This window comes from Saimiri boliviensis, chromosome X (genome assembly GCF_048565385.1).
Source record: "Saimiri boliviensis isolate mSaiBol1 chromosome X, mSaiBol1.pri, whole genome shotgun sequence".
Classification (NCBI taxonomy): Eukaryota; Metazoa; Chordata; class Mammalia; order Primates; family Cebidae; genus Saimiri; species Saimiri boliviensis.
Genome location: NC_133470.1, coordinates 68,856,418 through 69,144,775, shown reverse-complemented (window position 1 = coordinate 69,144,775; position 288,358 = coordinate 68,856,418). Strand labels below are relative to the sequence as shown.

Here is a 288,358-nt window from a genome sequence, read left to right as displayed (position 1 = left end):
TGTGTGTATATTTTGTAGGTGTTTTGATCTGAGGTTATCATTAGGCTTTAAAATAACATCTTATAATCCATTATTTTAAACTGATTACAACTGAACTCTAATAAAAACATTAACAACAAACAAACAATTGAAAAGAAAATTTAAAAAAAACCTCTATCATTAAACTCACATCCCCATATTTTAACTTTTTGCTATATATTATTTCTATTTTACTTTCTAACATTTAAAATGTTTTTGTAGCTATTATTTTTGATACTTTTTGTCTTTTAGTCTTTCTACTCAAAATATTAGTGCTTTACACACAGTTAGCATGTTATCCTGTATTTGTCTTTTTACTTAGTTTTACTAAGTAAAATGATACCTTTAAATGATTTCTTATTGCTTGCTGATGATCTTTTCTCTCAGACTAAAGATCTCCCTTTAGCATTTCTTCTAGCACAGGCCTGGTGTAGACAAAATTCCTAGGATTTCATTTGTCTTGCAAAGACTTTATTTCTCATTTATGTTTGCAAGATATTTTCACTGTATGTAATATACTAGGATAAAACTAAAACAATTGAAATCATGGACATAGAAATTAGAATTATGGTTTTCAGAGGCTTGGGATGTTATGGGGGTAATTGTATGTTATTAATGTGTGGAAAAATATAATTATATAAAATGATCAAGACTAGTAATTGCAAGCATAGCAGCATAACTATAGTCAACAATAATTCATTGCAAATATAAAAATAACTAAGAAGTAAAACTAGAATATTTCAACACAAAGAAATAAAAAATGCTTGACGTGATGGATATCCTCATTATCCTGATTTGATTATTACACACTGTATGTCTGTCCCAAAACATCAGCTTTGCCCCATAAATATATATATCTATTACGTACTAGTTAAAATTAAAAATTAAAACCTATTTTCCCAGAACAAATTTAATTTATAAAATCAAAGCATATAAAATGTCAATTTTTATAAGTGTCATCAAGTATAAATGAAATAGGATGAAGGAAAAAGGCTGATGAGAATGGCAGAGTTTTTTTATGGAATAATCAAGAAAGGATTTTCTGAGTAAAATTTTATGAACCAGCCAAATGAAGCAGAAAAGGAGAACATTTCCTATATAGGAAATAAAAAATACAAAAAAAAAAAATCGAGGTGAGAATATACTTCTCCATTTCAAATAACATCAAGGGATGCAGAAACTGTGTCTCGTGGAGAATAAAATGAGAATCATCATAGAGGAAATCAAATCAGAGAAATATAAGAAATCTAGGTTGGGCTGGGCACAGTGGCTGACACCTGCATTCCCAGTATTTTGGGAGGCTGAGGCCAGTGGATCACTTGAGGTCAGGAATTTGAGACTAGTTTGGCTAACATGGTGAAACCCCATATTTACCAAAAATACAAAAACTAACCAGTTGTGGCATCACATGCCTGTAATCTCAGCTGATTGAGAATCTGAGGCACGAGAATAACTTAAACAAGGGAAGCCGAGGTTGCAGTGAGCTAAGATTGTGCCACTGCACTCTAGCCTGGGTGATAAGAGTGAGACTTTTTTTGAGAAAGAAAGAAAAAAAGAAAGAAAGAAAGAAAGAATGAAAGAACAAAAGAACGAACGAAAGCAAGAAAGCAAGAAAGCAAGAAAGCTAGGTTGTGCAGAGCCTGCAATCAATATAAAAAAGTAGTTCATGTACTTCTTGCTTGCTTGTTAGTCTATTTAAGTTGGTAGTCCATATGCCTGTCTCTTTAACATAAAGAGCAAAGGTTATGTCTAATTCATTTTTATATCCCTAACGCTTAGCACTGGCATTTTGTGGGTATATAATAAATGTATACTGAATTGCACATATTATGAAAATACCTTGAAAAAGTAACTTGTCTGTAAGAGTTATATTTCAGTAGTAAAGTCAGTTTAAAGATAATTTTATTTCACTTAACCATCATAATATGCCTAGGAAGGAAAGGAATGGTTATTACAAAATGTGTTTTCTTGAAGATTAGCTATGTTAGGTATATATATTATGCAACTTCACCTCACATTTTCTTCCTATTTCTTTATTGTATTAGCATTCTCAGGGTGGCATAAAATACTAAATCACAATGCTATATGAGGAATGCACTTGATTTCTAATTCATACTTTAAATGTTATGTGAACTACTTCTCAATGAAATTGTAAGGGGGCAAGTTAGTCCTTATAGCACTACTCTCACCTTTCCCCTTCAGTACCCATTTGCCTTTCATGACATTTTCATTTCTGAAGGTGCTTTTAAATGGAATTGCTCTTTGGAAGATGTTAACTAATCCTGACTAATACATTACTAAATTGCAGCTAAACCACTTATCTGCTGAGTGGTCATAATGGAGCAAAAAATAAGAAACTCTAATGGTAGAATTTCAGGCACTTTATCATGCATAGGGAATCTATTTTGTCAGAAAGAGGATTATTCTAAGCACTCCTTAAAATTCCATTACCTAAAGAATCTACCTATTCTTCAGGAAAGACATATGCAGCAGGGGAAAGCACCAACTGCTTTTTCAACTATAATACATTCTGTATCACTCAAGTTTCAGGTACAGGAAAAAGAAAAATATTGAGATATTTTCAGCTGAAAGAAATTTAATACCAGAAACTATATGCTTTATATATTTTGGAGGGCTTGATGCTTAGGCATTCACTGGAACTTCAGGAATTAAACTCAGCAATGTCACAAAACCTAATCACCAAACCATGTGTTATTTCTGTCATAATCAGACAGGTGAGGATCAAGGTAAACTGCACTGAAATTGTTCATAAATACCTCAATTTTTCTATTTTGCTAGGCTCCAGAGAACACAGAGAAATAAGATTAGGTGACTACTACCACCAGCATTACCATTATAATCTGACAAAATAATACCTCCTCAACTGTTCTTCAGCAGTAATGAAAAGATGGCTTCTATGTCTCATCAGCCTTCCAAATCACTCATAAATATGTCTAATTAGTAGAAATAAACATTCATCCCAAACGGTAGCTGTAAAGAATATGAACAATGTTGTCTATTACATTTTTAAATAACACTTGGGAATATTTTTGGATTTACAGGTAAGTCACAAAAATAGTATCCCTCAAACACAATTTTCCCTATTGCTCACATCTTAAATTTGTATGTTACATTTGTAATAACTAATAAATAAATATTGATACACTATTACTATCTAGAGTCAATATTTTGTTTGACTATCCTTGGTTTTTATCTAATGTCCTTTTCTGTCCTGGAATACCATCCAGATACCATAAGGCATTTAGTTATCATGTCTTCTTAGACTCCTCTTGTATGTGTCAGATTCTCAGACTCTCTTTTATTATTTTTACCTTGAGAGTTTAACAAATTCTGGTGAAGTATTTTGCAGATAGTCCTTCAATATGAGATTTTGCTGTATTTTTCTCATGGTTAGACAGGGTTTGTAGGTTTTGAGAGGAAGATCACAGAAGTGCCATTTTCATCACATCCTATCAATAGCACATGCTATTGACATAATTTATTTTTGTTGATGTGGGCCTTGATCACTTAGATAAGGTTTGTCTATGTATGTTCTTATCTATTGTGTTCTATTGTCTGATGTGTCTATATTGTGGAATTTTCATGCTGTTTTAATTACTATCGCTATATAGTGTAGCTTGAAATCCGCAAGTGTGATGTCTGAAGTTTTGTTCTTTTCTGTTGATATTTGTCTTAGCTATTTAAAAATTTTGGTAGCTTCATATGAATTGCATAATTTGTTTATATTTCTATTTAAAATTCCATGAGCATTAGATAGATACTGCATTGAATCTGTGAATTATTTTGGATAGTATGGACATTTCAACAATTTGTTTTAAATTCACAAATGCAGGACATCTTTCAATTTATTTGTATTGTCTTCAGTTTCTTTCATAAAGGTTTTATAGTTTTCAGTTTAAAGGTCGTTAACCTCCTTGCATAAATTTTTTCCTAAGGATCTTTTTCGTAGCTACTATAAATGTAATTTTTCCACTCACTTATTTCTCAGATAGTTGTTAATGTGTAAAAACATAAATGTGTGCATGTTTATTTTGTATTTGACAATTTTAATGAACTCATTTATTAATTCTAAGAGATTTTTTGGTCAAGCCTTTAGGGTTTTCTATCTGTGAGATTATGTTTTCAGCAAATAGTGACAACTTCACTTCTTTCTTCCCAATTTGCAGTCTTTATATTTCTTTACTTTACCTAAGATCTCTGGCAAAGTCTTCCAATTCTATGATGAATAGAAGTGAAAGGATTGAAATCCTCATTTTGCTCCAGATCTCAAAGGACAGCCTTTCAGTTTTTCAACATTGAATATAATGTTAGCTGTGGGCTTGTCATACATTGTATTTATTGTGTCGAGGTAAATTTATTCTATACATAATTTGGTAAGATGTTATTATGTAAAGATGTTTAATGTTGTCAAAGGATTTTATATATACTAATATGTGTTTATTATGCTAATATGATATATTACATATATTTATTTATGCATGTTGAAGAATCTCTGGGTTCCAGAGACAAATACCACTTGATCATGATGGAGGATTCTTTAAAAATGTCATTGAATATGGTTATATGTAATTTTCTTTTCTTATAATGTATGTATTTGGCTTTGGTATCAGAGTAATGCTGGCTTGATAAAAACAACAAGAAAATATTCTATCCTTTTTGATTTTTTAGAACAGTTTGAGAAAGACTGGTATCAATTCTTTATTAAATGTTTGCTAAAATTTGGCAATGAAGCCATCAGGTCCTAGGTTGCTCTTTGATGGAAGACTTTTATCTACTGCTTTAATCTCCTTACTCACTAATGGTCTATTTAGATTTTCTGTTTCTTCATGACATAGTCTTCATAAGTTTCAAGTGTATGGGAATTTATCTATTTCATCTAGGTTATCCAATTTGTTGATATACAATTGCCCATAGTAGTGCCTTAAAATCCTTTGTATTATTTCCATGATATCAGTTGTAATGTCTCCTCTTGCATTTGTTATTTCATTTACCTAAAATTTGTCTCCTTTCTTTCTTAGATTAGCTAAAGTTTTGTCAATTATTTATCTTTAAAAAACTATTTTATTTCTTCTATTGCTTTTCTAACCTCTATTTTATTTCTGCTATGATCATTATTATTTTCTTCCTCCTGCTGACTTGAAATGTGTTTGTTCTGTTTCTAGTTTCTTGAGGTGTAACATTAGGTTTTTATATATTTCGTTCTTTGATGTAGTGCTAATTGCTATAAACAGCTTTTGTGGTATCTTATAAAGTTTGGCATGTTGCATTTCCATTTTTATCCATCTAAAGATACTTCTTAAATCCCCCTTCCCCCTCCCTTTTTTTAAATTGTACTTTAGATTCTGGGGTACTTGTGCAGATCTTGCAGGATCTTTGCATAGGTACACACATGCCATGGTGGTTTGCTGACTTCATCTCCCCACCTCCCCACCCCCTGCTGTCCCTCCCCTAGCTCCCCATCCCCAACAGACCTCAGTGTGTGATGTTCCCCTCTCTGTGCCCATGTGTTCTGATTTTTCAACACCCACCTATGAGTGAGAACATGTAGTGTTTGGTTCTCTGTTCTTGTGCCAGGTTGCTGAGAACTATGGTTTCCAGATTCATCCATATACCTACAAATGACATGAACTCATCCTTTATTATGGCCACATAGTATTCTACGGTGTATATGTGCCACAATTTCCCTGTCCAGCCTATCATCAATGGGTATTTGGGGTGATTCCAGGTCTTTGCTGTTGTAAACAGTGCCATAATGTACATACATGTGTATGTGTCTTTTTAATAGAATGATTTATAATCCTCTGGATATATACCCAGTAATGGGATTGCTGGATCAAATGAAATTTCAATTTCTAGATCCTTGAGGAATCACCACACTGTCTTCCATAATGGTTGAACTAATTTACACTCACACCAACAGTGTAAAAGTGTTCTTATTTCTCCACATCCTCTCCAGCATCTGTTGTCTCCAGATTTTTAATGATTGCCATTATAACTGGCATGAGATGGTATCTCAATGTGATTTTAATTTGCATTTCTCTAATAACTAGTGATGCTGAGCATTTTTTCATATGTTTTTGGCCTCCTAAATGTCTTCTTTTGAAAAGTTTCTGTTCATATCCTTCACCCACTTATGAATGGGTTTGTTTTTTTCTTGTAAACCTGTTTGGTTCTTTGCAGATTCTGTATATTAGCCCTGTAGCTTGTCAGATGGGTATATTGCAAAAGTGTTTTCCCATTCTGTTGGTTACCAATTCACTCTAATGACTGTTTCTTTTCCTATGCAGAAACACTTATGTTGAATTATATCCCATTTGTCTATTTTGGCTTTTGTTACCATTGCTTTTGGTGTTATAGTCATGAAGTCCTTGCCTATGCCTATGGCCTGAATGGTATTGCCTAGGTTTTCTTCTAGAATTTTTATGGTGTTATGGCTCATGTTTAAATCTTTAATCCATCGGGAGTTGATTTTAGTGTAAGGTATAAGGAGGGGGTCCCGTTTCGACTTTCTGCACATGGCTAGCCAGGTTTCCCAACCCCTTTTATTAAACAGGGAATCCATTCCCCGTTGCTTGTTTTTGTCAGGATTGTCAATCTCAGATGGTTGTATATATGTGACATTACTTCCAAAGCCTCTGTTGTGTTCCATTGGTCTGTAACTCTGTTTTGGTATCAGTTCCATGCAGTTTTGCTTTTTCCTATACACCAATAAGAGACAGAGAGCCAAATAGCCTTGTAGTATAGTTTGAAATTAGGTAGTGTGATGCCTCCAGCTTTGTTCTTTTTGCTTAAGATTGTCTTGGCTATGCAGGCTCTCTTTTGGTTCCATATAAATTTAAAGTGCTTTTTTCCAGTTCTGTGAAGAGGGTCAATGGTAGCTTGATGGGGATAGCATTGAATCTATAAATTACTTTGGGCAGCATGACCATTTTCACAATATTGATTCTTCCTAACCATGAACATGGAATGTTTTTCCATCTGTTTGTGTCCTCTCTTATTCCTTGAGCAGTGGTTTGTAGTTCTCCCTGAAGAAGTCCTTTAGATTCTTTGTTAGTTGTATTCCTAGGTATTTTGTTCTCTTTGTAGCAATTGTGAATCAGAGTTACCTCTTGATTTGGCTACTTTTGTCTGTTACTGTTGTATAGGAATGCTTGTGATTTTTTTTTTTTTTTTTTTTTTTTTTTTTTTTTTTACCACGAACTTTATGCAATTCACTTGTAGGGTATTATTGCATTACAGAGTAGTCTTTTAAATAGTAATAAAATTTCCCAGAATTTTTTCTTAATCTAAATGATTTTTTTTTTTTTTTTTTTTTTTTTTTTTTTTTTTTTTTTGCACTTTAGGTTCTGGTGTACATGTGTAGAACATGCAGGACTGAAGCATAGGTACATACATGGCAATGTGCTTTGCTGTCTCCATCCCCCCATGACCTATATCTGGTATTTCTCCCCATGTTATCTCTCCCCAACTACCTAACACCCACTGTCTCTCCCCAGGTCCCCTGGCAGACCCCAATGTGTGATGCACCCCTCCCTGTGTCCATGTGTTCTCATTGTTCAACACTCACTTATGAATGAGAACATGCAGTGTTTGATTTTCTGTTCTTGTGTCAGTTTGCTGAGAATGAAGGTTTCCAGATTCATCCGTGTTCCTACAAAGAACAGGAACTCATCATTTTTCATGGCTGCATAATATTCCATATTGTATACGTGCCACAGTTTCCTTGTCCTGTCTATCATTGATGGGCATTTGGGTTGATTCCAGGTCTTTGCTATTGTAAACAGTGCCTCAATGAACATACTTGTGCATGTGTCTTTATAATAGAATTATTTATAATTCTTTGGATATATACCCAGTAATAGGATTGCTGGGTCAAATGGAATTTCTAATTCTAGGTCCTTAAGGAATCGCCATATTGTCTTTCACAATGGTTGAACTAGTTTACACTCCCATCAACAGTGTAAATGTGTTACTATTTGTCCACATCCTCTCCAGCATCTGTTGTCTCCTGATTTTTTAATAATCGCCACTCTAACTGGTGTCAGATGGTATATCAATGTGGTTTTCATTTGCATTTCTCTAATGACCAGTGATGGGGAGCATTTTTTCATATGTTTGTTAGTCTCATATACGTGTTCTTTTGAAAAGTGTCTGTTCATGTCCTTTGCCCAATTTTGAATGGGTTTGTTTGTTTTTTTCTAGTAAATCTGTTTTAGTTCTTTGTAGATTCTGGATATTAGACCTTTGTCAGATGGGTAGCTTGCAAAATTTTTTTCCCATTCTGTTGGTTGCCAGTTCACTCTAATGATTGTTTTTTTTTTTGCTGTGCAGAAGCTCTGGAGTTTAATTAGATTCCATTTGTCTATTTTGGCTTTTGTTGCCAAAACTTTCAGTGTTTTAGTCATGAAGTCCTTGACTATTCCTATGTCCTGAACAGTTTTGCCTCTGTTTTCTTCTAGGGTTGTTATAGTGTTAGGTCTTGTGTTTAAGTCTTTAACCCATTTGGAGTTTATTTTAGTGTAAGGTGTCAGGAAGGTGTCCAGTTTCTGCTTTCTGCACATGGCTAGCCAGTTTTCCCAACACCATTTCTTAAACAAGGAATCCTTTCCCCGTTGCTTGTTTTTGTCAGGTTTGTCTAAGATCAGATGGTTGTAGACTTGGGGCATTTCCTCCAAGTCCTCTGCTCTGTTCCATTGCTACTATCATATTCCTATCTATTTCTCCCTTTATTTTCTTTAACATTTGTTGTACATATTTAGCTCCTCCAATATTGGGTGCATATATATTAATAATTATTATATTTTGATATGTTTTGGATCTGTGTCCCCACCATGTCTCATGTCAAATAGCAGCCCCTAATGTTGGAGGAGAGGCCTGGTGGGAGGTGATTGATCATGGGGTAGCTTACTCATGAATGGTTGAGCACCATGCCCGTGGTACTCTCCTCACAATTATTAGTGAGTACATGTAAGATCTGGTCATTTAAAAGTGTAACACATTTCCTTTCTCTCTCTTTTGCTCCTGCTCCCACCATGTGAGATATCTTACTTCTCCTTTGTCTTCTGTCATTATTAGATACCCCCTGGGACCTCCTCAGAAGCAGAAGCTGCTGTGCTTCCTGTACAGCCTGCAGAACAGTTTGCCAATTAATTCTTTTTTTATCTATAAATTACCCAGGCTCAGATATTTCTTTATAGCAATGTGAGAATGGACTAATTCAGAAAATTGGTACCAAGTAGTTGGGCATTGCTATAAAGATACCTGAAAATGTGGAAAAGACTTTGGAGCTGGATAATAGGCAGAAGGAGGTGGAAGAGTTAGGAAGGCTCAGAAGAAGACAGGAAGATGTTAGAACTTCCTGGAGACTGGGTGAATGATTGTGACTAAAATGCTGATAGTGATAGGGACATTGAAGTTCAGGCTGATGAGGTCTTAGATAAAAATGAGAAATATATTGGGAACTGAACCAAAGTCACTATTTTTATGCCTTAGCAAAGAACTTGGCTGTATTGTACCCATGCCATAGGGATCTGTAGAACTTTGAACTTGAGAATGTTGACTTAGGATATCTGGCAGAAGATATTTCTAAGCAGCAAAGCATTTAATATGTGGCTGGGCTGCTTGTCACAATCTATTATCATATGTGTGAATAAAAAAAAACATAAATTTGGAACTTACACTTGAAAGGGAAGCAGAGCATGAAAATTTGGAAAATTGGCAGCCTGATTTTGTGGTAGAAAAGAAAAACCCATTTGCAGAGGATAAATTCAATCAAGCTTCAGAAATTTTCATCAGTAAAATGAGCCAATAGATAATAGCCAAGGCAATGGAGGAAAGGCCTCAAAGACATTTTAGAGACCTTTGTAGCAGCCTCTCACCTCACAAGCCTAGCGTCTGGAATGGTTTGAAAAAAAAAAACTCTATCTTCATGGGCTGACATGTTGGAATAAATCTGGAGAAGAAGTTAGGAGTTCCATAGTAGTTATTACCCTAACCTTTACCAGAGGCAGTGCTTCAGTAGCATACATTATGTTATTTATTTAATCAGTTCCTCTCATTTAGAACTTACTACTTTTTTTTCCATATTTGGCCACCAAGTTCCACCCAATGAAACCATCACTTCACCTACTTTTGCTTGTAGTATTAACATTGAAATGGCAGTCTCCAAATTATAAATTGTCTTGGGACACATTGGATAGTTAGTCATAGTTTTACACAAAGTGTTCTGATAGTTATTTTGGACAAAAGATTAAAAATTATCCTTTAAATTGTAAAAAATTTAAATTATATTTCAATAAAAAATATATTCAAAAATGATTCTCAGGAGAACATGAGACATGTAATCTATCATGAACTGACATTAAGTACAAAATATTTGGAAGATTAATATATGCCTTTCACTTGATTCTAAGGAATTGGTTACATAAGAGTAACAGCTGCAACTGGTCAGGTGATCCTTCTGATAATATATTCAAGAACTGTGCTTTGAATTTAGCTTGAGAAATTAGTTACATATGTTAAAATATAGATAGATTATAGATAGACGAAAAATTTAATGTAGAAAATAGTGAAAAGTAAAGTGCTTCTTTTTCATTCTCTTTCTATGTTTCTAATTTTATTTACTTTTTTTCTTTTTCAATTGAAACATCTAGAATGAAATTTATTTAAGTTAATGAATAATTGCACAAAATTGTTTGGGCCAGAGAGAAAAGTTTTGAGGGCCTGGAATTACCTTAGGTATATGCTTGTATGCCATACTTCTGCTTCCTAATAGTGTATTGCTCCAATGTACTTCTAGTATTTTCTTACTGAAAAAATTAAGAAGAGAGAGTAATAAAAATAAATTGAGGGATTTTTTTTAGGACCCTACCAGAATATCTCCTCTCAAGGGAAAGATGTGGAAAAAAATAACATGTCTTCTCAATGTCAGATGTCTACTGTAATACATTTGCTTGAATTACAGAGGCCACATAGTGTTTCATAATTAGAATATTTGAGCAGTGACTTATCATGGCACAGTTATTTGGCTATGACTGTGGTGACATTGAACCTAACCACTGAGTAAACCAAAAAGCTACTGGTTTTCAGTAGAGGCCAAAATAAGATATGGCTCCTCAAAATATTCAGGCTGTTGTCCAAACTGTACTGACACTTGGTTCATATGATCAAGAAGAGTCAGGATGGGCACGGTGGCTCATGCTTATAATCCCAGCACTTTGGGAGGCCGATGTGGGTTGATGACCTGAGGTCAGGAGTTCAAGACCAGCCTAGCCAACTTGGTGAAACCCCATCTCTACTAAAAATACAAAAAAACTAACTGGGTGTGGTGGTGGGCACTGTAATCTCACAAAGCTGAGGCAGGAGAATTACTTGAGCACAGAGGTGAACATTGTAATGAGCTGAGATTGTGCCACTGAACTCCATCCTTGACAACAAGAGCAAAACTTCATCTCAAAGAAAAAAGAAGAAGAAAAAAGAAAAGTCAATTGTTCTTGACCATGTCAAATGCCAATAGAGATGCTATTGGGATCCTCTATCAGGCACTTATAGGTAAATCTCAGTTCTGACTCCTAGAATGTTGAGACAAAGCCTTGTCATCCTCTATAGATAACAACTCTTTTTATGTACAATAGTTTCTGGTATGTTATTGGGCCTGCATAGAGAATGGGTGCTTAACAATGGGCCAGCAAGTTACTACGCAACCTGAGCTTCCCAATAAACTAAGTGTCATTTGACCCACCGTACCATAAAATTGAGCTTGCACAGCAGCAGTCCATTATCAAATGGAAGTAGTCTATATGTCATTGGGCTTCAGGAGGCCCTAAAGGTGCAAGTGAAAAGTGAGTTACATAAAAAAGTGACCTAAATGCCCATAGGCCTCACTATCCGTACAAAAACCAGTATTAGGGTACTCCATATAAACATAACCAATGGGCGTTTTATACACATAAAAGAACTTCATATATATATATATATATATATATATATATATATATACACACAAAAAAAAACGTGTTAGATACTATATAATACAGCAAAAACGAAATAAACAAAAGAAATAATAACACATAATTTCATTAGTAAGATAACAGGTTTAATACAATTGTACTAAATGGGACTCTAAATTTTTGTGGAGAGCAACTTCGACATGCATTATTGCACAGTGAGGCACTAAAAGGGAAGGGAAGTAAAATTCATGAAGGTTTTGTGTATTAGATACACATTTGTCCTCAGGGATCTTTCACTGGCTCATGTAACAAAAAACTAGCTTCTGACTGAATTTGGTTAAATTATATGATGTGGAATAAAGGAGAAGAAAATCTTTGTTGAGTAGCTGCTAGGATCTATTGAGAAACTTTGAAGAGTTTAGTCTTCTCATTTAGTCCTCTCAACAATTCAAAGTAAGGATGATCATCACAATTTTATGGATAAAGTAACTGAGACCTTGAGGGCCAAAGAGAAGGCAAAAACTTGCCTAAAATCACAAAGCTGGTAAGTTAGAGATTGATCCTGTGTTGGTTTGACTTCAATGTATCTATATGTGTATGTGTATGCATGTGTTTATATTTTTTCCCCCAGTATCACTCTCCTTAGTTGATAGAGGAAAAAGCCACTATTGTGATTTCTTCTTAGCTACCTGCATTTAAAACGGTTATTTATGTTTTGAAATTTTCTTACTTGGGCTGTGCTTCTGTTGTTTTCCTATGAGTACCAGTTTTCTTTCTGTAGTTGGAATATAAATAAATAAATAAGTAAATAATGAAGTATTGAATAAGAAAGTTGTAAATTATCATAACCGGTGACATTGAATACTCAACTTCATAAATCCCCATATTTGCTATTAATCTGCTCATCAATTACCCTTGAAAAATATTACAGTAGTGAATCTGAAATTTGTTAGTAACTGTTAGCTTAAATAATGATAGAAAGTATGCAGGCACAACACACTGAAGAAATTAATTGCATTTCTGTTTTGAAGCATTTGTTGAATATCTCCTAAAACTCTTTTCCAAATATTGGGAAGTCAATACTCAACATCATTTTTCTCATTTGAGTTCAGAACAAAATGAGAGATAGACATAGGGGACAGAGGATCCGACTTTCAAGATGGCCACCTAAGAACAGCTCAGGACTTCAGCTCCCAGTGAAAGTGCAGAGGGTGAGTGGACACCGCATTTCCAGACGAACTCTTATTGCCCACAGACCAGGAGATACCCAGGCAGAGGGGTCGCCAGCGTCGCAGTCCCAGCCGGTGCGGCTGTTTTGGCCCCCGCGGGGCTGATTCCGCCCGCGCGGCTGCTGTGACCACTCCCTGTTGCTGTGGTTCTCCGTACAAAAGCCACTGGTCTGGGAGCCCTCTTAGCTGGCGAGCAGAGCCTTGAGACGGCAGAATAGCCCATTCATCTGAAACAGCGAGCCAGGCCAGGAGATTCCTAGGCAAAAAATCCACCAGGAGCCGGCGCCGCGGTTCGAGCCGACTCCGTGAGTCGCAGCACGGGAGATCCCGGCGCCTTTTCAACAAGCGACCGGAACGCGGGGTCGTTCAACTTAAAAGAAAAGACTCTAAGTCAGGGAGCCAGGTGATCAGGCTCGGTTGGTCCCACCCCTCCACCCCCAACAACAACGAAAACAAAAACAGTAATTGGAAACCCTCTGGGTTGAGCCCTTCAAACCAAGCACAGCTGAACCGGGACGGTCCGGCTCCGTGGGGGAGGGGCTTCCGCCATTACTGAGACTCTCCACCGCTACGGAGGCAGGCTGCCGTTGCCGAGGCAACCCGCCATTGCCGAGGCAACCTGCCACAACAGAGAGAGTCCGCCATAACAGAGGCGAGGCCACCATTGCCGAGACAGTTCTAACTACGCCCATATAAAAAGGACTACAGGGAAGAGTTCAGGGCAGCTGGGCGGAGCCCACAGCAGCTCAGCAAAGCCCCTGCGGGCAGGCAGAGGCTAGGCGTGCTGCTAGCTGGGCGGGTCCGACATGAAAAAAAAAAAAATCAAAAAAGGCAGTAGTGCAACGGAAACTCATAAAGCTCCAACTCCCTGGGACAGAGACAGACAACAGGTGGATAAACCCACAAAAATGGGTAGAAACCAGCGTAAAAAGGATGAAAACTCCCGAAACCAGAACACCTCTCCTCCTAAAAGTGATCACAACTCCTCACCAGCAAGGGAACCAGACCGGATGGAGAAGGAGGGTGATGAAATGACAGAATCAGACTTCAGAAGATGGGTAGTAAGAAACTACAATGAGCTAAAAGAACATGTTCTAACCCATCGCAAAGAAAATAGGAACCTTGAAAAAAGATTGGACGAACTGCTGACGAGAATGGACAGCATAGAGAGGAGAATAAGTGAATTGATGGAGCTGAAAAACGCAACACGAGAACTTCGTGAAGCATGCACAAGCTTCAACAGCCGAATTGACCAAGCAGAAGAAAGGATATCAGAGGTCGAAGACCAACTCAATGAAATAAAAAGAGAAGGCAAGAACAGAGAAAAAAGCGCAAAAAGGAATGAACAAAATCTCCAAGAAATGTGGGACTATGTGAAAAGACCTAATCTACGTCTGATAGGTGTACCTGAATGTGATGAAGAGAATGAATCCAAGCTGGAAAATACTCTTCAGGATATTATCCAGGAAAACTTCCCCAACCTAGCAAGGCAGACCAATATTCAAATCCAGGAAATACAGAGAACACCACAAAGATATTCCTCAAGAAGAGCAACCCCAAGGCACATAATCGTCAGATTCACCAGGGTTGAAATGAAAGAGAAAATGCTAAGGGCAGCCAGAGAGAAAGGTCGGGTTACCCACAAAGGGAAGCCCATTAGACTCACAGCAGATCTCTCAGCAGAAACCCTACAAGCCAGAAGAGACTGGGGGCCAATATTCAACATCCTTAAAGAAAAGAACTTTCAACCCAGAATCTCCTATCCAGCCAAACTCAGCTTCATAAGTGAAGGAAAAATAAAATCCTTTGTGAACAAGCAAGCACTCAGAGATTTCATCACCACCAAACCTGCTCTACAAGAACTCCTGAAAGAGGCTCTACACACATAAAGGAAAAACCAGTACCAGCCACTCCAAAAACACACCAAATGGTAAAAAAGCAGCAACACAATCAAGAATCTGCATCAACTAACCAACAAAACAGCCAGGTAGCATCAAAATGACAGCATCAAATTCACACATAACAATATTATCCCTAAATGTCAATGGACTAAATGCCCCAATCAAAAGACACAGACTGGCAAATTGGATAAAAAGCCAAAACCCATCAGTGTGCTGTATCCAGGAAACCCATCTTACATGCAAGGATACACAAAGGCTCAAAATAAAGGGATGGAGGAAGATCTACCAAGCAAATGGAGAGCAAAAAAAGGCAGGAGTTGCAATTCTCATCTCTGATAAAATAGACTTTAAAGCAACAAAGATCAAAAGAGACAAAGAAGGACATTACATAATGGTAAAAGGATCACTGCAACAAGAAGAGCTAACGATCCTAAATATATATGCACCCAATACAGGAGCACCCAGATACATAAGGCAAGTTCTTAATGACTTACAAAGAGACTTAGACTCCCACACAATAATAGTGGGAGACTTTAACACCCCATTGTCAATATTAGACAGATCAACCAGACAGAAAATCAACAAGGATATCCAGGACCTGAACACAGACCTGGAACGAGCAAACTTAATAGACATTTACAGAACTCTCCACCCCAAATCCACAGAATATACATTCTTCTCAGCACCACATCACACCTACTCTAAAATTGACCACATAATTGGCAATAAATCACTCCTCAGCAAATGCAAAAGAACAGAAATCATAACAAACAGTCTCTCAGACCACAGTGCAATCGAGTTAGAACTCAGAATGCAGAAACTAACTCAGAACCGCACAGCTTCATGGAAACTGAACAACTTGCTCTTGAATGTTGACTGGATAAACAATGAAATGAAGGCAGAAATAAAGATGTTCTTCGAAACCAATGAGAACGAAGACACAACATACCAGAATCTCTGGGACACATTTAAAGCAGTCTCTAGAGGAAAATATATAGCAATGAGTGCCCACATGAGAAGAAAGGAGAGATCTAAAATTGACACCCTATCATCAAAATTGAAAGAGCTAGAGGAGCAAGATCAAAAAAACTCAAAACCTAGCAGAAGACAGGAAATAACTAAGATCAGAGCAGAACTGAAGGAAATAGAGACACAAAAAACTCTTCAAAAAATCAATAAATCCAGGAGCTGGTTTTTTGAAAAGATCAACAAAATAGACAGACCACTAGCCAGATTAATAAAAAAGAAAAGAGAGAATAACCAAATTGATGCAATAAAAAACGATAAAGGGGATATCACCACAGATTCCACAGAAATCCAAACCATCATCAGAGATTATTACAAACAACTCTATGCACATAAACTAGTAAACCTGGAAGAAATGGATAAATTCCTGGACACCTGCAACCTCCCAAGCCTAAACCTGGAAGAAGCCGAAACCCTGAATAGACCAATAACATGGTCTGAAGTCGAGGCAGCAATAAAGAGCCTACCACCCAAAAAAAGCCCAGGTCCAGATGGGTTCACAGCTGAATTCTACCAGACATACAAGGAGGAGCTGATACCATTCCTTCTGAAACTATTCCAGACAATCCAAAAAGAGGGAATCCTTCCCAAATCATTTTACGAGACAAACATCATCCTGATACCAAAACCCGGCAGAGACTCAACAAGAAAAGAAAATTTCAGGCCAATATCCATGATGAACATAGATGCAAAAATCTTCAATAAAATACTGGCAAACCGATTGCAACAGCATATCAACAAGCTCATCCACCATGATCAAGTAGGATTCATCCCGGGGATGCAAGGCTGGTTCAACATACGCAAGTCCATAAACGTAATTCACCACATAAACAGAACCAAAGACAAAAACCACATGATTATCTCGATTGATGCAGAGAAGGCTTTTGACAAAATTCAACAACCCTTTATGCTAAAAACCCTCAATAAACTAGGTATTGACGGAACGTATCTCAAAACAATAAAAGCTATTTACGACAAACCAACAGCCAATATCATACTGAATGGGCAAAAACTGGAAGCATTCCCTTTGAAATCTGGCACTAGACAAGGATGCCCTCTCTCACCACTCCTATTCAATATAGTACTGGAAGTTCTAGCCAGAGCAATCAGGCAAGAAAAAGAAATAAAGGGTATCCAAATTGGAAAGGAGGAAATCAAATTGTCTCTATTTGCAGATGACATGATTGTATATCTGGAAGACCCCATCATCTCAGCCCAAAATCTCCTGAAACTGATAAACAACTTCAGCAAAGTCTCAGGATACAAAATCAACGTGCAAAAATCACAAGCATTCCTATACACCAGTAATAGACTTCAAGAGAGCCAAATCAAGAACGAACTGCCATTCACAATTGCTACAAAGAGAATAAAGTACCTAGGAATACAACTAACAAGGAACGTAAAGGACCTCTTCAAGGAGAACTACAAGCCATTGCTCAACGAAATAAGAGAGGATACAAACAGATGGAGAAACATTCCATGTTCATGGTTAGGAAGAATCAACATCGTGAAAATGGCCATACTGCCCAAAGTAATTTACAGATTCAATGCTATTCCCATCAAGCTACCAATGACCTTCTTCACAGAACTGGAAAAAAACACCTTAAACTTCATATGGAACCAAAAGAGAGCCCGCATAGCCAAGTCAATTCTAAGCAAAAAGAACAAAGCGGGAGGCATCACACTACCGGACTTCAAACTATACTACAAGGCTACAGTAATCAAAACAGCATGGTACTGGTACCAAAACAGAGATATAGACCAATGGAACAGAACAGAGGCCTCACAGGAAATACAACATACCCACAACCATCTGATCTTCGACAAACCTGCAAAAACAAGCAATGGGGAAAGGACTCCCTGTTTAATAAATGGTGTTGGGAAAACTGGCTAGCCATGTGCAGAAAGCAGAAACAGGACCCCTTCCTGACACCTTACACCAAAATTAACTCCAGATGGATTAAAGACTTAAACATCAGACCTAATACCATAAAAACCTTAGAAGAAAATCTAGGCAAAACCATTCAGGACATAGGTGTAGGCAAGGACTTCATGACCAAAACGCCAAAAGCAATGGCAACAAAAGCCAAAATAGACAAATGGGACCTAATCAAACTCCACAGCTTCTGCACGGCAAAAGAAACAGTCAGTAGAGTGAATCGGCAACCAACAGAATGGGAAAAAATTTTTGCAGTCTACCCATCTGACAAGGGGCTGATATCCAGAATTTACAAAGAACTAAAGCAGATCTACAAGAAAAAAACAAACAAGCCCATTCAAAAACGGGCAAAGGATATGAACAGATACTTTACAAAAGAAGACATACAGGAGGCCAACAAACATATGAAAAAATGCTCATCATCACTGGTCATCAGAGAAATGCAAATCAAAACCACATTGAGATACCATCTCACACCAGTTAGAATGGCGATCATTAAAAAATCGGGAAACAACAGATGCTGGAGAGGATGTGGAGAAATAGGAACACTTTTACACTGTTGGTGGGAATGTAAATTAATTCAACCATTGTGGCAGACAGTGTGGGGATTCCTCAAGGACCTAAAAATAGAAATCCCATTTGACCCAGCAATCCCATTACTGGGTATATATCCAAAGGATTATAAATCATTCTACTACAAGGACACGTGCACACGAATGTTCATTGCAGCACTGTTTACAATAGCAAAGACCTGGAACCAACCCAAATGCCCAACGATGATAGACTGGATAGGGAAAATGTGGTACATATACACCATGGAATATTATGCAGCCATCAAAAACGATGAGTTCACGTCCTTTATAGGGACATGGATGAACCTGGAAACCATCATTCTCAGCAAACTGACACAAGAGCAGAAAATCAAACACCGTATATTCTCGCTCATAGGCGGGTGTTGAACAATGAGAACACATGGACACAGGGAGGGGAGCACTACACACTGGGGTCTGTTGGGGGGAAATGGGGGAGGGGCGGGGGGTGGGGAGGTGGGAAGAGATAGCATGGGGAGAAATGACAGATACAGGTGAGGGGACGGAAGGCAGCAAAGCACACTGCCATGTGTGTACCTATGCAACAATCTTGCATGTTCATCACATGTACCCCAAAACCTAAAATGCAATAAAAAAAAAAAAGAAAAAGAAAAAAAAAAAAAAAGACATAGGGGACAGAGAGATGAACACACCACCTACACAAATCTGTTGTAGTAGATGGTTCAGATCTAGCCAAATTGATTTTTAACCCTTTTATGAATTGAACTCCTTCACTTGAATTAAATTGAATGCTTCCTTGAAATGAGCTATAGGCTTCCTGCTTCGGGGAAAGAACCAACTTCAATAAATTTGCATAATGGCACAGAAAAGAAAAGTATGTGTGCTTCGTATTGGCTACTAGTACTTCAAAGAGATAACAGAAGAAAAACTTGAATCCTGTATGCTTAAATTTTGTTACTCAAACTAAGAAACTGTATAAACAACTTAGTGAAAGTCAAGGGTGGAGGAAGCTGAGACAATACTGAAGTACTTAAAAAGAAGTATTTTACATGGAAACATGAAGAATTGGGAAATTTCCACCTAATAACTGTATTTTCCCAGAGACATTATCCTAAGTCCCACATTGATTCTTTTTTCACTGGTGCGAGTAATACTCTAAGAAAATATAGCCCTTGTCATTTGTGATGGTTAATACTGAGTGTAAACTTGATTGTATATAAAGTATTGATCCGGGATGTGTCTGTGGGGCTGTTGCCAAAGGAAATTAACATTTGAGTCCGTGGGGTGGGAGAGGCAGACCCATCCTTAATGTGAGTAGGCACAATCTAACCAGCTGCCAGCATAGCTAGAATATAAGCAGGCAGAAAAATGAAAAGAGAGGCTAGCCTAGCCTCTCAGCCTACATCTTTCTCCCATGCTGAGTGCTTCCTGCCCTGAAATATTGGACTCCAAGTTCTTCAGTCTTAGAACTCGGACTGGCTCTCCTTGCTCCTCAGCCTGCAGATGGCCTATTGTGGGACCTTATGATCATGTGAGTTAATACTTAATAAACTCCCCTTTATATATATTACTATATATTATAATATTAGGGTATATAATATATGTATTAGGGTTCTCTAGAAGGACAGAACTAGTGAAAAATATGATATATTATAATATATTTATAATATATTTTTATAATATTTATTTTATATATATATATTTTATATGTATATGAGAGAGAGTGTTCACCTCTCTGACTCCTATGTCTATCTCTCATTTTGTTCTGAACTCAAATGAGGAAAAATGGTGTAGAGTATTGACTCCCGAATATTTTGAAGAGTTTTAGGAGATATTCAACAGATGCTTCGAAACAGAAATGCATTTAATTTCTTCAGTGAGTTGTGCATGCATACATTCTATCATTATTTAAGCTAACAGTTGCTAAAAATATTATATATGATATATATTATATATTTTTTCCATGAATTCTATACCTCTAGAGAACCATAATACACCATTTTTCACAAGTATGCCTGTGTGTGTGTTTGAAAAATGAAAATAAAGAAAGGGTACATGAAGTGACCTTTGGTACTATTTTCTCTCTATTAATGCTATTATGTCCTTTGAGAAACATCAAGTTACTGGGATATTGTTATGACTCAAAATGTTGGCCTCCATAAGCACCAACACCGAAGCCAGTCTCCTGAGCTCCATATGCTCTTGATATGCCAAATATGGTTGGTTAAGAGATAGTACCAAAGTGTCAAAAGTATCAAATTACTTGTGCCAAAGTTGGAACATTTTGAGATCAGTGCGTTTTATTTAGGTCTTTCCTCAGTGTAATTTCATGAAAGGTACGTTCAAATTTCCTATAGCCTTTCAAATTCATGTCTACTCTCAGTTTTTAGTTTACTTCTGTTTTTCCTAGTAATTATAGCACCCCCCCCCCACACGCACATAACAACCATACTTCCATTACAAGACACACAAGTGCGTACATGCACAGACACATTCAGGTTATCATGAAAACGTCTATATCTCATGTTCTATTCAGAGTACTTCAATGTCAATGTCTTAACTGAAAATTTGATTTTTTTTCTCCTTGTACAGTGTATTTTTCTGAATGTACTCTTGAATGAGTCTATTTATTATGTTCCATGAAGCCAAGAATGGTATTGACATTTTCTTATTCTCTCAGGGCTACTTATAAGTTATGAATCTGTTAAATTTCTGCTATTTTACAGGCTTATCGCCATTTGAGAAAAACTAACTGGCTAGACAATTTTCTATTTTTTTCTCATATTTTCCTTTATTCCTGGAAATTCCCATCCATGTGCTGAATTTTGCAAAATCTAGTTAACAGCTTTTATCTCCAGTCAATTACTGTCATATTCCTAGACAACAACATTCATGAAGAAGACATTTAATATGAAATCTCACAATTCATTGCATTACCTGATTTCAGTGAACCTCACTTTCTATTAAGTTTAGAATATCTACCTCAAGTTACACTCTGGACCTTCTTATTTTTGCTGTATTTCTTACATTCTAAACTCCTATATCATAGTATAGTAAACACTATGGTGCTGTGCCTCCTCAGGAATATCACATTAATTTCATCAGCTTCCAGGCTTGTTTTCTACTGACAGCTCTCAGCTGCATTTCTCTCCAGAAATTTCCCGCAACAAAAAGAATTATCCAAGTACATTAGATATCCATGGCTGCATAAAAAATTACTATGAAATTGAGTGATTTACTACTAATAACCCAAGATACTCAGGATTTGAGGAATTTTATGAATTCCTCATAGAATGTTGTGAATGTGACCTTAATGAATGTATCATCCAGGATCTTCAGCCATATTAGTAATCCAGAGTTAAGTAATCTCAACGATGCTCACCCTTCTATCTAAATGCATATGGACTGAATTTGAGTAATTTACAGTTATAAATATTTACTTTAAAAATCAACATGTATGAGTAAATTTTATGGTTTGTAAATGATATCTCAATAAAATTGTTTTTTAAGAAAAAAATGAAGTTTGTTGGCTTAAAACAATACACATTTATTATCTTTTTGAGATAGAAATCTAGACAATGCTTAGTTTATACCTTTGCTTCAAGATTTCCCCAAAGCATCAATCAAAATGTTGGCCAAGAAACCGAAGTCTTGACCATCACCTACGTAAGTTTTTCTCAATTGATATTGTAAACCTTTCTGAGGTCTTCCTGGCATGTGTCCTTCATGCTTTCAGTATATGCCCTTAACTTCTATTTCAATGAAAACAAATGCCATCAGATGTGATCTGCCTCAATCTTCTCATGCGCAGTTGCTAAAGCTTCATGCATCCCTCTTCAGTGTTACCCCACCTTTTCTTCTAGTCTTAGAAGATAAACCTTCCTTATTTTTATCTAAAGCTAACTGTTCTGTCCGTATCCTTTTTTACATATCCTCCCAAATTCCTAGGTATAGCTCCATCAGGTAACTCTCCTTTCCCTCCCATAGTCAACATCTCTTCCTCTGCTATTCAGCATTAAAGTTATATAACTGTCTCCAATCCCCCAATCACCTCTATTAACTCAATTTCTTTCTATCAAGCACATTTAAATACCGTATTTAGCTATCTCTTCTCATTTTAACAAATTTTATTCTTATCATGTATAATTTCTTATTATCATAATCAATTACAAGTTGTTTTTATCTCCATCACTCTATTTACTAAAGTCACAGATAAGTCCTGGGTACATCAAGTAGTTACTTTCAACCTATTATTGTACTGGATTTTTTTCTGTATTTGGATCTGTCAATCAGTCACTATTGAAACTCTCTCTTCTCTTTGTTCACATGAAATTGCACTTTCCTGGATACTTTCTTTCTTACAAGTTCTCCTCAGCCACTTTTATAGGCATAACTTCCTTAAATAGCATTACTGAAAAGTTTCCAGAAGTCTAATGGACACATCTCCTAATGTCTAAAGATGAAATAATTTCAGCTAAAAAATAAATAGCACTAGTGTTGGTTGTAATCAAAGATTACGATAAACATCTTTAAATTATAGTGTAAGCAGGAGGAGGGGGCATTGGGGAGGGAGACCATTAGGAGAAATACCTAATGTAGGTGATGGAGGGATGGATTCAGCAAACCATCATGGCATGTATATACCTATGTTACAATCCTGCATAATCTGCACATATACTCCAGAACTTAAAGTATAATTTAAAAAATAAAATTAAAAGAATCATAGTGTAAATAAGTAATAAATAAAGCAAATCTTCATTATAGAAAATTACAGATAATTCATGTAAAATTAATGAGATAATTAGAAAATGTTGTTAAAGTACCATAATAATATTTGCTGCTGCCAAGATGCATTGATGAATGATAAAAATTAGTGAGTAAAACTTTAAAGAGAAATAAGATATGTGAAGAACCTCAAAGCATCCACCTCAAAATATTTACTAATTACTGTGGTGATTTTAACATATGTCCACACATTCTTTGATTCTCTTCCCTCCAGGAGGTAACCTCAATTTCCCTTCCCTTGAGTTTGGATTAACTTAGTTACTTATTTCCAAAGAACAGCATATGGGAAGAAAAATGTAATAATTTTACAGTGAAGAAACTTAACAGATGTCAGATTAAATGATCAAGGTTAGCCTCACTGGTGACAAATTATGTTAATATCACATAATTTCTGATAATACATAATGAGAAGGCACTTCACCTCTGTGTTACTTTTCTCCAACACCCATAATCCCAATGTAATCATGAGGAAACATCAAATTCAAACGGTGAAACACTTTGAAATTCACTTGTGAAATATATTAGGAGCATAATAAGGAAAGATACACAAACTGTCACAGAACAAAGGAGACTAAGTAAACATGATACAAGCAGTGTGGTAGGTTTCCTAGATTGAATCTTGCGGCAGCAAAAAAACAACTGTAAAAACAATGAAGTAAAATCCATATCAAGCCAATAGTTTTATCATCAGGTTTATACCAACGTTAATTTATCTATTTTGATAAATGTATCATAATTATATATTTTTTCAGAAAGAGTAATTATTCTCCAATGATTCATTTCTACTTAACAACTTTTATCATTCTACATGTTCTTCTTGGGCAACGTAATTCAGTACGATGCTTTCAAATATCATTTATATGCTAATTAAACCCAAATCACTATAATCAGTCCAGAACTTTTTTCTGGGCTTCAAATGTAATAAAATTTCTTTCATAAAGAAGCAAGCAAAGAAATGAATAAATATAATTTTTAAAGACTCAACCGAGATGTTTTTAAGAAAAATGAAGAGCAGTAGCATTTTGCAGTAAAAAGAAGTCAGGATTTGGAGCAAGAAACATCCACTCTTATCTATGTTAGTTGAATAAACTGTATCAAATCTATAATATTATGTTTTCTCATTTCAAAAATAATAATGATAATATAACCTATCTCATAAAATTTTATAAAAAATAAATAAGTCAACTTATTTAAAAGCACTCTGTAAACTGATAAGTTCTATGTAAATGTTGCCTATTATCCTCGTCAATCTACAGTTGGCTCCAATTTAGTCATAAAGAAGTCTATTTCATGTTAAAATTCTGTCACAGGCGAATTTTATTAAAGCCAGTCATGTTTATTCTGTAATTATTGCTGTATAGGCCTAATTACAGACACAAGTGGTTAAAAGCATCTGCTAGGAAGTTTGACGGCAAAATTACCCAGGTGTATCTCGTTTTGAAGGTACAATTAGCTGCCTATGAAACTAATTGAAGACATAAAAATGGGGGAAAATTGGGCTTGGTTAGGCCTCAAAGCCTTCATTTTAATCTCTTGTGCATTGCGGATTAGTTTTCAAATGGGTACTCTTCAGATTCTACACATTATTTAGTAAGAATGTGATAGTTGCTGTTCTTCAAAGATAATAAATGGCTAAGGAAACTTCAAGTTGCTTCAGTGTGCAGAAGCTCCAGTCACTAGGTGTTAGAAGTATCTTGTGTCAAAAGTGCCTGGCCTTAGAAAGCTTTCCTTAGTTTCTTCAAAAATCTCAACATAATTACTAAGCATAAAATATAAATAAAAGTTTAATCAAAGTAAAAAATAAAGCTTCCCTCTTGGTTCCACTACCTCTTAGTTGGGTAATCTTTGGACAATTAATTTCCTCCTGTGTAAAATGTAACCATGAAACTAAGTTTGCTGAATTGTTATAAAAATGAGACAATATATTTTTTAAAAAATCTTTAAAAAATATCATTTTTTTGAGTGGGTGATTGTTATAAACTGTCTCTATGTAGGACCTTTTCTATCTTGAGGTATTTTATTTTAGGCACGTCCCCTAAAGAGACAGTTTTCTTATTGACATCCAGAAACTGACACTAGGAGCGACCCATTTAATTTCCAGAATTCCAGTTATGAAATAACATTAGCCCTGTGCCTAAAATAATTTAAAAAGATAATGTCAAATCCACAGCCTCCAGCACCTCACAGCATTAAAAACCCTGTTCATACCCCAGAACATCATGCCGATACTACTGTATATTACGGATTCCATAGAAAACAAATCTCTGAATTTTCATCCCCTAATAGGCAGATAGACCGATCATGTGCGTCAAGTGTTTTCAGTGCTAGAAGAGTCCTTATCTATTATGTTATTTTGTACTCATTTTCCAGATAAAAAAACCTCAAGCCAAGAAACGGCAAATGACTTTTTCAAGGTCAAATTTTATCTCAGAGTTGCAACCAAGATGCATATCCTTGACTTTCTGACAGAAGCACTTTCAACACAATGAAGATGTGCTCAGTATGTTAAAATGCTTTAATCTAGGACTTTTGCCCCTAGAAAAGAAAACATGTCTATTATTGTAGTTTAGTTCAAGGATATATTATTGCTCTGCTGATGGTTGTAACTATCTCTCCTAGCAAATAATCTTCTTGGATAATTTGGAAGTGATGTAACTTTTAGACAAGAAGATGCATATAGAAATCTTTTATAAATTATGGATCCTACTACTGCCACTACTGCTAAAATTATAACTAGCCAATTTTTAAACCACTTTATGCCTCAATCACTGAGAAAATTCATTTTAAATGAATGAACTCATTTAATCTTTAGAAAATAACAATGAGGTGGATACTATTTTTATTCTTAAGAAAGAGAAGAGCTGAGGCTCACAGATTATAAACAACTTATCCAAAATCCTACAGAAAAGCAGAGGATTCAAACTTTCTCTTATTTTAGACTTAGTAGTTGTAATCAGATGGATAGATGGGTGGATAGAGAGTTAAAGATGGATGGATGGACAAACAGAAAGTTTATGTGTAGTTCTTGTACTTAATAAATGTTCATAATTTTTATCCTGTTGATTGCAAGAAAGACTTCAGTTACTAATAGATGGAGAGAAAGACAAAGCAGACTTCCTTCTTTTTCTTTCATAAATTAGAATCAGCAGGAATAGGTCTCTGTTTTGCACAAGGCCTAACACAGGGTGAAGTAATAGTGGCATCAAGTGTAATTTGGGGATTGGAATATTAATAGCTAAGAAATCCTTTCCTCCTTCTATTGCACCTATGATGTCTATCCTCAGAATTAATATTCAATCACAATGGCAACAAAAGGAATAAAATAACTAAGAATACAGCTAACAAGAGAAGTAAAGGATCTCCACAAGGAGAACTACAAGTGCATGCTCAAACAAATCAGAGATGACACAAACATAGGGGAAAACATTCCAAAACATTCCATACTTATGAATAGGAAGAATTAATATTGTGACAACAGCCATACTGCCTAAAGCAATTTATACATTCAATGACATTCCTATTAAACTACCATCAACATTCTTCACAGAACTTAAAAAAAAAAAAAAAAAAAAAAAGCTCTTTTAAAATTTATGTGGAAACAAGAAAGGAACCCAAATATCCAAGACAATTCAAATCTGGAAGCATCACACTACCTGACTTCAAACTATACTACGGGCTACAGTGACCAAAACAGCATGGTACTGGTACAAGAATAAATGCATGGGCCAATGGAACACAATAGAGAACCCAGAAATATGACTGTACACCTAAAACTACCTGATCTTTGACAACCCTGACAAAAACAAGCAATAGGAAAAGAATTCTCTACCCATATTAAAACTGGACCCCTTTCTTACACCATATACAAAATCAACTTAAGATGAATTAAATACTTAAATGTAAAACCAAAAACTACAAAACCCTAGAAGAAAACCTAGGCAGTACCATTCAGGACATAGGTATGGACAAAGATTTCATGATAAAGACACGAAAAGCAGTTGCAACAAAAGCAAAAATTGACAAATGGGATCTAACTAAACTACAGAGCTTCTGCACAGCAAATGGAACTATCAACAGACTAAACAGACAACTTACAGAATCAAAGAAAATTTTCCCAAGCTATATACCTGACCAAGGTCTAATATCCAGCATATTATTAAGTCAAAAAAATAACAGACACTTGTGAGGTTGCAGAGAAAAAGGAATGCTTTTACGCTTTTGGTGGGAGTGTAAATAAGTTCAACCATTGTGGAAAACAGTGTGGGGATTCCTCAAAAACCTAGAGACAGAAATACCATTTGACCCAGCAATCCTATTACTGAGTACATACCCAAAGGAATACAAGTTGTTCTATTATAAAGATACATGCATACATATGTTTATTGCAGCACTATTCACAACAGCAAAGACATAGAATTGACTTATATACCCATCAATGATGGACTGGATCAAGAAAATATGGTGCATATATACCATGGAATACTCTGGAGCCATAAAAAAGGAACAGGATTATATTCTTTGCAGGGACATGGATGGAGCTGGAGGCCATTATCTTCAGCAAACTAACATGGGAACGGAAAACCAAATAAAACACATTCTTACTTACAAGTAGGAGCTAAATGATGAGAACATATGAACACACAGAGGGGAACAATGCACACTGGGACCTACTGGAAAGTGGAGGGTGACAGGAGTGAGAGGATCTGAAAAAATAACTCATGAATACTAGGCTTAATACCTGGGTAATGAAATAATCTACACAACAAACTCCCATGACTCATGTTTTCCTATGTAACAAACCTGCACATCCTGTGCACGTGCCCCTGAACTTAAAAGTTAAAAAGTAATTAAACACAGGCAAGGTAAAGACACTTACTCAAAAAAAGGGTTTGGCATAGAAAAAAAATCTGGAACTGGATTCTGAAACTTACCTGCCTGACGAGCATTTACCCTATTGTTAAAATAACCTTGGGAGTTCCAGTTTTCCAGAAGAAACTTAGTGGCCTTACAGTAGGGGGCTCAGACAAGTGGGTATTTATCAACTAGTGCAGAAGTATTTCAAATTATATCAACTATTGATAAAACTGTACTTACGAATACTAGCTTAATATTATCCTGTAAATATGCCATAAGTCAGGGCTTTTCTTTCCATGATGAGAATCTAGGCTGAGAATATAAAGAAGAGTGACGTAAAATTAGAACAGAAAAAAACAGTTACAGATTTTCTTGGCAAGAGTGCTGGGAAAAGAAGAGGCACTAGAATAGAAAAGTTTAGATATGCCATAGAGACCCAGAAAGGATAAACATACGAAGTAGAGACAAATATTTTATTTCAAAATTTTGCCAGAGGCAGGTCTTCCTTACCTCTTCTCTTCTGCTCAGAAGTTTGATAGCGCTACAACTTAAAAAGTGAAAGAGAGAAATTCACATGATGGCAATAGCATAAGACTCCCTAAACAATCACTCTGTAACAGTCTTTCTCAGGTCCATCACAACGTGTCAAGAAAGGAAAGGAAGAATATTCCACTTCTCCAATTTTCTCTCTGATATTTAAGGTAGTCATGCTGAGTAATATAGGGCATTGCTCTTTCTAATCCTTTGTAGAAAGTGACATAATATTTTTTTAAAACATATTTTGTATACTTGGGAAAGAATTCAGAATCATTAGTTCAACAGCTTCCTTTGACAGATGAGTAGACTGTGCCAGCAAGAAAGGGAAGTATCAAAGTCACACAAATGGTAATTGGCAGAATCCAGACTGGAAACCAGGTGTCTTGAAACCTAGTCTATTTTGCTTCCTTTCTACCCCATGTAGCTTCTCCCTGGATCAACTTTTCATAACCGTCAGTTGCAATTTACTAGCAGTTATTCCTATTACCAAGATTCTTTATGGAAGTGAATTACCTTCTTTTTGGCCAGTAGCCCAACTCCATGAATTTTAAGGCATTTTTATGGATTTATTTCTGAATTTAAGGCAATTTGTGAGTTGACCTCCAATATGCTAAACGAATTCCATAGTCCTGTGAGAAAATTTTGAATGACCAGTGTCCATTTTAAGTTATTAAGGCAGGATGAAATTGTAGCCTCTAATGTGAGTGTTTCAAATTTAAATGTAGTTGATCTTTTTCATCATTATGAAAACACATCTTTACTTCAGATATTGAACAATAAAGTAAAAGACCATAAATTAATGGAGGCCTGGCAAATGAGAAATAAACAGATGCCACAATTTATAGTGTTACTAATGGATACCCTTTACTAACTACACAATAGCCACCAAATCTGTACCATAGGGAATAAATTTCACTTTTGTGTTTTATCTGTCAGAATTTTACCAATTTCAGGATTTATAATGTCTATGAGTATTTACTTCACTGCTTTGAGTATCATAGTAATCATGTTTTATGTCTTTTATCCCCACCTCATTATTTAATAGTTTATTTGAAGTTAGAATCATTGTCACAATAAATTTTCACATTAAACACACATCCCAAAACTAAGTCAATAATGATACCCAGACTAAATTGCTTATCTCAAGTTAACCACTTACTCTAGAGTACTTTATTTAGCTACAATAATAGTAAGAATTTGCATATTTATAATGTATTAAAATTATAAAAATTGTATTTTACGTGCACATCCCCCAAAATATGTTTTTAAATAAAACATATTGAGCTATAATTTAAATCTTATAAAATTCACTTTTATAAAGTATACAATTGAGTGAAATTTAGTATATTCAAACAATTGTGCAACCATCACCACTATCTAATTCCAAAACATCTTCACCACCCCAAAAAGAAATTCCTTAGCCATTAGCTGTCATTCCTTTTCTGACCCTCCCTGAAGCTCCTAGTAACCAATAATCTACTTTCTGACTCTATAGCTTTACCTGTTCTAGATATTTCACACAGTCATCCCTCGGCATCTGTGGGGGATTGGTTTCAGGATCCACTGAAGATACTAAAATCTGTGGACAATTTAGTCCTTTATATAAATGTCGTAGTGTTTGCATATAATCTATGCACATCCTCCCATATACTTTTAATAATCTCTAGATTACTTATAATACCTAATACAGTGTAAGAGTTGTGTAATTAGTTGTTATATTTTACTGCTTATGGAATAATAATGAGAATAAAAGGTCTATGCATGTTCAGTACAAATATGACCTTTGTAGCCCTAACTATGGTTTCAATCCATGCTTAGTTGAACTAACACATGCAGAAACCACAGATATGCAGAATCAGCTATAAATGGAAACACAGAATATGTGATATTTTGCTTTTAGCTTCTTTCACTCAGTGTGGTTTCAAGGTTTATCCATGTTGTAGTATGTATCACTTTATTACATTTTAGTATCAAAGAATATTCCATTGTGTGAATATATTACATTTTATTTTTGTCATCTGTTCATGGACATTCGGGTTGGTCTCACTTTTTAGCTATTCTGAGTAATAGCTTTGCTATAAACACTTATGTATAAGTTTTTTTATGATTGTATGTTTTTATTTCTTTTAGGTATATACCTAGAGGAGAATTATTTTGTTACATAGCAACTTTGAAGTTAAACATTCTAAAAAACTGCTATATTGTTTTCAAAAAAGTTCTACAACATTTTATATTCCCACCATAGATTCCTATTTCTCCACATCCTTGTCAACACTTATTTTTATAACAATTGTATATTTAGATAACATATATTTCAGACATTATTCTTTCATGTACATATAACACAAAATATAGCTATTCTAGTCAGGTGTGAAGTAGTAATTCATTGTGGTTTTGATTTGCCTTTCTCTAAGGTGAGGTTGAACATCTTTATATGTCATTTTGTTTTTGAGTTGTGAAGATTCTTTTTATATTTTGGATATCAGAGATGTATCAGGTAAGTGATTTGCACATCATAATGATTTTGAAGAGTAATATATTGAAAATTTTGATTAAGCACAATTTATCACGTTTTAAAATTTTATACTTTTGGACTCATAGTTAAGAATATTATATAGTTTGGGTTAATTTTTGTATAGATGTACACAGTGTGACAACAGTCAACAATAATTTATCATATATTCTAAAATAACAAAAAGTGTATATATTCTTCATAACACAAAGAATGGATAAATGCTTGAGGTGATGAATATCGGTTACCCTGATGTGATGATTGTATGCCTGTACTAAAATATCTGATGCATCCCATAAATATATGCACATACTAGATACCCACAAAAATTAAACATAAAAAAATTAAAAGTAAATCAATTTTGTAAGTGTAATGAAATTCATATATTTGAAGCATATTTGTTCATGATCAAATTAAAATTATATGTATCTGGAAGCTTGTGAACATATGGTATCATTTACAGTGACATTATTTCAGACAAAACATAGTCCTAGGAATATACAAGTAGGACAAGCTACTTTATCAAGTGTAATACTGGTTAATTATGTTAGGAATCCTTATGCTGTCAGCTACTTTTGTTAACTGCTGACGAAATTTAAGGCCAGTCATGAAGGGTCACACCCTTAATTCCAATAATTTAGGAGGCTGAGGAAGGTGAATCACTTAAGATCAGGAGATCAAGACCAGACTGGCCAACATTGTGAAACCCTGTGTCTACTAAAAATGTAAAAATTAGCCAGATGTTGTGGAACAAACTTGTAGACCGAGTTACTTGGGGGGCTGAGGCAGGGGAATTGCTTGAATGCAGTGAGCAGAGATCATGACACACACCCCAGCCTGGGAGACAGACTGAGACAGAGTCTCAAAAAAAAAAAAAAAAAAAAAAAATTAAGAAACAATGGCATGATGATAACATTAGCTTTTTAGGCATATGAATCTTAAAGTATTTATTCAAGATGACATTTGTGAGGGTAGTGAGCCTGGAGTTGAGAAAACAGTTTAAAAACTATTAATAATAACCAAGATGTGAGGTAAAAGCAGATCATATGCATGTTTTCATTTTCTCTGAATTTCATTTGAATGTGTATTGGTACAATATAAGAGGTCAATTTGCCCATGCCTTTCTCTCATTACATTGTGAACTCTTTAGAGAGACACATCATGTCTTTTGATCTCACAATGTCAATATTCCTTGAATTAATTAATAGTAAGTCACTGTTTTTCTGTCTTTTATCTTTAATTTGAGTGAAAAAATTGCCAGAGGCCTTAGATAAGCCTCTTCAAAAAATGGAAGAAACATCGGTAGGAAATTCTCAAAAGCTATTACTCTAAATTGAATAAATCTAAATTCATTTGATTAGTATCTCAACATCCCAATTCTCAAGTACTTTATAGGAGCAAAGGAGCAATGATTTATGATAAATGCTAGAAGAAAATTTGCATGAAGTCAGTCAGTTCTTAATTTATTTCCTCAAACAAAAATCCTAAATAAATGCTATGCAATTCTCTTATCTGCTCAGTAAAAAAAAAAAAAAAAAAACCCTCCAATGTTCAATAAATATATAACATATCATTGAGAATTATAAGTGCTTCAAATCTTTGTATATTATCTGGAGTTTAGTAATGTTTTACACTTAATAGAAATTATGAAAGTAAGTCTAGTATTATCACAAATTTTTATTGAATTCAAATAAAATTGACAAAGTTCACAGACTTGAGTCACTTGATATTTTAAATAATAAGAAGAAGCAAACTTTGGCACTATTTAAGGAGTATTTTTTTTACATAACTACTTATATCTAATACTTGAACATGGTTTAAAGTGAGTCATAAAGTAAAAATGTTTTTACAAAAAACAGAGGAGACTGAGCGTGGTGGTTCATGCCTGTAATCCCAGCACTTTCGGAGGTTGAGGTGGGTGGATTGACTGAGCTCAGGAGTTCGAGACCAGCCTCGGCAACATGGTGAAACCCTATCTCTACTAAAATACAAAAAAATTAGCCAGCCATGGTTGCATGCTTCTGTAATCCCACCAACTCAGGAGGCTGAGGCAGTAAAATTGCTTGAACCTGGGAGGCAGAGGTTGCTGTGAGCCAAGACTGTGCTACTGAACTCCAGCCTGGGCAACAGAGCAAGACTCTGTCTCCAAAAAACAAACAAAAATCACCAAAGGAAATATTTTGTTAATACCCGTCACATAAATTTAAGAATCAATTATTGTAAAAGAAATCTTTATTAACAATTAATATGACAGAAGAATAATTTGAAATAGTAGCTATTTTCTCCCTGCCATATAACCTAGTATACTTTGGTTAACCTCTGGATTCATTTTTTCAGTTAGAATATTCTTCTTTAATTGGCAAATGAAGGAAGAGCAAAAGCACCAAATATAAGAACAATTTTTTGTATTTTAATTTTCAAAATTTTCAGTGGAAAAGCTTGAAAGAATTCAGATCATGAAGAAATGAACAGTGAATTTGTGAAATTGCCTATGGATGAATAAGACCACAGCTATCTAATCTCAAGGTATGTAAAAATTTCACACTGAAGAAGAAAGTCAAGGTAAAGGCAAGAAAGAATAGACATTGAAAGTTCTCAGAAAAGGAGGTTTATATGCCATGTAATATTTTTTAGATAAACCCTGGATGGTGGTGGTGGATAAACCCTGGATGGTGGTGGTGACATAGATTTAATTAGGTTTTAAGAGATTTGATTAGGTTTAAGAGTCTAGAGATCATAGAAAACCAATTTCTGCCTTTCTAGGTAGAACCCCAAGGAGATTTCGGACATCAGAGAAGAGTTATATGTATATTATGTCTAAGCAGAAAGGATCTTAGTTAAGCTTTTGAGAGTTTGCCATTGCTCAACATCCAAATAGTAGAATGGTACTAATGCACTTGTAGGCTATGGGAGAGGCTAAAAGAGAATAGATCTAATGATACATTGTTTTGTATAATTTCTGCTCACCTCCAATCCTATAATTTTGATACAAAACTAAGAAATAAAAGAAACTCTAAGTTCTCTAAGCTGATGTTTCTACTTAAAAAAAAAAAAAAAAGCTATTTAAAAAGTTGAAAAAAAGCAAAAGAAAAAAGAAAGAAATTACAATGTGCTTTTTCAATACCATATTGTGGTAGTACTACTCAATATGTATATCTGTAATAAAACCAGGAACTTTCATCTGAATGCACATTTGCATTCTATTTCTTCATTGGGAAAGTCTTGCTATTAAATAGAGGATAAAATGCTAGGCAGATTACATAATGTACTTAGTGTCATAGTTGACTTACAAGCTGGCAAAAACTTTTTATTATGTGACTGACAGTAACAAATATTCCCCGGACTAGAAGCTGAATCTCATGTCACATTTCATGTAGTACTTCACTAGCATATTATCTAATATGTTGATTAAAAGTCATTTGATTCTCTAAGACCTGTAACTCTTTTAACTTCCTATCGCTCCGGATTGTAAAGTTAGATGCTAATTGGCAGAAGATTGTTAATTTGGCTATTATGTTTATCTGTACAGATGAAAACTGTTTCTGTTGAATATTGTAAAAGAACATCCTAAAGCTTGTAGCTTTATTTCTTTGTAAGACATTAATCATTTCTGTATGTAACTTAATAACTTTATTCTGAATTTCTGTTTCCACTGACACACATGCACAAACATATATGTGTACATAAATATATATATACACACACACACATAATGATTGTGTATAGTCATAGATATTATTTTTAATGAAATTATTTTAATAGAGAGAGCATAAAAACAGTCAGGTAGCTTATGGCTGGAATTAAGCTAAGGACACCAAGTTTATAGTTAGGAGTGTTTCACAAAGCAAAATCCTAAAATTAGCGGCACTGGTTTTTGGGCCCCAGAGTACTGCAAGCCATCTTTAATCATCTAGAGCTTCTATCTTTTCTTGAAATTTTGGATGTTGAAGTTACTTTATAATTACATTGTGGGGGTGGTAGTTGCTATTATTGATCCATCCAGTATCATGTCATCTGCAAACAAAGATAGTTTGACTTCCTCTCTTTCTATTTGAATATACTTTATTTCTTTTGCTTACCTGATTGCCCCAGCCAGAACTTCCAAAACTCTGTTCATGATTTTGTCCACTCTCATCATTCCTATTCAACATTGAACTGGAAGTTCTAGATTAAAATTCAGGCAAGAGAAAGAAAGCTCATCCAAATAGAAAAAGAAGAAATCAAACTATCTATCTTCACTGATGATGATTCTATAAATAGAAACTCTCAAAGGCTCTGAAAGAAGATTACTAGAATTGATAAACAACATTAGTGAAATTTCAGGGTAATAAATCAATGTACAAAGATCAGTAGCATTTCTATACACCAATAATATTCAGGCTGAGACTGAAATCAAGAAAACAATCAAACTTACAATAGCCATGAAGAGAATTAAAGACATAGTAATACAGCTAATCAAAGAGGTGAATATCTCTACAAGGAGAACTACAAAACAATGTAAAAAGAAATCAAATATGACACAAATAAATGGAAAAACATTTCATGCTCCTGGACTGGAAGAATCAATATTGTAAAAGTGGTTATACTGTTGGTCAAAAGCAATTTACTAATTTAGTGCTATTCCAATAAAATTTTCAGTGTCATTTTTTACAGAATTAGAAAGATATATTCTAAAATACATAAAGAAGCAAAAAAGAGCCTGAATAATCAAAGCAATTCTAAGCAAAAATAAATAAATAAAATAAAGCAAGAGGAATAAAACTACCTGACTTCGAACTATACTATAAATACATAGTACCAGAACAACTTGGTTGGCACAAAAACGAAGACATGGCACAATGGAACACAATAGAAAACTCAGAAATAAAGTTATACACCTACAACCATCTGATTTTTGACAAGGCTGACCAAAACAAGCAATGGGGAAAGTACTCTCTATTCACTAACAAGTGCTGGGATAACTGGCTAGCCATATGCCGAAGATTAATGCTGGATCCCTGAACTTCACTATATACAAAAATTAACTCAAGATACATTAAATATTTAAATGGGAGACCTCAAACTATAACAATCCTTTAAGACAAACTAGAAAATACTCTTCTTGACATCAGCCTTTGTAAAGAATTTTTGGCTAAGTCCACAAAGGCAATTGCAAAAAGCTGAAATAGACAAGTGAGACGTAATCAAACTAAAGAGCTTCTTCACAGAAAAAGAAACCATCAGCAGTGGAAACAGGCAACCTACAGTATGGGAGAAGATATTCACAAACTATGCATTGGACAAAAGCCTAATATGCAGAATCTATAGAAAACTTAAATCAACAAGTAAAAATAACTTCACTGAGAAATTGGAAAGTCACTTGAACAGACATTTCTCAAAGGAAGACATACAAGTGGCCAACTAACTTATGAAAAAAAGCTCAGTATCACTAGTCATCAGAGAAATACAAATCAAAACCACAAGGTGATATTATCTCACACCAGTCAGAATGGCTATTACTAAAAAGCCAAAAAGCAACAGACATTGGTGAGGCTGTAGAGAAAGGTAATGCTTACACAGTTTGTTGGAAGGTAAGCTAGTTTAGTCACTGTGAAAAGCAGTCTGGATATTTCTCAAATAACCCAAAACAAAATTATCATTTAACTTAGCAATCTCATTACTGGGTTTATATCTAAAGAAAAATAAACAATTCTACCAAAGAAAAACATATACTCATATGTTCATTGCAGCACCATTCACAATAACAAAGACATTAAATGAACCTTGGTGCCCATCAATAGTGGATTAGATAAAGGGAATGTGATACTGTATTAGTCAGGGTTATCTAAAGGGACAAAACTAATAGAATATATGTATATATGAAGGAGAATTTATTAGGAGAATTGACACACAGGATCACATGCTGAAGTTCCATAATAGGCCATCTGTAAGCTGAAGAGCAAGGAAGCCAGTCCAAGGCCCAAAACCTCAAAAGTAGGGAAGCTGCCAGTGCAGCCTTCAGTCCATGGGTAGTGGCCCAAGAGCCCCTGGGAAACCACTGGTGTAAGTCCAAGGGTCCGAAAGCTGAAGAACTTAAGGTCTTATATTCAAGGCCAGGAAGCATCCAGCATGGGAGAAAGATGAAGGCCGGAAGACTCAGCAAATCTGCTCTTTTCAACTTTTTATGCCTGCTGTATTCTACCTGCACTGGCAGCCAATTAGATAGTGCCCACCCAGACTGAGGGTGGGTCTGCCTCTCCCAGTCCACTGACTCAAATGTTAATCTCTTTGCAACACCTTCACAGACACATCCAGGATCAATACTTTGCATTCTTCAATCCAATCAAGTTGATATTCAATATTAACCATCACACATATACATTATGGAATATACAAAGCTGTTAAAAAGAAAAATATATTTTTTTTTCTAGCAACATAGATGCAGCTTGAGGACATTAACCTAAGCAAATTAACAAAGGAACAGAAAACTTAATACCAGGTTCTCACTTACAAATGGAAGCTACACATTAGGTACTCATGGACATAAAGATGGCAACAATAGACAAAGAGAAACTGAGGATGGAGCAAGAGTTGAAAAATGATTGGGTAGTGTGCTTGCTGCCTTGGTAACAGAATCAATTGTACCCGTACCTAAGCATTATATGATATACCCATGTAGCAAACCTGTACATATAACCCTTGAATCTAAAATAAAATTTAAAATTATAAAAAAAAATAAAGTAGTCCTTACTTACCAAATACACAATCATTTTTCACACCTTTTGGGGTTTTCAAATGCTTTCCCCACTTCCTGGAATTTTTTTTCCCCATGCTCCTTTTGAGTAGCAAAGATACAGCAGTGTTTTGTTACATGATAAGGTAGTTTAGGAAATTTGAAGAGAGGGCAGAAAGATGTAATGCTGAAACCGTATCTTGACTTGAATCTCCCTGCCGCATATTGCTATTGTGACTAATAGTGTGTTATTTCAGTACTGAAATGGCCACTCATCTGTTACAGCAAACCATTTTTAGAAACAACAAAATCAATTTTGTGGAGACTAAACTAAACTGTGTGGTCAATTTGCATGTTTTTACATGACATTGCCCTGAGGTTTTGTATTTGGCAAAGACCCAAGTAGCAATTTGGAAGGCATGCTATAGGCATTGTTGTTAATCCTTAAGTATAAAAGTATTTCAATACCTCAGTACAGAACCTTATGAAAGAAAAAACTTAAACAAGTATCTTTTTCTTAAACTTTGCAGGTTGCCAAGACACCATGAGAAAACAAACATGGGAAATTGATTTTTAAATGTTCTATAGTACTGATTAAACCATAAAAAAGAAAGGCAGCCAACATATGACAGTCTGGAATGCAGTTGGGGAATCTTTCCACCTGGGACCACCGCCCAAGCTATTTGGTTGACCTTTGCAAGGTCCCCTGTGAAAAGCAATAAGCAATATATTCCCCCAGTCCATGCTGGATGCTGGAAGTACATGCATGTTACCCAACCTAACTGCCTCTTAGCTCCCCAGAGACAAGACCACTGATACAAAACTGCTTTAAGATGATAAATGTAATTTTTTGTTTCCAGAATGACAGATAAGAGGCATTGCTAGCATACCACTTCTATTTGGAAGGGAAAAACAGTTTGTAGAGATTCACTCTGTGAACTAATTTCAAGAAGTGACATAGGAACTGAACAGCAAAACCAAGGGAATTAACAGACTCTTTAAAGAAAAGCAGCAGGCTGCAGTTACACACTCAGTCAGGCAAAGAGCTGAGTCCCCAGAGTGTGGAGAGGGGAAGAGACTGCCTCTGGGATAGACACCAATGGAGAGCTTAAAAGTCCAGGCCATGAGGAAACATTTACTTCTGCTCAATGCTGGAACCAACGTGGAGGAGGATTGTGAGATATAAATGTAGAAACAGTATCAGAAAGGCACTTGTATGCACTCCCAGTGTCCAGCATGGACTGAGGGAAGACATTCCTTATTGTCTTTCATAGGGGATCTTGTAGAGGTCAGCCAAATAGCTCAAGCCGAGGTCATAGGTTGAAAGACTATACAACCTGGATTTCACAATGTAGTGACAAGAGGGGATAAACTACTTTGGCCAGGAACTGGGGTGGAGGTGAGTAAAAAGTGGGCTACAGCCAGGAATGCAGAAGTCAGGCACCTGGCTTTTTAGGCAGATATGGAGGTGGGGAGGCCTGGCCTAAAAGCCATGGTTACTTTCTCCACAGGGAAAGCTTATGACCTGGGGCAGTTGTGAGTTCTGAATACATGCAGCCTGGAGCTTAGCTTGCTGCTGCTAGTGGAGCACTAAGGGAGTGGGGTCTGCCTCAGCAAGTTTATGGGTCTATGTGGGACTTACTGCTGCCTGGCACTCTCCAATTCATGCACAAAGTCTTTTGTGCAGCGGAGACAGCCACATTCCTTTCTGGAGCATTAACTTAGTGTTTTGAGAACTTCCACTGTCCCCTGACACCTATGGGGCTGCTGCTTGCCCTGGACATGTAGAGTCAGAGCACAAACCCTTCTGACTCAACCCTCACCTGGCTTTGCCCTGCTACCCACCCTGGTAGCTTAGTACAAAGGACAAAATATTGGGGAGCTATATGACCCTGTTCATTGCCAGAGAAACCAGAGCAACGCCTCAAGCAACATAAGACAAGCAAAAATCTCACTGCTACTACCACAGCTGTTCTTTTGCAAGCACAACCTTCTGGCTGGAGGCCAACCAATACAGTCCATTACAGAATCTCCTGGTAGAATAACACCATTCAGAAAGAAGAAAATGGCTGTGTGACCTCAGCTATCATGACTACTTTTACCACTCTGGATAACCAGAGGGTCCAGAGTCTGTTCGTGTGACCAGTTTATTACTATCGTAACTTGTATTCAAGAAAATCAATATATTATGGCTATCTATAACCAAGGAATCACAGAGTACATCACTCCCCTGACACCCCAATTAGAGCTGATGCTGCCACTTACTGCTAGAAGACTTGAGGACAGGTCACATAGTCACATCACTTGCAGGCATTCCCTAGAACTATTCTGGAGTGTGGCAACTTAACTGAGTAGCTAGACCCAGAGGAGCAACAGCACTCACAGTATTCTGGCTCCTAGCAACTCCCCCTTCTGAGTACACCACATAAAGGGAATACTTCATGGGAAAAAAGAATCCAGAAGGCAGGCCTTGAGTACCACATCTTTCCACTGGTGGCAAGTTTCTTTCAGCAGAGGTGCAGTTGCAGTGCTAGGCTCAGCAGGGAACGTCTTCAGCTCTAACCCAATAGTTAGCCCCTGTGCATATAAAGAGTCTTGGATAATGGAATGTCTATTGTTCCTTATCTACCAACAAAGGCACAGTTTAGGCTTCTCTCACAGGAGCTTGGCATGGGTGCAAGTATAGGCAGATTTTCTGGAACACAGCAGGGTGACTGCATTGCCACAGGAGGAACACCCTCTAGGTTCACGTTTGCACAAGAGACAGAGTTACAATTCTTCTTCACTTGAAACATCAAAACATTTCTAAAGATGAAAATAGGTGCCTGTTTGATATAAATAGCCAGAGCACTGGGGCAGGAGTGTGTCTGAGAGATGAATAGCTTTCCTGTTTACCCGGCAGAGAAGCTAAGGTGACTTCAATCCAGCCTCCTGATAAGGCCTTAACGTGACTCAGCGAAAGCTCCTCCAGTCACATCTCTCAAGGCTGGGATCTTTGCCCACCATTGAGTATTGTATTCACCCATTTGCTTTAGTCCCTACCTAGGGAAACCTCCCTACCGGTCTGAAGCCTGAACCATCAAACCAGTAAATAATGCACTGAGGAAAATAAATAAATAAATAAATAAATAAATAAATAAATAAATGCACATCATGAGGAAATATAATAGACTTCAAGAGACCTCTACTATTCCAACCCCATAGGAGACAATGAACTTGCTCACAAATCAAGCATATTGCTACTACAACAAACATAACAGAAATTCACCATGCAAAGATTATCTGTAACCAAGAATTTACAGGGATCTTTGTAACCAAAGATCTTTGTAGCCAAAAGATTCAGAAATTATCTTTATTCCTGAAAGCACCAAGAACCGAATTAGGCTATACTTAACCATAAGCATTAAAGATATATCTTTAAAGAGAAAAAAAATTGTTTAAGTAAGAGAAAACATTTACTAAATAATAATTAGAGAAAATATTCTAACCAAATTAGAAGGAATCAAAAATGTAACTCTGGCAATATAATAAAACGTGATTCCATAACATCCTCAAAAGATGCACTAACTCTCCAGCAAAGGAAGAAAATAAAAATGAAATCTTTAAAATACAAAATAAAGAATTCAGAAGATCTATTATTAAGATACTCAAGAAAATCTGAGAAAAGGTAAAAAAAATCATAAAAAATTAAAAGCAGAGCAGAAATTAAATAAAAACATTTCTAGAGAGATAGATATCATAATACAGAATAATTCAGAACATCTGGAAATGGAAGACATACTTAGGGAATTAGAAAGTACAGTGAAAAGTTTAACAATAGACTAGAACAAGTAGAAAAAGATTTTCAGAGATTGAAGACAAGGCTGCTGAATCAACCTAATCAGACAAAAATAAAGAACAGAGAATCAAAAGAAATAAAGTCTTGTAGAAGTATAGGGTTATGTAAAATGTCCAAACCTAAGAATAATTAATGTTCCTGAGAGAGAAGAGAAAACAAAAAGTCTGGAAAACTTATTTGAGAAAAACTTTCCTGGCCTGGCTGGAGATTTAGATATTTAAATTCAATAAACTCAAAAAACTCCTGGAAAATTCATTGCATAAAGACCTTCACCAAGGCATGTGGTCATCAGGCTATCTAAAGTCACCATGAAGGAAATAATTCTAAGAGCAAAAAGACAAAAGCATCAGATAATCTATAAATGAAAACCTATCAGACTAATAGCATACTTCTCAGCAGAATCTTACATGCCAGAAAGGTCTGAGGTCCTATCTCAGCCTCCATAAGCATAACTGTCAGCCAAAAATTTTGTATCCAGCTTAACTAAGTTGAATAAATGAAGTAGAATAAAGCCATTTTATTACAAGCAAATGCTGAGAAAATTTGTCACTACCAAACCTGCACTACAAAAAGAAATGCTAAAAGAAGTTCTGAACTTTGAAACAAAAGTTCAATATGCACCAACTTAGAACTTCTTAAAAACTTAAAACTCTCTTTGCCTGCTGCCATTTATGCAAAATAACTTGCTCTTCCTTGCCTTCTGCCATGATTGTGAGGCTTGCCCATCCCTGTGTAACTGTAAGTCCATTAAATCTCTTTTTTTGTAAATTGCCCAGTCTCAGATATGTCTTTATCAGCATCACAAAAACAGATTAATTTAGTAAACTGGTACCAGTAGAATGGGACATTGCGGAAAATATACCTCAAAATGTGGAAGTGACTTTGGAACTGGGTAACAGGCAGAAGTTGTAACAGATTGCAGGGCTCAGAAAAAGACAGGAAAATGTGAGAAAGTTTGGAACTTCACACATGTCAAAATAATTTTGACAAAAATGCTGATAGTGATATGAACAATAAGGTCCAGGCTGAGGTGGTTTCAGATGGAGATCAGGAAATTGTTGGGAACTGGAGCAATGGGGACTCTTGTTATTTTTTAGCGGAGACTGGTGGCATTTTGCCCTTGCCCTAGAGATCTGTGAAATTTTGAATATGAGAGAGATGATTTAGGGTACCTGGCAGAAGAAACTTCTAAGCAGCAAAACATTCAAGATATGACGTGGATGCTGATAAAAGCATTCAGATCTATGAGGAAAGCAGAGCATAAAAATTCAGAAAATTTGCAGCCTGACAATGCAATAGAAAAGAAAATCCCATTTTCTGAGGAGAAATTCAAGCCTACTGCATTCATATGTATATGTAATGAGAAGCCATATGTTAATCTCCAAGACAATGAGAAAAATGCCTCCAGAGAATATCAAAGGTCTTCAAGGCTGCCCCTCCCATTACAGGCCCTAAAGCCTAGGAGGAAATTATCATTTCATAGGTCAGGTCCAGGGTTCCAGTGCTGTGTACAGCCTACAGACTTGGTGCCCTGTGTTCCAGTCACTCCAGCTGTGGCTGAAAGAGGCCAACATAGAGGTGGGCTGTAGCTTCAGAGGGTGTAAGATTAAAGCTTTGACAGCCTCCATGTATGTCAAGCCTGTAGGTACACAGAAGTCAAGAATTGAAGTTCGGGAACCTCTGCCTAGTTTCAGAGGATGTATGGAAATGCCTGGAAGTCCTAGCAGAACTTTGCTGCAGGGGTGGAGCTTCATAGAAAACCTCTGCTAGAGTAGTGTAGAAGGGAGATGAGGAATTGGAGCTCTCACACAGAGTTCCTACTGGGGCACTGCCAAGTCCAGCTGTGAAAAGAGGACCACTGTCCTTCAGACCCTGGAATGGTAGATCCATTGACAGCTTACATTGTATGACTGGAAAAGCGACAGATGCTCAACACCAACCCATGAAGTCAGCTGGGAGGGAGGCTGTACCCTCCAAAGCCACAAAAGCAGAACTGACCAAGACCATGAGAATCCACCTCTTGCATAAGCATGACCCAGATCTGAGACATGGAGTGAAAGGAGATAATTTTGGAGCTTTTAAGATCTGATTTCCTTGCTGGATTTTGAACTTGCATGGGCCCTGTAGTCATTTTGTTTTGGCCAAATTTCTTTCTTTTGGAGTGGTTGGATTTACCAAATGCCTGTACCCTGACTGTGTCTAGGAAGTAAGTAACCTGCTGTTGATTTTACAGGCTCATAGGTGGAAGGTACTCACCTTGTCTCAGATGAGACTTTGGATTGTGGACTTTTGAGTTAATGCTGAAATGAGCTAAGAATTTGGGGAAATGCTTGGAAGGCAAAATTGGTTTTGAAATGTGAGGATGTGAAATTTTAGAGGGGCCAGGGCAGAGTGATGTGGTTTGGCTATGTCCCTACCCAAATCTCATTTTGAATTTCCACATGTTGTGGAAGGGATCCAGTGAAAGGTGACTGAACCATGGGGACAAGTCTTTCCTGTGCTGTTCTTTTTATAATGAATACATCTCACGAGATCTGATGGTTTTAAAAAGGAGAGTTCCCTTGTGAAGCCTCCCTAGCCACATGTAAGTCAATTCAACCTGTTTTTATTTTTTTTGTAAATTTCCCAGTCTCAGTTGCATCTTTATCAGCAGCATGACAATGGACTACTACAGAACAATTTCCTAAATTGTCCTAAAAAGCCAGTATTGCCCTTATAGCAAAACCAGGTAAGGACATAAAAAAAAAAAGAAAAGAAAACTAGAGACCAATATTCCTGATGAACATAGATGTAAAAATTTTCAACAAAATATGAGCTAACCAAATTCAACAGCACATCCAAAAGATAATGCGCCATGATCAAGTGGGTTTCATACCAGGTATGCAGAGATAGCTTAACATATATAAGTCAATAAATGTGACACATCATAAACAAAGAATTAAAAGCAAAATCCATAGCATCACCTCAGCAGATGCAGCAAAAGCATTTGGTTAGTTGCAGCATCTTTATATGATAAAAAGTCTTAATAGACTCAGCATTGAAAGGACTTACCTCAAAAGAATAGAAAACTGTATATGACAAACCCACAGCCAAGATCATACTGAATGGGAAAAAGTTTAAAACATTATTCCTGAGAAACGGAATCAGAAAAGGATGCCCACTTTCTCCACAACTACTTAGCATAGTTCTGGAAGTTCTAGCCAGAGCAATTAGTCAAGAGAAAGAAATAAAGGGCATCCAAATTGGAAAACAGGAAGACAAACTATCAGTTATTGCAGGTAATATGATTGTATACTTGGAAATTTCTAAAAACTCTTCCCAAACTCTTATATTTGATAAACATATTCAATGAAGTCTCAAGTTGCACAATCAATATATGCAATTCAGTAGCACCTTTATACACCAACAGTGACCAAGCTCAGAATCAAATCAAGAATTCAATTCCTTTGACAACAGCTACAAAGAAAATATAAAATGCCTAGAACATCCTTAACCATGGAATTGAAAGACCTCTATAAGTGTAACTACAACACACTGCTCAAATAAGTCATAGATTACACACACACAATATATGGAAACATTGTATGCTCATGAATTGGTAGAGTCAATATTGTGAATATGACCATACTTCCAAAAGCAATTTAAAATTCAGTGTAATTCTCATCAAAATACCAACATTTTTCACAGAATTAGAAAAACAATCCTAAAAATTTTATGAAATAAAATAAATGTTCAAATAGCCAAAGAAATCCTAAGCAAAAACAATAAATCTAGAGGCATCATATTACCAACTTCATACTACACTATAAGGCTATAGTTATCAAAACAGCATGGCACTGGTATAAATGTTGGCACATGGTCCAATGGAACAAAATAGAAAATACAGAAAGAAAGCCAAATACCTACAGCCAACTGATCTTTGACAAAACAACAGCAACAAAAAACCTCATAAATTTAGGAATAGACACCCTATTCAATAAATGACCCTGGGAAAACTGGCAACTACATGTAAAATAATAAAACTAAATCTCTATATCTTACTGTATACAAAAATTAACTGAGGATGAATCAAATACTTAAATCGAATACATAAAACCATAAAAATTCTGGATGATGATGTTGCAAAAACTCTTTTAGACATCAGCCTTGGAAAACAATTCATGAGTAAGACTCCAAAAGCAAATGTAACAAAAAAAAAATAATTAAATAGTAATAAATAATTAAACTAAAAAGCTTCTGCACATAAAAAAAATAATCAGAGTAGCAATCAACTCAAAGAATTCGAGGAAGTATTTGCTAACTATACATCCCCAAATAGGCTTACTATCAAGAATCTACAGAGAACTGAAACAAATCGGCAAGAAAAAGAAAATAGTTCCACTAAAAAATGGGCAAAGGACATGAATAGATATTTCTCAAAAGAAGATATAGAAACGGCCAACAAACATATGAAGTAATGCTCACCATCACAAATAATCAGGGAAATACAAATTATAATAAAATCACAATGAGATACCACTTTATTCCTGTAAGACTGTCCATTATTAAAAAATCAAAAACTAATAGATGCTGGTGTGAATGTGGGGAAAATGGAACCCTTATATCCTGCTAGTGCAAATGTAAATTAGTACAACCTCTAAGGAAAACAGTACAGTGATTCATTAAAGAACTAAAAGCAGTTGTACCATTCAATCCAGCAATTCCACTTCTGGGTATCTACTTCAAAGGAAAAGAAGTCATTATATAAAAAAGCCACCTACACACATATGTTTATAGTTGCACAATTCACAATTGCAAAGTGTGGAACCAACCTAAGTGCCCATTGATTAATGAGTAGATAAAGAAAATATGGTGTATATACACCATGGAATACTACTCAGTCATAAAAAGAAATGAAATAATGTCTTTTGCAACAACTTGTATGGAGCTGGAGGGCATTATGCTATCTAAAGTAACTCAGGAGTGAATAATCAAAAACTGTATGTTCTCACTTAAAAGTGGGAGCTAAGCTATAAGTATGCAAAGACATACAGTGATATAATGGAATTTAAAGACTCAGAAGGGGTAGGGTGGGGTGAGGATGAGAATACAAAACTATATATTAGATACAATGTACACTACCTGAGTGATTAGTGAATTAAAATCTCAGAATTCACCATTATATAATTCATCCATGTAACAAAATCACTTTTATTCAAAAGCTATTGAATAAAAATTTAAAAAATTGAATTGAACTAAATGAGTAATGCTAGCAAATAAATGTTATAAAAAGAAAATGTTTCCCTTTTTTCAAAAGTGTTATATTTTATATGACTAAAATTTTTGCTAAGTTTTTTTTCATTTTGTTTTGATTTTGTTTTTTTTTTTCAAGTCTTGCTCTTTCACCAGGCTGGAGTACAGTGGCATGATCTCTTCTCACTGCAACCTCGGTCTACCAGATTCAAGTGATTCCACATGCCACCATGCCCCACTAGTTTTTTGTATTTTAGTAGATACAGGGTTTCAGCATGGCCAGGATGGTCTTGATCTCCTGAACTTATGATTCACCCACCTCTATCTCCAAAAGTGCTGGGATTACAGGTATGAGCCATCGTGCCCAGCCTGCTAAGGTGTTTTCTAAAAACCTTTACAATGATAGGCTGAACAAAAAACTCCTGAAGAAAGTAATGACGCTTGGCATTGTGAAAAACAAAACAAAACAAAACAAAAACACTTTGACTTACTAGATGTCAGTTTGTTCATTAAAAATTAAAGAGTTAGATTCAGGACAGCAGTCAAAATGGCCAAATAGACAAAACTCCAGTGCACAGCACCCAGCAAGAGAGATGCAGAAATCCAGAGATCTCCTAGCTCCAACCAAGGTACCAGGTGCATTTCAATATGTCTGGTCTGATGGTGAGCAAAGTCCAGACAGCGCAGACCGAGGTGGGGAGGGGTGCCATTTCACCCAGAAAGTGCATCTGACTGGTGAGTCAGAGGCTCACCATTGAGCACTCCAGTCCAGATACAGTGCTTGCCCCAAATCCTCAGCAATACACAGAACAAAGGATCTTTGCCAGTCAAGTGCTGGGAATTGCAAGTGCAGAGTTGAATGATAATCCAGGATGGTGTCTCTGATTGGCGCACAGATCAAAGCAAACACATAAGCCCATAAGCCGGCTGGAGAGCCAGCGGACCAAGCTATCACCCCCTCCCCCTGCCCGGAGAAAGAGGGAGCTGAAGGTGGGAGGACAAACTGAGCAGCTGGGCAGGCCCCTCCCCCATGACTGGAGAGAGGGAGCTGAAAACTGGGAGATAGGCAGTGTGGCTGGGCAGGTCCCTACCCTCCACCACAAACAACAGAGGGCTGAAGCACTAACTCTAGTGGGTTGTGCAGCCAGTACCACAGTCTAAGCTGAAACCTGAATGATCCAGCCCTGTGGAGGAAGGACGTAGCCCACTATTAAAGGGGTGGGAGTAGGCCTCGGGTTTTAGCAAAAAACACAGGAAGCCTACATAGCAATGGGATAGCATTCTTGACCACCCAGCAGCACCTCCAGGTCAGCATAAGAGGTGGGCCTAAACTCCCAGTGTAAACAAAAAAGACACAGGAAGCTTACCTATTAGAAGCAGTCCATAGAAACCAATTAGCGCCTTGACAGGTAGACAAGTGACCTCATCAAGCAGCTCCCTGAGACCACAGCCAGGAACATCCATGAAGATGGGAAAAAAACAGTACAAAAAAAGACAAAACCATCAAATACCAGAACATCTCTTCTCTTTCAAGGGATCACAACTCCTCAACAACACAGAACGCAACATGACCAAGAAAGAGTGTGATGAGTTGACAGAAACAGGCTTCAGAAAGTGGGTAATAATAAAGTTTTCTGAGCTAAAATAACACTTTCTAATTCAATATAAAGAAACCAAAAACCTTGCGAAAACGTTAGATGAAGTGCTTACTAGAACAACCAGCTTAGAGAAGAACATAAATGACTTGATGGAGTTGAAAAACACAGCACGAGAACTATGTGAAACAAACACAACTTTTAATAGCTGAATCAATCAAGCAGAAGAAAGGATATCAGAGATTGAAGATCAACTCAATGAAATAAAAAGAGAAGGCAAGACAAGAGAAAAAAGAGTAAAAAGAAACCAGACCTCCAAGAAATATGGGGTTATGTGAAAAGACCTAATCTACGCTTGATAGGTGTACCTGAATATGATGGGGAGAATGAATCCAAGCTGGAAAACATGCTCTAGGATATTATCCAGGAGAACTTTCCAAGCCTAGCAAGCAGTCCAACGTTCAAATCCAAGAAATGCAGAGAACTCCACAAAGATATTCCTCAAGAAGAGCAACCCCAAGGAGGATAATTGTCAGATTCACCAGGGTTGAAATAAAGGAAAAAATACGAAGGGCAGACAGAAAGCTCAGGTCACCTATAGAGGGAAGCCAATCAGACTCACGGTGGATCTCTCAGCAGAAACCCTACAAACCAGAAGAGAGTGGGGACCAATACTCAACATCCTTAAAGAAAAGAACTTTCAACCCAGAATCTCATATCCAGCCAAACTAAGCTTCATATGTGAAGGAGAAATAAAATCCTTTACAGACAAGCAATTACTAAGAGATTTCATCACCACCAGACCTGCCCTACAACGGCTCCTGAAAGAAACACTAAGCATGGAAAGGAACAAGTATTAGCCACTGCAAAAGCACACCAAATGGCCAAATGCAATGAATAAAATGAGTCAGCTAACAGACAAGAAAACCAGCCAGTAACAAAATGGCAGGACCAAATTCAAACATAACAATATTAACATTGAATGTAAATGGCCTAAATGACCCAATCAAAAGACATACAAAGACACACATAGACTCAAAATAAAGAGTCGGAAGATTTACCAAGCAAATGGAGAACAAAAAAAAAAGCAGGGGTTGCAATCCTAGTCTCTGATAAAATGGACTTCAAGCCAATAAAAATCAAAAGAGACAAAGAAGAGCATTACATAATGATAAAAGGATCAATCCAACAAGAAGAGCTAACTATCCTAAATATATATGCACCCAACACAGGAGCATCCAAATGCAGAAAGCAAGTTATTAACAACCTAAAATCAGATTTAGACTCCCACACAATAATAGTGGGAGACTTCAACACTCCACTGCCAAAATTAGGCAGATCAATGAGACAGAAAATTAAAAAGGACATCCAGGACTTGAACGCAGAGCTGGACCAAGTAGGCTTAATAGACATATACAGAATGCTCCACCCCAAATCCACAGAATACACATTTTTCTCAGCACCACATCTCACATACTCCAATATTGACCACATCATAAGAAGCAAATCACTCTTCAGCAAATGCAAAAGAATGGAAATCATAACAAACAGTCTATCAGACCACAGCACAATCAGATTCGAAGTCAGAATTAAGAAACACACTCAAACCCACACAAAAATTTGGAAACTGAACAACTCGCTTCTTAGTGTCAACTGGATAAACAATGAAATGACGGCAGAAATAAAGATGTTCTTCGAAACCAATCAGAATGAAGACACGACTTACCAGAATCTCTGGGACACCTTTAAAGCATGTCAAAAGGGAAATTTATAGCAATAAATGCCCACATGAGAAACAAGGAAACATAAAATTGACACCCTATCATCAAAATTTAAAGAGCTACAGGAGAAAGATCAAAAAAACTCAAAAGCTAACAGAAGACAAGAAATAAGAGCAGAGCCAAACGGAAAGAGATGATGACACAGAAAACCCTTCAAAAAATCAACAAATCCAGGAGCTGATTTTTTGAAAAGATCAACAAAATGGACCACTAGCCAGACTAATAAAAAAGAAGAGAGAAGAACCAAATAGATGTAATAAAAAACTATAAAGGAGATCTCACCACTGATCCCACAGAAATACAAACTACCATCAGAGATTACTACAAAAAGTTCTATGCACATAAACCAGTAAACCAGAAAGAAATGCATAAATTCCTGGACACTTGTACTCTACCAAGACTAAACCAGGAGGAAGTTGAAACCTGAATAGACCAATAAAAAAAGGCTGAAGTTGAGGCAGCAATCAATAGCCTACCAACCAAAAAAAGTCCAGGTCCAGACAGATTCACAGACAAATTCTGCCAGACATACAAAGAGGAACCGGTTCCATTCCTTCTGAAACTATTCCAAACAATACAAAAAGAGGGAATCCTCACTAACTCTTTTTATGAGACCAACATCATCTTGATACCAAAACCAGGCAGAGATGCAACTAAAAACGAAAACTTCAGGCCAATATCCATGATGAACATCAATGCAAAAATCTTCAATAAAATACTAGCAAATTGAATGCAACAGCACATCAAAAAGTGTATTCATCACGATCGAGTAGGCTTCATCCTGGGGATGCAAGTCTGGTTCAACATACACAAGTCCATAAATGGAATCCATCACAAACAGAACCAAAGACAAAAACCACATGATTATCTTAATAGATGCAAAGAAGGCCTTTGACAAAATTCAGCAGCCCTTTATGCTAAAAACTCTCAATAAAAGCTATATGTGACAAACCTACAGCCAATATCATACTGAACAGGCAAAAGCTCAAAGAATTCCCTTTGAAATCTGGCACTAGACAAGGATGCACTCTCTCAACACTTCTATTCAATACAGTATTGGAAGTTCTAGCCAGAGAAATCAGGCAAGAACAAAAAAATAAAGGGTATTCAATTAGGAAAGGAGGAAGTCAAACTGTCTCTATTTGCAGATGACATGATGGTATATTTAGAAGACCCCATCGTCTCAGCCCAAAATCTTCTCAAACTGATAAACAACTTCAGCAAAGTCTCAGGATACAAAATCAATGTGCAGAAATCACAAGCATTCCTAAATACCAATAACAGACAAACAGAGAACCAAATCAAGAGTGAACTTCCATTCACAATTGCTACAAAAAGAATAAAATACTTAGGAATATGGCTAAGACTGTAAAGGACCTCTTCAAGGAGAACTACAAACCACTGCTCAAGAACATAAGAGAGGACACAAAGAGATGGAAAAACATTCCATGCTCAGGGTTAGGAAGAATCACTATCATGAAAATGGCCATACTGCTCAAAGTAATTTATAAATTCAATACTATCCACACCAAGCTACCAATGATCTTCTTCACAGAACTGAAAAAAAAAAAAAAAACACTTTAAACTTCATATGGAATCAAAAGAGAGCCTGTATATGTATAACCAAGATAATCCTAAGAAAAAAGAACAAAGCCAGAGGCATCACAATGCCCAACTTCAAACTATACTACAATGCTACAGTAATCAAAACAGAGATATAGATCAATGGAACAGAACAGAGGCTACAGAAGCAATACCACACATCTGCAACCATCTGAACTCTGAAAAAATTGGCAAAAATAAGCAATGGGGAAAGGACTCCATGTTTAATAAATGCCATTGGGAAAACTGGCTAGCAATGTGCAGAAAGCAGAAACTGGACCCCTTCCTGTCACCTTACACTAAAATTAACTCCAGATGGATTAAAGATTTAAACATGAAGCCTAACACCATAAAAGCACTAGAAGAAAACATAGGCAAAACCATCCAGGACGTAGGCATAGGCAAGGACTTCATGACTAAAACACCAAAAGCATTGCCGACAAAAGTCAAGATAGACAAACGGGATCTAATTAAAATTCAGAGCTTCTGTATGGCAAAATAAATTATCATTAGAGCAAAGTGGCAACCAACAGAATGGGAAAAAAATTTTTGCAGTCTACCCATCTGACACAGGGCTAATATCCAAAATCTACAAAGAACTAAAACAGATATACAAGAAAAAACAAACAACCTCATTCAAAAGTGGGCAAAGGATATGAACAGATACTTTTCAAAAGAAGACATACATGAGGCCAACAAACATATGAAAAAATGTTCATCATCACTGGTCATTCGAGAAATGCAAAACCACATTGAGATACCATCACATGCCAGTTAGAATGGCCATTATTAAAAAGTCTGGAGACAACAGATGCTGGAGAGGATGTGGAGAAATTGGAGCACTCTTACACAGTTGGTGGGAATGTAAATTAATTCAACCATTTTGGAAGACAGTGTGGTGATTTCTCAAGGATCTAGAAATAGAAATTCCATTTGACCCAGCAATCCGATTACTGGGTACATACCCAAAGATTTATAAATTGTTCTATTATAAAGACACATTCACACATATGTTCATTGCTGCCCTGTTTACAGTAGCAAAGACCTGGAATGAACCCAAATGCCCATCAATGATAGACTGGACAAAGAAAATGTGGCACATATACACCATGGAATACTACGCAGCCATAAAAAAACTATGAGTTTGTGTCTTTGTAGGGACTTGGATGAATCTGGGAACCATCATTCTCAGCAAACTGACACAAGAACAGAAAACCAAACACCACATGTTCTCACTCATAGGAAGGTGTTGAACAATGAGAACACCTGGACTCTGGGAGAGGAGCATCACACACTGGGAGCAATTGGGGGGGCTAGGGGAGGGACAGCAGGGAGTGGGAAGGGTGGGGAGAGATAACATGTGGAGAAATGCCAGATATAGTATGCACCTATGCAACAACCCTGCATGACCTGCACCTGTACCCCAGAACCTAAAGTAAAATAAAATTTTTAAAAAAGAAAAAAAAAAAAAGAAAATTAAAGGGTTAGATATAATGTTGTGTACTAGAAAGTAGTACAACTTTGATATCAGAGAGTTGAAGCTCCAAACCCTGGCTCTAAAAGCCTCGAAAATACTCAGAAAATTAATTAAAATAATTAATTATAATGTGTATGTTTTACTTTTGTAGAAAGAAATACTTGCGAGCCTTTTAAAAGAATATTGCATGCATGTAGATAGTTATAGGGATTTTGCTTTACAATTTTCCTCAAATATAATGTCAACTGAATAAAGTGAGTTGTTAAAAAGTAAAATGCGACTTTTATTTTATTATCCTTAGCACTCTAACACAGGAACGGAAAACCAAATACTTCATGTTCTCTTGTAAGTGGGAGCTAAATGATGATAATACATGGACATATAGATGGGGAACAACAGACACTGGAGCCTTTCAGAAGGTGTAGGGTGGAAGGAGGGAGAGGATCATGACAAATAACTAGGTTTAATACCTGGGTGATGAAATAATCTGTACACAAACTCCCGTGACACAGTTTACCTATATAACAAACCTACATTTGTACCCCTGAACTTAAAATAAATGTTAATAAAAGAAAAAAAGTATATTTAGGTACAGAGTGTTTCTGAAATTATATATAAAAATATTAATGTAGATTTCTTTGGGGTAAAGGAAATTAGGTTCTGAGGTGCTACAGTCAGTCTCTTTGTATGATACTACATTTTATACATTTCAAATAGTTTGTTGTTTACATGCATCATGGTTTAAGCTTTTTTTTTTTTAATTCTAGACATTCTATTTACTATGCAATTTTATGCAAGTATATGCATCTCTATGGGTTTTAGTTCCCTACTCTATAAATTGAAAAAAATATATGTATTATATTGAATGGTGCAATAATTCATTACCATGTAAAAATAAATACCCTGTTCATAGCATTCTGCAGTAGAGTATGATCCCACACTGTTACTCGAATGAAAGCAAATCTATCTCATTAATGACACTGAATTATCATGAAACATCTAACCATAGTCAAATTGATCAAGAGTAGGTAAATGTCACATGGGTAACAAATCCCTTTCTTGAGCAGCAATTTATGGTTACAAACCAACAAAAGGTGAAAAATGTTGTGAAGTTTTTCTCCTCCCTTTAGTTAAAATGCTTCCCTTAGTTACTCTTAACATATCGATCAGATTAAGCCATTGTACCTATAAAATAATCTTGTTAAAATGCAAAAATATTATTTCATAATATTTTTCATAATATGAAATACTTACTGGTTTATCCTGTAGACGTATTTTCAAATCTTAACATCCAGCAAACTTGTATCAGCATCTGTCACCTCCAACTTTAAGCATAAATGTATGTTATTTATGAGCATAAGTCTATGCTAACTCAATGTTCAGAAATTCCAAATATGTAGAACTTATAAATTATACTTCTAAGTTACAACTCTTTTTCACAGGTGAAGAAGAGCACAAGATAAACTGGATTAATCAAAAGAATTTACTGCCTCATGTTACTGTAAAATATCTGGGAGTAAGCCTTGGTTTCAAGCATGGCTTGATATAGAGGATAAAATAAATGTGAAACAATGCTGTTTCTTTCTGTATAATGCTTTGGTACACTTTCCTGGGGTGGTTTCAGTCCTTACAGGTTCTTTTCTTATAGTAATTAGAGGACTATGCTGACTCTAAACCAATTCCAATGTAAAAAGAATGTCTGATGATATGCTTTGGGTCTGTGTCCTTACCCAAAACTCGCTTTGAATTGTAATAATCCCCATGTGTCATGGGAGGGACCTGGTGGGAAGTAATTGAATCATGGGGGTGTTTTTCCCATGCTGTTCTCGAGATAGTGAATAAGGTTCATGAGATCTTATGGTTTTATAAAGGGGAGTTCCCCTGCACATGCTCTCTTGCCTGCCATCATGTAAGACTGGACTTTGCTCTCCCTTCACCTTCTGCCATGATTGTGAGGTCTCCCCAGCCATGTGGAACTGTGAGGACATTATACCTCTTTTCTTTAAAATTACCCAGACTTGGATATATGTTTATTAGCATCATGAGAACAGAATAATACATCTGATTTCCTGATAGTACCAACAAAAGTCCAGGAATTGAGTCTCATTGTTTTTAATTAGCTTGACATTTGCCATAAACTCAATACTGAATCAAAAAATTAGACAGAGATATAGAATGTGATTATTGTAGGCTTATGCCATAAATTTGTATCCATAGAGCTTGTATTATAATTAGTTTCACCTAAAGAACATAGTCTAGAGTTAAAATAAGAATATCTAAAGAAAGAAAAGGGGTTTCTGGGTGGCAAAAATAAAACAAATGTTAACTACAAGACAACAGGTTATGCAGTAGCATAAACCTCAACTAAAGTATATTTCATATGGAAAGATATACTGTTAGTAGTACCAACAGCTGCCATGTGACATTGCATTTAACAATACCTTGTTAAAGTATTCTCACTACATAGATATAAGAAGACAGAAGAGAATGAAGTTCCAAGAAGTATAAGAAAAATCCCAAACATGATGTAGAGATGTCTAATGTAAAAAGAGCAATGACAGAACCAACAGTGGAAGACAGCTATTAACCTATAGTCAGGAAAGGTCTGCCCAATATCCAATGTCCTTCCTTACATAGAGTCCTAACTTCATGTATAACGATAAATTTTCAAAGAAACACAATTCTAATGTTACGGAAAATATCAACAGAAAAGCAGATTTTTATTTGCATATTTTCTTACATTTATACCTAATTATTTCATTTTGGGAGTTGCTAAAGTACATAATATTCTGTATTTAATTTTGAATTCCAATTTTTTTCATAATTTTTGAGTCTAATTTTTGGGGCTATATAAGAGGTATATATTTCTTACTGCTCATATTTAGGAAAACAATTGAATGACTTTTGTATATTAACCTTATATCATGCCATCCTATTATAATTGCTTATTAGTTCCAGGATATATTTTATTTTGTCAATTTTTTTAAAAAAGCTTCTACATAGGCAATCATGTCATTTGTGAACAATAACAAATTTATTGCTTCCTTCTCAATCTGTGTATCTTTTACTTATTTATTCTTGTCCTGTTGCATTAGCTGTGATTTGCGGCACAATATAGAAAAGGAATGGTGAGAGGGGACACCCCTGCAATGTTCCTGATTGTCTGGTTTATCACCAAGGATTATAATCTTCTCTGTAGGTTTTTTTAGACGTTCTTTATAAATTTTAATTAGTTTCCCTAGACTACAGTACTTTTTTTCTGGCTAGAAAAGTTTGAGCCACTCACGCATGAATAATTTGGTTTTCTTAAGTGTTCTTGGTTTCACAACACAGTGCAAAAATTCACACTTTCACGGGATCCTATATGAGTTTTCTGCCTTTTGAGTTGGTTAATCTGTATTGCAAGCTTGCCTAACCAGATACTACCACAGTCACTGAAAAGTGAATGCTTTCATAGGTCCCTGCTCTCTTATTCATGTAATCACCATGCAAGGAAAAGAGAGAGTGGGGCTGACAATTAGAAGACACACAAGGAGTGTCCTGACAGTGACACTCCACTGTCAGGAATCCTCTAATGAACTGTTAGCAGCAGTAGAAAATTAAATGATGGAGTAATTTTAAATGCTTTAATTCAAGTCTAGGTCATATGTATATTCTTTAACAACAGATAGTTTCTATTCTGGCTTGCTTATGTAAAGCATAAGTTAAAGGTGAAATGGAGTAAGTTTTTACCGTTCATTTGGAAACTACAGAGAACAGTTTCTATTTTTTTAAACATCTATTGAGAAAAGTCTTCCACTATATAAGCAACGAATATATGATGATACTAGCTAGCCTACTAAAATATCATATGTGTGTATGAAACAAAGTGGAAGTCATTCTAATTGTGTCAAACTCATACAGCAGTTTCAATAACCCAAAGAACCTTATTGCTACTTTGAGAATTATTACTTAAATATGGATGGGGTAATAATGTAGTTGGCTTATGGGCACAAACTGAGCATTCACTTTGGATTTTAATTAACTCTCACATCTGATTATAGTTTTAGTATTAGTGACCAAATATTCTTTTCCCTCGCAAGCTATTTACAAACATATGGTGTGTGAATTACCAGACTATCTTTTCATGGGAAACTTCTGGTAAGACTTTCAATGATTATTTCTCTTTGTTCCATTCATGCTTCAGAATCCCAACATCATATCGTTAAATCTATCCCATTCTGTAGTCATAGACCTATGTTTCTAATTACTGGTGGAGAAAATCACATAAAAATTATTTAATGTTTGTTTGGGTGGGTTGGCTTATACCTGTAGTCCCAGAATTTTGGGAGTGCAAGGTGGGTGGATCACTTGAGGTCAGGAATTCAAGACCAGCCTGGTCAAAGTGGTGAAACCCCATCTGTACTAAAAATACAAAAAATAGCCTAGTGTCGTGACTCATGCCTGTAATCCTAGCTGCTTGGGAGGCTGAGGTAGGAGGATCGCTTGAACCTAGGAGGCAGAGGTTCCAGTGAGCCAAGACTGAGCCACCACACTCCAGTCTGGGTGACCGAGAAAGATGCAAGACTTCACCAAAAAAAAAAAAAAAAAGCAAACAAAAAAAAAGCCTACGCACATGCGCACGCACACACACACGCACGCACACACATGCATATATATTTATGCTTTAATGTTATCGATCCCACTAAAATTATGTTAATATTGAGGACATATACAGCACTTTGGGGTACCCCTATGACAGACTATTATACGAAAAGGAGAAGCAAGGCTTTTTTCAAAATTTACAACAGAAAATCATTTAACTTGCCATATCAAGGGGCTTGTGCTGCAGAATTATGTAATCCTAATAGACATACCAAAGCAACCAAGTTTAGGACAAAAAAGTCAGAAATACATTGAAGTCACATAAAATTAAGCTTAATTTTCAGGTATACAAGACATCCTTTGAAAAATCCAGAGATACTAAGAAGGTGATTTGCATTGACTGAGGTCCTATGTAAGTTGGTAGAAACAAAAAACAGTAGAATTTGAGTTGTTAATAACATAATTCACAAGCTGATGTTGAACCTCTGGTACATATTTAAATATAAGCCTTGATTTGCAACACACTCTCATTATTCGTTCACACGTGGTCCTCTTTTGCTTTTCTAGTTATGTAAAAGATATCTGAGAATTAACAACCCAACATAGAAACTAGAAAAATGACAGTAATTTACATTGTAATTAAGTTAGTTTTCCACTTTATGTATCAACATATATGTAATCAATGTTTTCAGCATTTTTTATCAAAATCAACTTCAAATATATGACAATATTTAGTGAACAAAATTGACATTGTGTCATGTCTAATGAGAAAGTATAGGAAGAAAATAGAAGGGGCAGCAAAATAGTATTTAGGTAATGTCTTGCTTAAGCTAATATTTAAAATCTAAATAGGAACTTGCTAAATGAAGGGACATATGAGGATAAATGCATATTTTAGATTTGAAAGGGTCTACAAGGACTACCTCATCCATATCTTCTCCTAATTTAATAACCACTCCCCCTAAATGTGGCATATATACACCATGGAATATTATGCAGCCATCAAAAATGATGAGTTTGTGTCCTTTGTAGGGACATGGATGAACCTGGAAACCATCATTCTCAGCAAACTGACATAAGAGCAGAAAATCAAACACCGCATGTTCTCACTCATAGGTGGGTGTTGAACAATGAGAGCACATGGACACAGGGAAGGGAGCATCACACACTGGGGTCTGTTGGGGGGAAATAGGGGAGGGACAGTGGAGGGTGGGGAGTTGGGGAGAGATAGCATGGGGAGAAATGCCAGATATAGGTGAAGGGGAGGAAGGCAGCAAATCACACTGCCACATGTGTACCTATGCAACAATCTTGCATGTTCTTCACATGAACCCCAAAACCTAAAATGCAATACAAAAATAAAAATAAAAAATAAAATAAATAAATAAATAAATAACCACTCCCCCTGATAGAATTCCAGCTTCTAATTAAAACCCTTCAGTAAAGGGAGGTTCACTACTTCACCCTCTTGTTGCACATTTCTGATTGTTGGGAGATTTACTCTTACGTTTAACATTAGTCCTTACACTATAAAGCTGAAAACGTCGTAAGACATAATTAAAAGCACTCTGAGTGGAGTCCCTGCTTTGACACTCACTGACTGTGAGACTTCAGGAATTAAATCTCCTTAATTCACATAGTTGTAAATGAAATTACATTGTCATGGTTACCACCAACATTAAATGAATTCAAATTCCTTGTTAAGCATAATCATTTATCATATTGCCTGTATGTACTATAGAGTAAAATAAATAGATATAACTTATTAGACTGCAAGCTGCAAAATTGTGTCAATCTTATTAACCACTCTATCCCTGAAATTTAAGACACATAAAATGTATTCTAAAAATTATTAAATGAACAACTGACTTTAAGAAATATACATTATCAGTTAACAACATAGGTCTAAGTGGGTCTTAAGTATGAACTACAATGAATGAAATACATGTGAAATATCACCCTAGTATTCACTGGTGACCCCCAAACACCACAGTATTTGAATTGAGCACAAAACGAGTTAACTGGTAAACAGGTCTGAGGTCTATAACTGTAGCTTTCCTTGTGTTTATTGTCATCATAATTATCAGTTGTCGTTATCATCATAGCAACAATTATTGAGCATTTTTATATTTCAAGCACTGTACTTAGTGCTTTACATAAATTAACTCATTTAATTCTCACGATGCCTTAATGTACTATCATTATTGACCTCATTAAATAAAAGGTCTTGGTAAATTAACTAAGTTGTCCAAGACTACATTGATAGAAAATTGTGAAACAGTGCCTCGAATGCATTCTATTTTGTATTCCAAAACTGACACTCTGAACCACTGTTATATACTACTGAAAGAGTCACTTATGCCACCAAGTGTTCTGGCTTCTCTGAGACATACCAGACCGTATGCAAGGGGTCTGTAATTGGGCTCCACCTGTGTCAGCGGCTTTGGCAGAGGTGAGAGTGGAGCTTGAAGAGCCAAGACCACGGGCCACAGTGCTGGGGAGGCACAGCTGTGAAAATGGTTCCTTTAGCATTATTATATTTTTTTCTTCCATTCATGATATTGGCACAAGTCCTTTCCAGGCTTTTTCAAAATGGCTCAACCTAAACAAAACGTATCCACTTCATTCTTTGTTACAAGCCCTATCCAGCTAGATAATTTTTAACTAACAGATACTCTTCTGAATCAAAGGTTTAATTTCCAATCGTGTATCACATAATGATGTTTAGATAAGTGATCAACCACATATATGACAGTGCTCCTGTACATTTATAATAATGTATTTTTACTGCATATTTTCTATGCTTAGATATGTTTAGATACACAAGTACTTACCATCTTGTTACAATTGCCTACAGTATTCAGTATAACCACATACTGTATGGATCTGTAGCCTAGAAGCAATAGATTATGCTATATAGCTTAGGTGCAGGCTGTACCATATAAGTTTATGTAAACATACTCTACTATGTTTGTTCAATGACGAAATTGTTTAAGGATACATTTCTTGAGAATGCATCCCCAGTTTTAAGCAACACATGACTATATTTGCATTTTAATGGAGTATTTTTATTGTGTTATTCTATCCCTTAAAGAGGTGTACTAATATGGGGCATGCTAGCTTAGCAGCAGGTTGGTAGAAGCAAACTGCTTATTGTTATCCCATTAGATATCCTGATCTAGACAACCATACTCCACATACTTTAAGGTTTTTTTTTTTGTCTTCAAGAAATCTGGCTGTAATCCGTTTGAGTATTTATATTTATGTCTATGTTATGTGATATGGTTTGGCTGTATCCCATGCAAATCTTATATTGAATTTAATTCCCACAATTTCTACATGTTGTGTGAGGGACCCAGTGGGATGTGATTGAATTATAGGGGCAAGTCTTTCCTCTGCTCTTCTCATGATAGTGAATAAGTATCATGAGATCTGATAGTTTTAAAAATAGGAATTTACCTGCACAGGATCTTTCTTTGCCTGCCACCATCCACGTAAGACGTGACTTGCTCCTTTTTGCCTTCTGGCATGTGAAACAGTAAGTCCAATTAAACCTCTTTCCTCTGTAGATTGTCCGGTGTCATATATGTCTTTGTCAGCAGCATAAAAATGGACTAATAAAGTAAATTGGTACCAGTAGAGTGGGGCATTGCTGAAAATATACCCAAAAATGTGGAAGCGTCTTTGGAACTGTGTGACAGGCAGAGGTTGAAACAGTTTAGAGGGCTCAGAAAAACACAGAAAAATGTGGGGAAGTTTGGAACTTCCTAGAGACTCATTGAATGGTTTTGACAAAAATACTGATAGGGATATAAACAATAATGTCCAGGCTGAGGTGGATTCAGATGGGGATGAGGAACTTGTCAGGAATTGGAGCATAAGTGACTCTTGCTATGTTTACACAGAGAGACTGGTTGTATTTTGCCCCCACCCTAGATATTTGTGAAACTGTGAACTTGAGAGAGAGTATTTAGGTTTTCAGGTGGGAGAAATTTCTATCAGCAAAGCATTCAAGAGGTGACTTGGGTACATTCAGTCTTAAAAGGGAAATGGAGCATACAAGTTCAGAAAATTTGCAGTCTGACAATGTGATAGAAAAGAAAATTCTATTTTCTGAGGAGAAACTCAATTCTGCTGCATTGCTTTGCATAACTAAAGAGGAGCTGAATGTTAATCTGCAAGACAATTAGAAAAATGTCTACAGAGCCTGTCAGAGGTATTGGAGGCCTAGGAGGAGGAAGTGGTTTTGTGAGCTGGTCTCAAGGTCCCCATGCTGTGTGCAGTCTAGGGAATTGGTGTCCTACATTCCAACCACTCGAGCCATGATTAAAATGGACCAAGGTACAGCTCAGGCAGTGGCTTTGGAGAGTGCAAGCCCCAGTCCTTGAAAGCTTCCATGTGGTTTTGGGCCTGTGGGTACACAGAAGTCAAGAATTGAGGTTTGGGAACCTCTGCCTGGATTCCAGAAAATATATGAAAACACCTGGATCTCCAGACAAAGTTTGTGGCAGAAGTGGGGCTCTCAGGGAGAACTTCTGCTAGGGCAGTGTAGAAGGGAAATGTGGGGTCAGAGTCCCCATTTAGAATCCCTATTGGGGTACCACCTAGTGGAGCTGTGAGAAGAGGGCCACTGTCCTCCAGATTTCAGAATGGTGGATCCGCTGACAGCTTGCACTGTGTGCCTGGCAAAGCCGCAGACACTAAACACCAGCCAGTGCAATCAGCTGGGTGGGAGGCTGTACCCTGAAAAACCACAGGGGCAGAGCTGCTCAAGACCATGGGAACCTACCTCCTGCATCAGCATGACCCGGAAGTGAAACATGGAGTCAAAGGAGATCATTTTGGAGCTTTAAGATTGGACTGCCCTGCTGGATGTTGGACTTGCCTGGGCCTTGTAGCCACTTTGTTGTGGACAATTTCTCTCATTCAAAATGGCTATACTTACCCAATGCCTGTACCCCCATTGTATCTAGGAAGTGACTAACATGCTTTTGATTTTACAGGCTCACAGGTGGAAGGGACTTACCTTGTCTCAGATGAGATATTGGTCTGTGGACTTTTGAGTAAATGCTGAAATGAGTTAAGACTTTGGGGGACTGTTGGAAAGGCATGATTAGTTTTAAAATATGAGGACATAATATTTCTGAGGGGCCAGAGGCAGAATGATATGGATTGGCTGTGTTCCTATCCAAATCTCACCTTGAATTGTAACTCCCACAATTCCCATGTGATGTGAGGAACAGGTTGGAGGTGACTGAATTGTGGGGGAGGGTCTTTTCTTCACTGTTTTGTGATAGTGAATGAGTCACATGTGATCTGAGGGTTTTAAAAATGGGAATTTCCCTGCACAAGCTGTCTGTTTGTCTGCCGCCATTCACTAAGATGTGACTTGCTTCTCCTTGCCTTCCACCACAATTGAGGCTTTCCCAGCCATGTGGAACTGTGAGTTCTCCATTAAACTTCTTTTCTTTGTTAATTGCAGTCTCAGATATGTCTTTATCAGCAGTGTGAAAACAGACTATTAGATTATGTAACAGCAATTAAACAGACACTCCACCATTGAGCACTTAATTATTCATTAAAGAAACCCCACCCCTTTGAGCCACTGATATCCACAACAGAAAAACTGCTCACAGAAGAAGATCCAAGTCATTGAAATTTGCCAATAAAATAATCATTCAGGGTTTCTGACTACTCCATTAATATCAAGTCCACTTAATGTACACAGCAACCTACTGGATAAAATTCAAAATCTGAATGAGACAGAATATTAGCTCAATAAAAAGGAGAATGGTGACCAGATTATTCTACTCTTTCTATTTTATTTTCTAACCTTAAGAAGAAATGCAGGGGGTGACATCAAAGGCAAGGGATATAATCCCATTATCAAAAACTGAAAGAGTCCTAGAAAGCCCAAGATCTATGTAAGAAAAGGAATGTATTCTAACACCTAAAGTCTACAGTTATTTGAAGGAGAATCCTTGTGGCTTTGAAGTTTCATCTTCTTGAGCCTTTTTGGGATCTGCATTGCTGCAGCACTTGTATTGTATTATCTAGCTCACCAATAACATCTCTTGGCGAACAGCCTGGTATTGTTTCTTCTCTGTTCACACGGGGGAACAGGAATGAGCTGGTTTTGCCAAACTGTCTGAATTTGAGTTTCCGATTCTTGCTTATTGCATGTCTAACCTCAAGTAGGTTATTTAACCTCTCTAAATTTTCTCATCTGTAAGATGAGGATAGTATTACCAACATACACAAATATTGTAATAGTTTATTCAGACAACTTATGTAAAGTACTTAAAATGATTTCTTGTACATAATATAGACTCAGTAAGCATTAGTGCTAATTATATTTACAGGTATCTTCTTACCTTAATGAGATCGATATTTCCTAAGGACTAAGTGCCTGCAGTAGAGTAACCACTCAGTAAAGATCAGTGTTTGATTTACCAAGTAAGAAGGAACAACCTCCTTGATTTTGCTTTGCCCTGTTTAACACCATAAAGACGCTGGCTGCCAGACTCACACAAAATGAATATTTATGCAAATGAAAAGGAGACGATGCCACATATATCTATAATAAAAATAAGTGCATTAACTAGCTTGTTTCACATTTGTATCCTTTACAAAGCATTTCCATATCCATTACTTTATTTTACACCTGTGGAAGCTGCAGCTTAGAAAGTTTCGGTGATTCACCAGAAGTCATGCACCTAAAAGTGATGGCGCAAGAATGTAAACTTACCTTTCCTGATTAGGAAATCCTTTCCATTTATCTCCCTACTTTCTTTTGAAGCATCAGGCATGCAGCCATCTCAATGCCAATGCTTACACCTCCTAACTTATAGATGATTGTATTTCAACCTTTTATTTGTAGGTTGGTTGCACTAGGAGTCACAATGTATCTTATCATACACACAGTATTATGGCAGTTAAATCCCTAAGCCAGCCCACAAAACCCCTCTGTAATCCACATGTACCTTAATTAAGAAATTTAAAAACTTAATTGTCAAAAATTGTCTTTTGATTCAAATTTCAAAATATTTTATTTATACCAGTTGTATAGTGTTCACAAGTACCTACCTTGAATTATAATCATGATTACATAGATCAGAAGCTATGTTTTAATCACATCTCTCTCTGATTGCACCTAGTACACTACCTTGTATACACTAGTTATTCAGTGTTTACTAAACTGGCCAGTTAAGTCTGGAAGATGACTGCTTTAATTTCTTAACTCAAAGGTGCTATTATTTACTGAGGCTTGGAATCAGAAAGAGTTGGCCTTACCTTAGAACTTTTGGAGTGACATCCAGCAAATTAACCCTACAGAACATTTGTTTACTTATATTTAAAAGTCAAAATAATGTATGGATTATTTAAAATTATTTAGTGAACACATTTGGCACAGTGCTTAGTGCATTTTTTTAATTAAATTTATTGATTTTTAAAATTCTATGATTGTACCTTAGGTTCTGGGGTACATGTGCAGATCATGCAGGATTGTTGCATAGGTAGACACATGGCAATGTGGTTTGCTGCCTCCATCTTCCCATGTTATCCCTCCCTGACCTCCCCACCCCTCACTGTCCTTCCCTTGGCCCCCCCGACAGACCCCAGTATGTGATGCTCCCCTCCCTGTGTCCATGTGTTCTCATTGTTCAATGCCTGCCTATCAGTGAGAACATGCAGTGTTTGGTTTTCTGTTCTTGTGTCAGTTTGCTGAGAATGATGGTTTTCATATTCATCCATGTCCCTACAAAGGACACAAACTCATCATTATTTATGGCCACATAGTATTCCATGGTGGATATGTGCCACATTTTCCTCATCCAGTCTATCATTGATGGGCATTTGGGTTGGTTCCAGGTCTTTGCTATTGTAAACAGTGCCTCTATGAACATACATGTGCATGTATCCTTATAGTAGAATGATTTATAATCCTTTGGGTATATACCCAGTAATGGGATTGCTTGGTTAAGTGGAATTTCTATTTCTAGGTCCTTGAGGAAGTACCACACTGTCTTCCACAATGGTTGAACTAGTTTACACTCCCACCAACAGTGTAAAAGTATTCCTATCTCTCTACATCCTCTCCAGCATCTGTTTTCTCCAGTTTTTTAAATGACTGCCATTCTAGCTGGTGTGAGGTGATATCTCAATGTGGTTTTGATTTGCATTTCTCTAATAATCAGTGATGATGAGTATTTTTTCATATGTTTGTTGGCCTCATATATGTCTTTTGAAAAGTGTCTGTTCATATCTTTTGCCCACTTTTGGATGGGTTTGTTTGTCTTTTTCTTGTAAATCTGTTTATTTGTAGATTCTGGATATTAGCCCTTTATCAGATGGGTAGATTACAAAAATTTTTTCCCATTCTGTTGATTGCCAGTTCACTCTAATGACTGTTTCTTTTGCTGTACAGAAGTTCTGGAGCTTAATTAGGTCCCATTTGTCTATTTTGGCTTTTGTTGCCAATGCTTCTGGTGTTTTAGTCATAAAGTCCTTTCCTATGCCTATGCCCTGAATGGTTTTGCCTAGGTTTTCTTCTATGGTTTTTATGATGTTAGCTCTTATGTTTAAGTCCTTAATCCATCTGGAGTTAATTTTAGTGTAAGGTGTCAGGTAGGGGTCCAGTTTCTGTTTTCTGCACACTGCTAGCCAGTTTTCCCAGCACCATTTATTGAACAGGGAATCCTTTCCCCATTGCTTGTTTTTGTCAGGTTTGTCAAAGATCAGATCTTTGTAGATATGTGGTGTTGTCTCCAAGGCCTTTTCTTTTCCATTGGTCTATATCTCTGTTTTGGTGCCAGTAACATGCTGTTTGATTACTGTAGCCTTGTAGTATAGTTTGAAATCAGGTAGCATGATGCCTCCAGCTTTGTTCTTTTTGCTTAGGATTGTCTTGGTTATGTGGGTTCTCTTTTGGTTCTATATGAAGTTTAAGGTTGCTTTTCCAGTTCTATGAAGGTCATTGGTAGCTTGATGGGGATAGTGTTTAATCTATAAATTACTTTGCTCAGTATGGCCATTTTCAAGATATTTATTCTTCCTAACCATGAGCATGGAATGTTTCTTCATCTGCTGTGTCCTCTCTTATTTCCTTGAGCAGTGGTTTGTAGTTCTCCTTGAAGAGGTCTTTTATATCCTTTGTTAGTTGTATTCCTATGTATTTTATTATCTTTGTAGCAATTGTGAATGGGAGTTCACTCGTGATTTGGCTGTTAGTCTGTTATTCCTTTATAGAAATGCTTGTGATTTCTGCACATTGCTTTTGTATCCTGAGACTTTGCTGAAGTTGCTTATCAGTTTAAGGTGATTTTGGGCTGAGATAATGGGGTCTTCTAAATATACAATCATGTCATCTGCAAATAGAGACTATCTGACTCCCTCCTTTCCTAACTGAATATACCCTTTATTTTTCTTTTTCTTTTGGAAGGTGATTAGCTCATGAGGGCTTTCCTCTCACAAATGGGATACATGTCTCTGTAAAAAAAAAAAAAAAAAAAAAAAAAAAAAAAAAAAAAAAAAAAAAAGTGAGACATTATTTATTAAAATGATCCAGTCTGAACTATCGAGCCAGAGTAGCTTGAAGAAACTAAATACAGTGAAGAAACGATTGTTTCCCCACACCTTACAAAGACAGATAGTGAATACCAATAAATTAAACAAAACTAGGCACAGAAAGTATCGTAAATTAATGTTAACCATTATGATGATGATAATGATGATTTGATGATAATAATAATGATGATGTGCAGGATGATAGTTACTATCATTGCTGTGACTATCACTCTTACAATCACAATCTAGGGTTTGTGAAAGCCATTTATATATAATGACACAAGTCTAGCATATACAATAGCTGAATGAAATATTTGTATGAGAGATTTTATGTTTACATCCTCTGAGTACCCAGAAGGCTTAAAAAATTACAAAGGCAGCCATGAGGAGAGATGATATGAGACACTAAATATGTCTATGGATGTTCCATAAAGTCAATACTTCACTGACAGAGATTTCATGAACTCACTTCAGCATTAACAGCAAATTTTAAAAAAATGGTAAGAAAAGAGGACTTTAAATATTTCCAAGTACTAAATATCTCACATCCCCAAAGATATAGAGATAGGAGAAATGAATCTATTTGAATAAAAGATAAACTCACAGAAGGTGATGCTGAGACATGAATTTCATTATTACTAGGGTATGGTAACGTATTTGCTTTTTACTCAGGTATAAACATTCAGACATTCTGCTCTTGCAGATATAAATTTGAATACAATCTTGTAATACCTTCCATGAATTATGCTGCAATCGTATCTTCATTAACAGGAGTGGAATTTGAGTTTGCTTAATGTCTAACACAAATACTAGACAAAGAGTGGAGAAGTCACTTAGAGGGCTTACAGATTAAAGCTGCCCACCACCCCTTACTTTTTCTGAAATGGTCAGCCAGTGTCTCTCTACAGAGATCCTTTTTGGAAAGGGGAGGAGAATAGGAAAAATGAGACTGTGATACATCCTACTCATTGTTGCAAAATTACAATTGTTGTTTCCCCACACCTTACAAACCTTTCTCCCGGTTTTACACAGTCCATGCCACAAACCATACCAAGCAAACAACTGACTCATTAGTTGGGAGGCCTTCCGTTTTACTTTGACAGTTCACGATAATGGAATTTAATTGTGAATAAAGTAGAATAATTTTAGCTTAATGTCATTAGGTTCATTCAAACTGGAAATCAGGGACACATTTAACAAAGGTTTTGAAACTTCTTTTGAAATCAGGAAGCTGCTACGCACAGATAAGAGGAGAGGTTTAAGAATTCTCTATCAGAAATTTCAAGGTTTTTTTCCATCTGCTTTTTCAAATTAACTGGTAATTATCCAGAAAGGCACATAATAGCACAGAAATGACAGAAGCCAACAAAGGTTTTCCTAAGATATGTAAATTGTCAGTGATCAGCAAGGTGCAACAGAAAGGCTTTCTACAGCACAATTATTTATGCTAGTTCAGTTTGCATTTAGGTAGCAGTGAAGGTCTGTTACACAGAAGCCCCTTATCATGGACTCTGCACATTCGCTTCCAACAGCACTAAGAAAACATGGCAAAAATATTGCTTAAAAGTGGTGATTGTTTCTTACATAGAAATTGTTTTCCAACAAAACAGTATTTTGTTCACCAGACTGTATATTAAACAACACAAATTTCCTTTATTTTTCTAGTATGCTATAGTTATTAGATACTTTCCAGTTAATATATACATATGAATTTGTTCAAACTATTATTGTGAATTTTCTCAAGACTCTATATACAATCAAACTATGTATCCTATTGGTAACTCATGAAAGTTTCTGGGACACTTTTAGAGCATGTCCCTTCCTTATAGATCCTCTTCTTGCCTATAAAGGTTTCCCATGACCCATAAAAATGAATATCCTGCCAAATCTGGCTTGTCCAGAGCCCTTGTGTTAATCACATTCTCTGGTTCCTTAACAATTTCAAAAACTTGGTAATTTTCCTGATGTATAAAAGAAATCTAATAAGCAATAACAATAATAGAAAACTTAAAATACTGATAATATTATTTACAACTATTATTTATGGAATGTTTACTAAAAGAAACAAATTAACTCATATGTCTTTACAACAACCATATGAGATGCTTATTATTCTCTGAAGTTTACAGATGAAAAAGAATACTCAGAAAAAGCTCATTAACATGTCCAAGAACACACTCTGTAGATACTAAATTAAAACTTAGATCCCAGGTCTATTTTATCTCTAAAGTCTATTACCTAATCACAAGATGACATTATTTCTATAATGAGTATGTGTTGAAGAAAAAAACTAAATGTTAGCATTCCTCATTACATACCTCTCTCTGGAAGTCCCCTGTTGCTGTCTCACTTCTCCTTTTAGGTACTCCATTCATTTGCTTTCCATTTCCAGTTTTAACTGTGCCTTATGGATCTGTATCACTCCTCAGCTCATGATTCTATGAGCGGCCATCCAGATAAAATTCTAGACTTCACAAGACACTTGAAGCCTCTCCCCTTGAATCCTGTTTCTGTAAGTTGTCATAGTCTTCCCTGGTCTTGTACGTAGGGTCTAAATATTGATGAAAATAAAATCTGATCAAGAGATTATTAAGCATTTCTTTGAATTTATATTTTCCACAAATAGAGTGTTCACCAAAGTGAACTTATTTGTTCTGGCCCTCTTGGGAGGCAATCAATACTATACAACAGTCTATCTTTGGTTTAAAAATTATGTTTCTGTTTTTTTAAGATGCTTTTCCAAAGACAGGGTATTTTCATGAAAATAAATTTTATTTTATTTTTTTATTCATTCTTTCCTCAAATATCACTAGCTCTGGGGATACAGCAAATGTTTCTAAAGAGAGCACTCAAAGTATTAAGCCTGAAGATAAGGTTTAATATTAATATTAGCTACATTTAAAAGTACTTGCATAATGAGATAGTATTTCATGGTCTTCTTCTCTCCCAAACTCTCCCCACCATCAATAATATTGCCTAAAATTGTACGTTTGAACTTCCAAGCATGTTTTAATATAAGGAGACCACAATCATCAATTTTAGTTCCTTTAGAGTTTTACAAGTGACTTAATTGAAGTCAATAGAGGCAAAGCAGCACAGCTCATCAGAGGCAGAAGAGGCACAATGTACCGGGCATGTCAGTTATGTTTGACTTACCTAAAATTTCCATCTACATGGAATTTTTCTAATCAAATTTATTGTAAAGGGTGCAATTTCAGGCCAGTGTTTTTGTGTGATCTTTGTTTATACCAGAATGACCCCAGACGGAAACAGGAGTGTTCAAATTACCCAAAGAATCATAAATTGTACAGTGACTCATGATGTAGTCTGACAAAAGGAGGTTTGCCAAATTAAAGTAATAGTAATTAATAAAGACAACTATGTTAAATGTGCCAGATTCCAGAATTTCAGCTGAAAAATATAAAAAGGATTGTTGAGTAGAAAATACTAAGAGAGCAGACACATAGAGAAAAGCAAGAACTTCGTGGTGGAAGTAGATTCATGAAAGAGGAATATCAGAAGGGAGAGGAAATGGGAGGGAGGGGGAAAAGGTGGAATAGGAGGAGTAGGAGTGAGACTTTGAGGCCAGGAGGAGGAGATGTAGAGATGGGGGGGAGGGGGGGGGGAGAGAGAGAGAGAGAGAGAGAGCGCAAATAGTTATCTATAGACATCATATACATGCTGCTTTGAACCCTAAAGGTTTCCTGCTTCTAACACAATTCATATGGATTCTGATAACAAATTTTCTTTTTCGTATATGAGTCCCAGTGACCTTCTTGGAACCCAAAGAGTTTAAGAAGTATATATTTAAACCAAAGCCACTTTATTTCTTTAGATATAAAAAAGATGAAACATAGTCTATTCTATAACTTTTATATACATTGACTTCTACTCTGTCATGTTGTCTCCTTTTTTTGCAGCTTTTGGATGTAATCAAAGTCTTCCTTAACACAAAACTTATTCTCTGAAAGTTTAAAAGGCAATCTATTAAAGCAAATTTTGTCTGGTCTCTCTTTGAAATAATTGCTGTAACATAGAGAAAGCATATCAGAGATAATTATTTATTTGTCTATCTTCTTATTTATTTTAAATTGAAAATAATTTCATATATTCATCCTATATGACATGATATTTTGACTTGTGTATACATATAGAAAGATTCAATCAATGTAATTAACATGTATGTCACCTCACCAATTTTATCATTTTCCATGGCCACAGTTAATCTTATATTTTATGTATCAAAATTTCTGAAATAAATTTTAACATTCTCCCCACAAGAAAAATAGTTTTGAAACTTACCTTAACCAATGGACAGAATGAATCTAAGCTGGCAGTGTTTCTTTTATTTTGTAGTGAATGTCAATATTGCCAAATCAAGTTGAAAAGTATCATCTTTGCTAAGGCCTAAGATACAGAATTTCAAGAGCACATAAATTTGAAGAATAGTAAATATTTGAAGTGACTGAAGTAAAGGATGTTGTTATAGAAGAAATACTAGTCTCCACTTTATCAACTACTGTGCCAACAATGCCAACGGTGCCATCTATATTCTTTTAAGTATTTTCTAGGAAAATGACACTTAACATTTCTATGGAACTATTAATTCAAGAACTTTCACCTGCATGTTTTAAATACAAAACAAAATTGAACAAAATTAGCATTTATTGTCAATACCTTAGGATCTCAGTAATAATCTAGATTAGCATGGCTGATAATTAAACCCTGTAAAACTTGTTTAACTAGAGCTTTAAATGAACATTAATTGTGCAGATTAATTGATTTTTAGAAGAAATTGCTTTTTAGAAGATGGCAGGTGAAAGTTGAAATCAGATATTTAGAAAAAACCACTTTGCTACTATTCAGAGTGCCTTTAAGTCTGTTAACTCAGACTAACCTCCCAGAAACTTTAACATAAACTTATGTATGCAAAATAACAGCATAACCCTTTTTACTAATATAAAATACAGATTTTCAAATTATACAATGTACCCATCACAGATTACAAATTATCTCAAACAAATGTCTTCATCAATTTACACTTTAAAATCTGTTAATGTCACTCAACTCAGGCCTTTGAATCTAATGATACGTAGTCTGAATTAGATCATAAATATAGTTTTCATGTGTGACCATTAGCTTCTATGATATAAATTTTTGTGTTCCCTTCAAAATTTATATGTTGAATTCCTAACCCCTGATGTGTGTGTGTGTTTTTTTTTTAGGAAGTGTACCCTTTGAGAGGTCATTAGGTCATAAGAGCAGAGCCCTCATGAATAGGATTAGTGTCCTTATAAAGAAGGCCTAAAAGAGAATCTTGTCATCCCTTCATCAGCTATGAATCAGAAAGTGGGCCCCCATCAGACACTAAATTTTAAAACAACTTGATGTTGGATTTTCCAGCCTCCAGAACTGTGGAAAATACATTTGTATTATTATAAGGTACCCAGTTTATAATATTTTGTTATGAATAGATAAAAATACTTAACATGCAAAAATACTTAACATGCTCATGAATTTGGCAAAGTTTACACTAGTTCTGTGTCTTACTCAGAATAGGTACTTAACAGATGTTTGGATGAATACATGAATACATTCTGCACCTTATTTTTTCCTTAAATGCTGTGTCTCTTCTTCTTTCCCATAGGTTCAGAGACTATAGTTCCCAGATTAAATCTCACGGAAAGGAAGCCTCATTAAAGAGATTACAAACAGTGACAGAGGAAATTTACCCCAAACTTTCAAACTCTGGTAGGAGCATTTACTCAACTTAAATGCTGTGGTGAAAATAATGGGAATAGGGATGGGATTTAGGATGAGCAACCATCCCAATTATCCCAGTTTGCCTGGGATTGTCTCAGTTTCAGTACTGAAAATACTATTTCCTGTGAAATGTCTTAATCCAGAGCAAACTAGGATGGTTGATCACCCTGGAGTTAGAAAAGCAGTGCGAAGCCCAGCAGCAGACAAATTTGAGGTAGACAGAGGGAGTGGCTGTTTAATGAGTATAACATTTCAATTATATAAGAAGAGTAGTTCCAGAAATCTGCTGTTAACAATACTGTATTGTGCAGTTAAGAATCATGTTGAAAGGGTAGATATTATTAATATATTAACTGCTTTTAATACAAAACAAATAAAAGGGCAGAAAGAAACATTTGGAGACAAGATATGTTTATTACTTTTATTGTGGTTATGGGTATAAGAATACATCCAAACTTATCTAATTGTATACATATTCATTTTTCTTCAAGAAAGTTATTTAAAAAACAAAGTCTATTGCCCATCTTCACATAAAAAGAAAGAAACAAAACTGATGGACTCAGTTTTACTCTGGTTAAGCAGAAGAAATTCTCATCTTCACTATTTTAAAAATATTTTGTTTAAGACATTTCGAGGCTATGATCAAGAACCACAATATATTCTGTGACTAAGTATTTTAGGTCTCTGAATGAATGAAAGTTACAGCCCCATACATTTATTTTTTTCTTGAACATTTATTTTTAAGTTCCTTGGTACATGTGCAGGATGTGCACATTTGTTATATAGGTAAATGTGTGCCATCAGGGTTTACTGTGCAGAATAACCCATCACCTAGGTATTAAACCCAGCATTCATTAACTCTTCTTCTTTATGCTCTTCCTCTGCTCACCTCCCCGCAATAGGCCCCCCAGTGTGCGTTGTTCTCCTCCATGTGTCAAGGCATTCTCATTGTTCAGCTCCCACTTATAAGTCAGAACATTTGGTGATTGATTTTCTGTTCCTGAGTTAGTCTGCTGAGGATAATGGCTTCCAGATCCATCCATGTCCCTATAAAGGACATAATCTCATTTCTTTTTATGGCTGCATAGTATTCTATGGTGTATATGTACCACATTTTCTTTATCAAGTCTATCATTGATGGGCATTTGTGTTTATTCCATCTTATTGCTATTAAGAATAGTGCTACAATGAACATATGCGTGCATGTATCTTTATAATAAAATGAATTGTATTTCTTTGGGTATATACACAGTAATGAGATTGCTGGGTTAAATGGTATTTCTGCTTCTAGACTTTTGAGAAATCACCACACTGTCTTCCACATGGTTGAACTAATTTAAATTTACACCTCCACTAAGAGTGTAAAAGTGTTCCTTTTTCTACACAACCTTGCCACCATCTGTTGTTTCTTGACTTTTTATTAATCACCATTATGACTGGCATGAGATGGTATCTCATTGTGGTTCTGATTTGCATTTCTGTAATGGTCACTAATGTTGAGCTATTTTTCATATGTTTTTTGGCCACATGAAAGCCCTCTTTTGAGAAGTGACTGTTCATGTTGTCTGCATGCTTTTTAATGTTTGTTTTTTTTTTAATTTTGTTTACGGTTTTAGAGATTCTGGATATTAGACCTTTGTGAGATGGAGAGATTGCAAACTTTTTCTCCTATTCTGTAGGTTGTCTATTAACTCTGATGATAGTTTCTTTGGCTATACAATAGCTCCATAATTTAATTAGATCCCATTTGTCAATTTTTCCTTCTGTTTCTATTGCTTTTGGTGTTTTTGTCATGAAATCTTTGCCTGTGCCTATGTTCTGAATGTTATTGCTTAATTTTTTAAGAGTTTTTTAATATAGTTTTGGGTTTTACATTTAAGTTTTTAATGCATCTTGAGTTAATTTTTGTATATGGTATAAGAAAGGGTTTCAATTTTCTGCATGTGGCTAGGCAGTACTCCCAGCACCATTTGTTAAATAATTTGTTCCCCGTTGCTTGTTTTTGTCAGGTTTGTCAAAGATCAGATGGTTATTGGTGTGTGGTCTTATTTCTGAGTTCTGTATTTGTTCCATTGGTCTATGTGTCTGTTTCTGTACCAGTACCATGCTATTTTGGATACTGTAGTCTTGTAGTATACTTTGAAGTCAGGTAGCATGATGCCTCCATGTTTGTTCTTTTTGCTTAGGATTGTCTTGGCTACACGAGCTCTTCTTTTACTTCCATATGAATTTTAAAATAGATTTTTAAAATTCTGTGAAGAATGCAAATGGTAAGTTAATTGAAATAGCATTGAATCTATAAATTGCTTTGGGAAGTATGGCCATTTCCAGGATATTAATTCTGCCTATCCATGAGCATAGGATATCTGATATCCTTAAGCAGTGGTTTGTAGTTCTCCATTAAGAGATCCTTCACTTAGCTTGGTAATTGTATTCCTAGGTATTTTATTCTTTTTGTAGCAATCGTGAGTGAGATTTCTTTTTTTTTTTTTTTTTTGAGACAGAGTTTCACTCTTGTTACCCAGGCTGGAGTGCAATGGCGCGATCTCGATCTCGGCTCACCGCAACCTTCGCCTCCTGGGTTCAAGCAATTCTCCTGCCTCAGCCTCCTGAGTAGCTGGGATTGCAGGCACGTGCCACCATGCCCAGCTAATTTTTTGTATTTTTAGTAGAGACGGGGTTTCACCATGTTGACCAGGATGGTCTCGATCTCTCGACCTCGTGATCCACCCGCCTCGGCCTCCCAAAGTGCTGGGATTACAGGCTTGAGCCACCGTGCCCGGCCCTGTGAGTGAGATTTCATTCATAATTTGGCTCTCTACTTGCCTGTTGGTGTATAGGAATAATAACAGTTTTTGCACACTGATTTTTTTTTTATCCTGAGACTTAGTTGAATTTGCTTATTAGCTTAGAAAACTTTAGACAATAAGCCGAGACAATAAGGAATGTCACCTGGAAATAAGGATAATTTGACTTCTACTCTTCCTATTTGAATATCCTTTATTTTCTTCTCTTGTCCAATTGCCCTGGCCAAAACTTCCAATTGAATTGGAGTGATGAGAGAGGACATCCTTGTCTTCTGCCAGTTTTCAAAAGGAATGTGTACAGCTTTTGCCCATTCAGTTTAATACTTGCTGTGGGTTTGTCATATATGCTTCTAATTATCTTGAGGGATATCCTTTCAATATCTAGTTTACTGAGAATTTTTAACATGAAGTGATATTGCATTTTATTGAAGGGCTTTTCTGCATCTATTGAGATAATCATTTTTTTTTGTCTTTAGTTCTCTTTACGTGATGAATTGAATTTATTCATTTGCATATGTTGAACCCACCTTGCATCCCAGGAATGAAGCCAAGTTGATCATAGTGGATAGGCTTTTGGATGTGCTGCTAGATTTAGTTAGCCTGTATTTTACTGAGGATTTTTGCATTGATGTTTATCAGGTGTGCTGGCCTGAAGTTTTCTTTTTTTGTTGCATCTCTTCCAGGTTTTGGTAATAGGATGATGCTGGCCTCATAAAATGAATTAGGAAGGAGTCTTCCCTTTTTGTTTGGAATTGTTTCAGTAGAAATGATAACAGCTCTTTTTGTACTCAGGCAGAATTCAGCTGTAAATCCATCTGGTCACGGGCTTTTTTTGTTTGATAGGCACTTTATTGCTGACTCAACTTCAGAACTAATTACTGCTCTATTCAGAGATTCAGTTTCTTCCTGGTTCAGTCTTGGGAAGGTGTATATGTCCAGGAATTATTCAGTTTATTCTAGGTTTCTTAGTTTATGTGTATTGAGGTGTTTATAGTATTCTCCAATGCTTGTTTGTATTTCTGTGGAGTCAGTGGTGATATCTTCCTTATCATTTTTGATTGTGACAACTTGATTCTTCTCTCTTTCCTTCTTTATTTGTCTAGCTATTTGTCTATTTATTTTATTAATTTTTGAAAAAAAAAAACAGCTCTGTGTTGATTTTTTGAAGGTTTTTCTTACATCTCTTTCTCCTTCAATTCAGCTCCAATTTTGTTATTTCCTCTCTTTTGCTAGATTTGGGGCTTGTTTGTTCTTGGTTCTCTAGGTATTTTAGCTGTGATGTTAGATTGCTGATTTGAGATTTTTCTAGCTTTTTGATGTGGGCGTTCAGTGCTATAAATTTTTCTCTTAACATTGCTTTAGTGGCATCCCAGAGATTCTGGAATATTATCTCTTTTTTCTCATTAATTTCAAAGAACTTCTTTATTTCTGCCTTAATTACATTATACACCAAGGAGTCATTCAGAAGCAGGTTGCTCAATTTTCATGTAGTCGTGTGGTTTTGAGTGAGTTTCTTAATCTTGAATTCTAATTTGTTTGTGCTGTGGTCTGATAGATTATTATGATTTCAATTATTTTGCATTTGCTGGTGAGTGTTTTACTTCTGATTATGCAATCTATTTTAGAGTAAGTGCCATGTGGTGATGAGGAGAATGTATATCCTGTTGTTTTTTTGGTTGGAGATTTCTGCAGATATCAGATTCACTTGATCAAGAGCTGAGTTCAGGTCTTGAATATATTTGTTAATTTTCTGTTTCGACAATCTGTCTGGGGTGTTATCGTCTCCTACTATTATTATGTGGGAGCCTAAGACTCTTTGTAGGTCTCTAAGAACTTGCTTTATGAATCTGAGTGTTCCTCTATTGGGGACATATATATTTAGGACAGTTAGCTCTTCTTGTTGAATTGAACCCTTTGCCATATGTAATGTCCTTCTTTGTCTCTTTTGATCTTTGTTGGTTAAAGTCTGTTTTGTCAAAAACTAGGGCTGCAACCCTGTTTTTTTTTTTTTTTCTTTTCTGTTTTCCATTTGCTTGGTCAATTTTTCCCCATCTTTTGATTTTAGCCTAACTGTATCTTTGCGTGTGAGATGGGTCTCCTGAAGACAGAATACTAATGGATCTTAACTATATTTCCTGCTTGCCATTTTGTGTTTTACAATTGGGGTATTTAGCTCATTTACATTTAAAGTTAGTATTGTTATGTGTGAATTTGATCCTGTCATTCTGAGGCTAGCTGGTTATTTTGTAGACTTGTTTATGTAGTTGCCTCATAGTGACTCATCCAAGTCTTACTAAATCAGAATATTTGAGTATGTGTACCAAGCTGGCCCTCATTCCAGAGTACCTCCCACAAATCTTATTCATCACTGCCATCACCACAATGGACCTCCCAGATGCTTAATGGTTCGACCATTAATGACCACTTATTTTACTTAAAAGTTACGTTATTGCATTCAACAAAGAGGAGAAATAATAAAATGCCAAGGAGAAGTAGTATATAATATATTAATAAGCAGGCAACCAACTTCAAAATTGTTCCTGCCCCCTAGCAGAGATCAAAGATCTTTGGAAAGGGGACACATAATGGACACATTTTGTGAGAAATGAAGAAGGGAAGGGAAATAGAAGAAAATGAGATGGCCTCAGAATTGAGCATTGCTTCAGATTCAGTAGCCAAAATGAGAGAATAAAGTATCTGAGAAAATGAGTAACTGAAATGAGACATAAAACAAATACTAAAGGCAATTTGTTTTGTATCACAATTTTGCCAAAAACTGGTATCTTTTTTAAGACAGAGTATTTACTAGAATCATTAGGCAAAGCATTATGCAAAGACATAGTTTAGTCAGTCTGCTCATGGCCCATCTTGAATTCCTTGCTAACATCTTAGCTCTTTGAGAAATGGCCCTTGAAATGAGGATGCCTAATGTACCAATAGACACTCATTTTAGTTAAAACTGTGTATCAAGTGGAGCTCACAGTATATCTCTTTCAATGAAGCCCTGGAATAGGAAAGCTGTGTACTGGTCTGAAAAGAAAATTCATTATTGATAAGGCTGATTAGATATTTCTTCATTTCTTCACTAAATGGTGATCTTTGCTGTGAGAGGTGTGCATTTAATGTGATAGGCAGTATCTCTAACATAATAAAACATTATCATTTTTATCTGAGTCATTGCATGATAGAACCACTCCACTGAGCAATGCTGCTAATTCAGTGGCTTTTTTATTCAACTTGATAGGTTTTCTACCATTTCCATATACTGAAGTACTTAATTCCCAGTGATGCTTTTACTTACATGTTGGTCAAAACATACTTGTCATGGAAGTTTTTGTTTTGTGGAGACAGAGAAAGAACAAGCAAGTAAATGGATTTGTCTAAGTATGTAATATTTTCCCAGGATTAATATTAACTTATCTGAATATTAATCCAAATAGTATCTAGCTTGAATATGAACATAAAAGGTTGCATGAAGAAGTAGTGAGTACAAGAAATAGGTCTTGGTGGGTTTTCAAAGCATATAATGGAATGTCAGTGACTTGTTCAACTAAGGAGAACATTTAAAAGTTAATGTACTCCAAATGAAAATATGAGAAATTAGCTGTAACAAATGTATTGTTCCTGTATTATTATAATCAAACAGAATCAATTAAACTCATGACAATTTGAAATGAACACTGAGTATTATCTATTTTAACTTGCCTTACCAATATGACACTTAAAACCTTGCTATAGCATTTTCACTAATTAATTGGCCAAAGTATACATAAATTCACTCCCTCCTGAGACAACTCAATCTTATGTCAGCTGTGCCTTTTTTCTCCACAATATACAGCCACAAATATTCCTCTTTTTATCTTCTATCCACTGGTCCTGGTTCTACCTCTTGAAGAAACCTGGTCCTTTCTCCCTATTAAGTTTTTTATTACAATTATACTCATGATTATTATATTACGATTATTCTTTGGTTTATCTTTTCCAGTCCCAGTATTCCTAATTTTTTCAACTAATTTTTATACCATAAAGTTTTAAATCCTTACTCCATCTCCATCATTCTCAACTGAATATGCTATTTTTGTTCCTAATCTCAAAATCTGAAGATAGTTCATCAATTTGTACTTCTCCTGTCATGACAAGCTTTTTTTCTCTCCAAAAGTATTTCCACTTTAATTTTGTCTATTATAACTATTTTGAAACAGTTTGTGTTCTAATCAAATATAGTCACTATTGTACAAGTCAGAAATAAAGTATCAATACTTTTAAATATTTTATGATAAAGGACAGGACTTTGGTTCAATCAATAAGTATCCTTTTTAGTAGCAGCAGCTCTGGGTTTTGTAAGATTTAACAGATATTTTAATGATATTTAATATGAAATGACTCTGAATGTTTATTTTACAGGTGTTTTTGTCCTTACTTCAGCAATTAAATAGATGTGTGTGGCTACTCCAAAAACATGATAATCTTAAAAAAGAAAATATAGCTTTATGAAATACATGGATTAAGATTATGATTCTTTATTGCCCAGTGGTGGACATGATAGTGATAAAGTTTATTTCTTTTAAGTAGCCACCAACTATGCTCATTGCATTATAGCAAACAGATTCTAGCTACTGTTTAATGACTAAATGACAATTGCTCTTGAAACTAACTGGCATTTTTTTTTTTTTAGGTGACCATGGAAGTTACAAAGGAAAAAATGACAGAAACTCATCCTTAACAGACATATAATTTTATTTTTTTAATTTAATTTTATTTTTAATTTTTTTAAATTGACTTTAGGTTCTGGGGTACATGTACAGATCATGCGGGATTGTTGTATAGGTACACACGTGGCAATGTGGTCTGCTGCCTCCATTCCCCTTTATCTACATCTGGCATTTATCCCCATGTTATCCCTCCCCAAACTCCCCCCCCCCACTGTCTCTCCCCTATTCCCCCACAACGTACCCCAGTGTATGATGCTCCCCTCCCTCTGTCCTTGTGTTCTCATTGCTCAACACCCACCTATGAGTGAGAACATGCAGTGTTCTATACATAGCCTAACCTGCCCTAATTAAAGTCCTATTTCTTTGTTTCATATTCATCCCATGTCTCTTCTCTACCCCACTGCACCAGACCTTTTTAAAAACTGATAACTGAAAGTCAAAAATTCAAAATGTTTTGAAGTTCCAGCATGTAGTGTAGCAAAGGTGTATATTAATTTTGCAAGAAATATTAGCCAGGAATAGGGTATTCAAACCTTATTCTGTCAACTATTATAGCCACAAATGCCCTGCTAAATCATTGAACATTAAATGTACATCATTGAAATGTCAATAAATAAAAAATGCTTATTACTAATTCTCTTTTGGTCCCAAACATTAATATAGATTTCCTTGCCCCAGAAAACCACACTAACCTAAAAATAATAGCAAAGATGCCATTTGTCTAGAGTAGGCAGAACTAAGTGGAATAGACCCAAAACAAAGTGAATAATCTCACTGACCTCTTTATTTTCATAACCAAAATCTGACACTGGAGGTCTTCAATCCAACGGTCAACAGCAAAATTTGCCTAGTCACCCATTCATAAACCTTCCAAGAATTAATGAGTGAGGGACTATCTAGTTGCCTTGTCCTAAGGAAGCTAAGAACATCTTACTACTACAAACACTTTTTCTTTCTTTTTTTTTCTTTTCTCTTTTCTTTCCTTCTTTTTTCTTTTTCCTGAGACAGAGTCTTGTTCTGTCTCCCAGGCTGCAGTGCAGTGGTGTGATCTAGGCTCACTGCAGCCTTCACTTCACCTTCTGAGTTCAAGGAATTCTCCTGCCTCAGCCTGCCAAGTAGCTGGGATTACAGGTGTACGTCACCATGCCCAGCTAATTTTTGTATTTTTAGTAGAGATTTGTTTCACCATGTTAGCCAGACTGGTCTCAAACTCCTGACCTCAGGTGATCCTCCTGTCTTGGCCTCCCAAAGTACTGGGATTACAAGCATGAGCCACCACACACAGCCAAACACTCCTTTTTAAAATAATCAGTTAGCAAATTTGTGGTTGGAAGAAATTTCTCCCATTTCTGGAGTCTGATAACCCAAATATTGAGGTATTAAGGGACATCTGGGGGGCAAAGAAAAATATAGACATTCTTTCTAGCATAATATGGGACATACAGTATGCTGCCAGAGCTTTAGTTTTTATAGAAAAAAAGCCAATGTTTTCAGGCATAAAAATGAACAAATTAATGTCTTTTGCAGCTACTTGGATGGAGCTGGTGGCCATTATTTTAAGCAAAGTAACTCAAGAATAAAAAAAAAAAATACTGTGTATTCTCATTTACATGTGGGAGCTAAGCTATGGGTGTGCAGAGGCATACAGATGCGTACAGAGTAGTATAATGGACATTGCTGACTCAGAAATGGGAGAGTGGAAGGAGGATGAGGAATAAAAACTACATATTGGTTACAATGTACAGTGTTCTTGTGATGCGTGCACTAAAATCTCAAACTTCACCACTATATAATTTATCCATGTAACCAAAAACCGCTTGTAACCCTAAAGCTATTGAAATTTTTTAAATGCCAGAGTTATATATTCTACCTAAATTGTAGCTGATTATGATGAAATTTTTTCTTACTACCAAATGAGAGCATCTAAAATTTCTCTTTTCTTTAACCAGCAACAATTTGGGTAGCATAAAGTAAGTATACTTTAATACTAGGACTTTGACCAACACGGAGAAACCCCGTCTCCACTAAAAATACAAAAAATTAGCTGAATATGGTGGCACATGCTTGTAAACCCAGATAATCCGGAAGCTGAGGCAGGAGAATTGCTTGAACCTGAGAAGTGGAGGTTGCACCAGTGTCTCAAAAAAGAAAAAAAAAAAAAAAAAAAAAGACCACAAGGCATAGTTTCTGAGGCTGAGGAAATGGTAACAGCAGACATTATAAAATTTCAGAAATGAAGCTGTGTACTCACGGATAGTGTCACCCTCTTTTTAACTACCCTATAGACATTGTTCAGGTTGGACTACATTATTCATATTCGAATTGAAAAAATAGTTGAATATTTTTCTGGATTATGTGTGAATATAGGATTGTGCCCTTTTTTTCTCATACTATCATCAGCATACATTGAATTGACTGCAGGGTGAAAGATGGGGAGGGAAAGAAAGACACTTGTGTGAGAAGAAAAAAATGCGATCTAATTTAAAACTTCTCTTTCTCATTTTCCTACCCCGTAACTTCATGATAAAAAGCATGGTAACAGGGATAAAATGCACAAGATAACTAGGGATCAACAAATTTAAAAAGGAGCATGCCATCCATGTTTATTATCCAACTTCACTCCTTCCCACTATCTGTCTGCATCAGTACAAATACAAAGTACTATCTACTTTTCCCCAGACTTAAAATATTCCCAAAGCTATGGGCAGATTATGTGGGAGAAATAATTTGCTAGGCTCTTTTACTATGTCCTAAAGGTATTTTGTAAGTTATAGGCAGGCGTGGGTAAAGAGGAATATGAAAACTCCAGGGGGACTACAGTCCTTCATGTGTCTAAGGGTTAGAAATTATAAGCAGAGGGATAAAATAGAACACCTATGGCCCTGAGAATAAGCAGGGGCTAGACTCTGAAAAATGGGCATTTACAAGCAACCATGTATACAGGAGAATTGGGAGAAAAACACATGAACAAGTTGAAGGAAAACGCCTGCCTAGAAAAGACCTGAAAAGACTTTAAACAATTAAGTCAGGCTGATTACTGAAGGTCTTTTGCACAAAGCCAGTCTACAAAGCATGGGACAAGTGGATATTTTTAATGTCTAATTTTCAACAAAACAGAGCCATGTTTAAACTAGAAAACATAGCCCACAAACTAGGAAAAAGTATAGTCACAAATACCATTCCTGAAAAAATACAGGCATCACACTTTAAAATAACTACTTTAAGTTTGCTCAAAGGGGCCAAGCTCAATAGCTCACACCACCTGGCACTTTGGGAGGCTGAGGCAGGCAGATTGCTTGAGCTCTAGAGATTGGTTGCACAACAATGTGAATGTACTTAGCACTACTGAACTGTACACTTCAAAAAAGTTATGATGACAATTTTATTGTTACGAGTATTCTACCAGAATTTTAAAATAAGAAGCAAATTCTGACACATTCAGCAAAATACATAAACCTCAAAGACAAGCTAAGTGAAATAAGCCAGTCACAAAAAAAAACCCAAATATTGTATGATTAAAATCGTATTAGGTATTTAGAGAAGTCATATTCATAGAGACAAAAAGTAAAATAGTGGTTGACAAGAAATATGGTAGAAGACAATGGAGTTTTAGTTTTGCAATATAAAAAGAGTTTCCGGATAGATTGTGATCATTGCAGTGCAACAATGTAAATATGCTTATTGCCACTCAATTTTACACTTTAAATTGGCTCATATTATCAATCTTATCACATGTGTGTTATACAACAATGTAAATAAATAAAAAGCAATTGCCCTCCTAACAAAGTAAAAAGCACAGAAAGATGTAAGAAAATATCTAAAACGAGGAGAAAAGTCAATGTATTAAAGAGGACTCAGAACTTCCATGGATACCAGAAGTAACTCACAAGGGTATTTAAAAAGTTGTAAATGTATTGTATGTGTTCAAAAGCTTAGAGACATGAAAAATATAAACAATAACCAATCAATCTTCTAGAGATGGAAACCACAATGTCTAGATGAAAATACACTAAATTAAATTAATAGCAGACTAGACATTGCAGAAGACTAGATTAGTGACCTTAAAGATATAGGAATATAAACCAGCTAAAATCAATAGAAAATTTTAAAATTCTTACAAATTTTTTAAGTTAATTACAAGTTGACACTAAAATAGGATATCATACCATCTGTAACATAGTTTGGCATTTTCTTACAAAAACTAAGCATGCACTTACCAAACAATACAGTACTCTAACTCTTCATCATTTAAACCACATAATTGAAAACATATGTTTACACGAAATCTATAGACACGTGTTTGTAGCAGCTTTATTCATAATAGCCAAAATTTGGAAGAAATTTTTATGTCCATCAATATGTATATGGTTAAACCCACTATGACATATCTGTCCTATGTAATACTACCAAGAAATAAAGAGGAAATAATTATTTATAAATAAAACAACTTGAGTGGATTGCACATGACAAAAAAGAAAGCCTATCTCAAAATGTTATGTAATGCATGCTTTCATTTTATAATATACTAGAAATGACAAACATCAAAAAAAATTTTTAAAATGTGGTTGTAAGAAGTTACGATGGACAGGAGAGGAGATATGTGTGACTACAAAAGATTAGCATCAGAGAGATTTTTGTGGTAATGGAACGGATCTGCATCTTGATTTCAGCAGTGGTGACATAAGCCTACATGTGTAATGGCATGGCAGAATCTATATGCTCATTGTACATTGTCAATTTTATTTTGTACTATAGATATGTAAGATGATTCAGAATCTATGGGCCACTGGGTAAATTAACCCTATATCTCAGTATGGGAAAATAATAGTTCTAAAATAAATGGTTCTCTGGTCCTTCCTAAAAACCTGTTATGAACAAAACAGGTTGGAATAAACTTTTTCAATCAATTTACTGTGTCCCAGAATGAAGTATATAAATATGTGAATAGTTATAAAAATACAAAGTATATAGCATTTAACCAGGTGAAATAATATCTGGAATATAATAAAAAATATTCAGGCAGACAAGAAAGCAAAAAATATTACCCATAATAAGAAGAAAAATAAGTCAACCGAAACAGTCTCAGAACTGACTCAGATTTCAAAATTAACAGAAAAAAGGGTACTTAAACCGTTATTATAAATATATTCCATATATTTAAAAATGTTGGCAGAGACCTGGAAGACATAGAGAAAAGAAGTCTCAAATTTAACTTCTAGAGATTACAACTGCAATATCTATGATGAAAAATACACTAGATGAGAGAAATGGCAGATTAGTAAACACAGAAAAGATTACTTAATATAAAATCGTAGCAATAAAACCTCTCCAAAACTAAGCGCAAGAAGAAATACTAATGTTTAAAAATGAAAAGTGCATCAATAAGCTGTGAGACAATTCAAGGGGCCTGAAGAACATGAGAAAGGAGATAAGAAAAATATTTGAAGATATATGAAATAATTGTTTTAAATGAAATAAAATTTTCCAAATTTGATGAAGTCTGTAAGCTGAATTAATTCTAACACAAGAAATATGTAGAAAATTACATAAAAATCACATCATAAACAATTTTCTCAAAAAAATGAATAAAACTATATCAGAAAACAATTAGAGGGATAAGACACAGTATGTACAGAGAATCAGAGGAAAAAATGGCAAGATATATCTTATTAGAAGAACTACCAGTGCAAAGATATTGGAGCAAATAATGTAAAGTATTGAAAGTATGGTATCAACATAAAATTCTATAGGCAGTGCAAATGGCTTTTAAAATATCACAATGAAATAAATTTTTTTTTCCAGATAATAGCAACTGAAAGAATTTATTACAGGAATACCTGCCCTACAAGAAATGATAAAAGAAGTCTTTAAGCTATAAGAAAATGATACTAAATGAAAGCTTATCTACACAAAAAAAAAAAAAAAATAGAGAGCAATAGAACTGGTAACTCTACGGGTCAATATAAAAGTTTTTTTTGTTTTGTTTTGTTTTTTGAGACGAAGTTTCGCCTGTTGTTACTCAGGCTGGAGTGCAATGGCGCGATCTCGATCTCAGCTCACCGCAACCTCCACCTCCTGGGTTCAGGCAATTCTCCTGCCTCAGCCTCCTGAGTAGCAGGGATTACAGGCACGCACCACCATGCCCAGCTAATTTTTTGTATTTTTAGTAGAGACGGGGTTTCACCATGTTGACCAGAATGGTCTCGATCTCTTGACCTTGTAATCCACCTGCCTCGGCCTCCCAAAGTGCTGGAATTATAGGGGTGAGCCACTGCGCCCGGCCCCATAAAGTATTTTTATGTTATTTTAACTTATTTTAAAAATAAACTGTTTAAACCAAAAATACTAACAAAGAATCGTGTGATTAAGAATGTATGCAGAAATTAATTGTATGACAGCAATAACACAAAAGCTAGGAGGAGTAATATGAAAGTTAACTACTGTAAGTTATTTATAACTTAGTTTCAGTTTTTAATGTCACTTGCAAGTAGACTGTGATAAATTAAAGGAGTGTTTTATAAACATAAAAGCAATCACCACAAGAACAGAACACAACAAAAATTATAGTTAAAAATTACACTACTCAGATAAGATATGGTTGACAAATATAACAAATTCCAAATGAAGCAGTAAAAAATGAGCAAAAGAACAAAGAACAAAAGATACAAATAGAAATAAATGTTGAGATGATAAACAAATATATCAACAATAAAACTAGAAGTAAATGGTCTATACATCTCAATTTAAAGAATCTCAGATTGTATTTTTAAAATGACCCAAATGTATTGCGCCTATAAGAGAACTACTTTAGAGATAAAGACACAAATAGGTTAAAAGGATGAAAAAGATACACCATACTGACACTATCTAGACAAAGTAAAAGTAAATGTACACTTTAATACCAGATAAAGTTGATTTAAAAAAAAAATAACCAGTATTATTAGGGATAAGTCATTTCATAATGATGAAGAGATAAATTAATCAAGATGACTTAATAGTCTGCACATTAATGCACCTCATAACAGAGCTTCAAGGTAAATTAAAAATAAAAAAATAGAATTGCAAAGAGAAATAGACAGATCATTAATTATAGTCAAAGATTTCAACAGCTCTCATTCAATAATTGATAAGATACTTGCAGAGAAAATTGGCAAATATATAACAAACCTGAAAAACACTACAATCAAACAGCTTATTTATATTTATACATCACTCTATACAGGAATAGCACGGTATAAATTTTTTCAAGTGAATATAAAACCTTTACCAAGATATTTTATATTCTAAGGTACAAAACAAATCAAAGAGATTTAAAAGTTTAAGGCAAAGTTATTTTTCTGACAAAAAGTTAGTTAAATTAGACGCCAAAAACAGGATAATTATTGGGAAACTCTCCAAATATTAAAAAATACAATAAGCAACTAGCCCACAGATCAAAGAAGAAATTTTGAAAGAAATTTTAAAATGTTTTAAAGTAACTAAAAACACAACACATTAAATACTCTGTGCTGTTGCTAATGCATAATCTGGAGGTAAATTTATAGCATAAATTGACAATGTTTATTTCTGTTATTTAGCAAGTCCAAAAAAGATTTAGAAGTGATGGATAAGTAGTACTAGTAAATGATGTTTGTCATTTATTGTCTGTTTCTCCCATTGGAACATGTGCTCCACTAGGGCAGCAGTTAAGTGTCTGGATTAAAGGTGTACCACAAGCATGTAAAATATTCTTTGGCATGTGAGTTAGCATTTAATCAGCAAGATAACATGGTTCGTTGGTCAGAAAACTCAATACAATTAAGATGTCAATTCTGACTAATTTGGTCTATTCATTCAATGCAATGTCAAACCCAATGCCTGTAGGCTTGTGTGCATGTGTGTGTGAGAGCAGATGAGATAGAGTATACATATATCTGATAAAGGGCTGACATGGGGAATACATAAATAACTGTAAAAAAAATTAAATTTTTAGCTAATAAACTAAGCTAAATATTGATATGGTTATTTTAGCAAACAAAAATTGTTAAAATATACAAAGCTGACCATAATAAGTGATGACAAGAGTGTAGAAGACCTAGACCTCTCATTCACTGCTGGTGCTGTTGTAAAAGAGTACAACCATGTTGGAAATTAGTTTAATTAACTAACAACTATTAGTTGAAAATTAGTTTAACTAAGTTGACTATTAGTTAACTAATTAACTGATAAGTTAATAAGTTTAACTTATTTCTAAAAAGTTAAAAACATGCACTTACCATAGGACACAGCCATTCTACTCATAAACATTTACTCAAGAGAAATGAAACTGTCTATCCATGCAAAGGCTTATAGGCAAATGTTGACTGCAACTTTATACGTAACAACCAAAATTCTAAATGGATCCAAGTGTCTATTAAAATTTGAATTGATAAACAAATTGCAATATAGCCATACAGCACAGTGTTACTTATTCATCAACGAAAATGAATAAACTACTGATGTACTCAACACATGTGAATTTCCAAATAATTATATTGAGTAACATAAGCCAGAAAACAAAAAGTACATATATTATTATTAATTTATTTGAAATAAGGTGTTGAGAAGAGTAAGAGGGAATTGTTACAAAGAGGAATGAAGAACCTCTGTGGATGCTGGATATACTCCCTGCATTTTGGTGATAATGTCATGGGGGCATAAAAATGCCAAAACTTATCAAATTAAAATTTTTAATAAATACAATTTACTGTATAACAGATACACCTCAGTAAAGCTGTATTTAAAGCATAAAAAAGTGATAAACTCTATTTATTAAAATGCTCACTTTTAATTGCTTTGTTCAATGTAAAGAAGCAGAAATGTGTCCATATGGTAGGCTTTCAGATGTTCTAGATTAATTTTTTGGTCACAGACTTGCTAAATCACAGAAATAAATTTTTACTAATTCATAAAGAAAAATAGCAAAATTGTAATTGTGAATATATTATGATGACTAGATAAGAAGAATCATTTTCCCTTATCTCTACATTCATAATTTTCTTCAATGGAATTATATGTGATTTATTAACATGACAATACAATAGTTTTCAAATTAATCTCTACTTCTTTAGAATTCAATAATAAAAGCCAGAATCTAGGAAAAAGGAAATTAAGAAGCATTCGTTTTGTGCCAGGCGCAGTGGCTCATGCCTATAATCCCAGCTCTTTGGGAGGCTGAGGCAGGCAGATCACCTAAAGTCAGAAGTTAAAGACAAGCCTGGCCAACATGGTGAAACCCGATCTCGGCTAAAAATACAAAAGTTAGCCGGGCATGGTGATGCGTGCCTGTAATCCCTGCTACTCAGGAAACTGAGCCAGGGGAATCACTTGAACCCGGGAGGTGGAGGTTGCAGTGAACTGAGATCACGTCACTGCACTCCATTCTGGGTGACAGAGCAAGATTCCATCTCAAAAAAAATGAAAAAAAAAACAGTTTTGGGTTACAAATTAACTCCAAAGTAGATCATCCACATGTCTAATCAATGCTTGACTATAATTCTTCTATTTTCATATTAAAACCCAGAAAGATTTCCTTTACAAATTATGAATAGAACAACTTTAATGTCTTATATTTTCAGATCTGAAATACTTTTAGTGTTTAACAATTAGCAGATATTTGGAAATTAGTTAATGCACACACTTAAGTTTCTACTATCGTTCAGTTGGTTAACATGTTGTCTGTTCCAGTTGAAAATGTTTTCTATAAATTTGATAGTCTGCTGTCTATAGAACTAGGACTAGACTGGAGATAAAGGTGCCTGGTTTATAGTTTCTGCTTTTAAATTCTAGATTCATTCACTGAACAAATGTTGATTACATGCCATCTAAATGTCAGACAGTATCTTAGGTGCTTGAGGTATGCCTTTAAACCAGACATTTATTGCTTCCCCACTGGAGCACATATCCTAATGGGAAGAACAGACAATAAATGATAAACATTATTTACTGGACACTTCTTATCCACTGCTTCTAAATCCCATCAGCCCCTCTCTTATTCCAGCCATTAATTCAGCTAGCATTTTTTATGAGGGCTTTGACTTGCTTTACATAGGTGCCATGAAGCAGCATTCTGTTTCAAGCCTCAAATGTATCTTTCATGCTTGCTGCTCTGAGATTTTACTTAAAAACCTTCCTATATGCACACAGGTATAGGCACACAGTAGGGAAGGGGACTTAATTCCTGTGGTCCATATTTTATAATATGGGACAGAAGTTGATTAGTTGATGAATAAATGTTTCCTGTGTTTAATTCATATGACTCATCAGAAAGTTCTAGCAGGATCAAGCACCAGTTTTTCACAGTGATAGCATATGTACAGAGTTTGACTCAATTTTTGGATGTTTGTCTGCTGACAGTTTTTAAGCCTCATCCCTCCTATTTCCCGTTCTGATCCACATCCCTTTCTGATTAAGCCAATAAGAAAGCTTAGGTCCTTCCCCCTTTTTCTCTCACAGGAAGTTCAAATTGCGGAGACTCTGGTCCACAAAGGGGAATACTCCTCTGAGTCACATCCCTTAATCCCCATAAGGACTTCCAGCCAGCCACCTTTCTCAGACACTTTTGGATCTACTTGAGATTTTCTCCAGATGTCCCCAGAAAGCCTAATTATGTGAGTAATAAAACTTTTTAGATTGCTTTGGTGGTGTCATCAGTCTCAACATCCAAAGCAAATATTGGGTGAGGGTCCAGCCTATCTCTATAGAGTGACTAAAACACAGCAAATCTGAAGAAATATTCTTCCATTGTCTTTCTCTCCTTTCATATTTCACTGCCTTTTTTCTTATACTCCTGATCCCTGGGATCATATTTCCATATAAACCACGATAAAACATTTAGTGGAAAGACCATAGGGTAGGAGCATTTCTGGCTTGTTCAATCACTAGCAAAGTGAAACAATGTGGCTATTGTAAAATAAGCAAGAAAGTAAGTAATAGGAAATAAGGACAGAGAGGTGATAGGGGTTTCGGGTAGACCATATAAAATTTAAGCTTTGCCGGGCGCAGTGGCTCAAGCCTGTAATCCCAGCACTTTGGGAGGCCGAGGCGGGTGGATCACGAGGTCGAGAGATCGAGACCATCCTGGTCAACATGGTGAAACCCCGTCTCTACTAAAAGTGCAAAAAATTAGCTGGGCATGGTGGCTCGTGCCTGTAGTCCCAGCTACTCAGGAGGCTGAGGCAGGAGAATTGCCTGAGCCCAGGAGGCGGAGGTTGCGGTGAGCCGAGATCGCGCCATTGCACTCCAGCCTGGGTAACAAGAGCGAAACTCCATCTCAAAAAAAAAAAAAAAAAAATTAATCTTTTACTCTAAGTGAGACAATGAACCTTCTTAGGTTTTTGAGCAGTGGGATGACATGATCTGTTTATGTAACAGAGAGACAAATACAGAAGCAGAAAAAAATGTTTTGACCATATATACAAGTAGCTACTGCTATGATATCCCCTTTAAGATAAGGAAACTGGGACTAATTTTTCTAATATTCATGGCTAATGAGAAATACAGTTGAAATTTGAACTTGATTATTTGAACAAAAGCCTGTATTCTTAAGCACCACCCTATAAAGCTTAGAATGGATATAAAAATTAAGTCTCTTAGTCACAGAAAGTGGGTCATGTGGTCATAGAATTTTGTGCACTTTGTAGGTTTATTTCCCTTCTTTGTCATCTCTTGCTCTTTCAGAGCCTAGCAACTGAACTGTATTTGGCTTATAATAAGTGTGTTTTGAGATTAGCCTACTTTAAGTACATAGATTTTTATAATAATATATTATCTAAATATATTTTTCTTACAATGGCAAGTGTTCCTGTTTCTGAAATGTTCAAGGCCATCATAAATCCAGATCTATCATATATTGACAATCTTATAGATGTAAAGTATTAAAGTTTACAATGCATATATATACTTTTTATCTTCATGAAATATGAAACTGGGAGTAGATAGGGCAGAGATAACGATGCTAGTTGTTGTTTTTTTAATGAATTGAACCGCTATAGGAAAAGTTGGTTACATTAAATATCAAAAAATTACAGGCCATTCCATGTGTAGTCTCTTTCAAAAACCTTCTTATGCATCGTCATTATAAAAGTTTTGCTTTTACCCCAAAAAGGCCAACAAGAAATGCTGCTGTTTTACTGTTTGGTTTCATTGCCAGAAAAAAACATATTCATGTGAAGACCAGCAACAAAGTGTTAAATATTATCTTCCCTGAAACATATATGTTCATTATAGTATGAGCTCTTACTTTAAGAGTTACAAATAAGTAATCTACATTTAATATAAAATTTTATGCTTAAAATACCAATTAATTTGTTATAAATAAATTGCTATATTCATAAATAGCCACACAGTCTTCAGAAAATACAATATATTGATAAGAATGCAATTAAGCCTTTATTGCTCATGTAATTTAAAATTAAATTAATTGAATGGCAAGCGAACCTCATTAAGCATTCTTCTTACAATCAATGTATATGTCATTAACATACAATACCTACCTAAATACACTTAAATGAAATAGAATTTTTTTGGCACATAGGACAAATATATGATTTTAATATATTTTGGAGACTTAAAATAGCACTACATTTATCCAAGATTTAGACCCTGTTTAAAGGAGAAACTTCAGTCTCTTCATTATTCATCAGTTGAAATATGCTGAAAATAGATCATTTCTGCCTGAATTCCAATGGACTGAGAAAAAATCAAATGAAGTTGAACCTTATCCATGAGATAATTAATTATTTAACAAAATGAAAATAATTGGCACTGATTCATTACCAGACAATAGAGCCACCTTTTCCAAAATTCTTTTTTGTTGAGAACGGTTTGGATTCTTCAATGTGTCTAGATTGATAATGGGAGGGGTTTTCTGATTCTGAGGAACCTATTTCTGGCAAAGGGCATATGAAAAGGAAGGGAAGTGCTTACTGAAAAGGACAAATGGTGTTCACTAGACCTTTGAAACCTCTGGGAAAAGGCCACCAAGCAGGCTTACCAATGTGTAATAAGCATAATTAAAAATTGGTCTCCAAGTTTCCCACCCCCTCTTGCCATTAATTCCTTATATGACCTCCTTCCACTGGGCTCCATAAAGGTACACAGATAGGTTGTCACCTTGACTAAAGCTTTGTGAGACTCTGAGGAGAAGACCCAGTCAAGCTGTGCTCAAATTCCTGACCCAAGAAAACCCAATGAATGAGCATTGTTTTTTGTAGTTAAGCTTATGGTAGTACACAATGCAACAGACAAACCGCACATACTGGCTTAGTGTATTTGGGGATTACCTGATACATAAAAGGTAAATAATTTTGCAGATGAAAAAGTATGGTGTCCAATCAGTTGTCTCTGAGTTAATCAAAAGGGAAATTATCCTGGGTAGGCTTGCCTAGTCACATAAGCTCTTAAAACTGACATGTAGCAGCAGCAGAAGACTCTCTGCTGTCCTTGAATACTCAATCAGTCATGTTTTGAACTGCCTTTAAAGGGGGTCCACCTGCCAAAGGCCCAAGAATAGTGGTAGGAGCTGAGAACGTTCACTTGACAACAGCCAGAAACAAAAATAAAAAGCTACTACAATCATACAACTGTAAGGAAATTAATTCTGTCAACATCCAGTGAACTCAGAAGAGGACTCTGAGCCTCAGATAATATTCCAGTACTGGAGGACACCCCCATTAGAGACTTGTAAGACCCTGAGCAGATGGGAAGACAAAGCTTGTGTGGGGCTTCTGATCTACAAAAAACTATGATGTAACAAACACATGTGGTTTTAAAACACTTAGCTTGTGGTAACATATTATACAACAAATAGCTAATACTCATCAATTTAAGATTTTATCAGAGCTGTGAAGAGAGGTATGTGGCTGCTGTAACCATGCAATATACCAAACATTAATAAAATAGAGATACTTGTCAAACTTATCTATGGCTCAGCTGAAAAAAATAAATAAAACTGTCAAGCAAGTGCTCAAAAATGGTTACAGTGAAGGAGGGGCTTCCAAATGACTGACTAGAAGCATTTCACACTTGCCTCTTCTACTTAAAAGAAACAAAATTGTGTATAGACAATCAGACTTTGAATACATTATTAAAGAGAAGCACTTGAATTCAACAGAAAAGTGACAGAAAACACCAAAGTCAAGAAAGAAAAAGAAAGAAAGTCACCTTGTTTGGCTGGGATTTGCTGAGACCTGGGAGTGACTTCCCAATGTGGGGTAAGGGTAAGTAAGAGACTTCCAGTGGCCACACTCTTTCCATAAAATTATGTTATGCTGGCCACGGGAGCGTTCCACAACCCTCCCATGCTCTTACAGTAACATAGGGAGCTAGCTGCCAGGAGACTGTGGGGCAGAACTGGTCCAAGCGAGCTTGCACTAGGTCTCACGTACTTTCTGAGACCTAAGCAGCTACAGCAAGATGACATTTTCAGTCTTAACCTTTGGTAGATCATATGCTTCCCAGGGTCCCAGGAATTAGGTGTTATGGAAACTTGGGCTGTCACAGCTGGTGCTAAGGTACAAGCTGGAAGCACCCCCACAGCCAGGGTTGAGGCACAAACAAAAGGTGGCATGTAGCTGCTGATGCTGAGAAGCAAGTACTGACAGACCCAACATTGGTTCATAAATTAGGTACAAGTTGCCCCTGGGACCTAGTCATGAGATGGACAGATACTCCTGTAGCTGGAACTGAGGCCCAAGTTAGGCATGGGCTACCACCAGCAGAGCTAGAGGACAAGTCTTTCTAAGACTGGGTGATGAGATGGATATGTGTTCTCCACCTGCCAAATCAGTCTGTGGCCACTGAGTCCAGTCCCACCTTCTCTGATTGACAGGGCCTCAACACAGATACTATCAGCTCACACCTAACAACTCCACAGGGAATGAAGATCATCCTGCCCCTGCCCACCACAGCTGGCACTTCCTCTCCCCACTGGGGTCCTGAGCTCAAGCCCACTCAGCTCTGCTACACACCCTTAAAACAAAACACGTAGTCTGGGAGTCCTGGGGTTGCTCAACTCAATCCACCTCCTTGGGTACATAAGCATTCTGGGGCCTAAAGTTGGGCCTTAATTCCCAATTGACACCACCTCAACTGGCACCTACCTGTAAGTGCCAACTGCAAGCCTGGAGACTGGACTGCCAGGCACATAATAGCCACTGCCAAAATCAGTGTACAAGGCTTAGGGCCCAAAGACTAGTCCCAACATTGCTACTGTCATAGCCCAAATTATGTCAGTTGTCCAGAAGCCCAACAATCTATTCATCTACCTAGTCCACTGCTTCCATTACTCACAATTAAGCAGTCCACTTGGAGTTCCAAGAATCAGTCCACTCATAACTACTAAAACTGGAGCCAGTGTACACTGCCCTGGGCCAATAAGATTGGCATGCTCAGTCTACTGTGACAATTATTGGGACCTGAAGCCTGGCAAACTTAGTGTCCCACATCCAAGCACAACTTCACCACAGTCTCTACTAATAAACACAACCTAACACACTGAGAAAATCACAGACACTACTAATATTTTCTACAGTCAAATAAATCATATAGAAATTGTACTTCTATATGCATCCAAAATCAAAGCCAGGGTCATACTCAACCAACACCATAGATACATATTCAGGAAAAAGTTCTCACTTATGAAGTAAATTCAAGAATAAGAAAAAGCAATGGTTATAGCCGATGCACAGATATTGATATAAGGACACAGGAAATATGAAAAAGTGAGAAAATATTACACATTTAGAGAAACAAAATGTTTCTTCAATAGATCATAATCAAAAAGAAATTTCCAAACTCCAAGAAAAAAATTAAATACTTATTTTAAAGAAGCCAGTGAGATACAAAAGACTTCTGAAAAACAATACATTGGAATCAGAAAATATTTCAGAACATAAAGGGGAAATTTATGAAAGAGGTAGATATTTTTAAAGAAACAAAATAAAAATTATTGAACAGAAGTTTATTGAAAGAAATAAAAGTACATTAGAAAGCTTCAACAACAGATTAACAAATCAAGAAGGAAAAATAACCTGAAAACTTGAAAACAAGTATTTTGAAATAATGAAGTCCAAAAAATAAAGAAAGAATGAAAGAAGAAAAGATTTTAAAAAAAGAAGAAGAAAAGATAAAAAAAAAAAAAAGCAGCAAAGCCTTTGTAATAATTGGGACAATGTAAAGTAATTAATATGCAATCCTCTGTATCCCAAAGAGCAAAGAGAAAGGGAAAAGGTTTAGAAAACCTTTTTAACAAAATAGTAGATGCAACTTTTCCAAGTCTAGCAGGAGATTTAGACATTCAGATACAGGAGGCTAAGTCATTCCCAGGCAGTTACAATGCAAAAGTGACTTCTTCACAGCACATTGTGGTCTTACCGTTTCAAATCAAACAGCAAATCAAAAAAAAAAAAAAAAAAAAAAACAGGAAGAGAAAAGAATAAGTAACTTATAAAGAAAGTTCCAACATGTTAACAGTGAATTACTCAATGGAAACCTTACAGACCAGACAATGGGATGATTTATTCAAATTGCTGACGTAAGAAAAACCAACAAAAATCTCTATCAATCAAGAATACTATATCCGAAAAATCACACTTCACAAATGAAGGAGAAACAGTTTTCTCCAGACAGGAAAATGCTGAGGGAATTTACTACCACTATACTGGCCATACAGGAAATGCTCAAGTTTGGGTAGGGTGGCTCACACCTATAATCGCAGTACTTCGGGAAGCCAAGGTAGGCAGATCAGATTGAGACCATCCTCGCCAACATGGAACCCTGTCTCTACTAAATATACAAATACATCAGCTGGGCATGGTGGGACAAGCCTGTAATCCCAGCTGCTCAGGAGGCTGAGGCAGGAGAATAGCTTGAACCAGGGAGTCAGAGGTTGCAGTGAGCTGAGATCACATCACTGCACTCCACTCTGGCAATACAGTGAGACTCCACCTCAAAAAAAAAAAAAAAAAAAAAAAAAGAAAGAAAGAAAGAAAAGAAATGCTCAATGGTGTACTAAACCCGAAAGTGAAAGGGTGACATTTACCACTATGAAAGCAAGCAAGAGTATAAAACTCACTGGAAAAGCAATCATGCAAACGAATAAGAAAGAGGACTAAAATGTACCAAACTACAATGTCAATGACAAAAGAAAAAGCAAAGACAAAATAACATAGACAGCAACCAGGAAAATATTATTAATATCACAGGAACAAAATCTCACATAACAATAATAACCTTGAATGCAAATTAATTACATTTGCAACTTAAAATATATAGATATTTTCATTAAGATGACAGATTAGAGCATGTGACTCAGACACTTGGAAATAGCAATATAGTGCATGAAGATTAACTCTCTGCACTTTAATTCAAGAAGGAAAATGAAATCCACCAGAATTGTGAAAGACCCCCCAAATCTCAGGGGGAAACATGGGAAAGTAGCCTTTGTGTGATGGTTAATATTAAGTGTCAGCTTGATTGTATTGAAGGATGCAAAGTATTGTTTCTTGGTGTATCTAGGTGTTTCTGGGTGTTACCACAGAGATTAACGTTTGAGTCAGTGGACTGGGAGAGAAAGGCCCGCTATCAGGAAGACCCTCCCACAGTGTGGGTGGGCACCATCCAATCAGCTGCCAGTGTGGCCAGAAAGAGCAGGCAGAAAAAGGTGGAAGAAGCTGACTTGCTGAGTCTTCCAGCCTTCATCTTTCTCCCATGCTGGATGCTTCCTGCTCTGAACATCAGACTCCCAGATTTTTTGGCTTTGGACTCTTGGACTTATACCAGTGGTTTGCCAGATGATCCTGGGCCTTCAGCCACAGACCAAAGGCTATACTGTTGGCTTCCTTACGTTTGAGGTTTTGGGACTCGGACTGAGCAATTACTGGCTTCCTTGCTCCTCAACTTGCAGACGACCTATGGTGGGACCTTACCTTGTGATTGTGTGAGTGACTTGTCCTTAATAAACTCCTTTCATATATACATATATCCTATTAGTTCTCTCCCTCCAGAGAATTCTAATTAATACACCTTGCAAGAGCATTCATCTTAAAAATGTGAGTGATCTCCCAGGATGTAAGAGTGGCAGAAAGTCTCCCACTGTAACTCACCTTTCCACTGGGGATACAAGCAACCCAGGCTGAGGAAGAGCACTTTGTTTTTCCTATGCCGTGGAGTTAACATGGGCCAAGTCTTGGAGGCACTGAGACAAAGACGCTGGGAAAAACTGCAGGCATTTTCCCAGACCTGAGACTTAGAGCAACACATTATTTTTAATCTGGGCACATGCAAAGTCAGACATTCTTTGGTGATACAACACTGGCAGTGCAGGCATTTTTGTTTAAGGTCAGAGATTAGAGCACTAGCTCTAGAGTGGGATAGGGGACTCCACAGCCAGAATTGTAGGTTGCCACTCAGCAGTAGAAACTGGAATTCTGCTTTCCACCATTGCAAGCCTGGGGCATGAGGAGAAATGCTATAGTGGCAGTTTCTCCTGGGCAATGAGATTTGTAGCCAGAGGCAGCTTGGTAACGTGGAACTGGTCTGCATGTACACCAAAATAATAAATAGAGTGAGCCAACAGACAACCTGTTGAATGGAAGAAAATATTTGCAAACTACTTGTCTGTCAGGGGACTAATAACTGTAATACACAAGAATGTCAAACAACTCAATGATAAATGAACAAATTATTCCATTAATGACATTTCTCAAATGAAGACAAAGGACCAATAAGTATATGAAAAAATGCTCAACATCAGTAATCCTCATAGAAATGCAAATCATATTACCCCAGTCAGAACAGCTATCATCTTAAAAACAAAAAAAACTGGCTATCATCTTAAAGCCAAACTAAAAAAAAAAAAGATGTTGGAAAGAACACAGAGAAAAGGGAACCCTTAAGTACTGGGAATGTAAACTAGTACAGCCACCAAAAAAAACAGTATGGGGATTCCATAAAACAAAAAACTAAAAATAGAATTACCATTTGATTCAGGAAATCCACTACTGGGAGTCTACCCAAAGAAAAATACATCAATATTTCAAAAGGGACATTTTTGCAACATGTTAGAAAGCATCACTTGGGTGAGAAAGAGAGGAAAGGACTCTCAATTTCTTTTACCAGGAATTCACTCCCAGTGTAACTAACACACTCCTCCAATAGCAGCATTAATCTATTCATGATGGGAGAGCCCTTCTGACCAAATCACCTTTTAAAGCTCTCTCCTCTACACATTGTGGCATTGAAAATTGTTTCCAACACATGAAATTTCAGGGACACATTAAACACTAGCATTTAACACCTATCCCCCAAAATGTATGTCCTTATCATATGCAAAATACGTTAATGTCACCTCAATAGCCACAAAAGCCTTAATTTGTTCCAGCATCAGTTCAGAAGTTCTAAGTCCAAAGTCTCCTCTAAATCTATTATGGCTAAAACTCAAGACTTAATTCATGAGACACATTTCCCCCCAGCTATAAGTCTATGAAATTAAACAAGCTATGTACTATCAAAATACAATGGTGGGACAGACATAGAATTAACATTCACATTCCAAAAGGGAAAAATAGGCAAGAAGAAAGAGGTAACTGCTCCCTCAGCAAGCCGAAAACCCAAGAGGAAAAGCAATATTAAATTCCAAGGCAATATAATAATTTCTTTGACTCCATGTTTCACATCCTGGTCACACTGGGGTGGGAGTAGGCCTCTCAAGGCCTCAGGAAGCCCCATTCCTATGTTTCTGCTAAGCTCAGTTCACCCAGCAGCTCTCATGGGTTAGGGTATTTTTTGCAGTTTCCCAGGCTGAAGTTGCCCACCGGTTGCCCAGGTGGTCCTCTGGGGTCGCAGAGATTGCCCAACACACATGACTCCACTGAGCAAGGGCTGTGCTCCTGAGGACAAATTTCTACCTGGACTCCCAGGTTGTCTGCAACTTCCTTTAAAATCTAAGTGGAGACTGCCATGCACCCACAACTCTTGCATTCTACACATCTGCAGAATTATAATACGTGGACACTGCCAAGGTTTATTACTTATGTTTTCTAGAGTGATGGGAAAAAGCTACACCTTGGACTGCATGCAACGTAACTGTGGTGGCCCAGTGGTGCTGTGCCAGAATTCAGAGAGCTGAGTTCTGATGCACCAGGCAGCAAATGCTGAGGTTCTGCCAGGACCTGCGGGGAACCTTGTTGTCAAGGTTCCAGCTTCCCTGGAAAATTTCTGAAATGGCTTCATGGTTTCTCCCATTGTCATGTATATAATCTGGCCTCCTCTTATTCATATTAGTCTCTTGGGCAGTCACTTGGCCACACACTTAGTCTTCTCTCTTGAACACAAATTTTTATTTTTTACATGGCCAGGCTGAGAGCTTTTCTCATCTTTCAGTTCTGCTTCCCTTTTAATTATGAATTTCACCTTTAAATCATTTCTCTTTTCCATATTTTACTGTAAGCAGCTAAAAGAAGCCATGCAGTACCATAACTACTTGGATAGTTAACTTTAAGTGCATAGAAATAAAGTGATATTTTGTACTGATTGTGTATCTTGCTACTTTATTGAACGTTTTATGAGTTCCAACAGTTTTTGGTGGAGTCTTTAGGGTTTTCTGTACAAAATTATGCCACATGCAGACAGGGACGGTTTTTCTTTCTCCTTTCGGATTTGAATAAACTTGGCTTCTTTTATATTGCCAAATTGTTCTGGCTAAGTCTTCCATTGCAATGTTAAATATAAGTGAGGAGAGTGGGCATATTTTCCTTGTTTCAGATCTAAGAAAACAAGTTTTAAGTTTTTCACCATTTAATTTGATATTATAACTAATATTTATAAAATATATGTGTTGAGTTACATATCTTTGATACCTAATTTGTTTAGAGTTTTTATCATCAAGAATGTTGAATTTTGTCAAGTGATTTTCTATATCTACCATGATGGTTACATAATTTTTGTTCTTTATTCTGTTAATGTTGTACATTACATTTATTGATTTATGTAGTATGTTAAGCCATCCTTACATTTCAGGAATAAATATCACCTAAGAATAATGCACAATAATGATTATATTATATTATATTATGGTTATGTTTATGAAAACAATAGAAAAAACCATGATAATGTGCTGTTCAACTCCATTTGCTAGTATTCATTTGAGAATTTGTATCTACATTCATTAAGGTATTTGCCTATAATTTTCATTTATTCCAGCATCCTTGTCTAGCTTTCTTGTCTAAATTGGGTCATAAAATATTATATTTTTAAACTTCTTGAAGAATCTGAGATAAACTTGTAAATTATTCTTTAAATAGTTGGTAGAATTTACCAGTAAAAAGCTCTAAACTTTACTTTGATGGACAATTTTTGATTACTGACTCAATCTTCTATACATTATTCATCTGTTCAGAATTTTCATTTCTTCATGATTCACTGTTTGCAGATTGCACGTTCCTAGAAATTAATCTATTTTAATATATTATCCAATTTGATAGAACTGCTTTTACGGTATTGCATGAGCTTTGATATGTTGTACTTCCATTTTCATTTGCCTTAAGTTTTTTTTTTTTTAATTTTACTTTTCATTTCTTATTTTATCAATTGTGTCTTCAGAACTTTAATTTCCACATATTTATGGGGGATTTTCTGTTTTTTAAATTTTATTTATTTTTAGTGTTGTACCATTTAGGTCAGAAAATATACTCGATATGATTTCAATCTTTTTAAATTTGTTAAGGCTTATTTGTGGCCTTAACACATAATCAATGCTGAAGAATGTTCCATGTACACTTGATAAAAACATGTGTATTCTGCTGCTGTTGTAAGGAATGGTATGTATATGTCTATCAGTTTCATTTGGCCTGAAGTGTAGTTGAAGTCTAATGTTCACATTCAAAGTTTTCTTATTAATTTTTTCCATATAATCTCTCCATTGTTGAAATTAGAGCACTGAAATTTCTTTACTATAGTATTTCTATTCTTCTCTCTCTTCAGATCTATTAGTATTTACTTTATATATTTAGATACTTTGATGTTGGATTCATACATATTTAACATCATTCTGTTCTCCCATTGAAGTAATATATTTTCTCATTATATATTTACCTTGTTTTTCTTCTTTTAGGGTTTTGAATTAAATGTGTCTTATCTGACGTAAGTATAGGTGCCCCTTCTCTCTTTTGGTTTACATTTACACGAAATTATCTTTATCCATTCCTTCACTTTCAGTCTGTGTGTCCTTAAATTTACTTGAATCTCTTCTAGACAACATATAGTTGGTTCTTAAGTTATTAAGCCTCTCAGTGTATGTTGGTTGGATAATTTCATTTATTTGCATTTAAGGTAATTATTAGTAGATAAGGACATACTAATATTATTTTGTTTATTGTTTTCTGCCCCTCCCCCATGTTTCCTTTCTTCTTTTCTTGTTGTTTTCCTTTGTGACATGATAATTTTCTGTAATGGTATACTTTGATTCATTTTTCTTTATCTTTTCTGGATGTATCCATGTTTACATTCTGGTTATCACGAGGGTTACAAAAGTATCTCATAACAGTCTATTTTAAGATGATAATAACTTTAATCACATACACAAATTCTATATGTTTATTGGCCCAACACACACATACACATGTCTTATGTTTTTGATGTCACAGTTTACATGTTTTATATCTTGTATTACTTAACACATTGTTATAGCTCTAGCTAGTTTTAATAGTTTGTTGTTTTAACCTTTATGCTAGAGTTATAATTTAATGCTAGTTATAAGTGATTTATACAGCACCATTACACTATTAGAGTATACTGAATTTGACTACATATTTTTACTAATGAGTTTTATACTTCCATAAGTATTCATCTTACTAATTAGTATCCTCTCATTCAGCTTGATAAACTCACTTTGACATATTTTTACAAAGCAGGTCTAGTGGTGATGAAATTTTTCAGCTATTTTTTTTTCTGTGATAGTCTATATCTCTCTTTTATTTCTGAAGAATGGATTTGCCAAGTATAGTATCCTTAGAGTGATGGCTTCTTTCTTTCAGGTCTTTGAATATATAATTCACAATCTCCTGGCCAGCAAACATTTTTCAGATAATTTTTCTTATACTCTTATATAGATCCGCTTGTATATGAAGAATATTTGATTTCATTCTCTTGATATTCTAGAACATGGATTTAGCTCTATTAATGATATCCCATAAATTCCATTGGATTTCTTAAATTATTTTCATTGTTTCTCTTTACTCCTCTAACTGGGTATTTTTGAAAACTTGTCTTTGAGTTCACAGATTACTTTCTATGCTTCAATTCTGATTTCAACACTCTCTACTGAATTTTAATTTTGTTCATTGTACTTTTCTGCTCAGGAAATTATTTGATTATTTTGAGTGATTTATGTTTCTCTGTGGAACTTCTGATTTTGTTTGTGTATTGTTTTCCTGTTTTTTGTTTAGTTGTTTCTGTGTGTTCTGTAGTAGCTAAGTTAAACAATTATTTCAATTTTTTTTTTTGGCCATTTGTAAATCTTCATTTTGTGGGGTTGAGTTACTAAAGAATGTGCTTCTTCGATGGTGTCATGTTACCCTGACTTCTTGTTGCCTTATGTTCATGTCTGGATATTTGATTAGGCAGACATATCTTTTAGACTTACATGCACAATTTTTTTTACTATTTATTTTTAATTTTTGTGGGTACATAGTAGGTGTATATATGTATAAGATACACAATATATTTTTATATAAGCATACAATGTGTAAGAATCACATCAGAGTAAACAGACTGATCCATAACCCAAAGCATCTATTTTTCCTTGTGTTCTGAGTAATCCAAATATACATGTCTTTAAAATGTACAATAGATCATTGTTGACTAGTTGCTCTGCTGTGCTAGCAAAAACTAGATCTTATTTATTCAATCAAACTACATTTTTGTACCTATTAACTGTCACCCTTTACCCTTCAGCCTCTGGTAACAACCCTTCTACTCTCCATGAGTTCAATTGTTTTTAATTTTAGCCTCCTTAAATAAGTGAGAACGTGTAAAGATTGCCTTCCTGAGACTGGCTTATTGCACTTACCATAATGACCTCCAGTTCCATCCATGTTATTGCAATGGACAGAATATATTTTTTCATCACAGAATAGTATTCTATTGCATATATGTAACAAACTTTCTTTAACCATTCTTCTGTTGATGGACAATTAAATTGCTTCCAAGTCTTGGCTATTGTAAAGAGTGCTGCAATAAACATAGAGGTGCAGATACCTCTTTGATATATTGATGTTCTTTCTTTTGACTATGTCCCTAGCAGTGAAATTGTTGGATCATGAGGTAGTTCTGCTTGCTTGCTATTTGTAGAGCTTTTTTGTAAATTTTGCCCATTTTAACTTAAATTATTATTATTATTTTCTATAGAGTTGTTTGAACTCCTTATATATTGTTTATTAATCCCTTTTCAGATAGAGCTTGCAGATATTTTCTCCTATTTTGTAGGTTCTCTCATCACTTTCGCAATTGTTTCCTTTGCTGTGCAAAAACTTTTTAGCACAATGTGATTCCATTTGTCCCTTTTTGCTTTGGTTGCCTGTGCTTGTGGAATATTAATCAAGAAATCTTTGCCCAGTTGATATCTTGGAGAGATTCCCCAGTGTTTTCTGTTAGTAGCTTCACAGTTTGAGGTTCTAAATTGAAGTCTTTAATTCATTCTGATTTGATTTTTATATATGGTAAGAGATAGGGGTCTAGTTTCCCTCTATACTCTTTCTTATTCTGCATATAGATAACCAGTTTTCCCAGCACATATATATATGTTCTTGGAAGCTTAGTCAAACATGAGTTCACTGTAGGTGCATAGATTTTTGGGTGGGTTCCTTCTTCTGCTCCATTTGTTGATATATCTGTTTTTTATGCTAGTTTCATGTACTTTTTTTTTTTAATTTTAGTTTTTGTGGGCGTGTAATAAGTGTATATATTTATGGAATACATGAGATGTCTTGATGCAGGAATGCAATAGATAATAATCACATCAGAGAGAATGAGGTATGCATCACCTCAACCATTTATCCTTTGTGGTACAATCTCATTATACCCTTTTAACTATTTTTAAATGGACAATTAAGTTACCAACACTCTGTAGTATTGTTTCAAGTCAGGTAACATGATTCATCCAGTTTTGTTCTTTTTGTTAAGAACAGCTTTATCTATTCTTGTCTTTTGTGGCTTCATATAAATTATATATATATATATATATATATATATATATATATATATACACACATACATATGTATATATATTTAATTTTACAGAGAATGATATTGGTATTTTAAGAGAGATTTTATTGATAAAATAGATTGCTTTAGGTAGTTTAAACAGTTTAGCCATGTTGTTTCTAACAAGCCATGAATATAAAATATCTTCATTTTTAGGTGTTTTCTTCAAATTATGGTATCAAAGATTTATAGTTGTCAGTGCAGAGATCTTTCACTCCTTTGGTTAACTCCTTAGTATTTTATTTTATTTGTAGCTATTGTAGATAGAAATATTTTATTGTTTTATTTTTCAGATTGTTCACTGTTGTTATATAGAAGTGCTACTGAATTTTGTATGTTGATTTTGTATCTTGTTACTGAATTTTAAAATAAGTTCTAATAGGTTTTTTGTGAAGTCTTTAGGGTGTTTTTTATCAAATATATGATTGTAAGATCTGCAAAAAGCAGTAATTTGTCTTCTTTCTAACCAGTTTAGATGACCCTTAGTTTTTACTCCTGGCTGATTGTTTTTTCCAAGACTTAGATTGCCATGTTGAATGACAGCGGTGAAAGTGTTCATCCGGTGATGTTCCAGATCTTAGAGGAAAAGCTTTCAGTTTTTTTCCTATTTTGTATGATAGTAGCTCTGAATCTGTCATATATGGCTTTTATTGTGTTGAGGTGTGGTCCTTTTTTAACCAGTATTTGAGGGTTTTTATCATGAAGTGACATTGAACTTTATTAAATGCTTTCGCAGCATCAATTGAAATAATCTTAAGGTTTTTGTTATTCAGTCTGTTGATATGATACATCACATTGATTGATTTCTGTATGTTGAATAATTTTTGCATCCCTGTGATGAATTCCACTTAGTTTACGATTAACAGTCTTTTAATGTATTTTTGAACTTGGTTTGCTAGTATTTTGTTGAAGACTTTTGCATGAATGTCCATCAGTGATGTTGTTCTGTAGTTTTCATTTTTTGATGTGTTTTTGTCTAATTTTGTATCAGGGTAATAACGTTTCCATAGAAAAAGTTTGGAAATACTCTCTTCTCTTTATTTTTAATAAATAGTTTGAGTGACATTGGTATTATTTCTTCAATAGTTTAAAAAATGTCAGCAGGAAAGCCATCAGGTCTCAGGTTTCCTTGGCTGGGAGAGTTTTGTTATCGGTCTGTTCAAGTTTTGGATACCTTCATTGTTCAATATTGTTAGGTTATCTGCCTAGAAATTTACCCATTTCTTGCAAGTTTTCCAACTTATTCGCATATAGTTACTCATTGCTGTCTCTAATAACCCTTTAAATTTCTGCAGTATTTGTTGTAATGACTCCTTTTTCATCTATGATTTTATTTACTTCAGTCTTCTATCTTTTTTGGAGTTAGTCTGACTAAAGATTTGTTGGTTCTTTTTATTTTTTTTATAAAAACAACTTTTTGTATCATTAATCTTTTGTGTTTTCTTAATTTTGGAATTTTTTTTGCACTCCAATATTTATTATTTTTTCTCCTAATTTTGGATTTGATTTGTTCTTGCTTTACTATTTATTTAAAATATATTATTACTGCCACTAGTCATGCAAATTAGGTACAAAACTTGGCATGAAGAACAGTGAAACCATCCTCAACCAGAGCAGCCGTGACCACCCACATGACTGTGTATAGAGGGCACACACAGTCTTCTGGTCACCAGTGCCCCATCTTTATGCTAACACTACCACCTGTGCAAATGTTTGCCATTGCTAGTGGCTCCCTTGCACCTCAGGCCACATTGCCACTGACACTGCTGTAAACACCCCCATGGAGAATGGCACCCTGGCACCTGCTAGCACCCGGCAGCAGCTGATGAGCATGCACCTTGCCACAATGATACCACTGCCATTGCAGATGGCACAGGTGAACAAGGATGGATCCTACTGTTACAAAGTGCTTTGGCTGGCAGCATCCATCAGCATGTAGGGACCAGAGGTCAGGAAGCACCTTGGACCCTCCAGCACAGTAGGTTCCTAACCTTAAAGAACCAGAGAACAAAGCCAGAACCCAATATCAGTCCCTCAGTGTTAGAAAATGCAGTGCAAGCATCCTCAGCTGAACTTGGTCCCTTAAAATCTTCCAGAAATTAAGACAGTCTACTGAACCCACTTTATACCCAATCAAATCCTCAAGGTAATCAAATAGGATAAAATTATTAAAAATCCATCCAAAGGACAGCAACTCTGAAGATGAAAGTAAAATTAGCCCACAAGGATGAGATAGAACCAGCATAAGTACAGTGAAAATTGAAAATTCCAGAGTACCTTCCTTCCTCCAAATAATTGCAGTAGTTCTCCAGCAGTGACACATTTGACAGTATAGTACAGCATTACCATTCTTATTTTATTTTTCAAATAAGGAACAAGCCAAATTAACAAGAATGTACAATAGCACTGTAAAAATTATAATGCACAATATGACATAAACCAAACCACGTGGAAATAACTTTACTGCTTGGATGTCAGCTTCATGTAGTCATTTTAGTTGATATATTGTATGACAGAATCAAGATGTAAAATATATTAACAAAGAGTTGAACCTAGTACATTGAAATTTAGCATGGATAAATGTAATATCTTACCCTTAAGTTCAAAAGCCATTTGCACCATATAGACTAAGAAACAAATGTATAAATAAAAAACAAAAAAAATGACTATAAACTATTGATAAATATAAGCTAGTTGTCCATTAGGCTTACTAAAAAGGTAATGTCATTTTAGGCTGAATGGATAGAGATAGAGTACACAAAAAAGATAAGTAATAAGGCACATCTGTGGTAATTATGAATGCCACATTTTTAAGAGAGCCAGGTGCAAATTAGAGTACACTCTAAGAAGAATGACTAAATCAGGGACAGAATAAGAATCATTCTGTTAAAAACAAAAGAATGAAATTAGAGTATTTAGATTTAGAAATACATAGCAGGCATGGGGATGAGAAGGAATGTATGACAATGCTCATTAGTCACTTGAGAAGCTATCATAGATAGAATTGACCAGCTTGTGTGTGGCTCCAGAGGACAGAATGAGAGCCTGCGGTCAGACATCTCAGAAAGACTAATTTTCATTCAACAGAAAGAATAAAAACGTGCTACAATTATAACTGTCCGATATTACAATAGGCTGCCTAATGAAAAAAGTAAGCTCCCTTCAATAGAGTTATTTAAGAGTAGACTTGATAACTACTTGTCAACATGCTTTAGAGATTCATACATCAGTCATGTAAGGAGTTTAACTAGATAACCTCTAAGGCCTCCACTTATGGTAATGGTCTCTGATCTATCAGTCTATGAGAAAGCATGTCATTAATTCTATGAGTCTATGAAAAAGCATGTGTTAATTCTAGTGTCATGTCATGATTAATAATGATATACTGAGAATGAGAATGTTAAATGCATTAATGGAGTGACCACTTACATTAAAGTGTTTTCTAGTCAGCAGTAACACTTCATAATAAGTGATCATTTGTCTCCGTTTAAATTACTAAGAATTCCCATTGAATCTTTACTACAGTATGAATACGAGATGATACTACTATAATAAATGTTTTATAATTAACATTGAAGAAAAGATTATTTTCCTTTGCTATAAAAATGTGGATTATTAATGAAAAGGAATTTCAGTGTTGATCTCTTCATATTTCTACTCCAACTCCATTTGACATTCTTTATCCTCACTAGTTTTCACTCATAGATCTGACATTTGGGGAATGTCAATCTGGCTTATTCACCGAAAATGATAATGTTTAAAAACATTGATGATTTATAGTCAACTGTGGGGCACAAATGTCCAAAGGAAAAGTATCAGTGGGAAACAATATTTTATTTGGAAATATTTTTGTAAGCATTAAGATGTATATAATTAGGGAATAGAACAATCAAAAGGGCTGAAAATAAATGAATGTCAAACCAATAATGACATGTTAATATAAAGTAATTTGGGGTTATTAGCTAAAGAATTACATGTTTAGGAGCTATACCAATGTGAGAACTGGATATAAAATAATAATAAGAAAAATTGTCCTCAAAATAAGAGAAGCTACCTACAATGATATTAAAACAATGCATGTGAAGGCTGATGTGAATAGAAATGATTTTTATTACACAAATATTCAGTAATTATTATAACATATTAGAAAAACATATTTTGTTTGTAAATTTTATGACCTGGAAATGTATTACTAGCATTTTTATTACTGTATTTTAATATAGTTTACATGTCATATAATTAACTCATTTAAAGAATTATAGTCAATCATTTTTAGGACATGTACAGTTGTGTGACCATCACTATTACCTACTTTTTGAACATTTTCATCACTCTAAAATGAAACCTCATACCAATTAACAGTCATTCTTCACTAACCTCCCTCAAAGTTAAACAATTAGTGATCTATTTTCTCTCTCTATGGATACTCCTTTTTAGGATATGTCATAAGTGGAGTCACATATTATGAAGTATTTTGTGAATAGCTTCTTTCATTTACCATAATGCCTCCAAGATTCATACATATTTTATATGGTCAATGCTTCATTATTTTTTATTGTTAAATAATATTCCATTATACAACCATATTTTTACCCATCCATCAGTGTATAGCCATTTGGATTGCTTCTCTTTTTTCTATTATGAATAATGCTGGTATGTCTATTAAGGTGTAAGTTTTTATGTGACTTATGTTTTTATTCTGCTTAGGTATATTGCTGAAGTAGAATTAGTGCTAAAATGATTACTTTGCGTTTAACCCATTGAGAAATTGCCAGGCTCTTTTTCAAAGCCACATTCTCTCCAACGTTTAATATCATCTGTCTTTTCGTTTGCAATCTTATTCATGATTAGTGGGTATAGGGTGGTATCACATCGTGGTTATGATTATTATTTCCCTGATGGCTAATGATGTTAGCAACTTTTCATGCCTTTATTTACCATTCTTATATCTTCTTTAGACAATCATCTGCTTAAATAATTTTTTACATTTTATTCGGTTGTCTTTTTATTTGTGAATTTCAAGAGTTCTTCATACATTCTGAATAAAATTCCCTTATAAGAAGCAGTAATACATCACTTAATGATGCTTTGGTCAATGGTGGACTGCATATATGATGGTGTTACCATAAGATTATAAAAGAGCTGAAAAAATTATTTGCACATAAAAGAGTAAAAAAGTTTAAAATTTTTTTTAAGTATAGGAAATATTACATTAAGCAAAGATTAATTTGTTTTTGAAGAAATAATTGTATAAATTTAGTATCGCTTACATGTACCAGATGTATAAAGTCTACAGTAGTATACACTAACATTTTAGGACTTCAGATGCACTTGCAATTCACTGACTGACTCACCCAGAGCGATTTGTAATTGTGCAAGCTCCGTTCATAGTAAGTACCCTATAAAGGTGTACTATTTATTAAGTCTTTAATATTGCATTTTTACTGCACTTTTTCTATGTTTAGAAATATTTAGATATAAAAATACCATTGACTTTTTACAGATGCCTACAGTATTCAACAAAATAACAGGTTGTACTGGTTTGTAGCCTAGGAGCAATAGGCTATATCATACAGACTAGTTACGTAGTAGGTTATACTACCTAGGTTTCTGTAACTATAATACATTCTGATATTCACACAACAAAATTACCTAATGTATTTCTCAGAGCATTGTTAAGCAACATGTGAATGTATATAATTTGCAAGTATATTCTCCTACTCTGTTAGTTGTCCTTAAAATTAATACTGTTTTTAATTTAAGCATAATTTATAAGTTTATGAGGTACAATAGAATGCTTCTATATATTCATATAATGTAGAATGATTAAATCAAGCTAAGTGACATATCCACTGACTCACTTACTTTTTGTTATGAGACATTTGCAATTTACTCCCTTAGTTACTTTAAAATTTAAATGTGTTACTATTGATTATAGTCACCCTGAAATAGATTTCAAAATCTAAAATCTATTACTCTTGTATATCTGAAAACTTTGATCAAAAACCCTCCATTCCCTCCCTCTCACACCCCTTACTCAGCTAAGCTTCTGATAACGATCATTCTATTCTTTGCTTCTATGAGTTTGACATTTTTAGATTTCACACATAAGTGGGACCGTGTGGTATTTGTCTTTCTGTGCCTTATTTCACTTAGTATAATGTCATCCAGATTCATCCATGTTGTTGCAAATGATAGGGTTTATTATTGTTAAGGCAAAATAGAATCCCCTTGTACATATATACTACAGCTTTTATTCACTCGTCAACTAGATTGATTTCATATCTTGACTACTGTGAATAATGCGGCAGTCAACATGGGAGTGCAGATATGCCTTCGACATATTGATTTTAGTCTCTTTGGATATGTATCCAAAAAGTACACGGCTTTAGGTAGAAATTCAAAAACTCCCATGTTTCTAAATTCTATCATAAAGAGAATAGTTGAGATCGCACCATTGCGCTCCAGCCTGGGTGACAAGAGTGAAACTCTGTCTCAAAAAAAAAAAAAAAAAATGGTGGTTTAAAAATATGTTTAATTAACTATGTCAAAAATGAACGAAATAGGTACAATTTCATTATTTAGGATATTTAACATGCACAAACAGAATTTAGTTTTAATTTATTCTACTCAAAGAGTTAATTGTAAAAAAAAAATGCATGAAGTATTTAGAATAATGTAGTTTTAGATATCATCATTTTCTTTTCTTTTCTTTTTTTTTTTTTTTTTTTTGAGACAGAGTTTCACTCTTGTTACCCAGGCTGGAGTGCAATGGCGCAATCTCAGCTCACCGCAACCTCCACATCCTGGGTTCAGGCAATTCTCCTGCCTCAGCCTCCTGAGTAGCTGGGATTACAGGCACGCGCCACCATGCCCAGCTAATTTTTTGTATTTTTAGTAGAGACGGGGTTTCACCATGTTGACCAGGATGGTCTCGATCTCTTGACCTCGTGATCCACCCGCCTCAGCCTCACAAAGTGCTGGGATTACAGGCTTGAGCCACCGCGCCCGGCCATCATTTTCAAATGTAATCAAATTTGAATTGCCCAGGTATCCCAAGTGTATCTAAGCTGGGATCAGCCTCAAGGTGTAATATTTCCAGGCAGTTTTATTAAACACTTGGAGTCTTTCTATTGATTCTCTTGACAGTGCTTTAATGTAGATAGCTGTGTCTATTTTATAACTCACCAGAGAATATAGCATTAGATCTCCTTGGTAGTATTGTGTTGTGTATAAAGACATGAGATAGGCAATCTGTAACCAAAACTAGCCAGAAGCACTGCTCGGAAAATCTCAGCACCAGGATGTATTGCAGTTGAACACATGCAGATGAAGAGTCTGTCCATTTTCCTCAAAGGAAGACTACCTCCTCAGTCACTCATTTTATAGTCAAATCCTTATTACCCAGTGCGACAGGAACTTGAATCAGGGGATAAACGCTTCATTGACATGATTACACATAGTTGTTCTCACTGCATTCTTGAAAAATTCAAACACCAGGTGGTAGAAATATGATGGTCTATAACTCACTTACACTGGTTTTCCTCATGGCTTTACATTTACTTCTTCAAGTTTGAATTTGGAAGAATTCATATAATACAGATCACACAGATGCGTGGCATTTTCATGGCCATATTTAATAACTCCATCTAACTTGCAGTTTGTATTTATGTTTGCAATATGTTTTTCAAGAGATAGACTTCCTTTGTCTTTTTCATGAAATAATAAAGAGTGCAGATTGAGTAACATTCTAATTGAAAGGCAACTCATGTAAAAATGATTCAAAAAGTACTGAGTACTCTGTCTGCTGACAAAATCTACTCTGAAGCTTTTCTATTTAATTATGTCCTGGCCATTGTAGAAAGGATGTCATTATGTTAGTTCCTGATTCATAAAGTAATGAATCGTTTTAGCATCTTTTAGTGCTTTTGTCCTTAAAAATCAAGACACTCCTGAAGACTCTGTATATACAAGCTTTGTACCAGTTGAACTGATGATGACCTGAGAAGATTATCTGAAAGAAGACATTACTTTTATTATATTTGCTAATTTAACAGGCAAGTATTACCACAGAAGCACAAATGAGGCCTTTTCACTAGCACTCACATATATGCAGTCCACAAATTGCTTCATGGAGAGTAAGGACTGTGAGTAATGCATGTATAAGTCCGCTTAGTCTGGAATGCCAGATGCCAGGTGGAAGCCAGAGTCTGATGTAAAACTGTAGCTGGTATTGGGGTGGATGGTGCACAGCCCTGCATCCAAGACAGTCATGGCAACTCCACACAAGAGCCCAATCCTCAATTTTCTTGATTGTTTCTTCTGACTTCTCAAATCTAACTATTGAGCCCTATCATGATTTTTTTTTTTAATTTTGGCTATTGAAATTTAAATCTAGAATTTCTATTTTCAAAGATAATTCGTATCTTTCTGTTGGCATTCTCTATTTGATAAGACCTTATCATCACATATTCCTTTACTTCTTTAAGCATGGTTTACTTCAGTTCTTTAAATATATTTATAATAACTAATACAAATTTATTGTCTGCTAAGTTCACTACCTGAACACCTTCAAAGTCAGTTTCTGTTGTCTGTGCTTTGTGTGTGTGTGTGTGTGACTGGGTTACACTTTCCTGTTACTTTGTATATTCTGTTATTTTTATTGAAAACAAGCCATTTTAGATAATACATCATACAAACAAAAGTGAAACTCTGGATTCTGATTCCTGTCCCAAGTTTTTGTCATTTTTGTTGTTTCCTTGGTTGGTTGTTTGTTTTTAATTTTGTGACTTGAGTAAACTAACTTCATTAGTCTACTTTTCCTGCAGTGTACAGCTTGGCTCTTTTTTTTTTTTTTCTCACTTTTGCATTTTATTTTTTGTAGCTGGTTACTTAGGGATCACTCTTGTTTCAGCATAAGCCACTTTCTGGTCAAAAGTCATGATAAAGTCTCTTAGCCTATTAGATTTTTGCCATTTACCATTACATGTGTGTCTGGTTTGGAGGTTACTAGTTTAATAAGTTAATGTGTTTTCCCACACATTCATACAGGCACTAGCAGCTTAGAGATTCCTTCTCTGAGCACTCCTAAGATAGTGCAGTCATCAGCGTGTACATAGTCTTCTAAGCTTTTGGAAATTACTGTGATATTATTTTTATACTTGGATTCCTAGAATTCAGCCTTGGATCAGAGTAGCTTACTGTCTAGTCAGTGTTTGGTCATAGATTACATTCAAGTTCCTTATGCCACTGAAGTTTCGGCTCTCTGTTGATGGGTCTGCGTGTATCAAGAAATGCTTTTGACCTGGCGAGCCTTTAATACCAGCACTTTGGGAGGCTGAGGAGGGTGGATCATGAGCTCAGCGAGTTCAAGAGCAGCCTGATCAACGTGTTGAAACCCCATCTCTACTAAAAATACTAAAAATTAGCCTGGCATGGTGGTGCGTACCTGTTATCTCAGGTACTCAGGAGGCTGAGGCAGGAGAATCACTTGAACCCGGGAGGTGAAGATCTTAGTGAGCTGAGATTGCACCATTGCACTCCAGCCTGGGCAACAAAGCACGACTCCATGTCAAAAAAAGAAAAGAAAAGAAACGAAGTGCTTTCAAGTCTGTTCCTCATCTTGCTCCAATTGCTTCCAAGTAAGTACAACCTAACACATATGTACAGATTTCCCAACTCCCAGAACTTACTGTACTCTCAAGAGAACTCTTTCCAAACGATTTCTTATTAAACTTCTGGCTACTTTGTTGTTTTGCTTCTACTATGAAGCCTCCTCTTAATTGTTCTCCAAAAAGACCTCAAATTTTTTGACAATATTAGACATGGAGTTCTCCAATCTCTGTTTCAAATTAAGTTACTTTTTTAGGCAGAGTTGTGGAGCTCTTTGATCTTATTGTGTGTATCTCTTGCCTAAGTTTCTCCCTGGACAGAAACCCTACCCCTTTGCACCAGAGCTGGGTGCAGGGGACCTGAATGACAGCCGCATTCTATGAGGGGGTTCTGGGGGGCAGGCAGCATCTCCTAGTCTTCTCATCTTGCTTGCCTGAACATGGAGTGTCTACACTACAAGCGTAGTGTGATAGGGTTCATAGGGCCAAGTATTTTCAACTTGCTGTACTTGGTAGAACTTCTATTCTATTAATGAGGCCTGGCAGGGTAAGAAAAGCAAGTTTCTGCTGCATACCTAGAATGAAACTTCTACAACTCATGGCTGAAAGAAATAAGACAAACAAACAGCCTGCTCTACTTCTGGAATGGAAGCATAACACCAGACTGGAGCTGAGAAAAAGGAGCCCCCATATTACAGGCTGCGCACAAACAGGGTAGAGTTTCCATAACACAGAATTGAGGAAGGAAGTATAATGGAGTAGGTGGTGGCTTAAATGCCGCAGACTCTTGCTGTTGTTACCAAGATTTGATACTCTTTCATGAATGATTCTCTATTGTTTGCCTTCAAGACGATTTTCAGAAATTTTGAGGGTTTTTTTAAAAGAATTTGATCAGTTAAATTGTTCTTTTGCTAGGAAACGGGTCTGTATCTTTGTGGTTCCATAACAAAATACCACAGACTGTGTAGCATATAAACAATGAAAATATGTGTCTTACAGTCCTGGAGGCTGGGAAGTCCGACATCAAGATGCTGGCAGATTTAGTGCCTGGTGAGGGAAAATTTCTTGGTTTATAAATGGAGAATTCTCACTGTATTCTTCCATAGTTGAAAGGGTGAGGTATCTCTTTCTGGGCTTCTTTTATAAAAGCACTAATCTCATTTATGAGGGCTCCACCCTCATGACCTAATCACATCCTAAAGTCTTCACCTGTTATTATTATTACCTTGGGGATTAGGATCTCAATCCATGAATTTTGGGAGACATAAACATCCAGACAGTAACAGGGTCCTCTAATATTCTTACTCCATCATCTCTGAGAGTTTTACTCCATCATCCCAGCAGTCTGACCTCACCACTAGCATTTTTGTATATATGTTTTCTGTGTTTTCGTTGTAGAAGGATGTAAATAATGGTGTGCTTATTTTGTGTTGTAAAATTATTCAAATGCAATGGATATTTTTTAGTGCTTTGATGAGGTTTGTACAACTCTTCGAAATATACTTTCCATTAAGTCATTGTACCCCCAGGATTGTGGTTTCCTACTATTGATTATTTATGGCTTTTCATAGTCTGGCCCCAATTCACCTTCCAACCTGCTCTTCCCCTACGCTTCTCATTAGCTTTTCATGCAAGTCAGGACGATCTACCTATTATCCCTTGAAAACGCCAAGTTATTTATTACTTCATATTTTTATTTATGCCCCTCATGTACTCTAGTTTTTAACTTGCTGCCCAAATCCTTCTAATCTTTCAGGACTTAATTGAACTTCCGTTTCCAACAAGAAAGCATCCATGACCGTCCCAGTTATTATTTATCACTCCCTTTCCTCTGACCTTTTAAATATTTAACAATACTCACGGTATATATCTTCTACTGCTTTATGACGTTACCTGCATACTTGCCTTTTTTGTTATGTCTTGGAAGTGGGTTTACGCTTTGACTTCAATTAAATAATAACCCTTGGAAAACATGGAGCTGTTGGAGCTATTGGATTGTGACCGATAGCTTCTTTGTAGCCTTCCTAGTTAAGTATAGCACTGCAGATATATAACAACGTTCTTAGTAAATCTTTCAATGAGTAAATCTGCTCCCTGATGAGTCCTGAAATAGGACTCTATTTTTATTGACACAAAAATTACTTTGTTCATTGATGGAAATTAAAGCCTCTTAAGTGTGCTTGCTCATAAGATCCCTAGATTACTGGATCATTAAGAGCAAATAGCAGTTGCCCTTTCATATGCATGTTCTAGTATTATAGCAATGACCAAGCATGCCTGAAGAAGTAATCATATTCTCTATTCATATTGAAATTTTTCTTATTTTCATATAATAATTTAAGAACTCTCATGTGCTAAAAACAGCTAGCTAAATAGATCTGGTGCCTAATCATGTGTCAACTCTAATATATCTTAAAAGTAAATTCATTGATTGTCATTAATTTTAATTTGCAGCTTGATGAAGAATGAGAAAACTTTTAAAAATTGAAAAAGACAGAGTTAAATTTTCTTAACCTCTTTGGTGTTATAAATTAATATTGACTAATATAGTAGCTATAATCATGATGAAGTAATAAGTGAAGTTAAGAAATTTCCTTATGGCAATGCAGAAAGTGACAAAGACAGGGTGAGAAGCTCTGTCTTCTGTGTGTACAATTATTTAACCAGTTAGTTAAAATCATGGTCAGTTATTAAAAATAGTATTTTTTTAATATTTAAGCAATTTATGCTTAATTTAATTTAAGCATAAATTAAGCAATTTAATTTATAAATGAAGACCTGAAAATTCAAAACTTAACGTTGCCATGTTGTTAACTTTAATTCCACCTTAGCAACTTCCTACAGTTGTATAAAAAGGCATGAGCAGCCTCCTAAGGCAAATACTGTATCTTGGGGGAAAAAAATGGATGATTTTCAGTTTGATTCAATGCAAATATGATCTTGTTCAGATGGTTCCGAAATAACCAGTTGCTGGCTAGGCCAAACAAAAAATAGTAAGAGAAAGTATGGTCCTCCAATCTTGGGATTTTCATATCTCATATACATTGCTCATATGTTTCCCCTTCAATTCTTACATAAGATATTATTTTTGAAGCTGAGTCCACACCTTTAAAACGTTATGTATTAACATTTCATACTCTCTAAACTAGCATGTCCAGACTGAAGTTTGTAGATCCTCTCCAAAGAACCAACATCGCCAAAAGAATCCTTCATGATAGTATATAACAGATATTTCCTAATAGTCTCATATCTTCATTATACTGTAAAATAAAAATTTAATTTTTTAATTCTACAAATGAAATCTAATTTTGCATGGAATTCTATACATAATGAAATGCAATTTACCTTCATGATAGAAAGTACACTTATAAGATATGCTTTCTGGCATTTACCTTGTACCTGTGATTTTCAAATTTTCATGTGCGCAAGTAGAGATCTTTTTGAAATGCACATTCTGATTTATTACTTCTGGCAGGGGCCTAAAATTCTGCATTTCTCACAAGCTTCCAAGTGATGCCATAGCTGCTGGATTATTGACTGTAATGTGAATAGCAAGACTTTACATTGCTTAAAAAAAAAAAAAGTGAAATAATGTTGATACTTTTGAAGTTTGGTGGTGTGTAGACGTGTCATCATGACACTGTTCTTTTTTATTGTTGTGTATGTTTGAATTTTTCATAATAAAGTGTTTTTAATATAAAAAAATTAAAAATAAAGGATAAATCCACAGCATTTGGCTTACAGTAAGCTCAATCTATGTCTTTGATTGACTGGTCTGAATTGCAGAAGGACACAAGATAGAGCCATTTGACTTTGTGCAATGTGACTGACGATTAAGTGTTCTAAAAAGGATATCAGTTAACCAATTGGCCAATGAAGTTATATGTAAATATAGCCTAAAAGTTTTATTTTCCTTAAGGTTATATATTTCTTTTATACGTTTTCCTAGAAAAAAACTCAGAGAAGCATTATAACATAACTTTGGGTTAAAAATCATAGCATGGCCTTTTTCCATGCTCACAGTCAGTGAGTTGAGACCCAAAAGTGGCACCATTTATGTTTTCCACTTAGACTAGTTTGATTGGACAAAATGTCTCTATGGACAGAGATGCATTAAAAATAATGCAGCCAGGTCATCTCCACTGTTTAAAATTTTCAGTGTAGTGTGACTAGGAAGATAAGTTTTGAAAAGGCTAGCCTTACTTATTCCAAGGAATATAAGATAAGGCCAGATTGAATGGCAGAAAATCTAAGACTAAAATTCATATTTTTAAAAATTTAGTTGTATTACTTTCAAGTACATAGTTATTTAAATTATACTTTGAAGATGCATTGCCCACTAGAAGTCCTTAGGGAGACAATTGAATTAACAGGATAATATTTATCATGTAAGTAGGTGTTTCTAAATGCTTTGGGAGAACTCAACAAATTTTTCTCTTAAGTCATCTAAATATGATTTCTGAATACTTGTATAGTTTTTGAATATAATGACTATTAAGGAAATTATATTTTGAAAAACACTGGAAAGTGCACTACAGCTCCAAGTGATATATTAGCAGAGACCAAAGGAATGTGACTATATAATTAAATGTATTTGGTAAATGTAGAGATAGCTTTCAGTATATCTCCCAGTCGCCTGACTATGCGACAGATGTATTCTCCAAACTTCAGTTTTCATATATATATTCACCATGTAGTATAAAGCACATTTAAGATAATAATGTTAGATGTGTGAATTACTGGATCCAGACATATTAACTCAAATTATCTGAGCAGTGAAGATCGGGAAACTACACTTTGAAAAATGTCCCCAGATAATTCTATAGTATAGACTAGTTTGAGAACATTGCGGCTTAACAGTGGCCAAACAGAAAATGAGCTACAGATAAAATTTTTCAATTTTTTCAGTTGCTAGCTGCTGTGAGCTGTTGTATACTATGAGAGGAGGATATCGATGGGAATGGCTAACCAACATGAGATTGGGAATAAGCTGTCGATCAACATTTTCCTTTTTTCCTTTCTGTGCCTCAATTATTCTTGCTCAACAAGACTTTGTCATATGCTGGTAATAACCAAAAGTTAATATGTAAAATGTTGTCTCATCTTATTTTCTGCTTTTTTCACATAAGTGTAACACTAGTTTTCTCATCTTATGTAATTACACATTGAAAAATAGAAATAACTGCATTTAACTCTAATTATTTGAGATTTTCTGATTTGATATTTTTATCAAGTATTTATTCCCAGAAAGTACTATTCTAAATAGTATTCTTAATATACAGTACAAAAGGTCCTAGAACAATATTTATCACCATCATCAATGAGATTTATTTTTATATTCTCATTATTAAAACATTTGCTAACTTGAAGAATATTTCAGTGCCTTGTTGACAACTAGATATCAATTTTTTTTAAAAGCTCCATTAATCTAAGTGATTTCTAGAAAGTGCATGTTTATAAAATCCACAAATACAAACTCATTTTTTCGCACATAGACTTTTGATACTTGACGATGTCCTTAAACAAGTGATTTATTATAGGGACAACAGAAATGTTAAACAATTAAGTGATTTGCTAAGAATCATTTGAAATTTATGGGACCTTAGCTCCATATCTGATTTTTGCTTTTTACACACATGTATTAATAACAAATATTAGACATATCCTGAAGTAACTAAATCATCAGGAAATAGTGGATCGAACATTGGATAAAGAGACAGGAAATTTTAAGTTTTAGTTGTTGCTAGTCATTAGTTCTGAGAGCTTAAGTAAGTCAATTCCCCTTTTTGAGCATCAATTTCCTCAGTTGTTAAATTCATTCCGTAAATGTTTACTGAAAGCCAGTTGTGTTTTAGTTAATGTCTGGTCACTGTAGATGGAAAAATAGATTTTGTAAGGAAGAAAATTAGCCTGGTGTAACGAAAAGAGCATTGAATGGAAAATGAAGTAACTCATGTTCATTATAGCTTGGACTAGATGATTTCTAAGACCACTTCCAATTCTAAAATTCTAGGAGTCTATCTGTGGTTTGCAAGTACTACTCATAGATGTTTAGTACTGTTCCTTAGGGAGGACTGAATTCCTATCTAGGGCTTGCAGCTAATCATAGACGCAAAGAAAGTAGGTGACAACTTAAGCGATGTTATACCTAAGGGGATGTCAGAAAGTCATCCTCTTAGAAAATCTCTCTCCAGGCAAGTTTGTTGCAGCCTGAAATCATTTACAATTATCTTACAATGAGGTCAATTTGAATCTCAGTTATTCTATTTACAAGCTTATGACTGAAAAATTCTAAATGTCCATTTCCATACCATTAAAATGGTGATAATAATAATGCCTATCCTATACGTTTGTTAAGTTATAAAACACATGAAGCATATAATATCTGGCACATCATAAAAAAATAGTATTTCATTTTTGAGCACCTTATCTGTAAACAGTTTTATGTGAGAGCTCTGGATATAAAAGGAAGCATAGGATAGGGTGTCTGCCCTTATGGAAGCTATTAATAATTAAGAAAATAAGATGTACACGTATAAGACAAATAAAAATAGTATACTAGCAAGTTCTAAAAATTATTAGTTGAGAGAAGAGGTAGTTCATTGCATACTTTATATTTGTTATGTACTGTGTAATGTTTTGTGAATAATATAACATTATATAAGATGTAGTCCTTCTTCATAATACCAGGGATTATTTCATGCACAGACCCACACCCACCTTTGCCACTCCCACCCCCCCACACACATACACACACATAAAAAGAGAGAGAGAGAGAGAGAGAGAGAGAGAGAGTAAAATGTAGTTTAAAGACTGTTGTAATGGCTCAGAGAAACAAGGACCATTAAGGATTTAGACAGGTGGCAAGGATAAGGGTGACAGGTGGAGGGACTTAGAGCAGCTGTCTCAGAAAGATAGTTTTTTCAACTGCCCTAGAGGACTTTCTAACCATCCTGGAATCCTCATATCATGCAAAGTTAGAAATGCAAACATTCCACAAAACTTTCAGGCTGGCTGGCTGAATGCATTATACTTTAACTGAATGAAGGGTAGCTGGGAAAACCACACAACAAAAGAGAATCCAAATATCTCCCACTTGGCAAATTTTCTGCTGGTGACAAGCCAAGAGAGTAAGTTAGGATGAGACTTTGCTGCTTATTTTTTAAGGAGGTCATCATTGTCTGCTTTAAGGTAAAATATTCCTATCAATATTTTCTTCAAATGAGAATTATACTCATCTTTTTCCCTGAGGATATCTTCAAGCTTTAAGTTTAGAAACCCCTTGATAAAACTAATGTACATAGCAGTAGAGAGGTTCATAAATTAACTGTGGACTAGACTCTTGTGTAGGCAAGCATGTGCTTCCATGTGAAAGTTACCCACTGGCTTGTAAAAAAATAAGCTGTATTAGTGATAAAAAGCTGGTAATTAAATTAAGAAAATGAAGAGTACATAACTGGCAGTATGTGAAGAATTTTATAGTGAGATCAGATTTCTTTCAAGTTTTCAAAACCTAGGACTATGTTCACTGTTAAAGTTAAAACAGTTATTTTGACCACTAGAAAGATAGAGATCCACATAAACTATGAATAATTCTGGTTTCAGAATTCCAACTTGATTGGATTGAAGGATGCAAAGTATTGTTTCTGGGTGTGTCTGTGAGGATGTTGCCAAAGGAGATTAACATTTGAGTCAGTGGAACAGGAGAGGCAGACCCATGTTCAATCTGGGTGGGCACCATCTAATTGTCTGCCAGCATGGCTTATGATAAAAGCAGGTAGAAGAATGTGGAAGGACTAGACTGGTTTAATCTTGCCTACATCTTTCTCCCATGCTGGATGTTTCCTGCCCTAAAACATCAGACTCCAAGTTCTTCAGCTTTGGGACTCAGACTAGTGTCCTTGCTCCTCAGCTTGCAGATGGCCTATTATGAAAACTCACCTTTTAATCATGTGAGTCAATCCTCCTTAATAAGCTCCCCTTTATATACACATCTATCCTACTAGTTCTGTCCCTCTAGAGAACCGCGACTAAAACAGATTTTAAGTATATCATGGTCTATATGTATCATACTTTCTTCAGCTAATACACCATTGATGGGAACCCACGTTGATTCTACATCTTTGCTATTGAAAATAGTGCTATAATGAACATCATCAGTGCTTGTGTCTTTTTGGTAGAATTATATGCTTTCCTATAAGTATTTGCCCAGTAATGGAATTGTTGGGTCAAGTGAAAGTTCTGTTTTAAGTTATTTGAGCAACTCCAGACTGCTTTCCACATAGCTAAACTAATTTACATTTCCTCCAACAATGTTTTATGTTTCCTTTTCTGTGCAGCCTTTCCAACATCTATTTTTATTTTTTAATTTTTTAGTAATAGCCATTCTGGATGGTGTGAGATAGTATCTCATTGTCCTTTTGAACTGCATTTCTCTGATTACTTGTAAGTTTGAGCATTGTTTTAACATTTTCATTAGCTGCCTGTATGTCTTCTTTTGAGAAGTATCTATTCGTGTCCTTTGCCCACTTTTTAATGGGGTTATTTGTTTCTTGTTTGTTGAATTGTTTAAGCTCCTTAAAGATTCTGGATATTAAATCTTTATCAGATGTATAGTTTGTGAGTATTGTTTCCCATTCTGTAGGTTGTCTCTTTATTATACTGATAGTTTATTTTGCTGTGCAGAAGCTCTTTTGCTTGATTATGTCCCATTGGCCAATTTTTGTGGGGTTTTTTTGCAATTGCTTTTGAGGACTTAGCAATAAATTATTCGTCAAGGGTGATGCCAGAATAGTATTTCCTAGGTTTCCTTCTAAGATTTTCATAAGTTTACATGTTACATTTAATTATTTCATTTATCTTGACTTAATTTTTGTATATGGTGAGAGACAGGAGTCTAGTTTTGTTATTTCACATGTGGCTAGCCAGTTATCCCAGCACAGTTTATCAAATGGGGAGTCCTTTACCAATTAACTGTTTTTATCAGACTTGTGGAAAATCAGATGGTTGTAGGTGTGCAGCTTTATTTCTAACTTTCCTGTTAAGTTCCACTGGTTCATATGTGTGTTTCTGTAGTAGTATTATGCTGTTTTGGTTACTGTAGCATTATAATACTGCTTGAAGTCATATATAATATAGCTTGAATTTATATATATATGATATAATATATATGATATAATATAGTTTGAAGTGGGATCCCTCTGGCTTTGTTGTTTTCCTTAGGATTGTTTTGTCTACTCTGGCTCCTTTTAGTTTCCAAATTACTTGTAAGACAGTTTTTTTCTTGTTCTGTGAAGAATTATATTGGTAGTTTGATAGGACTAGCATTGAATCTATCTAATCTACATTGCTTTGGGTGGTATGATCATTTTAATTATATTGATTCCTCCAATCTGTGAGCATGGAATTTTTTTTGCATATATTTGTATCTGTTCTGATTTTTTCTTTTTCAGCAGTGTTTTGTAATTCTCCTTGTAGAGGTCTTTCACCTTCTTTGTTAGCTATACTGTTAGGTTTTTTCATTTTCTTTGTGGCTATTGTAAATGAGATTGTGTTATTGATTTGTCTCTCAGCCTGGAGTCTTTAGAGTCTTATAATTATAGAATCGTCATCAAAAAACAGACAGTTTGACTTCTTCTTTTTCTATTTTTACGCCTTTTATTTCTTTCTCTTGAGTGATTTCTATGGCTGGTACTTCTAGTACAATGCTGAAATCTTACTGTGGTTTTGATTTGCATTTTTCTGATGATTAATAATATTAAATATTTGTTCATATATTCCTTGGCCATTTATATATGTTATTTTAAGAAATATCTATTAAGATCCTTTGCTCACTTTCTAATACGACCATTGTTAGTAGTATTATTTTCCTGTTGAGTTGTTTAACTTGTATATTCTTAGGTATTAGACCAGAATGTCATATGAGTTATCTGCAAATATTTTCTCCTATTCTACAGGCTGTTTCTTCATTCTCTTGGTTGTTTTCTTTGCTGCGCAAACTCTTTTTTACTGTAATACAGCCCTATTTGCCTATTTTTCTTTCTGTTGCCTGTACTTTTTAGGTCTTAGCCATGAAATCTGACGATACCAATGTCCTTAAGAACTTCCTTAATGTTTTCTTCTATAATTTTATAGATTCAGATATTAATTTTGTGTTTATCTTCAGTTCATTTTTGTATATGATGAGAGTAGAATATTTGTTTCATTTTTCTGCATATGAATTTCAGTTTCTCCAGTGTGATTTATTGAAGAGGGAGTACTTTCGTTGGTGTATGTTCTTGGCATCAATGTCAAGAATTACTGGGCTGTAAGTACATGAATTTATTTCATTTGTACCTCCACAGAAGGGAAATTAGCTTTCCAATAATAAAAATATCACTGAACCTAAATCTAAAATTCCACCTAATGACAAATATCATTAATGTACTTCTCTCTAATTACCACTTCCTTTTGTTAGTGGTAATAGATAGGTCTGGTCTCTATTCTATTAGTCTATGTTTCTGGTTTCATATCAATACCATTCTGTTTTTGTTAAGATGCTTTGTAGCATATTTTGAAGGTAGGTAGTGTGATGCCTACAGCTTTGTTCCTTCTTTAAAATTATTTGTAACTACATTGGTTATTCAGCCTTTTTTTTTTGTTCCATATGAATTGTAAGACTATTTTTACTATTTCTGTGAAAAATAAAATTAGTATTTTGATAGAGGTTGCATTTACAGTGGAAAACTTTTATTTTTTCACTGCTCTCTCTTTATCCAGTAAATTTGGATATGTTGTGTTTTCATTTTCATTTTTTTCAATGTAACTTCTAATTTCTCTTTTGATTTTTCAACTGATACATGGTTTGTTTAAGCATGTTTTGTCTAATCTCCATATATTTATAGATTATCTCATTTCCTTTCTGATATTGATTTTAAGTTTTATTCCATTTTGATTGGGCAAAATACTTTTTATAATTTTAGTCTTTTAAATGTGTTAATAGTTTTTATGGCCTAGTGTATGATCTATCCTAGAGAATGCTCCATTTGTACTTGAGAAGTATTTGTGTTTTGTTGCTGTTGAGTACAATGTTCTGTGTATGTCTATTAGGTCCAATTGCTCTATAGCATTGTTCAAATGCTCTATTTTTTCAGTGACATTGAGTCTGATCATTCAATCCACTACTAAAAGTGGGGTTTAAAAACCTCAGACTACTCAGAATGGCTATTATGAAAGAGTCAAAAATTACAGCTGTGGTGAGATTGCAGAATAAAAGGAAAGCTTATGCAATATTGGTGGACATATAAATTTGTCAACTATAGTGAAAAACAGTGCGGTTATTCCTCAAAGAGCTAAAAACATAACTACCATTTGATCCAGCAATATCATTACTGAGTATATACCCAAACCAATATAAATCATTTCATAACAAAGGCACATGCATGTCTATGTTTATTGCAGCCCTATTCACAATAGCAAAGGCATCAATCAACCTAAATGCTCATCAATGGTAGACTGAATACAGACAATCTGGGGCATATGCAGAATGTAATACTATGCAGCCATTAAAAAGAACAACATCTTGTCTTTTGCTGAAACATGAATTGATCTGGAAGCCATTATCCTTAGCAAACTAATGCAGAAACATAAAACCAAATACCACATACTCACACTTCTAAGTGGGAGATAAATTATGAGAACAGACGGACACAAAAATTGAAGCAGACACTGGGACTTTCTGGACCATGGAGGGTGAGAGGAGAAAGGACAGAAAAAAAAGTAATTTAAAAAAAAAAGTAACTAATGGGTATTAAGCTTGATCTTAATACCTGTGTGATGAAATAGTCTTTACTACAAACCTCTATGACACAAGTTTTCCCATATAACAAAGCTGCAAATGTACCCTTGAACTTAAAATTTTAAAAAAGGTGACTACTATTTGTTGCTATTTCTCCCTTTAATTCTGTCAAGGTTTACATATTTAGGAGGTCTGATATTTGCTATATGTGTATATATAAAATTATTATGTCCTTACAATAAATTGAGCTTTTTATCATTACGTAATGCCTTCCTTGTCTTTTGTAAGAGTTTTCAATTTAAGTTTATTTTGTCTGATATAAATATAGGCATCTCTGCTCTCTTTACCTTACAATTTATAAGAAATATCTTCCATTATTTCACTTTCTCCCTGTAGACTTTCTTAGATATAAAATGAGTCTCTTGTATTTTACATGTAATTTGATGTTTTTATTTTATTTTATATTGACAAATAAAAATTAGATATACTTATGGTGTACGGCATGCTTTTATATATGTCTACATGTGACATGCCTATATCAATGTATTTATTCAAGTCTAATCAATTTAACAGTCTATATATTTTGAGTAGTTTAATTCTTATACATAAAAATAATTACTCATAAAGACTTACTATTGCTATTTTGTTAATCTTTTTCTTTATGTGTTGTACCATTTTTTGTCTCTAATTTATTTCTTTACTGCCTTTTCTTTTATTTTTTTGGTGTTCTTTAGTGACTTGCTGTGTTAGTTAGGGCTTTCCAGAAAGACAGATTCTATAAGATATATGTATATATAAAAGGGAGCTTATTAAGTATAAGCTCACAAGGTTACAAGGTGAAGTCTCATGATCAGCTGTCTGCAAGCTAAAGCTGACAGCAGCTGATAATGGCTCAGTCCAAATCTAAAAGCCTAAAAATCAAGGAAGCCAGCAGTGGAGCCTTTCATCTATGGCCAAAGACCAGAGAATCCCCGGGAAGCTGCTGATCCTAGTCCCAGAGTCCAAAGGTGAGAGAACTTGTAAAGTCCAAGAGCAGGAGAAGCAGAAGCAAGCATCTAAGAAAGAGAGCCTGCCTGAAGACTCAACAAACGAAGTTATCCTACCTTCTTCCATCTGCTTTGTTGTACCTATGTGGGCAGTCAACTGGATAGTGCCCCACCCACATTGAGGGTGGATCTTCCTCTCCTAGTCCATCGACTAAAATGTCAATTTTCTCTGACAACACCTTCACAGACACACCAAGAAACAATACCAGCTATATAAGCATTTCTAAGTCTAATCAATTTAACACCTAATATGAACCATCATACATACTTTACTTTCCTTCACATTTATTTTTGTGTATGTTCCATAGATATTCTCTTTATATTTACTATGTGGACTGCAGAAAATATTTTGAAATTAGAAAATTATATTTTAAACTAAAAACAAATCATCTTCAACCACATACAAGAATTCTAATACCTTGTAGCTTTACCCCATACACATTATGCTAATGATGTCAAAATTGCAACCTTATAGATTGTAGTTTCACAGATTGTTATGTTATCTTAAGTTATATATAATTATTTAAAGTAGATTTATAAACAAAAATGTTAATACAGAGCTATGCATTTGTTTATGTATCTATTCCTACTAGAAAATTTTACTTTTTTGTGTTGCTTTATGTTGGAACACAAAGCATTTTTAAGTTGGGACTTCAAGGACAGTCTATGGCATTTCTTGTTGAGCAGGTATAATGTTGCAAACTTCCTTAGCTTTTGTTTATCTGGGAATGTGTTAATATTTCTTTTGTTTATCAAAGTTAGTTTTACCAGATATAGTATTCTTTGGTTGAGTTTTCTTTTGTAAGCACTTTGTATCTATCTTTCCAGTGTCTTCTGGCCTGTAGGAATTCTGTTGAGTAATCTGATTATAACATTCTAAAAGTTCTCTTTATGCAAAAATTCTTTGGTCTTGCTATTATTAAGTTGCCCTTTGTTTTTAATTTTTACCAATTTGATTACAATATGTCTTGACGTAGGTCTTTTGGGGTTTCTCCTAGATTTAATTTATTATTAAATTCTTTAGTTTTTATGCTCACATATTTTCTCAAATTTTGGAAGTTTTCAGCCATTATTTCTTCAAGCAAACTCTATTCTTTCTTTCTTCTCCTTCTAAAATTTCATAAAAGGGCAGGTGCAAGATGGCTGAACAGAAGCAGCTAGTGCACACCATTCTAACAGAGAGGAAACAAAATGGTGAGTAAATACTAGCTTTTCATGTGGATTGCTTAAAGATCATGGGAAGATTCACCAAGGAAGTAATGGAACTCAGAGAGAAAAGAGAGGACTATAGCTCAGAAGCTGCCCATCTAGAACCAGAGTGAAGCGAGTGGAAGCTGCTTAACAGGAGGAAAGTGTGAGTGAATGAGAATCTCCAGGGGAGATTCCACTTCTGCTGTAAATCTTTTCAATCTTTCACATCGGAGAATATGCCAGACACTCTCAGGCTTCCAAACTGACATAGAGAGCCACCTGGAGTCTCAGCAGGGGCACCGCTGAAGCCCACATGGAGCTCCACAGGCGTTGAATTATTGTTATTATTTATTATTTATTTATTTATTTATTTTCTTATGGAGTTGAGCTCTGTCTCCCAGGCTGGAGTGCAGTGGTGCCATCTCGGCTCACTGCAACCTCTGCCTCCCAGATTCAAGCGATTCTCTACCTCACCCTCCTGAATAGCTGGGATTACAGGCACCCACCACCACACTAGGCTAATTTTTGTATTTTTAATAGAGACGAGATTTCACCATCTTGGCCAGGCTGGTCTTGAACTACTGATCTCAAATCCAGGAAATACAGAGAACACCACAAAGATATTCCTCAAGAAGAGCAACCCCAAGGCACATAATCGTCAGATTCACCAGGGTTGAAATGAAAGAGAAAATGCTAAGGGCAGCCAGAGAGAAAGGTCGGGTTACCCACAAAGGGAAGCCCATTAGACTCACAGCAGATCTCTCAGCAGAAACCCTACAAGCCAGAAGAGACTGGGGGCCAATATTCAACATCCTTAAAGAAAAGAACTTTCAACCCAGAATCTCCTATCCAGCCAAACTCAGCTTCATAAGTGAAGGAAAAATAAAATCCTTTGTGAACAAGCAAGCACTCAGAGATTTCATCACCACCAAACCTGCTCTACAAGAACTCCTGAAAGAGGCTCTACACATATAAAGGAACAACCAGTACCACCCACTCAAAAAACACACCAAATGGTAAAAGAGCATCAACACAATCAAGAATCTGCATCAACTAACCAACAAAACAGCCAGGTAGCATCAAAATGACAGCATCAAATTAACACATAACAATACTATCCCTAAATGTCAATGGACTAAATGCCCCAATCAAAAGACACACTGGCAAATTGGATAAAAAGCCAAAACCCATCAGTGTGCTGTATCCAGGAAACCCATCTTACATGCAAGGATACACAAAGGCTCAAAATAAAGGGATGGAGAAAGATCTACCAAGCAAATGGAGAGCAAAAAAAGGCAGGAGTTGCAATTCTCATATCTGATAAAATAGACTTTAAAGCAACAAAGCTCAAAAGAGACAAAGAAGGACATTACATAATGGTAAAAGGATCACTGCAACAAGAAGAGCTAACGATCCTAAATATATACGCACCCAATACAGGAGCACCCAGATACATAAGGCAAGTTCTTAATGACTTACAAAGAGACTTAGACTCCCACACAATAATAGAGGGAGACTTTAACACCCCATTGTCAATATTAGACAGATCAACCAGACAGAAAATCAACAAGGATATCCAGGACCTGAATACAGACCTGGAACAAGCAAACCTAATAGACATTTACAGAACTCTCCACCCCAAATCCACAGAATATACATTCTTCTCAGCACCACATCACACCTACTCTAAAATTGACCACATAATTGGCAATAAATCACTCCTCAGCAAATGCAAAAGAACAGAAATCATAACAAACAGTCTCTCAGACCACAGTGCAATCGAGTTAGAACTCAGAATGCAGAAACTAACTCAGAACTGCACAGCTTCATGGAAACTGAACAACTTGCTCTTGAATGTCGACTGGATAAACAATGAAATGAAGGCAGAAATAAAGATGTTCTTCGAAACCAATGAGAACAAAGACACAACGTACCAGAATCTCTGGGACACATTTAAAGCAGTCTCTAGAGGAAAATATATAGCAATGAGTGCCCACATGAGAAGAAAGGAGAGATCTAAAATTGACACCCTATCATCAAAATTGAAAGAGCTAGAGGAGCAAGATCAAAAAAACTCAAAACCTAGCAGAAGACAGGAAATAACTAAGATCAGAGCAGAACTGAAGGAAATAGAGACATAAAAAACTCTTCAAAAAATCAATAAATCCAGGAGCTGGTTTTTTTGAAAAGATCAACAAAATAGACAGACCACTAGCCAGATTAATAAAAAAGAAAAGAGAGAATAACCAAATTGATGCAATAAAAAACGATAAAGGGGATATCACCACAGATTCCACAGAAATCCAAACCATCATCAGAGATTATTACAAACAACTCTATGCACATAAACTAGTAAACCTGGAAGAAATGGATAAATTCCTGGACACCTGCATCCTCCCAAGCCTAAACCTGGAAGAAGCCGAAACCCTGAATAGACCAATAGCATGGTCTGAAGTCGAGGCAGCAATTAAGAGCCTACCACCCAAAAAAAGCCCAGGTCCAGATGGGTTCACAGCTGAATTCTACCAGACATACAAAGAGGAGCTGATACCATTCCTTCTGAAACTATTCCAGGCAATCCAAAAAGAGGGAATCCTTCCCAAATCATTTTACGAGACAAACACCATCCTGATACCAAAACCCGGCAGAGACTCAACAAGAAAAGAAAATTTCAGGCCAACATCCATGACGAACATAGATGCAAAAATCTTCAATAAAATACTGGCAAACCGATTGCAACAGCATATCAAAAAGCTCATCCACCATGATCAAGTAGGATTCATCCCGGGGATGCAAGGCTGGTTCAACATACGCAAGTCCATAAATGTAATTCACCACATAAACAGAACCAAAGACAAAAACCACATGATTATCTCAACTGATGCAGAGAAGGCTTTCGACAAAATTCAACAACCCTTTATGCTAAAAACCCTCAATAATCTAGGTATTGACGGAACGTATCTCAAAACAATAAAAGCTATTTACGACAAACCAACAGCCAATATCATACTGAATGGGCAAAAACTGGAAGCATTCCCTTTGAAATCTGGCACTAGACAAGGATGCCCTCTGTCACCACTCCTATTCAATATAGTACTGGAAGTTCTAGCCAGAGCAATCAGGCAAGAAAAAGAAATAAAGGGTATCCAAATTGGAAAGGAGGAAATCAAATTGTCTCTATTTGCAGATGACATGATTGTATATCTGGAAGACCCCATCATCTCAGCCCAAAGTCTCCTGAAACTGATAAACAACTTCAGCAAAGTCTCAGGATACAAAATCAACGTGCAAAAATCACAAGCATTCCTATACACCAGTTATAGACTTCAAGAGAGCCAAATCAAGAACGAACTGCCATTCACAATTGCTACAAAGAGAAAAAAGTACCTAGGAATACAACTAACAAGGAACGTAAAGGACCTCTTCAAGGAGAACTACAAGCCATTGCTCAATGAAATAAGAGAGGATACAAACAGATGGAGAAACATTCCATGTTCATGGTTAGGAAGAATCAACATCGTGAAAATGGCCATACTGCCCAAAGTAATTTACAGATTCAACGCTATTCCCATCAAGCTACCAATGACCTTCTTCACAGAACTGGAAAAAAACACCTTAAACTTCATATGGAACCAAAAGAGAGCCCGCATAGCTAAGTCAATTCTAAGCAAAAAGAACAAAGCAGGAGGCATCACACTACCAGACTTCAAACTATACTACAAGGCTACAGTAATCAAAACAGCATGGTACTGGTACCAAAACAGAGATATAGACCAATGGAACAGAACAGAGGCCTCAGAGGAAATACAACATACCCACAACCATCTGATCTTTGACAAACCTGACAAAAACAAGCAATGGGGAAAAGACTCCCTGTTTAATAAATGGTGTTGGGAAAACTGGCTAGCCATGTGCAGAAAGCAGAAACAGGACCCCTTCCTGACACCTTACACCAAAATTAACTCCAGATGGATTAAAGACTTAAACATCAGACCTAATACCATAAAAACCTTAGAAGAAAATCTAGGCAAAACCATTCAGGACATAGGTGTAGGCAAGGACTTCATGACCAAAACGCCAAAAGCAATGGCAACAAAAGACAAAATAGACAAATGGGACCTAATCAAACTCCACAGCTTCTGCACGGCAAAAGAAACAGTCAGTAGAGTGAATCGGCAACCAACAGAATGGGAAAAAATTTTTGCAGCCTACCCATCTGACAAGGGGCTGATATCCAGAATTTACAAAGAACTAAAGCAGATCTACAAGAAAAAAACAAACAAGCCCATTCAAAAATGGGCAAAGGATATGAACAGATACTTTACAAAAGAAGACATACAGGAGGCCAACAAACATATGAAAAAATGCTCATCATCACTGGTCATCAGAGAAATGCAAATCAAAACCACATTGAGATACCATCTCACACCAGTTAGAATGGCGATCATTAAAAAATCGGGAAACAACAGATGCTGGAGAGGATGTGGAGAAATAGGAACACTTTTACACTGTTGGTGGGAATGTAAATTAATTCAACCATTGTGGCAGACAGTGTGGCGATTCCTCAAGGACCTAAAAATAGAAATCCCATTTGACCCAGCAATCCCATTACTGGGTATATATCCAAAGGATTATAAATCATTCTACTACAAGGACACGTGCACACGAATGTTCATTGCAGCACTGTTTACAATAGCAAAGACCTGGAATCAACCCAAATGCCCAACGATGATAGACAGGATATGGAAAATGTGGTACATATACACCATGGAATATTACGCGGCCATCAAAAACGATGAGTTCACGTCCTTTGTAGGGACATGGATGAACCTGGAAACCATCATTCTCAGCAAACTGACTCAAGAGCAGAAAATCAAACACCGTATATTCTCACTCATAGGTGGGTGTTGAACAATGAGAACCCATGGACACAGGGAGGGGAGCACTACACACTGGGGTCCATTGGGGGGAAATGGGGGAGGGGCGGGGGGGTGGGAAGAGATAGCATGGGGAGAAATGACAGATACAGGTGAGGGGACGGAAGGCAGCAAACCACACTGCCATGTGTGTACCTATGCAACAATCTTGCATGTTCATCACATGTACCCCAAAACCTAAAATGCAATTAAAAAAAAAAGAAAATGTGACAGATGCACACACAGACACACACACACACAAATCAGATACAGAAAGACAAATACTAAATTATCTCACTTATTGTGAAACCGAAAGTAAAGTTTAACTCATAGTAACATAGATTATAGTTACGGCTACCAGGGTCTAGGAGCTGGGAGAAAAGGGGTAATATTTATCAAAGGACACAAACTTTCAGTTATAAGAGGAATAAGTTCTGGAGACCTAATATATAGTTTGGTGACTATACTAATAACAATGTAGTTTGTACTTAAAATCTGATAAGAGACTAAATTTCAAGTGTTCTCACCACCAAAACATAGTAACTATGAGCAGTAATGAATATATTAACTTTATGATGAAAATGATATACAATGTGTTCATCATGTTGTTAACTTTAAATATATATAATTTTTGTCAACCAAACTTCAGTAAGGCTGAGAGAAAACAAATATTCCTTGTTTTTGTGTCAATTTCTTATCAATAAAGTATAGTTCATTATGCTAACTGCAAAATAAATGCTATATGAACATTGGAGTTGAAGGAAAAGTGTTAATTTCACACACATTTATGATTCACACTAAGCAAACTAGGCACACAATGGGATTTACTCAATCTGATAAAGAGCATCCATATAAAACACAAAGCTATCTTGGTACCTAATGATGAAAGACTAGGTTATTTTACTAGTCTTTGGATAAGACAAAGTTGTCTGCTCTCATCATTCCTATTTAACATGACACTGGAAGTTTTGGAAACTATCATAAAATAATTCAAAAACAAGAGTATAAAAGACATATGCGGTCAAGCTTATTCACAAACATAATCATGTCTTTAGAAATATACTAAGCAATCCACAAAATATTACTAAATTTAATAATTGAGTTTAGTGAAGTCGTAGGGTTCAAATAGTAGTATAAACATTTATTATATTTCTATAGAAAAACAATGAATATTTGAAAATTTAAATAACAAGAATCATTTATAAGAACATCAAAAAGCTAAAATATTTAAAGTGACAAAACAAATTGAAGATCTATACACTGACATTTTAAAACCGCTGTTCAGAGAACTTAAATAATATACAAATGAAGAGATACTCAGTTTACATGTATGAAGTCTCAATGTTCTTATAATATAAATTTTCTTAAAAATAAATGTAAGTAGTTAATACAATCTCAATCATAATTCCAGGAGGCATTTGTGCTGACAATGATTTTTTTAATGTAATTTCAAGTCTTGTTTAGATACATGGGGTACATGTGCAGGTTTGTTACATAGGTATATTGATTAATGCTGAAGTTTAGGGTATAGATTTCATCACTCAGTTTGTGAGCACAGTACCTAACAGGTAGTTTTTCAAGCCATGCCTCAGCTACCTGTTTCTAAAATGTGTATTTAAATATAAAGGATAGAAAATAGTCAAAACAATTTTGGAAAACAAGCAAGAGAACTTTACCTAATTCCAACATTTATTATAAAGCTATAGTAATCAAGAAAATATAGTATTTGTATAATGCTAAACATATAGATCTATGGAACAACATCAAAATCCAGAAATAGCCCACATGTATAAGATCAACTTATTTTTGAGAAAGTTGCCAAACTTACTTAATACAGAGGCAGTAATCTTTCAACAAGTCATTTTCTAACAACTTGGTATTCATACAGAAAAATGAAACCTCGACCCATTCCTCCAAATCTGCAAAATAATAATAATAATAGTAATAATACATGAAAAATTGATCATAGATCTAAATATAAAGCTATAGAATTTATAGAAGAAAAAAATAGAGTTTATAGAAGAAAAAATTGTTATAATTTTGGGGTATGTATTAGTCTGTTTTCACACTGCTCATAAAGACATACCGGTGACTGGGCAATTTACAAAAGAAAGAGGTTTAATTGGACTTACAGTGCCATGTGGCTGGGGAAGCCTCACAATCATGGCGGAAGGCAAGGAAAAACAAGTCACCTCTTACATGAATGGCAGCAGGCAAAAAGAGAGCTTGTGCATAGAAACTCTGCCTTATAAAGCCATCAGATCTTTTGAGACACATTCAGTATCACAAGAACAGCATGGGAAGGGCCTGCCTCCATGATTCAGTTACCTCCCACTGGGTACCTCCCACAGCATGTGGGAATTCTAGATGATATTTGGGTAAGGATGCAGCCAAACCATATCGGGGTATGAAATAATTTCTTAGAGATATTACAAAGCACACTAATGAAAAAAAATTAAATGGTAAGTTGAAATTTGTCAAACTGTATAACTCAGTCATTATGAAGAAAATGAAAAGCCAAGGAAACATTGAAAAAGTATTTTCAATTTATATATCTGACAAAGGAATTATATTAATAACATACAGAAGAATCTTATAACCTAATGTAAAAATAATCAAAAAAGTAAAAAAGTAAACAAAATATTTTTTTAAAACTTCACAAAAGAAGATATCAAAATTCCAATAAGCCCCCCCAAAATTCTCAACATAATTAATCATCTAGGAAATGTAAAAAAAAAAAAAAAAAAAAAAAAGAACGTCACACCAAAATACAGCTATATATATATTAGAATGATTAAAGAAAAATCCGACAACCCTAAATGTTGATGAGGCTATTGAAATTTGGGAACTCTCTTAAACTACTAGTGAGAATGCACAGTGGTAGAAACACTTGAAAACACCTGGCAGATTCTTATAAAATTAAAGATGAACTTGCCATAAATCTAAATTTTACCCTATTACCAAAAATATAAGAAAATATATGTCTATACAAACAATTGTACATGACTCTTCATAGTAACTTTATTCACAATAGATATGAAAACAACTCAAATATCAATCAATGGGTGATATGGCTTGACTCTGTGTCCCCACCCAAAACTCACATTGAATTGTAATTCCCAGTGTTACTGGAAGGACTTGGTAGGAGATGATTGGATCATGGGTATGGAATTTCCTTCATGCTTTTCTCATGATAGTGAGTGAGTTCTCAACATCTGATGGTTTAAAAAGATATGGCACCTTCCCCCTTACCCTGTCTCTCCTACCACCATACCAAGAAGGTGCTTGTTTCCCCTTTACCTTCTGCCATGATTGTGAGTTGCCTGAGGTCTTCCATTCATGCTTCCTGTTAAGTCTTTGGAACTGTAAGTTAGTTAAAACTCTTCTTCATAAATTACCCAGTCTCAGGTAGTTCCTTATAGTGTTGTGCAAATTGACCAATGCAATGGGTAAACGAACTAACAAATTATAATCTAATCAAGAATGGAATACAATTTATTAATAAAAAGGAAGTTACTGCCGATCCAAACCAAACTATGAATGAATTTCACAAATATTCGGCTGAGTTAAAAAAAAAAAAAGTTAAGTGCAAAAAAGGTGTATACTATATGATTTCACTTATATAAAATTCTTTTTAAAAATCTGTTTTCATGATTTTTATTGATACATAAGAATTGTACACGTTTATGGGATACATGTCATATTTTGATACCTACATACAATTTGTAATAATCAAATCATATCAAATAATTAGGATATCCATCACCTCAAGTATTTATCATTTCTTTGTGTTGGATATCTCTTCCTGCTATTTTGAATATACAATAAATTATTCTTAATTACAGTTAATGTATAGTGCTATCAAACACTGTAATGTACTTTGTCTAACTGTAGTTTTGTACTCATTAACCAATATCTCTTCAACTTCCTCATCCCGCACTTCCCCACCTCTGGTAACCATCATTCTACTCTCTATACTCATGAGATAAAGTTTTTTAGCTTCCACATGCTTGAGAACATGTGATATTTGTCTTTCTGTGTTTGGCCTATTTTACTTATGTATGTGATTTCCAGTTTCATTCATGGTGGTCCAAATAATAGGATTTCATTCTTTGTTGTGGCTGAATAACATTCCATTGTGCATATATATTTACCATTTTTAAATAAGTGTATTTTTTGAAAGGCACTACGTTTGCTTTCAAATATTGGCTATTGTAAATAGAGCTGCAATGAACATGAAGGAGTAGATATCAAGAAAAATTCATTATTTTCATATGTTTGGAATTTATTTTTTATTGATACATATTAGATATACATATTTTGGAGGTACATGTGAAAATGTGATGCATTCAGATAACCAAATTAGGATAATTGGGATGTTCATCACCTTAAATATTTATCTTTCTTTTATGCTAGGAACATTCGAATTATTATTTTCTAGCTATTTTGAAATGTACAATTGATCAATGTTAACTATAATTACCCTACTGATCTCTGTCTACATGTATGCAAGGTGGCACAAAGATCAGTGATTGCCTAAGGCTGGAAATAGAGGAGACTGACTGGAAAAGGTCATTTAGGAAACTTTTGGGATGATGGGCATGTACACAGACATAGGCACATACATATATACACATACATGTAGGCCAGTAAGGTATAAGAATATATTGCATAATATAAAATAATCATAAATATATAAAATATACACAATATATTGTGTAAAATATTGGCATATAATATATATGATATAACATATGTAGATATAGATTGTGGTGTTGGTTTGTATGGGTATATACAATGGCCAGAAATCATCAAATTGTACAGTACAAAAATGGATGCACTTATTCTATGTAAATAAAAATTCAATAAAGCTGAGAAAAAAATTTAATTAATTTGTTTAACAATCTTCATATATAATTGTAAGCAGTAAAAATTTTAAATGGAAAATTAGAAAGTCTAAACTAGTTTCTGAAAATAGAAAACTGAAGAAATTCATTACTAGCAAACCCATACTAAGCATATATCATAACGGGGCTTCATAATTAAAAGGAAATGTATCTCACACACGAGCATTATAATTTAGAAAGGAATGAAGAGTACTGAAAAGTAAATATATGGGTAAATCTAAATCAATATTGATTGCGTTTCGTTTTTAAACCCAAAATATCAGAGACAGGTCTCATTCAATTTAGAATGTTTGCATTGTCAAGATTAAGAATACACCTTTGGGCCGGGCGCAGTGGCTCACGCCTGTAATCCCAGCACTTTGGGAAGCCAAGGTGGGTGGATCACGAGGTCAAGAGATCGAGGCCATCCTGGTCAACATGGTGAAACCCCATCTCTACTAAAAATACAAAACATTAGCTGGGCATGGTGGTGCGTTCCTGTAATCCCAGCTACTCAAGAGGCTGAGGCAGGAGAATTGCCTGAACCCAGGAGGCAGAGGTTGCAGTGAGCCGAGATCACGCCATTGCACTCCAGCCTGGGTAACAAGAGTGAAACTCCGTCTCAAACAACAACAACAACAACAACAACAAAAAGAATACACCTTTGACACAGCCTTAAGAGGTCCTGATAATATGTATCCAAAGTGTTCAGGATACAGCTTGCTTTTACACATTTTAGGGAGAAATAATACATCAATCAATAAATGTAAGATGTACATTGGCTCGATCTGGAAATGCAGGACAATTTGAAGCAGGGCCTTCCAGGTCATAGGTAGATTTAAAGATTTTCTATTTGGCAATTGGTTGAAAGAGTTACTATCTAAAGACCTGGAATGAGTAGAAGGGAATGTCTGGGTTACAATAAGGAATTGTGGAGACAAAAGCTTTATCAAGTAGATGAAGCCTTCAGGTAGCAGGCCTCAGACATAATAGACTGTAAACGTTTCTTATCAACATTAAAGTCTCTGTTGATAATAATGCTGGTCCAATGTTCCTGAATTCTAAAAGGGACCAGACTATGAAGCATGTCCAACTTCCCCTGCCTATCATGACCTGAACTAGTTTTTCACATTAACTTCAGAATGTCCTTTGCCAAGAGGAAGGGTCCAACCAGAGAGTTGAGAGGATTAGAATTTTATTTTTGTTTTACACATAAAATAATTATAATGTAGTCAGATATAAAATATACATAGAATAAAAATCCATGACAACAATATCATAAAAGGCAGAAAGATAATAGAGTTTTAAAGTTTTGTAAGCTCCTGGCATTTGAGGTAGAGATCAGTAAGATAACCAATGAAAAAATAATATAAAAATGCATTACCAGCATACTGATAGATAAGAAATATAAACAACAGCAAGAAGATTAATAACCTTTATCTCCCAATTAAACATTTGCTGAATAGACAAAATTTGCTGAAAGACAAGAAACAAAATGAGATGGGAACAAGACAATATAACCATTTTTTAGGTAGTAAGATTGTAGACTTCAATCTAAAATATCAATTACTAAATTAAATATAAAATAACTGGGTTAAAAATATTAGTGCTAGTTTCATAATGTATAAATATATATGAGGTATTGTGGAATGTAAGCAATAAGGACATAGAAGAAAATGAGAGCAAACGCATAGAATAAAATCTAGCATGGAGGAAGAGAAATAGGAGAAGGCAGGGGAGGCAGAGAGAAAAGAAGACTATGGTAATGAGGCAAATGATGATAAAAAGTATTTGAGAAAATATAACAAGAACACAGTATATATATATATATAACAGTATATATATAACAATATAACAGTAACACAACTCATCCAAAAACTGTTGGAATAAGCATGCAAAAATCAGGATTGTTACAGAAGAGCCAAAGACAATTATTAAGGATATCGATCTATTTTTCCTTTGCTGCACAAAATCTTTTTAGCTTGAAGTAATCCCATTTGCCTATTTTTGCTTTCATTGTCTATGCTTTGGAGAAGATTATACACGTAAAATATTTGTCAGACCAATGTCCTGGAGTGTTTCCAAAATGTATTCTTCTAATTTCTGTTCTTGGATTTGTCTTCAAACTGTTTTGTTTTGATTTTTTATATGCTGAGAGGTATGGGTCTGGCTTCATTCTTCTGCGTATGGTTATTCAATTTTCTCAACACCATTTATTTGAAGAGATTTCCCTTTCTCCATTGATAGATTAATAAGGTGACTATAGTTGGCATTAATCAATTGTACATTTCAAATAGCTAGAAGAGAATAATTTGTGTCTCTAGGGGAAAAAAGATAATTAAGATGATAGATATTTCAATTACTGTGATTTGATTATACAAAAGTATCAAATTATCACATATACCCTGAAAATATATGCATCTAATATGTATCAATTAAAAAATAAACAAAAGTACCTCCCACGAAGAATACATTGCAATAATATGCAGAAATATATTTGCCTTTATGACAATAAAAATTTGATATATTACTTTGATGCAGCTGCAGGTGAGATTTTGGGGAAGTTACAGGTTTACATGTATAACAGACATGAAAAAAAGTTGCATATCAATTATCACAGCATACATCTCAAAAAAATGAAAAAACAGCAACTTTTTGAATGTAGGAAAATATAAACAGAGTTTATTAAAATAGAAAACAGATATACAATAGACAGAATTTCAAAAAATTGATCACTTTGAAATACAAATAAAATTGATTAGCACCTAAAAAGCACCAAAGAGAAAAAAATGGAAAGAACAAATCACTTAAAAAGAAGAAAGGGGTATCATTATTACAAATATTAAAAAGAAAAATATTATTAACAAATGAATACCAATAAAAATGGGAATTCAAGCAAAATAGACAAATTCTTCTAAAAAAAAAAATTAGCAGCTAGCATGAAAGGAATAAAAAATTTTTCCTGAAAGAAATGAAAACTGAATTTAAGAACCTGCCTGCAAAGAAAACTCCAGTACTAGACACCTATAGCAATCAATTTCACAAACACGTATGATATTAAAAAATACAGAAAGTCTTATAGAAAATAGAAGAAGAAGGAATGTTTTACAATGTATTTTACAATACCAGCATAACCTTATCAAAATTTGATAAATAAGAAGCTATTAGAGGCAAATTTCTTTCATGAAACTATGTGTAAAAATTCTAAACAAAATATTAGCAAACCTAACACAGGTGTATATAAAAGGGATGATATGATCAAGTGAAGTTTATTCCAATAATACAAGTTTGGTTTACTATTTGAAAATAAATTAATGTAATGTAACATGTTAACATAAAAAAACATAAATAAATATATCAATAAATAAAAAAGCAATTGGTGCAATTCTAAAACAATCATATTTTTTAAAATTCTTGGCAATGTGGGAATAAAAAGGGATTTATTTACAGATAGAGTGTAATCTAATACTTTATAGTAAAATTTTGAAAACTATTTTCCTGACATCAAAAAATAGACAAGGATAACCATTATTATCAACTCTATGAAACATTGTATTTTTTGGAGGTCCTTTCCAGTAAAATAAGGTAAGAAAAATAATTAAAGGCATGAAGACTGAAAATCAAAACATAAAATGTCATTATTTATGGACACTATTATTTACATACTAAAACCAAAGATATGTATCAACTATTAAGATTAATATGTCAAATTATCCTGGTTGTTGAATATGAGATCAATTTTAGAAAGAAGTTATTTATGAATATTGCAAGTAGTCAACTTTTATTTAATTTTGATTCTTCAATAGATTTTGTCAGAACTTTCACATTATTGAATTTCTTAAATCTTTCTTGCAGTTTTTCTATCATTTCACCAATATTTAATCTTTAATGTTCATATTAAATAAGATTTAATTTAGTATTATATAATAATGTCTGTAAATAACATTTTATGTTTTAATTTTTAGTCTTAATGTCTTTATTTCTTTTTCTGGTCTTATTTTACTGGAAAGAACCTCCAAAAAATACAATGTTTTGTAGAGTTGATAAAAATAAATATTGAGAGATTAGTATTAAATATTAATCCTGATTTTAAAATACTGCAAGATTCAAGAAATTCAACAATGTAAAAGTTATTTTTAAAATACATTTTTATTACTCATCTACTACTGAAATAAAATCTCCTGAGACATGATGATTGTTCACAAATAGAGTACGTTATTTCTAGCTTTACTCTATCACATGGGTCATGGTTTATTCCTCTGATTAAAAGTACAGCTGGAAAGCAGTTAGGTGAACAAGTTCCTAGTCTATTTCCCAGTTTTTAGCATTGCAGATTTTCTCCATGAAGATTGCATTTTCTTGTACTCCAGCACCTGGTTTTCTTATACTGTGAAACAATGGAGCATATCAAAAGCATAATTTCCAGCAAACACTGCTACCAAGTAATCTGTCTTTACCCTGGGCTAGAACGAGTTGTAGCTTTTAGGATAAAATACACTGACAACAATGTACGACATACACACACACTAACACGCATTCTACACAGTTGTTTTTATTTCTTTCCTGGAATTTTCTATCTTCAAATAGACATAGAAAAGTAATGAATGGAGGTAGAGGTGAACAGTAGTCAGGTCTCTTTCAACATCTTAATTGACACATCCTTGTGTAGAGTCAGGGCAATGACAGTAGAAGGTCAAACTGTCTTATGTACTATTATTAGGCAGACTCTGTTTTATGATCCAATTCCTGGTTAGGCTATGATATCCACTTTTATTTTACTCACATTCTGATATTAGGCTTTGATCTTAATTTTTAATGATGTGAACTTTTATTGCACCCTAGCAGTAATTTAGTGCAAGGTTGTGAGTGAATTTACTAAGGCAGCTAAAGTGATGCCATTTTAAATCAAAAGTAACCTGTCTAGTAGGTATAACAAGATTTTCAAAGCAATGAAATAATACTTCTATTCTCATAATAGCACCTACATTCTTTACTGCATTGTCGTTTTTGGCCAAGTCAAATGAATTGACCAGTAATGGTCTTTGTAAACCACCAATTCTCAGCACTGGCGATGGAAAACAAGTCAATCTACATGCTTTGGTGCTAATTTGAGACATACTACCATCAAATAATTTCATCATGAGAAGAAAAATGTTTATGACAGTTTAGTTCTCCCGCTTTCCCATGGAAACTTCATTAAATGAGTCCAAATGATATTAAACTTTATTATTTTTCTCACTAAGTGTTGGATTAAGTATTGGCAACAAATATTATTTTCTAAAACTTGAAGGACCAGTGAAGACTTGAATACATTCCCCAGAAATTTCTAACTACGTTGTATTTTGTGACAATCACATAAATATGAATGTCAAGCATAATTCATCATCTGGAATATTGTATAAAGCTAAAGGCTAAATGAAGCTTACCTTTTTTTTAATGAGGCAACTGTGCATCAAGTGAGGGTCCTCATATAGTAAAACCTTGATAAAGCTTGTACACTGACTGAAACTGGTGATTCTGAGCTTTCCAGTGGTATGAAATAAAGAGTAGTATGCTATGTTGAGACCATGAAGCATCCTTACGACTTTTGTATTTTTTAACTATCTCCCTAAAAGTGTTGTATCTATACTACTTTTCATAAAAATGTTCCATTTCCTCTGAAATGGAATCATCTTTCATTTTCTTTCCCCCAATTCCAGCATTCTAATGCACTGTTAAATTGAACACCACCCATATTTCCCTCCCACCATGCATTTCTTCATCTTTTCTCCAATGACAGCTGAACAGACCAGGCTTGGTGGCTCACACCTGTAATTTTAGCACTTTCGTAGGCCACGGCGGGTGAGTCACTTGAGTTCAGAAGTTTGAGACCAGCCTGGCCAACATGGTGAAACCCCGTCTCTAATACAAAAATACAAAAATACAAAAACTAGCTGGGCCTGGAGGCAGGCACCTGTAATCCCAGCTATTTGGGAGGCTGAGGCAGGAGAATTGCTTGAAACAGAGAGGCGGAGATTGCAGTGAGCCGAGATCACGTCACTGTACTCCAGCCTTGGCTACACAGCAAGATTATGTCTTAAAACACACACACACACACACACACACAAAAGGTGAACGATCTGTTTTCAGTGCTCTTAAAAATTGCATCTACTATTTATCTTTTGCAATTGTGTTTACATTTTTATCTCTCTCATTGTTCAAAGTTAAATGAATCTCCAACTGAAAATTTGCTGATTAACATAGCAATGTGCAATGTAGTTTATGTTAAGAAGGAGAAAATGCAGCATATTCTTTAGTTCTGAAGTTAATGATTAGACAAATTCCTGGAGATTATTTTCTTAAATAGGCACACAGTGTGTTCAATTGAAACACCCATAAATTTTTCAACCAAGTTGTCAGTGGTTTACTTCTTACTGGAAAAATGCTAAGTTCTTTTCTTTTTAGTCATTAGGCAAACATTCCATGCAGTGTAACAATAATTCACTAAATAATTTCCCTGACCCACTGCCCCTTCCAAAGTACTAAATATTTACATGACAAATATATACACTAGGGACCTAGCACAATTTCAATGTGGAATATGGTACAGAAGCTGCTGAAAACTTTAATTTCTCAGCTTTTCATTTTTCTCTAGAATTATCTGAGTGCACGTGACTTTATAGGATTCATATGGCATTAGATCACAGACATTTTTGGTTTTTTAAAGAAAATGATCATTTCAATGACGATTGCTGAAGAAACAAAGAGAACAGAAAATGATGTTCAAAATGATTTATTATCTGAAACAAACTGAGAGAAAAAGAATTAATTCAAATTCCCAGAAGCAACATTTTTTAGTTCAAATTCTCCAAATACAAATGTGCCTACGGCCTGAGTTTTACTTTCATTCCCTTTTCATGCTTTTGTGTTCTCTCTCCTCTTTGATGTTTCTAATTGCTATATCTTCCTAATTTTGTTGATATACCAATATTGGAAGGCCATTGCTGGAATGAAAATATTAGAAGTACTGAACTTGCAAAGTTACAAGAAGAATAGTTTTGACCAGTGATCAATCTATCCCATTGCCCTTCAATTTCCTCTGTAAAATAATTTAAGCTTCCTACAGATACTTTTGTTGTTGTTGTTGCCTGCATCACTATGGCAGACTATTTAACACATCTACAGTCTCAAATACTTACCATTTCTTTGTGGTGAGAACATTTGTTAGCGGGCCTAGCTGAAGTACATTGCTCCCTCCAAAAAAATCTGTTTATTCTTCTGTCCATTATAACTTTTGGAAGGCCAAATTTAGGGTGAAATTAGCCACTGAAAAATTTTCCAGAAAAAAATCTGTTTTATATATGTAACATTAGTACCTTGAAGATATTCTGAGAAAATTCACAGTAAACATATGTGTGTGTATGTGTGGGTGTACAGGTAACTGTTTTGTGAAAAACAATGAAATATTTTGAAATAACATGGGTAGCAAAATTTGATATATTCATTAATATATTCAAAACTTAAAAAAACTTGTATACTCCATAGCATGGTGACTACAGTTAATGATAATGTATTGAAAATTTCAAAATAGGTAAAAATGGATTTCAAATGTTCTTAACACAAAGAAATGATAAGTATTTGAGATTATACTTGTGTTAATTACTCTGATTTGATCATTTTACAATGTATGCATGTATTAAACTATCACATTTTACCTCATAAATGAATAAAACTATTATTTAATTAAAAATAAAATAATACTTTGAAAAAAAATCTAAAAATTGGCCAAAGAATGCTGAAGACCAGCGTAAGAAAATATTATAAGCCTTATTTAAGGAGGGACTCACACACTCTAGGTCAAAACAAAACTCAGAAAATAAAGTAATTTGAGCAGTTCCTTAGAGTTTATTTTACTGAAATGTTACTTACAATTTCAACACTAAGAGGCTTCTTATAATTTCAATATAATAAATAAATTTTGTATTACATAAATATGTACATATTTTGTTTCAGGCTTTAGAATGTATTTTCATTATCTGATGTTCTCTTTAAATCCTTAATAAGTAAATAGGCAAAAATTGTGACTCAGGAAGATAAATTGACTTAGCCAACAGCAGAAAACAAGCAATTGGAAAAGCTTTATGACACAGTTCTCTTGACTTCTAGTCCAGTATTCTATTGCTTCTCTGTTTCTCTAACAAATATAAGAAAACAGAACACTGGTGACTCTCACTCAAGAAAAGCTGTAATGCAGTAATTATTTCAAGCCAATATTATGAAAACTATATGCCAAATGCCGTGACCTGTGGTTTAAATTGGCAGCTGCTGATTTGCATATGGCAAACAGAATTAGATAATGCACTGAAGGAAAACACACACAAACACACCATCGAATACAAGCATGTTCCCTTTTATTCCTTAAAATCGGACCTATTCTTTTTTCTCACCTTTAAGCCTTTGTTTAACTGCACTGCATACCCTAACTTTATGCTAAAATATCAAGTGTCTGTCACACTACATCTATTCCCTTAAAATAAAACGAGAAGTTATTATTTCTGGCAAAATTTTTACTTCAAATATACATCAGTAATTTCTTAGATCCTTGGTACAATGCCCATATTACTTTTATAGCATTCATAGTTTGCATTGAATTAGAATTATTTACATATATTCATATCACCCAATGGAGATAAGCAGCATGATAATTTATTAATCAAACAGATAACCCTCAGCAATCAGTACAATCTTTGCATATATTATATGATCAATAAGTTTTTTTTAATTTAAAGTTAATTTTTTAAAATTTTTGTGGGTACATAGTAGTTGTATATATTTATGAGGTACATGAGATATTTTGATACAGGCATACAGTGCATAATAATCACATAAGGGTAAATGAGGTATCCATTACTTCAAAAATTTATTCTTTCTTTAAAATGACTAATCCAGTTATGCTATTTAGTCATTTTTCAATGTACAATAAGTTATTTTTAGCTGTAGTCACCCTGTTGTCTTATCAAATACTAGATCTGATTCATTCCAGCTATATTTTTGTACCCATTAACATAAAAAGTCACATAACTCTGTCTCTCCAGGATTTTTCCCTGGTACCTTATTTAGTTCATTTGGTGAGGCTATATTTTCCTGGATAGCTTTAATGCTTGTGGACTATTGCTGGTGTCTAGGCATTGAAGGTATTTGTTTTACTCATTGCAGTCTAGGCTTGTTTGTACTTGTCTTTCCTGGGAATGATTTCCAGGTATTTGAAAGGAACTGGGTGTGATGATCCAAGTTTTTGGTTAACTTCACCATGTATCCGTTAAGGGGCATCCCAAGTCCAGTAATTCTGTGGCTCTTTCAGACACATAGAGGTACTACCTTGGTAGTTTTGGTTAAGATCTGCAAGAATTATCTGGATTACCAGGCAGAGACTCTTTTTTCTCCTCTTACTTTCTTCCAGTAAAACAGAATCTCTCTCTCCCTGTGCTGAGCCACCTGGAGCTGGAGAAAGAGGGACACAAGCGTCCTTGTGGCTACCAGTACTAGGACTGTGCTGGGTCATGCCAGAGCCAGCACAGCACTCAATCTCACCCAAGACTCATGCTAACCAGTGCCTGGTTTGTATCTTTGCTCAAGGCTTTTGGGTTCTACAGTGGGAAGGTGGCAAAGCTAGCCAGGCTTACGTCTTTCCTTTCATGGCAGTCAGTTCCCCCTAGTCCCAGGTGGGTCCAGAGATGCCATGCAGGAGCCAGGGCATGAAGCCAAAAACCTTAGGAATCTACTTTGCTGGAGCTAAGCTGGCACTCAAGCCACAAAAGAAAGTCCTTCCCACTGTTCCATCTGCTTTCCACAAGTAGAGGAGTCTCTGTCCATGGCCGCCACCACTCCAGGTCTGTGGTGAGTACTGCCTGGATACCACTGATGTTCACTCAAGAACCAAGGGCTCTTCAGTCAACTTGTGATGAATGCTGCCAAGCCCAGGACTCCTTCTCCAGAGCAGTGGGCTTCCTCCCCTCTCACTTAGGGCAGATCCAGAAATGTCATCCAAGAGCCAAGGTTTGAAATAAAAAACTCAAAGAGTTCACTTGGCGCTCTACACCACAGTAGCTGAGCTGGTACCTATGCTGCAAGAGTAAGTCCCCTTTACTCTTCCCTCTTTTTTCTCAAGCAGGGGAGATGCTCCTATAGCCATCACAGCTGGGAATATGCTAGGTCACACCTGAAGCCAGCACATCTCTGAGTCTCATCCAAGGCCCATGGTGAGTACTACCTGGATATTATTGCTAATTGTTCAGGACCCAAAGACTCTTTAGTCAGCAGCTGATTAATCATGCCAAGACTGGGTCTTTCCTTCCAGACAGTGGGTTTCTTTCTGGCCCAGTGTATCTAGAAATGTCATCCAGAAGTTAGGGCCTAAAATGAGCACCTCAAGGACCTGCCTGTTGCCCTATCCTATTGTGGCTGAGCTGGTATCCAAGTAGCAAGACAAAGACCTCTTTACTCTCCCCTCTCCTCAAGTGGAAGAAAGGATTCTCTTGTGGAGCTATAAGCTGTGGTGCCTACGGTTGGGAGAAGGGTGGCATAAGCACTCCCTTGGTCTCCCTGGTTGGTGTCTCACTAGGTTTCATGCCCCTCAGGTACACTTGCTTTGAGCTCAGCACAACACTAGAACTTGACCAGGAATTGCAGTCTTTGCTGTTATTTTGAAATTATTATTTAGACGGCCTTTCAAGTGTATTTAGAACATCAGAACACTTTAGCCTACAGTAACGAGCCTTGCCGGAACTCAGGTTCTAAAGCTAAACTATGAAATTCCTTTTTGACTTGGGCTGGTCTAAATGCTCTATCCATGGGTGTTGGCTAAATTCCGCCCTGTGTTGCTTTTCTCTGTGAAAGGGTAGCACCGAGTTGCAATGTGAAGTCCCACAATGACTTCATTTTCTTAAGCACAGAGATTCTCTCTCACCACCATATGGCTGCTGCCGGGAGATGGGACCGGGGGGGCACTGACTGTATTTCCTACTCTGTTCAGTGCCTCTTTCAGTGATATGAAGTTAAAATCAGGTACTATGATCATTCATTTAATTTTGGGTTCATATATAGATGTTTTTTCTGTGTGGATAGTTGTTGAATTTGGTGTTCCTGTGGGGAGGACAATTGTTGGAAGCTTCTATTCAGCCATCTTGCTCCATCCCCTACCAAACATTTGTTTTTTAAAATATCAGACTTAAGGAGATAAGATGTCTGACAAAATATGATCAGAAAGCACTGTTTCCACTGATAGAGCCCACATTATCAAGTAAATCACCATACTTTGAGCAGACCTTCAGAGAAAACCACTGAGAATGTACAAAAAGGCAATGGTGAAGCCCAGGCTACAGGAGGAGGAAGCTGGAAACCCTGTGCAGGGTACCCAAATGCCGAGGCTGGTTCTTGGCCCTGAGTAAATCCTGGGAAACTGGTGAGTAAGAGGACTGAGGGAAAGCTGGCTTTCATCATGGACATCTGAGAGTCTAGTCACAGCATGACCTGGCTCCCCCATGGACACATGATCTGGCAGAAACAGGCCTTCTGATAACATGGAGCCTGGGAGCTTTTGTGCACTGATAAGCTTCAGTGGAGAGCAGCCATAGACACATATACCCAGGGCTTCCTATCTACCTCCAGGAGGCATAGGGCCCAGCTGATCCTTGAGCCAGGGAGAGTAGAGCCAGCTTCCCTGTGGGACTGTGGCACATCTGCTCTGCAATCCCTGCTGCTCATCAGCCCCTCCTAAGTTCCATGCCTAGATGCCTTCCAGGAGTAGGTGCACAGCTCAGCTCCCATCGCACAGCCCGAATGCACTGCTATACCTGAGTACTTTTCTGGTGACCCAGGAGTAAATCAGATTACACCATAGCAGCCTGATCTCAAACCCAAGCTATGAGACATCCAATACCCCCAGGGCTACAGCATAAAACTCAGGAGTATGGAGATGAAATCTGTGACCAGCAGTTGGGTCATGAGAGGAACCTCACCCTTACAGTACTGAGAGGGATGAGACACATTGGCTCCTGAACTGGGTGGGAGCAGGGCATACTTCCCTCTACAGGGCTGGTTCAGTGGACAAAAAGTGTGGCATATTTCCCAGCCACAGCCTCTGCCCAGGGGGAACCTGCGGCCCTAAACACCTAATGAAATAAATGTTGGTAGACGACCAGTGATTAAAGGGGGCTTCCCTAAGACACAGGAGCAGATCTGATAAAGAGCTGTCTTTCTCTCTCAAATTTCATAGCAGAGTATACCTGTGCACATTAGCAAGTACAGAGCCACCCTACAGTTGGGTATTGACCTAGACACCAGCCATTACTCTTAAGTGCCATCTACTGGGTCACAGACCAAACTATAGCACCAAAAATGTATCCTGCTAAAATATACACCTGTGAAAACCAAGTGCAAGTGTTCACTCACATATTCTGTACAGAGCCCTTGTTCTCTGAAAGCTCCCAGAAATGAAGCCAATGGACTATACTCAACTTATGCTACCATTAAAGTACCATCTTGCCAATTGAGAAAGAATCAGTGAAAGAACACTGGCAAACCAAAAAGCCAGAGTGTCCACTTAGCTCGAAACACAGAGGTCCACTTACTACAAAATGAGCCACTAGCTTCCCAGCGATGGTTCTTAACCAGTCTGAAATGATTGAAATGACAGAGGATTCAGAATATGGAAACCAAGGAAGCTCGAGATTCAAGGAAAAGTCAAAACCCAATCTAAGAAATCCCAAAAATCAAGTAAAATGATCTAAGATCTGAAAGATAAAATAGTCATTTTGAGAAATAACTAAACTGAATTTTTAAATCTAAAAAAGTCGCTACAAGAATTTTATAAAATAATCAGAAGTATTAATGGTGGAATAAACCAGGCTGAGGAAAGAATTTCAGAGCTCAAAGGCCAGTTCTTTGAATCAACTCAGACAAAAATAAAGAAAAAAAAATGAACAAATGGGTTAAGGTCAAGATGGTTGACTAGAAGCAGCTAGTGTGCACTGTTCTCATGCAGAGAAGATAGGATGGCCAGTAAACACTAGCTTTTCAATGGGATCACCCAGGAGGTCACATCAGGATTCATCATGGAAGTATCATGATGCACAGAGAGCAGGGAGGAGGAAAACCAGATAGCTGCCTACCCAGGAATGACACAGAGCCCAGGGAGGCTCCTAACCATGGGGAAATGCTGAGTGAGCAAGAGACCCCAGAAACACACTTTTGCAACAGACCTTTGCAATCCTGTGCACAGGAGATCTCCCCTGACCCCCTTTCCTGGGGACATTCGGACTAACATGGAGAACTGTGTGGAATCTGGGAAAGGTTACCACAGAATCTGGCATAAAGTCCCAAGGGCCTTACACTCTTAAGTACTCTGGCATCCTCGACCACAGCTTCTCCAACAAGGGAGGCCAGGCGTCTTGCATGGTCCAAGGATAGGAGCTGCATCTACAGTACAAAGGAGAAGACACACTACAGGCCTTGTCTATGATACATCTTGCCAGGCAAAGCCCACTGTCCTGAAACCCCAGCATAGCCACCACACCCTCACTGGAACACTTAAGCCAGTAGCAGCTCTGCATCTCTCTGGGACAGGACTCCCAGAAGTAACAAACAAGTCTGACATTTTTGCCACTCGCACAGCCCCATCCTTACTGCCTTCAAGCTGGGAAGAGGGTATAGAACCCAAGAACTATCATGGGCCTCTAGCACACCACAGCTGCATTATGGAAAGGTGGCCAGACTATTTTTCATGCAGATTCCTGCCTCCTTCTATTCCTCAGTGGGCACAACCTTCTGACATGAGCCCACAACATAGAAGCCCTGCATTGAGCTTATCACTTCAGTTAATGGCATCTCTGCATTTCTGTGAGGAGGAAATGCCAGAGACAATCCATGGACTCGACCATCGTCATTGCAATGGTATTACCTTTGCTGTTCTCAAGCTGGGGAATGAACAATGAGCCTTCAAATTGCTTTGTTTGCACTGACAGCATGCCACAGCTCCCATACTGGAGGCCAGTCTCCCTTCACTGAGCCTCTGAAACCCTGCTCTTCATTAGACAGGGCACCTGGCTTGGGTCAGCAATACAGATGCTCAGATCCTTCAGCTGAACATTTTCATTAGCAGTGGCTTCATGTCTCCCTGGGGTGGAGTTCCCAGAGATAACTCACAGCCCCTCTGTCACTGATGCTGCAGCAGTATCCACCCTTTCTCCCTCCAGGCTGGGGAAGGAACAAAGAGTCTGAGTTCTTTATTCAAAATCCAGCATGTCACAGCCATCCTATAGAGAAGGGGCCAGACTGTCTTCCCCATGAGCCCACCACCGAACATTCTTTTCACCAGGCAGAGCTCCCTATTATAGGTCAGCAATGCAGCCACCCCACCCCAGGCTGATTATTCTAATAGGCAGCAGCTCTGCCTTTCTCTGGGGTTAAGCCAATGTGCACTCAACACTGAAATAGCCAGACTCATAAAACAGGCTCTTAGAGACTCATGAAGAGACTTAGATAACCACACAATATTAGTGGGAGACTTCAACACCCCACTGACAGTATTGGACAGATCATTGAGGAAGAATACTAAGAAAGATATTCTGGACCTGAACGTGATACTTGACAAAGTGGATTCAACATCCATCTAAGGAACACTCTACCCAACAAAACAGAATATATATTCTCATATGAAAGAGACAAGAAACAAGTGAAAGGGTCTCTGTCATTGCCACTGCCAAGGTCCCCAACCATGCAGCCCTTAAGATGGGAAGTGAATTAAAAGCCTGAGCCTGATCCAGTGCCAAAATATGCAGCCTGGGAGTACCAAGCTGAGATCTGAGGCCAGCACTTGAGAGAAAGAGGAGCATACACACTCAGAGCATCTACAGGGTACAGGGTTGCTAACATGAGCAAGTAACACAGAGCCACATGGCTGAGTAAGAACATGTCTACCAGGGATTACATTTAAGTGCCAGCTATTAGGTCAAACTTCAATCATGAAAATACTATGTTAAGACATCCTCCCTGTCCGTTCAAGGGGAAGAATTCAGCCGCAGATAAAGAGCTTACGCAAAGCTTCAGCCCTCTGAAAACATCCAGAAATGAAACCAACTGACTATAATCAAATTACACTGGCTGGGTGATATGGCTCAAGCCTGTAATCCCAGCACTCTGAAAGGCTGAGGCTGGCAGATCACGAGATCGAGAGATCAAGACCATCCTGGCCAACATGGTGAAATCCTGTCTCTACTAAAAATATAAAAATTAGCTGGGCATGGTGGTGTGCATCTGTAGTCTCAGATACCCAGGAGGCTGAGGCAGGAGAATTGCTTGAACCTGGGAGGCAGAGGTTGCAATGAGCCAAGATTGTGCCACTGCACTACAGCCTGAGGCCTGGCGACGGAGTGAGACTCTGTCTCAAAAAAAAAAAAAAAAAATTACACCACAGTTAAAGGAACAACAGCCCATACAGATGAGAAACAACCAGGACAAGAATTCTGGCAACTCTAATAAAAGCCAGTGTGCGTCCTTACCTCCAAACAACTGCAATAGATCCACCGCAATGCTTCTCAACCAGAATGAAATGGCAGATATTACAGACATCAAATTTAGAACCTAGATGACAACAAAGATAGTTGATATTCAGGAGTCAGTTGCAATCCATTCCAAGGAAATATAAGGAATCCAATAAAATGATTCAAGAGATGAAACACAAGATAGTTATCTTAGGAAAGATCCAAACCTGAGCTCATAGAACTGAAAAAACACAGTACAGTAATTTCATAACACAATTGAAAGCATTAACAACAGAATAGACCAACTGAGGAAATAATCTCAAAGTTCGAATGCCAGTTATTTGCATTAACTCAGACAAAAATAGAGAAAATATAACTTCAAAAAAAATGAAAAAATCTTTGAGAAATAGTGGATTATATAGAGACCAAACCTATTACTCACAAGTGTCTGAGAGAGAGAGCAGAGCAGACAGGGAGAGCATGAAAGCAACTTAAAACAAATATTTGATAATATTGTCCATAATAATTTTCACAACCTCTTTAGAGAGGATGTCATTCAAATTCTGAAAATTTAGAGAGACTCTGGGAGATACTAAACAAGACAACAACTCAAAATACACAAAGACACATAGTCATCAGATTCTCTAAAGTCAAAGTGAAAGAGAAAATATTAAAGGCAGCTAGAGAGAAGGAGCAGGTCACCTACAATGGGAGCCCCATCAGGATAACAGCAGACCTCAATCCCACAAGCCAGAAAAGATTGAGGGTCTATATCCAGCATCCCGAATGCAAAGAAATTCCTACCAACAATTTTGTATCCAGCCAAACTAAGTTTTACAAGCCAAAAAGAAATAAAGTTTTTTCACATAAGCAAATGCTGAGGGAATTTGATATTGACAAACCCATCATAAAAGAGTTCCTTAAGGATATGCTAAATATGAAGAAAAAAAATGACCATTACTGCCCCCCCCCAAAGCACACTCAAGTACATAGACGATGGACACTATAAAGCAAATGCACAAGCAAAACCAGATAACAATCCACCAACAACATGAGGACAAATCTCCAAATATTAATATTAACCTTGAACAAAAACAGGCTAGACACCTCACTGAAAAGGCACAGAGTGGCACGTTGGGTTAAGAAGCAAGATCCAACTGTACACTGTCTTCAAGATACCCATCTCACATGAAAGAACAACGATAGACTCAAAGTAAAGGGATGATAAAAGATTTAGCAAACAGAAAACATAAAAGTGCATGAGTTTCTATTCTAATTTCAGAGAAAACAAACATTAAACCACAAGAATCAAAAAGGACAAAGAAATGCATTATTTAATGATAAAGGGTTCAATGCAACAAGGAGACTTAAATATTCTAAATACATATACACCCAACAGAGGAACACCCAGATCGATAAAACAAGTTTTTTGAGACCTATGAAGAGACTTAGATAGTCATACAATAATAGTGAAACACTCTAACATTCCACTGACAGTATTAGACACATGATTGGTACAGAAAACTAACAAAAATATGTGGTTGACAATTAACCAAATGGACCAAATAGACATCTACAGGAATCTCCAGCCTAAAACAACTGAATATACATTATTCTCATCTGCACGTAGCACATACTCTAAAATCAAACCCACACTCAGCCATCAAGCAGTTTTTTTTTTGTTTTTTTTTTTTTAAGTTTTAATTCAGGTTTAGGGTTACAAGTGCAGGTTTGTTACAAAGGTAAACTTGTGTCATGGAGGTTTTTGTTTGTTTGTTTGTTTGTTTGTTTGTTTTGTATAGATTACTTCATCACCCAAGTATTAAGCCTAGTACTCATTAGTTTACTAATATTATTATTATTAATTATTATTATTCTCTCACTCCTCCAAAACTCCTCCCTCCAAAAGGCAGCAGTGTGTGTTGTTCCCTTCTGTGTCCATGTGTTCTTATTATTTAGCTCCCACTTGTAAGTGAAAACATGCAGTATTTGGTTTTCTGTTCCAGTGTTAGTTTCCTAAGAATAATAGCCACTAGCTCCATCCATGTCCCTACAAAGAATATGGTATTCTTTTCACAAATCAATTTTCTACAAATTAAAAAAAAAATGAAATCATACAAACCATACTTTCAGCTCAATAAAAAAAAAAGAAACACCAAGATCTCTCAAAATCATGCAATTAAATGGAAACCAAAGAAACTGTTCCTGAATGACTTTTGAATAAACAATTAACTTAAGGCAGAAATATAAAAATTCTGTAAAATAGATTGGAAAAAAACCATAAAACATTCTAGACTGTATGGGACACAGTTAAAACACTGTTAAAAATAAAGTTTAAAGCACTAAATGCCCACAAAAAAAGTCAGAAATATCTCAAATTAACTATCTAACATTGCACCTAAAGGAACTAGAAAAGCAAGAGCAAGCTAACCTCAAACAAGCAGGAGAAATGAAAAATCTGAAATCAGAGCTAAACTGAACAAAATTGAGATGTGGAAAAGCATATGAAAGATCAACAAAACCAAAAACTGTGGTTTTATTGAAAAAAAAATAAGATTGCTAGAATTCTAGATACACACACACGAAAAGAGAATATCCAAATAAACACAATCAGAAATGAAATAAGGGACATTACTACTGACCCCACAGAAATACAAAATACATTCAGAGACTATTAGGAATACCTCTTCACACTATAACTAGTAAATCTATAAGAAATGTATAAATTTCTGGGAACACATAATCTCCCAATCTTGGAGCAGGAAGATACTGAAACCATGAGCACACCACTAATAAATTCTGAAATTGAATCTGTAATAAAAAATCCTACCAACCAGAAAAGGCAATAGACCAGACAGATTCACAGCCAAAGTCTACCAGACATATAAAGACCTAGTACCAACCCTGCTGAAACTATTCTAAAAAATTGAGGAGGGAATCTACCCTGACTCATTCTAAGAGGCCAGCATCATTGTGATACCAAACAACTAGCAGAATCCTAATGAAAAAAAAAAAATCAGGCCAATATCCTTGATAAAAATATATGCAAAAGTCCTAAAGAAAATACAAGTAAACTGAATCTAGCAGCACATCAAAATCCACCATGATCGAGTAGGCCTCGTCTCTGGAATGTAAGGTTGGTTCAAGATACCCAAATCAATAAATGTAATTTGTCACAGAAACGGAACTAAAAACAAAAGTAATGTGATAATCTCAACAGATACAGAAAAGGCTTTCAATAAATTTCAGCATCCGTTCATATTAAAAATGGAAAATCCTGGAGATTGAAGATATATACCTCCAAATAATAGGAGCCATCTATGAAAATCCCACAGCCAACATCATTCTGAATTGACGAAAGCTGGAAGCATTCCCTTGGAGAAGTTAAACAAGACAAAAGTGCCCACTCTCACCATTCCTCTTAAACATACTACTGATAGTCCTAGCCAGAGCAATCAGGCAAGAGAAAGAAAGCAAAGGCATCCAAATAGAAAGCTGAACTGTCTCTCATAGCATATGATACAATTCTATATCTAGAAAACTCCATAGTCATTGCCCAAATGCTCCTAGATCTTAGAAACAACTTCAGCAAAGTTTCAGGATACGAAATACATGTAAAAAGTCAGTAGCATTTCTGCAAATCAAAACCACATTGAGATACTGTCTCACTGCAGTTAGAATGGCGATTATCAAAACATCAGGGCAGAACAGATGCTAGAGAGGATGTGGAGAAATAGGAATGATTTTACACTGTTGGTAGGAATGTAAATTTTTTCAACCATTGTGGAAGACAGTGTGAGGATTCCTCAAGGATCTAGAAATAGAGATTCCTTTTGACCCAGCAATCCCATTACTGGGTATATACTCAAAGGAATATAAAACATTCCATTATAAATATGCATATGTATGTTTACTGAAGTACTGTTTACAATAGCAAAGACTTGGAACCAACCCAAATGCCCATCAATGATAGACTGGATAAAGAAAATGTGTCCCATATACACCATGAAATACTATGCAGCCATAAAAAAGGATGAGTTCACGTCCTTTGCAGGGATCTGGATGAAGCTGGAAACCATCATTCTCAGCAAACTGACACAAGAACTGAAAACCAAACACCACATGTTCTCACTCATAAGTGGGTGTTGAACAATGAGAACACATGGACCCAGGGAGAGGAACATCACACACCAGGGCCTGTCAGTGGGAGTGGGGGTTAGGGGAGGAATAGCAGGGGGTGGGCGGATTGGGGAGAGATAACATTAGGAGAAATACCTAATATAGATGACGGGGCAATGAATGCAGCAAACCACCATGGCACATGTATACCTATGTAACAAACCTATACAATCTGCACATGTTCCCCAGAACTTAAAGTATCATAAAAAATAAAATAAATTTTTAAAAAAATATTTGTTTACTAAAGCTTTTTTCTACTTCCTATATTTTGTAGGTATAAATGTATATTAGTTTATTATTAATATATTAATTTTTAATATAATTTTATATAATTTTTATGTGTTCCAAAATATAATTACTTCACTCATCACAATAATTTTTTTAAAAAGTCAGTAGCATTTCTATACACTAATGATGTCCAAACTCAGAGCCAAATCAAAAATGCAATCCTATTTACAATATACACCAAAAGAATGAAATACCTAGAAATACAGTTAACTTGAGATGTGAAAGATCTCTTAAACAAAAATGATGAAGCAACACTGTTGAGAGAAATCAGAAATGACACACACAATTGGAAAAATATTGCAAGCTCATAAATAGGAAAAATCAATGTAAAAGTGATCATACAGCCAAAAGTAATTTACAGATTCAATGCTACTCCTATCCAACTACCAATAGTATTCTTCACAGAATTAGAAAATTCTGAAACTTATTTAAAACCCAAAAAGAGCCCAAATACAAAGCAATCCTAAGCAAATGAAACAAAGTTGGAGGTATCACACTACCCAGCTTGAAACTATACTATAAGAATACAGTAACTAAAACAGCTTGCTACTGATTTAAAAAAAAAAAAAAAAAAAAAAAAGCCAAACACATAGAACTATGGAACAGGTTAGAGAACCCAGAAATTAAGTCACACACCTACAACCATCTGATCTTTGACAAAGTTGGCAATAACAAACAATGTGGAAATGAATCCTTATTCAATAAATGGTGATGGCTAGCCATATACAGAAGATTGAAACTGGACCCTTACATTTCACTATATATAAAATCAAATCAAGGATTAAAGACTTAAATGTAAAGACCTAAAACAACAAAAACCCTTGAGGAAAGTCTAAGAAAGACCACTCTGAATATCAGACCTGGCAAAGATCTCACGACAAAGACTCCAAAAGCAATTGCAACAAAAACAAAAATTGAGAAGACGTAATTAAACTAAAGAGCTTCTACAAAGCAAAAGAAATTATAAATAGGTTAAAAAGACAACTTATAAAATTTAAGAATATATTTGCAAGCTATGTATCTGAAAAACATATAATATCCAGAATCTATAAGTAACTTAAGCAAATCAACAGGCAAAAAAAAAAAAAAAAAAAAATTAGTAAATGGGCCAAGGACACAGACACTTCTCAAAAGAAGACATTCACGTAGCCAACAAACCTATAAAATAATATGCAACATCACTAATCACAAAACCACAAAAATATATTGCCTCAAACCAGTCACTATAGCTATTATTAAAATGTCAAAACATAACAGACGATGGTAAAGTTACAGAGAAAATGGAATATTTATACACTGCTGGTGGGAATGGAAATAAGTATAGCCATAGTGAAGAATAGATTTCTCAGAGAACTTAAAACTGAACTAACATTCGACCCAGCAATTCCACTACTAGCAATATACCCAAAGAAATATACATAATTCTACCATAAAGACACATGCACATATATGTGAATCACAGCACTACTCAAAAGAGCAAAGACATGGATTCAACCTAGATGCTTACTAATAGTGGACTGAATAAAGAAAATGTGGTACATGTATTGCAACTAAGAGGGTACAGAATCACCACTGAGACCAAAGTAAGCCAATTCAGAGGGTCATTTATTGCTGGCGACCACGGAGGACTAGTGTCTTTCCAATCTGTGTCGCCAAGCTCAGGGGGAACAAGGGTTTTAAGCAGAAAACCCACATCCTGGTGGGGCATGGGGTTCTTTTTTTGCAATCAGTGTTATGCAGAGCAAGCTAGCTATTTTTCACAGAAGCCAAGGTCAGCAGTTATTGCTAGGAAAACAGGGCAGCAAGCAGTTATCACAAAGGGAATGGGGCAGCAGTTACAACTTATTTTTGGAAAAACCGTTTTTCTTGGTTCTTGCAGGGTACAGGGTTTAAGATGGCGTTGCTTAGGTTCTAACTCTGGGTTAGCTATGGCAAACATGTACATAATGGAATACTACAGATTCATAAAAAATGATTAAATCGTGTCATTTGCAGCAACAATGGAGCTGGAAGCCATTCATCTAAGTAAATTAACACAAAAACAGAAAACCAAATACTGCATATTCTCGCTTATAAGGAGAAGCTAAACATTGAATATACATGGACTCAAAGGGAACAGCAGACACTGGAGCCTACTTGATGGTTGATGGTAGAAAAAGTGTGAGTCATAGGTGTAGGCAAGGACTTCATGACCAAAACGCCAAAAGCAATGGCAACAAAAGCCAAAATAGACAAATGGGACCTAATCAAACTCCACAGCTTCTGCACGGCAAAAGAAACAGTCAGCAGAGTGAATCGGCAACCAACAGAATGGGAAAAAATTTTTGCAGCCTACCCATCTGACAAGGGGCTGATATCCAGAATTTACAAAGAACTAAAGCAGATCTACAAGAAAAAAACAAACAAGCCCATTCAAAAACGGGCGAAGGATATGAACAGATACTTTACAAAAGAAGCCATACAGGAGGCCAACAAACATATGAAAAAATGCTCATCATCACTGGTCATCAGAGAAATGCAAATCAAAACCACATTGAGATACCATCTCACACCAGTTAGAATGGCGATCATTAAAAAATCGGGAAACAACAGATGCTGGAGAGGATGTGGAGAAATAGGAACACTTTTACACTGTTGGTGGGAATGTAAATTAATTCAACCATTGTGGAAGACAGTGTGGCGATTCCTCAAGGACCTAAAAATAGAAATCCCATTTGACCCAGCAATCCCATTACTGGGTATATATCCAAAGGATTATAAATCATTCTACTACAAGGATGCGTGCACACGAATGTTCATTGCAGCACTGTTTACAATAGCAAAGACCTGGAACCAACCCAAATGCCCAACGATGATAGACTGGATAGGGAAAATGTGGTACATATACACCATGGAATATTATGCAGCCATCAAAAATGATGAGTTCACGTCCTTTGTAGGGACATGGATGAACCTGGAAACCATCATTCTCAGCAAACTGACACAAGAGCAGAAAATCAAACACCATATATTCTCGCTCATAGGCGGGTGTTGAACAATGAGAACCCATGGACACAGGGAGGGGAGCACTACACACTGGGGTCCGTTGGGGGGAAATGGGGGAGGGGCGGGGGGGTGGGGAGGTGGGAAGAGATAGCATGGGGAGAAATGACAGATACAGGTGAGGGGACGGAAGGCAGCAAAGCACACTGCCATGTGTGTACCTATGCAACAATCTTGCATGTTCATCACATGTACCCCAAAACCTAAAATACAATAAAAAAATAAAATAAAATAAAATAAAATAAAATAAAATAAAATAAAATAAAAAATCAAAAAAAAAAAAAAAAAGAAAAAGTGTGAGTATTGAAAAACCACCTATGGGATACTATGCTGATTACCTGGGTGATGATATTTTCTGTACACCAAACCCCCATGACATGCCCCATGTAACAAACCTGCTCATGGACCAGTTGAATCTAAAATAATAGTTGCAATGAAATAAAAATAATAATAAACAAAACCTCTGCGATGTATGAGATTACATAAAGAGACCAAATCTCTGACTCATCAGCATTCCTGAGGGAGAAAAGAAAATTGCCAACTTGGAAAATATGTTTGAGGACATAGTTCATGAATATTTTGCTAATCATTATAGAGTTTGTCATGGAAATCCAACTAACAGAGAGAACCCGGGCTAGATACTATGTAGGATGACCATCCACAAAGCACATAATCATCAGATTCATGAAAGAGAATGCAAGCAAACAAAAATCTTAAAGGCAGCTAGAGAAAGGGACAGGGCACATAAAAAGGAAGTGCCACTAGGCTAGGAGAAAACCTTTCAGCAGAAACCTTACAAGCCAGAAGGGATGAAAGGTCAATTTTCAGTATCCTTAAAGAAAATAAATTCCAACTAAGAGTTTCATATCCTGCCAAACTAATCTTCATAAGTAAAGGAGAAATAAAATTCTTCTCACACAAGCAAAAGCTGAGGGAATGTTTCAACTAGACCAGCTTTAGAAGAGGTTCTTAGGGGTGCTAAACAGGGAACAAAAATAATGACACCTGCTACCACAAAAACACACTTAAGCACATAGTTCACAGGCACTATAAAGTAACTATGCAACCAAGTTTACATAACAATCAGCTAACAACACGGTGACAGGATTAAAATCACACATATCAATAATAACCTTAAATGTAAATGGGCTGAATGCCCTGCTTGAAAGACAGAGTGGCAAGCTGGAGAAAAAGAAAAGACCCAACCATCTGTTATTTTCAAGAGACCCATCTTACTTGTAATGACACCCACAGGCTAAAAGTAAAAGGATAGAAAAAGATTTATCATGCAAATGGAAAAAAAAATAAGAAGAGAAGTTATTATTATATCAGATACAATAGACTTTAAACCAATAAATATTAATACAGATAAAGCAGAGCATTACATAATAATAAAGGGTACAATCTAACAAGAAGCTTTAACTACCTACGCTGAATATATAAACATCCAACATTGGAGCACTGAGATTTAAAAAACAACTTCTTGGAATTAAAGAATCACAATAACAGTGGGAGACTTCAACACCCCACTGATAGCATTAGACAGATCACTGAGGCAAAAGAAATTAGATATAAACTCAACACTCTACCAGTTGGACTTAATAGACATCTACAGAACACTCTATCAAACAACCAAAAGGTATACATTCCTCTTAAATACATATGGAACTTTTTCTAAAATTGGCCACATTCTCAGTCATAAAGCAAGACTCAATCAATTCAAAAAACTGAAATCATATCATGCATATTCTCAGACCATAATGCAATTAAAATAGAGATCAATGTCAAGAAGATATATCAGAACTATGAATATACATGGAAATTAACTCATTCCTGAGTAACTCCTTGGTCAACATCACATTAAGGTTGAAATAAAAGAAAAATATTTGACAATCATGAACATAACTTACCTAAATCTTGAGGATACAGCAAAAGCATTGTTAATTTGAAAGTTTATAGCTGTAAACCCCTTCATCAAGAAGTTAGAAAGATCTCAAATTAACAAGCTAACTTTGCACCTAAAGAAACTAGAAATAAAACAACAAAGCAACCTCAAAGCTAGCAGAAGAAAAGAAAGCACTAAAATTAGAGAACTGAATGCTCTTGAGATGCAAAAATCCCTGCAAAAGACCAATGAAACCAAGAGTGGATTCTTTAAAACACGAATAAGATCAATGATATATGTCTAACTATATTAACAAAAAAGAAAAGACAAAATACCCAAAAGTACAATCAGAGATGACAAAGATGACAAGACAACTAATCCCATAGATATACAAAAGATCCTTCTAGAAAACTATGAACAAACTTGTGCATAGTAATTAGAAAATCTATGGGAAAGGGATAAATTCCTGAAACACACAGTCTCTCCAGATTGAATCAGGAAGAGACTGAAACACTGAATAGACAAATATTGAGCTCTGAAGTTGAATCAATAATAATAAAATCCTACCAACCCAAAGAAGCCCTGGAGCAGATGAATTCACAACAAAATTCTAACATGCGTACAAAGAAAAACTGGTCCAAATCCTACCAAAACTATTCCAAGAAATGGATGATGAGGAACTCCTCCCAAATTACTATGAAGCCAGCATCAATTTAATACCAAAATCTGGCAGAGACACAATGAATAAAGAAAATTTCAGACCAACATTTCTGGTGTACATAGATGCAAAAATATACAATAAAATACTAGTAAATTGAATCCAGAACCACATTAAAAAGTTAATTCCCGATGATCACATAGGTTTTTTTTTTTTTCTTTTTTTTGAGACAGAGTCTTGCTCTGTCACCCAGTCTGCAGTGCAGTGGCACAATCGTGGCTCACTGCAACCTTCACCTCCCAGGTTCAAGCTAATCTACTGCCTCAGCCTCCTGAGTACCTGGGACTACAGGTGAATGCCACCATGCCCGAATAATTTTTTGTATTTTTAGTAGAGACAGGGTTTCACTGTGTTAGCCAAGATGGTCTCAATCTCCTGACCTCATGATCCACCTGCTTTGGTCTCCCAAAGTGATGGAATTACAGGCATGAGGCACCACACTGGGCCGATCAAGTCGGTTTTATTCCCGAGATCCAAGGTTCATTCAGTATATGCAGTCAAAAATGTGATTCACCACACAAAATTAAAATAAAAAACCATATGATCATCTCAGTAGATGTAGAAAAGGCTTTTGATAAAATCCAACATCCATTCATAATAAAAACTTTCAACTATGAAACAAAAGAACATACCTCAAAATAATAAGAGCCTGTAATCCCAACTACTTGGAAGGCTGAGGCAGGACAGTCGCTAGAACCCGGGAGACAGAGGTTGCGGTGAGTCAAGATAACACCATTGCACTCCAGCCTGGGCAAGAAGAGTGAAACTCCATCTAAAAATAAATAAAGAAATAAATAATTGAAATATGTAAAAGCACAGCTAACCAAGGGGATGAATAATTTCTACAAGGAGAACTACAAAACAGTACCAAACAAAATCAGAGATGACACAAACGAATGGAAATACCTTCAGTTGCTCATGGATTGGAAGAACCAATATTATTTAAATGGCTATACTTTCCAAAATAATCTACAGATTATATTCAATTCCTATCAAACTACCAAAGACAATTTCACATAATTAGAAAAAAACATGAACATTCATATGGAACCAAAAAAAGAGCCCAAATAATAAGCAAAAAGAAGAAAGCCAGAGGCATCACATAACCTGACTTGAACTATGCTATAAGGTGATAGTGATATGAAGGCAGACACAGAGATCAATGGAACAGAAAAAAAAAATCTGAGTAATAAAGCTTCACATCTACAACCATCTGATCTTCAACAAAGCCAACAAAAACAAGCAATGGGGAAAAACTTCCTCATCAATAAATGCTGCTGGGATAACTGGCTAGCCATATGTGGAAGAATTAAACTAGATACCTGCACTTCATCACGTACAAAATCAATCTCAAACTGAATTAAAATTTTAAATGTAAGATATCAAATTATAAAAATTATAGAAAAAAAAACTAGAAAATATCCTTCTCAATATAGGCTTTGGCAAAGAATTTATGGCCAAGTTCCCAAAAGCAATTTCAATTTCAATAAAAAATGAAGCCAGACCTAATTAAACAAAAGAGCTTCAGCACAGCAAAAGAAACAATTAACAGAGTAAACAGACAACATACAGAATAGGAGAAAATATTCACGAACTACACACCTTACAAAAGTCTATAGGATCTATAAGAAGCTTAAAGAATTCAATAAACAAAAATCAAATCACCCCATTAAACAGTGAGCAGAGGACATGAATACTTTTCAAAATAAGATACACATGTGGCCAACCAATGTATGAAAAATGCTTAAACTCACTAACCATTAGAGAAATGCAAATCAAAACCAGTGAAATACTACCTCACACCAGTCAGCATGGCTATCAATAAAAAGTCAAAAAACAACAGTTGCTGATGAAGCTGCAGAGAAAAGGGAATGCTTATACACTGCCTGCAGGAATATAAATTAGTGTAGCCACTGTTTGATATTTCTCAAAATATCAAACTAGTTTGATATTTCTCAAAGATCTTAAAACAGAGCTACCACTAAACTCAGGAATTTGATTACTGGATGATATGGTTTGAACTGTGCCGCCATCCAAATCTCATGTCAAATTGTGAACCCAAATGTTGGAGGAGGGGCCTGGTGGGGGTAAGTGAATCATGAGGGTGGATTTCCCCCTTGCTGTTATCATGATAGTTAGTGGGTTCTCACAAGACCTGGTTGTTTAAAAGTGTGTGACAACTTTCCATTCATTCTTTTCCTCCTCCTCTGGCCATGTAAGACGTGCCTGTTTCCTCTTTGTTTTCTGCCATAATTGTAAGCATCTTGAGGCCTCTCCAGCCATGCTTACTCTATAGCCTGTGGAACTGTAATTCAATTCAACCTCTTTTCTTTATAAATTATCCAGAATCATGTAGTTTTTTATAGTAATGTGAGAATAAAGTAATACCCTGGATATATACCCAAAGAAACATAGATCATTATATCAACAAGAATATGCACTCATATGTTCATTTCAGTGCTATTCACAATAGCAAAGACAGGGAATCAGCCTAGGTGCCCATCAATGGTGGACTGGATAAATAAAATATGATACACAGCCCCAAAAATGAATGAGATCATATCCTTTGAAGTGACATGGATGGAGCTTGAGGACATTATCTTAAGTGAATCAACACAAAGACAGAAAAAACAAATACTTCATATATTTTATTGTAAGTAAGGAGCCAAACACTGAGAAAATATACACATAAACATGGGGTGAGGGGATACTGCAGACTGCTAGAGGAGGGAGGAAGGGAGGAAAGCCTATGTTGAAAACGACCTATTGGGTACTATGCTCACTACCTGGGTCAAATACACCCTTGTAACAATCTAACACATTTACCTTCTGAATCTAAAATAAAAGCTGAAATTAAAAAAAAAAAAAATCTCAGACACATTCCTCTGAGATACTTTAAAATAATTTTTTAAATATTTTATTATTAGCTTAATATCCTTCTTATGGGCCTTAATAGTTTTGTTGAGGACAGAAGACACTTACCACATATCCCCATAACATATGTAAGTCATCCATAAGAATTCAGAAAATTGTCTTGACAAGCAGAATGGCTTACTAGGTTATGTGGGCCATAGAATGTGCTGCGTGAAGATCATTTTCTTGATTTTGGAATTATTTTCAATTATTTTCCTGTAAACACCATGTAAATTTACATGGCTACGGGTGCCGTTTTCACTTGGCTATTCATCAACCTCTTTCTGCTCAATCAGCCAGATTGTTTTCTTCAACATATTTCTTCAAAAGTGGGAACACTTCAAAGTGGAACTATTGGTGTGTGAGTTGGGAAAGCAATTTATTCTAATGGAGGAAAAGTTTCTTACAATCTGAGAAACACATTAAATACCTGAACAGAAACATCCTATGATACAAAATATTTTATTTGTCAATTATCAGTATTATAATGCTAAACACATAGAAAGGAAAAACTCACTATAAAACTAATACTGCCTATTGTGTCTAAATTCTTAAACTTCACATAACCTCTTTACTTTTAAATCATTTCTATTAGTTTGCACCTCTGAGAGCATTTACTAAAACTCCAAATCTCAATTATGCCATTCAATGTTTTATAGAATAAAGATGTTTCTTTTCACTTTAAAACTCAAGGTTTAGACATCAACTAAATATGAAATGAAAATTTAAAATATACAGCTTTGAACATCAGTACAAGTATTTATGTTGTAGAATTACAGTAGTAGTATATGCAATCATATAATATAAATACATATTTTATATTGCAAACTGTTCACATAAAGCAGCCAGATGTGATATCCTACATAGAAATTGACTTTAACGGATACTATTGTACAACTCAAGTTTATTTAAAGAGAAGCAACTCAGAGAGTATCTTATTAAAGAAATGTAGTAAGTCTGTGACACCTTTGATATTATGCACAGTGAAATATTACACTTAAATGAAAGCGAAAATGTTTACATTAGGAAGGCATACCCCATTAGAAGGAAAATTCTCCAACACCCTTAGTGGCAAAAAAAATGAAGTCTGTATAAAATCAAATGTGGATATTTCTAATAGAATGGAAGAATGTAAATACAAATAATTGAAAAAAAAGTGACAGGAATACAGACTAGCAAAGATAAAGATAGAATCAAGATGAGTGCATTGCTTTGGCACCTTTTTTTTTTTTTTTAAATTTAGAGGCTTCATGTCTTTCCCAATATTAAAAAAAGGTGAACCCTTTCTTTGTTATTATCAATATGGAAGGCAATTAATTTATATATTTTACTTTGCACAATTTTCCATTTTCATGATTTCCAAATTTAAAATATATTTTATCTAACTGCTCTTTAAAGATGGACATAGCTTTAGAAATGCTGAGGTATGAATACGTATCATGGTCATGATTCTGTAAAGACAGTGACAGTAATCTACCTAGTGAAGACAAAATGGAGCTGGGCAAAATATAAAATGTTTCATCAAAACAGAATACAGACATGAAGCAAAGGACATAAAGTTTCTATCATCCAATTTTGTTTTATTGATGATTATGATACTTATTTTGAAAGCCTTTGACTGATGTTTAAACAGAGATGTTTAAAATTAATATTTCAATAAACATAGAAAAAAATGGTCAAGCCTCAGAGAGAAAATTTACCTTTGAAGTATTCCAAAATTTTAGTCACCATTTTTAGACCAAATTTTATGTAGGAACAGACAACTTGACCATTTCCAGTTATGTACAGATTCTTTGGGCAAAAATTTACATTGCCTTGATTTTTTAAAGTTCCACATTTGCTCTAAGTTTATAATTTACATATTTAAATACTTCCTCTGCCTTCATAGACTAATGAGAATAATTGTCTCTATCTTATTGTACTATTTTCCCAAATTAAATATTTTTTTCAAAATATGCTCAATGTTGCCAGCATTATCTCTTGGGCTTTATTTTACACACATGTAATTATTTTGATTACCACATTTGCTTTCCATTATTGGATTATGTTTTAATTGTGAAGATTAAAGGGTTTACAAGTGTTATAAAATCTCAGCTAATGGTGAATAGAATAAAAGGTCTTATTTTGGGACTAGGCTGGATGTCTTTATATTTGGTACTTTCCTATTATGTGTGAAAATTGTGTTCAGCTCTTAGTTTTTTTGGGAGGAGGGATAACATGGGGAGAAATGCCAGATATAGGTGACAGGGGATGGAGGCAGCAAACCACATTGCCATGTATGTACCTATGCAACAATCCTGCATGATCTGCACATGTACCCTAGAACCTAAAGTACAATTAAATATATATGTAATAAATAAATAAATATTATAATTCACATGTAAAATTAAACTTACTTTCATATTTAGTTCATCTTGCAAATTAATATCACTGATTATTATAACTGTATTACCGTTATGCACCAATACTCAGCAGAGTGCTCAGTATATAATAGACTGGGTAAATATTTATTCAATGGATAACTAATTAAATTACTGGCAGTTCAATGAGATGGCAACAAATTACAGTATTCGACTCTTTGCAATTTTTTATCTTGGTGTATTTTATATTCATTTACCTATTCCACACTGCTAGCCTTCAGAGAAGTAATATAACATTCTGATGTGGAGTGATTGCATTTCACATGAAAAGGAGCTCTGGAATTACCCAGTTGGAAATGGAGAAAAGTTAAAGACAGTCAAGATTATCAGATTTATTTATACTGAGAGAATAACTGAAATAAAATAATGAAGAAAAAGTTTTGAGTTATATTTGGTTATCCAAAAAATCTACTGTTCTCTAATTTAATTCATGTGTACATAAATTGAGTCAGGAAAATTAAGAACGGGAAAATAAATTTAAGTTGAAAATCAAATTACAAATTCAAGGAAAAGCCCTCACCAACCCTGTGCTTCAATAAGAAGAATTTTTTTTCTGTCTATTCATTTGTGCTTCACAGACCTGATCCTCTTTCCTTCCTCTAGAATGGTACATAGTAGAGATAATGAGAATATGATTAGAATGTAATTTGAGATCCAGAGAGAACAATCACATTTATCACGAAACGAAATCCAAAGTATTGAAAAACGCTATTTTAATAGCCAGGTGGTAACTATCCAACTATCCAGAAAAAAAAAAAAAAAAAGGAGTGTCTGGGCTTTTTAATGTCAGTGCTTTTTGTAAGAACCAAAATACACTATTCTTAGGGAATTGCTAATTGCTTTGCTTATGTTTCTTGGCAACCAGGGAAAGCTGCATATTAGAAAACCATCATCTACCATATGGTGGACACTTATTGATTCTTTGACAGCATAATGTGATTTGGATAATAAGCTATTGTTTGCTTACATATAATAAGAGAAGGTCCTGACTGCCTAAATGAGATTATAACCCCTTCCCTTTTTAAGGATATATAAGAAACAAAGAATGCAACCTTGATTTTCCACCCATTACATCTCCATCAATTTCTCCAAAGATTGTAAATTATTTACAGCCCAGAAGTTCATGTGAAAACCTTGTCATTCTATACATAAAACTTCCAAAAATTTTACTTGGAATGTTAGAAACGGAAGAGCTTCTGCAAAGCATTGGAACATTTTATTCTTTATTTTTGTCACTGTCAGGGTCCTTTTTAATCTCAAAATAATAACCAGAGGAGAATCCCTTTCAGATAATATGTGAAGAGGGAGAAATTTAAAAATCAGCTGACAAGAAGGTGTTGCTTTCTGTGTCTCCTCGTTTAGAGTTTGAGGAGGACAAGATAATGTGTCACAATTTGCTTTTTTCCCCTCTATTATTTGTTGAATGGTTTGAAAAGAAAAAGAACACTGAATATAACAAATCATTTCTTTTCAAATTAAGCCATGCATCTGAGACTTCCAATATAAAGCAACAGGTCTACAGCTGTTTAAGTGACCACATGGCAAGCGAGAAAGATAAAAGGAATCTAAAGAAAAAAACCATCTGATCGAACAAGCTAACGTATCCATCAACCTATGCACTTTGTTATGTTTTCTCACTTTGAAAAGAAAAAATATAAGTATAAACACAATCAAGGAGAAAAAAATGATTCTCTAGAATTGTACAAAAATCATCACAATACCGGAGAACACAAATCCATCCTACGTCTCAGACTTCTCTCAAACATAAAGGAAATGGCAGACTCTCTGTATCTTTGAGTAAGTGACTAATGTTACAATTAACAGAGAAAGATTTTAAATCTGTTCCCAAATCCTTTATAATAATGAAGCCAGGGTCACATAATTCCTATGTTGCTATTTTAGGCAAATCATATTTCATTAGCTATATTACTCACACTTTGAATGGTAGACATATCCAAAGCAAAGACTATTGATAAAAATATAACTCTTAAACCAGGCAAAATAATATATATTGTCAGCACATTTATTGTTGAAATACAAATATTATAGGTATGGTAATTTGTTTCCTTTCATTCATGTTCATAAAAATGTAGATGTCACTGTCTCCTTTACACACAAAGGGACTCTAAAGAGGCATCTGCAATACTGTTAGTTTTACCCTGACTTATTTAAAACTTCCTACCCAATTTGTCTTTTAACCAATGGCTTACAGCAGTATTTTTAGTTACATGATTGAAAACTTAACCCTTAAATATAAGCACATTTTACCTTTTTACTTTTTTGGAGTCACTAAGGCATAAGACAACTGACCATATTTCAGGATATAGTTTTATTTTATTTTTCAGATATTTTAATTTTTGTAGGTACATAGTAGGTGTATGTATTTATGGGGTACGTGGGATGACTTGGTACAGGCATGCAATGCATAAAAATCACATGATGTAAAATGGGCTACTCATCCCTTCAACCATTTATCCCTGTGTGACAAACAATCCAATTATACCCTTTTAGTTATTTTTAAATGTACAATTAAATAGTTATTGACTATAGTCACCCAATTGTGCTATCAAATATTAGATCTTAATTTTTTTCTATATTTTGTACCAATTAAGTGTAATAACTGAGTGAGTTAGAAGGAATGCGCCAAGCACTGAGTTCCAAATTAAGAGTCCTTTTTATTAGCCAGATACTGAGACGGCTAATGCTTAAATTTCTTTCGGCACTGAGGAAGAGGCTTAAATTCCCTTTATACCTTGATTTAGGTAGGGGAGGGAGAGCCTAGCTGAAGCAGAATTTTACAGAAGCAGAACAGGCAAGTTAGCTAGTAACCAGGGGGAGAGGAGGTTCCCAAGATTGTTGGTTGCTACGAGTATTTGCAAACAATCACCAAGGCTTGGGCGGGGTGGGGGTGGGGAGCATGTGTTCAAAGAGAGTTATACACAATAACAGGTGTGCTTGCCAAGCAGGATGCTGTTACATTGGTTATATGGTAGGATAATCACAGAGTCAGTGTGGCATAAGCACAGCATCAGTGGTCAGTGTGGCCCAGTTATGTGCCCAAAGGGGCTGTGGTAGGGAAGGCGAAGCTAGGTTGGTGTTTACAGCTAAGATGGAGTCAGTGATTCTAGCCCAGGGGAGGTTATTACATTCCCCACTGGTGTTTTTGGGGAGTCAAAGCATTGACTCCTCAGTTACAACAAGGGGGTTATAGTGGCTCCTGAGATACATAAGTTTTAACAGAATTTATGAGCTGCCTTATAAAAGTAAGGAGCCAGTTTAAAAGGCAGGGTTCAAAGATTAAGCCTAACAGTAGAAGAGGTCCCCACCAGCCCAGTAATTAAGGTAACTAACCATGGGCTCCAAGTAAACATGCTTTGGAACCATGAGGTATTTTTTTCTCATTCTTGTTGGTGTCTATCTAAATTGTCCTGGACCTTTTGGAGGGTGTCTTTTACGACTCTGGAGGTGTTAGCATAAAAACAACAGCTTTCTCCCAGTGCTGCAAATAACCCTCCTTGGGAAAGGAATACTAGATCTAAGCCCCGGCAATTTTGGAGAATTACCTCAGCTAAGGATTCCGCTTGTGCATGTAACATTTTTATGGCAGACTGGATATTTCTTAAATCAGAATCTACCTGTTGAGTTATAAATGTTAGTCCAGTTTCTCCCCAGACCAGGGCTGCAGTGCCAATGTGCTGATCCAGCTATGCTAAGACCGGCTAGGACGGGCACAATGAGGGGGACACCCCAATGAAACCTGGAGTGTAGTCTCAGAGGAGTGAGGAGATGCTGTCCTTCCGGTTCACTGTACACGTAGACCTGGGGAAGCACGTGGACCAACACGCACAGGACAGGTCCAGGTTCAGTCCCATTAACGCAGAGCTGAGGCCTGAGATGCAGGCCAGCCAAGTATTGTTGGGTGCCTGGTAGGAAACTGAAGCGTTTAAGGTAGTAAGTAGAGACTGGTTACAGGTAGCCTGAAAAGGAGAATTAGACAGTTTCTACACATTGCTGATTAGGCAGGTGGCATTTTCAGCAACGTCCCCTTGCGTAAGGGAACAGGGAAGGGTCTGGCAGGTCAGTGGACTGGAGTTGAGAGGGGCCACAACTCCTACTCCAATATAGTATGGGGATTTTGCCTTTAGGCACAGCCAGGAATCCTGAGCCCGTTGAGGCTGGGTGTCCCTAACCTGGGTAGCATAGGGGGTGCCCTTTAATGCATAATTTCAAAAGGAGAAAAACCAGCTCGGTAAGGGGTGCACTTAACTTTAAGGATGGCTAAAGGGAGGAGGTTTGTTCAACCTTCACCGGCCTCTTAAGACTAATTTTGTAAGGGTACTTTTTAAGGTCCGATTTATGCATTCTTCCTGCCCAGAGCTCTGAGGTATTGAGCTGTAGACAAAGTGAAGGCTGGCCCATTATCAGATTCTACAGCAAACAGAAGCCCATGTTGAGGGATGATTTCACTGAGTAAAAATTTAACTACCGTGGAGGCGGTTTCGTCTCTGGTGGCAAATGCCTGAGTCCCTGTTTCCTTGGGCAACGGCTGTGTTTTCCTTTTGATGCCCCTGCAGTGGATTATGGCCACCTGTAGGCGGAGACAAATGGCCTCAAGCAGGGCCAGGATTTTTTCTTTGTTTTTGATAGTTTTTCTGGCTGAGATGAGTAGCCGTGCTCCTGGTAAATAGCTCCATGAACATGCATGGTGGGAAAGGCATACCTGCTGTCAGTGTAAATGTTCATGTGTTTATTTTTACCCCATGGGAGGGCCTGAGTGAGGGCCACCAACTCCGCTTTTTGTGCCAAGGTTCCTGCCGGCAGGGCCTGGGCCCACACAGTGTCTGTTTCCATAGTCACAGCCACACCTGCCTTTTGCACTCCCTTTTCAAGGAAGCTACTGCCCTCCTTAAACACAGTAGTGTCTGCCTCCTTCAGGGGGGCATCCTGCAGGTTCAGGCAGCCAGTCTCCATAGTTTCCAATGGTTCCTGGCAATCACGGACTGGTGTGGTCAGGTCTGGATCAGGTAGAAGAGTGGCTGCATTTAAACACCTTGTGGGGGAGAAAGTTAGGTGAGGCTGATCCAACAGCAGACTTTGGTACTGTAATGTGTGAGCATTTGATATCCATTTTTTAGAGTCACTGCACAGCAATGTCTCAATGGCATGAGGAGCCATGAGGGTTAAGCTTTGGCCCAGGGTTAGTTTATTAGCCTCCTAGACCAGACTTGTGGTTGCTGTCACGGCTTATAAACAACTTGGAATGCTCGTGTTTAACTTTTTAGAGTGTGGTCACTAAGATTTTTACCTGTCTTTTTGAAGCCTTTTTAGCTGCCTTTTTAGCTGCCAGAGCAGCCTGTTTTTGTTTTTTATGGTCTTGATTGTCAAAAATCTTCTGAGCTATTTCTAGGAGTTGGGTGATACTTATCCCGGCAAATCCCTTAAGTTTTTGTAACTTTCTCCGAATGTTAGGAGCTGCCTGGGCCACAGATGCCAAATTAATAGCATGGCTATTTTTGGGAGCCGCTGGATTAAATGGGGTGTAACTTTATTTATTTAGGCCTTCTGGAGGTATTCCAAAACTCTCCAGGTGACTCACTGAGCCCCTGGAAAACTTCAGCTGTCCTAGATTTTTGAGCGGCTCCTTTAATACTGGTAAGGAGATACCGGTGGAAATTGTCCAAAGCTCTACTCCCCCACCCCAGGTAAAAACTTTTCTAGGAAGTTTCGGGCTCTCTCTTCCGGCATCCTGACTGAACTAAGTAAAAACTTTTGGCCTTCCTTTGAATACAGTTTCTTTCCTCAGATGTAAAGAAAGGGTCAGGAGAAGCTGCTGACAGTCATCCCAGGTGGGCCGGTGAGTCTGGAGCATGAACTCAACCAGTGATGTTAGAATCTGACATTTCTCAGAGAAAGGTGGGTTTTGAGCCTTCGAGTTGTACAGACTAGAAGTAGAAAAAGGGACGTAGACCAAAAACAGGACAGTCTGCTAACTACCTGGCAGGGGTGGTGTCTCCCTTAAGGGTAGGAGCGGGGCAGCTTCCTCAGTCTGAGGCCACAGTCCGGAGGTGATAGGCAGAGAGGCCACAGGAGATGAGGACAAGGAGACCAAGGGGAATCCCAGGGGAGCAGGAGGCTGAGGGTCTGATCGAAGGAGAAGTCTGGCTCAGCCAAGGAGGGGTTAGACCAGTCCCTGGGGTGTGAGGTGTGACAATCTAGGCACCAACAACCTCTATGGTGCCAGAAATTCCAGACTGGTGGATGTTTAGCACAATTTTTCCCGTAACAACGCATGATCTGTTTTTTGATAGAAAAGACAGGACTAAGATGGCCAGCCCCAACGTCTAATGAGGGATTTGACTTCATGAGATTGGAAGTCTGCACTTAGGACCTTGAAAAAGTTTTTTTACCCAATTGTCTTGGGCAATAAGGATGACAGGACATACAAATTCGAATGCTAGAGACAAACAGGACAACAGACACGAGACATACAATTTCAGATGTTAGGAACAAAACAGGACAACTGGCACTGAGGTAGAATAATGATCACGGCAGTTTCAAGGACAAACAAAGGACTAGATCCTTAGACGCAAGCCTCTAAGGCCTCCACGCACTCACACATACATGCACACATTCATTTAGAGGTTACTGAAGTCTTTTTACATTTTGTAAACAGTTGGAACCCTGAAGAAATTTTTTCCTTCTTTGTAAATGTTTTAAATTAGACAGAACCCAGGGACTCTGTCCTCCAGCATCTTGGAGTGGTGACAGAGTACAGAGGGGTGCCCTCATCAGGGCTGAACCCCTCTAGATCAGACAGAAGGACAGACCCAGGACCCTGGCCACCTGGAGTCCAGAACCAGACAGAACCAGGAACTCTAGACCACTAGAATTTAAAGACAGAAACACCAGAACCAGAACCCTTCCAGAGTCCAAAACCCAGAACACGGACCAGGGACTCTGGGACACCTAGAGTCCAAAAACCAGAACCAGGACTCTTCCAGAGTCCAAACCAGAACCGGGACCCTTCCAGAGTCCAAAAACCATAATCAAGACTCTTCCAGAGTCCAGACCAGAGCCAGGACCCCTCCAGAGTCCAAAACCAGAACCAGGATTCTTCCATAGTCCAAAACGCTTCCAGAGTCCAGACCAGAACCAGGACTCTTCCAGAGTCCAAAGCCAAAACCAGGACTCTTCCAGAGTCCAGAACCCAGAACCAGGACCAGGGGTTCTGGGGCACCCAGAGTCCAAAAATCAGAACCAGGAATTTAAAGACAGAAAAAACAGAACCAGAAATTTAGGGACAGAAAAATCAGAACCAGGACTCTTCCAGAGTCCAGAACCCAGAACCAGGATGGTTCCCAGTAACTGAATGATCCCTGTAACTTCCAGGAGTAACCAGATCAGGCCTGACTTACCTTCTCTGTGGAGCAGGACCAGGGGCTCTGAAGAATAATTTGGTGGAGGGCACCGGGAGTCTATCCACTCCCCTCTGGCAAGGGGTGGGCCATGGGGCCCTGGAATGTCTCAGGGGGTGCCTCCCCTATAGTCCACCTCTCAGCTCTGGGGAGACCGGAATGAGCCCAGTCTGCACCTGGTGGCAAATGAAAAAATCACGCTGGGGCCTCCAATTGTAATAACTGAGCAAGTTAGAAGGAATATGCCATGCACTGAATTCCAAATTAAGAGTCCTTTTTATTAGCCAGAGACTGAGAGATGGCTAACGCTTAAATTTCTCTCGGCCCCAAGGAAGGGGCCTTGATTTAGGTAGGGGAGGGGGAGCCTAGCTGAAGTGGAATTTTACAGAAGCAGAACAGGCAAGTTAGCTAGTAACCAGGGAGGAGGAGGGTCCCAGGATTGTTGGTTGCTAAGGGTATTTCCACACAATCACCAAGGGGGATTCAAAGATAACTATACACAATAGCAGGTGTGCATGCCAAGCAGAATGCAGTTACATTTGTTATATGATAGGATAATCACAGAGTCAGGGTGACATAAGCACAGTGTCAGTGTGGCCCAGTTATGCAACCAAAGGGGCTGTGGTAGGGAGGGGGAAGCTAGGTTGGCATTTACAGCTAAGATGGAGTCAGTGATGTTAGCCCAGGGTAGGTTATTACATAAGCATCCCCATGTTTTTCCCCTGCACAGTCCCCCACCTTCCCATGACCCTTCCCAGCCTCTGGTGACCATCCTTCTACTCTCTATCTCCATGAGTTCAATTGTTCTGACTTTTTAATTCCACAAGTGAGTGAGAACATGTGATGTTTGTGTTCTCTACCTGGCTTATTTCAGTTAGCATAATGACCCCAAGTTCTATTCATGTTGTAGCAAATGACAGGATATCATTCTTTTTGATAGCTGAGCAGTGCTCTATTTTGTATAAGTACCACATTTTTTAAATCCATTCCTCTGTTGATGGACACATGGGTTGCTTCCAAATTTGGGTTACCATGACCAGTCCTGCAACAAACATGGGAGTGCAGAGATCTCCTTGATATATTAACCTCCCTACTTCTGAGTATATCCCCAGTAGTGAGATTGCTGAATCATATGGTAGCTCTATTTTTAGTATTTTTGAGGAACCACCAAACTATTCTCCATAGTGGCTGTGCTAACTTACATTCCCTCCAACAGCACATGATGGTTCCCTTTTCCCCACATCGTCCCCAGCATTTGTTGTTTCTTGACTTTTTGATACAAGCCATTTTAACTGGTGTGAGATGATTGCTCATTGATAGTTTTAATATGCATTTCTCTGATAATAAATAATGTTAAGCTCCTTTTTAATATGCCCGTTTGCCAATGGTATGTCTTCTTTTGAAAAATACGTACTCAAATATTTTGACTATTTTTGATTGGATTATTAATTGGTTTCTGTATAATTGTTTGAGCTCCTTATATATTTGGGTAATTAATCCCTTATCAGAAGGTTAGTTTGAAGATGTTCTTTCTCCATTATGTGGGCTGCATTTTCACTTTGTTGATTACTTCCTTGACTGTGCAGAAACTCTTTAACGTGATGTAACCTCATTTGTACATTTTTGCTTCGGTTGCCTGTGCTTATTTGGTATTACTTAAAAAAGGTTTGCCCAGACTTATGTCCTGGAGACTTTCTCGGATGTCTTCAGATTTAAATTTTTAATTCATTTTTATTTGATTTTTATACAGTGAGCAATTGGGGTCTAGTTTCATTTTTCTGCATATGTATATCCAGTTTTTCCAGGAATATTTATTGAAGAGACTGCCCTTTCCCAACTCTATCTTCTTGGCACCTTTGTAGTAAATAAATTTGCTGTAAGTATGTGGACTTGTTTCTGGGTTCCCTATTCTTTTCCATTAGCCATGTGTCTGTTTTTATGTCAGTACCTTGTAGCTTTGGTTACTATAGCTCTGTAGCATAATTTTAACTCAGGTAGTATGATTCTTTCAGTTTTGGCCTTTTTGTTCAGAAAGGCTTTGGCTATTCTGAGTCTTTTGTGATTCAATATAAGTTGTAGAGTTGTTTTTTCTATTTCTGTGAAGAATGTTATTTCTATTTCAGTAGGGATTTCATTTAATCTGTAGATTGCTTTGGGTAGTATGGGTATTTAAAAAATGTTGATTTTTTAAATCCATGAACATGTAATATTTTTTTCATTTTTTGATTTCCTCTTCAATTTCTTTCACCAGAGTTGTATAGCTTTTGTGATAGAGAACTTTCACTTCTCACATTTAGTTAATTGCTGGGTATTTAATTTTATGTGTGGCTATTGTAAATGGAATTGCTTTTCTGATTTCCTTTTCAGATTGTTCACTGTTGGCATATAGAAATCCTACTTTTTATGTTGATTTTGTATCCTGCAACTTTACTGAATTTATCACTTCTAGCAGTTTTTTTGTTTTTGTGTTTTCTCTGTGGAGTCTTTTGGCTATTCTAAATAAAGATGATATCATCTGCAAACAAGGTGTATTAGTCAGTTTTCACACTACTGATAAAGACATACCTGAGACTGAGAATGGGCAATTTCCAAAAAAACAATGACAAAAGAAGAGGCTTAATTGGGCTTATAGTACCACATGTCTGGGGAGGCCTCACAGTCATGGCAGAAGGCAAAAAGGAGCAAGTCCCATCTTAATGGATGGCAGCAGGCAAACAAAATAAAAAAGAGCTTCTGTAGAGAAATGCCCATTTTTAAAACCATCAGATCTTGTGAGACTCACTCACTATCCCAAGAATAGCATGGGAAAAACCGGGCCCCATGATTTAATCATCTGCCAGCGGGTTCCTCTCAAAACACATGGGAATTATGGGATCTACAAGGTGAGATTTTGGTGGAGACACAGAGCCAAACCATATAATTCCACCCCTGGCATCTCCAAAATCTCGTATCTTCACATTTCAAAACCAACATGCCTTCCCAACAGTCCCCCAAAGTCTCAACTCATGTCAACATTAACTCAAAAGTCCACAGTCCAAAGTCTCATCTGAGACAAAGCAAGTTACTTCTGCCTATGAGCCTGTAAAATCAAAAGCAATTTAGTTACTTCCTATGTACAGCCACTCTGAATGAAACAAATTGGCCAAAACAAAAGAGCTACAGGCCCTTTAAAGTTCCCCGGTGATCTCTTTTATCTCCATGTCTCACATCCAGGACACACTGACACAAGAGGTAGGTTCCCAAATCCGTCTCTGTAGCTTTGCAGGGTACAGCCTCCCTCCTAGCTGCTTTCACAGGCTAGCATTGAGTGTCTGTGGCTTTTCTAGAAATACAGTGCAAGCTGTCAGTGGATCTACCTTTCTAGGGTGTGGAAGATGCAGTACCCCGATAGGGTAGTACTCTAGGACCTCTGTGTGGGGTTCTCACCTTATATTTCCCTTCTGCATTGCCCTAGCAGAGGCTCCCCATAAGCACCCTACCCTACAGTAAACTTCTGCCTGGGCATCCATCATACATGAGGTTCTCAAACCTCAGTTCTTAACTTCTGTGCATTCCCAGGCTCGACAACATGTGAAAACTGTCAAGGCTTGAGGCCTGTACCCTCTGAAGTCATAGCCCAAGCTCTACTTTGGCCCCTTTCAGTCAAGGCTAGAGCAGCTGGGATGCAGGGCATCAAGTCCCTAGGCTGCATACAGCACGGGGATCCTGGACCCGGCCCACAAGGCCACTTTTTTCCACCTAGGCCTCTGGGCCTGTGATGGGAGGGCCTACAGTAAAGATTTTTGACATGCCCTGGAGATATTTTCCCCATTGTCTTGAGAATTAACATTCACTTCTTTGTTACTTTTGCATATTTCTGCAGCCAACTTGAATTTCTCCTCAGAAAATGGAATTTTCTTTCCTAATGCATTGTCAGGCTGCAAATTTTTCAAACTTTTATGCTGTTTCACTTTTAAAGCTGAATGCCTTTAACAGCATCCAAATCGCCTCTTGAATAGTTTGCTGTTTAGAAATTTTCTTCAGCCAGATACCCTAAATCATCTCTCTCACATTCAAATTTCCACAAATCTCTAGAGCAGGAACAAAATGCTACCACTCTCTTTGCTAAAACAACAAGAATCACCTTTGCTCCAGTTCCCAATAAGTTCCACATTTCCATCTGAGACCACCTCAGCCTCAACTTTATTGTCCACATAGCTATCAGCATTTTGGGCAAAGTCATCCAACAAGTCTCTAGGAAGTTCCAAACTTTCCCACATTTTCCTGTCTTTTTTTTTCTGAGCCCTCCAAACTGTTCTAACTTCTGCCTATTACCCAGTTCCAAAGTTGCTTCCACATTTTTGGGCATATTTTTAGCAGTGCCCCACCCTACTGGTATCAGTTTACTGTATTAGTCCATTTTTATGCTGCTGATAAAGACATATATGATACTGGGCAATTTACAAGAAAAATAAAAAAGAGATTTAATTGAATTTACAGTTCCACATGGCTGGAGAGGCCTCACAATCATGGCGGAATGCAAGGAGGAGCAAGTCTAATCTTACATGAATGGCAGCAAACAAAAAGGAGAGCTTGTGCAGAAAAAATTCCCATTTTTAAAATCATCAGATCTCATAATACCTATTCACTATCATGAGAACAGCAGGGGAAAGAGCCACTCCAATTACTCAATCATCACCCACTGGGTCCCTCCCATAACACGTGGGAAATATGGGAGCTACAAGATGATATTTGGGTGTACACACAAACCCAAACATATCACAGAGGATAATTTGACTTATTCCCTTCAATTTGGTTGCCCTTTATTTCTTTCTCTTGTCTAATCGCTCTAGCTAGGACTTCTAGTACTATGTTAAATGACAGTGGTGAAAGTTTTGTCACTTTCCAGATTGTAGATGAAAGCCTTTTAGTTTTTCCCCATTCAGTTTGATACTAGCTGTGGCTCTGTTATATATGGCATTTATTATTTTGTGGTGTGTCACCTCTACCAGTTTTTTGAGGGTTTTTATTATGAAGAAATGTCAAATTTTATAAAATTATTTTTTCAGCATAAATTTAAATAATCATATGAGTTTTGTACTTCATTCTACTCATATGGTGTATTACATTGACTGATTTGGGTATGTTAAACCATCCTTGCATCCCAGTGATAAATCCTACTTGGTTATCTTCAATGATCTTTTTTATAAATTGTTGAATTAGTTTTGCTAGTGTTTTGTGGAGGCTTTTTGCAAAAACATTTATCAGAGATATCAGCCTATAGTTTTATTTTTCTTTCTTGTGTCTTGGTCTGGTTTTGGTATCAGGATACTACTGGGCTTGTAGAATAAATTTAGCAGTATTCTCTCCTCTTCTATTTTTCAGAATAGTTTATGTAAGATTGGTAGTTCTTCAAAAGTTTGGTAAAATTAACAGTGAAGCCACCAAATCCCAAGATTTCTGCTACTGGAAGATATTTTATTATGGCATCAATCCCATCACCTGTTATTTGTCTTTTCACTTTGTAGATTTCTTCATGGATCAGTCTTGACAGGTTGTGTTTTTCCAGGAATTTGTCCATTTCTTTTAAATATTCCAATTTATTGACATATAATAACTCATAGTAGCCACTAATGATCCTTTGAATTTCTGCAGTATAAACTGTAATGTCTTGTTTTTCATCTCTAATTTATTTATTTGGATTTTTCTCTGTTTCTCTTAATATGGCTAAAAAGTTGTCAATATTGTTTAATTTTCCAAAAAAAAATTTTATTTATTTTTTGTATTTTTTATTTTAATATTATTACTACTCTGATCTTTATGTTTTCTTTTCTTCTACTCATTTAATATTTCCTTTGCACTTGCTTCTCTAATTCATAGTGATGCATGATTTGGTTGTTTATTTGAAGTTTTTCTTCTTTTTTTGATGTAGGCACTTACAGCTGTACACTTCCCTCTTAGTGTTGCTTTAGCTCTAACCCATAGGATTTCATATGTTGGGTTTCCATTATCATTTGGTTCAATAAATTTTTCAGTTTTCATCTAATTTCTTTACTGATCCACTAGTCATTCAAGAGGATATTATTTAATCCTCGTGTGTTTGGTTTCCAAAATTTATCTTGTTATTAATTTTTAAATTTATTCCATTATAGTCATAAAGATGCTTGATATGGTCTTTTCTAAATGTTTTAAGGATAGTTTTATAATATAACATATGGTCTATTTTTGAGAATGGTCCACGTATTGAGAAAAAGAACATGTATTCTGTAACTGTTGGATAAAATGTTCTGTAAGTATCTGTTAGATCCATTTGGTCTATAGTTCAGATTAAATTTGATATTTCTGTTGATGTTCTGTCTGGAAGCTCTAGCTAATGCTGAAAGTGGGGTGTTAAAAGTCTCCAGCTATTATTGTAGGGTATCTCTCTCTCTCTCTCTCTTTAGCTTAGCAATATTTTCTATATATCTGGGTGCTCCAGTATATAGAGTGTATATATATATATATGTGTGTGTGTGTGTGTGTGTGTATTTAAAATTGTTTCATCTTCTTGCTTAATTGATTGTTTTACCATTATCTAGTAGTATTGTGACTTCTCATGGTTTTCTTCTTGAAATCTATTTTGTCTGATGAGTGCAGCTACTTGTGTTTTTTTTTAGTTTCTAATGGCATGAACTTTTTTTTCAGCCACTTATTTTCACTCTGTATGTGTCATTATAGATGAAAAGTGTTTCTTTTAGGCAAGAGTTCATTGTGTCTCATTTTCTGAATCTGTTCAGCCACTCTATGACTTTTGATTGGAAAGTTTAGTCCATTTAAATCCAGTGTTATTTTCAATAAGTAAAAACATACCTGTGCCTTTTTTTTGTTGTTTTCTGTTTATTTTATTGTTTTCTCCTTTCTTTTCTTCCTGTCTTCCTTTTAAAAACAGTAATATTCTCTGGTGATATAGTCTCTTACTTTTCAGTTTTTATATATCTTTTGTATGCTTTTTGGCTTGAGGCTGCCATGAGGCTTGCAAATACTATCTTATAAACCATTAATTTAAGCTGAGGAAAACTTTATACTTTTTGCATAAGCAAACAAGCAAAAGAAAATTAATGAGGACTGTAAGCTTTAACTTCTTCTCCTCGCTTTTAAATATTTTGTCCTTTCTCTATATATCTTATTGTACTGTCTATGTATTTTAAAGTTGTATGATTTTTAGATAGTTTATTACTTAGTTTTTTCACTTAGGAGCAGTTTGCACACCACAGTTACAATGTTATAATATTCTGTTTCTCTGTGTACTTACTACCAGTGAGTTTTGTACATTCAGATAATTTCTTATTGCTCATTTACCTCTTTTGCTTTGTTATCAAAGTATACCCTTCAGCATTTCTTGTAGAACATGTCTAATGTTGATAAAAATCCCTCTGTTGTTGGTTGTATAGGAAAGTCTTCATTTCTTCTTTACATTTGAAGATTTTTGCCAGATATACTGTCCTATGGTAGAAGCTTTTGCTTTTTTATTTTTTTTCAGCACTGAAATATGTGCTTAACTTAAATATGGAGAGATAGCATTAGGAGAAATACTTAATGTTGATGACAGGGTGATGGATGCAGCAAACCACCATGGCACATGTATACCTATGTAACAAACCTGCACATTCTACACATGTATCCCAGAACTTAAAGTATAATAAAATAAATTAATTAATTAAAAGGACAAGCAAAAACAGAAAATAAAAATAAAAGAGGAAGGAAAAAAAAAGCCTCAGAGTACTTTAGCCAGTTGTGGCTAGGCTAGTGGGAACTCAAGTTCAGAACACTGGGATCTGCAATTTCTCTCTCACTGGGGTTGGATTCTATATTCCCTCTGTGTGTGAACATCAGCTAAATTTGGTCCAGTTTTGTGTCCTGTTATAATAGGGCAGCACTGGGTTCAATGCCTCACAAATAGTGTGATCTCTCTCTTCCCTGCAAATACGCAGGTGATGAGGGGTGAGGGAGGATGGGGAGAGGCCATGATTCAAGACTGTTTTCCTTCCTCTTCAGTGCCTTTCAGTTATATGAAGTTAAAATCATTTGCTGTGAATTCTCACCTGATTTTTGGTTATCATGCAGATGATTGTTTTGTGTGTATAGTTGTTAAAGTGGTGTCACTCTGGTGGGGAGCCTTCTCTTATGCTATCTTGTTTCACTGTAAAATCAGGATATAATTTTCAAGAAAGGATGAGAGTGAAACTAAAAAACCCACATGGGACTAAGCCCATGATTTTGATTCTGTTAATTTCACTGATTGAACTAACCCAAAAAGTAGATAAATCAACTGAACATAGTGTGATTCTCAACCACATTAATAGACTGACATGCATATGACAAAAACGGATTAAGTTAAAAATAAAAGAAAAAAAAGTAAAACCACTGATGGCAAGATCAATGTTCATTTACCACCACTAAAGCTGTAGAAAGTTAGTGAATTTAATTGTCTTAGTCAAATTATTTTGGGGGGAAGTAACTTGCAGGTAACATTTTTATTATATAAATACAATTAAGTCCTGATAAGTATCAGTAGATTTACTAAAACAAACAAAAAATTAAAACCACTGCTTCCATCTTACCTACAATACTGATACATGCACATGTAAATTTACAAATGTGCCAAGAGAGATTTTTGAAAATTGACTTGTAATTTTTTGATAAACCACCTTGAATCTTTCCACTGTGAAAACAAAATGGCAATGAGACTTCATCAACTCATTTGGCATAGTACTTGTGAGGATTACATTATTAACAAAATGTTTAACTATTGATGTAGCTTCCAGGAAGTGTAAACATGCCCTAAAGCATGCCACATATAGTATGTGATAAAAATATGTAGTCATTGTTGTCATGGTAAAAACACTAGAAAAACCAGTATTCGTAGTTTTAGTATTGCAAGCTTACCAGTTAAATGATAGGTATCACTTTGCATTTATTTCAGAATGACCATGTGTTGTTTATAATTTATTAAACAAATTTGTATTTCACTGACATTTGTCATTTCTTATTTATGAATTTCCAAGAAAGCACATAAAAAAATGTTACTTTTTTAAATAAACAGAATTTATGTAACAATATCTAAGGATGTTTTTTGAAAGCATTTCCGAATTCCAAAGAAGTAAAATAAATATTATCTTTGAAAAGTTTAGAATCTGGAGTGAATAGCAATCTAACTAATGGAAGAATAATTTGGCATAGCTGCATGTTTTTAGTCTTCTTAATGACAGCAAGACCGGAGATGGAAAGCACACAATACTGAACTTCTGCTTGAGAGAGATCACTCAGTTTCACACTCCACAACCTTTTTCTTAGCAGAGATTTGTTTTCAGGAGCAAACTGATGGTTAGCATTATCTACAGCTCTATGGGTCCAGATGCCAAAACCAATAAAACATTAACACAAAATGAACCACCTTAAAACACAGCTCAGTTCCTTTACTTTGTTGCTATAAATATATGCAGAAGCATTCGTTTTTCTAGAGACTTTAGATCAGGAATCTGATGGTCTTAGCCATCATATCTTTTTGTATTAACAAAAAGGAGGAGGGCCACATTAGACCAGGAATATAATGGCCTGATCCATTATATCTACAAAGTATTAAGTAAAAGGAGGAGTACAGCTCGCTCTGATGATGGGAGAAACACCAGGGTCCTTTGTCTTGCACCTAAAAGATTAATGACACAGACACACGTGGAGTGGTTTTAAGGAGCAGAAAGGTTAATAGGCAATAAAATAGAAAAAAAAGCTCCCGCCTATAGAGGGAGGGCGCCTTCGATTGAAGAAACACCCCTTGTGCTGTGGAAAGCACTGGGTTTTATTAAGAGGCTGGGGAGGCGATATCTAGTTTGCATAGGGCGTAGGTGATTGGTTTGACCAAGTATGTCATTCACATACCTTGAAAAAACTGGCTTTTTCATCCTAGCCTTTTCGTATGCAAATACAGGTAACTATGATGTCCTGTACATGTGGTGTTATCTGGAGGTGGCCATGACACTTGGCGCAAATGGTGACAAGGGGAAGAGAGTGGAAACCACCATGTTGGGTGAACCTGGTTTCTAGCCACTGGCATTTGCATCAGTGCTGGCTTATCTAGTTTTTCAAGATGCTTTGTGTTAAAAAGAAAATGGTTCATGGTTGCCTTTTATTAAAGGAAAATTCCATGGAGAACCTTTACCCTTTCTAGATGCCTAAAGATTATTTCTTAATAACGCCTGTATTAGGCGGGCCAGGAATGATGGCTCACACTTATAATCACAGTACTTTGGAGGCCACATCAGGAGGATTGTTTGAGCCCAGAAGTTCGAGACAAACCTGGTAAATGTAGTGAAACCCATCTCTACAAAAAAAAAAAAAAAAAAAAAAAAAGCTGGTCATGGTGGCACATCCATGTCGTCTCAGCTACTGAGAAGGCTGAGGCAGGAGGATTGCTTGAACCTGGAAGTCCAGGCTACAGTGAGCCATGCTTGCACCACCAAACTGTAGCCTGGGTGACATATGAGACCCTGTCTCAAGAAACAAAAAAAAAAAAAAAAAGAAAAGAAAAAGAAAAAAAAAGTGCCTATTGTATATATTATTTTAATATTAACGTGAAATACCATTCTACAGAATATTTCCATAATTAATTAAATGTCAATAGGTTATTACCTCTGAACTCTAGCTACTTTTCTCCAAATTTTTTAACTGGCCAGATAGCAAGTGCATCATTTTTTTTTTTCTCAGTAAAGGCTACATAAAATTGACGAGACTAATGTTTCTGTGGCTTGCTTTTCTTTTTCTTTCTTCCTTTATTTATTTGTTTATTTATTTATTTATTTATTTATTTATTTGAGATAGAGTCTCACTCTGTTGCCCAGGTTGGAGTGCAGTGGCCCCCAGGCTGGAGTGCAGTGGTACGATCTTGGCTCACTGCAACCTCCACCTCCCGGGTTCAAGTGATTCTACTGGCTCAGCATCCCAAGTAGCTGGGATTACAAGTGTGAGCCACCATACCCATCTATTTGTGTGTGTGTGTGTGTGTGTGTGTGTGTTTAGCAGAGATGGGTTTTGCTATGTTGGTCAGGCTGGTCTCGAACTCATGACCTTGCGATCCATTCACCTCAGCCTCCCAAAGGGCTGGGATTGCAGGCATGAGCCACTACACCCAGCTGTTCTCCTTTTTTTTGATAGCATCTATTCCCCAAATAAAATAATGGGGTATTTGAACAATAATAAAATGAGAAGAAATCATCTACTCTTGAAATGGAGAACTCCTTATGAGTCAAAATTTTCCTTTATTTTGTTGGAAATAACTCTTAGAAAGATTATAAAAACTTCTGGGTCAAATTTTTGTAATATTTTATTTTGTCTCAAAAAATTCAGAAAGACTTGAACTCAGAATTCAAAAATTCACAAGACTACAATGTAAGCCTACAACTAAACTTGCCTACTTTAGATTCAGAATTCACATAGATTTATTGATTGATTGATTGATTGATTGATTGATTTAACTTTAAGTTCTGGGATATATGTGCAGAACATGCAAAGTTGTTACATAGGTATACACATGCCATGGTGGTTTGCTGCACCCCTCAACCCATTATCTACATTAGGTATTTCTCCTATTGCCATACCTCCCCTATCCCCCTACCCTACAACAGGGCTTCGTGTGTTATATTCTCTTCCCTGTGTCCATGTGTTCTGATTGTTCAACTCCCACTTATGAAGGAGAACATGTGGTGTTTGAGCTTCAGTTTCTGTGTTAATTTGCTGAGAATAATGATTTTCAGCTTCATCCATGCCCCTGCAAGAACATGAACTCATCCTTTTTTACAGCTGCATAGTATTCCATGGTATATATGAGCCACATTTTCTTTATCCAGTCTATCATTGATGGGCACTTGGGCTGGTTCCAAGTCTGTGATACTGTGAGCAATGCTGCAAAAATGGTATTTCTGGTTCTAGATCCTTGAGGAGTCACCACACTGTCTTCTACAATGCTTGAACTAATTTACACTTCCACCAGTAGTGTAAAACCATTTCTATTTCTCCACATTCTCTCCAGCATATGTTGTTTTCCGACTTTTTAATGATCACCATTCTAACTGTTGTGAGATGGTATCTCATTGTGGTTTTGATTTGCATTTCTCTCATGACCAGTGATGATGTGTTTGTTGGCAGCATAAATGTCTTCCTTTGAGAAGTGTCTGTTCATATACTTTGCCCACTTTCTGAATGGGTTGTTTTATTCTTGTAAATTTGTTTAAGTTCTTTGTAGATTCTGGATATTAGCTTTTTATAGAATAGACTGCAAAAATTTTCTTCCATTATGTAGGTTGCCTGCTGACTCTGATGATAGTTTCATTTGTTTCATAGAAGCTTTTTAATTTAATTATATCTCATTTGTCAATTTTGGCTTTTGTTGCTAATGCTTTTGATGTTTTAGTCATGACATCTTTGCCCATGCCTATATCCTGAATGGTATTTCCTAGGTATTCTTCTAGGGTCTTTATGGTTTTAGGTCTTACATTTAAGTCTTTAATCCATTTTGAGTTAATTTCTGTATAAGGTGTAAGTAAGGGGTCTAATTTCAGTTTTTTGCATATAACTAGCCAGTTTTCCCAACACCATTTATTAAATAGGGAATCCTTTCCCTGAACGCTCTTGTCTCAGCCATAAACTTCCTTAAGCTGATAAGCAACTTCAGCAAAGTCTCAGGACTTAAAATCAATGTGCAAAAATTACAAGCATTTCTATACACCAATAATAGACAGAGAGCCAAATCATGAATGAACCCCCATTCACAATCACTACAAAAAGAATAAAATACCTAGGAATACATCTTACAAGGGATGTGAGGGACCTCTTCAAGTAGAACTACAAACCACTGCTCAAGGAAGTAAGAGAAAATACAAACAGATGGAAAAACCTTCAATACTCATGGGTAGAAAGAATCAATATCATGAAAATGGCCATATGGCCCAAAGTGATTTATAGATTCAATGCTTTCCCATCAAGCTACCATTGACTTTCTTCACAGAATTATAAAAAACTACTTTAAATTGTAAATGGAACCAAAAAGAGCCCATATAGCCAAGAAAATCCTAATCAAAAACAACAAAGCCAGAGCCATCAGGCTACCTGACTTCAAACTATACTACAAGGCTACAATAACCAAAACTGCATGGTACTGATATGAAAACAGATAGATAGACCAATGGAACAGAACAGAGGCCTCAGAAATAATGCCACACATCCACAACCATCTTGTCTTTGACAAATCTGATAGCTTTATTTTTAAAGAACATGTTTGACTGACAATATCATATTAATATGCTTGTCATTTAAAATAGTCGTGGTATAAAAATGTATATAAAATAAAATTTAACATTTGAATCATTTTTAATGGTTAAGTGTGCAGTTCATTCTTATTAACTACATTCATATCACTGTGCAGCCAATCTCTGGAAGTTTTTCATCATGCAAAACTGAAACTTTATAATAATTTAACGAAAATTCCCCATTTTCCTCTATCTCCAGCCCCTGGAAACCACCATTCTACTTTCTATTTCTATGAGCATGATACTCTACATATCTCATGTAAGTTAAATAAAACACTACTGGTCTTTTTGTTACTGATTTATTTTACTTAGCATAATATCTTCAAGGTTCAACCATGTTGTAGTGTGTAACAGAATTTTTATTCTATTTAGGCTGAATGATATTTTATTGCCTTTATATATACATTTTATTTACCCATTTGCTTTTACTTTTGTATATTTTGAATAATGCTGCTAAAGACATAAGTGTGCAGATATCTCTTTAATACCCTGCTTTGAGTTATTTGCAAATATACCCAGAAATGACACTGCTAGATAATATGGCAATATTATCTTTAACTTCTTGAAAAGACACCAAACTATGTACAAGAGTTCTAATTTCTATACATTCTCTTAAAACACTTGTTACTTATTTATTTTTTTTACATTAGACATTGTATGATATGACACTCATTGTGGTTTTTATTTGCATTTCCCAAATGATTAGAGATTTTGAGCATATTTTTGCATTCATGTGGGCCACATGTTTATCTTCTTTAAAGGAATGTTTATTCAAGTCTTTGTCCATTTTTTAATTGAGTCATTTGGGTTTTGTTTTGCTGTTGAGTCATAAGAGTTCTTTATGTATTTTGTATATTAATCCCCATCAAACACATTATTTGTAAATATTTCCTCCCATTTTTTGGTTTCCTTTTTACTTTTTGAGTGTGTCCTTTAATGCAGTCCATCTTGTTTGTTTTTTGTTGTTGTTGTTGCCTGTGCTTTTAGTATCATATCAAAAATGTCATTGCCAAATCCAAAGTATAAAGCTTTCCTTCTGTGCTTTATTCTAAGAATTTTATAGTTTTATATCTTATGTGTAAGTCTTTGATCCAATTTGAGTTAATATTTGCATATAGTATAAGTTATAGGTCCAACTTTATTCTTTCACATGTGGATATCTAGTTTACACATGACTATTTGTCTACACATGACTTCCCCCTTCAATAGTCTTGGTTGACCCTATATGCAAGGCTTTAATTTTGGACTCTTTATTCTATCTCTAATTACTTTTGTTTTTCTTCCCCCCTCGTTTTTCTCTTCTATTTGACAAAAGTGTTGTACATTTAGGTATATAATATGTTTTGATATGTGTAAACACAATGAAATGGCTAAATCAAGATATTTAATATTACATGTATTCCCCAACATAGTCACCATTTTCTGGGATGAGAATACCTATAATATCCTCTCTTATAACATTTTAGCAATGTTCAATTATACAATTTATTGTTATTAACTATAGTCACTATGATGTAAAATAGGTCTCTTGAAATTACTGTCTAACTGAAATTATATATTCTTTGACCAATAGCTCCTTAATTACCCTTCCTCCCAGGCTCTGATAAATAACATTCTACTCTGCTTCTATGAGTTCAATTGTTTTAGATTCTATTTATGTTTGAGATCATGCTGTACTTGTGTTTCTGTGTCTGGAATATTTCACTTATCATAATGTCTTCTAGGTTCATACACATCATCACAAATTACAATATTTCCTCCTTTTTAAAGACAGATTAGTATTCTATTTTGTATAAAAACCATATTTCTTTATATGTTCATTCATTGATGTGCAATTAGATTGATTCCTTATGTTTGCTATCATAAAAATAAAAAATGTTGAAATGAACGTGGGAGCACAAATACCTCATCAACATACTGAAAACCTGGAAAAATAATTGCAAAAAGACTATCACATAGGCACATTGTCATCAAGTTATCTACAGTTAAGACAAAGGAAATAATCTTAAGGGAGCTATAAGACAAAAGCACTAGTTAACCTATAAAGGAAAACCTATCAGGTTAACAGCAGGTTTCTCAGCAAAAACCCTACAAGCTAGAAGAGATTAGGGCCCTATCTTCAGCCTCCTTAAACAAAACAATTATGAGCCAAGAATTTTGTAACCAGTGAAACAAAGCATTGTATGTGAAGGAAAGAGACAGTCTTTTTCAGACAAACAAGTCCTGAAAGAAATCACCACTACCAAGACACCACTACAAGAACTGCTAACAGGATCTCTAAATCTTGAAACAAATCCTGGAAATATATCCAAACAGTACCTCTATAAAGCAAAAATCACACAGGACTTATAAAACAAACATACAATTTAAAAAGTGACAACAAAAAACAAAAGCAAAATGCATAGGAAATGAATAGCATGATGAATGGAAGGGTACCTCACATCTCAATACTAACACTGAATGTAAACGACCTAAATGCTCCATTTAAAAAATACAGAACTACAGAACAGAAAAATACTCACCAACCATCTTCTGCCTTCAAGAGACTCACTTAGCACACAAGGATTCACATAAAGTGGTGGAAGAAGACATTTTATGCAAATGGACACAAAAAGCAAGAAGGGGTAGCTATTTTTATATCAGACAAAACAAACTTTGAAGCAACAGCAGTTTATAAAGATGAAGAGGGACATTTGATAATGGTAAAAGGCCTTGTCCAACAGGAAAATATCACAATCCTAAACATATATTCAACTAACAATAGAGTTTTCAAATTTATAAAACAATTACTAATAGACTTAAAAAATGAGATATACAGCAACACAATAATACACAATAATAGTGGGGGACATCAATATTTCACTAAGGACACTAGCGATGGGTCATCAAGGCAAAAAGTCAACAAAGAAACAATGGATTTAAACTATACCTTGGAACAAATAGACTTAACAGATATATAAAGAGCATTTCATCCAACTGCAGAATACATATTTTATTCAATAGTTCATGGAACTTCTTCCAAGTAGACCTTATGATAGGCCACAAAATGAGCCTCAATAAATTTAAGAAAATTGAAATTATTTCAAGCACTCTCTCAGACTACAGTAGAGTAAAAGTCGAAATCAACTCCAAAAGTCACCTTCAAAACCATGCAAATACATAGAAATTAAATAACCTGCTCCTGAATCATTGTTGGATCAAAAAGCAAATAAAAATAAAAATTAAAAAATTCTTCTGACTGAACAACAATAACACAATGTCTCAAAACCTCTGGGATGCAGTAAAGGCCGTGCTAAGAGGAAGGTTCATAGCCCTAAACACCTACATCTAAAAGACTGAAAGAGCAAAAACTGACATTTTGCGGTCATACCTTAAGGAACCAGAGAAACAAGAACAAACCAAACCCACATCCAGCAGAAGAAAGGAAATAACCAAGACCCACAAGTAATAGAGATATTAAAATACCCTGACAAAAAATTTAAAATAATTGTTATAAGGAAGCTCAGTGACCTAGGCAATTTGAGGACACAATTTAATGAAATTAGAAAAAACAATACACAATATAAAAATATAACAGAGAAATATATTGAAGTCATTAAAAAGAAATTCTGGAGCTGAAGAATATAATGAATAAAATGAAAACAAAAGCAATAGAGAGCAAAAACATAAGAATTGATGAAGCAGAGGAATGAATATGTAAACTTGAATATAGACTGCTTGAAAATTAATTAGAGAGAAACAAAAACTTTGCCACCCCGGAAATCAGTATAATACCTGACAGGTAGTTTTTAATCTTCACACTCCTCTCAACCTCTACCCTCCAATAGGCCCCAGTGCCTATTTCCCTCTTCTTTGTGTCCATGTATAATCAATGTTTACTCCCACTTGCGAGTGAGAACATGTGGTGTTTTTTGTTCTGTTCCTGCATTCATTTGCTTAGAATAATATCATGAAAGTAGTATTAGAGAAGTAAAAGAAAAGACTATTTTAAGAAAAACAGTTAAACATTTTTACAAATAAAATATCAGTTTGACATTTTATTTCACATTTTACTTTCCTCTTACAAAGACACATACAACTTGCTCCTCATACCCAGTACCAATAAATAAAATACTTTTTACCTGTCCAAACAATACATAAAGATATTAAATACAAAGCATCTATAACCTTTTCATCTGCCTCTTCCTCATTCTAGCACTCACAGGCAATCATTGCCAAGAGTTCCTTGTGTTTCTGTTTATATATATATATATATATATATATATATATAGAGAGAGAGAGAGAGAGAGAGAGAGAGAGAGAGAGAGTAACTATTATCCCTGATTACAATTTTTTGTTTCCTTCCAGTCTTCCATGAGAGTGAGATGACCTTTTAAAGCTGGGATATGATCATGTCATCACCCTGCTTGAAGCCCACATTATTTACCATTGCCTTGGAAACAGAATTTATGTCTACAAATTTCTATATGATCTTGCCTAGGTCTACCTCTCTACTTCATTGCACACCGTGCTACATTAACGTCTGAGTTCAGATACAATCGCCTTTATTTAAATTCTCCAAGAGAAGTCCTTTCTAAACTCAGAGTTTTGAATATGTTCTTTCATCTACTGAATGGCTTCTCCCTCAACACTTGCATAGCCAGCTCCTTCTCATCCATCAGACCTCAGTGTACTGCTAGTTACTCCAAAAATGTGTCCCTGACCGCCAGATTTAAAGTAACTCCTGGCACCCCACAGTATCATCTATTCTTTACTCTTTTTTTGTTTCGCAGTAGTATACCACAATTTGTAATTTTTTTACTTACTTTTGCTTATTTGTTTATTTCCTGCCTCTTCCACTTAGTGCAGTAAATTCCAGGATTGTATGGAATTCATTTGCACTGTTCACTGATGGACACATAGAAACTAGAATTGAGTTAGTACATATTAGATACGTAACAGTCATTTTTGCAAGATAAGTACTGATATATTTTCTCTCATTAGAGATTAGTTTGCGTTTTCCAGAATTTAGTACGAATTTAATCATTTAATATTTATTCATATTGTCATGTGTATCAATGTTTGTTTTCCTTTTTGAGAAATATTTTATTGTGGGAATACCACAATTTGTAAATGCATTCACCTGTTAATGAACATTTGGGTAGTTTCCAGTTTTTTGCTATTACAGATCAAATTGCTATTAATATTTATACACAAGTATGAAAATATGCTTTCTTTTCTCTTAGGTAAATATTGGGCAATGGTATCACAGATCATATGGAAAAATGTATTTTTAACAACATGTGGACATGCCAAACTGTTTTCCAAAGTCACTGTACCATTTTACATTTCTATCAACTGTGAATCAGTGTTCCTTTACATCCTTGCCAGAATTTGGAATAATCTTTTTTAAAAATCCGACATTCTAATGGACATGCAATGGTATCTTATTGTGATTTTGATTTACATTTGCCTAATATGATGTTTAGCATCTTTTCATGTGTTTATTGGCTATTTATATTTTTTTATCTATAAAATCAGGTGTCACTAAGCTATAGGAATACATTCTGAAAAATATTTTTTTAGGCTATTTTCTCATTGTGTGACTATCACACAGTGTACTTAAACAAATCTAGATAGCTTAACCTACCACACATACAGGCTATATAATATAGCCTATTACTCCTAGACTGCAAACATATGTGGCACATTGCTGTACTAAATACTGTAGGCAATTTTAACACATGGTAAATCTTTATGTATTTAAACATAGAAAAAAATACAATGAAAATGTTGTAAAAAGGTGAAAAAATGATACCCCTGCATAAAGCACTTACCATCATGAATGGAGCTCACAGGACGGGGGGAGTAGCTCTGAGTCAACTGGTTAGTGGTAAGTGAATGTGAAGGCCTAGGACATCACTGTACACTACTGTAGACTTACAAATATTGTACACTTAGACTACACTAAATAAAAAAGTTTCCGTCCTTAATAATAACTTAACTTTAACTTACTGTAACTTTTTTTACTTTATAAACTTTTTAAATTTTTAAACTTTTGACTCTTTTGTAATAACAGATGAAAAAACAAACACAATTGTACAGTTGCACAAAAATATTTTCTTTCTTTATATCCTTGTGCTATAGTCTTTGCTATTTTTAATTTTTTCAATTTTTATTTAATTTTTATTATTAGAAACAAGACACAAGCACACCTATTAGTTTAGGCCTACACAGGTTCAAGATATTCAATATAACTGTCTTCCCTCGTCACATCTTGTCCCACTAGAAGATCTTCAGGGGTAATAAAGTTAACAGTGGGGGTGGGGGAAGTGCAGGGGCTCAGCTCCCTCCCCCTTGACTGCCAAAGATATAACTGGGGGATGGGAAGAAAGCTGCAGGGGCCTTCCAAAGATGCTGCTAGTTCCCAGATCCAATGTGCCCAGGTCCTAAGCCTCTCTTGCCCCAGGAATCAGGGAAGGCGCCCTGGAGGCACGGAGAGCTTATCGTTGGAATAAATATCACGAACCCAAAGAGTTTAGCAGAGAGCAATTTATTAGACAGAGAGAGAAAGAGAGAAGGAGAGAGAGCTGCCACACTGCAGTGGGAGGGGAATCCTGAGGGAATATCACCACAGGTAAGGGACAGTGGGTTTTTAACCTTGGAGTAGAAATCTTTCAAGTAGTTTCTCTTTATTGACGTTATTGTTACAATTGTCAAAAAATTACCTCTTCATACACAGAAAACCATACAAGACTATGTTATATTTACTTTTTAAATTTGTGTATCTTTTAATATTTTAATATACACAAATTTAAAAAGTAAATATAACATAGTCTTGTATGTTATTACATACATGCAAGAGAATACAGCCTTAAGAGAAAAGGCTATTTTCTCTTAAGTTCTTAAAAGAACTTAAGTTCCATACAATCCTGGAATTTACTGCACTGAGAACTGGAAGAGGCAGGAAATAAACAAATAAGCAAAAGTAAGCAAAAAATTACAAATTGTGGTATACTACTATGAAACAAAAAAAGAGTGAAGAATAGATGATACTGTGGGGTGCCAGGAGTTCTTAAAAGAACTTAAGAGAAAATAGCCTTTTATAGTTTGATAGATATATAACATCTCAGTTGCTCTTCCTTCCTTCCAGAAGATTCAAGCTTCTCTTTGATATTTGTAAATAACTTGAGCATTTATTATAGAGTAGGTCTATTAGTAATAAAACCTCTTAGTTTTTTGTTTTTTTTTTCTTTTATCTGAAAATGCCATTATTTACTCCTGATGTGCTAGGAAAATAGAATGTATGATTGACATTTTTTTTCTTTTTAACTTCAAAGATTTTGTTCCATTGTTTTCTGAACTTCATAGTTTCTGATGAGGCTTCCATGATGTTCGAATTCTTGTTCCACTGCATGTAGTGTATTACTTTCAGGGAAGATTTAAAGTTTTTTGTTTTGTTTTGTTTTTTTTTTTCTTTAGCTTTGGTTTTCAGCAATTTAATTGTGATGTGTATAGACATAACCTTTTCTGAATTTATTTTATTTGGAGTCTGCTGAACTTCTTGAATCTGTGAATGTATGCCTTTCCCCACATTTGAGGTTTTGGTCATTATTTCTTCAGATAACTTTTCACTTCATTCTCTTTCTCTTCTTCTAGAATTCTAATTACTTTTGGAGAGTGTGACACAAGTCCCATTGCCCATTTTTTCAATCTTCATTATTCTCCTTTTTGCAATCTGGATAACTTCTAGCGATCTTCTAGTGATTTTATTTTTATTTTCCTTGATTCTTTCCTATGTCAATCTTTAAAATTGATGATATTGAACTTTTTGTTTTAAATATTCCATTTTTTTCTTGTATTATATTTTATATTTTCTCTGATAATTTCTATCTTTCTATTAATGACAACTGTGTTTACCTCTACCTCATAGAACACAGAATAGCTTTTATGTCACAGGGCACTAAGTTTTGGTTACACAAGATAAATAAATTCCACAGATTAACCATACAGCATAGTGCCTACAGTTCACAATACTGTATTGTTTACTTAAAAATTTGCTGAGTATGGATCTTATGTGACATGTTCTTATATTGTTAATAATAATAGTAATGATAATAATAATAAGTAAAGACAGCAGGAGGAAGTTTTTGGAGGTGATAGGTTTATGACATAGATTGTAGTGATGACTGCACAAATGTGTCCTTATCTTCAAACTTATCAAGTTTTATATACATTAAATATGTATAGCATTTGTGTGTCAATCATATTTCAACAAAGTGATTTAAAAATAAAGTCTCAAATATAAATCAAAATCACAATGAGTTAGACTATCACAATAATCAGAATGGCTATTACTAAAAAGTCAAAAAACAGCATATGCTGGCGAGGTTGGAGAGAAAAGGGAAGACTTATCCTGCTGGTGAAAATGTAAACTAGGTGGGCCACTGTGGAAAGCAGTTTGGAGATTTCTCAAAGAAGTTAAAACAAAACTGTCATTCCATGCAGTTATCCCACTAGTGGATATATGCCCAAAAGAAAATAAATTATATCAAAAAGCTACATGCACTAATATGTTCATCACAGCCCTATTCACAACATCAAAGAAATAGAATCAACTAAGATGTCCATCAAGAGTAGACTGGATAAAGAAAACGTGGTACACTGGGAGGCAGAGTTTATAGTGAGCTGAAATTGTGCCACTGCATTCCAGCCTGGGTGAGAGAACAAGACTCTGTTTTGCAAAAAAAAAAGAAAGAAACAAAAAGAAAAAAGAAAATGTGGTACATATACAACATGGAATACTATACAGCCACAAAAAAAAAGATGAAATCATGTCCTTTGCATAAACAAAAATGCAACTGAAGGGCATTATCTTAAGTGAATGAATGCAAGAAGAGAAAACCATATTCCACATGCTCTCATTTATAAGTGGGAGCTAGGCATTGAATACACATAGACACAAAGATGGGAACAATAGACACTGGAAACTCCTTGAGGGAGAAGAACATGGGTTGGAAGGCAACTTATTATCTACTGTGCTTACTATCTAGGTAACAGGATCATTCATACATTAAGCCTCAGCAACACAAAATTTACCCATGCAACAAATCTGCATATGTACCCGCTAGAACCTAAAATAAAAGCAGAAGAAAATAAAAGATCCATAAAGGAAATATACACTAAATTATGATAATAATTTGCATAAAATTATGAACTCCCTTACAAAATAAAATCAACAGTGTTAGAAGAAACTGAAACTAATTTCTAATGAAGTCAATGAGCTATAAGTTCTATGGTTCACGAAAATTTGGGACTAGAATAAATTCTTGATTCATGCCTATTGCAACCTCAGCGTTGCTTATCCTCCGAGGTGTATCATCAACAATTTGACACTCCAGTTAAATTCCATGCAGTTTTTAAGAACAATAAACATGGAGAAAAATTTTTAAGTGTATAAAGTTGTTTCAGCCAACAGATGTAGAGTAATTGCTACAAGTAAATGAATATCAGGCAATCAACCTGATTCAGACTGCATGTTTTACTTGAAGTTTCTGTGAGACTATCCAAGCAGGTTATTAAGCAGGGACTTTGAAATGACAACATGAAATTCAAGAGAAAAGTTGAGTATAGATATGGAGTCATATACCTAAAGACAATAATTGAAATACATGAGTGTATTAATAAGACAATATGTGCAAAAATGAAAGGTTTAAAAATGTATAAAATACCAATCTAGGGACTCCATATTTGGGTCCCCTTCCGCGAACACTCTCGTGGAAGCCATCTTCCTCTTTCCTGGATTTCCCCACTGGGGTCCCCTTCCACACTCTCTCGTAGAAGCCTGTCTTCCCCTCCTAAACTCCATCTCTCTCTCTATTCCTTTCCACTCAGTGTGGAAGCTGCTTTCCTCTCCTGGATTCCATTTTTCTGGATTCTCTCACTCAGTGTGAGAGTCAGCTGTTTCTTTCTCTCTTCTCCTGTTTCTCTCTCTCTCTCTAAATAAATCACTTTCTACAAGAAAAAAAAAAGTACCAATCTAGGTATCAGATAAGAAAAACAAGAAAAGAGATAAAGATACCAAGCTTACTTTCTGTTACAGTGCCTAGATTATAGCTGACGATCTATGTTGAATCTGAATAAAAAGACAACACAAGGATGAAGTGAAATAATTCTAAAGTTAGAATAGAGTTAAGCATATTTTGAGTTAAAGGGAAATAATACAGTAGATAAAGAGTTAAATAGAATAAATTGAGATTAGAGACATTGATAAAAATATAAGGAGTCTGTATTAGAAGCAATGCACCATGGTAGCATTATTATAAATTTCCTGATAGAAAAAGTCATAGGATTCAATATGTACCTTTTGTGGTAAAATAAACTTTACTTAGCAATTAATTGATTTACATCAAGGTAAGAGAAAAGAAGGTATCACATCAGATCTTCATAAGTAAGTGGTTAGATAAATAATGGTAACCCATTCTTTAAGATAAAGTAAATAAAAGAGTTTATCTTTAACATCTCTTATTATCCCACCCTCTACATTCCAAACAAGGCACTATAAAAAGGGGCAGAGGATCAATATCACCAAATTGTATAAACATCAAGAGAAGAGATGTTTCTACATAAAAGGGAAAGAATAATTAGTAAAACATGTGAAGAGAATCCCGTCTCCACATCACAGTCCAATTCCATATGCATGGTGAAATTAAAGATAGCATCCACTAGAGAATGTTTTTTTTAATTTATCTGTGAAAGAACAATGTTTGTTAAAGCAAAGGAAGAGAAGTTATTCTGTGATAAGAATTTAGAATGTAAAGAGATTTGTTCACAAAGGAACAGTAGAATGGTAGGGATAAAGGCCAATGGTAATGGTGAAAAGAGCTGGGGTAAGGATGTGCACAGTGTCATAGGGAGTTAGTAATACAGAGGAAATAGTTTTAGAGAGGCGTTATCTTTCAGCTGGTCATTGAAAGTAACAGAAATGCAGTCATGGTTAGAACTTACTGATCTTAAGTAGACTGTTATTGAGGCACGGAGAACTAACAAAAGATTGCAGGTTAACCTGTTCTGATTGTGCTATGTGTTTCTATCCTTGCCTGTGCCACCTGTTATGTTGGTGAGAACTGCCTTTAGGTTATACGGGAGCAGCAAGAAGATACTTGTACGGGTGGGGTCTACCACAATCTGAGCAGCTTCTGGTTTTGGTAAGTTCTGCCACACTATCTATAAAATGGACAAAAAAGAGAAAAGGACAATTGAACACAGGGCTGCACAAGAAAGAAACAATAACCATAGAAGCTCATACCGTGTTTTCCTTTGCCGTTGTTCAGATATTATTTCTTTATTGTATTAAAATATATATATTACATACAATTGGCCAATTTAACCATATTTAATTGTACAGTTTAGTGGTATTAATTACCTTCACAACATTTTGCAATCATAACCACTATCTGTTTATAAAATATTTATACCACCCAAAACATAAACTCATAACCATTAAGCAATAACTCTTCACCACCATTATCTACCCTTAGCCCCTGGTGACCACTAATCTACTGTCTGTCTCTAGTAATTTGCCCATTTCAGATATTTCACCTTCATTTCCTAAGAAAGATATTGGTCATTGCTTAAGAGCACTGAGTTATCATCTTTAGAAGACTGGCCACTGACGGTATACTGAGACGACATATAAACTGGAGAGCAGTAAACAGCTTACAATGACCAGAATTGTCATAAAAATGAGTTAAGTGACTCAAATATCATCTAATAGATATTTCTTGGAACTGAAAATTTAGAAAGAAAATGTTCTATCTGAAAGGTCACAATGACTTTTCAACTCCTGCCAACTGTTGTCATTAAGTAATTAGAAACTCGGTGCTGCCAGATTTTTCTTTTCTAGGAAAACTAGAGCATTCAAACTGTTAGGCAAAAAGTCCAAAATTTTTAAAAGTCTGTAGGTCAAATCTGGCCCTTGTGTCATCAGCTTATGGACTTTATATTACAAAGAATTATTTCGTTGCAGAAAAATGCTATTATATTTTAAATGGCATGCATTTGTAATAAACAAAGATACAAGCTTTGTGACTTTTTTGAGCAAATCTGAGAGGCCCAGGTATACATGCACAAAAAGAGTATTTCCTAAGGATGAGGAATGGCAAAGCAGAATGAGCAGAAGGTCAGGAATCCAAGGGGCTCTAGAATGGTAAGTTATTTCTTTGTGCCTTTGTGTTATTTAATTCATTTTTTCTTTTGACAAAACCGTATATATTTATTATGTACAACATGATGTCTTGAAATTTACATACATCTTTGAATGGTGAAATTTACCTTGTGAATTTCACCTTGTGAATAATGGTGAAAACTACCTCACATTGCTCTCGTTTTTATGATAATACTTAACATGCATTCTTTCAGCATTTTTCAATCATGCAATATATCATTAAACATAGTCACCTTGATGTACAATAGATCTCTTGAATATATTCTTCCTATCTCCCAGGCAATGTCTCACTAACCTCCCCTTCCTCCTAACAACTCTAGCCTCTGTAATCACCATTCTACTGTACTTCCCTGAGATCAACTTTTTTAGATTAAGGACAGTGTCCACTAGAGAATTTTTTTTATTTATCCTGTGAAAGAACAATGTTTATTAAAGCAAAGGAAGAGAAATTGTTCTGTGATAAGAATTTAGAATGTAAAGAGATTTACATATATAAGCGAGATCATCTGGTATTTATCTTTCTGTGTTTTTGTGCCTTTGAAAAATAGTGCCTTGCCATCTTGATAGAAATTCAATAATTATTTGTTCAATTGTTTAAAAAGGAAAGAAAAAAGCATCAGTTAATATGACCTTATTGAACCATTCAAATTAGTAATGCCATCATTAAAGTTATAAAAAGCATTTCACTTTCTAAACATCTGGAAGAGGCAGCTTTTTAGCTTTCCTGGGTTTTCCTAAGCTAAGAAAATTGGTAATAATTCATGGGTCCCATTTTGTGAGCAAGATTTTCTCTTTTAGATGTCAAAATAATAATAAAAAAAAGTTTAAAAACACTAACTATGAAGATCTTTCTGGTGAGACTGACAATAAGTGTGTATTACTTTTTGAAACACTCAGTACTTACTTTAAACATTTTACGTAAAATTATATTGATCTCTGCTTAAAAATATTCCCTGAAAAACATATATGGTCTCAATTTAAAACAAGAGATACAGGCCGAGGACACCAAAAATCTGATTCCCTTCTTCTGTTCCAAGCAATACATAATAAATTTTTATACAGTATTTGTTACTTGAGTACAATTGAAAATTGCATCAATTCTCACAGCCTTGGCTTCAAGGTTTTTTCTTTTGTTGTTGTTCTTCTTCTTTATGATCCGAATTCTGATGGGTCCCTCTTGTGGTTAAAATCAGAAGAGGTTATATGAGTTTCGTTTTATTTTCTTGTTTATAAAAAGATCTAAAATAAAACCCACTGTGAAAAAATAAAAAGTTATGAAAAGTTATTTCTGAAACGTTTGAATTTATTTTCCCTACCCTCAAGAGGTTAATAGATAACAGGGAATAAAGGCACAGGAGCAGATATTTCAATGCGGTGTTATTAATACCAAAAGGAATGATTTTCACAACGAGCAGTAGTGGCACAAAGAAAGTATCTGATTCCTTTTACCTCTTGGGAATGTTAGTAAGGAAATAGTACTGCTTGTTTGATTCTTCAGGGCTTTGGTTAGAATGCTAAGCTACGATTATGTGAGAAGAAAGGCAAGTGTCAGAATTATTTTTGAGGCAGTATGTCGAGGGCTCAACACTGGGATCAGAAAAAAAAAGAAACTAAGATAAACATAAGAGTCAAACTTGAAAGCTAGACAGAGATTAATTATCCAGGGATGATATTAGAGATGAGCAATAGGTAGACTTTGGCCAAAAACAAAACAAAAAAAAGTGTAGAAAATCTGACAGGTGATTTCTTTCTTGTAGTAAAATAAACTTTGCCACTTTGATCATATTTTTTGCTTTGCACATTTTAAGTTTCTAAGTTTTTAAAATTTTATTTAAATGTTTTTAAGGGTACAAATGGTTTTTTATTACATAGGTGGATTGTGTAGTGGTGAAGTCTGGGCTTTAGGTGTACCCATCACCAGAATAGTGTACATTTTACCCAATAGGTAATTTTTTATCCCTTACCCCCTCCCAAACTCCCCACTTCTCAATCTCCAGTGTCCATTGTACCACTCTGTATTCCACTGAGTACCCATAGCTTAGCTCCAATTTATAAGTTAGAACATGTGGCATTTGATTTTCTGTTTCTGAGTTACTTCATTTAGGATAATGGACTTTGGTTCCATCTAAGTTACTGAAAAATATATTATTTCTTCATTCTGCTTTATGGCTGAGTAATATCTCATATATATATATGATTATATATGATACATAATATATAATATATATCATCATATATATTATATATTATACATATATATCATATATTATATGTAATCATCATATATGTGATCATCATATATATGATCATATATATGATATATATAATAAATATGATGAGATATTACTCAGCCATAAAGCAGAATGAAGAAATAACATATTTTTCAGTAACTTAGACAGAACTGAAGATGTATATGATGATATATACATTATATATATATATATATATATATATATCACACTTTATCCTCTCATAGGTTATTGAGTGTTTAACTTTTTTCCAACTCTTTGCATCTGTGAATTGTGCTGCAATAAACATACATATGCAGGTGTCTTTTGTATATAATGATTTATTTTCCTTTGGGTAAGACACCTAGCAATGGGTTTGCTGGGTTGAATGATAGATCTACTTTTAGTTCTTTGAGAAATCTCCATACTGCTTTCCATGGAGGTTGTACTGATTTACATTCTACTAACAGTGTATAAGTGTTTCTCTTTCACAAAATCCACATTAATATCTATTGTTGACTTTTTAATAATAGTCATTCTGGCTGGGATAAGGTCTTATCTCGTGGTTTGACTCGCATTTCCCTGATTATAAGTGATATTGATCATTTTTTCATGTTTGTTAGTCATTTATACATTTTTTGAGAAATATCTATTCATGTCATTTGCCTACTATTTAATGAAATTATTCATTTATTTCTTGATGATTTGAGTTCTTTATAGATTTAAGATATTAGTTATTTGTTGGTTATATGGTCTGCAAATACTTTCTCCCATTCTGTAGGTTGTCTATTATTTTTATAATGACCCTCTTTGTCTTCTTTGCCTGCTGTTAAAATTTGTTTTGTATGATATAAGAACAGCTACTCCTGCTCACTTTCATTTTCTGTTTGCATAGAATTTTTTTCCCACTTCTTTACCTTGAATATAAAAATACCTTTACATGTTAGATGAGTCACTTGATGGCATCAGATGTTTGGGGTGTGTGTGTGTGTGTGTGTGTGTGTGTGTGTGTGCATGTGTGTTTAATCCAGTCTACCAATCTGTATTTTCTAAGTGTGGCATTTAAATCATTTACATTCTTAGTAAATATTGATAGGTGAGGTACTGTTCCAGTCATCATGTTGATTGTTACCCGGTTACTTTGTTTTCTTCATTGTGCTACTGTTATGTGAGTTCTGAGAATTTCATACTTTCAAGCATTTTTATTTTCTTATTTTTCATTGGTTTATTCCTTTTACTCTTTACTTTCACTTGACGTGTAATAATTGTACATATTTATGGCACACAGAGTAGTATTTTGATACATGAATAAAATGTGTAATGACCAAATCAGAGTAAGTAGTACATCCATCACCTCTAACATTTATTATTTCTTTGTGACAGGAAAACTCAGAATCCTCTCTCAGCTTTTTGAAAATATACAGTAATTTATAACTAAATATTTATATTTAAGGTAATTTATAATTTACCCTACAGTGCGGCAGAATACCAGAGGGCATGTCTCCCATCTAGCTGTAATTTTGTATCCAATTACCAACATCTCCCCCATCTCCCTTCCCCCTTAATCTTCCTAGTCTTTATACCCACAATTCTACTCTCTACTTGTGTGAACTCAAAAATAATGTTTTCAGCTCCCATATGAGTGAGAAGACATGGTACTTATCTTTCTGTAACTGACTTATTTTGCTTAACATAACATCCTTCAGGCTGAGACTCAGGCCTTGACCCAGAGAAAAGATGAATCTGCAGGTATCATGGAAATGGCTAGGTGAAATGATTAATTTGTACTTAATTCATAAAATAACAGTTTTGTTTCCAAATTTGAAATTCATGTATTTATATACTGGTGTGTATCAACCTTACATGTTGATGTTTAGAACTCCTTTGAGCATTTCTTATAGGGCTGGCCTAGCAGTGAAATATTGCTTCAGCATTTGCTTTACTGAGAAATATTTTATTTCTCCCTCGTTTATAAAACTTAATATGTCTGAATACAGAATTGTTGGCTGACAGTTATTCTATTTGAGGAGACTAAAAATAGGATCTCAATCCCTTCTGGCTTGTAAGATTTCTGCCAAGAAGTCTGATGTTAGTCTGACAGATTTTATTTTATAAATTACTTGATTCTTCTGTCTCACAGCTATTAAAATTATTTCCTTCATGTTGACTTTAGATAACCTGATGACTATATGCCTTGGTGATGATCATTTTGCTATAAATCTCCCAAGAGTTATTTCAGCTTCTTGTATTTGCATACCAAGTCTCTAACAAGTACATGAACATTTTCCTTGATTATTCATTCAAATATGATTTCCAAGCTTTTTTATTTCCTTCAGAAACACCTATGATTCTTAGGTTTGGATGTTTTACATAATCCCATATTTCTTGGAGACTGTTCACTTCTTTTCATTCTTTTTTCTCTATTTTTGCCTGATTCAAAAGCCTTGTCTTCATGCTCTGAAATTCTTCCTTCTACTTGATCTAGTGTATTGTTAAAACATCCCATTACATTTTGTAATTCTGTACCTGAGTCTTTCATTTCCAGGGTTCTGTTTGTTTTTCTTAAACTGTCTATCTCAAGAACATTTTTCGTTCATATTCCAAATTATGTTTTTATTTTTATGCAGAAATCTACATTTTTATTGTTTTTCTTAAAATGTCTATCTCAAGAACATTTTTCATTCATATTCAAATTACTGTTTTTTTATGCAGAAATCTACATTTTCATATGAAATCTTTATATATTTAAATCTTTTTTATTTGATTTTTATTTTTAGTTCAAGGATACATGTGCAGTTTGTTGTATAGGTAAATTTGTGTCATGGTGTTTGTTTTATAGATTATTTTATCACCCAGGTATTAAGCCTAGTATTCAATTATTTGTATGACCCTCTCCTTTCTCTAACCCTCCAACAGGACTCAGTGGCAGCTATTTCCTTCTGTGTGTCCATGCATTCTCATCATTTAGCTCCTACTTATAAGTGAGTGCATGTGGTATTTCTTTTTCTAGTCCTGCATTCATTTCCTAAGAATAATGACCTCCAGCTCCATACATGTTTCTGCAAATGATATAATCTTTTTTATGACTGTATAGTATTCCATTGTGTATATATGCCACATTTTCTTTATCCACTCTAACTTTGATGGACATTTTGGCTGATTCCATGTCTTCGTTATTTTGAATAGTTCTGCAGTGAAAATATGCATACATGTGTCTTTATGATAGAACAATTTCTATTCCCTTGGGTATATACCCAGTAATGGGATTGCTGGGTTCAATGGTATTTGTGTTTTTAGGTCTTTGAGGAATCCCCACACTCCTTTTCACAATGATTAAACTAATTTACACTCACATCAACAGTGTATAAGCATTTCTTTTTTTCCACAAGCTTGTCAGCATGTTATTATTTGACTTTTTAATAGTAGCCACTCTAACTGGTGTGAGATGGTATCTCATTGTGCTTTTGATTTGCCTTTCTCTAATGATCAATGACATTGAGCTTTTTTTTTTTTTTGTATGCATGTTGGCCTCATCTATGTCTTGTTTAGAAGTGTCTTTTCATGTCCTTTGCCCTTTTTTAATAGAGTTGTTTCTTTCTTATTGTAAATTTGTTTATTCTGTTTACAGATGCTAGATAATAGACCTTTGTCAGATGCATAATTTGCAAATATTTTCTCCCATTATGTAGTCTATTTGTTCTGTTGTTTCTTTTGCTGTGCAGAAGCTCTTTAGCTTAATTAGATCCCATTTGTCAATTTTTGCTATTGTTGCAATTGCTTTTGTCATCTGTGTCATAGAATCATTGCCCGTTCTTATGTGCAGAATGGTATTGTCTAGATTTTTATACTTTTGGTTTTACATTTATGTATTTAATCCATCTTGAGTTAATTTTTGTATATGCTGTAAGGAAGTGGCCCCATTTCGATCTTCTGCATATGGCTAGCCAGTTATCCCAGCCGATTTATTGTATAGGGAGTCTTTTCCCCATTGCTAGTTTTTGTCAGCTTTGTCAAAGATCAGATAGTTATAGATTTACAGTCTTATTTTTCAGCCCTCTATTCTTTTCCACTGGTCTATGTGCCTATTTTTTTTTTAAGCAGTATCATGCTGCTTTAGTTACTGTAGTGCTGTAGAATAGCATGAAGTGGAGTAGCATGATGTCTTCAGCTTTGCTCTTTTTCCTTAAAATTTTCTTCACTGTTTAGACTCTCTTTTTGGTCCCATGTGAATGTTACTATAGTTTTTGTTGTTTTGTTTTGTTTTGTTTTGTTTTGTTTTGTTTTTTCCTAGTTCTGTGAGAAATGTCACTGGTAGTTTAATAGAAAAAGCATTGAATCTGTAAGTTGCTTTGAGAACTATGGCCATTTTAACAATATTGATTCTTCCTGTTCATAAGCATGGAATGTTGGTTTTTTTTTTTTCTGCTGCTTTTTTTCTTTCTTTCTTTCTTTTTTTTTTTTGGTATCTCTGATTTCTTTGAGCAGTGCTTGATTGTTTGTTTGTTTGTTTGTTGTTTGTGATGGAGTCGTGCCTTGTTGCTCAGACTGGAGTGCAGTGGCATGATCTTGGCTCACTACAACCTCCACCTCCCAGGTTCAAGCAATTCTCCTGCCTCAGTCTCTGGAGTAGCTGGGGCTACAAACGTGCACTACCATGCCCAGCTAATTTTTGTATTTTTAGTAGAGATGGGGTTTCACCGTGTTGGCCAGGCTGGTCTCAAACTCCTGACCTCAAGTGATCTGCCGACTTTGGCCTCCCAAAGTGCTGGGATTACAGCGATAAGCCACTGTGCCTGGCCCTGAGTGGTGCTTTGTAGTTTTCCTTGTAGAGATCCTTCACCTCCATGGTTAGCTGTATTGTTAGGTATTTTATTATTTTGTGGCAATTGTGAATGAAATTGCTTTCAGCTTGACTGTTGTTGCTGTATAGAAATGCTGGTGACTTTTGCACATTAATTTTGTATCCTGAGACTTTGATGAAGTTGTTTATCAGCTTAAGGAGCTTTTGGGCTGAGACTATGGGGCTTTCAGATATTGGGTTATGTCATGTGAAAACAGGAATAATTAGACTTTCTCTTGCCTTATTTGAATGTCCTTTATTTCTTTCTCTTGCCTGATTGCTCTGGGCAGGACATGCAGCACAATGTTGAATAAGAGTGGTGAGGGAGGGCATCCTTGTCTTATGCCCATTTTCAAGGGGAATGCTTCTAGCTTTGGGGCATTCCGTATGACATTGGCTGTGGGTTTATCATAGATGGCTCTTATCATTTTGAGGCATGTTCCTTTAATACCTAGTCTATTGAGAGTTTTCAACCTGAAGCGTTGTTGAATTTTATTGAAAGCCTTTTCTGCATCAATTGAGATAAGCATGAATTTCTGTCTTTAGTTCTGTTTATGTGATGAATTATATTTATTGATTTGAATATGTTGAACCAACTTCGCATCCCAGAGGTAAAGACCATCTGATCGTGTTGGACTAATTTTTTGATGTACTGCTGGTTTCAGTTTGCCACAATTTTCTTGAGGATTTTGGCATCAATGTCCATAAAAAATATTGGCCTGAAGTTTGTGTGTGTGTGTGTGTGTGTGTGTGTGTGTGTGTGTGTTCATTTTTTAATTTGTTGTGTCTCTACCAGGTTTTGGTGTCAGGATTATGCTTGCCTCATAGAAGGAGTTAGGGAAGGGTCCTTCTTTTTCAAGTTTTTGGAATAGTTTCAGTATAAAATGGTACCAGCTCTTCTTTGTACATTTGGTAGAATTTGGCTGTGGATGGGGATTCGTAATTCATCCAGTTAGGCGCTTTGTTTAGTTGGGATTTGTTTGGTAGACTATTACTGATTCAATTTTGCAGCTCATTACTGGTCATTTTTGATACAATTTCTTCCTGGCTCAATCTTGGGAGGTTGTATTTGTTCAGGAATTCATCCATTTCTTTAGAGTTTCTAGTTTATGTGCAAACAGGTATTCATAATATTCTCTAATAGTTATTGGTATTTCTGTGAAGTCAGTGGTAGCATCCCTTTGCTCATTTCTAATTGTGTTTATTTTGGTCTTCTCTCTGTCCTTCTTTATTGGTCTAAGTAGTGATCTATGTATTTTGGTAATATTTTCAAAAAATCTCTTGTATTTCGTGATATTTTGAATGGTTTTTCTTGTCTCAGTTTCTTTGAGCTCAGCTCTGATTCTGGTTACATGAATTCCTTTTTAATTTCTTTACGTTGGTTTTCAGTTTTCTCTTGGATCCCATTGAACAGCTTTATGATTCCGATTTTATCTGTCTGGTATTTCAAAAATTTCATTTTAGTTTGAATCTATTGGTTGAGAGTTAGTGTGATCTTTTCAGGGTGTTGTAATTTTTTTTTCATATTGTCAAATTATTTTTTCCTGTTCCTTCTAATCTGGGTAGATTATTTATTATTATCATTGAATTTATGTTTTATTTCACTGGCTTTTTCCCCTTTGTGAATGTGACCTTAACATGTTTAGTTCACGGTCACCTATCTTTGGTTATGTGTGCCTTCGGTGGAAAAGACTGTGTTAATCCTTGGTTATAGAGAACCTTTGTGTGATGGCATTCTAAGATGATAGTTGTAGTAGTTATGTATTTGATAAGGGCAATACAGTTCTCACTCCTCATTCTCTTCCATGAAGACAGAATTGCAGAGGTCTCATGAAGTTTACAATGTTTCCCAATGGTGTGCATTTTCTTTTCCTAGTGTTTTTTGTACTGGGTTGAACAGTTCCGTCTTCGGATCATTAGGAGGTATCCATGGATCAAAACCAGTTGCAGCTGAAGCATGTGGGTACATGCAATACCACAGTGGTGGACAAAAGTCCTGTTTTTGACAGAAGTGGCTGTGGGGGCTTCCAGTGAAATACACTGAGGTCTTTGCAGGGCGGAGTAAAGGAGCCACCTCACCTCTGCTACCAGGCAACCAGGAAAGCAATCTGCCTCCCTATCATGTTCCTGTCTCAGTGACCTGGATATTACAATCAGATAAGCACCTTTGTCCATCTGCAGAAATGCTAACATTCTTTGTAAATAGTCAGTAAGAGCCTACCCTTCATGCAAACCTGAGCCCAGAGAGCACTTCTCCCACAAAGATGTAGTCACCTCAAAGTGCCCCAGAAAGGCAGTCAGCAGGTACACCCATGCTGATCCCCATGAGAGAAGCCCCAGCTGTGTCTGCCGTGGTGGTGAGAGGGAGGATAAGTCTCCTGCTCCAAGTCCCTTCATGAGTGCTGGAGCTGCTTGACTACTGAACTGAGCTCAACACTGTTCCTGTGCCTTCACTGAAAAAAAAAAATACACACAAGCGGGAAGTTCTGGAACCCAGAAAATCCTGCACTCTTGTTTCTTTTGTTCCATGGGGTGCTCCCTTGGTGTGGTATACTCTCTCTTCCTCTAGGAGCAGCAATCTCCCAAGGGCCAGACGACTGAATCCTGCTGCTCCTCTGCCATCTAGCTGCCCTGTGGGGCTGCTGCAAACTAAGTTGTTGCTAGTGAATGTCTACAAGGGATCCAGTAATGGTAAGACACAAGAGTTGGAGGTCCCTGAGCAGAACAAAGTCCCATGATGCCTGCACACCTAGTATGGTGCCCACCAGCAAGGCTTGGGTCCAGGAGAAAAGGGAAAAAACCCTGCATGTGCAAGATAATGCCCTAAAGAAGTCTCCAAATCACAGCCCACTCCCGTACTTGGGCTTGTAGGGGCAAAGAAGCTCTTTTTGCGTTTGCATACCAGCAGTCAAGGACTAGAGAGGCTAACACCTTTCCCACTTACCTTTTCCATGGAATACTTAGTCTCTCAGGGTTTGATCTCTGCCAGCTTCTTGTTACTTTGTGTGTGTGTGTGTGTGTGTGTGTGTGTGTGTGTGTGTGTGTGTGTCATAGATTCTTCCAGTTAACTTTCTGATAGGTTCCAGGCTCCTCTGCTGCAGGACTGCTGGAGGTCCACTTCAGACCCTGTTTGCCTGAGGGTCACCCATGGGGTCTGCAGAACAGTAAGGGTTGCTGCCGGTTTCTTCTTCTGTTATCTTTGTTCCAGAAGGATACCTGTCAGATGTCAGCCTGAGCTCTCCTTTATGAGGTGTCTCTTTGGGTATACACGGTTCAGGGAGCTGCTTGAGGAGACAGTCTGTCCCTTTTAGGAGCTCAAGTGCTGAGCTGGGAGCTTCATTGTTCTATGCAGAGCTGCTGGGCAGGTACTTTTAAGCCTGCTGCAGCAGAACTCATAACCGCCTTTTTTCCCAGGCACTCTATCCTAGGAAGGTCAGCTTTATTTATAAGTTCCTGTCATGCTGCTGCCTTTTTTCATAGATGCCCTGCCCCCCATGGAGTAGTCTAGTCACTGTCTGCCAGTAGAGGAATTGCCGAGCTGCCGCAGGCTCTGCCCAGCTGCTGTGTGAACTGCCTATGTACTAGCAGACTACCTCAGTAGCGGTGGTCACTCTTCCCCCCACTGAGCTGTACCATCCTGGGTCCAGCTATGCTTGTTGTGAAACTCTCAATCCAGAGCGTGTCAGATTGTTTATTTTGTGGTGGTGATACCCGCTGAGCCAGATCGCCTGGCTCCCTGTCTCTGCCCCTTCCCTTTCAGTTGAATGGGTGTCTCTGTCTCCCAGGTATTCTAGGCACCAGTTGAAAGGGCCACCCAGATTTGTGTAAGTTTCTGTGCACCAACCCAGCACAGGCTGAAACCACTGAGCTAAAAACTCATCGTGCTTTTCAGCCCGGGAATCTCCAGGTCTGTGGGCAGTGAAAATTTGTTTGGAAATGCGGTGAACAGTCATTGTCTGTGTTGTTCTTGCTGGGAACTGCACTCCAGTACTGTTCCTATTTGGCCATCTTGGATCCTCTCCCACATTATATATTAATAACAATTAGAAATCATCAACATGAATATGCACTGAACAAACATACAGACAAAATGACTAATCCAGTTGGTATTAGCCCAATTTTATATTTTGACCATCACAGAGCTGCTATCATGGGCACAAGAATAGAATGAGAAGGTGGCAGAGATAGAGGTTGTGCATAGGCTCAACAACATTGACTTTATCTTATCAAGATCCACCTAGCTATTGATGCCTCTCTATGTCCAACCTGCAGGCAACAAAATCATTACTGAATCATAGTAATATACTATTCTTCAAGGAGACCAGTCAACCACTTGGTGTTAAGTTGAATGCACTGGGCTCTTTTTCTCCTGGAAGGGTCAGTGGTTCAACCTTTCAGGGAGAAATGTCTATGATACATATGGGTTTACCTTTCCTGTTGATGAAGACTCAACCACATCATTATATAGGAGCTTGCATAATACTTGTGAGGCATGACAGTGAGTCTATGAGTATGAAGTCTACTGGTCATAATAAACAGTGCATAATCTAGAATCAGCCAGTATGACAGAATTGTGGAATGACCAGCTTAATACACAGTTGAAATGGCAGCTTTCCAGCAACACTCTACAAGGGTAAGATTCTATTTTTAAAGATTCAACATGTGAATTATATCAGAGACTTCTATACGGAACAATGTCCCCAATAGAAATGAAACATTGTTCAGGGAACCAAGGAGTTGAAGTAGGATGGCTCCACTTACCAACACTCCAAATGATCCATTAGGGGACGTTGTGTTCCTATTCTCATAACTCTGGGCTCTTCAGGATTGTATGACTGGATCTCAAATGAATTTACTTTTCTTTGGGATTGCAAACATGGTCTTGTTGAACTAGAAGCTACAGCTTCCATTTGGATTCTTTAGACTCCTTGTGTCCAGGGACCAGAAGATGAGGAGTCAACATTATCAGTGGGTTATTGAGCCTGATCAGCAGGGGGAGAACGGATTCCCTTTACACAATGATGTCAGAGATAAAATGTGTGGCAGTTAGGTAACTATGGTTTTTTTTAGTCACTTTTTGGAACTTCCGTATCTATTGGGACATATGCAACAACTCTGAGAAAGGAATGATTATTAAGGACTCAGTCATTTTAAGAATAAATTGTTGGGTCCAATGACCAAGCAAAGCATAAAGAACTGCTGAAGTTATAATGGAAGTGGGAGATTAATAGCAGGATTCCAATGACATGTTTTGCAGAATTAAAAAAAAAACAAAAACAAAAACAAAAAAAAACCTTAAATTTGTATGGAGCTACAAAAACTCTAAATAGCCAAGACAACCTTTAGCAAAAATAACAAAGCTGGAGGGATCACATATATTAATTTCATTATTTATTTATTTATTTATTTATTTATTTTTGAGACAAAGTCTCTCTCTGTTGCCCAGACTGGAATGCAGTGGTGCAATCTTTGCTCACTGTAACTTCCACCTCCCATGTCCAAGTGCTTCTCCAGCCTCAGCCTCCCAAGTAGCTGCTATTACAGATGCATGCCACAACGCCCAGCTAATTTTTGTGTTTTTTAGTATAGATGGAGTTTTGCCATGTTTGCCAGGCTGGTCTCAAACTCCTGACCTCAGGTGATCTGCCCACCTCGGCCTCCCAGAGTGCTAGGATTACAGGCATGAACTACTATGCCCTGCCCATGCTCACTAGTTTCAAAACATATTATGAAGCGATTATAATCAAGACAGCATTATTCATTATAAATAAAAAGACACATCAACTTTGTAAACAGAATTAGAAAGGCGAAAATAAACCCACAGATTTATGATCAATTAATTTTTTACAAATGTGTCAGGAACACACAGTTAGGAAAAAAGTATTTTCAATGAATGGTGCTGAGAAAAACTGAGTATCCACATGAAGAAAAATAAAACTGGTTTCCCTATCTCTTAACATAAACAAAAACAAACTAAAAATTGATTAATACTTAAATCGATAACCTGAAACTATGGCACTACTAGAAGAAAACTTAGGAGAAATGCTTCATAAAACTATACGGGGTGACATTTTATATGACCCCCAAAACACAGGCAATGAAAGCAAAAATTGGCAGATGGGATGCCATCAAACTAAAATACTTCTTCACACCAAAAGAAACAACAAACAAAGTGAAGAGATAACCTACAGAGTGGAAAATGCTTCTTGCAAACTATACATTTGGATAAGGGAATAATATTCAAAATATAAAAGGATCTCAAACAATGCAATTGCAAGAAAACAAATGACCTAAATAGACCTGAAAAGACAAATTTTAAAAGAAGACATATAAATGACCAATAAGTACATGAATAAAAAATGCTCAGCATCACTAATCATTAGGAAAATGCAAATGAAAAACAGTATGAGATATCACCTAACACCTGCTAGTATGTCATTGATCAAAAAGATGAATGGCAACAAGTGTTGGCAAGAATGTGGAGAAAAGGGAATTCTTGTACATTGTTGCTGGGAAAGTAAATTAGTATAGCCATTATGGAAAACAGTATGGTGATTCCTCAAAAAATTAAAAATAGAATAACTATATGATTCAGTAATCCCACTGATGAGTATATGTCCAATGGAACTAAAATCAATATGACTAAGGTATATCTGCACTGTCATTCATTTGAAAAATATTTCCAATAGTCAATGCCATGGTTTAGGTATTTGTTTTATGAAGGTTTTTTTTTCGACTTTTATTTTAGGTTCAGAGGATACATGTGCAGATTTGTTACATGGGTAGTGTGTCACTGGAGTTTGGGGTACAGATTACTTTGCCAGACAGGTAGTGAGCCTAATACCAGTAAGTAGTGTTTTGATTCTTACTTTTCTCCAACAGTTCACCATCGACTAGACACTGGTGTCTATCCTTTCCTTCTTCATGGCCTCGTGTACTCAATGTTTAGCTCCCACTCATAAGTGAGAACATGTGATATTTGGTTTTCAGTTCATGCATTAATGTGCTTAGCAATGGCCTCCAGCTCCACTCATGTTCCCAAAAACACACAATTTCATTCTTTTTATAGCTGTGTAGTATTCCATGGTGTATATGTACCATATTTTCCTTATCTAGTTCACAATCGATGGGCCTCTAGGTTGATTCTATGTTTTTGCTATTGTGAATAGTGCTGTGATGAAAATATGTGTGAAAGACTCTTTATGGTAGAACAATTTATATTTCTTTGTATATATATCTAGTAATAGCTTGTTGGATAAAATGTTACTTCTGTTTTCAGTTCCAAACTGCTTTCTACAGTGGCTAAACTAATTTACATTCCCACCAACAGTATATAACCATTCCCTTTTTTTCCGAAGCCTTGCTACCATCTTTTTTTTTTTTTTTTTTTTTGACTTTTTAATAATAGCTAGTCTAACTGGTGTGACATGGTATCTCATTGAGGTTTTGATTTGCATTTCTCTAATGATTAGTCATGTTGAGTTTTTTTATATGCTCGATGGATACATGTATGTCTTGTTTTGAAAAGTGTTCATGTCCTTTGCCTGTTTTTTTAAACAGAGTAGTTTGTTTTTTGCTTGTTGATTTAAGTTTCTTATAGACTGTGTATATTTGACCTCCATAACATGCATAGTTCACAAACATATTCTCTCATTCTCTAGGTTGTGTGTTTAGCCTGTTGATAGTTTCCTTTGCTGTGTGGGAACATGTTATTTTAATTTCTGGTGGGTTTCTTGTGGTATTTTATTATGGTTTAATTTGCAACACCCTCATGACTAATAAGGTTGGCTATTTATTAATAGGCTTAATGGCTATATTATTACTGTCTTTTGCAAATTCTCTGTTCAAATAGCTTGTCTATTTTTCCACAGTGTCTATCTTTTTGATCAAAGGATGCAAAGTTTCAGATACACTGAAGAAATAAGCTTTGCGATCTATTGCACAACAAGGTGACTGGACTCAATAATAATGTATATATCAAAATAACTAAGAGTTTAAATGCCTCAGTAAAAAATAAAAGATGGGTGAGGTATTAGATAAGTTAATTAGATTAATTTAATCATTTTATATTTTATATATACACATATACATATTAGCATCACATTATACCCTTTAAATGTATACAATTTGTCAATTAGAAATAATAATTAATTAAAATTAAGACCTCTTTTAAGTCATATGACACTATTAAGGTATCAAAAGGACAGCCACAGGGAAACAATATATTTACAATATACTAAAGATACCATACTGAGAATATGTAAATAATTTGTACAAGTAAATAAAAAAGATAGACACTCGATAGAAAAATAGGCAAGATATTTCAACAGACACTTTACAAAAGACAATGATAATATAGCCATTAAGCCTGGAAATAACTAGTCAAGCTTATTAGAAAAATTACAATCATGGTGGAAGGTAAAGGGGTGTAGGCACCTTCTTCACAAGAAGTCAGGAAAGAGAGCATGTACAGGGGAAAACCTGTAATAATAATATTGTTAAAATGACTATATTGTCCAAAGCAATCCATAGATTCAATGCAATTTCTATCAAATTACCAACGTCAATTTTCACATAATTAGAAAACATAATTCTAAAATTCATATTGGGAGGGGCATGGTGGCTCACACTCATAATCGCAGCACTTTGAGAGACCAAGGCAGGCAGATAGCTTGAGCCAGGAGTTTGAGACCAGCCTTGACAACATGCCAAAACCCCATCTCTACAAAAAAATACAAAAATTAGCTGAGCATGCTGGCATTCACCTGTACTCCCAGCTACTCAGCAAACTGAGGTAGAAAGATTGCTTGAGCCCAGCAGGCAAAGGTCTCAGTGAGTCAAGATTGTACTACCGCATTACAGTCTGAGTGACAGAGCAGGACTCTATCTCAAAAATAAAAATAAAAATAAAAATAAAACTCCTGTGGAACCAGGAAAGAGCCTGAATAGCAAAAGCAATCCTAAACAAAAATAACAAATCTGGAGGTATCACATTATCTGACTTCAAGCTATACTACCAGGCTATAGTAACCCAAACAGCACACTGGTACAGAAATGGACACATAGATCACTGAAACAGAGAACCTAGTAATAAGGTCACATTAGTACAACCAAGTGATCTTTGACAATGTCCACAAAAATAGAGCATAAGGAAAGGACACCCTATTCAATAAATTGTGTGGAGAAAACTGGATAGCCATATTCAGAAGAATGAAACCAGACTCTTGTCTCCCACCACATACCCAAACTAACTCAAGATGGATTAAAGATGTAAATCAAAAAGCTGAAACCATAAAAATCCTAGAAAAAAAATAAGAAAAATCTTCTGAACATTGGCCATTATGACTAAGACCTCAAAAGCAAATGTAATTAAAACAAAAATAGAAGAATATGATTTAATCAAACTAAAGAACTTCTGCACAGCAAAAGAAAAATCTGACAGAGTAAACAACCTACAGAATGGGAAAAAAGTTTGTAAACTATGCATCAAATGACTAATATTTAGACTTTAAAAGGAAATTATATCAACAAGAATAAAACAAATATTCTCATTAAACAGTGGGCAAAGAACAGGAACAGATATTTCTCAAAAAAAGGACATATAAGCAACCAACATATATTAAAGAAAGAAGATCAACATCAGTTAGCATCAGGGAAATGCAGATTAAAACCATAATGAAATATCACCTCACACCAGTCAGAATGGCTATTACTATAAGTCAAAGAATAACAGATGTTGGTGCAGATGCAGAGCAAAGGAAATGCTTAGGCACCGTTGTTGGAAATGTAAACTAGTTCAAACCCTATGGAAAACAGTAGGTAGATTTCTCAAAGAATCAAAAACGAAACTACCTTTTCACTCAGCAATTCCACTACCGTTGAAAACATAAACTAGTTTAACACCTATGGAAAGTAGTATAGAGATTTCTCGAAGAATAAAAAAGAGAACTACATTTTGACCCAGCAATTTCTCTACTGGATATCTGTCAAAAGAAAAACTTACATCAAAAAAAAAAAAAAAAAAAAAAGACATGTGCACTCATATGTTTATTGCAGCACTGTTAACAATATTAAAGTAATGAAATCAAAGTAAGTGTCCATCAATGGATGCTTGGATAAAGGAAACCTGGTACATATACACCATGCACATACACCACAAAGCCATTAGATAAAGAAGTCATGGATTTTGCAGCAAAATAGATGCAGTAGGAGGCCATTACTGTAAATGAAATAACTTCAAAATGGAAAATGAAACACTGCATGTCCTTACTTATAAGTAGGACCTAATCAATGAGTACACATGGACATAAAGATGAAAATATTAGACACAGTGGACTCTAAAAGAAGGGTGGGAGGAAGAAAAAGTTTGAAAAACTGCTTGTTGGGCATTACTTTCACTATTTTGGTGATGCATTCATTAGAAGCCCAAATCCTGTCATTATGTAATCGACCCATGTAACAAACCTGCACATGTACACCCTGAATGTCTGACAAAACATAAAATAATAAAATTTTAAAATTTTGAAAATACACATGATGTCATGTTAGCAGTTATTTAGGTAAAGAGAACAAGGTGTGCTTCTGGGTGCTTGGTGGTGTTCTGTTTCACAAATAGTCTACTTTGTGAAAATTTATTCTGTATTAAATATTAAAATCAGTTATTATAAATATACTATATCATACAAGCTACATTCTCTGCTAAGTAATTGTGGTTTAAGATAATATCATAATGGTAATTATCAAATATATAGAACTGAAAAAAATTTTCCATTGACAATTCATAAATATAGTCATCCCTCACATGTGTTTTTTATAGTCAAAAAGATCTAGATCTAGAATTTAAAGTTGTCTCAGATTTGTAGTGTCTCCATTCAATAATCCAATGAAAGTGAAAATCTTATCAGGAATAACTCATTTTCCATTGAGGCCACACAAAATTTCCAAAAATAAAATTCCAATGAATGTGAGGAATATATTTTAAAATATTAAAGCAAACAAATAAATGACACCATTAAGTGAGAGACAGCAGAAAAAAATTCATAAAGATTTCACATATTGAACTGATTAGATAAGAAAATAAAAAAACATGTTTGGCTGGACATGGCGGCTCATGCCTGTAATCTCAGTACTTTGAGAGGCTGTGACAGGCAGATCACTTGAGACCAGGTATTCAAGATCAGCCTGGCTAAGATGGGGAGACTCCCCGACCATCTCTACTAAAATACAATAATTAGTTGGCTGTGCTCCTGCACACCTGTGGTCCCAGCTACTCGGGAGGCTGAGAATCTCCTGAATACAGGAAGTGGAGGTTGCAGTGAGCTGGGACTGTGCCACTGCACTCCAGCCTGGGCAACAGAGCAAGACCTTGTCTCAAAAAAAATTTTTTTGCTAAGTTTAAATAGATAAAAATAACTTTAAAATACGAGTAAGAAATAACCACACCAAGTTGAAAAGGAACAAACACAACATCAAAAAATAAAAACTATAGACATTGAGTGTTAAAATTCAGTGAATGGATTAAACAGAAAATAGTTGCACACATCTAAGAGCATTAATGAACTGGACAATAGATCAAAGAAATCATCTCAAATATATTTGGCAAATATAGAGAAGGAGGAAATATGAAAGAAATACAAAGACATGGAGGATAAAGTGAGACAGTCTAACATCTATATAATCCAAATGCTAAAAGGACATTAGAGAGCTAATGAGGAAATGAAATATACAAAAAGATAATGGCTGAGAATATTTGAATTTTTTTTATACAAATTCTGGCTCTATCACCCAGTGTGAAGTGCAGTATCCCCATCTCAGCTCACTACAATCTCCACCTCCTGGGTTCAAGCCATCCTCCCACTTAAGCCTCTCAAGTAGCTGGAACTACAGGCACACACCAACATGCCTAGCTAATTTTTTGTAGAGACAGTGTTTTACAATGTCTTAAACGCATGAGCTCAAGTTATTTGCCTTACTCAGTCTTACAAATTGCTCGGATTACTGGCATAAGCCATCATGCCAGGTCGAATATTTCAAACTTGTTGAAGAATAAAAATTCTCAGATCTAGGAAGCCCAAGAAATCTAACTGAAAGTAAACAAATATTATAATATTCTTTATTGTTAGTTTTAGATACCTAGATGGTAGGAAAACAAAATTCGAGAAAATGCAAATGTATACATCTATCAAAACATTACATTGTGCCTCAAAAATATATACAATCATTATTAGTCAAAAAGTTTAAATAGTTCATTAACCATGAAAACAACAAATCAGGAATTTAAAATTCACCTATTAGAAAAATGGCACATCTAGGTGGATTTACAGGTGCTACTTACATATTCATTCAATAGAATATTACTCTTCTATACAATGAAATAATTTGACTTGCATGTAACAATATAGACAAATTTTACCAACATCATATTGAATAAATAAAACAAAATGGAAAAATATTTATAATTCCATTTACATAAATTTCAAAAGCAAGAAAAAGTAAATAACATGTTGTTTAAGGAAATCTCCATAGAAAATATAAATATATGGAAAAACAAGAGAGAAATGTTATTACAAAATTCAGAGAGCTTCCTTCACCTGGGAGGGAAGGGGATTCAATTAGATAGAGGCATATGAGAGACTGTTAAATACTGTTAATATTCGATTTCTTTTATTTTTATCATACTTTAAGTTCTGTGGTACATGTGCAGAACTTGCAGGTTTGTTACATAGGTATACATGTGCCATAATGGTTTGCTGCATCCATCACGCTGTCATCTACATTAGGTATTTCTCTTAATGCTACCCCTCGCCTAACCCTCAATCCCTGCTATACCTCCCCTAGACCCCCACCCCCGACAGGCCCTGGTGTGTGACATTCCCCTCCCTGTGTCTGTGTGTTCTCATTCTTCAATACCCATTTATGAGTGAAAACATGTGATGTTTGATTTTCTGTTCTTGTCAGTTTGCTGAGAATAATGGTTTTCAGCTTCATCCATGTCCCTGCGAAAATCTTCAATAAAATACTGGCAAATTGGTTGCTGCCAGTTTCTTCTGCTGTTATCTTTGTCCCAGAAGGGTACCTGCCAGATGTTGGCCATCACGATCGAGTATGCTTCATTCCAGGGGTGCAAGACTGGTTTAAAATACGCAAGTCTATAAATGTAATCCATCACATAAACAGAATCAAAAACAAAAACCACGTGATTATTTCAATAGATACACAGAAGGCCATTAACAAAATTCAACAGCCGTTTATGCTAAAACCTCTCAATAGACTAGGTATCAAAGGAACATATCTCAAAAAAAAAAAAAGCTATTTATGACAAACCTACAAGCAACTAGGTATCCATGACTTTTGGCATAATGTTAAAAACACACAATGGCCAATTTTGACTAGCACTCACTGGGCAAAGATAGGGCTATTTGAGCATCAATATATTGAAAACTACAACACATTAAGTAGACATCAAATTTAAAAATACTTCAAATATAAAAAATCTAGTCATTCATAAAGACACTTAGAACTCACTAGTCACCTTTAGACCTTGCCAGTAAACCAACTCATTACTCCAAAATGTACAAATAAGGTGAATAAATAAAGCATGCATCCTGCCTTTTCTGTAAGGAAACAGCTTCAAGGTTATCAAACAGTTGATGAGTAGCTCTTCATAGAATTCAAGCTAATAAATTCAGTTAGACTGTACAATTATAAAGTGACCCTTTTGCAACCTCTAGCAAAATAAAAGACCTGGGCCACAATCATCACAGTTGCTACAGGAACTTTATTATGACTTTATGAGGCTGACAACTCTTGAATCCTCTGATCAATTTTATGAAATTATATGTCCTCTGATTTGACACTATATGAAGTAAACAGCACTACTCTTACTCACATAAGTAAAATTGAATCTAATTAAACTTCAAAATATATTGACGACATAAACTGGGAGATTAAAGGAACATGTTAAATTACACTACAAGGATTCCATCAGCTAAATTTAGAGACTGGGAAATTCTACAGGACAAATTATCCACATTCTTTAACAAATATGTGGCTTGTTAAAGGGGTAAAGTGAACCTGTGAACCTATTAGGGATTAGAAGAGATCTCTCAAACTGACACAAATATGTGACTTCATTGAGTTCTGCTTTAAACAGAACAACTGTAAAAATATGTTTTTTGAGACACGATGAAGAAACTGAACATGTACTGCTTACTGGATGATATTAATGAATTATAGTTAATTTGGGGATGTAATAATAAAATTATAGTTATCTTTTTTCTGTTAGCACAGTGAAGTATTTTTGGGTGAAATAACATGTTTGCAATTTGCATTATAATTACCACAGAAGAAAAATAAGTGTGGATGGGGAATAGATAAAGCTAAAATTGCAAAGTGTTGATAATTTTTTAATCTGGGTGATAGGTATCTAAAGACTTACTATAATATATTCTGTTACTTTATGTTTGAAAGTTAAAAATTATGAATTTTAATAAATAATTTGGTTAACAAGCCTACGTAGAATATAGAAAGCTATATTGCCTAGTACCTATACTATGCCTATGGAAATATTTTAACTGTAGAAAAATAACTTGGTTGAGAATTAATTTACAAGCCATAATATAATGTCTGTGGATTCAGTTTGCCTAGGTATAAATTCTGGCTTTCCTGCTTGCTTACTGTACAGCCTTGAAAAAGCTGTATAACCTTTCTAAACCTCAATTTTCTTAGCATTTTAATGAAAATAATGACTTTTAATGAAATTATTAACTTCATAGAGGCACTGTGAGGTATAACAAATAACCCATGTGAAGTGCTAGCGTAGTGTATAGCCCATAATAAATGTCTAATAAAGGTTAATTGCTTTTATTAATCTGTAGTCTCAGGCTCCAATTTAAAAGAGGAGAAAACCATTGAAATCACTACTTGTAATACATAGAATTCCAAGCTGGAAATAATATTCAGAAATTATCTTGTATCCTCAGACAATTTAAAGCTGAAGGCACCAGAAAGAGGAATAAAACAGAGACTATATTATTCACATGAAATAGAGACTATAAAGATGCCACAGTACCTATTTTTCCTCTCTTGGATAATTTATTTATCCATTTCTCTCTCTGGACACTGCCTTCCCCCAACTCACATATTATTTAAGTTTATAAACCAAAATCATACACAATTATTCTAAAAAGGTCTGACAGTGCAGACCATAGACCTATTTCTTTACACTTTGAACATTATAATTACTTCACACCCTAGTGCAAGATGTAGTATTTATAAACAAGAAACTTAGGGAACAAAGACATTACATTGTAATACCAATTTGAAAAAGTAATTTCAATTGTGTACAAATCATTAAAACAATATTCATTTATTATTGTTATAATATTATTGTAATTATGTTACAGGTTTTCTCTGATGAGTTCAAAATGCTTTTCAAATCTATTGAGCTCTACTCTCTAGACCTCTCTAAGCCTCCTCATCACACAGTAACTCTGTTATCCAGCACACTACCAGTGTTCTCTGACATTTATGTTAAATGTCACTTCCATTATATTTATTAGTATCTAGAGTTACAAAATGTGCAAAGGCAAAAATTGTCTTAACAGAAATGACCTAAAAACTACAAGTTTAATTCAGTCTATTCCTAACATAAAAGTAAACTTTTTAATTTAGAAATGTGAGTGCACCTACTCACAGACAAGATTTTTTTTCTGGGAAAAAAAGCAATAATACAGTGCCGATGTGCTTAAGAATTTATAGATTTCTGAATTATTAAAGAAATACTACCTATTGTTCAATCTCAACTTATTAGCTATATTTTATCATAGTCTAAATCTTTAAAACTTTGGAATTTGGCAGCTCTCTAGTAACATAAACATATTTTAACATCAAAAACATTCAGTTTTGTAATATACTAAATAGAAGGGAGTTTATCATAGAAAAATGTCTACTCAACAAAATGCCACCATTTTTCAAGACTTTGGGACATTGTCATTGTGTAAGACATTGCACTGGAAGTTGAAAGGAAATTGTTAAAGCACTTTCTTATGTGTAGCAAGTCTGAATGTGAATTAAACATTGATTCATTATTTTCTATACCCTACCAATACTATTTTGACATATGTAGAAGCCAAGGTTTGTTTGGAAGTCAAAAATGAAAAGTAACTAGATTTATTTCGTTATGTGATTAATAAAGTTATATATACTGCAAAAAAATCTAACCACTCTTGCAATTTTATAAAGGTTTGTGGTTAACATTACTTGAACATTATCCATAAGGTCTTGATTTGAAAATACTGAGGATGGATTTTTCATGGCTGAGGCTGCAAATAAAATATCTGCATTCTTTATAGGTGTTCAATACATAATTATACAAATTCAATAAATATGTAAGTGAAGGCTAAAGAATCAATAAAGAAATCCAATCCCAAGATGCTTTGAAAAGCTAATTGAGAGCATCAGATGAGGAGTGTGGAAAGGCACATTGAAAAGCAGAGCTTTAAGGTAATATACACATTCAGGAAATTTCTACTTAAAACTCACTTATCTCAATATTTTACTTGTATTTACAGGCCAGTGGATATCTATGTAAAAATATTGCAGAGGACAATTCTATTTGTGAATGCTAAAAATATATAATCTACATCACTGCATACTCTGTATACAATCAAAAAAGTATACATAGTGTTGATAATATATTCCAAAAAATAGCTTTAATAAAGATACAGAAGGGATGACTGTTGAAATATAACTTAAATCACTTACTCATTGTGTAAGAAAAATGAAAAACAGGTTAATTATGATCACTGAGACCAAGCATCAGAATTATGTTGTTTCATACTGATATTTCAAATGATCTTTGAGATTTTTCTTAAGTGTGCTACCATGCAATTCTAATTGAATTGACTTTTCTTCTATATACTTACAACAATATTTTTATGATAACCATGCAACTAACGCTTTATTCCTAATGCAAATTTTGAAAGATATTATTATTAATAAAGGCATGTCAAGTCTTAAATGTTTAATATATTTCTTCTTGTAATATTAATGCCAGATCTAATTATTTAAAAAGAAAAAATAATTATATTGTCATTTTAGACAACAACAAGAGCCAAAGTGTGTAATTCAGAAAAAAGGAAATTCACATTCACAGTCTTGAATTAATAAAGTTTACTATATATACTTGTCAAATACGTCAGATTAATATTGAGCTTTGCATTGCATTTTAACTGAATATATTTGGATGGATAAACAAAATATATCAATGATAATACCCTTCCTAAGTATGTCCACAGACTAATCAATTAAAGGATTTACAGTAGACAGCATATAAACATTATTCATGTATCTTTCTTCTCTATAGCTAGTCTGACCCCCACCCCAATTTAGAAGATCCAGCTGAGGCAATTCATAGCAGAACACTTCAGTAATTCAGGTGTACTTCACTTTAAAAAGGCAAGTCAAAACTCAACAATAAAAAAAAGTTCTATCACAATTAAAAATCACTTTAAAATTCTTTAATATATTTTGATATTCTATTTCAGAGTTTATTTGACAACTTATACTTGAAAGGGCATCTCTTAAATTCAATCAGCTGTAACTTTCAAAAGATTCTCAATCTTGGATTTGAAATACATTTTGTTCCTTTGTTCATTTTAAATTACAATGTTTTACTTTCAATTTTTTAATTTATTTTCTAAATACCTTCATAATTTTTCTGGCTATGAAATTAATATATACATGCTACAAAAAATATAGAAAACTATGAAGAATAATACAAGTTAAATAATCTTATCACCTAGATAAAACTACAATTAATTCTTGGTGTATGCATTGCCGGAATTTTCTACGCACAGATGCAGATACAGGTATAGTAAGTATATTTTGTACAAAAATGATCAAGCTGTATGTTCTATTATTCAAGCTACTTATTCCACTCAACAATTTACCCCAGATATAGTTTCATATCTATATATACTGCACTTATCTGCATCACGTTAAGGACTATAATATTCTAGCTAATTATGAGCTATTAAACAAGAGTTAAAGTTTTAGGCCTCAATTCCTGGATGTTGAGCAGAGAAATGGCAATCTGTCAATTAAATGTATTCCTGTCAAATCAAGGACTGAATGATTGAAAAAGATGTATTGAAAGACCAGTTACTATAATTAATTCTTTTATCCTGTGTGAAATATGCAACCACAGTTATTTCATAACAGTTAAAATAAGCAAAACTTGAAGAATTTATTTAAAATTTTGTAAAATTTAATCAAAAGGAGCCTCCCCCCCAAAAAAACTGGTGATACAGAGAAACACAAAATTCCTACTTAAACACAATACATAGCAAATAATTATTTATAACAATATTATTTTCCTCCTCTATTTCGTTTCCCTTTTTGTGTTTTCGTTTTCAAGATCTCTCTACTGTCTCTTGACCATTGCTTACAGGCTTATAGCCAGCAAACCCCCAACTTACGTTTTTTTCTCTATTGATTCTCTCCAGCAAAAACAAACTAAACACCTTTTAACACTAAATTCAGTACTTGATAAACAATAGCCAATGATGAATTGTTATACTTAACGTGAGACTTTAGATAAAATAAGCAAAACTTGAAAAATTTATTTAAAATTATGTATAATCAAAAGGAAACTCCCCACAAAAAAAAACTCATAATGCAGATAAACACAAAATTCCTACTCAAACACAATACATAGCAAGTAATTATTTACAAGAATATTCTTTTCTTCCTCTATCATTTTTCTCTTTTTATGTTTTTCCTTTTCAAGATCTCTCTACTCCCTATTACCAATTGTTTACAAACTTACAGCCAGCAAATCCCAACTTATGTTTTTCTCTATTGATTCTCTCCAGCAAAATCAAACTAAATACCTTTTAACACTAAAATCAGTACTTGATAAACAATAGCCAATGATAAATTACTGTACTTAATATGAATCTTTAAACAAAATGGCAGATATGTACTTCCTGGGGGATAACATTTTTAAAACTTTTAGAAGCTAAAATTTCATAGACAAAATTTATTTCATTAAGTTCTGTTAACTATTCCACATTAAAGAATGCAGACTGTGGCACTCACACAAACAACTTCAATTTTACTTTAGCTCTTTTATGTTTTTCTAAGAAGTAATGTAAGGGAAAGAAAACTACTCTTTAAAGGGAACGGACTTTATTCTGTCATTTTCTGTGATACCTCTTTAGACATATTGAAACAACATATACATGCACACACATACACACACACACACACACATACACACAACACACACTTAAAGGACAGATGTACTAGATTATGCGTGTATTAACTGTCCTGCTTCCGCCAACTCAATGGCAGGTTTTCTCTCAAGCTTTTCACAAAGCAGCACAGTGCTTCTTTGATGTTTGATGTGGGATGGTTATATTCTCTGAGCAAAATCTGCAGGTATCTGCTGTTGAAATACTCCAATCTGTTCAAGAAGCAAATAAATACAAATTCTACAAATTGACTGCCATCTTTAGGACTTTTCAATTCTAGTCAGATGGTCCCAGACCTGGTTCATAGGCTACCTATTCCTAATTTACTTCACTGAAATTTAATCTATGATGGAGAGGGAAAAAAGCACACAGGAAATTCCAAATGAATTTCAAATATGTGCTTAAGAAGAAATTAAATATTTATGTTTATCCCACTAGAGCCAATCAGATGAAGAGAAAGCAGATCATGGAGAAGAAACCTTTGCACCAAAGACAGAAATATTGACCAAGCAGGGTCTATATTTCAGAGAAAGCTATGAAAGAGGAGGGCACTTCATACAGTTACTTTCAAAGAATAGGGGGGGAAAATGGCATACCTTTGTTAAAGGTTTCCTTAAAGAACCTGAATTAAAACTTACACAGTAAACTCACAAAATTAAAGAGAAATCATGTTAATTCACAGGTTCATAACATTTGAGTTAAAATGTTCAACTAAATATAGATTTATGGCCCATAACTTATATTTTCCTTAAAAAAAAGAATGCTCTGTAATATAAAAGACTTTATTGAGTTTTACTTCTTTTGTAAAGCTGCAGATTTTAATATGTATTGCTATCAGGGCACTTAGAAATAAATTATAATTTAATATAAATTAAACATTTGAATTGAAATATAGGACTGAATTTAGTATCAGCACACAAAAATGCCCTTTTTATAATTCAATTATCACTCATTTATTCATTCAAAAATATTTATTAGGTACCCGGTCTGTCATTTAACAAGATAATATCTCTAACTTCATGCAGTTTATATTTTAGTGGGAGAGAAAGATAAAGTAACAATAACTATATATTTTTATAATGATTGTTTTTTAATTAAAAATTTAAAATATTATTTACTAAAGATAAGTATTAAAATATCAGTTGTGTTCTTCAGAGAATTAAAGTCCACTAATATACAGAATGATTGAGTAGTGAGGGGAAAATTCTCTGAAGAGACAAAATCAAACTCAAACTTGAATGACAAGAAAATTCTGGGCATTAAAGAATCATGTAGAACATCTCAGGAAAGAGAACATTATGCAAAGTCTTTACGGTAGAAATGGGCTGTATTCAATGTGTTGAAGAAACAGACAGAACGACAATATGGCTGAAGTACAGTAAATGACAGGGAGGAGAATATGAGATGAGGCAAGAAACCTTAGCAGCCAGTTGGTGCAGTGCTTTGTAAACCAAGGTAAAAGTTTGAATGTTTTTAAGTGGCAAAATATTAGAAGGTTTACATAAAACAGTAATACGATTTGATGTAAGCTCCCTTTCTCTGTAATTGAGAACAGTATTCTCAAGAGAAAGGGATAGCCAGAAAGTTTTATGGCATACTGTTTTACTTTTAGAGTCTGGATTTTGTATCAATCATGTCTCTCCTGGAAAGGAAAAAAAAAAAAAAAAGAACGATTTCTGCCTTTGTTTTTAGCTGCATCTTTATTTATTTATTTATTTATTTATTTATTTATTTATTTATTTTACTTTAGGTGCATACTATATCTGGCATTTCTCCCCATGTTGTCCCTCCCCACCTTCCCCTCCTTCCTCTCCCTCCCCAATCCCTGCTCTCTCCCCTCCTCCCTCCAACTGCCCCCAGTGTGTGAGGCTCCTCTCCCTGAGTCCAAGTGTTCTTGTTGTTCAACACCCACCTATGAGTGAGAACATGCGGTGTTTGGCTTTCTGTTCTTAGTTCTGGGTCACATGTGCAGAACGTGCAGGTTTGTTACAAACGTATACATGTGCCATGGCAGTTTGCTGCATCCATCACCCCGTCACCTACATTAGGTATTTCACCTAATGCTATCCTGCCCCTAGCCCTCCACCACACTGCTATCCCTCCCTTAGTACCCCAACCCCCAGCAGGCCCCAATTTGTGATGTTCCCCTCCCTGTGTCCATGTGTTCTCATTGTTGAACACCCACTTATGAGTGAGAACATGCAGTTTGGTTTTCTGTTCTTGCGTCAGTTTGCTGAAAATGATGGTTTCCAGCTTCATCCATGTCTCTACAAAGGACACAAACTCATCCGTTTTATGGCTGCATAGCATTCCATGGTGTATATGTGTCACATTTTCTTTATCCAGTCTATTAACGATGGGCATATGGGTTGGTTCCAAGTCTCTGCTACTGTGAACAGTGCTGCAATAAACATACGTGTGCATGTGTCTTTGTAATAGAATGATTTATAATCCTTTGGGTATATACCCAGTAATGGGATTGCTAGGTTAAATGGTATTTCTAGTTCTAGATCCTTGATGAATCGCCACACTGTCTTCCACAACAGTTGAACTAATTTACACTCCCACCAACAGTGTAAAAGTGTTCCTATTTCTCCACATCCTCTCCAGCATCGGTCGCCTCCTGAATTTTTAGTGATTGTCATTCTAACTGGCATGAGATGGTATCTCAATGTGGTTTTGATTTGCATTTCTCTTATGACCAGTGATAGTGAGCTTTTTTTCATGTTTATTGGCTGCATAAATGTCTCTTTTTTGAGAAGTGTCTCTTCATATCCTTCACCCACTTTTTGAAGGGTATGTTTCTTTTTTTCTTTTTTCTTTTCTTTCTTTTTTTTTTTTTTTTTTTCTGAGACAGAGTTTCACTCTCGTTACCCAGCTGGAGTGCAATGGCACAATCTTGGCTCACCGCAGCCTCCACCTCCTGGGTTCAAGTAATTCTTTTGCCTCAGCCTCCCAAGTAGCTGGGACTACAGGCATGCACCACCATACCCAGCTAATTTTTGTATTTTTTAGTAGAGACGGGATTTCACCTTGTTGACCACGATGGTCTCGATCTCTTGACCTCGTGATCCACCCTCCTCGGCCTCCCAAAGTGCTGGGATTATAGGCTTGAGCCACCGTGCCTGGCTTGTTTTTTTCTTATAAATCTGTTTTAGTTCTTTGTAGATTCTGGATATTAGTCTTTTGTCAGATGGGTAGATTGCAAAAAATTTTCCCATTCTGTTGGTTGCTGGTTCACTCTAATGATAGATTCTTTTGCTGTGCAGAAGCTCTTTGGTTTAATTACATCCCATTTGTTTATTTCGACTTTTGTTGCCATTGCTTTTGGAGTTTTAGTCATGAAGTCCTTGCCTATGCCTATGTCCCAAATGATATTACCTAGGTTTTCTTCTAGGATTTTTATGGTGGTAGGTCTTACGTTTAAATCTTTAATCCATTTGGAGTTAATTTTTGTATAAGGTCTAAGGAGGGGATCCAGGTTCAAGTGATTCTTCTGCTTCAGACTCTGGAGTAGCTGAGCATGTGCCACCACGCCCAGCTAATTTTTGTGTTTTAATAGAGAAGGGGTTTCGCCATGCTGGTCAGGCTGGTCTCAAACTCATGGCCTCACGTGATCTGTTCACCTCCACCTCCCAAAGTGCTGGGATTACAGGCATGAGCCACAGTGCCCAGCTTGTTTTTGAAATTCTATAGGCTTGATTTTTTTTAATCTCAGATTCATTTTTATTTGCCTAGGCTCAGTGCATAGGAGATACCAAATAAACAGTCGCTGGGAACATGAAGGGAGAAAGTGACTACTTAGAGAAGAGAAAGACCCTTTTCTTTGATCATCTGTTGGCAACAATTTGGTCCTTTAGCAAACACTGGGAGTGAAAGCAGTTATAATCACCTAGTTTTAATAGCTAGATTCATCCTACACTTTATCTTCCAAGGCTTGATATTTTTAAAAATAAAATGATAGAAAAAAATAAAGGTTGACTTGGTTCTAAAAATGTGTTTAAAAAAGTATTTCTTATAATTTTTATATATGTATTATATATATTATGCAGTGATTAAAGTCAGTTTTCATATGGCAGCAATAGGACAGTAAAACTGAATATCTCTCTAATTACCTAAAAATGTCATTCAATTATAATAAAAACAACAACAGATTTCTTTTTATGACTTGAGCAATAAAATATTTATATTTGAGGAAAAGGATATAAAGAGCTGCATTAGCCATGCTTATATATACACATTCTTAGACAAATTATTATTAATAAAGCTTACATGTTTTACAAGTAGAAAGCCAAGATATGTACTGAAAATATGTCCTAGAAAATTATAGACTGTGCCAAAATGATGTTAGAAGCAGAATAGTCTTTGAGTACTCATCTCTTCTTTGATTAAAATACCCAGCTTTTTTTCAATATCAATAAGTCAAAGGTATTTTGAAATCACTCTTAATGGTTTATATTTAACATTTTATTGTTACATTCTATAATAGCCCACATATGATAATCAACATTTCAAATTCTATTTATATAAAAAGATAAATTATCTGATATAAATATTACTTTCAAATTTGTATAAGCCCTCCTTGCTTCTAACATAGAAAGGAGGCTTTTTTTTTTCCTTTTAATTCTAGGTACTTCTGAAACCCTATTTCAAAGAGCATATTTTGTAATTTAACTGTTGAAATCTATATCAATAGTCAAGGATTGAGATGGGATTAAAAATACCACCAAGAACTAAAATGTCCCAAGAAAAATTACCAATTACGTATTGACCACATAGTTCAGTTTATAACAATTGCTTTATAATAGCAAACGGAAAAAACACTTAGTTGGTGAAATAATGTAGCCTAGAATTAAGAATTAGTAAAGAAACCAAAAGTATTTGTAATAAAAATTTGAAGTGAAAACATTCATAATTCATGACTGTTCAACCTAGATAGGCCCTTGGAGATCATGTACAACCATTTTAATTTACTGATCAGAAAATCATAGCCATAAAAATGTTAAAAGATTTGCCCAAGTTAATATGGGAAGCTGTATAGTAATAGAGCAAAGGGTAGAATAGGGATTCTTGGTGTTCTGGTTTCTCAATTTTTCAAATTGGAGATCAATACCAAATAACAAATAGCTATTTGGAATTTGGATCGTTACACCTCCTTTTTTAGGAGAAAAATGCAAGTATAGTAAGACCAAACATGTAAGGGTTAGTTCTAGTCAACGAGATAACCTAGATAATATACAGACAGCTTACCCTAATGAGAATTTGTTTACTAACAGTTGGAGAGGTATCTCTTCATCTCACATCTAGTAAGAACAAAAGGGTGGATGGTCATTCCATAAAAAATGACAAACCAAAACCACACATCTCTTTCTTACTAAATCCGTACTTGAATATGTCCCTGGTGTTGGGTGGGGTGTGTGTGTGTGGGTGTGTGTGTGTTTGTGTGTGTGTGTGTGTGTGTGTATTGTGTGCTTTAATCTGGCAATGATCAGAATGGAATTTAGAACATTATTGTGGAGACCTAATAATGAAAAGGAGTCATGCTGGTGGAAGTAGGGGATAGAAAAAAGAAAAAGCAAATCAGCTATAAGTCTGCCTTTCTTTGTGGTCCAGTAACATAGCCCTTCTGCACAAATAATTCACATTTTTTCTGCATCCAGTTATCACCAGACACCTTGGCTGATAGAAAAATGCAAGTTAGCTCACTGCCACCTTGGTGGTGTTATTACTGCATGTAGCCCTCTCTCACACATGTACTGTTCTATAAAATCTCTAGCAAGCCTTTGTCTCCTTGCAGTCAGCGTCTCCCTTTCTGGTCTGCTCATTTCTTTCTTGCAGCATATTTTCCTACTTTCTTTAATAAATCTCCCTTTCTTTACCTACAGCTGCATTGATAAATTCCTTTACCACCCACATCACTGGTCTCAGATAGTCACTAACCATGAGAATTATCTTAAAATGCAAAGGGATTGTTAGGCTTAAGCTAATACCAAAGGAAAGTGCTGTGATTTTTTTATCTCTCAGATGTCAATGTAAAATACATGTATAGTAAACAAAAACACTAGGTCACATAAAATCTAAAATAAAAGTTTACTGGTATGTTTCAAAAATAGAAATAATTAAATCACAGAGCCAAAGTGGAATAAGAGATTTTCATTTTAATGTCTTCCAACTTCCTCAGGCACATCATTTTGCCCTTATTATTCATTATACATCAAAATGGGATTACACTCCTATTGGTATGTTACTTTAAATATTTCTTAAGGAGGATGACAAAAGCAGCAAACATTCAATGTTAATAGCCATTCATTAAGTTTTTCCACAAGATTTCTCACACATGTATTATGTACCAGATTCTATATTAGGCACTGGGGTTATAATGGGGAACTAAAGTGGAATGAGTTCATAGGCTTATGAGTCTTACGATGTAGTGGAATGTCTAGGGGATGTAGCTATTAGTGAAATAATAACATTAATGAGCAAATAAATACAAACTGAGATAAGTGTTCTGAAGGAAATAAAGCAATTTTATGAGAAAGTAATAATTTTAAATTGAAGGTTAAGTAAAGTTTTCCCCAAGGAAGTGACACTTGAGCTAAAACCTGAAGGATAAGTGGCATTAACTACATGAAGAAGAATAAACCATTTTAGGCTAATGGAGTAGGATTGGTAAGGCTTTATGGTAGGAGAAGGCATGACACACTAGAGCAGGCGTCCCCAAACTACAGCCCTCGGGCCGCATGCAGCCCCCTGAGGCCATTTATCCGGCCCCCTGCCACACTTCAGGAATGGGCACGTCTTTCATTGGTGGTCAGTGAGAGGAGCACAGTATGTGACGGCCCTCCAACGGTCTGAGGGACAGTGAACTGGCCCCCTGTGTAAAAAGTTCGGGGACGCCTGCACTAAAGCAACTAAAATCCCTTTGTGGCTAGGTGATAGAGTACATGAGGATTGTATTATTAACAGAATTGAAGAGATAGGCTGGTTAGACTACATACACAAAACTTACCAGGTCATGTTATTTTTTTTATTTACTTTTTACTAAGACTAATAATTTTTAATGACAGGTAGATGAATAAATTCAACTATCTTTTTAATGATATGTAATAATTTTTAATGACAGGTAGATGAATAAATTCAACTATCTTTTTAATGATATGTGGATGAATAAATTCAACTATCACCACAGAAATATACAGGAAAATGAAATTGAAATGGCTTGACCAGATTTCTTTCAAAAAGATCATCCTAGCTACAGTGTTTTAAAAATGTGTTGAAAGTAAGCCATAATGAATATGAGGAAAATATTTAGGAGGCCATTTTAGTATTCTAGGTAAGAGATGGTGATAGCTTGGGTCAGAATAGTGGCAGAAGAGATATAGAAGAAATGGACTTAGTGACCAAATTGACATGGAGGGAGGCAGTGTCACAGAGACAGAGGTATGAAGATGATGCTAAGATTTCATATTTGAGCAAACGAGTAAGATGTGGTAAAACTAACCTAGCTGAGGTAGACTCAGGGTAAGAACCAAGTTGCCAGGGAAAATCAAAATTTCCATTTTCGAAAAAAACTAGAAAATGCCTATGGTATATACAAGTGAGTATGTCAAAGAAATGGTTATCTATATATGCTAGGACTCAGAGGCGATATTTGGCCTGGAGATATACATTTGTAAGGCATATGTGTACGGTCAGTAAATAAAGCTGTGTATGGATATGGATGAGGTCTTCAGGGGGAGGAAGAAATGAAAAGAGGAAAGGAGCTAGAGCTAATTCTTGAGGCACTCCAACATTTAGTGACATAATAATGAGAATAAGCTTGCAAAAGAGACAAGAAAAGAAGGAGCAAAGAGGTTAAGAGAAAAATAAGAAAGGTTGTCCAATAAAGATACTACTTCTAGAAGGTAGGAGACTGATTCATGTGAAATGCTGCTGGGAGCAATAGTAAGTGGGAGGCATTTTTGTGCTGTTACAGTGGTGGTTACTACCGGCATTTAGTGGGCAAGCGTCAGGAATGCTAAACAATAAAGAATTGTCCTGCCCAAAAAGCCAACAGTGACCCCATTAAGAGACCCCTTGCTATGGTCTCAATGTCTCCTCCAAAAGTTATGTTGAAACTTAGTTGCCATTGTGATGGTATTAAGGCACAGTGGCTCACGCCTGTAATCCCAGTACTTTGGGAAGCTGAGGTAGGTGAATCACCTGAGGTCAGGAGTTTGAAACCAGCCTGGCCAACATGGAGAAATCCCATCTCTTAAAAAAAAAAAAAAAAAAAAAAAAAAAAGAGGTAGAACCATTAAGAGGTGATTAGGTCATGAGGGCTCTGCCCTTACAAATGAACTAATGTCATTATTGTGCCAGTGGGCTTGCTATCATGAGAGTGAAGTGCTGTAAAATTGAGTTTTAACCTCTCTGTCTCCCTCACTCTTACTTTCCTTTCTACCTTGTGCCGTGAGATTATGCAGCCTAAATGCCCTCACCAGATAGATGTCAGTGCCATTCTCTTGGACTTCCCTGCCTTTAGAATTATAAGCCAAATAAAAACTTCTATTGTTTATAAATTACTTAATCTCAGTGCTATCACAATTTGACTATCCTCCTTCTGAGGAACAGAAAAATGAAAATAAGAAATTTTCTAATGCCAATGAAGTAAGTTTTATAGAATTAAGACTCATGTTCAGATTGCCGAATTCTAAATCCATTCTATTCTCCTGTATCATAACATCAACTCAAGAATGAGATAGGATATGCGAAGGTCAAAAAGTGTTCCTAAAGTAGTCAGAAGTCAAACTGATTAAAATAAAACATTTTAACATATGCGGAAATCTTATATTTTATATTTTTAGTGTTCTCTGGGAATGGGAGAGGTCAGCATTTTAAATTGTCCTCTCAAATTTTTGTGCTGAGACGCACCTTTACTATATTATTAAATGTGATTATTCAATTGCCTGATTATCTATAAAAATGAGCATATTGCCTAGTCTGTTACTGATAATGATAGGAGATAAATTCAAAAGTGCCAGCAGTCTTATATTTATAATATTTTATAATAATTATACTAATTAGATCATAAGCTTATAAAAGGGAAGGAAAGTCCAAGAGAATGGCACTGGCATCTGATGAGGGCCTTTAGGCTGCAGAGTCTGAATTCATTTAATACCAAAGCCAGTGTTTACTCTGTCTAGTGCTATATTTCAAGCACTATGCATGCTACTCAGAAAATATCTATTGCTCAATAAATATTTATTGAATACATCAAAGTTAAGTAACATGATAATAAAGTGAAATAACAGATGAAAAAGCACCTTAGCACGGTGTCATGTCTAGGTAAAACTTATCTTCTAATCTGGCTCTTAGTTCAGAGTAGCAAATGCTCATTTAAATTACACTTATCCTTATAAGATCAGAAGAGAGAGAAAAAAAGTTGTACAAACAGCTCCTGTCTAGCAAACAACTGCTATTTCTACCACACTTGATCCACAGACTCTGACTTGTCCCTTGGGAAGAGACTCTCAATTCAAAGCAAGGAGAAGGATAGGGTTAATACATTCTATATATAACATTATTAAAGAAATTTGACTACCATTTTATGTCATTTTGAGAGTCCCAAAATAAATAATTTATATTTATTCTTAAATCCTTAATTAAGGAGATTAACTGACTACATAGTCTGAATTCATTTAATACCTGATTTTAGGAATACATGAGTGTCCACAGTTAGCTATATAGTAAGTGGAATACAAGTTGTGCAGACTTTAAATGCGTACTTAACAATACCATTAAATAAACTATCAGCAAGTGTGAGTGATATTTGCTTCTTCACCTTCTGTAGAAAGAGGAAAGAGAAAGCAAGAAAGGGCTTAAGAGAGAAAAGGAAGGGAGGGAGAAAACGGAAAGTTAGAAGGTGTCCAAAATACTGTTTTGTTTGGGTATCTAAATCAAAGTATGATTGAATTAAAATTAATTGAAGGAGTTGAAATTTGCTCTAGACTTTACATGTCGGAACAAGGGCTTTAAGGAAGAAACATATCAGCCTAGGTAAAAAAACCTGAGGTGGAATATGAAAAAAAAAAGTCTGCAAATAGATAACAAAACTTACTGCTTTCAAATGAGCTTCCTCACTACTTGGGCGTTTTCCAAACATTTTGATAATGCATCCTTATAAAGTTGCTATTTTCAATTTGTTTCAGAAACGTGGAAGGAAGCAGTTAATGGCTTTCATTGTTAAGTTTGAAACTTAAAAAGAAACTAAGGGTGACCTAGCCCTTCATCAGCTCTTCAATTCTCTGAAATGACAGAAATGTGTTACTGTGCCTCCACTTTTTTTTTCTTTAAATGCGCCAAAAGAGCACCGTGCCCCAAGAGCTTTGTCTTTCAAATGCAATGCACTTGAATTGCCCAGTAAGGGGATCATCCTGTTCACTTTGTTTCCATAAGTAATTTTGTATAATTCTTGCTTTTTAGATGACATTTGAGCTGTGAGATTTTTCTAAATTCATTCTGACATTTGAAAAATTATCATACAATGCTTTCATGTGATAGAAGCAAATCCTTTTAACCATGCTTATCATGGACAAAAAGCTTCCCAGTGTAAGGAGGTCTGCTAATGACCTGGTCTTTTAAAAGGCTGACTCTATAGTTCCATTTTTTAACCAATTCACATTACTTTCCATCTTTACTTCCCTAATTCATTTCACTCAGTCTACCAGGGATAGGTCAAAATTAATGCTTCTAAACACAAAGATGTCAAACCAACAAGACTCAATGACATCTCATACAATTCACTTTATGCATTTGGTACTATTATATGCTCTCCATTTGATGAAGTAAAAATGGTGTCAAGAGACAAAATTTTATTCCATATGATCAAATCTATGTGGTAATTAGCATATCTAGTTAAATTAAGTATTCATGATATCAAGGCCACAGTTTAATATATATCTACATATCATATATAACACATTATATGTTCATTACACATTTTATGGAAGCTAGACATTGTATTAGACACTGAGTATACGGTGGTGAATAAGCCATGTATATGGCCTATATTCATGGAATTTACAGCTTAGTAGTGGGAATAGACATCACACAAGTGGAGAAGAAAATAGGTAAAATAACATATAGAAAGAGGGATAGATAGATAAATAGATGGAATGATACAAGCTATGAAGGGAATAAACAACCTGGGGTAAAATGATACAGAAAAGCAAGCAGGTGGAAATTTACTTATATATAATGGTCTGGGAAAGCTTCTCTGAGAAGGTTATATATTATTTGAGACTTAAAACTATGTAACATTGATTAAAGAAATAAAAGAATGCACAAATCAGTGAAAAAAGTTTTCTGATAAACTGGAAGTCTTAAAAATGTTATAACATCCAGACTACCCCAAAGCAATCTATGGATTCAATGCAAAACCTATCAAAGTACATATGTTATATTTTCACAGAAATAAAAAAATCAATCTTCAAATTCCTGTGGAATCCCAAAAGACTCCAAATAGCCAAAGCTATCATGAGAACTGACAAAACTGGAGGCATCATAGTCCTGATTTCAAAAGATATTACATAGAAAACTCAGAAATGAGGCAACACACCTACAACTATCTGATCTTCAACAAGGCTGACAGAAACAAGTAATAGGAAAAAGAGTTCCTAGTCAATAAATGGTACTGGATTAACTGGGTACCCATATGCAGGAGATTGAAACTAGACCTATACCCTTCACCATATACAGAAACTAAATCAAGATAGATTAAATATTTAGACATAAGAACCAAACTATAAACATCTTAGGAAAACAGTTAGGAAATACCTTTATCAACATTGGCCTTGGCAAAGAACTTTTGGCTAAGTCTCCAAAAACAATAGCAACACAAACAAAAATTGATAGATGGGACCTAATTAAACCAATATTCAGAATCTATAAGCTATTTAAACAAATCAACAAGCAAAAAAGAAATAACTCCATTAAAAATGAACAAAGGACATGAACAAATATTTATCTAAAGACATACGAGTAGCCACAAAACATATGAAAAATAAATGTTCATCATCACTAATCATAAGAGAAATGTAAATCAAAACCACTGTGCAATACCATCTCACCAGTCAGAAAGGCTATTATTAAAAATTCAAAAAACATTAGCTGCTGGTGTGATTGAGGAGAAAGCGAATGGTTAAATACTGTTGATGGGAATGTAAATTAGTTCAGCCACTGTATAAAGCAGTTTCAAGACTTCACAAATAACTTAAAAAAGAGCTGGCTGAGCGCAGTGGCTCGTGCCTGTAATCCCAGCACTTTGGGAGACCGAGGTGGGTGGATCACGAGGTCAGAAGATTGAGACCATCCTGGCCAACATAGTGAAACCTCGTCTCTACTAAAATACAAAAAATTAGCCAGGTGTGGTGGCACATGCCTGTAGTCCCAGCTACTCGGCAGGCTGAGGCAGGGGAATCACTTGAATCTGGGAGGCGGAGGTTGCAGTGAGATGAGATTGTGTCACTGCACTCCAGCCTGGTGACGGAGCAAGACTCCAAAAAAAAAAAAAAGAAAGAAAAAAGAGCCAATATTTGACCCAGCAATCCCATTACTGTGTATATGCTCCAAAGAAAAGAAATCATTTTACCAAAAATACATATGCACTCATATGTTCACCTCCATGCTATTTACAGTAGCAAAGAAATGGAATCACCATAGATGTCCATCAATGGTGGATGGATAAAGAAAGTGTAGTACATATACACCATGGAATACCATGCAGCCACAAAAAGAATAAATAAATGTCTTTGCAGCAACATGGATGGAGCTGCAGGCCATAATCTCAAGCAAATTAACACAGAAACATAGAATCAAACATCTCACTTTCTGATTTATAAGTGAGGGATAAACTGAATAAATATGGTCATAAACATTGGAGCAATAGACACTGTGGTATATGAGGAAAAGAGGGAGCTGTGAGTCAAAAAACGACGTATTGGGTATTATGTTCACTTCTCAGGTGCAATAACATGTGATACTGGCATAAATGCAGACATATAGAGCAATGGAACAGAACAAGGAACCCAGAAATAAAACCACATATATATGGTCAAATAATCTTCACAAAGGATGCCAAGAATACAAAATGAGGATAGGACAGTCTCTTCAACATATGGTGCTGCGAAAACTAGATATCCACAAGCAAATAAATAAAATTGGACCTTTATCGCACACCTACACAAAAATCAAAAATCAACTGAAAATAAATGAAAGATTTAAATGTCTAAAATCTGAATCTATAAAATCTTTAGAAGAAAATATAGGGGAAAACTTCATGGCAATTGTCTTGGTAATGCTTTCTTGGATATGATACCAAAAGCACAAGCAAAGCAACAGAAGCAAAAAAATAGACAAGTGGGATTACATAAATATAAAAAGCTTCTGTACATCAAAGGAAATAATCAACAGAGTCAAAAGGCAACTACAGAATAGAAGAAAGTATTTGCAAACTGCATAATCTAAGAAAGTGTTATTATTCAAACCGTATAAACAACTTCTACAAATCAATGACAAAAAGTAATTTTTTAAATGTCATTTCAAAAGCTCTAGGAGTACAAGTGGTTTTTGGTTTTATGGATGAATTATGTAGTGGTCAAGTCTGGGCTTTTAGTGTATCCATAATCCAAATAGTGCACATTTTATCCAATAGGTAATTTTTCATCTCTCACCCCCCTCCAAACACACCTCTTCTGTGTCTCCAATGTCCACCATATCACTCTGCCTGTCCCTACTGTAACCATTGCTTAGCTCCTACTTGTAAGTGAGAATGTGCCGTATTCAGTTTTCATTGCTGATTCATTTCACTTAGGATAATGACTTCCAGTTGCTGCAAATGATATGATTTATGGTTTTTATGGCTGAATAGTATTCCGTGGTGTATATGTACTACATTTTCTTTATTCACTGAACAATTGTTGGGCACTTAGGTTTATTCCACATCCTTGCAATTTTAAATTGTGCTGCAACAAACATAAGAGTGCAGGCATCTTTTTGACATAATGACTTCCTATCCTTTGGGTAGATATCTAGTAATGGGATTGCTGAGTTGAATGGCAGATCTACTTTTAGTTCTCTGAGAAATCTCCATACTGGTTTTCATAGACATTGTATTAATTTACATTCCCACCAACAGTGTATAAGTGTTACCTTTTCACTATATCCCTGTCAACATTTACTGTTTTTTGACATTTTAATAGTGTCCATTCTGTGCCAGGCGCAGTGGCTCACCCCTGTAATTTCAGTACTTTGGGAGGCCGAGGCGGGCAGATCACTATGACAGGAGTTCAAGACCAGACTGGCCAACAGGGTGAAATCCCATCTCTACTAAAAGTACAAAAATTAGCTGGGCATGGTGGCCTGTGCCTGTAATCTCAGCTACTTCGGAGGCTGAGGAAGGAGAATTGCTTGACCCGGGACCACAGAGGTGGAGGTTGCAGTGAGCCAAGATCGCGCCACTGTACTCCAGCCTGGGCTGCAGAGCGAGACTCCACCTCAAATAATGGTAAGACTAATAATGTCCATTCTGACTGGGATAACATGGTATCTCATTTTGGTTTTAATTTGCAATTCTCTGGTAATTAGCAGTGTTGAACATTTTTTTTTCATATGTTGGCTATTTGTATGTCTTCTTTTGAAAAATGTTCATGCCCTTTGCCCATTTTTAAGGGGTTATTTGTTTTTGACTTGTTGAATTGTTAGTTTCTTATAGATTCTGGATATTAGTCCTTTGTCAGATGTACAAGTTGCAAATATTTTCTCCCATTCTGTAGGTTGTCTGTTTATTCTGTTGATTACTTTATTTGCTGTTCAGAAACTTTATAGTTTAATTAAGTCCTATTTATTTACTTTTTTGCAGGTAATATAAATAATTTGATTTTAAAATGGGCAAAAACTTGAACATACATTTCTCTAAAAAAGACATACAAATAGCCATCGAGTATATGAGAAGATGCTGAACATCACTAATCGTCATATAAGTGCAAATCAAAACCACATAAGATATCACATCATACCTGTAATATGATTATTATCAAAAAAGCAAAAGTTAATATGTGCTGGTGAGGATGTGGAGAAATTGGAACCCTTGTACACTGGTGGTAAGAATGGTGTAGCTGCTATGGAAAGCAGTATGTAGATTTCCCCCCAACCACCAAAAAAAATAAAGCTACCATATGATCCAGCAATCTCACTTCTGGGTATATATCTAAAAGAACTGGAATCAGGATCCCAAGGAGATATCTACACTCCCATATTCATTACTGCATTAACAATTATAATAGGCCAGGAACTGTGGCTCACGCCTGTAATCCCAGTACTTTGGGAGGCTGAGGCGGGCGGATCATGAGGTTAAGAGATCGAGACCATCCTGGCCAAAATGGTGAAACCCCATCTCTACTAAAAATACAAAAATTAGCTGGGCATGGTGGCATGTACCTGTAGTCCCAACTACTTAGGAGGCTGAGACAGGAGAACTGCTTGAACTCGGGAGGCGGAGGTTGCAGTGAGCTGAGATGGTGCCACTGCACTCCAGCCTCGCACCTGGCGATAGAGCCAGACTCTGTCTCAAAAAAAAAAAAAAAAATCATAATAATTCACAATAGCCAACATATAGAAATATTCCAAATGTCCAATGATGGATGAATAGATGAAGAAAATATGGTATATACATATGCTGGAGTATTATTCAGTCTTCAAAAATAAAGAAATCCGGCCATGTGTTACAACATGAATAAAGCTGGAGGATGTTGTGCTAGCAAAATTAGCCAGTCACAGAAGAACAAATACTTCATGATTCCACTTATATGAGAAGTGTAAAATAGTCAAACTCTAGAAGGAGAGAGTAGAGTGGTGATTGTCAGGGGCTTGGTTGAGAAGAAAATGGGAGTTGTTATTTCATATATATAAAGTTTCAGTTATGCGAGATAAGTCCTTCAGCTGTACATAATTATGACTATACTTAACAATACTTTACTGTGCTCTTAAAAATGTGTTAATAGGGTAGATCTCATATTGCATTCTTACCACAATCAAAAAGTATATTGTAAATAAATAAACAAGCAAACCATGTGTAGAGCAATGATTCTAGTTTGTCATAAGTCAAAATATATTATTAATATATCTCTTTGTGCATGGAAACTTTTGAGAAATTAAACACTTGTATTAAAGATGTATTTTGATATTAGAAACTAGAGGAATTAATCTGAGTGATAAGAAAGAAAAGAAAGATGAACGCTACATTTTTGGCTCCTAAGTGGATGGATGTCGCTATCATTTACTGAGACAGGGAAAGGACAAATGAAGATCAGATTTGTCCTTTGTAGATATTTTAACTGTGATGTTCTTGTGAAACTTCCAATTAGAATTGTTTTGCAGTAGTTGAATATATGCATATGGACCTCAGAGTAGACTCATGGACAAGAGATAGACATTTGGAAGTCATCATAATTTACATTGCATTTGAAGCTGTGAGAATGAAAATATCACCTAATGAAAAAGTATAGTAAGAATCCAATGTTTGGGATCTAATTCTGGAGAACTGTCATATTTGGAGTCTCAGGAGAAAAGAACTGGCTTGAAAAGAAGATTTAAAATGTCCAGAGAAGTGAAAACTTTTGGAGGGTATGATGACAAGAAAAGCAAAAAAGAAGGTATGTCAAGAAAGTGGAAGTAATCCACTTAATGAAACTCTGCTGACATGTTGCATAATATTAGGACAAAAGAAAGTGTCCTAATTTGACAATACGAAAGACAGTAGATACTTAAGCAAAGATAATTTTGGTGGAACAGTGAGGGCAGAATTTAGACTGTAGTTAAGTAGAAAATAATTTAATATAATGTGAAGATAAATTTCCTGAACACACTCATTCACAATAATGGTAACAATAATACCATATAGACATAAACTGCTTTAAAATTTATATTATTGTTTAATCTTTATAACAAAACAACCCTAAAATACAGGTCTGTATACTTTTTCTATAACTAAGGATACTGAATAATTGGTGACATATGTAAGTTAGAAAGTTAGTTAGAAATAAAGTTGTGATTAAAATCCAAGTCTGATTTCAACTCTAGTCCTCTTTCTTCCTTAAGAAGAACCAAGGGAACCAGGAATGGCTAAATTATTACAAAGTGTTCTCTGCTATATCACAGAAAATATTTCAGAAGATTAATTTTCAGAATCTCCCTCTGTCTATCTCTCTCTCTCTCTCTCTCTCTCTCTCTCTCTCTCTCACACACACACACACACACACACACACACACACACAATTCCAAAGACGTGTTCTACTGATGGTGGGCCAGGCGTAAATCTGCCTGAAGCACATCATGACAATCAATCTCCAATAAATGGAATACAATATTATACCCTTTTGCCAGTGTGTCTTAAGTCTTAAACAAAAAGAAAATTTCTGTAAATATTTTAACCACTAGATGGTGTTGGAATGACACAAGAAATTCTTTATTGTACAATTAGTCTTAGATTGCAATCATCCAAAAACTCCCACACCACCTACCCAAAACATCTAAGCCCCACCAAAACTGCCTGATCAAAATCTAAAAATGGATAACAGCCTCATGTGAAACAACTGGAGAAATGTAAACATAAAATAATGAAGTTTTGGGGAGTAAAATGCACTTGAATACTTGGAGAATATATAAAATTAAAGAATATGAGTGTTATTGATAAATTATCAGACAATAAAAATTTAAAAGATGTGAGAATTGTAAATTAAAATATTACTTCAAAATGACTTTGTACTTAATGACATACATTAAAGTCAGTTAATGTTTATATTTTTAAAAAATTGGATGTTGGGCTGGTTTAATATAATTCATTCATTTTCTTTTTCTTTTCTTTTTTTTTCTTTTTTTTTTTTTTTTTTTTTTTTTTTTTTGAGACGAAGTTTCACTCTTGTTACCCAGGCTGCTGGAGTGCAATGGCGCGATCTCGGCTCACCGCAACCTCCGCCTCCTGGGTTCAGGCAATTCTCCTGCCTCAGCCTCCTGAGTAGCTGGGATTACAGGCACGCGCCACCATGACCAGCTAATTTTTTGTATTTTTAGTAGAGACGGGATTTCACTATGTTGACCAGGATGGTCTCGATCTCTTGACCTCATGATCCACCCACCTCGGTTTCCCAAAGGGCTGGGATTACAGGCTTGAGCCACCACACCTGGCCATAATTCATTCATTTTAAAAACGAAAGAAAATATACGTCAAATCTTAATCAGAAAAAAAAAAAACCCAAACCAATAAAAAATTAAGTAGCTAAAAATCATCCATTTTAGAGACATAATTATTTTGCTTTAATTTAATTGAGTCTGCCAGCCTCGAATCTCCTGACTTGACTTACCCTACAATGCACACACACACACACACACACACACACACACACACACAAATACCCACCATTATTCTCGTTAAAATTTACAGCCAAAATATCAAATATTATCTCACTCAGTTACCCAACATCTTTAGATATTTTTTCCAAGATTCTTTCAACTAGCTTTTCAGAACTGAAGTGCAGGGAACTGACAATTCAAGAGAAGTGTCAATGTGCACAGGCCAAAGAAATAATCTAAGAGAATAAATGCCTTACAATTAAAATCCAAAAGGATTTTATTTATACCCCTTCTGCTCCCAATGCCAACCTTATCTTTTTAAGTAGCTAAAATGTATTATTTGTTGTAAAGTTATTGGTGTCAGCCACTTGAGTAAATGGCACAACCACCTATTCTCCTATTGATTTAAAAGGAAATCCCGTATCCGCTTTTGTAAATGTCCAGTTTGAGTTATGGAAGAAGCTATTTCTGATACTATAACTGTCTCTCTTAAATCCAAGCTATCACCATCTCAAGGTCTTGAAAAAGAATGTTAGCCCATTTGTTTCCATCTAAGTGGAAGATATTAAATTTCACTACTTTAAAAGTTTGTTTATCTGTACAAAAACAGTAAAGAGGATTACAACTGTGTTTGCTGCAATGAAGAGCTTCTTTCTGGAAAAGGCTGGAAGCAGGAAGACAAGGGAGAAGCAAATTGTTCCCCACAGTATCCTATAGGCTATAGTAAATGGGTCCTTTCTGATCATTCAATTCATATCATATTTGTTCATGAAGTAAGTCAGCACAAGAATGCCTAAATTTTCCAATAAGAAGAGGAGCTGAGTAATTAACCAACAGAAAGAAAAGTATTATAAATGTGTTGTAATAAATTGCATTAACCTAGATTGCAATTCTAAGGATTTGTGATAATTTAAAAACCTGAACCAATTAAACTCCTAAACGTTTATTCATCTAATTACTTTCAGAGAGTTTTATTCAAATAGCTGTGTTTTGTTTTGGTGGTGTTTTGAGTTTTGCTTCTGATTGTTATCATTTTTTCCCTAAGTATTTTTTGTTTCCAAAATGGGGATTAGAAGCATTGTTAGCATACCTTTGCCACTTAGAAGGACAAAAGTGTGTGTAAAGGTTCATGTTGTAAACTTTTTTCCAAGAAGCAATGCAGTAACTGAACAGGAAACCTGAAGGAATTTACAGAACCTTTGGAAGCGGGAGGCTTCAGCGTACACTGTGAGTCAGGCAAAGGGAAGTGAGTCCTTAGAGTGTGAGAGAGGGAGAGTTTGCCTCTGTTACCAGATTTTTTTTTAAAGAATGAAAACAGTGCAATTCCCTTCTTTAGTCTCATGTAGATTCCCTGGAATATTCTGCAAAAGCAATCTCCACAAACAAAAGGTAACATTTCTTTTCAGCCTTATAAATACCACTAAGATGACCCAAGCTAGTGAACTAAAAGCTAAGTAATGTGACCTGTGTTGGTTTTCAACTTTAACAAGAAGGACTTTCAGATAGTACAAAGCTTGGAAGAAAAGTAATTTTTCTCTTGCCATCCAGGGTCTAGAGTTCTGAGACTCAAGTCTCTGTTAAAGCTTTTTATTGCTCACAATGGCCTATGATCTTAAAGCCTGGCCTTAACCATGCTAGAAGTACTTGGTCATGTACCAATATAATTTGAGGGGCACCAGTGAAATCATTGTCCCACAGATCTCACCCTTAGTCACGAGTTATATACAACTCAAGGTATACACTACTTCTTTTCTCTCTCCTTTCTATATGCATCACATTTTGAACATTTTATTGTGAATATTCAGATGATTTACTTAAAGACCAGAAAAATAATGCAAGGTCCCTTGACAACTAGACTGAAAATAGAGGTTTTTTGGTTGGTTGGTTTGTTTGTTTGTTTGTTTGTTTTTGTTTTTGTGTGTGTTTTTTGAGATGGAGTCTCATTCTCTTGCCCAGGCTGGAGTGCAGTGGTGCCATCTCAGCTCACTGCAACCTCCATGTCCCACATTCAAACGATTCTCCTGCCTCAGCCTCCTGTGTAGCTGGGATTACAGATGTGTGCACCCAGCCAATTTTTGTATTTTTCATAGGGACGTGGTTTTTCACCATGTTGGCCAGACTGGTCTTGAACTCCTGACCTCAGGTGATCCGCCCACCTTGGCCTCCCAAAGTGCTGGGATTACAGGCGTAAGCCACCATGACCGGCTTGAAAATAGAGATCTTTACACAATTTCAACTGAAGTAAGCTGCCCAAAAAACAATTTAGCCCAAATTTTATTTGGGTGGAATAAAATTACATATTTTCTTTCTTTGAATATGTGTCTAGTTGTGGTGCCATGGGTATAGTCCTGCAGCTTTTTGTGGATGATTAAGAACTTTTGTCTGTTTTTCTATTTTAAAAAACCATTTTAATTAAATTTAAGTATTTGACATGGTGCCGAAATATGAAAACATAGTCAAACTCTTCTAACAGACATAATTGTCTTAAAACAAACGTAAGTTAAATTCACCCTAAATTCCAGATTTTTACATTTTCTTTAAAAAATTCATTTGGTCTCCTTAGCTCTTTTAATTCTCTTTTCTTTGTTACTACAAAAGTAGAAGAAAGCAGAGGGCTCTCTCAGAGAAAAAAACAAATATGCAATGGAAGAACATAATACCCACAGTCACACCCATCTGGAGAACACTGTTGTTAACACTTTGGAAAGAAACCTTCCAGAGCCTAATATCATTGTGTTTATATTATTATTTTTAGTAGTTTAAGTACTCCTCCATTTCTGAACATTCAAGTTGTACCAACAAATGACTGGACAGAACATTTCTAATCAGCCTTATTCTATATTGAAATGACCAGAACTCAAAGCTAATGACAATTATAATTTGGGACCAAATTACAATTTAGGCTAAACAGGCAAGTCAGCCATCACACATCTCATCAAATTGCATTTAGTCAGCTTAGGTGTAGGTATTGATTCAGCTAGTCAAATATTGACAGGACGCTCACTTTTTATTTTTGCTTATTACTGATTCTATACAGGTCTTCAAACCAAAAGGATTGAGAATATTTTGATGTGCCAGTGACTATACCTTTCTAATTTAATAGAATTGGAAAAATATCATTTAATATGGCTCAAGTCCAAAGGGAAAAAACAGCATGGGCTCATATGGCCTGTACCCAGTTCACCTCTTCCCACCACCATATCTAGGCACAGCATTAAGCTAAACTGTGATGTCAGGTTTCTGAAGGTGCAGATACCCCATGGACTATATTATCAGAGGTATTTCTTCCTCTTCTCTCCTTACGCCAGAGGCAGTGAATATCTACACATTACTATTTAGAAATAAAATTGTATTGGAAACAGGATCTGTTATGTCTCATAAATTTTCACACAAACCTTTTTATAAACTTGGAGGAATCTTTTTATCCTGAAAGCTTGCTCTTGTTAAGGGTTAACATTTTTTACAAAAACCTCCTCAATTATCCCTGGCATTTTTCTTATCTGTCAGCTATAATAGCATATAGACACAAAGTAGATTTTTTTGTCCAATTTTATTTTAAAAGATATTTAGAAAAAAGAACATTTTACAACGTTGTTGAGATTTCCCAGTGGCTCAGAATGAACTAAATACAGCCTTCTAGGAACTTGTATGACATTCAGCTGGTGGTTTTACTGTAAATGGCCAACCTAAATACATGTTAATGGATAATAAAGCATACCCTGGCTTGCCTTATGATTCATTCTTAGAACCCTAAGCAATTTTTCTAATGTGCCTCTCAGTATTGCTACAGTAAGTTTCTTAGTCTCCCAGGAAAAATCTGCAATGACTCTGTTCATTTGCGAAGGAGGAGGGAAGCAGAATATAAATGTCAAGAAAAGATTATAAACTATAAACTGAATTCCTATGCAGCCTATAAAATGTGAGATTAAAAAGACAGCTCAGTTTAACTAGCAATGAAGCTGTTATGCTTTCAGGATAAAAAAGGTGCTACATATGTGTATATCATCTCGTTATGAATGGGATTTTTTTCAGTGTAAGGGTTGGAATGAGAAGAGGGTTTAGCTGCAGCCAACTGTAAAGTCACATAGCAGGTTTGGTTTTGGGGCATCAGATGTCACTTGGCCTCGGGCAGGGTTTAAACAAACGACACAGTGTGTGTTTTCCTGCTGGGGTCAGCGTTCTCCAAGATACAGTCAGTACTTCAACAGCAATCATGCAGACGTCATCAAGGTGCATACATGCATGTGTTAGGATGGGAAGTTGGAGCAACAGTGTTGAAGGCAGTAGTGATTTTTATTCCTTCTTAGCTAGGGTGAGGTGGGAAGATGTAATCCTCAGAAAGACAAGAATGACAGGAACCATTCAGTTCTCATTTTAGCAATAATAGTGGTATTGGATACTCGTGGTGGTAGTGCTAGGAGCATCTGTATTTGTTCTATTATGCTAGAATAGTATAATATTGGTAGCAGCAGTCACAGTAGCAGCAGCAACAGCTTAAGCCGTGGCAATAGTATCAGTAGCAGGAAAAAAAACCACACCTAACGTTTACTTGAGCTTACTATGTACCAGGCTCTGTGTTAAGCTGTCTGTATTTTATGCATGTAATTCTCACAATAGCTGGCAGAATCTGATAGTATTACCACTCTCATTTTGTAGTTGAGGAATCTAAGACGTAGAGTGATTCTGTAACTTACTCAGAGCCGTAAGGCTGAAAAAAGAAACTACGATTTGAATTTAGGTAGCCTGTCTCCAGAGACTTTCTTCCCCTTACTGTTGCACACTTCCTACGTAAATGGAAATATAACAGAGTCTGCTATTGCAATTTTAATTTTTTTTGCTTCTGATACTATCCTAAGTTTAGCTGGCATGTTTTTACATAAACAACAATATTCACCATACCTAATGCTCTCCAAATAAGACAAAAAATGACAGTGAAACAAATGTAAGGCCAATTCCTTTCATGGTTACTTCCAATGCTAGAAACACCAAGGAAGCTGAAGATAGGAATGTCACTAAAAAACACTGCTCCACATTTTTACAAAGTACTGTTGATTAGTATAGCACTTCTGAGAAATGTTAGCTTCCACATAGCATTTCATGCTCATAGCACAGGTAATAATTCTGAAGAGAAAAGAATGTGTGAGAGTAATACTTGCATTTAACTTAAAGAAAAATTGATCATACTAACATTCTTGAATATTAAATCAGGATTTCTGGTACTCATGGTGCCTTACTCTATTTCATGACATGTAAAACATGCCATTTTTCCAAGAATTTATACAATAACATTTTCAAGACTACTAAATGCTTATTTTTCTAAATAAATGACAATTTCTATGTCCTTTTGTGGGCTGAGAACTACTTGTCTGCTTTGTCTTATCTGTCCTCCTTAAATACAATTGCACAGACATATTATAATCATTTGTTGGCAGCAACTCACTAAGAAGTAGGTGCTAAGAAGGAGAAAACTCTTGCAGCCTGTAAAGTACTATAGTATTATTAATAAAAGTAATATTTCATGTTCAGGGAAATTTTTACTGTTTTATTCTATTTGTTACACTTTCAAAATTGTGTTTTTATCCTCTTGTCTAAAAATCCTTCCCAAGTCCCTTAAGAACATTTCAATGCACCTTTCAATCCAACAAAATGGATTCTGGTCTGCCAGATTTTCTTCCTACTATTATTCATTTAGGGTTCAGATATTTAGACATTTTTCTAATTTCCTGTGGGTGGGCAGAAAGAGTTGGGGGGAAGAATACTGTACATGGGATGAGCAACGGTTTGTCACTTCTTTACACTAAAGTGTTTTTAAATTATTCTCTACTGAAGACGTGAGGAAGGGTGAAAGCAATTCATCTCAATGCACTCCTTTCTGAAGCTACAGTAAAGACAGATATTCTTCCACCTCCAGTAGAACCCTTTAAAAATGAAAAATTCCCAGAAAATGACTCATGTTAAAAGCCAGAAGGTTAAGAATGCCAAACTAGGAATCTGAGGTGTAATCTAAAGATATAAGTCAGCATTGTCTAATCCTCAGTTTTGCCCAGTGCTAACCCAGGATAAACAAACAACTTTAAATCTTGTAATGTGGCACTCAGAGCATAAAAACCATAAGTTGTTAACTTTTAGCTTAAACTGATATACTCTGGAAATCCATCCTGAAAATGGCCAGAAAACTAACATACATAAACCCCAACGTAGAAGGTAAAGCAGTGATCAGTAAAAAAAACAGGTTCAAGTTTTAGCTCTAGATAAACCAAGATGCACAAAGGAGCTCTTGAAATAAGTGATTCCTTTTCAACTTGTTTAATACCATTAATAATTTGTTGGCATTTTTCTTTAAAGTTACTATAGGCTCTCTGGTATTGCTTCACTCCAATTAAACCTATGGAATTCAGTTAGAAGCAAACTTACTTGAGACAGCCAATGATTTGAAAGTACTATTAGATAAACTTAATCCTTGTTCTTTTTTAACCAACTGGTAAGGAAAAAATATACATATTCATATTTATATAAAATAGCTAAATTTATTAAGTGCTTATTTTGTGTGAGTATATATTCTAAATGTTTCATCTATTTTATTTCAATTACTTTTCTAATCTATCTTTATGTAACAGACACAACTGTCTCCATGCTACATATGAGTAAGTCATGGAAGTTAAGTAACTTGCTCAAGACTCAAGGTGAGGAAGTAGAAGGGCTGTTTCCACATGCTTATGAAACTGCCTTTGCCAAATTATGACTGAGCCAATGAAAGAGACCTAACCTAACCGATGCCATCGAGCTTCTAACCTTTACGCTATCCTTGTTCATTCCTGGGTGTAGGCTGAACTAACTTTGGGAGAAACGTAGTTTATAGTTTATAGTATAAAACAAAGATGATAACTGCTCTTTCCCAAAACAAACTTCCTTCTTGCCTGGGAACTAGAATGCCTTTGTAGGACTAACAAATTAGCCATAAGATTAGAAATTATGGTTTAGGAGTCATAGAGCTAGAGGGTACAAGGTTCTGACCCTCCCTAAACTGCTCCTACATCAGTGCTTGACATATTTTGCAGACCCTGCACTTGATGGATCGACTAGCATCACCCTGATCAATTAACTGACTCATCTGATCTTGTGGCCCCAACACAGGAAATGACTCAGCACAAGAAGACAGCATCAATTCCTTAAGATTTCATCTCCTACCTAACCAATCAGCACTCCTGGTTCGCTGACTTCCCCTCACCCACCAAGTTGTCCTTAAAAACTCTGATCCAATGCTCAGTGAGACTGATTTGAATAACAATAAAACTCTCATCTCCCGCACAGCTGGCTCTGCGTGAATTACTCTTTCTCTGTTGTAATTCCCTTGTCTTGATAAATTGGCTCTGTCTAGGAAGCAGGCAAGGTGAATCCATCGGGTGGTTACATTTATATAATTCAAATAAACGCAAGGTATTTCATTTGTGTGAATGATGGTTTAATATCTTTCAAGTATAACATGTCCAGTCAACATGATGTTTTGCTTTTCCATTTCTTGAAAGTCAGTCACATTTTCTCACTGACTTACACTTTTATGATTTTTTTCATTAGCTGGTAGATAAATTTTCTGACGTTCAGCATCAGTCCAGTATAACCTACCTCCCTCTATTTTAAGAAACATTCATTGCTATTTCACTTTAGAAGCAAGAGGAGACTATAAGAAGCTTTTATTTCACAGCAGTTCACAAAAAGATGTTTTCTGGTTATTGTTTCAATTTTTGAAGATATTATTTCAAAGTATTTGTTACATTCAAAATCAAGCATTGTTACCAATGTACGTCAATTTATCTGTCAAACTGCATTTTCTCTCTTGTCAGTTTAGTCCTAAAGTACTTCTTCTCCTGTCAAGCAACAATTATGTTGCTTCTTTGTTCTCTAAATTGTTTAGAATCTCTTCCAGGATCTAGAAGAGTTTCATGATGATACTCAGTGTTCCACAATAAAATTTTTTTAATGTTTTTAATTGCAATATTTTCATTTTAGCCTCAGCTACTTCAAGTAGATAGGCTTGGTCAACTAGTAAGCAACCAGTCTTTCAAAAATGTGATAGTCAACAATCTGCTCTCAATCTGTTACAGATTTTTTGCATTCAGTTGTAGTTCTGTGTGCTAATTTTGAAGAAGGAAGTTGAGTTCCTGTTATAAATGTGTCTCATAAATAATGTTTTTATTTGGTGAGTGAAATTTTATGTATTTATTTTTATTTTTTTAAGTTTCTGGAAAATATTAAAATATTTAAAAATAATGTGAGCATCAAAAGACGTAAGTGAATTGTCAAGTGCTAATTAATCTCAAGAGAATTCATTTCCTTATTTTTATTTAACGATCTTCAATAATCTCTTCTAATAAATGGCATTTGGTGACTTGATAATTATCAACACTTTCTTGTTTTTCCACCTGTTATCATACAGGCTTTATTTTTATTTTCTATTTCGTAAAACAAGAAAAAAAAATTAAGCAGTTCAGTAACCACAGATGTCCATTCTTTTGGATCAATTTGTGATTGAGAGAAATGGAATAATCAAATCCTTGGGGAGCAAGCTTCACATTGAGCTACTGCTGAAATTTCTGAAATACTACATGTTGCCTGGTGTTTTTCAGCACAGGACAGTTCTTTGTTTCCAGCTTTTAATCACAATCGCTATGGTTCATTATGTGATTTCCCTTCATGTCATGATTCCTGTTCTCAATCACTTTATGATCTAAGGTAACATAATATCATCCTGACAGTATATATACCAAGTTAGAAACTTGCATGTGTTTAAAAATATTAATTGTAATTTTTCTATTCTTTTTTTAAGTATAGACATACACATTTACATGTCTCATAACAACAATTGCCAGATAAAAGATAAATGAAATATGTGTGGTTTTAAGCTTCCCACATATTAACCATTTTCTAATTATTTTGCAGAAATGTCACCTTAAAAAGGCTTAAGAGCAGTGGAGATGAAAGATCAATTGTGCAAAATCAGAAATATGGTTTATTCATTTCTTTTAGCTAGGGAAAAAACAGCTAGTCAAAGTGGCAGGGTCAAGTAAAAAAAGTTATTCAAGTAAAATTTAGGAATAAAGCAAAATAAAAATGTATTTTGATTTATTAACAATTAAATATAGCATTTTCCTAATAAAACATTTGAAATTGCTGATATTTGAATGCTTACTATATTAAAATTACTTTTACATTATTCCATATAATCCTCACTATAACCTCACAATAATATATGAAGTGCAAATAGCTAGACCAAAATTAAACAACTAGTATGTTGTAGAGCAGAGATTTGAAGTGAACTTTGACTGCCAGAGCTCATGGTCTTTTCATTACATAATGCCACTTCATTAAAATAGACAAAAATTACTCTATATAGATATGTTTATTTTACATATTAAAAATAAATTCTTAATGTCCTTCTAACGACAAGAGTTTCTTAAGCCCCCTAAATTTTTACTTTATAAAAAAACAAACAAACATCTAAAGTACAACAAAATGATGAAATACTAAACACATTTATGTTTTATTTCATGTGGTCTGTATATCTTATGATTTCTCTTTATGCAACAAACTCTATGTGGTGCAATCGTAAATTTTTTTTGAAATTAAGTTAAAACTATACACCTTTCTGGATAATGGCTAGAACTAGAATCTATTGTTTAGAATACTTGTCAGAAAGGTCTGTGTCAATCATCAGTAATAATCAGACATGGTTTCTGTAGTTCTCCATGCAAAGCAAATAAAGCCTGCCTAGGTTAAATTTTGCTTCTTATAATTTGGCACTTTCTGTGCTGTAATTTGGCAATAATTCTCATATACTTTATGAGGTTTGCTGTTCCTACCTTTTTCATTACTTTTTCCTCCACTATCAGATGGTGCCTCACACTTGTTATATACAACAGAGTATTTTTATTCATCATCAGACTCTGACCTTTGGTTGCCCTTTTTCATTTTTATTGCTTTGTCTTTTCACTGTGAAACTCCAAAGCTTTGTTTCAACAAAACTATTTTTATAATAGATAAATGTGAATTTTTCAGGAAAGCCACTTAAAAAGCAAATAATAAAAATTGAAGTTTTAAAAAAAGATTATAACAAAGATGTTAAAGAAAGTAAGAACTGTTTTCTATTTAGATAATTATTCAACCATCAATAGACCATGTATTTGCTTTTGCCATTACTATATAATGTGTCTAAGTATAAACAAGTTCTTATAGTGAAAGAAAGAGTAGTATCTCCATAATTTTTTAAGAAAGCACCTAGTACTTTAATTTGGGCTGCCAGGCATTTGATCAAGTTATCGAATAATAATACTCTCACACGTCTCTAAAATATTTTAGCAGTCTTACTTTTCTCTAAAAAGGCACACATGAGACAATACTAATGATAAATGTATTAATAGATAAATAAAATATCTTCAATAAATATTTATTGCCAATTTTATGCTAGTTAATGAGTAAAATAAAGACATATATAAGTCATTGTCACTGTCTTACAGGAGCTCATAGTCCAGGAAGGTGGATGTGGTTAAAAAAAAAAGCTCCACATACACAGAAGACTTAAAAAAATTAGGTACCTTATGGCAACATTCTGGAAGACTTAGTGAGTACCTGCTTACAAGTTGTCCTAACCACTTAAAGTAGTTAATATGAATCAGAAGTTCTGCAGTATCTAATGACATTGAACTTTAAAACAAATATTGTGGAAGGCAAATGGAGGAACCAGGCAGAAAACGCTACAGCCTCTAGGTCTTCCAAATGGAGGGAACCATGAAGCCAGCCTCCTTTTCTTTGTCTACCTGTACCCTTTGTGCTATTCTTTCAGTTCTCAAACCTTCCTTTCTCCACAGGAACTCTGGCCAAATCAAGTAATTACTGTGGGTAAATGCTCTTAATTGTTATATACATTTAAGCACTTCCTTTGTTATCAACTTATTATTTCACATATATATATCATTTCCTCATTAAGTAGATTATAAGACCTCTGAAAGCAAAGACCTTGTTTTAAAATGTTTTTTATATGTCCTATAACAATGAGAACAATGCTAAGTGTTTAGTAGAAACTCATAAATACTTGTTTGTTATTTGAATTAAAGTTTTATTTCTGGAAAGATGAAAAAACAATTGACTAGAATCCACTCTTGCCTCAGACACTTCCAACCAGTGGAACTATCTAAAATCCAGCAAGAAATAGGTTTCTAATGGCAGAAGCCAGACATAAATATGAGGTGAGAGAATCAGAGAATGTCTTAGCAAAGAGTCTTTGAAATTTCAATTGAATTAGCTACACATAAAGACCCTTCCTCTGCATAATAACAGCCAATCAAAACCAAGTATTCTTTGTTTTTTTAACTATCTTTAATAAAATGGAGAAAATGTACTAATGGATTATGCATAATTATGAGTTATGAAAAATGTTAAAACATAAAAATATATAAATGAATTCTTCCTTTTCAAGAAAGAAATGCAAAAATATATTACAAAACAAAATATGAATTCATATTGAATTTAAAACATTATTCAATATTTGCATGTGCAAATAATGTTTCTCTTTAGCCTCATTGTAGTATAGATAAAATAAAGGAAAATCAGTAGTATTTCTATGTGTAAAAAGCAAACATGGATTGGAAGAATAAATATTGTTAAACTGCACATACTAGCCAAAGCAATCTATAGATTCAAAGTAATACCTATAAAAATATTAATAACATTCTTCACAGGAAGAGAAAATGCAATCCAAAAATTTACATAAAATCACACAAAGACCCTCAATAGCCAGAGAAATCCTGAGCAAAAAGAACAAAACTGGGGCATCACATTACCTGATTTCAGATTATACTTCAGAGCTGTAGTAACCAAACAGCATGGTACTGGCATAAAACCAGACACATAGACCAATGAAACAGAAAAAAATCCATGCATTTAGTCAACTAATTTTCCACAAAATTGACAGGATGAAGAGACGACCTAAAGAGTAGGAGAAAATATTTGGAAACTATTCAACTGACAAGAGATTGATAACAAGAATATATAAGGAGCTCAAACAACTCAATACCAAAAAATACACAAATAATCCAATTAAAAATGATCAAAAGGTCTGAATAGACATTTCTCAAAAGAAGACATAAAAATGTCTAACAGGCATATGGAAAAATGCTTAGTGTCAGTAGTCATCAGAGAAATGAAAATAAAAACCGCAAGGAGGTACTATCTCATCCCAGTTAAAATTATTTTTAACAAAACAACAAAGTAAAGCATGCTGGTGAGGATGTAGAGAAATGGGAACACTAGTACACTGTTGGTGGGAATATAAATTTAATACAGCCAACAACCACTATGGAGAACAATTTGAAGGTTTCCCAAAAAACTAAAAATAGGACTGCCCTAAGATCCATCAAGCCCACTACAGGGTATATATACAAAAGAAAGTAAATCAGTGCATCAAAGAGATATCTGCACCATTGTGTTTATGGCAACACTATTCACAATAGCTAAGATTCAGAAGCAAACTAAATGTCCATCAATAGATGAATGGATAAAGAAAATGTGGTACATATACAAAATGGAGTACTATTCAGCCATAAAAAAGAATGAAATTCAGTCATTTGCAACAACCTGGGGAAAACTGGAGATTATTATGTTAAATGAAATAAGCCAGGCAGAGGAAGACAAATATCACATGTTCTCACTTATTTGTGGGATCTTAAAATTAAAACAATTGAATTCTTAGACATAAAGATTAGAAAGGTGGTTACCAGAAGCGGGGAAGGGTAATGGGGGAATTGAGTGAAGGTGGGAAGGGTTAATGGATATACAAAATAGTTATAAAGAATGTATAAGATCTACTATTTGATAGCACAATTGTAATAACTTAATTGTACATTCTTAAATAACCAAAAGAATGTAACTGAATTGTTTGCAGCATAAGGGATAAATACGTGTGGTGATGGATACCCTATTCTCCATGTGATTATTTCACAATGTATGCCTGCATTAAAATATTGCATGTACCCCATAAATATATACATATACCATGTGTATATACACAAAAAATAAAAATTAAAAAGTAAATAGAAAGAATAGTCAAACACCAGGTTATTATCAATAGGTAACTAAACTATATGGTCATAAGTTAAGCAATAAATGCTTTACATTTAAATCATTTCACATGTTTGAGAAGATTGAAGAACAGAGAATTTGTATGCCTTTACACTAGTGAAATTTTAATCTGTGGATAAAAACTCTTTGGATCAATATTAAAATGTACATTACTTTGTACAAATGAAACCTAATTTTAGGCAGATTGATATAATATCATAACCTGAAGGGGACTCGGGGAAAGAGTTCATCACAAAATGTTGAAAAAAGTCAGTGGTTGCATTTGGTTGTAATTCTTAGATTGTTCATGAGGAATTCAATCAACCAAAGTTAAAAAGCAATGTACTAGTCTAGCATAAGACTCGCCTAAAAGAACACATTATAATGAAACCCAAAGTTTATTAGTGTTTGGAGAAAAGTTTCTAGGCTCAGAGAGGGATGACCTTTATAGATCTTTGCATAAACAAGCCACTTCACACTGGTCAAAGACCGCTGTTATGTAGTGCTGTACCTGAACACAAACTTTGCCTTATTGCCGTAAAAGGAACAGAACCAGTCTGCTCTGGAATTGAAGCTAAGCCTTTTCCTTCTCCTTTATAATAGATTCCTTATCCTGTTTTGTAAATGTTATAACAACATATAGAAAGAAAAATCCTGGAAAGATATTCACCAAAATATTTTTCATGGTTTTACTTGTGTGTTTATGTATAAATTATGTGTTTTATTTTTCTCAATTTTATGGATATTTTGCAATGAGCATGAATAACCTATTAGAAAAAATTGAATTATTTTCTCAAAATTAGTAAGACATACACAGCTGGCAACACTATAGGCTCTAGCTCCATGGAAGTCTGAAATAAAAAGAAAATCTGAAAGGCAAAAATGAATAATTTCTGCTCACTGCATTTAGTAGATTACAAGGCTTACACAGTCTTAAGGGTGAAGAAACTAACAATAGACCACTTCCTGAGCTCTCATGTGCGTCAGATACTGTGCTAAGCCCTTTATATCTCATTTAATATTCACAAGGCCACACTGCTAGTAAGTCGTAGAGCTGGGACTTAAAGGCAGATCCATTTAATATTAAATCTGATGGTTTTAACTATTTCCCTAATACTACCTTCCTTCATCTCTACTTCAGCTGAAAAACAAACTCTAGAGGGTGACTATTGTTAACAATAATTTATTGTATATTTTGAGATAACCAGAAGAGTAAAATTGAAACTTTCCTAACACAAAGAAATCATAAATGATTGAGGTGATAGATACTCCAATTACCCTGATTTGACCATTACACATTGTATGCTTGTATCAAAGTATCACATGTACTCTATACATATGTACAACATTATGTACCCATAATAACTAAAATTTAAAAGTTAGAAAAAAACCTAATCTTAATCATACTTCAAATAAATTAATTGCAATAATAAACTATTTTCTTAAACACAAAATAATTAACATATTTGTTCTGCAATTCTTATTTCATTTATTGGAATATATGTTGTAACTTTCTTACTCCAACATTTCCAGACCTTATCTACTTTATCCAGTTATTGCTTGATTATGATAGATATACAGATACATACATACATAAAAGTAGAAATCAATAAAATACAAACACAACTATTAATGAATAATTATTTGTAACACAAAACGATATCTGGTATTTAGTTGTACTTCACATTTCTAAGGAATTAGATATGAGAAGTCTACTCATTATACATTTATTACTTAGAGAAATTCCAAAAGACTGTTACTTAGAATTTAGAGATCTTAATGTTATGAATGGTGGCTGCATTCCTTGACCATCACACAAAACCTATTTAATCCAAAACGTAGCTAGTAGGTAGTACTAGACTGAGTGATATCCTGGGGGCTGGAGATCCTTCAGTGCTAGCGGTACAAGTTTTTCCTTCAGTTTATTGAATAAAAGACTAATATGGAGCAAAATTTCAAAATCATATGTTTTTAAGTCGTCAACCAACTGCATCTTCTCCAGTTGTATCATTTTGTCTTTTTAAATCACACAAATTCGAAGTCAATTTAGAAATGCAAGATGCCAATTAAAGTTTTGCCTTTTGATTAATCTTGAATAATTGGTTCTTTAACCTTAAGGATAAAGCTAGTTAGTTTAATAGGTTTACTGTTGATGACTTTTGTAATCCCCATCTAGCAATTCAAAAAGATCAATACAATAAAAAAGTATATCTAATCAAACTTCTCTGTGGCTTTTCAGCAATAAATCTCTAAAAAAGGGAAGAGCCAACCACCTACATCGAGAAAAATGAAAATGATAAAATTCAAAATACTTTTGAGTGCCAATTTTATAGGAAATATTCTTTCAGAAAATTACTCATTATCTATTCAGTTCCTCTAGAAAATTATAACCAAATAAATTATGTATAAAATATTACACATTACTACTCAAAGTAGCTTCCTCCAACCCTTCTCCATTTGCTCAAATCATATTCATTCTTCAAAGATCAACTCCAAAGTTCCCTTTTTTGTGAAGCCTGCATCACTCATGGAAATTTACCTGCAACTATAGCATGACTCTTGTCACATCTACCCTGTATCATAGTTTCTCATATAGATGTTTCTCCCCTGCAAATAATAGCTATTGTTCATTGAGCATATCCTTTATAGCAGGAACTATTCCTATCACTTTACATACATTGATTTGTTTAATCCTCACGGCAATTGCATCAGTTAAGCATTATTTATCATGCCCATTTTGCAGATCCGAAAGAGAGATTATGTAACTTGCCTAAGATTATGCACCTAGCAAAAATCAGAGCCGAGAGTCACACTCACAAAACCCAATGTCTTAAAAACTGCCATATAATCTACCACCTTTCACCCAGCATTCCACTACTGGATCACAGAAGACTCAGCCATATTCATCTTTGTATGACCAGCTCCTGATGTGATACCTTATACATTTAAAACATGTTTAATTAGCTGGGTGTGGTGGTGCGTGCCTGCAGTCCCAGCTACTCGGGAGGCTGAGGCAAGAGAATCATTTGAACCCAGGAGTTGGAGGTTGCAGTGAGCCAAGATCATGCCACTGCGCTCCAGCCTGGTGACGGAGCAAGACTCTGTCTCCAAACAAACAAACAAACAAACGTGTTTAATAAAAGTGTTGAGAAACTATTTCTAAGGTTCACTTTGGCCTAGATCAATGCTTCTCAAACTATCAGTAATGAAAGACCAGTTTCTGTTAAGTACAATAAGAACAAATTACTAGAAAAAAAAATAAAATACGTAAAATACAAGCTCCTATGTATTATATTTAACTTTATTTATTTTATTTTATTTTATTTTATTTATTTATTTATTTATTTTTTTTTTGAGATGGAGTTTCGCTCTTGTTACCCAGGCTGGAGTGCAATGGCGCGATCTCGGTTCACCGCAACCTCCGCCTCCTGGCTTCAGGCAATTCTCCTGCCTCAGCCTCCTGAGTAGCTGGGATTACAGGCACACACCACCATGCCCAGCTAATTTTTGTATTTTTAGTAGAGACGGGGTTTCACCATGTTGGCCAGGATGGTCTCAATCTCTTGACCTTGTGATCCACCCGCCTCGGCCTCCCAAAGTGCTGGGATTACAGGCTTGAGCCACCGCGTCCGGCTATATTTAACTTTATTAAACACTATGCAAGTTTTCAATATCTACACTAGCCAACAGTTCATGGACCAGCACAGGTTCATGAAACTGCTCAGGTCCATGGACCACAATCTGAATATCATTGCCTGAATCACTATGAAGCAATTCATCCTTATCAAAGCACTTTTTATTAGGCTATTATATTCCCTTTGTGCAGAAGTCATAGCAATGCATGAACTCCGTAGGTCATGCATGAAAGAAACCTAACATCCAAATAAGATTTAAAAAAGTAAAAGTTATAACTTATTTCTAAGTCCTTTCTCTCTTCATTGAATTAGCCTTTGTGTGCCATGTTAATGTTTTATGTTTGTTTCTTGATGAATTCAATAAGATTTCTCAAAGTCCTTAAGCCTAACTTTCAGTTTTAATTAAAGTTTCACGTATTGTTTGCCATATGAGTAAGAGAGTTTGTTAGCAATTAAATTATAATATAAAAGTTCATGTCTGTCAAAGACTCAGTACACATCTTTGGGAAGTTCAATTTATCTTCTTAAGTATAAGATACTTAACAAAGTTACCTACTCACTTCAGGGATTCATTTTTCTATAGGGCAGGCTATGTGTGAGTCATAAAAGCATACAAAGTACTTTCTTTTATAGAAGTGGGCTTATGATGTCTTATCTAAAATTCTCCTATTCATTCCAGCAGTTATTTATACATTCATTCAAAAGGTGACAGTTAAGCCCCCACTGTGTGCAAGTCTTCCTACAGATCTTGCTTCTTATATGATTCTCAGCAAAAAGCAGTTGTTCCTTCCTGAGGGCATCCTTGGCATTACAACTGCATAACTGAGCAAGCAGAATGGGTCAGAGAATCTTTGCAGGAGCAGCTTTTTGCAGGAGCATTCCTTATTTAATTGTTTGCACTTATATTAGTGACTAAATAATACAAGTATTTGTATTTGTTTGAACTTATACTGATATAATTTATATAATATAATAAATTTTAAAAGAAGTACCAAATTAATTCTATAATTCTATTTGATATTTTAAGGGATACTGTCAAACTAATAATGCCTACTATGAAAATAAAATATGGGCTATAGCTATAATTTATGAATTTGTTTATTTTAAGTAGGAATTCACTTGAAATTTAAGTTTAGTATTTAAAGTGTGTAACTATGCAAGAAAGTAAATAGAAGGTACTTACCTGGAAGCTACAGATAAGAGGTCACAGTTGCTAGGTAATGCCATTTGTGTGTCAATAGGATAGAAGATAAACTCCTTCCAAAAGTGAAAGAGTTCTATGCTCCACAGACATATAGTGTTATACAAACCGAAATTAATTAGCAAATATTTTTCTCTTATCTATACTGTAGGCAACAATAGCAAAACATCAGTATTTTCTTCTTTAAAAATTTCAGCTTTTGCCGGGCGCGTTGGGTCACGCCTATAATCCCAGCACTTTGGGAGGCCGAGGCGGGTGGATCACGAGGTCAAGAGATCGAGACCATCCTGGTCAACATGGTGAAACCCCGTCTCTATTAAAAATACAAAAAATTACCTGGGCATGTTGGGGCGTGCCTGTAATCCCAGCTACTCAGGAGGCTGAGGCAGGAGAATTCCTTGAACCCGGGAGGCGGAGGTTGCGGTGAGCCGAGATCGCGCCATTGCACTCCAGCCTGGGTAACAAGAGCGAAACTCCGTCTCAAAAAAAAAAAAAAAAAAAAAAAAAAAAAATTCAACTTTTGTTTTAGGCATAAGGGATACATATGCAGTTTTCTAACATGGGTTTATTGCATCCAGGGAGTAAGCATAGTACCCAATAGATAGCTTTTCAGCGCACACTCTACTTCTTTCCTCCCCACTCTAATAGTGTGCAGTGTCTGTTGTTCCCATGTTTGTGTCCATGCGTGCTCTTTCTGAATGAAATACAGATCTGTTTGAAAGGTGGGGAAGCAAATTCACATTTACCAAGCTTTAAAAAAGATAACAAAATATAATAATAATATAAAACATATTTTCAAGTTTTCAAATAAAAGTCTAGCCTTGGATATTAATCTCAAAAATCACTTAGAGCTATTAACTTATATTGAGAAGATATCATGATATATTTTTTATTATAATAAATACTTATGTAGTGTTTTATACATAAACTTCACATTTAGCATTTAATGATGCTAATAAGCAGATTTTTTAACCAAAAAATGTCTAAAGTAGAAGGCAATTTAATATAATAAAGTCTGTTTTTGAAATATCAGTAAATGTGCATGTACTGACTACAGAAACAATGCATTATTGCAAAGGAAAAATATTTTACTGTGAATGCCAGATATCACTGTTTTACTGTGAATGCAACATACCACTGTTAAAAGTAGCCATCATTAAGACTGAATGCTTTATGGTTTTAGGCTGAAAACACTGTTCAATCTCACAATTCTCCTAACAGAGTTTTAATTATTTTTCACACAGTAAGTTTGCTTCCTTACCTTCACTGCCTCCACAGACGCCACAAAATCAATCATGATACTGACCATTCTGAGAACCAATAATCCTTTAGGTAGAAAAGGATTCATATAAAAATCATCTCTAAAAAAGTGATCAATACTTGACTGAGTACAAATGTTTCCTCCCTCATTTTTCAAATTATTTGACAACAGAACAAAGTGGAAGAGAAATTTTTCCTGAAGTAACACAGCTACAATATACTTCTGTGTCATGCTTAACACAGTGATTCAATCAATACATAACTACAGAGTGACTAAAAATCACTTCTCATATTGAAATTGCATTCTTAATGCATTATTTCATTTTATTATTCACAATCATACTTTGAAATAGGTATTATCCACATTTCACAGATAAAGGAACTAAAGTTCAAAAAGTTTAGGAGGAGGTTTTCTATTTCCATCACAAACAAAAAATAAAATTTTAATTTTACAAATTTATTTAATTTCTTGAGTCTACAAATTGTTGGCTAAATTATTTTAACCATTTTAATTATGTGTTCAAATATCATTATTAGATTCTAGCTGCTTTGGTCATTTAGATGACTCAAATGTCAGTGTTCAATTTTTTACCTAGTGTTTTCAGTCTAATTCATTCTCCGATTAATAAAATGTCTTAGAAAAGTTCCTTTTAAAGATTTAAAAATGTTTGTGTTCTTTTTCTTCAACTATATTCGAACTAATTATACTTTATATAAGACAGGTTTTAACACTTAAATATAAAATTTATACAGAGGTATGGTTTAAAAAGGATGTTAACACAACTTTTAAATAACTGAAATACAACTAAAGCTTAAGGCAAATATAATCTGAATAAAAACCAAGCCATTTAATGGATCTTTTAACTTATATACATAGAACATGAGGGGAAGTCTACGGCCATACCACCCTGCACTCACCCGATCTAGTCTGAAAATGAGGAGATACCTTTTTTCATAACTTCTGCAGTCAAAAGAAACTAGGTTATCAGATTATAGACCCAAAAGATACTCGTAATCACAATCCAAAATAAAAGATGCTATACTTATAAGAAAGTTAAGCTTCTCAAGATTTTCAGAGGAAGCAAGTAGATTTGACAATATTGTTTTCCCTATGTTTTATTCTTTCAGGATTCAACACAGACATGGCAACAATCTCGATATTATCTAGTTGTTTGAAAGCCCAGTGTGCTCAAAAGAAAAAAAAAAAAACTGCTTAAAATATACCATTTAAAAAGCTGTGATGGGATTGTTTGTTTTTTTTCTTGTTGATTTGTTTGCGTTCTTGGTAGATTATGGATATTCGTCCTTTGTTGAATGTATAGATTGTGAAGATTTTCTCCCACTATGTGGGTAGTCTGTCAACTTTGCTGATCCATCTTGAGTTGATTTTTTTATGAGGTGAAAGATGAGAATCCAATTTCATTCTTCTATATGTGACTTGCCAATTATCCCAGCACCATTTGTTGACTAGGCTGTCCTTTCTCCACTTTATGTTTTTGTTTGCTTTGTCAAAGTTCGAAAAAGAGACTTAGACTCCCACACAATAAAAGTAGGACACTTTAACACTCCATTGCCAATATTAGTCACATTAAAGAGATGGAAAATTAACAAAGATATTCAGGACTTAAACTCAGCTCTAGATCAAGTGGGCTTGTTAGAAATACAGAGTTCTCCACCTAGAAACAACAGAATATACATTCTTATCATTGCTACATGGCACATAATCAAAAACTGACCACATAATTGGCAGTAAAACACTCCTCAGCGAATGCAAAAAAAAAAAAAAAAAAAAAAAAAAAAAAAAAAAAAAAACCTGAAAACATAACAAAGAGTCTCTCAGATCACAGTGAAATCAAATTAGAACTCAACATTTAAAAATTCACTCAAAACCACAGAACTGCATAGAAACTGAACAACCGGCTCCTGAATGACTCTTGGGTGAATAAAGAAATTGAGGCAGAAATCAAGAAGTTCTTTTAAACTAGTAAGAACAAAGATACAACATACAAGGATCTCTGGACACAGCTCAAGGAATGTTAAGAGGAAAACTTATAGTACCAAATGCCCACATCAGAAAGCTAGAAAGATCTCTAATTGAAAACCTAACATCACAACTAAAGAACAAGAGCAAACAAACACCAAAGCTAGCAGAAGACAATAAATGACCAAGATCAGAGCTGAACTAAAGAAGACAGATAGACACACACACACACACACACACACTAACACACACACACTTGAAAAAAAATCAACAAAATTCAGGAGTTGGTTTTTAGAAAAGCAATAATAAAATAGATAGACCACTAAGTAGACTAATAAAGAAAAAATGTAAGAAGAATCAAATAAACCAGAAATAATGAGAACATTACCAGTGATCCCACATATATATATTTATATATATACACACATATATATATGTGTGTGTGTGTATACATATATATATATGTATATATATGTATACACACACACACATATATATATGTATATCAGAGAACACTATAAACACCTACATGTATATAAAAGAGAAAATCTAGAAGCAATGAATAAATTCCTGGACATATACATTCTCCCAAGACTGAATCAGAAAGAAATTGAATCCCTGAATAGACAAATAACAAGTACTGAAATTGAGGAATAATAAATATCCTCAAGCAAAAGAAAGCCCAGAACCAGACACATTGACAGCTGATTTCTACCTGAGGTACAAAGAAGAGCTGGCACCATTTCTATTGAAACTTCCAAACAGTTGAAAAGAAGGGACTCCTCCCTAACTCATTCTATGAGGCCAGCAACATCCTAATACAAAAACCTGGCAGAGATACAAAAAATAAAGAAAACCTCAGGTCCATATGCTTGATGAACATCCATGCAAAAATCCTCAACAAAATACTGGCAAACTGAATCTATCAGCACATCAATTAGCTTATCCACCACAATCAAGTTGGCTTCATCCCCAGGATGCATATGCAAATCGACAAATGTAATTCATCACATAAACAGAACTAAATACAAAAACCACATGTTTATGTCAATAGATGCAGGAAAGACCTTCAATAAAATTCAGTAACTCTTCATGTTAAAAACTCTCAAATAACTAAGTATTTAAAGAAAATACCTCAAAGTAATAAAAGCCATATATGACAAACCCACAGCCAATATCATACTGAATGGGTAAAAGTGGGAAGCATTCCCCTTGAAATCCAGCACAAGACAAGAATGCCCTCTCTCACCACTCCTATTCAACATAGGACTGAAAGTTCTGGTCAAGGCAATAAAATAAGAGAAAAAAATAAAGGATATTCAAGTAGGAAGACAAGAAGTCAAATTATCTTTCTTTGCAGAGGACATGATCCTATATCTAGGAAACCCCATGGTCTCAGCCCCAAAGCTTCTTAAGCTGATAAGCAACTTCAGTAAAATCTCAGGGTAGAAAATCAACATGTAAAACTGACAAGCATTCCTGTACACCAATAATAGACAAGCAGAGAGCCAAATAATGAATGAATTCCCATTCACAATTACTACAAAGAGAGTAAAACAGATTTACAAGAAAAAAAAAAAAAACATACAAAAGTGGGCAAAGGATATGAAAAGACAATTTTCAAAAGAAGACATATATGAGGCCAACAAACATGAAAAAAATGCTCATCATCACTGATTATTAGAGAAATGAAAATCAAAACCACATTGATATGCCACTTCACACCAGTTAGAATGGCGATCATTAAAACATCTGGAGACAACAGATGCTGGAGAGGATGTGGAGAAATAGGAACACTTTTACACTACTGGTGGGAGTGTAAAGTAGTTCAACCATTGTGGAAGACAGTGTGGCACTTCCTCAGGGACCTAGACATAGAAATTCTATTTGACCCAGCAATCCCATTACTGGGTATATATCCAAAGGATTATAAATCATTCTATTATAAAGACACATGCACACGTATATTCATAGTGGCACTGTTTACAATAGCAAAGACCTGGAACCAACCCAAATGCCCATCGATGATAGACTGGGCAAGGAAAATGTGGCACATATACACCATGGAATACTATGCAGCCATAAAAAATGATGAGTTTATGTCCTTTGTTGGGACATGAATGAATCTGGAAACCATTATTCTCAGCAACTGACACAAGAACAGAAAATCAAACACCGCATGTTCTCAGTCATAGATGGGTGTTGAACAATGAGAACACATGGACACAAGGAGGGGAGCATCACACCTGATGCTGTAGGGGGCCAAGGGAGGGACGTGGGAGGGTAGGAAGGTCAGGGAGGGATAACATGGGGAGAAATGCCAGATGTAGGTGACAGGGGGATGGAGGCAGCAAACCACATTGCCATGTGTGTACCTATGCAACAATCCTACATGATCTGCACACGTACCCCAGAGCCTAAAGTACAATTTAAAAAATTAAAATAAAATAAAATAAAGAATTAAAAAGAGAAAAACAATCTAAACCCAAGCCAAGAGAAGAAGGAGGAAATAATAAATACTAGTGTATAAATAAATGAAATAGAGAATATAAACAATGGGAAAAAATTAACAAACCCAAATGTTTGTTTATTTAAAATATAAATAAATATGGCCAAACTTTATCAACATTGACAGAGAAAAATAGAAAGGCACAAACTGCTAACATTAGAAATAAAAGGGGGTACACTGCTACTGAACTTATAGAAATATAAAGGATGATATGGAAATGGAATATACCATATGCCAACAAACAGATATGTTTGAGCCAGGACAGTTTGATTAACGAATAAAGAATAAAGTAATGCAGCTTGTAAATAAAAGTAAAACTACGTCTATTTGTGGATGATAGTATGTTTTAAGTAGAAAATCCTGAGGAATTCACCAAATTATAATTAAAACTATCAAACAGTTTTAACAAGATTGAACTTCAACAAGATTGCAGCATACAAGATCAATATTGAAAAAATTAATTGTGTTTCTGTACATTAGCAGTGAATAATGTGGAAGTGAAATTAACAAAGAAAGTCCATGTATAATCTTATAAAAATTTTAAAAAGAATTAATTTAATGGAAGAATTTTAAAACTCATTTTCTGAAAATAACAAAACATTGTTGGAATAAATTTTAAAAGACATAATTAAAGAGAAAGACAATAGCTCATTTGTGGATTAGAAAGCTTGGTGTTGTTAACACGACAATACTCCCCAAACTGAACAGCAATCCATGTCAAAATCCTGCATAGCATTTTTTTTTTTTTTAGAAATTGACCAGATGATCCTTAAATTTATATGGAAGTGTAAGAGACTCAGAATAGTCAAAACAGCACTATTCATAATAGCCAAAATATGGAATTAACGTAAGTGCCCATCAGTGGATGAATGGATAAAGAAAACATGATATATAAACAATGGAATATTACTGTTATTAAAAAATAAATAAATAAAATCCTGCCTTTTGCAGCAACATTGATGGAACTGGAGGTCATTATGTTATGTGAAGTAAGGCAAACAGAAAAAGACAAATGCTGCATGTTCCCACTCATAAGTAGGAACTAAAAACATTTATCTCATGAAGGTAGCAAGTGTATTAGTGATTGCCAGAGGCCAGAAGAAGAGAGGGGAATGGAAGAAGAGAAGACAGAAAAAGACATAAATGTATTTATTGCCACTGAACTGTATACTTAAAATGGTAATGATGGTAATTTTTTTTTAATTTTTAATTTTTGTGGGTACATCGTAGTTGTATATATTTATGGGTTACATGAGACGTTTTGGTATAGCCATGTAACATACAGTAATCACATAAGGGTAAATGGGTTTCCATCCCCTCAAGCATTTATCCTGTGTTATAAACAATCCAATTATACTCTTATTTTAAAATGTACAGTGAAATGGTATTTGACAATAGTCAACCTGTTGTGCTAACAAATACTAGGTCTTATTCATTCTTTCAACTACTTTTTGTACCCATTAACCATCTCCTCTCCCATCCTCCCAAATGTCACTCTATTAATGAGTGTTAGTGCATGAGGAACAATTGCATTTTAGGAAATGAAAATTACAATTTTTTAAGCATCATGAGGCCTTTTGTGCTATATAGGCTTCTAAAAATATGATAGGGGTTTTCAATTTTTCATACTTGTATTATAATTTTTTATGTCTGTCACCTGATGTTTATGTTTCTTTAGAATGGAGGATGGAGCCATGAGGCAAGGAATGTGGCAGTTCTAGAAGCTTAAAAAGGCAAACAACAAAATATCTCCCAAAGCCTCCAGAAGGAACACAGTCCAACTAACACCTTGATTTTGGCCCAGCGAGACTTGTGTCAGATCTCTAACTTACAGAACTGTAAGATAATAAATTTGTAACACTTAAAAACTATATAATACGTAGCATTGGAAGAAATATATTTGTAGAGCAGGAACCATTAAATTATGTTTGTAATGAACTAGAGAGTAAGTATCTTTAGTGTTGCAAGTTACATGGTCTGCATTTCAACTACCCTACTCTGTCACTGTAGCATGAAGACAGCCATAGACAATATGTAAAGAAATAAGGCCAGGCGCGGTGGCTCAAGCCTGTAATCCCAGCACTTTGGGAGGCCGAGGTGGGTGGATCACAAGGTCAAGAGATCGACACCATCCTGGTCAACATAGTGAAACCCCGTCTCTACTAAAAATACAAAAAATTAGCTGGGCATGGTGGCGCATGCCTGTAATCCCAGCTACTCAGGAGGCTGAGGCAGGAGAATTGCCTGAACCCAGGAGGCGGAGGTTGCGGTGAGCCGAGATTGCGCCATTGCACTCCAGCCTGGGTAACAAGAGCGAAACTCCGTCTCAAAAAAAAAAAAAAAAAAAAAAAAAAAAAAGAAATAGACATGGCTGTGTTCTAATAAAACTTTATTAATTAACACAGAAAAAAAGAATAGTCAAAACAATCTTGGAAAAGAAGAAAAAGTTGAAGGACTTATACTTTGTGATTTAGAAGGATTGCTACTAAAATAAATCAATTAAGACTGTATAGTACAGGAATAAAGAGAAACATACAGATCAATGAAGTGGAATTAAGAATATAAGAATAAAGCCTTCATATTAATGGTACATTTATTTTTGACAAGGGTGCCAGGACAATTTAATGGGTAAAGAATACTTTTTTCAGCAAATAGTACCCTAACAACTAGATATTCTCATGCAAAACAAGGACGTTGGACTCCTACTTCATATCATAAACAAAAATTTTCTCAAAATGAATCATAGACCTAAGTATAGGCACTAAAATGATAAAACGCTTGGAAGAAAACATAGTGCAAACTATGTGACATTGGATTAGGCAAAGCCTTGTTAGATATGACAAAGCAAAAGTAACCAAAGAAAAAATATATACATTGAACTTCAAAATTAAATAATTTTGTGTGTAAAAGGACATGATCAAGACCGTGAAAATACAATCCATAGAATGGGAGAAAATACTTAGAAATTACATAACTGATAAAGGTATAGTATCCAGAATATATGAAGAACTATTACTACTCAACCACAAAAAGGCAAAACATTCAACTTAAAAATGAGTAAAAAAGTTTTAGATATTTTTCCAGAAAAGATACACAGAAGGCTAATAAACACATGAAAAAATGCTCCGCATCATTAGTCACCAGCGAAATGCAAATCAAAACCCCACGAGCTATTACTTCAGACCCGCTTGAATGGCTATGATTAAAAAATGGACAACAACAAATGATGACAAAGTGGAAAAATTAGAACGCTCAATCATTGCTGATTGGAATGTTATATGGTAGAATTCTGAGTAAACCAATTTGGCATTTCCTCAAAAAGTTAAACATAGCAGTTACCACAGAACCCAGCATTTTCACTTTTATATATAATGCCAAGATAAATGAAAATATATACCCAAAATCTTTTACACAGATGTTCATAACTATATTATTTATAATAACCAAAAACTGTTAAAAATCTAAATGCTCATCAACCAATTAATGGGTCAACAAAATTTTGTATATTCGTTTCAGCCACAAAAAGAATGAGGTACTTATAACATGCTACAACATGGATGAAACTTGAAAGCATTATATTACATGAAAGAAGCCAGTCAGAAAAGGCCATTTATTTTATCATTCAATTTATATGAAGTGTCCAGGAAAGGCAAATTCACAGAAACAGAAAGTAGATTAGTAGTTGCCAAGAACTTGGGGGAGAGAGTAATGGGAACTGACTGCTAATGAGCATGGAGTTTATTTTTGGGGTAAGAAAAATGTTCTGAAATTAATTAGCGGTGATGATTACACAATTTTGTGACTATACTAAAAACAAATGAAACAAATAGACTGTACATTTTAAAGCGAAACAGATGTAATGTGTGTGAATTATTTCTCGGTAAATCTGTTATTAAAAAGTACCCTGGGCATCAGTAGCCAAAATTATGCTACAAATAATAGTCTTGGCTTTGCCCAGTGGCTCATGCCTATAATCTCAGCACTTTAAAAGGTAGAGGAGGAAGAGTCGCTTGAGCTCAAGATTTAGAGGCCAGCCTGGGCAACATGGTGAAAATCCCTGTCTACAAAAAATAAAAATAAAAAAATTAGTCCGAATTGGTGGTGCGTGCCTGTAGTCCCAGCTACTTGGGAGGCTGAGGCGAAAGAATCACCTGAGCCAGGGAAGTCGTGGCTGCAGTGAGCCGTGATCACGCCATGCCACTACATTCGAGCCTGGGTGACAGAGTGAGACCCTGTCTCAAAAAAAATAAAAATAAAAAATACAGTCTGACTCCAGCTATGGTTTCTTGGAAGGGCTCTGAGAACAGAGCATCTGAAAAGTGAGGGAGCATGCGTCTTCTTTAGACTTAGAATCCTGGAAGACAGTAGCTTCCCAGAGGTTCCCTGCATCAACACTTCATCAGGGATGGAGAGAACCTCACACGGGCAAGCATGATATAGGGGTAGTTATATTTTCTCATACTACGCAAATATGATGAAGTAGAAAAAGAGAAGGGATGGGAGAGGGAAAGAGGGAAAGAGAAAGAAATCCTGACGGGTTGTGATTTTGATTTTGAGAGGTAAATACTGCAGAGGGTGGGGGATTAGGTGAAATGTAGTTTGGGCAAATAAGAGACAGATGTAACTGAAGCCATCTCAGCAGGTTCTAACATAGGGGAAACAGTAGCTAAAGAGAAATGTATTTCCACGCTTCAGCAGATGCCAGTATGGACAGACATTAATGACCAAGTGCCTCCTTGCAGATGCCATGATACTATTTGAGCAGCTGGAAATGTGTATTCCACACTGTGGAAAGAGGATGAGGTGAGGACAAGCTCTTGTTGGACTGAATTTGAGCCCTAAAATAAATGAGAAAACCTTGAAGTTACTTGAGCTTACCCAGAATTGATTAATAGCAAGTTTCAGCCACTAGGTGGAATCAAAATCCAAGGTTGAAATGAAGTTTGGTTATAGAAAAATAATGACTTTTGGAACACCTGAATAAATGGTTTATGAAAGTCATAATTCCTCTGTAAAGTCTATTCTATTGATATAATAGAACAAATTTTAAAACTTTATTATTAAATTTAAATGTGTAATCAAAAAGGACTCATATTTCCTTCTTTTATAAATGAGTCCTTTATGCAATTTTTATTTCCAGATAACAGAATCTAGGATTGGATAAGACTTCATAGAACAGCTGGTCTCATGCACTCCCTTTAACTGTGCCTACTCCCTCCCTGAATATCTTCAGTGACATAGAAATTCAGAATTGACAATAAAGCCTATTCTATTTTTGACTGTTCTAATTGTTAGAAGAATTTTTTAATGATCCGAAATCTATCTCGAAGGCCTATAAGCTGGTCTTAATTCTGGTCTGATTAATGTGTTTGGAGGTGCTTTGTAAACCAACAGTAAAATCTGTACAAATGTTAAAATATTATTCATGTATCTTTTTTAACTTTCTTTCCATCCTCCAAATTCCTAGGGTTCTTATGTTTCTTGTGACTAATTCCAGAGATTGAAGTAAATATAATGGTAGTAATAACAATAATAGTAATAATAATGTAACATCTATTAAGTTCTTACTATGTGTCAAACAACATTTGTAGGTGATTTACCTGATGTAACTAATCTAATCCATATTATGGAAATTTATATTTGAGGTTACAATTTTCCTTGCAGACCTGAAAACAGATTCTGGGTTGTTGTCTTCGTCTGCTGGGGCTGCTATAATAAAATAACATAGACTAGATGGCTTAAACAACAGACACGTGTTTTCTCACAGTTGTGGAAGATAGAAGTCTGTGATCAAGGTGGCAGATTCTGTTCTTGGTAAGCCCTGTTCCTAGCTTTCAGAGAGCCATATTCTCATTGTATCTTCATGTGGTGGAGAGAGCTCTGGTCACCTTCTCTTCTTATAAGGATACTTATATATGCAAAGCTTATATACTTATATATAGTTTTACATATACAGAGTATAGATACATATAGTATACATTTATAAATATATATATACATATATAATTTTCACAATATTCCTGTGAGGTATAAGCAGCAAAAGTAGTAACCTCATTTTACAGATGAGGCAGTGACTCCCAAAAGCTCTGATAATAGGCAATCTATGTCAGCCTGATTAATCTGAACTCACATCTTGTGTTCTTTATTCTCTTCTGACTCCCTTGATAATAATAGAGCTGAAAAAGAAACCTTAAAAAGCAAACTGGTCTAAACCAGTCTAAGTTTAAATGGACAGCAGGAAATCTAAAATAATTATTCATAACCATATCATTATTTTCTTGATTACTTTGTAAAACTCTCTCAGAGAAGCCCTCTTTCTGGCTTCTGTACCTGTTTCTCAGAACTGTGGTTTTCTATCCCGTGCAAATGAGGAGCTATTCCTATAATTAGTTGTTCTTTTCACGCATGAGACCTCAACATCCTTATATTTCTCTTCTGCTCTACACACCCTACAGGAAGAAACACTGCCGTACTCTTAGAAAAACAGCACATAGTTTCATCTCTCTTTCACTCTGCTTCTTTAACAAGCCTTGCACCATTTTGAATCAAATCCATTACAATTAGGTATGTTCTTTGTCTTATATGTTATAAGGTTATTAAGTATGTCATTTGGGGGGGATCATCCAAAAGTTTTTGTATTGTGTCTAATGAATGTTAAAGATGAAACCAGAGAAATGGCTTGCCTGCTGTGGTTAAGCCTTTTATAGACTTGTCATAGGGTACTTTGAATATTTATTACAAGTGTGAAAAATTGTAAAAGCAAAGGACTTCCAATTCAATACATGGTGCTGGGGTAATTGGCTAGCCATATGCAGAAGATTGAAACTAGACCCCTACCTTACACCACATACAACAATCAACACAAGATGGATTGAAGAATTAAATGTAAAACCTAAAATTGTAAAAATCCGGGGAGATAACCTAGGAAATACCATTCTCGACATAAGAGCTGGCAAAGACTTCATGATGAAGACACCAAAGCAATTGCAGCAAAACAAAAATTGACAAATTAAAGAGCTTCTGCACAGCAAAAGAAACTATCAACAGTATACACAGACAACCTACACAGTGGCAGAAAATATTTGCAGACTATGCATCCAACAAAGGTTTAATATCCAGAAACTATAAGGAACTTAACCAAATTTACCATAAAAACACCCAAACCATCCCATCAAAAAGTAGGCAAAGGACATGGCCAGTTTTCAAAAGAAGACATACGGCAACAAGCATATGAAAAAATACTCCGCATGACTAAGCATTAGAGAAATACGAATCAAAACCACAATGAGATACCATCTCACACCAGTCAGAATGACTATTATTAAAAATTCAAAAAATAACAGATGTTGGTGTGGTTGCGGAGAAAGGGGAATGCTAATTTTTTGGTGGAAGTGTAAATTAGTTCAACCATTGTGGAAAGCAGTGTGGCAGTTCTTCAAAGAGCTAAAAACAGAACTACCTTTCAACCCAGCAATCGAATTACTGGGTGTATAGCCAAAGGAATATAAATCGTTCTGTCATAAAGACACATGCACATGTATGTTTGCAGCACTCTCCACAATAACTAAGACATAAAATCAACCTAAATGTCTATCAACAGTAGACTGGATTAAGAAAATGTGGTACATATACACTATTGATTACTATGCAGTCATATAAAAGAATGAGATCATTTCCTTGGCAGCAACATGGATAGAGCTGGAAGTCATGATCCTAAGCCAAGTAACACAGGAACAGAAAACCAAATACTGCATGTTCTCACTTATAAATGGAAACTAAACAATGAGAACTCATGTATAACAGGAGGGTAACAACAGACACTGGGGTCCCCTTGAGGGCAGAGGGTGAGAAGGGAGAGAGGATCAGAAAAAAAACCTATTGGTTATTACGTTTATTACCCAAGTTATAAAATTATCTGTACACCAAATTCCCATGACACACAGTTTATATACATAAGAAACCTGTACATGTACTCCTGTACTTAAAATACATATTTTTTAAAAAAGCATAAAAATCGTACCTGCATTTTCAAGTCACATCGCACTTCAACAGAGTTTGATCTTTTCCATGAAATGCTGTATGAGAGATTCTGCAAAGCAAGGGTGGATGTTACCTTCAGCAAGTCATTTACTCTTTCTGACTCTGTATTGCCTTCTCTTTACAGTGAAGGAGTTGATCTATGTCAGAAATTCTTCATGAAATGTCTGTATTAGAACCCAGATAACTTTTCCTAGTTGAAAGCTCAAAGTCAAGTTTAATAGATCAGGGATGAGGCCAATAAAATTCATCTCAGAGAAGTTTGTCATGTGTTTCTGAAGTAGATCCCATGTTGACAAATGAGCTGCAAGAAATCTATCACTCTATACACATGTTATTTTTCTGTAGACCATATAAAACTTTCTAGCCCTTCCTGAGATTTTTTTTTTTTTTCATCTAGAGCATTTCACACAGGCTAGTACAGCCACTGCTCTACATCAGTCAGCCAGCAGTTCTTACAGTCTGGAACATCCAGATTACTAAATGTAACAGGCATTGAGATTTATTTTGTTATTCTCTGTTTGGATGTTAACATCGCTGAAATGGATGTCATACACACACACACACACACACACACACACACACACACACACAAAAGAGCAGTTTTAACGGTCTGAAGTGGCAGGAGAGAAGAGAGAAAATGTTTAACTGTTTATTCAAACAAAAATGGCAATCAGATTCATTTTTAATAGCTTTTCTTTCCTCTTAGGGAGATTCTATAGTCACTGCATTTTAGTATTCTTCCCATTCATTGCAGAACTCTCTATTGCTCATTTTGATTATTTCATCATCACTGCTCAGTCAGTAAAATTTAAAAAATGGAAAAATGATCACATGTAATGTTGTTATTTCTCTTTGAAAAAAATTCTCCCCTACTCAAATAGAATAAATTTGCAAAATGCATAGTGTAACATTTATTCTTTTATTTAATTTTAATTATTTGGATACTTAGTAGGTGTATATATTTATGGGGTTACATGAGATGCTTTAATATAGGCATGCAATGTACAATAATCACATCATATAAAATACCTCAACTTTTATTCTTAATGGATCTGGGGATGGGAAATGGGAAATGGTGAGTGACTGCCAGTGATTGTGTGACAACTGGTCCCTCTGGTGGTTGGAGGAGGAGCAGCAGTTTACGGCACCATTTGGAAGCAAGTTTTGCCACTATACAGAAGCCTGAAAAACATTTTTGGCATGCATGCCACAGGATAAACCATTCCTACAGCTGCTGGTGGTGATGGTAATGACGATGATGGTAATATTCTGTTCTCAAAATGATAGAGAAGCCGCGTACGTCTATGAAATTATCACATTGCTAGCATATAAATGCCTGGTACTTCCATTTAAAAAGCAAAAAGGAACCTAGACCGGTTATCTGAAGATCTAGGTACCAATGCCAGTTCGGTCACTCACTAACTCCTTGGGCAATTTATTTCCCTTTCTTTGGGGATCACTTTTTCCCCCATCTATAAGAGTGTTGTTTTAGACCAATAATATTCAAACTGTTATTTAAGGATTTCCCTCAATAGCTGCCTAAATATGATAAGAGGGGGTGGAATCTTTATTCTCCCTCTTTCAATCAGAGCAACTCTTCATCTTCCAATGCCTGTTTTATGTAGTGGGCTACTACATGTTTGTGTGTGTGAGCAAGAGAGACAGAGAAGAGAGATTTAGTTTCCTGGATTTTTAAGAGTAAATTTATTCTAGAATATGGGGCTTTATATCTGTGATGTCCTAGAACTCTACAATATATATGATTAGAAAACAAAGATCTTCCAAAGAGCGTCATGGTAAATAACTCCTGTATTTTGCCACTATTAGAGCTTTCGCTATTGCTGTCAAACCCTCTACCCCCATCCTCCTGAGCCTCAAGTCATAATGTGCCTAATGAATAGAACTAACACTGTTATTCCCACAGGATTGACTTAAGACCTAAGCAGATTCAGGGTTATGAAGGTAGTGGAATTCTGAGAAACTAGCATGAGAGACTCAAATTCCCACCTCATACCATTACTGGCTGAAGCCTGATTGCCCTTTTCAGAGAACAGTACCTGCTTTTACACATGTAGAATTTAGGCTTATAAGGCAGACCCTTATGGGAGAAGGAACACTGACATAGTCATATGCAATTAGAAGTGACTTTTATCTGGGTGCGAGCTTTAGATTATGGGAAAACCAAATTATTGAGTACCTCAAGTCACAGGATGGAACACTTCTCAATCTTCTCATATATAACATGGGAATAATGATAAATATTATAAAAATAGCAACAACACTGACAATTTGTTGAGTCATTAAGGGGTACCAAACATCATATGAGACCCTTGACTTGCCAGGTGCGGTGGCTCATACCTGTAATCCCAGCTCTTTGGGAGGCGGAGTTCAAGACCAGCCTGCCCAACATGGTGAAATCTTGTCTCTACTAAAAATACAAAACTGAGCCCTGGCATGGTGGCGGATGCCTGTAATCACAGCTACTCAGGAGGCTGAGGCAAGAGAATTGATTGAACCCGGGAGGCAGAGGTTGTAGTGAGCCGAGATTGCGCTTTTGCACTCCAGCCTGGGTGACAAGAATGAAAGTGAAACTCTGCCTCAAAAAGAAAAAAAAAAAAAAAAGAGGAGACTCTTGACTTACACTACCCATTTTGTCCTCAAACAACCTTATAAGTAATGAATTATCTATTGCAATGATGAAGTCTCTGTTATTTATGACTTTATTATTATTATCATTATTACATTTTTTAAGTAAAGAATCTAGAGTGGGGAAGCTAGAAATCAATTTTTACTAATTATATAGTCCTGCTGTCATGCTTCCTTGATAGCATGGAGTCAGCACTCTCCTTTAGTTGATAGCCTAATCTTTGCCAATATTACATTCACTTAGAAAAATAAACTACTATAGCTATAGCCTTTGCTGCTGAAACCTACCACTCTTCTACAAAGGTTCTCACCAGGCTGTCTACACTTTATTATAACAGAAAGTACTGTGAATTAAACTTTAAAGTTTATGTTTCTCTCATCCAGTGTTTTCAATATGGTTTCTCATTAAAAATCAACTAGCTTAAATGTCATGCTTTATCAGATATATTTACTTATTTTCAGAAATATTCTTTTAAATCAAAATGCTATAAAGTTTCTCAAATATCTGGGAAAAAAACAGAGAAATATTTCTTTTCATATATCCCTGTAGAACCCAAAAGTCTGTCACTCCCAGCAGTAAACAGTAGCAGCATGTGTGCTCTCTTCTCTTATTTTACCTTCAGATGGTCCTATTAAGTAATCTGAAGGGATTTATTCAAACTGTTTTTTAGATTGGCAAAATATAAATATTTCCCCCATCCTAACCTTAAACATGACGGTTAATAATTTGTTAGAATTGTGCTGATAATTGTCAAAAGTATTTATATTAGTAGAATGTTTTACCACTTACCAAGTCTTCTCACCTGCCTTTAATTCTCATAAAAGTCCTGTGATATAGTTGGGGCAAGTGATGCTATCCTTCTTTTCCAGATGAAGGTATTGAGATTGGGAGAAACAATGTGTCTTGTCAGGCAGTTAGTGAGTGGCTGAGTTGGAACATTCCTAAAACATAAATCTCGTTATGCATCCTTTGCACTTTCCAGCTCTCTTTCCACCTGTTTCATTATATGATTCACTTGTGCAACAGGGTTGAAACGGGGATGTCTCTACACACCTACCACAGTGGGGGAGAAACATCTCTGGTAGGCTATAGAGTCCCTAGGAGACAAATCTTTCTCCCCAACTCTCCTTGAAGGTAATGTCTCTATAAAATGGTATCTCGTATTTATAGCATCCAGACTTATTGACCTTTTTCTCCTTCATTTGGTCCCTCAATTCTCCACCAACTGCCTTCAGGTTCTGCTCTACTACTCTCTCTCTAACTTCCGCGTTCTCTCTGTTTTGTTTCTGTTTTTGTTTTTAATAACTTTGGGAAAAGTATAGGGTAGTTTTCAAGGTAAGGTTGCCAGGATGCCCATCTAAATTTGAACTTCAGATTAAAAATGAAATAATGTTTTAGTATTAATGTGTCCCAAATATTGCAGGAGGACATACTTTATACTAAAATGTAATTTGTTGATTATGTGAAATTCAAATTTAACTGAGTATCCTGTATTTTTGTTTGAGAGATCTGGCAGCCGTTGTTAACAGCAGAAGTTCTGATGTTAAAATAGCTTTGTTTGATTACTGACTCTAAAGAAGTGTAAAATCTTGGACAAATTTTTAACTTTTCTCAGTATATATACTATAATTGTTGAAATAACATAATTATTGAAATAATTAAGATAATGTGAATAAAGCTCTTAGTAGAGTGCCTACCACATAATAGATACTCCAAATATTAACTATTATTATCACTGAATGACAATGACTAATAGCAGCATGTTCCCTGTTAAATAGACAGGCATTTAGTAGGTAATGAAATTTTCAGTTTGAGGGCAAAGCTCATTTAGAAAACTTCACATAGACAGGTCTTCTCAGGGTATGGACCCTTTTTTATAGTTAAGCCTTAAAGTAAAAGTCCTCACTGTTTGAAACAGAAATATCTTTTATTATGAAACACAATGCACTATCAGTAGTTTTTAAGTTTTAGATGGCATATAAAGCAGGAATAATATAAAGTAGAATGCTCCAGATAATCAATATCCAACATCCAAAATGTGGTCTTCTCAGATCATTTAGTATCTCAATTTGGTCAACAGGTGTGAGGCAATAAATAATTCCATGTCAACCTGTGGTCGTATAGTATATCAAGAAGCAAGTGAAGTTAAAGAAACACACAGCAATAAAGATTCAAAACAAAGCAAATAGAATAAGGAAAGGTGAGTAAAAGTGAGAAAGGTCCAGTCAAAGTTTGAGATTTCAGAATAGGTCTTTATTTACTTAGAAATTGTATAAAAAAAAAAAATAGGTCCCAAGCCTAGAGATACTAGTGTTACTGAGCAGGTTTTTGAAATGAGAATTTCAATACCGATGTATATACAACCAGAAATGAGACTCAAAATATTTAACAAGTCATAGGGACAGGAAGTGCCACAGGTAGTATTGGAACTGAGTACTAGAGGCTCCGTGTTTGTCTGTGTAGATACTGGATCATGAGAAGATACAAAGGTCCAGAGGGAGGAGACAGAGTTGCTAAGATTCTCACGATGGGGGGACTTGGAGGGTTGGGACAGCAGCTTCATATCAGCTGGCATGGAAAGAGTTCAGCATGTTTAATGGCTACTAAAGCCACATTAGTGTATGCCAAAAAAAAATAGCAGACCTGGATACCAGATTCAGACTAGATTATGAACAGACCAAGCAGAACTGCCAGTGTGGAATGATCTAGAGCTGCATGCTTACACTTCTCATATCCCGAAAGTTGGATTGTGATGATTTACTGTTGCTCTCTGCTTTTACATCATCTAGACTATAAGCCTAGTGAAAAATGAATTGCATCATTTTTGTTCACCATTTATTCCTATCACCTATCACAGTGCTCAGTAAATATTTGTTTAATAAATGAAGAGCCAATCAACTTTTCTTAATACATGGAGTGTTCTGAAGATATTTCTACATGAAAGACAGAAAGCTTTGAGAACTCATTTTTGGTTTTCAACTGGCCTTAGAGATCTGCTACAGACACAAGCTGGTCCCATATCATTAGCACCCTTATAACGTCAATGCCTAAGCTTCTCGTAAGCAGAAGACTACAAGGATGTTATACAATTACATAACTTCCCTAAAGTAAAGCTGAACCCTTAAATGAAAGAGGTAGAACCACATAAGTCCCTGGGATCCTGAGTTGGTAAACTTGTTCAATTCTATTCAAAATCTATTTAGCAGAAATGAGTCCAGTTTACAATTAATAGGATACATAGGCCGGCTATGGTGGCTCATGCTTGTAATCTCAGTACTTTGGGAGGCCAAGGTACTGAGATCACTTGAGGTCAGGAGTTTGAGACCAGCCTGGCCAACATGGTGAAATCCCTTCTCTCCAAAAAGAAAGAAAGGAACAAAGAGAGAAGGAAAGACACACAGAGAGAGAGTTAAAGGAAGGAGGAAGGGAGAGAAGGAGGGAAGGAGGGAAGGAAGGAAGGAAGGAAGAAAAGGGAAGAAAGGAAGAAAAGAAAGAAAGGGAATGAAGGACAGAAGGAAGGGAGGGAGGGAGCAAGAAAGAGGAGGGAGAGAAAGAGAAAAAGAAAGAAAGAAGAAAGTGTTGAAGGAGGGAGGGAGAGAAGGAAGCAAAGAAGGAAGGAAGGGGAAGAAAGGAAAAAAAGAAAGAAAGAAAAGAAAGGAAGAAAGAGAGAAAGAAAAAGAAAGAAAGAAGAAAGAAAGAAGAAAGAGAAAGAGAGTTAAAGGAAGGAGGGAGGGAGAGAAGGAAGCAAAGAAGGAAGGAAGGGGAAGAAAGGAAGAAAATAAAGAAAGAGAAGGAAAGAAGAGAGAAAGAAAGAAAAAGAAGAAAGAAAGAAAGAAAAGAAAGAAAGGGAATGAAGGACGGAAGGAAGGGAGGGAGGGAGCAAGAAAGAGGAGGGAGAGAAAGAGAAAAAGAAAGAAAGAAGAAAGTGTTGAAGGAGGGAGGGAGAGAAGGAAGCAAAGAAGGAAGGAAGGGGAAGAAAGGAAAAAAAGAAAGAAAGAAAAGAAAGGAAGAAAGAGAGAAAGAAAAAGAAAGAAAGAAGAAAGAAAGAAGAAAGAGAAAGAGAGTTAAAGGAAGGAGGGAGGGAGAGAAGGAAGCAAAGAAGGAAGGAAGGAAGGGGAAGAAAGGAAGAAAATAAAGAAAGAGAAGGAAAGAAGAGAGAAAGAAAGAAAAAGAAGAAAGAAAGAAAGAAAAGAAAGAAAGAAAAGAAAGAAAGAAAGAAAGAGAAAGAAAGAAAAGAAAGAAAAGAAAGAAAGATTAGCCAGCCATGGTTGGTGGCCGGTGCCTGTAATCCCAGTTACTTAGGAGGCTGAGGCACAAGAACTGCTTGAATCCAGTAGGTGGAGGTTGCAGTAAGCCAAGATCTCACCACTTAATTCCAGACTGGGCAACAAAGTGAGACTTCACCTCAAAGAAAAAAAAAAAAAAAAAAAAACACGTTAAATACTATATTCAGGAAAAGACTTTGGTCACTTTCAGATAAAACCAAGGTCTTCGACAATTTATTTTTTTCATAATAAACTGCCTCCACTCATTTGGGGAAATAAAAAGCAAAACTATAGAAAAATTCTGTAAGCTACGAGTTTCTTAGCTTTAAATAGAAATAGCAGAACAATTCAGACAGCTTCCCATAACAATGATTCAGTATTTTTTAAGTTGCAGTCAATATGCCTTAATTTGGCTCACATCACTTTACAGATATGATCTTAAACATAATTATTTAGAGGCTATTTCATAAAACTCCAAGTGACGCTGTGTATTTATACCCTAACAAATACTGAACCAATATGTAATAATAAGGCCATTTTTACAAATTTACTAGACCTTGAGGAAAAGAACATAACATGATTGGGGAACAAAAGCTCTAAATTGCCCCTATGTAATAAAAGGACACCTGGCTTAATTTTAACACTGTGATGACTATTTTGCTTTCAAATTATTATTTCATTTTTCATGGATTTTCACACATATGTAGTTGATTGGCTAATTTTTCATGCAAATGACTAATTATAAAAACATTAAACTACATTAAATTTGATGTAATGGATATTTATTGATATTAATTTGTTGATATCTTTCTGCACTGACTGAAAAAAAAATCATTCTTTTAACTACACAAGTATTCCAGTTTATCCTACACACTAATTCTCACCAAGCCACCCCTCTACCCTTCATCTACACATACATTATGTAATAATGCTAAGTCAGCCATTTACCTCTTCAAAGTAAAATATTTTTTAAGAAAACATTCCTTTTTTTTTTTATTTTTTATTTTTTGAGACGGAGTTTCGCTCTTGTTACCCAAGCTGGAGTGCAATGGCGCGATCTCGGCTCACCGCAACCTCCGCCTCCCGGGTTCAGGCAATTCTCCTGCCTCAGCCTCCTGAGTAGCTGGGATTATAGGCACGCACCACCATGCCTAGCTAATTTTTTGTATTTTTAGTAGACACAGGGTTTCACCATGTTGACCGGGATGGTCTCGATCTCTTGACCTCGTGATCCACCCGCCTTGGCCTCCCAAAGTGCTGGGATTACAGGCTTGAGCCACTGCACCCGGCCCCTTTATTTTCTTAACAGGAAAATAAATTTGTGGTATTCTATACTCCCACCTCCAAAGCAGGAATTATTTAAATTTGTTCCTCCATTTCCAAAAACAAGTTTTAGTAAGACCCA

General features: G+C 35.4%; 2 long non-coding RNA genes across 2 annotated transcripts; one reads left to right on the top strand and one right to left on the bottom strand.

Annotated features, from left to right (window-relative positions):
* Positions 1-65,766: 65,766 nt before the first annotated feature.
* Positions 65,767-178,314, bottom strand: LOC141582687 (uncharacterized). Its single transcript, XR_012515570.1, has 4 exons — positions 178,074-178,314; positions 165,958-166,097; positions 70,028-70,260; positions 65,767-67,631 (listed from the first exon to the last, which is right to left on the bottom strand). It is a non-coding gene; the product is annotated as an uncharacterized LOC141582687 (long non-coding RNA).
* LOC120366587 (uncharacterized) lies at positions 176,405-255,607 on the top strand. Its single transcript, XR_005581204.2, has 4 exons — positions 176,405-176,571; positions 191,589-191,648; positions 202,505-202,575; positions 255,364-255,607. It is a non-coding gene; the product is annotated as an uncharacterized LOC120366587 (long non-coding RNA).
* Positions 255,608-288,358: the final 32,751 nt, after the last annotated feature.